Below are 288358 nucleotides of genomic sequence, written 5' to 3' on the forward strand. Positions count from 1 at the left end.
TGGCTAGGCCAGGATTTATTGCCCATCCCTAGTTGCCCTTGAGAAGGTGGTGGTGACCTGCTTTCTTGAAGGGCTGCAGTCATTGTAGTATAGGTACACCCACTGTGCTGTTAGGAGGGAGTTCCAAGACTTTGATCAAGCAACAGTGAAGGAACGTTTATATAAAGTCAAGATGGTGTGTGATTTGAAGGAGATCTTGTAGGTAGTGGTGTTCCCATCCATTTACTTTCCTTGTCCCCTGTAATAGAGGATGCAGGTTTGCAAGGCACTGTTGAAGGAGCCTGGGTGATTTGCTGCAGATACTGCTCTACTATCTTGTAGCTGGTGCACACAGCTACCATTGTGTATTGCTGGTAGAGGGAGTGAATGTTTAAAATGGTGGATGGGGCGCCAATCATGACTTTTCCTGGATAGTTTTGAGCTTCTTGAACTGTACTCCTCCAGGCAAGTGGAAAATTTTCCATCACATTCCTGACTTGTGCCTTGTAGAGGCCAGGCTTTGGAGAGTGAGGTTCTGCTTTAGCTGGAGTCCTCCTGGCAATTAAAGTGAATTGGCTGAGTGGTCTTAAGGAGAGCAAGTGCGTGAATGTTTGCAAAGGTTGCCCTTTGCAGAAATGAATTTCCCTTATGTCAAGATGCTGGCAGAGTTGAATGAAGAGAATTAAATGAAGATGAAGAGCAAAGATTGGCTGTATGAATTTCGGTGTATGTGTATTAACGAGAGTTCTGGACTTAGCTCAGCATCCTAGGAAAATAATTGAGCCTCTTCTGGTGTCATAGTTCCTGAGACAGTGGAGGCAGCAGTGATCCCTTTGCTATCTCACTCCAGACAGTCTGCATCGCCCTCTTATGGATATTCAGTGTCCAAGATTCTTCCTCTTCAATTCTTGGCTTTTGCCAGAGGGATTTCTGATGATGTGCCTGAAAATCCAGTGCCTTTCTTTTCTGCTGCCAATGTTGGTACTTTAGACTTCCTAGCAAAAAAACTGATGTGGCACTTTGAAAGCTGCAGCAGAATCGTACTTTTTTTAGTTTCCTAACAGAGCTTTCAAATCCTCCTGACACAGCACCTGAGGGCTCCAGGGGGAAATTGCAGCAGATTAGTGTATGAATCAGGCAATATTCCCAACAAAGCATTAAGCTGCCAATGGAAAGGAAGTCCAAGTCCAAACATCCAGGATTCAGTAATTGCTGTAAATGGATTCCTAAGAGCCATCCAACTGTTACAGAAGCTCACCATCTCCAGTGTGTGTATATCAGTACTGTCATCAAGAGGCTGGCCAATATACTCCCACATTTGATGGTCAGTAGTGATCCTCATCATACTATTCCTGGACCTTGTATTTATTTCAGGAGTTTTCAAACTTGCTGTAGTCAATTATCTGACCAATTAGCAACTATCTTCCTTTTGGAGCCAAGATGCAGTCAAGGTCAATGTGAGGTTGAGGTGAATCCAAGATCATTTTTTTGTCCGTGGAAGTTTGGAAAATAGATAACCATCTGTGATCGAGCTGGTTATAAACCCAGTCCTGGCAGATAGGTCTCCAATTTCCCAATGCACCATTAATGATTGACCACTTGTGAGCCTGGCTCACTAATAAAACCAGGAGGGGTTACAGTCATAGAGTCATTGAGGTTTACAGCATGGAAACAAGCCCTTCGGCCCAACTTGTCCTTGCCGCCCTTTTTTTTTAAAACCCCTAAGTTAATCCCAATTGCCCGCATTTGGCCCATATCCCTCTATACACATCTTATCCATGTAACTGTCTAAATGCTTTTTAAAAGACAAAATTGTAGCCGCTTCTATTACTAACTCTGGCAGCTTGTTCCAGACACCCACCACCCTCTGTGTGAAAAAATTGCCCCTCTGGACACTTCTGTATTTCTCCCCTCTCACCTTAAAACTATGCCCTCTAGTTTTAAATTCCCCTTTCTTTGGGAAAACATATTGACTATCTAGCTGATCTGTGCTCCTTATTATTTTATAGACCTCTATAAGATCACCCCTCAGCCTTCTACACTCCAGAGAAAAAAGTCCCTGTCTATCCAGCCTCTCCTTATAACTCAATCCATCAAGTCCTGGTAGCATCCTAGTAAATCTTTTCTGCACTCTTTCTAGTTTAATAATATCCTTTCTATAATAGGGTGACCAGAACTGCACACAGTGTTCCAAGTGTGACCTTACCAATGTCTTGTACAACTTCCTGAGATTAATCCCATTTGGCTTCCTATATCCTTTATGTCAAATGGTGGAATAAGTATTACAATGTCAGTTCTAAGCTGTTTTAATTGCAGTATATTTGCATACAACCAGGGCTAATTCTAAGACCCCTTTCTAAGAGTCATCCAGACTCAAAAGGTTGGGCCTGATTTTACCATCAAGTTGAGCCTGTTTTCGGGCACGAAAACTTGGTAAAGTTGGGCATGAGGCAAGTAGTGCACGCTTCCATGCCAGTTCCCCCTTTACCAAGGCCTGAAAATGATCAAGGCCGCACCCAAAATGGACACGACGGCCATTGAAATGCACTAACATGCATTTAAATTGATTTAACGGGCTGCACGAGCAACCTTACCACCTTTACCAAGACGTTCGCTCATCCAAGGTCAGTGTGAAACAGACATGCCCTTCAAAAGTCCGATTTGGGCACCCTAGCTAGGGAGGAGGCAAGTGCTGAGCACCCGATGGCCCCCTGCTTGAGATTGGTTGGTGGGGGTGGGGGGAGGGGTCCACTGTCACTCTGGCTGAGGTCAGTGAGGGGGGAAGGGGTCCGCTGCCACTCTGGCTGTGATCAGTGAGGGGGGAAAGGGTCCACTGCCACTCTGGCTGTGATCAGTGAGGGGGGAAGGGGTCCGCTGCCACTCTGGCTGTGATCAGTGAGGGGGGAAAGGGTCCACTGTCACTCTGGCTGTGATCAGTGAGGGGGGAAGGGGTCCGCTGCCACTCTGGCTGTGATTAGTGAGGGGGAAGGGTGAGGAGGGGCCCACGATCGGTCTGGATGGCGGGAGGGGGGTGGTGGGTAGGGGGTCAGAATTGTTGTAGGGGTGGGGCAATGTCCGTGAGGTGGGGGAGGCATTATCCAGCTCAGGAGAGATGTTGCAGGGGAGCAGTATTCTTTCTACGCACGCGCAGGTGGAGGTGCCGATCTCAGCTGCAGGGTTTCGGACACGTTAAGCCCCACTCACAGTCTTCTGCAGTGTGATTCAGAATTGCTGATATTTTTGCAGGCAGAGTGCATATGGGGGCACCTCAGAACGGGTCTAAAAGTCAGGTCTGAAACACTCCCAGTTTCAAATCCATCCAGAACTTGGAATCAAAATGGTAAAATAGGACCCATTAACTCTGTCTTCTCTCCACAGATGCTGTCAGACTTGCTGAGATTTTCCAGCATTTTTTGTTTTTGTTTCAGATTCCAGCATCCACAGTAATTTACTTTTCTCTCGAAGTCTTTGGCTCTGTCAATCTACAACAAAAAACTTAGGTAAGTAGAATGTCTTAAGGTGAAACAGTGTGAAGTCAATATGGTCAAAAAATATATAGCTAGGTGTAGATTTCTTACTAATAAAAAGGAATATCGTAAACATGGTATTGGAACATCCAGCAGGTCAGGTACCTCACTAATGTAAATAAAATACATTTTCCTGAAATATAATCAATCTGGCATCGAACTAGACACCAGAAACGACAACAGCAAATCCAGCTCTGTCAATTGTGCAAAGTCCCCTTTACAAACATCTGGGGGCTTGTGCCAAAACACATTACAAAACATTAGTCCCACAGACTAATCAAGAAACAGGCTGACACAGTCATAGTCACAGAATCATAACTTGTAGATAATGTCCCAGACACCAACATCAACATTCCTGCGTATGTCCTGTCCCACTTGCAGGACAGACCCAGCAGAGGTGGCAGCACAGTGGCATACAGTGGGAAGCGCGATGCCCTGAGAGTCCATCACATTGACTCTGGACCCCATGAAATCTCATGGCACCTGATCAAACATGGAAAAGGAAACCTCCTTCTGCCTACTACATACCGTCACCCCCTCAGCTAATGAATCAGTACTCTTCCATGTTGAACACCACCTGGAGGTTGCACTAAGGGTGCCAAGTGTGCAGAATGTGCTCCAATTCTTGATCTCATTATGCTTGAGGCACATATCACTATATTAACTTTTCAGTTGATTGAGTTGATTGCCCTATGTGGACCTTACCCCTCCCCATCATAACTTCTATTGCACAGTGAAATATGGACTGGGAAGAAGAAGGTCGGCAACCTACCATGGTCTGGAATGTAGAGCCTTGCCTTTGAAACCCCCTTGAAAGTAATGTGCCCTTTTGATACCGCTTTCAGGGGGTTGGTGGTTGGTGGTCTCAGTAAGCAGCCATTGTAATTAGTATGCATGATATTAAAATGATAGTTTGGACATTATGCTGCCATTAAAGTCAGGAGTGGATGGTCAGAACTGTTTCCCACAAACATAAAACTAATTTTTTGGATCTCGCAATAGTCTCCAATCCCATCATGACACCCCTATGGGTAGGAGTGAAAAATCCTAGCCTGTATATGGCAGTACAGCAGAAACAGGCCTAAGTACCATGGCAATTTTGAATTTAAATTTTATTAAAATTATCTTGGTGGCAAATTGTATATCTTCGAGCCATTTCAGAATATTTTAAGAAATGCAGTTAAAATACAGAATCAGCAGTTAATTGTTGGTGGAATAAACTATTTGTTTTAATTGAAGCATCCTTTATTTTGTTACAATAATAATTAACTTTGTGATAAGGCTTTTTAAAACTGCATTCATATGAATATAATGCATATTCAATTGGGGATAACTGAGGTAATTACATGGTAGATCTCCAGCTTTAAAGTGTCATTAGCACAAATTGTTTGACGGTATTTAAATATTTGAAATATTCAGCAAACAATTTGTATATTCCTCATCCTATATATGACAATGTTAATAAAAGTAGAATGCATTCTATTAACATCTAAATTGTCTGCAGTAACAGTGTGATACATTTAAGGCGTCCATTATTAAGCAGCTTACGTTGAAGATCAATGTAAAAGAAATACCTCTGAGATGAATTTGCCTAAATTCTATTGAGAACAGATTAATTTATAACAGAGGCAGTTTTTAGCAACCGTTAATCAAAATGTATTTACTTTACTATTGGAAGGAAAGCAAGTAGTACATGCCATATAACTCTGCTGGGAAGAAATTACTGAAAATTAAACAATTAGTACAACTAAGCATTTTGAAATCAAGTTTTTATTTAACATATAGAAAAATATTGTTTTCCTATAGTTTTATTAATGAATATGACCTCTTAATTTTCTATTTTGCATTGCACACAGTTGATTTTTAATTTGGTGCCCCAAGAATAATTTCAAAGATAATAATTACTTTTATAACCTTTTAATATAAGTGGAACTGACAATTAACTTTGAGGCTAAAGAACATGCTTGATAACTTGTCTCGATTGTCACTGCCAGATGTTTGCAATTTTTTCGGATGATTGTATATCTTATCTCAGCTGGGAAGGAGTTATTGAAAATTAAACTCGAGGAAATTGAGGAAGAATAGGTAAAGAAATTGAATTGGAAAGGATTGACGACAAGGAATAATAATAGGTGATGGTCAATCGTGCATGGAAACCAAAATCGATGACCTTCTGAGTGAGGATGTTGCCTCTAGGGAGGAGGCCTCAATGGTGATTATTTGAGAACGCGGCAAAGGCTGGAAAAATGGCCAGAGGTGGGGGCACAGGCCCCCACTAATAGTGGGATAAAAGGCCCCAGAGCATAGGCTCTGTCTCTTTAGGTTAAGTTTTTTGCTGTGAAATGAATGTGACTTGAGGAATTACTCTGTCATTTTTGGTGCAATTTTGCATGGTTTTCTTTTGGAATATTTTATCTTGCTATCTTTGTCTGAAGACATGGCAACATGGTGCACAGTGGTCAGGACTTCTGCTTCACAGCTCCAGGGTCCCGGGTTCAATTCCAGCCTTGGGTGACTGTGCAGCGTTTGCACGTTCTCCCCTTGTTTGCATGGATTTCCTCCAGGTGCTGCGTTTTCCTTGCACAGTCCAAAGATGTAGAGGTTAGGTGGATTGGTCATGGTAAATTTCCGCTTAGTGTCTAAAGATGGGTAGGTTAGATAGATTAGCCATGGGGAATATGGCAGGTTATGGGGATAGGGCATGTGTAAAATACTCTGTCAGAGAGTAGGTGCAGACTTGATTGCATGGTTTTCTTTTGGAATATTTTATCTTGCTATCTTTGTCTGAAGACATGGCAACATGGTGCACAGTGGTCAGGACTTCTGCTTCACAGCTCCAGGGTCCCGGGTTCAATTCCAGCCTTGGGTGACTGTGCAGCGTTTGCACGTTCTCCCCTTGTTTGCATGGATTTCCTCCAGGTGCTGCGTTTTCCTTGCACAGTCCAAAGATGTAGAGGTTAGGTATCTTTGGACTGTGCAAGGAAAACGCAGCACCTGGAGGAAATCCATGCAAACAAGGGGAGAACGTGCAAACGCTGCACAGTCACCCAAGGCTGGAATTGAACCCGGGACCCTGGAGCTGTGAAGCAGAAGTCCTGACCACTGTGCACCATGTTGCCATGTCTTCAGACAAAGATAGCAAGATAAAATATTCCAAAAGAAAACCATGCAAAATTGCACCAAAAATGACAGAGTAATTCCTCAAGTCACATTCATTTCACAGCAAAAAACTTAACCTAAAGAGACAGAGCCTATGCTCTGGGGCCTTTTATCCCACTATTAGTGGGGGCCTGTGCCCCCACCTCTGGCCATTTTTCCAGCCTTTGCCGCGTTCTCAAATAATCACCATTGAGGCCTCCTCCCTAGAGGCAACATCCTCACTCAGAAGGTCATCGATTTTGGTTTCCATGCACCATTGACCACCACCTATTATTATTCCTTGTCGTCAATCCTTTCCAATTCAATTTCTTTACCTATTATTCCTCAATTTCCTCGAGTTTAATTTTCAATAACTCCTTCCCAGCTGAGATAAGATATACAATCATCCGAAAAAAATGCAAACATCTGGCAGTGACAATCGAGACAAGTTATCAAGCATGTTCTTTAGCCTCAAAGTTAATTGTCAGTTCCACTTATATTAAAAAGTTATAAAAGTAATTATTATCTTTGAAATTATTCTTGGGGCATTCGATGATTCCATGATTTTAGCAGAGTGCATCTCAGGTGCATTAGACGCTGCCTTATGCTTTTCTGATCATGGGTTTATATACTAAGGTGGTAGGACATCCTACGAGAAGGAAGAAAGATCCAGGAGGGAGAGAAGGCCAGGGAATGCAGACATTGTCCTAGGAAGCGACCTCTGGGAGGAAAGTCACTGGCACAGATAATGCATGGTCAGCAGAAAGTGCAGGAGATACCACTACACTACAGCTAGACTGTAACAGGCAATACCTCAAATTGTTCAGGTCCACTCCCGAAAGAGGCTCCGCCTCGCCAGGGACACTGTCACCACTATTTGCTAGAAGATTGGACCAGATCAGTAAGTGGGTGCACAAGGAATAGGGCAGATCTTCACCTGAGTGAGATATAGGCTGAGTAGATTTGGGAATTTGGAACAAAGTGGGAATTCAGTGCAGAGAGGTTAGAGCTGCTCTTTAGTTTTTTGCTTTTTGAACTTTTCCATCCTTCAGAAAGTGGGTGTTGCTGTGCTGCAGGAGGAGAAACTGGTTATTTGGTGACCATTTCAGCTGCTGTGTGGTAGCAGCAGAAGGACGACCATGAAGTGACAAGAAAATGGTAAGTTGAATGGTCGGTAAATGTTCAGCGTAAGAGGCATTGTGTGAAAAACTTGTGCTTGGACAAAATGAAAGTTAGGGCCTAATATAGTATGGTGAAACAAGTAATGGAAAATAGAACAGAATTAATATAAGATACATAAATAGAGTGCACCCTAAGGCTTAATACGATGCACAACCTGGTGGTTATTTAATAAAATATACAAAAAGCACCATAAATAAGTAAATAATTTAGTTAAGTAATTATTTAAGACACATTAGGGATGGCAGGAAAGGTGATGTGTCAGGTTGCAGTATGTGGGCACTCCTGAATATGGGCGCTCCAGGGCAAACAAGGAGTGTCTGCGCTTTGAGGAGTTTTGACTCAGACCACTCGACCATTCAATCCTGCTCCGTCATTCATAATGATCATTACTGAACATCAAATTCAATACCCAGTTCCTGCCTTCCTCCCACACCCCTTAATCCCCACAGCCCCAAGAGCTATATCTAATTCCTTCTTGAAATCACACACTTTGGCCTCAACTACATTGTGTGGTAGTGAATTCCACACATTCACCACCACGCTCTGGGTGAAGAGATTTCTCCTCACCTCAGTTCTAAAAGGTTTACCCCTTTTCCTCAAACAATGACCCCTAGTTCTGGACACCCCCCCACTCAACCATTGGGAACATTCTTTCTGAATCTACTCTGTCTAATCCTGTCAGAAACTATGAGATTCCCTCTCACACTTCTAAACTCCAATAAATACAATCTTAACCAACTTAGTCTCTCCTCATATGACAGGAGAAATTTCTTTTCTCAGAGGCTAATGAGTCCACGAAATTCTTTACCATAGAGGGCGGTAGAGGTTGAGTCATTAAGTAGGTTCAAGGCTGAGATAGACGGATCTGTAATCAGTGATGGAATGATGCTTGTGGGGATAATGTTGGAGAAAGTGAAGTTGGCCACTATTGTATCAGATCGGTCATGATATCACTGAATGGCAGAGCCGACTAGATGGGCTGAATGACCTGCTTCTGCTCCTACGTCTCATGGTCTTTTGGTGATTGCCTTCACCTGCATGGGTGGCCACTTTATGCCAGTAGCAGAGTGCCCACTGGACTTGCCCATCCAACTTCTGTGCTCGCCAGGCGCTAAGGCCATTAGCACCGCACGTATTTCTTTTTTGATCCTGTGAAGAATGCTCCCAAAGCCTTTGCCAGAACCTATGGTAGCCTTCAGGGTGCTGCCTTCAGAGTTTTTAAAGTGACCGCCAGGTCCCCATCAGACCCAATGCCCAACTTGTTTCCTACCCGCGCCGCCTTCTTCCAGCCTATACAAAGATGCATTACAAGTTGGGCAAGCATTAATTGGCCACCCAGTGTGAAATTGTGTTGACAATGGAATCTCGCTTGGGAACAGATTCTACATCTGCTGCCAGGCCTGCTAACTTTGTGTGCCTGACAAACACAAAGTTCAAGCCATTAATTTTTTAACAACTGTTACATTTGCTAACGAGTATTGATTCAGTGAAAAGTCCCTAATTGTCACTAAAATTTATTGTCACAGGTAGCTTGATATGCATACAATGGTGCTGAATTTCCATGGGGTTTTTCCCAGTTGTTCACTGTTTACTCAATTCCTTAGCGGTATAAATAGATTTTCCGCCAAAGTTATAGCAGACAATACAATGACACATGTGAGATGTGCACACTTAGTACCATGAAGAGAAAGCATATTTTCAAATTTATTTGGTAAAAGAGCAAGTTCGATTTGAAATACTGAGCAGTGAATTCTGAGGTGAAATGTGGATTTTTGACAACTATTGTTGAAATCTCGGAAAATTGCAAACAATTTTTTAAGTAAAAACTCAGACAACAGAAACAAGGACATAGTTATTAACATTTTATGCAAATATCCATACTTGCTTTTCAGAATTGAAGCAAAACTGATCATAAAGCTAATGACAAAGCATTAAAATGTTTATATGATCCTTAAACAAGGCACACAAAAATTGACAGATCCAAATGATTCATGCTGTTCAATTACAGTAAAAAGGCTGCATTGAGTGTGATGTTCCAAACACTGAGATAAGATGATATACTCATTAAGAAAGTTCAGTAGCATATTTGTGTCAAAGTAATAACATGTCAAGAAGTGATGATATAAGTGCACCTCATTCTTTAGTCTAAAATTATCATCATACTTTAAGGCAGCCCTTTTGACTTATGCACACAATCACAAAGTTCCGTGCTTTAATAAAAAATACCTGAAATTGTATGAAAAATTTATAATTGCTCAACAAGTTAGAGTCTGTGCTGTCTGAATTTCGTCCAGAACATCACGGAAAGTCTCCACACTAACTTCTCCCTTTGGATGTTTTGTGGCAGCTTGCTTCCAGACCTCCTCAAATGTATCATGGGACATGTTCACTCCAACCTTGCAAAATAGTTTCTTAATCTGAACAAATGTAAATGAAAATAGGAAACTTCAGTGTCAATATAATTTTAAGTCCATATTTTAGCTCAAATTGACATGAGTATAAATTGAATGATCTATAAAAATGACAACTATTATTAGGAATATTGGAAATGGCAGGTACTTTGTGTCCAACATTCAGATGAGAAGAAAAATACTAATTGATAGTCATGCTAGATTATGACCTTCATTCAACAAAATAATTAGGACACACTACAATTTATCTTTTTTTTAGGTAGAAATCCCAGTTGTGTTAGTCAAACTATTCAAGAAATCAGCATCCTATAGCAACGAAGGAGCTTCTAATGATTAAGAAGCTGCATTGGGTAAATACTGCACTTGGCTAAAGTCTGAATAAACTGCAAGTCCAGTGAACTTGATTTCAATATAAAGAATATTATTGAAATGTTCTTCACTGAAAGCTCAATTATAAGAGCTCAAAGGTGATACATAGGGGGCAATTCCCCCAAAAATGTTCTAAATGCTGAATTCACGGGAAAATTGGTGTAAATCATGATTGTTTTTTCAATGGGACTTCAGACTCGAATCTCCCACATTCTGTGTAATGCAGTGGCCACAACTGTGAATATTATTAAAAGCTCTGGAGGCGGGGCCTATTCCCATCCAAGTCTGACAGTTCCGGAACTCTGCGTGTGCGCAGTGGCCCCAGACTGTCAGCCTGCAGTTTGCTGGCCAGCTCAATTGCTGGGTTTTCTCAGTAGGTTTTTGCAAGCTTGCTATAGCAATGTCCCAAAGTTAGCCTGTTGTAAATGGGGCAGCAACTTGTCAACTTGACAGACCTATTTGCCAAGACACTGTTAATGAAGCGTTTGCCTGGCCTCCTAGCTGAGAGAAAGGGCCACATGAAAAAGAGTAAGACATTAGACCCTACAGCCTGTACCACCTTTATCAGTATATGGCTGATATGAATCTCAACTCTATCCACATAACTTTGATCCATAAGCCTTCACACCCCCCAAAAAAAACTTACTTTGTTACCCAACAATCTCAGTTTTGAAAATTTTAATAGCCCTTTCTGAGGGGGAATTTTCCTGATTTCCACTACCCTTTATATGAAGAGGTGTTCCCTAATTTCAACACTAACTTTGAAACTGTGCCCCTGTTCTGAATTCTTCCACCAGAGAAAATAGTGAGGTCGAAATAAATTTGACAGCCACACGTGTCATGAAAATTTGGCTACTGTATTGACTATGAGTGCAGTAAAGAGATAAGAACATAAGAAATAGGTAGAATAGGCCCATCGAGGTTGCTCCACCATTAAGTAAAATCTTAGCTAATTTTCTGCCTCAATTCCAGATTCCTGTTACACTCCATATACTTTGATTCCCTGACAGATCAAAAATCTATCCATCTCACAGTCTTTTATTTATTTACTCAATGATGGAGCATCGCTGGTATAGACAATTCCATAGAGTCATAATTCTCTTAGTGAAGAAATCTCTCTGTATCTCAATTCTAAATGATAATAATAATGTTAGTATTTTACTGAAGAAACATATTTGTAGGCCAAGGGCTGAATTGTAATGTAACTTACATTTCCTATTATTACTTCTCCAGCCTTATTTTCCAGTGGTCCAATGTCTATTTTTGCCTCTCTCTTACCTTTTACATGTTGAAAAAAACTCTTCCTATCTTCTTATTTATTACTAACTAGCTTACTCTCATATTTCATCTTCCCCACATCCCCGCTTCCCCCCTCCATTGCTTTTTTAGTCGTCCTCTGCTCACTTTTAAAGGCTTCCCAGCCCTCTGGCTTCCCACTAATCCTTGCCACTTTGTATGCTTTCTCTTTTGCTTTTATAAGAACATAAGAACATAAGAAATAGGAGCAGGAGTAGGCCATCTCGCCCTTCGAGCCTGCCCCGCCATTCAATAAGATCATGGCTGATCTGTCGTGGCTCAGTTCCACATTCCCGCCCTCTCCCCATAACCCTTAATCCCCTCTCTTATCAAAAGCCCATCAACCTGCGTCTTAAAAATATTTAGCGAGGTAGCCTCCACCACTTCAATGGGCAGAGAATTCCAGAGATTCACCACCCTTTGAGTGAAGAAGTTCCTCCTCAACTCCGTTCTAAACCGCCCCCCCTTTATCCTGAGGCTGTGCCCCCTAGTCCTACTGTCCTTTCTGAGCAGGAAGAGTCTCTCCACCTCTATCCTATCCATCCCATTCATCATCTTATACGTCTCAATGAGATCTCCCCTCATTCTTCTAAACTCTAACGAGTACAAGCCTAGTTTATTCAGCCTCTCCTCATAGCTCAACCCCCTCAACTCCGGTATCAGCCTAGTAAACCTCCTCTGCACTCCCTCCAAGGCCAAAATATCCTTGCGTAAGTACGGCGCCCAAAACTGCACACAGTACTCCAGCTGCGGCCTCACCAATGCCCTATACAGCCGCAGCAAGACCTCCCTACTTTTATATTCAATCCCCCTCACTATGAAGGCCAGCATCCCATTCGCCTTCCTGACCACCTGCTGCACCTGCAAACTGGGTTTTTGCGACTCATGCACAAGGACCCCAAGGTCCCTCTGCACCGTCGCCTGCTGCAGTTTTTCGCCACGTAAGTAATAATCCTTCCTACCATTATTCCTACCAAAGTGGACCACCTCGCACTTGCCAACATTAAATTCCATTTGCCATTTCCTGGCCCATTCGCCCAGCCTATCTAGATCCTTCTGTAGACTCTCCACACCCTCCGCACAATTTGCCGTTCCACCAATCTTGGTGTCATCAGCAAATTTCGACACCACACACTCGGTTCCCTCCTCCAGATCATCTATATAAATGGTAAATAGCTGAGGCCCCAGCACCGACCCCTGGGGCACTCCACTAGTCACCATCCGCCAATCCGAATAGCACCCATTGACCCCCACTCTCTGCCTCCTATTTGACAACCAATCCTCTATCCACGCTAACATCCTACCCCCAACTCCATGTCCCTCGACCTTCTGCAATAACCTCTTGTGAGGCACCTTGTCAAACGCCTTCTGAAAATCAAGAAACACCACATCCACCGGCTCTCCTCTATCCACCGCCCTAGACACATCCTCATAGAACTCCAGTAAATTTGTAAATTTATGCTGTCCTTGACTTCCTTCGTCTGCCATGGATGCTTCATCCTCCCCTTAGCATGTTTCCTCCTCCTTGGGATGAAGTTCTGTTGTGCCTCCTGAATAACCCCCAAAAACTCCTGCCTTTGCTGTTCCACAGTCTTCCCTGCTAGGCTCCCTTTCCAATCAACTCTGACCAGCTCCTCCCTCATGTGTTTGTAATTACCTTTATTTAATTGTAATACTGTTACATTTGGTTCCAGCTTCGCCCTCTCAAACTGCAAGGTAAAGTCTATCATATTGTGGTCACTGCTCCCTGTGAGTTCCTTCACCTTAAGTTCCCTAATTAAGTCTGCCTCATTACAAATCACTAATCCAGAATTGTCTGTTCCCTAGTAGGCTCTGTCACAAGCTGCTCCAAAAAATTATCTCTTAGACACTCCACAAATTTCTTTTCATGGAATCTAATATCTACCTTTCCCCACAAAGTCCAAAAGACGTGCTGGTTAGGTGCATTGGCCGTGTTAAATTCTCCCTCAGTGTACCTGAACAGGCGCCAGTGTTGCAACTAGGCAATTTTCACAGTAACTTCATTGCAGTGTTAAAGTAAACCAACTTGTGACACTAATAATTGAACTTGCTTTGTGTGTGGCGGTGACAACAAGTTCTGAAATTGGATAGGTTACATAAGTGTTTATCTAAACTTAGTACAAACATCAGCTCTTCTTTTTTGGGGAGCTTCAAGCTTTTTGACATGCTACCACTGAGAACTAAGGCTCTAGGATCAATTTTAGTGCATGCTTTGGTATTCTTTTGATCAGGGTAGGCTTTAAGGTTTTCTTGTTATTACATAGGATGGTATCTAAATACAGCGTCCCTGCAATTTCTCGTAAGAAATGTCATGTTTAATCATTCATTTGTATTTAGTTGTGCTTATGATCAAGTAATCAAGTATATCAATTACTATAATGGTGTTCTGCTTAAATGTAGTCAATGTAACGTAAGACAGAAATTTCACACCATGTGAGTCTATGTCTATCCTTACTTGACAAGTTAAATACAACACATGGCCATAGTTCTGTGCAGAGTGCTGTGAAATCAGTCATGGTTGAGGGGATCCGTGTATGGAACCATTAATCTCCCAAGCAATTGTCACTTATCAGTATGCTTCACTTGGAAGGCCCTATTGCATGAAGTAAAACAGCTTTAGTCTCAACCTCCTGCCCTAAGTCTTAAATTGTTTTAGACTTCTAACTTCAAAAACAGCTAGTGAGATTTTGCAAGTTCAGGCAAGTCATGTGGGTTACAGATAGTGTGACATGAACCCAAGATCCCGGTTGAAGCAATCCTCATGTGTGCAGAACTTGGCTGTCAGTCTCTGCTCAGCAACTCTGCACTTAGAACTCAGCACCCAGAGCCCAGAGCCCCAAAGCATAGAACCCCAGAATAAGCTGACTGTTTCCACTGCTTTTACTAGGTATTGCAACTGTGACAACATCCTTGTACTCAGAGTGGTCTGTAGCTAGTCAGAACCACAGGTTCCTTATAAATCAGCTCTCCTAACCCCTCTGACAATTGTAATTAGTTAAGTCTTGCAATTAAAGTTATAGAGAACCCAGATTTTAGATTCTGATTAATGCAGAAAATGATTTAAAAATTCCATTGTGAGAATTTTGTTCTTGTCTTTGGCTAGGGAAGTTAAATCTTTGCCAATGACTTACCTCTTCTTTGGACCTGCCTATAAACATGTCCTTCTCATAAACATTCCTCTGGGCAAAAATGGAAGGGTTTAGCAACGCAGAAGCAGTTGCTTCATCACCATAGTTAATTGTATCGCTGATACGTCGAAAACGTGGGGCTGCCAAGTCAGTACGTATAGTAGGTACGCCACAGGTTGGATAATCTGTTCAGAATAAAATAAAGCCAAGATCATTTTAAACATAACTTATTTTTAAATAATGGAAAGATATTTTTTAAACTCAAAATATATTGTGATTCATTTCTGCATTATATAAAAATTGCATGTTAATTTATGGCCAGGATTCTCCCAAAAGAATTCTCAGTGCCGAATTTATATAAAACCTGGAGTAAATGTTTTTTTAAGCGTGATTTTCAAAATGAATCTCCCACACTCGGCACACCACAGGGTACCCTAGCACGAATCACGATAAAAATCTGGCGGTGCAGCCTAATCCCATTAAAGAGGCCGGCAGCATAACGCTGAGCGAGCCACTGCACACGTGCCAATCTATCATAACGGAGATTGACGCAGGTGCAGTTGCCTGGCACTGCTGACCTCCCAATCGCTGGGAAGAGGCTAGAGGGCCTCTAGACTTCAGTCCTGGGCCTACTAATGAGATTAAAATTTGAATCTAAATATTTTAAACAGCTCCACACCAATTTCCAGCGCGGAGCTGACAATGCTGGAAATCTGGTGGCCGGAGATGCGCAGAGGCTGGGGCGCCCAGTGAGGAGCCCGCTAAATGGCCTCAGCTTATGTCTCCCCGTGCAGTAGGCTGGGAGAGTCACTCCCCATATCTTTCAGATACAATGTTTTAAACTGTTATAGGTTGTTACAGTGCTAAATTTTTTTAAAACCAAAAACTTTAACAGAACCAAAATACTGAGGATGCTGTAAATTTGGAGAAAAAACAGAAAATGCTGGATATATTCTGCAGTAGTTTTGAAGACAGGTCATTGATCTGAAACATTATTAACTCTGTTTCTCTCCCCACAGATGCTGTCAGACCTAATGAGTATTTCCAGCATTTCCAGTTTTTGTTTAGGCAAAATACTTTCATCCATTGAAATGGTGAGGCAGTTCACACTAAAAGTTGAAAAGTGAATTATTCATAACTAGAATTATTATATGGGCTTGTCTTTCAAAGAACTGGAAAAGAACAAATCATAATTATAATTTCTAAATTTTATAAAATTATTCTTTTGGAAAAAAACACTCTATTTTCTTAATTTTCACTAGACAGTTTTATGGGATAAATTTCCACTTCAGCATTCACAGTGTTGAATCTCACACTCTGGGAGGATATATCAGAAATCTAGATGTACAGCCCCACAATTTCTCACTCATGAAAAATAATGGATGGGGTCTATTCTCTCGGGGAAGTGGAGGTTAATGATGAAACTTTATAATGATTTTTATGGGCATGAAAAATTTGGATCTCGCAAAGTTTGCCAATTAGACACAAGAATTGCAGACCAAGGACAGAGTTTAAAGTAAGCATGTCAAAAGAAAATAGATCATTAAAAATCTGCAAGAAGGGAAAGTGTAGTGGTGTTATCAATAGGCTAATAATCCAGAGCCTGAGGGCATGATCTGGAGATCGGGTTCAAATCCCACCATAGCAGATGGTGAAATTTGAATTCAATAAAAATCTGGGATTAAAAAGTCTAATGATGACCATGAAATTTTGTCGACTGTCGTTAAAAAAAGGCCCATCTGGTTCATTAATGTCCTTTAGAGAAAGAAATCTGCCATTCGTGCCTGGTCTGCAATATATGTGACTCCAGATCCAGATTTCAAATACCCTCCAAAATGGAGGGCAGTCAGGGGTGGAAAATAAATGCTGGCCCAGCCAGTGACACCCACATCCAGTAAATGAATTAAAACAAAGATGAAAGGACTGTGGAATAAATTGCCAGTGGGCGTGCTGGAATGGAATGCCACAGTGTCGAGAAGGGACTGTCTGAATTTCTGTTAGAGGAAGGTTGAATGGTTATTAATTCCAGAATTACAGTCAGGAAGCTTATAGATATCTTGGAAGAAGAAGCAAGTTGGATCAATGTACCTGGAATTTTCATGGGAATTCATTTCCTGCAGAGGAGAGATTGATGGAAATGCTTCTTGCTAATTGCATTCTCAACTTCCTTTTTCAATTAAATGTTCTTGTCTTGTTTCCTTTTCTGACAGTTATATTCAGCAATAGAATCTGTATTTTATTCAATCTTCTGAATGCTTTCTATGTTTATTTACATTCCAAAAGCTCATCTCAAAATTAGCAAAGTACTGGCTGCACATTGCACTGTATGATGGTTGCGAATTGGGTTCCTCCTATTCAGCAACCTTATCACAAAACCCAAAAACAGGAATTTCAGCACTGTAACAGCTGAACAATTAAACAGGGCCTTGATGAGGCCACACCTAGAATATTGTGTGCAGTTTTGGCCTCCTTTTCTGAGGAAGGGTGTTCTTGCTCTCGAGGGAGTACAGCAAAGGTTTACCAGGCTGATTCTGGGGATGGCGGGACTGAAGTATGAGGAGAGATTGACTATGTTGGGATTGTTTTTGTTGTTCAAACAAGGCGGCACAGTAGCACAGTGGTTAGCACTGCTGTTTCACAGCTCCGGAGACCTGGGATCAATTCTCAGCTCGGGTCACTGCCTTTGCGGAGTTTGCACAGTCTCCTCGTGACTGGGTTTCTCCGGGTGCTGCGGTTTCCTCCCACAGTCCAAAAATGTGCAGGTTAGGTTGTTTGGCCATGCTAAAATTACCCCTTAGTGTCCTGAGAGGCATACGTTAGAGGGAATAGTGGGTAAAATATATAGGGCCTGGGTGTGATTGTGGTCGGCGCAGAATTGATGGGCCGAATGGCCTCTTTCTATACTGTAGGGTTTCTCGGATTCTATGAGTAAGGGGGAATCTCATAAAGACTTTTAAAATTCTAACAGGACTAAACAGCGTAGATGCAGGAAGGCTGTTCCCAATGGTAAGAGTGTCCAGAATCAGGTGTCACAGGATTCGGGGTAGACCATTTAGGATGGAGATGAGGAGACAAAGAGTGGTGAATCTGTGGAATTCATTACCACAGGAAGTAGTTGATGCCAAAACATTGAATATATTCAAGAGGAAGCTAGATATAGCATTGGGATAAATGGGGTCAAAGATTATGGGGAGAAAGCAGGACTAGGCTATTGAGTTAAACAATCAGTCATGATCGTGATGAATGGCAGAGCAGGCTCAAAGGGCTGAATGGCCTCTTCCTGCTCCTATCTTCTATGTCTATGTTTCTGTTTGCCATGTCTGGCTTTACATCAGAGCTAACTACCTTAATCCTCTTCCTGACACTTTGCTTTTAGTATTTTTCTTCAAGAGTTAAACTAATTTCTTCCTAAATGGAGTAACCAATTCCATTTCATTAGACACTTTGGCCCTGATTTTGCCAGCATGTCCACCCTGATTCCGGGGCGAGTGAGGCTCCCAGAATGGCATTCTTTGTTGGCCTTGGGCACGATCTTACGAGCCTTGGGCGTGTGTGTCGATAAAATTCCGGCCTTTGTGACGATAAATTCTTACGGCGTAGAAGTAATAATACTTAGGTCATCCCTCTCCAATGATGCATGAGGCCCAATATCAGGTGCGCCCCAAGCTTTCCCTGTGCCAAGTTTACACGCCTTGGCACAGAAAAGAGAGTATTCAATTACTAAGAACTTGGGGAAAATTCTGCATGTAATGGAACTGCAGAAAGTTAAATCACTAACTGGTCACCACCAAAAGGTGTTCACCACAGAAGAAATTAGTTATATATCATAAAACAAAGCTTACTAGAGGTGAACTTCCAAAAGGTGAACTGTGTCACATTCATGCTCTTGAAGATTTTGATATGGGGAAATATTAACCTGGGGCTTTCTGGATTTGCAGAACCATTGGAATATTGAGTGGTGGAAAATCTGGTTTCATCTACTGCAGCATTTGGAAATTGGAATGCAGACTTTAAGACAAAAGTCTTGGCAGACGATTGCAGCAGCAGACTGAGGAATAATCGGATGAGTTAGGACCAGTGCTTAGCTCACTCATTTAGCCCCAGTAAAAAGGAAGATGCTTTAGTCAACTGGCAATAAGGTTTTTTTTTATTTATTAGTGTCACATGTTAGTTTGCGTATGGCTGCATTGAAGTTACTGTGGAAATCCCCTAGTCACCACCCTCCAGTGCCTGTTTAAGTACACTGAGGGAGAATTTAGCATGGCCAATGCACCTAACTAGCATGTCTCCCCTTTCCTAATAGGGCTAGCATCATCAGTGTTAAAAGATATGATAAAACCATCTACCCCATTTTGCAGTCGATTCTGCCTGTTAATGGAGGCAAAGCAGTAAACATCAATCCCATTTTAAGCAAAACACTATCATGACACCCTCTATCAAATTATTTCTAGGGGTGCTATCTTAACGGCCATTCACGCCACACACCCACTGCAGCAAGGTTGGAGAATTTGGCGCCCAGCCAAATCTCCTTTCACTGTAGCAGGATTGGAAAATCCATTCCAGCGCAGGAGTATTTCTGTTAGTTGTGGATTATCTGTTTAATTATATGCAGGTCATGACATTAACCAAGGATTTACTTCTATCCCTATTATCAGACACACATTGAAATGTAGCAGTTGGGTTAGAAATGTAGGCTGGTAATGTGTAGCTCTGTAAATAAATGTTTGTAAGTGTAAAGATTTGCTCTAGCTGTATCCTTCATCATATGGTTTTCTGGAATATAACAATCTTAATTGAATTATACATGGAATATCTAATACTTGGTTCATTTTTAACTACATAAATCAAAATTTGGATTTAAAGGGGTAGAAATTCATTTCAGGAGATAACACAAAATAGCTGGTATCGGTTCAGTTATCCCTTAAACGCAGTACCTGATATTTAATTCCACTGACTCCAATTCAACTGAATTTCAGGCGCTGCATATTACAAGTTGCCAATCCAATACTGCCCGTTTTGTGCATCATCCAAGATAAATTTCAATCCCAAATTATAGATAATACAAATTCACCATATGCTCCAGATAAAAACACAGAACTCTTTATTTTTAAAAAAATTGCAAGATAAATCCAAAGTGGACTTAGCACACTTACCATCTGGTGAATAACTCCCTACGACTCCATTGATCAATGAAGAGGTTTTCCAGTAGTGACCGTTAGACCTATCTTCTTCTTTAGTTATAGTTCTGAGTGTTTTAGCTGAGCTTCCAATATCCAATGGCACAATGTCTTCTGGCGCTACTAGCCTGTTACCGTTGTCTGTTGGAGAAGTAGCTTTTGTTTAATAAAAGGGAATAAGGTTGTTAAAAAAAATCTTCAGCTAGCACCAACATCTTGTACCTTCTGTAAGAATCTTTTGTTCTATCTCTCCTAAAGGCATTTTGTCTTTCCAATTCAGAAAATTTGCAAACTCCAAGAAGTTAATTGTGCCATCACCTTCAGTATCACAGTATTCAATTAACTGGTCAATCAATTTGGGGTCTACTTTCAAGTTAAACTGCATACAGACATCGCACAGTTCTTCTCTGTCGATTTTTCCATCACCATTCTGGAAAGAAACAATCAAATCAGAACAAAAAAAATCAATGCACAACTTTTTATTAACAAGGATACGATTGTAATTTTACAAAATACAATACAATACAAATTACTTGGATTATTGAGCCCATTACCGAGCCACATTAATATTAAGACATGTGCTATGATATTGTAAGCTTCATGCATGATCCAGGGGTGAATTACTAAAAATAAATGTGAATAACAAATCCTGCTCATTTTCATTTAATTTTATCTTATTGTATTCCTGACTATCAGAAACACATTTAACAAATAGGTTATCCCTCGGAGTACTGAAAGATCCCCTACAAAAATGGGGGTCGACTTATATACTGAATATAAAAGTGAATCGCCAGCATGGATATGGGTGGTGGACATTTTGAAATGTCATCAGCATCCAATATAAAGATTGGGTGTGTCTTGATTCCCCGTGCATCTTCGCAACACAGCTCATTTTGCCCGCCCTTGTGCCTGGTTATAATGTGCCAATAAGTAAAACATACGTTTGGGTGTGGGGTGAAAAATTGAGGCTTATTATGAATGTGAGTACAGCATTTCACGGCTGAAAAGGGGATATAAGGGTATATGCAAAAGCATGATTTATAACCTGCTTGGACTTTAAACTGGTGTTGTGGGATTTCTTTGTGTTGTCTCATACGCCAGGTCGACTTATACACTGCGATTTATGGTAACAGGAATTGAAGTACATACTTGCCATGGTATTCCAATCATTGTTTTAATGGGCAAGAAATCCAGATGGGGTTAGTTAAGCTCCTAGGGCATGGATGACATATAGAAAAGAATCCAAACAGGTACTCATGGTAGGTGAAGCCCAGAAATTTGTGCAATTATCAATTGTCCGTTAGCTTTTTCTGTTTTCAGTTTGGGGATAAAAAGCTGTTCTGACTTATTGCAGCAGCCATCTACTCAGCTGTGAACTGAATTGGGAAGCAATTGATAAGTAAAACAGTAGTTAACTACCAAAGTACCAAAGTGGCTGTAGAATTTCTTGCTGCGGATTAATGAAAGGTGGTTTACAAACCAGGAGCTGCAAACCCCCAGTTGCAAGGATTCTCCCCCTCCTCAACACACAAGGACACAAGAAATAGAAGCAGGGGTAGCCTGCTATGCCAGGGACAAGGGAAGGTGACTGAAAGCAGGTAGCACATTCAGTCATCACAGTCCTGCATGTGACTGACTTGTGTGTGAGGCACAGGGAGATGAGCCTGTACAGGCAATTGCACCTGCCACATCATGAGATGGCATCCTCCTGCCACCCTCAGGAAAGAATGTTTCCCTCCTCTCCCTCAAGAGTGCCAGGGTTCCAGGTCCCATGTGCCATTTCAGGTCCCTGTGGTGCAGTGACAGGCTTTGGTACAAAGTGTCTCCCTTAGGGCAATCAGCAACCTCTGGAATGTGGCTGCCATGAGTGTCTGAAACCTGTTTTTGCTCCTACCCCACTAGCTTTAATTGGACAGGAAACCCTGTCTACATGTCAACTATGGATTCACCATCCAAAACACAGTCAAGGTCCCACCAGAGGCGAATTTCTGATATAACAGTGGGCCTTCCTCCTGTTTCCAATCTCCAGCCAAGGTGTGCAATTGTGTTACATTATATATTCAAAGGGAGTCTTGCCATTGGGATCCTATCAGGTTGCCAGTGAAGGCCTGCTGCCAGCCAGGATGTGTATTTCTTGCACAGCAAATCACCTAGAGGAAGTGGTGGATTGAACTAAGGAGAAGCATGGTGCAAACTCAAGCTGTCAACATTCATGTGCACAACACAAGGAGGAATGAATGTATTACACAGAAATGCAAACCTCTATAAATAAGGGCAAGGAATGGCCACCAGACCCACCACTTTTTTGGAAGTTGTGCAATGTTCTGCACTATCACCTCATCCCTTAATGATCTCCCAGGAGAAAAAGGGGTAAAGAGGACTGCAATAATCAGAAGAAACTCTGGAGAACTGTTCCTCAGTCTACAATCAAGCAAGGCTCAGAACAATTAAGGTATTCATTATGCTTCAAAATTGAATAACTAGCAGCTAAGGCTCTATAAATTTGAATCTCCTCTCTTTTCAGGAACTTGCCAAGTTTCCTTCTAAAAGAATGTCCAGAACATCTGGTCCAGTTGGCTCCCAGCAAAGAGGTATATTTTCCAGAATCTGATCTGGCTTTTTGACTTTGAATTTTACATACAATCTTTCCAATTCTTACCATTGCCATCCATTTCAAATAGCTTACCCAATTATATCATCGCATACCCCCAAACCTGATGTTCTCCAAGTAGCTTCAATTTAAAATCTGTCCTCACAACTAAAAGCTGTAAAATTATGCATCATTTTGGTCACCCTGCTTCAATAGTCACAATTACTAGTGTAATCCTGAAATAAAAATGGGAAATATAACTGCTACTTATTGTAATTAGGTAATGAAGGGGAGACAGTGATGTAGGGGCAATGTCACTCGACTAGTACTCCTTAGGCTCAAGTCAATGGTCTGGTTCAAATTTCACCATGACAACTGCTGGAATTTGAATTAAATAAATAAATCTGGAATATAAAGCTATTCTCACTATTGGTGACCATGGCAACTCTATTATCAATGGCTGGAAAATCCACCTGATTGTAAAAACCAATCTGATTCACAAATGCCTATTACATGTGAGTCCAGACCCACAGAAATATGACTGACCCTTAATTGTCTTCTGAAATGGCCTAACAAGTCACTGAACTCAAGGGCAATTAGGAACTGGCAACAAATGCTGGCTTTGCCAGCGACACCCACATCCAATGAAAGAATAAAGAAAAATGAAACTAATTGTTGCTAAAGACTGAGTACTAGGAGCTGGATTTCCCCATTCTAATTGAACAGTGAGTCCAAGAAGAAAATGGCCACCGTCCTGCACAGCTGCAAGTCCTGCCTCTGATCCCACTTTTCTCCAATGAATAGGGAAGGGACCAAGCCAAGCTCAATTAAATATATATCATTGCGTGCTCATTAAAAGCCCGTTTCCAGTAAGTTTATAAATTTTCAGCAAATTGTGCAGATTTCAGCAACTCTCTGGTGTTAGATCAGCTACCTGGTGGGGACAAGACATGGAGGTCGGAAGAATTTTCAAAGGTAAGTACAAATAATTTTTGTGGTGCCTGGCAATACAATGAGGCACAGGGAAATGAGTCTGTACAAACAGCTGTTCCTGCCACATCATGAGATGGCATCCTCCTGCCGCCCTCAGGAAAGAACGTTTCCCTCCTCTCCCTCAAGAGTGCCAGAGCTCCAGGTTCCATGTGCCATTTCAGGTTCCTGTGGTGCAGTGACAGGCTTTGGTACAAAGTGTCTCCCTTAGGGCAATCAGCAACCTCTGGAATGTGGCTGCCATGAGTGTCTGAAACCTGTTTTTGCTCCTACCCCACTAGCTTTAATTGGACAGGAAACCCTGTCTACATGTCAACTATGGATTCACCATCCAAAACACAGTCAAGGTCCCATCAGAGGCAAATTTCTGATACAAGAGTAGACCTTACTCCTGTTTCCGATCTCCAGCCAAGGTGTGCAATTGTGTATTTTTATAACTTCAGAACAATAATAGCACTAAAATCATTTACCTTATCATAATGACGGAAAGCTTCAAGAAGCGAGTTGAAATTATGAAAGTTAACTTTCATCAAATGCTGACGGAGAGTATTGAAGATCCCTCGATCCCTGTCGTTCTCTCGGAAGAATTTGGTAGGATTCCGATAGTAAATAAGGTCCCCAACACCTGAAAAAGAACGTATTCATTGAGATGAGGCTTTTTTAAGAATTCTGAGCATACATTGGATGAGCAGCACAATGCAGTTTACCTCTACAGAAGTTAAAGTTCAGAATGTATTTATACATCAGGTTGCGAATCCACTCATATGATTATGAATTATTTTGGCATTGTCCAATATATAACTACAGTGTTAAGCACGGACAATGTTTCAGCTTTAAAGAGGTAAAACTTATTTTTTATAGTAGATCCTCATTTATTTCAAGACAATAATCCAACAATATGTGGAGTTGAAATTATTGTATTGATGGAAAGCAGACATGATTAATATGCTAACTTTTTATCAAAAGTAAACCAGAATGCATATCTGATCAGGAGATCCAGCTGAGGATGGCAGCATTGTTAGTGAGAACAAAAGCACTACATTGGGTACAAAGAGTAAAATCAGGTGGAAATACAATGAAGCTTCATCTCACCTTCACATGCATGGCACTCACACCCACATCTTACAGCTTGCACGGACTGTCAGCTATTCAATCAGGACAACCAAATCAATCAAACACATTCACTGACACATTTCCCTGGACTGCAGGAAAAGGGGGTGCACAACCAGAGTTATCTATTGAGGGATGAGCATAATTGCAGATGCTAACCCTGAAGGAGGAGATAGTGACTTCCACCATTTCAGCCACCATCACATAGGCCATGATCAGCCGTGGTTGAAACAATCAAAGATAATGGTATCCTGAAACATAATCCTCCTTCTCATACCCACACAGACCTCATCCCACAATCTTTTCTGACTAACAAGCTCAAAGGTGTAAACGTGCACTTCTTGCTTCTCCTCACACCACAGCCCTACCCTTCTGCCTTTCTCTTTTTGAAGATCCAAGAACTGGAAACTGGCCAGGCACTGCTGGAAGAGCAAGAACTGAAAGATAAACAAAACAGTAACAAAGAATGACTGCCATCATAATTAATGACACTGTACATGCTTTCGAGGATAGCTTAGAGATGGGATCTGCACATGTTGAGATACTTAACATAAGTGGCCTGCAACCAAGGCAGGGAACAAGGGTTGCTCAGATGCCAGCTCACCAGAAGGCAAAAGGACACAGAAATTCTTGTGCAGGATGCTCAGGTGGGACAGATAAACTCTGCAGGATTTGTCCAATGAAATGCTTGGTGCATTTAGGGTGGTATACACGTTGTAGCAGTGCCTTCCCAGTAGTGTTAAAAGCATGGCTATTTTCATTGGTTCAGGTTTGTTCATTATGTCTGTTGCAATCTCATAGTTTTGCCATTGTAAGTAGAAAAACTGCCAATTCTGCCACGTATCACCGTCCATTTTGACTAGAGATGGGATTGGAATATTTATGAAGTTTGTAATGATAGAAAGCAGACATGACAGAGTCCACACACCCAGTTAAGTAATTTTCTCAGATTTATACTTTTCTGTGTGCCTTTCTAAATTGTGTCTTACCTGCAGCCTCAATCTATTTTATTTTGTTCTTTTCAGCAGTTTTTTTTTGCAGAATTGAACCTTTTTGTGTTCCTGGGTTCTCAGTGTATTCTCTGCATCTTTTCCATTTTTCCTATTTTTTCTGCACTTTTGTACACCATGCTTCATGTATAAGGACAGTAGTCTTCTTCAGTGTCTGTTGCTGTGAGAGGTTTTATTAACTGGCTAGAAAAGGCAGCTTACAGTGCCTACCTCATGGCATAATCACATGACTATGGCAAGCCAGTTAGTCAGGCAATAGAGGATTGCATTTCCAAAACCCAAATAGCCACCGTCTGGTTTGGGATGCTGGCTCAAATGCAACTGGGATATCAACAGACACAATTAACAGATCATGACTGCTGTCAGTTCGCAGGGCACTGACCTGCATGATACACTGCAAATGGTCATCCACAGCTGGATATTGAGTGGAAAGTGACATACTTGCATTTAATGACACCTTATACCAACAGACACCTGCAGGCTCTCAAAGCCACTTGATCACTTCACCTAATTCTCTGTGGCAAGAGAGAATAAACTGTACTCAGCACTCTTGGAATGCAGAACCTTATATAACAGTGCACAATAATGGCAAATGTTGCAAATATTACCTGAAAGGAACCAGACACATAATAGATTACTACTGAGATTACCTTCACAGCCAATAGCAATACCTTTCACAGCCTGCCCTGAGGCTACAGCTTTGGCAGTAATATCTGGTAAATTTCAGTGAGGGCATCCTCAGTGAAGTGCAGACCTCTGACACACTGTTTCTCGCAGAGATTCAGCAAGAGAATTTCTCTTTGGGTGGACATGGGTTCCTTGAGAACCCTTCTCCCCTCTCTTTTCCAGCAGATTTTCCTACTCATCCACCTCTGTTGATTCTCCCTATCATACTAATAGTCCAAGGCAGGTGCAATCTACTGCAGATATGTTTGGAAGCAAGTGGTTTGTGAAGAACTGTTGAAGACAGGATGAGGTCTTTCTGGTCTTGCCCCACCACTTCCTGTAGACTTGGGCAACTTCAAACAATTCCAGAAACCACCAAATACTTCTACAATCACAGCAGCAGCAAAGGCTGGTAGAAATTAATTTGCAACTAACCTGAAAGTAATCAATGATCCAGTTAAATAAAGATTGGGCCAGTGAGTGTGTGGCATTAGTGGTTCATCCCTTCTGTTGAATGCAAGTTCAGCTTCATGAGGTTGCTGTGAGCATTGACCACCAGTTTAGTAGGCATTGGTGCAACTCGCAAAAGAAACATATCAGTACAACACAGGTGGCATTCTGGAGGTAAAATAGACAAATCTTTTGGCCCCAACTCCAGTGGAGGGATGTTCAAATACTAAACAGTAATAAAGGGGAAATAAATACTAGTACACTGGAAATGCTATTAAGACAATTAAAATTATATTATTAGCTTTCATTCACAGTAGAGCTGGAAATTGCTAGAACCTAAACTGATGTTTATTCCACTGAAAATTTCAGTTTCTATTTAAATCATTACCATATTCATCAGGATGCAATAAAACACCAAACGTATGATCAGGGGGAATCTTCCGGGTATCAGCATTTCTGAAAGAACCCAAAAAAAGTGTCGTAAAAATCAAAGCAAATTGTTAATGACAAAATAGATTTTGAAAAAAAGTGATCAATGAAGTAAAATTTGACTCCATGACCTAAACATTAGGCTTCCTAAGTCTCCAAATTGGTAATTAAGAAATGTGGACATGCTTGCAACCAGAAGTACACCAAAAGAAGATACATCTCTTGCCTGTGCTTTAGGAGCATACCACTAGGTGCAGTAGCACGGTGCTTAGCACTACTGCTTCACAGTGCCAGGGACTCAGGTTCAATTCTGGGCTTGGGTGACTGTGTGGAGTTTGCACGTTCTCTTTGTGTCTGTGTGGGTTTCCTGGGTGCTAAATTGCCCCTTAATGTCCAAAGATGTTAGTTTAGGTAGATTAGCCAAGATACACTTTCAGAGAGGTGATGTAGATTTGATGAACCAATTTGCGTCCTTCTGCACTATAGGGATTCTATGATTCTATGATAGGTAGTTTTCATATATGACTACGCCAGTGCTTTCGCTTAGGAAAACGTACCTCACAGAATACTTAAGAAGCATTTAGAAGAACACTTGAAATGACAGCATACAAGGCTATGGACTAAGTGCTGGAAAATGGGATTAGAACAGTTAGGAGTTTGATGGCCAGGACAAACAAAATGGGCTGATGGACCTCTTTCTGTTCTGGATGGCACGATGGGAACACCTGTAACAAAATTAATTACCTAAATGTGAAGGCAAGAGAGGCATTGTTGCTCCTCCAAATCCTTAAGCTACAAGCCTAGGAAAAATCAGTTTCAACCAGTATTCTTATTTCCCTGTTTTTACTGCTTTTTCTTTCTGAGAAACCCAAGTTCTCCAGTCATGACCCCCCAATCCCGCTACCCCACTATCTCCCTATACTCCAAAACCCTGCTATCTTGCTTCATGAATCTTTCTTCCACGTAACCATCACTTACCTGTGGACAGCTGTCCACATTTATGGGCCATTGAAGCATCAGCAGCAGCCCCAACCTCCACAATGTTCCTTGTGATCTCCTCCTGTTGCTCCTCATTCCTGTGTTATCAGGTCTGAGAATCGATCTCTGGGGCTTCTTGCACCTTACCAGTCAGATGCTTTTGAATTTCTTTTCCAATATACTTCTTTTTCCTTTGGTCCAATCAAGTTTTTTTTTTCATTCAAGGGATGTGGACATCATTTATTGCCCATCCCTAGTTGCCCCTTGAATTGAGTGGCATTCTCGGCTATTTCAGAGAGCAGTTAAGAGTCAACCACCTGGATCTGATAAGGATAGCAGATTTCTTTCCCTAATGGTCATTAATGCATTAGATGAGTTTTTATGACAGTTGACATGACAACAATTAGACCCTGAATTCCAGATTTCTTTTATTTTTGAATTCAAATTTCACCATCTGCTGTGGTGAGATTTGAACCAGCGTCCCAGAGTATTATGAAGGCAAGGTACTGCGGATGCTGGAATCTGAAACAAAAACAGAAAATGCTGGAGAAACTCAGCAGGTCTGACTCCATCTGTGAAGAGAGAAGAGAGCTGTTTCAAGTCTGAATACCCTTTGTCAGAGCTCATCATCAAGGAGTACCCTGGTATTAAATAAGGGAAAAGTCATTGAAGAAACAACTAAAGTTGTTTGGGACAAGAACAATCCTCTGCAGTAATGTTCTGAGGCCATAATTATTGCCTTTAGAGAACCACTAATATCTTACTTTGCATAAGGGCATGGTGCCAGCCTAGAGGTTTTTTTTCCCTTTAGCCTTCAATGGCTTTAGTTTTCCAAAGACTCCTTGATGCTTTACTCAGCTAAATGTTACTTTAAGGTCATAGGCAGATACCCTCATCATTCCTCTAACATTCAGTTTGATGGTGCTACCCATTACTCTTTCCATCACTGTATTGATTGAAAGGAGACTTATAAGGCGGTAATGAATCTGGTTAAATTCACCCTAGTTTTTGAAGATACTACAGACCAGAACAGTCTTCCACAATGTCAGATAGTGTCATTGTAGTACTGGAAAAGTTTTGTTAGGCAAATGGCAAATCTTTAACGTTACAGCTAGGATGCTATAAGGGCCTTACTTCTGTCCAGTCATATTGTTAGGTCATTTTGAATAAGCAGAAATGAGAGGTTGTCTACACAAGGACTTTGGGTCACTAATGTGATAATGGATACAACGGTCTGCGAGAGACAGATTGGTGAGGACATGGTTCAGGTAGGGTACCTCATGTTAATTTTCTCACCAGCTAGCAGCTGGAGTCTAATAGCTACGTCTTCAAGATTCAGCCAGTTTAGTCAGCAGTGGTACAATGCAGCCATTATTGGTGAACAATGATGTTTGTCACCAGAGTATATTTTGTGCTTTGTTTCTCTTCCTCAAAATAAATTTCAACACTATGGGCATATAAGAACAGTTGAGAGCAGGAGAAGATCATATAGCCAAAGGGCCCCTTCTGTTTGACTGCTGACAACTGGCCTGTCCAGCTTTCTTGTTGCTGAACTTTGTAGTGATTGTTTACTAACAGGTGGCTTGTTAGGACATTTCAGAAGCATTAGCATAATGTGAACTGAAGTCAGTAGATGGAATTGGCAGGCAGTTTCCCTAAGGGACATTAGCTGAACTAGTTGAACTTATATAAGAATCATTCTTTATTGTGGTTATCTTTCCAGCATTAATCCCCAAATTTGACTTGAAATAGTCTCTAAGATAGAAGAGGCTTATATAGTATTGCTAGAAATAGTACCCAATAATCACTAGCAGTGAAAAATGTAGCTGCAAGATCTGGTAACCTACATGAAAGGAAACCAGGAGGTTTTTCACGGATGGATGAGCTAAGACTTTTCAAAAGAACTCCTTCGTCTTTCTTTAAGACGTACTGGTGCATTGGCTGTGCTAAATTCTCCCTCAGTGTACCTGAACAGGCACTGGAGTGTGGCAACTAGGGAATTTTCACAGTGAATCCATTGCAGTGTTAATATAAGTCTATTTGCGACACTAATAAACTTTAAACTTTTTTTATTTCTCAGAATCCTCTGTGATCAATTATCAATTACAAAGCAGAAAACAAAAAAAAACTGCTATTATTGTTTCTGTTCTGAAATTTTGCTAAATGTATTTGTTTCTGTGTTAGGGTTCGGCTGGCTGGTGAGTGGTATTTTTCCTAAATATTTAAGTTCTCATGAAATTTATATTAATGATTTATATTGAAATCTTTCTTCCAAAATTTAAATTGGACTTACGGATCATGGACTTTTCCAACTTGATGGTGTGTCTTTTCTCTGAAGTCATCAACTTTTTTTGATACGATCTTTGCAGACTTTTGCCTATGTTGAAAAGAAGCAATAGTAATTGTGAATATTTCAATAGAAGGTGCCTGTTTTGAATAAATCATAGGAAAGAAGTATCACAAGTTAACTAAAGTGAGAACATACATACGTTCAAAACTAATGGGCACGGAAAGACTAGCTTGTCTATCAAGCCTGCCCCACAATCAGAAAAGCAACACAGACTAACACGAATAGCAAATGTATTCCCATTTTTGACTAAATTGCCCAGTACTCCAGCATTCTTTGATAGGCAACATGCAGTCCCACAGATCGATGCAAATTCATTGTTTTAAAATCATCCAGTCTGATTTTCATGACAAGAACTTCATTTCTTTGGTTGCTGATTTGTCTAAGGTTTTCTTGAAAGGGTGGTCAATAACAGTGACAGATACGATAAAGTCACTGAATAAAAGCAAAAGCAATAAAAGCAAAAGCAAATCAGCTTGGACAAAAGGTCATCTGGACTCAAAACCTCAGCTCTTTTCTCACCTTACAGATGCAGCCAGACCTGTTGAGATTTTCCAGCATTTTCACTTTTGGTTTGACAAAGGCACATTTGGTGAGTCAGCTTTCTGATTCATCTGAAGTTTTTTTTTAACTAAGGTCAAAAGCCATGGAATATGGATCGGAGGTTAATGGAATGTGTGGGATAGATACCAAAAAATGTTCCAAACACCATTACAAGCCTTTACTAAACCTGGAGACAGTATTATAAACATAACACTGTATGAAATAACCAAAGCTAGAACAGTCTGGCACTGAACTTTGAATTGACAGAACAATCCCTTTAAACATCTCCAGCTATGTTTCATTGGCAGGGCTGCTTTTCATTAAACAGAAGAAAAACAAGGTGTTGCTACAATTAGTCATTAGAACAAATACTTACTGTTGCACTTCAGTTAGCCACTGTAATGTTTTTGCTGTTAATCTCCCATCATGAAAAGAAGGGGTCGCCAATCCAAATGTACTATATTTGCTGTATTTTGACCAGTCATATTTTCTGTCCCTCTGCTCTCCTATGGAAATATTTCAAAAAGATCTGTTTAAATCTTAGCCACTGATGTTATTATTTTAATCGCTATTCCATATCCTATTACAAACTCTTTCACCACCACTAAAGGCGGCATGGTAGCACAGTGGTTAGCACTGCTGCTTCACAGCTCTAGGGACCTGGTTTTGATTCCCAGCTCAGGTCACTGTCTGTGTGGAGTTTGCACATTCTCCTCGTGTCTGCGTGGGTTTCCTCCAGGTGCTCCGGTTTCCTCCCACAGTCCAATGATGTGCGGGTTAGGTTGATTGGCCATGCTAAAATTGCCCCTTAGTGTACTAGGATGCTTAGGTTAGAGGGATTAGCGGGTAAAATGTGTAGGGATATGGGGGTAGGACCTGGGTGGGATTCTGGTCGGTGCAGACTCGATGGGTCGAAGGGCCTCTTTCTGTACTGTAGGGTTCTATGATTTGTATAAACAAATGCTGACATTCTGAACCAGCCATTCAACCAATGTCAGACAGATTGACGTATATTCATCAGGTGGAATTTTACGACCTCATCGCGCTCATTTTTTGGCAGGAAAACGTAAAATTGGGAGTGATCTGACTAGTGGGAATGGCGCCCATTTTCGTGCCCATTCCCACGTTACCAAACTCTCTCCCCTTCCCCAACCACTTTCCACTCTCCCACCTCTATATTGATAAGATGGCTTTGGCAATGCAACCCATTGATCTTACTTTTTTTTGATTGCTTCTGGAACTGAGGAGGAGGAGCAGGAGAATGAATTGTGGACACAGAAGGCCCAGGCCATCCCACTCAGAGAGGAGAAGGAGACAGCTGGTGGAGGCAACACATGGCCACCATTCACCCCAAGGAGGGGGTGCAGGAGAAAGAGGGAGCAAAGGCCCCAGCAGTGTAGCACGAGTGTCCTTTGACCAGCTGTTGAACATCGTATGCCGCCAACAGCTGTTTCTAAGAGAAGAAAGTGCACCACCTGTGCCATTTGTTGCAAGACCTGGTACCTCAGGGCAGAGAGGGGCACCCACTCCCGGTGGCTGTGAAAGTGACGGCCGCCTTAAACTTTTATGACACAGAGTTCTTCCAGGCCACCAGTGGAGACCTTTGTGGCATCTCACAATCATCCACCCACAAGTATGTGGAAGAGGTCACAGATGCCTTGTAAGTCCAGGCTGGCCAGTGTATTAAATTTGACCTGGACCAGGCCCAGCAGGAAACCTGGGCTGCAGGATTCGCAGCCATCTCGGGGATGCCCAATGTACAGGGGGCTATAGAATGCACCACGTCGCCCTTAAGGCCCTGGAGAAAAATCCTGGAAGATGAACAGAAAAGGCTTTCATGGCGTCAATGTACAGTTGGTGAGTGACCATCAGCTGGACATAATGCATATCAGTGCCAGATACCCTGGCAACATGCATGACACTTTATACTGAGGAGCTCTGATGTCCTAGACGTTTTTGAGTAAGAGCCCAGGGAGCAGAGATGGTTTGTGGGATACATGGGATACCCACATTGGACTTGGCGGATGATGCCTGTACGGAGGCCTGAGACTAAGGCAGAGACCCGATACAATGAGGTCCACATTGCCACCTGACCAATCATGGAGCGGTGCACAGCATTCCTCAAAATACCTGGACTACCCTAGCAGGGCCCTCCAATATAGCCACCTGATATTGTCCCTTACTGTCGTGGTGTGCTGTGCCTGCACAACCTGACAGCAATGGGGAGACCTTTTGGGGGAGGAGGAGATGGAGGCCAACCAGTCAGGCATAGCTGGGGAGGAGGCTGCCCAGGAGGAGGAGGAAGGAGAGGAGGAGGATGATGACGACACTGAGCAACACCACCTAGCCACGGGAGGGCTGGTGGCAACAAAGGCCAGGCATGCAAGGACGAAGAGGAAGACCCTGATCACCATGTGCTTTGGAAACTAGGGGCCTGAGTTGCCGCATGTGGGTTCCAGCACCCCTGTGCACTTCTGTAGCCAGTGAATCATTTGAGCAGCTTGATTTGCAGAGTTGTATTGAGGGCTCTTGCCCACTGACATCAGCATGCATGGTTCCTCAGCAAAGTCAGGGTAAATACATTCCTGTTGGAAGCTAATCAGAGACTTATTAGTCACAGTTGTGGGGTGAAATAACATTTATTGGTGCCAATAAAAGTGCCATTTAAGTAAGTGCTAATATAACAAGTGAAAATGAGACTTTAAAGTGCCAAAATATTCTATCTAACTGGTGTTCTACTTCATCTCTGCCATCTTAGTGCCGCTACATCTTCTCAATTGTATGTGGCCTTCACTACACCTCGGTGTCTCTTCAGGATGTACGGTGGAGGTGGAGGTGGCCAGCTGCTTATCATGCCTCGTGGCCTGTAGTGCCCTTGGTGATCATCTTCTGGAGAACCTGGACCTTGAAGCCCTGGCCAGCTTCCAGGTGTCACGGATGTATCCACACCATTCTGTTCATCCTGCTGCCCCTGAGATGCCTCAGTGTCAGAAAAGGGGGAATCAGAAGGTGTAGCCACAGCCACAGCCTCCTGGGTGGAAGGCTTCGGCATGGGCTCGAGCCCTGCCTCCTCCCCCCAGGGTTCCTGTGGACCCCTGGGTCACTCCATGGGACAGCAGTGCTTCTACAGTGAGATCCAGAAGCTCCACTATCACCTGCCCTGCCAATCCTGGAGGACCTGCGTTCTTGTCATGGTGGGCGAGCTCTCAGCGATGGCCCTCTGAGTCAGTGAGCTATCTGTCTATGGCCACAGCAAGTGCCCTCAGAGACTGGGCCATACTCTGCAGCCCCTCAGCCATGACCCTTTATGAGTTGGCCCCATTCTCAAAGGCTGCTGCCATAGCCCACTGTGTCCCAGCGCTTATCCCAGTGCAAGCTCTGCAGCCTCTAAGCCATGACCCTCTGTGACTGGGTTATGTTCTCAAGGGCTGTAGCCATAGCCTGCTGTGCCTTAGCGCTGTCCTGCTGGCTCTGCAGCCCCTCAGCCATGACTGGGTCACATTCTCAGGGCTGCTGTGTCATGGCTCTGTCCCGCTGGATCTCTTGCAAGCTCTTGAGCCTCTTATTTCCAGAAGTCCGGTGTGGCCATCAGCCCCTCCTGCATTCCCTGGCTTTGTTGCTGCATCTCCAGCAGCTGAGGGAGAAGTGATCCCAGAAGTCCAGCATGTAGCCTGGAGCAGCTGAGTCCTCACATCCGGCAGACCCCTGTGTGCTCGAGGTCTCAGACATTCTCTCCTCCACCCGATGTACATCAGCAGATGTGTTGTGCACATCAGAGTGTGACCTAGATGCCTCAGCATTAACTGGACCTGCCAATGTGAATGTCTCTGGGATGGTGAGCTGCAAGGTGGAAGCTGACGCAAAACTGATGCCAACCTCGGAGGTCCCATCATTAGCTTCCTCTGAGGAGTCTTCCGAGCTGTCAGGGGCGATGCTAGATGGCCCGGGCGGGTCTGGGTCCTTCCTGTAACACAGGAAGCAAGGTTAAGTGCAAGGGAGGTGCAGGAATCTGAGCTGCATGTAAATTACTTCAGATATCTCCAGCGAGCAGAGGATTGGCAGGTGCTCACTTCTGTGCTGCAGGCTGACCTGGCTGTCGCTAATGGTGTGGATGCCTTCCTCTCCCGCAAGCTCCAGTGCAGGCTCCTCAAAGCGGGTGAGGACCTGGATCTCAGGTACACCTCTCATCTCAGGCTTTCGTCAGAGCTGACAAAGGGTCATCCGGACTCAGAACGTTTGCTCTACTCTCTCTCCACAGACCTGCTGAGATTTTCCAGCAATTTTCTGTTTTTGTGCAATATTTATCCAATTTTTCTTTCTTGTATTGTAATCCTGACATTTATAATTGAGGTTAATGTTATGGGGCATCCTTTACTTTAATTATGGGTAATGTGTGTAGTGCCACAGAAGTGGTGAGTAAGCAGTTTGGTATAGAGGTGGGTGAGTATGGCCCTGTTAGTCCTCATGATGGATGAGGAAAACCCCCTTTAGAATTAATGATGTTTTCTTTTGTTTTGTTAGTTGGGGTTAAAGAATCCTTGGCGGTCTCTTTTGAAGGCACAGACAGACCATGTATCCTGGAAACGATTAAGTTTTACTGTCACTGGCATCTCCAGTATAGTTGGAGCTGAAGGAAATATTTACTGGTGCACACCTGAATGTGGTCAGGGAATCCTTGGCTTTATTTTGGTGGGTTTCCTATATTTTCCTTGGCTGCGTGAATTGTGGCTCCTAGAATGTATGGTGGGCACATCATCCTATTGGGAGGAGGAGATTCTGGCCCTCCCCTGAGATATCCTGCTGTGGATGCACAGATGACTCCTCCTCCTGTTGTTAGGGTTTCATTGAGGAGGGGAAACTGGGTGGAATTCTATTGGTGGCAGGGCTTGAATAGAGTCTCCAGTCTAATTGGAGATAGGGGAAGTTTATTTTCTTTGAAGCCCAGGGGTGGCATGAGTATTCCTGGCTTGTCAGCCTTCTTTTAATTATGTCATTATTCCATGTTTACCTTGGCTAAATTATCCATTCCCGGACCCTGCGGAGAATATACTAGATGAGGGAGAATGTCCTCTTTTGGGGAATTCTACAGCTCTCTTTCTTGATGTTTAGGTTCCCCTGGAGGGCAGGGATAGTATCCTGTTGTTTGTGGAGCCTCAGTGTGAACCCAAATAATGGGGCTCCGCATTATTTGAGTTTCTCCTATGAGGTTATGTGGCTATGTTCCTAATATTCTCATGTGACAGTGTGCACTGTCAAATCACATCTTATGTCTATGGTCTTATTTTGGTGTTCCTCTCTCTCTCCGAGGTTTCATTTTGTTATCTGGATCGGTGGGATACTGATATAAACTCCAATTTATTATATTTGATCAAACTGGGTTTCCCTCATCTTATCGGAAGGGGAGAAGATTGTCTTTGGGTAGAGGATAAGGGGGCAGGGAGATCTACAACCAGGGAACACAACCTCAGGATAAAGGATAGGTCATTTAGGACTAAGACAAAGGGGAATTTCTTCACTCAGAGTGTGGTAAATATTTGGAATTCTCTAGCCCAGAGGATAATGAAGGCTCAGTAATTGAGCATGTTCAAGATGGAGATCAATAGATTTTGCAGTCTTAAAATCATCAAGGGATCCTAGGATAAAGTGGGAAAATGACATTGAGATAGGGAATCAGCCATGATCTCACTGAATGGTGGAGCGAGCTCAAGGGATTGAATCCAAAAGAGGAAATGCTGGAAAATCTCAGCAGGTCTGGCAACATCTATAAGGAGAGAAAGGAAAGATTCCAGCATCCGTAGTAATTTGCTTTTATGAAGGGATTGAATGGTCAGCTTCTGCTTCCATTTCCTTCATCCCTGTTCTGTTGCTCATTTAGCTACATATTGTTTGATAGTCAATTTACATTATGTTTTGCTGCTAATCATATTAAAAGCAAATGGGTTGGACTGGAAAATACACAACTGTAGAATCTGCAAGGAAATTCAAAAACTTCAGATTTTTCTTTCTAGGAGATCCCTTATGAATAATGATAAAATATATCTTTGCTAATAGGTATCAAGAGAAAGAAGAATGTAAGAAATGAGCAAGGGTAGATCATTCGGTTCTTCGAGTCTCCATTGTCATTCAATACGATCATGGCTGATCAACTCAATTTTCCTGTCTGCTCCTCCTTGATTCCCTAAAAAAATCAAAAATCTTACAATCTATCTTGCAATTACTCAATGATAGAGAATCAAGAACCCTCTGTAATTGACAATTCAAAAGATTCACAATCTTCTGAGTGAAAAGAATTCTCTTCATCTCAGTCTTAAATGATTGACTCCTCATTCTGAGACTCCTCACCTCTATTCTAGATATCATGGCCAGTGGAAGAGTCTGTGTGTCTTCATGCATTGAAATAAAGAGACTTTAACTTATTTTTACTGCTATTTTTGAGGGGACCTTATTTACTGATGCATTAATTCTCTCTCTAGCTGTCCCACTTAGTTCATCTTTAGCCACAGCTCTACAGTGCTTTATCCTCTTGCTTTTTCTCTTTATACTTCTAAATCTGCCTTCTTCTGAAACCCAATGGGTGGGATTTTATAGCCTAGCTCGTACAGAAACCTTAAAATCCCACCTGAGGTCAACTGACCCTTCCCAGGCCTGCCCTTACCCACTCCAATTCCTGTGGCGGGTGGGCCAGTAAAATTCCAGCCAGTAAGTCAACTGTAAAGTTCAACCATATCTGATGAGATGGGCAAGAGTCGTATGTCCTCATGGATCTCTTAGCATCTTCTCTTAAACTCCCTCTGTCTCAAGGCAATGCCTGCCTCCTGTGGAGTTAAAACTTGTGGGCCAATTTGGATTCCTCAGAGAACACTTCAGAAGCAGCTTACAAAGCGTGAAACTGTTCTTTTGTCATTTTGTCAATGGATTCATTCATCCTAAGCAGGCTGATTAAACTTGCTCAGCTTTTAACATTAGCAGGCCAGCATACAATTAGACGTGGAATTTAAGAGTCAGATTAGTATACTGACATGCTCTAACTGGGCTACTCCAGCCACCCTGCAAGATGATTGGATACAGCAACATTTATTATACAGAGGAAAACCCATGACAATTGCAGCTAGCCAGCAGCTTAATGGTCTTACCTGTATTAACATATACAATTATGTTTCAACAGGACTCTGTTCCTGTTGTTTGATACGCTGTATAATAATCCTGAAAAATGTGCCACTGCAACATATATGCCTCAAAACTAATCCACAGTATTGCTGCTAAAAACATGGAATTAGAAAGCACTTCATCTTGAGGGGTTGCAGATAGGTAGGTAGAAGGTGAAATGTTAAAAAGATTGAGTATTGACTGTTGCCACTGATAGGATCTCAGCCTCCAGAGGCTTGTCAGGGATTGTCAAGTAAAAGTTTGTTGCCTAAGCAGTGGAATGATTGAATGGTTAACAAAAGGCTAACACGCTGCTACAGCAAGTAATTGGGAGAGCTAATAGATTGTATTCATTTACTGGAAGGGGAATTGAATACAAAAGTAGGGAGATTGCAACCCATTGGCGAGATCACAATACGACTGTGTATTGTATTGGTCTCCATATTAAAGGAAGGATGTAAGTGCACTGGAAGCAGTTCAGAGAAGGTTTGCTAGACAAATGCTTGGAATTGGTGGGTTGTCTTTTGAGGGAAGATTGAACAGGTGAGGCTTGTATCCGCCGCAGTTTAGAAGGGTAACTTGATTGAGATATTTAGGTACTGAAGGGTCTTGAAAGGGTGGATGGATGTGGAGAGGATGTTTCTTCTTGTGTGGGAATCTAAAACTAGAGGTTTAAAAATAAGTGGTCACCCATTTAAGACAAAGATGAAGAAAAGAAACTTTTCTCAGATGGTCATGAGTTGTTGAAACTCTCTTCTTCAAAAGGCAGTATAAGCAGAGTCATTGAATGTTTTCAGGCGTTAGCGAGGGATTCTTAATAATGTTAAGGGAATGGCTGATGGTAAATGCCAAGTTGTTCAAATCCCAGATGAGAAACTAGAAACAAGTACCCTCAACTGAGGAGAGGTTTGAAATCCAAAATATGAAGTCCCCAACTCTTTTTTTTTACACTTAGCCGAAAGGCCATTTTACATATAAGATTTTTTTTTAAACTTTATTCCAATCCAATCAAGTCAAATTAAACCCAATTCAGAGTCCCAACAAGTTGGGACATTCCCGATCCAAGCTGACAAGACAGGGCTCTCACCTCCTGTCTTGGGCTTGATCTACATGATCCAAGCTGATTGGAGTAGGTGTAGCTCCTCCTCCAAGGCTTGATCTCATTTGCATCTTAGCCAAAAGGCCGAGATGCTGCTTTAAAAAATTGCTTCAAATGAAGCTGAAATGTAGCCTAATGACTTCAACCAAGTGCAGCATGTCGATACTACACTTGATCTTAGCCAAAAGGCCGAGGGTGTCACTGGTAATTTATTACCCATCCTACAAACTATTCATATACTGTATCCATTGTTACTAGGTAAACATGTGTTTGCAGTGTTGTTAGGGTAATCAACAACTCAGATGTACTAGTTCCATTTAACCATTACTGTGTCCATGCTGTAATTATCTTACTCACATATTCTCAGCTTCAAATATATGGCCAGAACATAACCCACAGAATGTATTCCAATTTCTTGGATTTCCCTGATGTTTTCATGACAATAAGCAAGGTTATCAGGGATAGCAGGAATGTGGAGCTGAAGTTGCACTTGATTGGCAGAGCAGGCTTGAAGGTCTACTGACTACTGCTCCTAATTTGTATAAACATATGTAATTCAGTTTGCTTTCATAATACCCTCACATTCATCTGCTTGGAAGCAGATAAGAAATGCTGGATACTGTGGAGAGGAAGAAAAATGCCCTAATAAATAAATCAATCACAAAATATCTCAATGTTTACCAGTATGATTAATGTCTCTTTTTGACAGTTACTTATTCACTTTATACAGATGTGGTCTCACCAATGGGCTGATTTTATGAGTTACTCACTGTAATGTAGAACACAGTTTAATATGTGATACTCGCTGCTGAAAGCAACAGAATGAATGAGAAATCCATGGGGAAAAGTTTCATGGTGCTACCACCCCATTTGTGCTTACAATAGAATGGTAGCAAGGTGAAAGTAGTGCCATGGTTAGTGACAATAACTTAGCACTAATACTATTCAACCAGTTTTCAATCAGATCTCCATCCAAGCTGTCAGATTTGATGTTGGAATCAGTCAGAAGGCTCAGGCATATATGCCATTAGGGATTGGTTGATGCATTAAGAAACCCCATAGTTATTGACATCTCAATTCCCCAGAATATCAATCCCTGCTCCTGCTAACCAACCATGTACAATACATACTAGATTGTACTCATTGTTCATGAAAATTAAAGAGGTTTTAAGCTAGAAAAGGTGAAAATGTGGATGGAGACATGGGACATATTTTTATGGCAGTCACGTATAGATTTGAATCTTGAAGAGTTCCAACTTTACTGTATTTCCTGTACACAAGATGCTCATGACTCTTAAGAGTTCCTTCACTTAATCCCAATACTTACTCCTCCCATTTTTAAAGTGCTCTTGCAGTCCCTTCCCATTGCTCTATTTTAGCTTTTAGAGTGCTTTTAAACTCTATCTACCTTCCCTAGTGCAGACATTTCAGCCCTAACTAACCTTCAGAAACACAACCTGCCACTGGAGGACGTGTTTCAAACTGGAAGCTTGCTGACTATATCAATATAAAAATCCAGAGCCTTAACAGAATGTGTCTAACATTGACTTGTTCAGGTGGCTGCTACACAAGTCCCATCACCCGAAGAGTAGTCCAATTAAGGATTCTCCCCTCTCATAAATTCTGATAAAGACAAATCCTGTATCTAAGGCATATGCAACAAGCCACTGTGTTCCAATCTTAAAAATTACCACCTGATTTCAATTGGTACAGTAGTCGTCATAAGAAACAATTTTGTTCTTCCTAATTTGCACATTGCAACTAACCAGGAATTCAAAATAAATGGATATCACTTACAGAAATCATGATATGGGGATGCCAACGTTGGACTGGGATAGGCATGGTAAGGAGTCTTACAATACCGGGTTAAAGTTCAATAGGTTTATTTGGAATCATGAGCTTTCAGAGCACTACTTTTTCATCAGGCGGGCGGCCCCATTGGAAATCTGTACTGCCTCCCAAAGATACACAAGGCCAATACACCCGGCCATCCCATTGTATCAGGCAATGGACCTTGTGTGAGAACCTCTCCAGCTACATTGAGGGCATCCTGAAACCCATCATACAAGGAATCCCCAGCTTCTGTCATGACACCACGGACTTCTTACAGAAACTCAACACCAATGGACCAGTTGAACCAGGAATACCTCTCATCACAATGGATATCACAGCACTCTACATCAGCATGCCCCATGATGAATGCATTGCTGCAACAGCCTTAGTATTCAACACTGACAACTGCCAATCTCCAGAAGCAATTCATCCTTTTCATCCTGGACCACAATGTCTTTACCTTCAACAACCAATTCTTCATCCAGACACACAGAACAGCCATGGGGACCAAATATGCATCTCAATGTGCCAACATCTTCATGCACAAGTTCGATCAAGTCCTCTTTACCACACAGTACCTTCAACCAATGCTGTACCAGACAAATTGATGACATTTTCTTCCTTTGGACTCACTGAAACAACAATACGATTACATCATTAAGTTCCATCCCACCATCAGACTCAGCATGGGCTACTCTCCAGAATCAGCTGTATTCTTGGACACATGCATCTCCATCATGGACAGTCACCTCAGCATTTCACATTACTGCAAGCCCACAGATAAACTGACGATGCTCCACTTCTTCTTCAGCTTCCACTCTAAACATGTTAAAGAAGCCAACCACTATGGACAAACTCTTCATATAATCAGGATCTGCTTAGATGAGGAGGAATGCAACAGGCACCTACAGCTGAAGGATGTGCTTGCAAGAATGGGATATGGTTCTTTACTCATCGATCGACAGTTCCGACATGCCACAGCAAAAATCCGCACCGACCTCCTCAGAAGAAAACACGGAACACAAACGACAGAGTACCCTTCGTCATCCAGTACTTCCTCGGAGGGGAGAAACTACGACATCTTCTTCAGAGCCTTCAACATGTCATTGATGAAGATGAACTTAGAACATAGAACAGTACAGCGCAGTACAGGCCCTTCAGCCCTCGATGATGGGCCGACCAGTGGAACCAATCTAACCTAAACTATTCCAATATTATCCATATGCCTATCCAATGCAGGCAGGGCATTCCACGCCCTTACTACCCTCTGAGTAAAGAGCCTATCTCTGACATCCGTACTATATTTATCACCCCTCAATTTAAAGCTATGTCCCCTCGTGTTAGCCATCATCCGAGGAAAAAGGCTCTCACTGTCCACCTTATCTAATCCTCTGATCATCTTGAATGCCTCAATTAGGTCACCTCTTAACCTTCTTCTAAAGAAAACAACCTCAAGTCCCTCAGCTTTTCCTCATAAGACCTTCCCACCATACCAGGCAACATCCTGGTAATTCTCCTCTACACCCTTTCCAATGCTTCCATTGGGGTTATAGAGTCTACTGGCTAGCTGGAAGCAGATCTCTGGCCTTCCTGGAGTGAAAAATCTGCTGTTGATGGTTGGCTTGCCTGGAGTCTCTTTTTCCATGGTATTTTGGGAAGCTGTTCTGACTTCAAGCTGTTCTATGTGCATATTGAGAAGGCTACTAGAAGTTACAAGGTTGGGAAGTCAGAATTTCAGTTCTCCACCCAAAGGACTAAGTTCCAGCATCACCTGAGCATTCATACTTTGCTGTGCTAAACCTGTGGGACCAAGGGTTTTGTTTCTGTGATTTGATTGGTTGGAATGGTGTTTAGCTGTTTACACAATATCATGGTTTTTCCTGTTTATAATTGGTAAAAAATATTAATTTTCTTTCCATACATGTTAACTGCATTCTCAAATAAATTGTGTTCGATAAAAGCTCCTTAGTGGGCCAGTTGAATCCTACCTGAAAGGAAATATCTCATGCTTACCCTAACCAAATTCAAAGTGCAAAACTTGTGATCCAGGCAGACTTCATAAAACACTTTGGGGTTTCTGACCTGATTCACAACACTCACTTTCCCTCCATTAAATTGCAGAGAAGTTTGACCAGGCAAGAGCCCAATGGGAAGGCCAGCCAAAGAATCTGGCAACCAACCTTCACCTACAAACCTGCCAGCAGGAAAGTAAAATTCTGCCATTATTGTTTATGCATTTTAACCTTTGACATAACCTCAGCCCACCCATTTTTTGAGAGTTGGGATTCAATCCCACATTTCCTTACCAACATTGTAAGCATTGTGTGATACCACATATAGTGGATGTCCTTCCATTGATTCTTTATAAACTTGTTTTAGAGTCTTTGGTGGATTTATAAGCTCTCCAGCGCTGATATCTGAAATAAAATTTTCAATAGGTACTGTTAAGTAGTCAAATTCTAAGTGGCAATAACACAAAATGAAGTTTTTTATTCTTTCATTGGATGTGGGCTTTGCTGGCAAGGCCTGAATTGTTTGTCCCTAATTGCCCTCGAATTGATACTTTGCCATTTCAGAGGGTAATGAAGAGTCAACCACTTTGAGGTCTGGCTGGAGTCTCATGTAAGCCAGACTGGGTAAGGGTGGCAGTTTTCCTAAAGAGATATTAGTGAACCAGATGGATTTTTATGACAATTGATAGCTTCATGATCATAGTTAATAAGACTAGCTTTATTTTAATTGTATTTAAATTCCACCAGCTGCTTTGGTAAGATTTTATTCCAAGTCCCAACATCACCAGCCTGAGTCTCTGCATTACTAACCCAGTAATGTTAGCACTTCACCATAAGAACATAAGAAATAGGAGCCATCTAGCCCCTCGAGCCTGGTCTGCCATTCAATAAGATCATGGCTGATCTGATAGTGGTTCAGTTCCACTTACCAGTCTACTCCCCATAACCCTTAATTCCCTTATTGATCAGAAATCTATCTACCTGTGACTTAAACATATTCAACGAGGTAGCTTCCACTACTTCAATGAGCAGAGAATTCCAGAGATTCACTACCTCTGAGAGAAGAAGTTCCTCCTCAACTCTGTTCTAAACTGACTCCCCCTTATTCTGAGGCTGTGTCCTCTAATTCTTGTTTCCTTTCTAAGTGGAAAGAATTTCTCTGCCTCTACCATATCTTGCCCTTTTATTATCTTATATGTTTCTATAAGATCACCCCTCAGCCTTCTGAACTCCAACAAGTACAGGCTCAATCTACTCAATCTCTCCTCATAAACTAACCAGATGTCAGAAGTAGGTTCTTTACTCAGAGGGTAGTAAGGGCATGGAATGCCCTGCCGGCAGCAGTTGTGGACTCGCCAACTTTAGGGGCGTTCAAATGGTCAGTGGATAGGCATATGGATAACATTAAAATAGTTTAGGTTAGAGGGTCATTAGATTGGTTCCACTGGTCGGTGCAACGTCGAGGGCCGAAGGGCCTGTACTGCGCTGTAATGTTCTATGCTCTATGTTCTAACCCCCTCATTTCCGGTATCAACCTGGTGAACCACCATCCTACCTGCACATACCCCAACAAAGAGTAAATGAGGGCAATTTTAATCTTCACCAGCCCACAATGTGGACTCAAGGGACAGGTCAGCAATTGTTATATTTAAATGTGATTACATGCTTCAGCTTTTGACATTAAATTGAGATTTTACAGCTGCAAGTCAGGTTTCCGAAGGCTCAGGAAACTCAGCAGCTGAAGGGAGTACGGGTCTACATCGCTGGTACCAGTTTAGTAATTGTGGGGTGGCACGGTGGCACAGTGGTTAGCATTTCTGCCTCACAAATGTTAGGGACCCGGGTTCAATTTCTGGCTTCTGGTCTATCAAGATAGACGTGAATCTATCTGCACACGTATAGATTTTGTGCAGAGTCTATACGTTTTCTCCCCCCCCGTGTCTGCGTGGGATTCCTTCGGGTGCCCTGGTCTCCTTCCACAATCCCAAAAACGTGCTGGTTAGGTGCATTGGCCATGATAAATTCTCCCTCAATGTACCCAAACAGGCGCCAGAGTATAGCAACTAGGGGATTTTCACAGTAACATCATTGCAGTGTTAATGTAAGGCCGCTTGTAACACTAATAAATAAATATCAAACATCAAAACATTAATAAATCTCTTCTGCACCAGTTCCAAAGTTTTGACTTCCTGTTTGAAATGTGATACACATAATTGGTCACACTCTTCCAACTGAGTCATAAGAACATAAGAACATAAGAAATAGGAGCAGGAGTAGGCCATCTGGCCCTTCGAGCCTGCCCCTCCATTCAATAAGATCATGGCTGATCTGTCGTGGCTCAGTTCCACTTTCCCGCCCTCTCCCCATAACCCTTAATCCCCTCTCTTATCAAAAACCCATCAACCCGCTTCTTGAAAATATTTAGCGAGGCAGCCTCCACCACTTCAACGGGTAGAGAATTCCAGAGATTCACCATCCTTTGAGTGAAGAAGTTCCTCCTCAACTCCGTTCTAAAACGCCCCCCCTTTATCTTGAGGCTGTGCCCCATCGGTAGACAATATCTATATGGACTTCCGTAAGGCCTTCGATAAAGTTTCACATGGTAGGCTGCACTGGAAGGTTAGATCACATGGAATCCAGGGAGAGCTAGCAAATTGGATGTACAATTGGCTTTATGGTAATAAGCAGAGGGTAATGGTGGAAGGTTGCTTGTCAGACTGGAGGCTTATGACTAATGGTGTGACTCGGGTCAGTGCTGGGCCTATTGCTGTTTGTTATCTATGTCAATGATTTGGATGAGAATGTACAAGGCATGATCTGTAAGTTTTCAGATGACACCAAAATATATGGTATTTTAGACAGAGGAAGGTTATCAAAAATTGCAGCAGGATCTTGATCAGCTGGGAAAATGGGCTGAGAAATGGCAAATGGAGTTCAATACAGATAAGTATGAGGGTTTGCATTTTGGAAAGTCGAATCATGGTGAATGGTAGAACCTTAGGGAGTATCATAGAACAGAGGGACCTTGGAGTTCAGGTGCACGGTTCTCTTCTAAAGTTGGAGTTACAGGTAGATAGGGCAATGAAGCAGGCTTTTTGGCATGCTGGCCTTCATCAGTCAGGGCATTGAGCACACAAGTTGGGAAGTTATGTTGCAGTTGTATAGGATGTTGTTAAGGCTGCATCTGGAGTATTATGTTCAGTTTTGGTTGCCTTGCCATAGGAAAAATGTTATTAAGTTGGAGAGATGCAGAAGAGAGTTACAAGGCACTGAGATATAGAGATTGGACAGGCTAGGACTCTTTTCTTTGCAGCATAGAAGACTGAGGGGTGATCTTATAGACGTGTAAGAGGTCGTGAGAGACATGGATAGGTGAATGCACTCAGCCTTTTTCCCAGGGTTGGGGACTCGAAAACTTGAGGGCATAGGTTTAGGTTACGAGGGGAAATAATTAATGGGAACCTGAGGAGCAACTTTTTTACACAGGAGGTAGTACATATGTGGAATGAGCTGCTGGAGGAAGAGGTTGAGACAGGGACATTGACAATATTTTAAAAGGCAGTTGGACAGATACATGAATAGAAAAGGTTTAGAAGGACATGGGCCAAATGCAGGCAAATGGGGTTGCTTTAGATGAATATTTTGGTTGGCGAGGACCAGTTTGGGCCGAAGGGCTTATCTCTGTGTCATTGGAGTTTATGATTCTGTGAAGTGGTTGAGCTTAACTTACTTATTTTTGTCCTCTAAGACATTATTTATGTAACAAAGGATTCTGCATGACTTTTTAATAGTCTCCTCAACTTATCATGCTAGCTTTCAAGACTTGTGTACATCCTGGTCTCTTACTAAAACTTCTTTAAAACTGTACCCTTTATTCTCCACATGATGCAGAGGTTTTATAATTTAGATCTAGGGCTGAACTTGCGATGGGCTTGGGAAACTTGGCAAGCTGTTCAAAAGTCCATTGACTGCGGCAGGATTGAAAAATCCCACCGGTGGTAGAAGCCACAAAATTCCACTCGTAATTGTCTAATATTTCTGTCTATTTGCTGCTTCTTTATTCTAATTATTAATACCTTTGACTCCTTTTTTACCAAATGTGGTCTTATATATATCCATTCCTTTGGGTAATCCTGGTGCTTGATCATGAGACTTTCCCAATGGAGCTCGCTGGTTGCTTGGATATGTTGCAACAGTCTTGTCATAGAATATTTGCTGAACTCGAGTCCTTATTGGTGGATTTAACAATGATGCAGCCTAAATACCAAAGTGAAATAAAAGATTTTATAATATACTTCATTTTAATTAATAATCTCCTTACTTATTCCGAATCTCACTGGATGCAGGTTTTGCACTCCATGGTTCCATGTGCCACTTGGCTCAGTTGCGAGCACACTTGTTTCTGAGACAATGGTTATGAATTTCAAACCAGACTAAAACTTCAGCACATAATCTAGTTTGACATTCAATGCAGTGTTGAGGTCTGTTGCATTAGAAGAAGTCCTGTTCCAAAACTGACGTCATATTTGCTGGTCTTGGAGGACAAAAAAAATCACATGACACTACTTAATTAAGGCCAGGAAGAGTTTTCTGGTGTTATTGCCAACAATTTTCCCTCAGTTTGTATCCAAACAAAGATTTTTTTCTTTAATGCCACATGGGCATCATTGGCTAAACTGGTATTTCTTGCCATCCCTAACTATCCTCAAGAAAATGGAGGCACACCACCTTCTTGAACCGCTGCAGTCCCATTTGGAAGAGTTGCATCCACAATGCTGTTAGGAACAGAGCTCCAGGATTTTAACCCAGTAATAGTGAAGGAATGGTAATACAGTTCCAAGTCAAGCTGCTATGTGGCTCGTGGGGGAACTTGCAGTGGTGGTTTGCTCATGTATCTGTTGCCCTTATCCTTCATGGGTTTGGATGGTTCAATGGAAGGGGCCTTAGTGAGTTGCCACTGTGCATTGATTGTGGAGGGAGTGAATATTAACGTAGTTGTTGAGGTGCTAATTAAGTGGGCTGCTTTGGCCTTTATGGTGAGTTTGTTGGAATTGCACTCATCCAAGCAAGTGGAGAGTATTTCATCATATTTCTGACTTGTGCTTTGTAGATGGTGAAAATGATTTGGAGAGTCAGGAGGGAGTTATTTACCAGAGAATTGCAAGCCTCTCACCTGCTCTTGTAGTCATAGTATTTTTATGGCTAGTCTAGTTCAGTTTCTCTTCAATTGTAAAAATTTGCTAATTGTTCCTTGTGGCTCACTGTTAGTGTTCACTAACCACCATTTTAAGCTGCACAGTAAATTAATTGTGAGAAATGCATTTTGATTATTGCAAAATAGAAATGTATATATTGGCTCTCCCACAGTGAAATATTCTCTCTAAATCCCATTGTGTGAATTCACCTCACCATTAATGTCATTAGTTTTACTAAAATTTACTAGATTGTTAAAATACACAGAAATATAGTTAAAATAGTTAAAAACACATAGAACAGATGCAGCACAGGAAAAGGACCATTCAGCCCCTCATGCCTGTACCAGCTCTCTTCAAGAACAAGTTAACCAGTCCATTCTCCTGTCCTTTCTCTGCCACCCGCCCCCCCCACCTCCATTCCCCATTCGGCTACCTATCCAATTCCCTTCTGAATTCTGAATATGGCCTCAACAACCTTTTGGGCAGTGCTTTGAGGCTCCTATTCATAATTGATCCTTTTTTCCCATTGGAACAGTTTCTCTTCACCTCCTCTGTCTTGACTGCTCTATTTTGAATGCCTCTATTAAGTCACCTCAGTACTTCCTTTGCTCCAAAGTGTGAACCCCAGTTCTTCCAAAATGTCCATGACACTGTTTATCTCTGGAACCAGCTTTGTAAGCTGTTTCTTATCCTGTCTAAAGCCTTCACGTTTCCAAATGTGTTGTGCCCAGAATTGGGAACAATACTCTGGTTGAGGCTAAACCAACATTTTCTAAAGGTTTGACATCATTCCTTGTGCTCATACGCTAAGGACTGGATTTTTAAAACTGGTGGACAAAAGAGCAGCAACAAATCTAGAACAAAGCAACCCAATTGATTCTACCTCTTCCTCCCATCCATGAATATTCATTCCATCCAACACCCACACAGTCTTGAGCACTGTTAGTTAGATGATCGACTATAACATCCTCCATTTGCCCAAATTCATTTTCCAGAAACAGATCCTCTTATTCAGCTGGAGGCAAATTGATCAAGAAAGTTCTCCTGTATACACACTTTCCCCAAACGTAGCAATATATTTTCCAGTCTATATTAGGCTACCTGGAGTTTGCAAATACTGTTGTATCTTTGTTACACTTGTAAACAAATTTGCTATCTGTATAACAGCACCCTCTCTGGTGCTTAACTCAAGCCAAATTAATTCAGTCCTAGCCCCATCTAGTATATTCTTTCTATTTAGAACTGCAGAGGAGATTTACCAGGATGCTGCCTGGTTTGGAGGGTAGGTCTTATGAGGAAAGATTGAGGGAGCCGGGCCTTTTCTCTTTACAGCGGAGGAGGATAAGAGGTAACTTAATAGAAGTTTATAAGATGATGAGGGGGATAGATAGAGTAGATGTTCAGAGACTATTTCCTTGGGTGGATATAGCTGTTACTATGGGGCATAACTATAAGGTTCATGGTGGGAGATATAGGAGGGATGTCCGAAGTAGATTCTTTACTCAGAGAGTGATTGGGGTGTGGAATGCACTGCCTGCTGTGATAGTGGAGTCGGACACTTTAGGAACTTTCAAGTGGTTATTGGATAGGCACATGGAGCACACCAGAATGATAAGGAGTGGAATAGCTTGATCTTGGGTTCGGACATAGCTTGGCACAACATCGAGGACCGAAGGGCCTGTATTGTGCTGTACTGTTCTGTGTTCTATGTAATATTTGTAATCAATACCACCGTGCTCCCACACTTTCTTTTTCTCTCCTATATCATGGTAACTAGGAATATAAACAATCCATACCTGGCCTTTTTGAGTCATGTCTTAGGAATGCAACCATGTCATAAGCCCACGTGCAACTTGTGCATGTAGCTCACGTACATTGTGGACACTGCTGTACATACAATTTATTGTCACTTTTGTTACTTCCCTCAATCTTCTTCCTGCAAATTTTGGAAATCTTACTGCTGTTTGTGTCTCTGTTCTCTGATCTAACTGTCTATTTTCTGTTATTTTCAGATTCCCTTCCAAATTAGTTCAAACCTTCTTCAACAGTATTGGTTAACCTCTCAGTGAGAACATTGGTCCTGGTTCAATTCAGGTGCAACTCATTCATCATAAGAACATCAGAAATAGGAGCAGGAGTAGGCCATCTAGCCCTTCGAGCCTGCCCCGCCATTCAATAAGATCATGGCTGATCTGTCGCTGCTCAGTTCCACTTTCCTGCCCTCTCCCCATAACCCTTAATCCCCTCTCTTATCAAAAACCCATCAACCCGCGTCTTAAAAATATTTAGCGAGGCAGCCTCCACCACTTCAACGGGCAGAGAATTCCAGAGATTCACCACCCTTTGAGTGAAGAAGTTCCTCCTCAACTCCGTTCTAAACCGCCCCCCTTTTATCTTGAGGCTGTGCCCCCTAGTCCTACTGTCTTTTTTGAGCGGGAAGAGTCTCTCCACCTCTATCCTATCCATCCCATTCATCATCTCATACGTCTCAATGAGATCTCCCCTCATTCTTCTAAACTCTAACGAGTACAAGCCCAGTTTATTCAGCCTCTCCTCATAGCTCAACACCCTCAACTCCGGTATCAGCCTCGTAAACCTCCTCTGCACTCCCTCCAAGGCCAAAATATCTTTGCGCAGGTGCGGCGCCCAAAACTGCACACAGTACTCCAGCTGCGGCCTCACCAATGCCCTATACAGCTGCAGCAAGACCTCCCTACTTTTATATTCAATCCCCCTCGTTATGAAGGCCAGCATCCCATTTGCCTTCCTGACCACCTGCTGCACCTGCAAGCTGGGTTTTTGCGACTCATGCACAAGGACCCCGAGGTCCCTCTGCACCGTCGCCTGCTGCAGTTTTTCGCCACTTAAGTAATAGTCCTTCCTACCATTCTTCCTACCAAAGTGGACCACCTCACACTTGCCAACATTAAATTCCATTTGCCATTTCCTGGCCCATTCGCCCAGCCTATCTAGATCCTTCTGCAGACTCTCCACACCCTCTGCACAATTTGCCGTTCCCCCAATCTTGGTGTCATCAGCAAATTTCAACACCATACACTCGGTTCCCTCCTCCAGATCATCTATATAAATGGTAAAAAGCTGAGGCCCCAGCACCGACCCCTGGGGCACTCCACTAGTCACCATCCGCCAATCCGAATAGCACCCGTTGACCCCCACTCTCTGCCTCCTATTTGACAACCAATCCTCTATCCACGCTAACACCCTACCCCCAACTCCATGTCCCTCGACCTTCTGCAATAACCTCTTGTGAGGTACTTTGTCAAACGCCTTCTGAAAATCTAGAAAGACCACATCCACCGGCTCTCCTCTATCCACCGCCCTAGACACATCCTCATAGAACTCCAGTAAATTTGTCAGACACGACTTCCCTTTAATGAGACCGTGCTGCGTCTGCTCTATCAAGCAATTCCCTTCAAGATGCCTCGCAATTTCCTCCTTAATGACAGATTCTAACATTTTACCTACCACAGACGTTAAACTAACCGGCCTATAATTCCCCGCCTTTTGCCTAGCACCCTTCTTAAACAACGGCGTAACATTAGCCGTTTTCCAATCATCCGGCACTTCCCCGGAATCCATGCACAGGTGCCCCTTCCTCAGAACAGGCCTCAAAGTTCCAACAATTTGAAACACTCCCTGCTTCTATACTCGCTACAAGTAGTGACACTGGAAGATTACTACCTTTCGAGATCCTGTCTTATTCAGAGCTCCTGCCTCTCTGCTTGATGATGCCTATACTATTTCCACCTATGTCATTAGTTCCAACAAATGCCTGCTGGCTGTTCAGGTCCTCCTAAATCATGTATAGTTTAATGAAACTTCAATAATGAACAAGGTTTCAAACTAAAGGTTTTCCTCTGAGCTTTGCTTTAAATACAGTTCATTTCTCTCATCTTCAAACCACACATAGAACAGCGTCTCAGCCTAACAGCAAGTTTAGACATGTTTAAGACATTTACACTAATACACCCATTTCAAATTAAACACATGACCACTTTTGAGTGGATTGCAGTTGCAAAATTCTTACTGATAATTAATGGTTGAAATGATTTCTGCAGATAACTGCAAAACTCAGCCAACATATGTCAAAACACAATTTTGCTGTTATGGTAAAACCCATATTCCTACTGTCTGTAGAGTGGTGGGTGAGTGCTCTTGGACTATTTCAACAAATACTACTGAAACATGTGTTGTGTTTATGTCCTAGAAGTTAGTTAAATTAACAGAAGGAAATTCAGACAAGTTTCTAAACAGAACTTAGGTGTGCTCAACTTTCAAAATTTGCTTTACTTACTACACCTGGATATAAACCTGAGGAAATGTCCCCCATCATCTCCTCAAATTAACAGCGATCAGCAGATTGTACAATTCATTAACAGAATCACTAGGCGGGATTTTACTGCCTTGCTCAAGTGAGACCATCTGACGGGCAACACGACAGCTCAGTGATTATCACTGTTTGCTGTGCAGATACATGGATTTGGGCAGGTGTCTGCGGGAGTTTGCATTCTCCCTGTGATTGCGTGGGTTTTCCCTGGGTGCTCCGGTTTCCTCCGACACCCCAAAAACGTGCTCTTAGGCTGATTGGTGTAACAAATTATCCCTAAATTAGTCTTCCCTCAATCTTCCCCAGTAGGCGTAGACAAAGGTCACAGGTAGAGGAGGGCACTCATAATGTTAAAATGGCGGTGCGGGCTCGTTGGGCCGAAGGGCCTGTTTCCCATGCTGTGTTGTTCTTTGTTCTTTGAGACTGGAAATTCCTGCCCAAGGTCAACAGGCATTTCTGTTTTCCACTCTTCGCCTGCTCCAATTCCATGGGGAGTGAGGAGGCAGAGTTGCAGCAACTGAATCATAAAATCCCTACAGTGCAGAAGGAGGCTGTTCAGCCCATTGAGCCTGCATCGACAACAATCCCATCCATGCCATATGCCTGTAACCCCATGTATTTACCCTACTAATCCCTTGGCACTAGGGGCAATTAATCAACTTAACCCACACATCTTTGGAATATGGGAGGAAACCGGAGCACCCAGAGGAAACCATGCAGACACAGGGAGAACATGCAAACTCCCACAGACAGTGACCCAAGACCGGAATTGAACACAGAATTGAACCCAGGTCCCTGATGCTGTGAAGCAGCAGTACTAATCACTGTGCCACTGTGCCGCTCGTATTGAATATGACCTAGGATACAAACATAGGAGAATTGAAACAAACAAGATTGAAGTTTTCATTCTGTATCTGATGTGTTTTCCAATATTAGTAGGAATTCTCAAACTAAAACTTATTATGTTGGCCATAACTGTGATGGTTGGCATTATCATTCTGGAGTACTTTTATATTACGTCTTTACATGTTAATTTTAACTCCAATATAGCTTTGTCTTGATAGCATGTGGGTAGAGTATTGGGCAAGAATTGAAATGAGCTAACTGCCTGGTTGTCACACAATCATTAAAGAAATTATACATCTGGCAAAAATTCCGATAGGCTATGCCAAGGCTGAAACAATAAGGAAATTATCAGACTGTTAGGATATTGCTTGCCTCCTTCCACCCAGTCAGCTGATTGAAAACATAATTACTGATCACTGGCTTGTTAAGATATTAGACACTCTTTAAAACGTTTGTTGTGCAAAGCATACTTTGACCTGAGTGGTGAAATACCGCCTGGCAAAGTTTATCTTGCTACAGTCTTTTCATGCTCAGTCACAGTAATGAGGCAGGTTACAACAGGGGCAAAAGAGTGTCCTGCTTACAATCTTCAAAATTCCTCACTTTCTGCTTGAATGCCTGTAACAGGAATAGTACTGAATCCTGGTGTGGGACTTTCAAGATCAACAGTGCATACAGCAGGCAGCAGTGGATCGAGACACTATAATTGATTTTCCTTGCCAATGAAGTTGAAAGAGCCCTTCTCTCCTTTTTCTCAGCTTTGAACCTCACCACGATGATGGTTACCACTGTGCAAGGCAAATATTTAAGTGAGATTGTCAGCTTAATTAAATCTTAACATGTCACATTGTTCCACTTCAAATAAATGTCTCCTCCACAAGTTTGTTTTTACTATTCCTTCCGTCCAGCCTTGAAACGGATTTTTCAAGCACTTTAAGTTTCATTAAAGTTAACTAATCATTACTTAATTACTTTTAAAAATATTCCCCTACCCTGCTTCAGTAAAACGCATTCTGATTATCAATTGCATGTCTGCACAGTCCTAGTTCTGTGTTCCAACTAAGAGATTAGGGCTGAGATTTTCCTTCCGGGCCAATATCCCATGGTGGGGCAGGAACTGGGAGTGTTTTTTGCTGTGGAGTCTGATGGAAATTTATGCTGAATTGAGTAATGCAAGCCTGGGAATTTCACCAAGTGTGAAGATCCACATCCTGGAAGTTCCTGCAGTGTAAAGACCCACATGGTTGATGCTGCATTCCCCGCCCACTGCTGCATGTGATGTTCCAGGGTCCACAATTACTCAAGGCCATCTTCTAATCTCCACAAGCCGCCCAGGCTGCCTTCCAAGGAATGGCAATCCACCATGATGAGCAGGAACACACATTCTTACTATCATTTAATGCCAACAAGAATCTCTATCTTCCAATTATCCACAACCTCATTAACTGGATGGCGGTTGTGATTACTAAGTCACGTGACATTGAGTCTTCATCCTTCATATCAACTAAGTGTTGCTCCACTGCAGAATTCTCCCAACCTGCCAATGGCGGGTTTGGTAGTAGACGGACTCAGGGAATCCTGCCGGCATAAAATCACGTAGTAATTCTCCCAATAGCAGGTTATTCTTCCCGCTGGCAGGTGGCGCAGAATCCATTTGCATTCATTTGCATCTCATGAATGCTCATTAAAACAGCTATCTGCTGTAATCCCATCAGGTCTTCCAATTTTGCCAGTGGGAAATTACATAAACATCAAATCTGATTGATAAAGAATGGTGTGTACAAGGCAGTCCTCAGTTTGCCAAAGTCTTCGAGATGAGTGCAACATGCAAAGCCAGCCTGCTATAAAGCTATGCTGTTTCTAATGCACTGTACACCAGCCTCCGGGGTACACCAGTCTTTGTGTACAGCAGCATGCTGCTGAACCCAGGGACCCTCCTGTATCACCAACTGAGATCGGTAATGTGAATCAGTAATCTGCTTCTCCCGATGCCACACACCAGCATCTATCTGGACAACACTGTGCTGCTGAACTCTGAAGCCACCACAGCAAAGGTCTAAAGTTCAACCAGGGCTAGGCAGACAAAGACAATGTGGAAGGAGGACTGTGCAAGGAGGGAATGGGTTAAGGGCAAGGGCTCATGAAAGCAGCAGAAGACAAGGAGGTGGATGAAGCAGACAAACAATGGAAGGCAGTATGAAGCTGGACCCCAACGATGCTGTATGAAACATGACAAAAGAGGGTCTAAGGGCTAGCATATATATTTCTGGAAGAAGGTATGCAGAATGCAGATTATGGGGGGAGTGCCTGTTAGTGTGGCATAATAGGGAAGGTTTGCATGAATATTAGACAGGCCAGGACTGTTGTCCATAGTTCTCTTTAGAAATCAGAACTATGTCAAGGCCCCTGCTTAAGTTCAGGAGCAGACAGGCAGGAATCAGAATGCAGACATTCCTGCTATAAAATGGAAAGAAGTCATAGCCAGGGGCTATGTTGACCTCAGTCTACAGACAGAGAAAGGAGACAGTGCAGAAGATATAGCAGGAGTGATCATTAGATGCACTGCACAGTTTACCCCAGCTGCAACTGCTGTGTGCTTCAGAGGAAAGATGCACAACTTGGTGTGGTCCTGGGTGTGGCAGGTTCTATACTGGGATACAGAGGATGATGGTCACAGGGGCATCTCTCTTCACGGATCTCACACATTCAGTTGTGGGGGTCATATCAACACTAACTCTCTCAGCAAAACTTTCACAACACCACCATCCCATCTGTCTTGTTGCTCCAACTCCAAATGAGGCAGTATACATGCTTCTGCTCTTTGTGAAAGTTTTTCCTACATGAGCCAATTCTATTTGGCACAAATATCATTCTTGAAGACTTGCTGAGGGACAAACACAAAGATTCAACTATGAGACTTCTGATATAACTGAAATTTAGGTGCTCATTCTTCACAGATGCCTCTTGATATCAACAGTAATATGGAATTAATATGACATTAATTAGCTATGTTCTTTGCACAGGCCAGCGGACATCTATTCTACACACTATCGATCCATAGCTTCACTCAATCCTCATCCATCCTACTCTTGTCATGGACATGAACAAAACGTCCTGCAGAGAACTTTGATTTTTCAGCATGGTTTTACCGTTCAAAATTACCATTGGTTTTAAATTCATCTCACTACCCATGCAAGCTATTATCACTGCATATCTGGTCTTCCCGTGTCCTATGGTTTTCATTAGAACTGTTATTGAATCTTACCACTCCGTTGTTTGATTACACGGATATAGACATTCATGGGTGTTTCATCCATTTTGCTGATGTGCCATAATGGATACTTGTGTTTTCGAATTGGTATTGGGCTCCTTTGGTAGTTCGCTAAGTCATTTCAGAGGGCAGTTTAAAAGTCAACCACATTGCTTGGGTGGGAAGTCACATATGGGTCAGACCAGGTAACCATGGCAAATTTCCTTCCCTAAAGAATATTGGTGAACTAGATAGATTTTTCTGACAATCCAGTACTTCACGGTCTCCATTACTATTTTATTCCAGATTTCATTAATTAATGGAATTTAAATTCTCCAGCTACCATGATGGGATTTGAAATCTACATCATTAATTCAAACTTCTGTATTACCAGCTCAGTAAAACAACCACAATGCCATAAACCATAGGATCTTTACAGTGCAGAAGGCAGCCATTCAGCCCATCGAGCCTGCACCAATAACAATCTCACCCTGGCCTTATCTCCGTAACCCTACATATTTACTCTGCTAATCCCTCTGACACTAAGGGGCAATTTATCATGGTCAATCAACCTAACCCACACATCTAATGTACTCCATTTTAAAGTGATTGTATCTAACAATGTAAATATGTAACAAGGATAGAAAAAGAGCGCAGTATCTATTAATAGTGAAATGAAAGTAACAATGCTACATCTCAATGCATACTCACAGATGTAGAAATTTTGCTTGGAAGTCCATGCTGCAATGTTGATGCAATATCAGGATCATTTGCTTTGCCATAGAAAATCGTGGCTTTCCCAGGTTTGGGGCTGCTGTAATTAACAAACTTCTTTACCGTGAGTGGTGTAACAGGCTGTGAGAATATGCAATGAGAAAAATATAGCATTTGATCTGATACTTATTTAGGTTATGATATCTGATTTAGATTTAAATACATTAACCAAGAGTTAATTGAACATTGGAACATTCTGTGATAACATGAGAAATTAAAGTCAGCAATTATAGAGAGCAAACACTTAGCACATTCATATGGCATGTTTTTGTTTGCTATTTTAGCAGAGACATTGGCTAGGATTTCACAACCTGCCACTGCATGTCTCCTTCCTCTTACACCCCACAGCATAGTACTGTATAGTCTTTCAACTTGTACATTGCTTTTTCTGAACAAGAAATGTCCGAAGGAACCTAAGTCTGGCTTTAACATTGATTCTTACGGGAACCTACAATTCATTTGAAATAGTTTTAAAGTCATGATGTTTTTATGAAATTTATTAACATTTCGTGTAATGTTAGAGAAGGCTTTAAGAGTGGGTTTAGTGGTTATGGAAGGGGGCTGTGATGAAGTTGCTTCAGATATCTATGGCATGTTTTATTACAGTGGGAGGTCAAGAGGGAGCAATTAGTTGATGTCACACAGCATGTTTAGGTTTAAGTATCCAGGTTGAGGTTTCAACGGTTGTTTCTTGCTGTGTTTTTATTCATTCTTAGGATATGAGCGTCACTGGTTGGTCAGCATGTATTGCCCATCCCTAGTTGCCCTTGTTCAGAGAGAGGGCAGTTGCTGTGGCTCTGGAGTCACATGTAGGCCAGACAAGGCAAGGTTGGCAGATTTCTAAAGGACATTATTGAACCAGATCGGTTTTTCTGATAATCGTTGATGGTTTTATAGTGATCAGTAGATTCTTAATTCCAAATGTTTTTTATTGAATTAAGATTCCACCATCTGCCAAGGAGAGATTTGAACACGGGTCCCTGAGTTCCTGGATTAAGTCTAGCAATAATACCAGGCCATCACCTTGCCTGATTTCCAATGCCTAAGTTTTAAGGCCCCCTCTTGACCTTTGTCCTTTTTTCAAACAATAGAATCATAGAGTCATAGAGGTTTACAGCATGGAAACAGGCCCTTCGGCCCAATTTGTCCATGCTGCCCAGTCTTTTTACCACTAAGCTAGTTGCAATTGCCTGCATTTGGCCCATATCTCTTTATACGAATCTTACCCATGTAACTGTCTAAATGCTTTTTAAAAGACAAAATTCTACCACTGCCTCTGGCAGCTCATTCCAGATACTCACCACCCTCTAAGTGAAACAATTGCTCCTCAAGACCCTTTTATATCTCCCTCCTCTCACCTTAAACCTATGCCTTCTAGTTTTAGATTCCACTATCTTTGGGAAAAAATGTTGACTTATCTATGCCCCTCATTATTTTATAGATCGCTATAAGATCACCCCTAAGCCTTTTATGCTCTAGGGAAAAAAAGTCCCAGTCTATCCAGCCTCTCCTTATAACTCAAACCATCAAGTCCCAATAACATCCTAGTAAATCTTTTCTGCACTCTTCCTAGCTTAATAATATCCTTTCTATAATTGGGTGACCAGAACGGTACACAGTACTTCAAGTGTGGCCTTACCAATATCATGTACAACTTCAACAAGATGTCCCAGCTCTTGTATTCAACGTTCTAACCAATGAAACCAAGTTTGTCAAATGCCTTCTTCATCATAAAATGAAAGCAAATTACTGTGGATGCTAGGATCTGAAACCAAAAGAGAAAATGCTGGAAAATCTCAGCAGGTCCAGCAGCATTTGTAAGGGGAGAAAAGATTTGACATTTGGAGTTGTCAAAGTTCAGGTCCCAATTTGACAAAGGGTCATCCGAACTCGAAGTGTCAGCTCTTTTCTCTCCTTACAGATGGCACCAAACCTGCTGAGATTTTCTAGCATTTTCTCTTTTGCCTTCTTCACCATCACTGTGAGTCCACTTTCAAGGAACTATAAACCTGTACTCCACGATCTCTTCGTTCTATAACTCTCCCCAGTAGTACAAAATATCTTCAATCCATTAATAGTAGATTATTTATTTTGGGGAATGCCCTCCAGAGGAGCACAATGCATCTTTATGACTCCCTGAGCTTGGGGGAAGTCAGTCTGTAAAGACACACTGGCTTGCTGTTCCTGGGATACAGTGTGAAATGAAATGGAGGAGGGAAGAGCACCAGTTTATCTAAGCTGCAGGGAAAGAATGGTGCCAACTTCAATTGACAAGGAAACGAGTGAAGAAAGCCAGTTTGAATTTGGAAGGCTGTAGAAAAATCTCTCTATGAACTGATCTGGAGGAGGTGGGGTGCTTTGTGAATGAGGATGGTGCGATGTTCAGAATGAAAGAATGATTGCTGTGGTAACATTTGGTTAAGTAATGGCCTGGTTGGTTTGTTAAAATTTTAAATATTAATTTGTTGTTCCTCTTTAAAAAGCAAATGAATTATCAAGTATGTACTTTGAAACACAATACACCATTTTAATGTTACAAAATCCAACCACTTTGTTTCTCAGAGAAGATTGCTCCATTCATTTTCGACTTTCTACATATATTAAAATCTATAAGACAAAGGGCATCATTTCTTACTTATTCCCCATGAACTAAAGTACATGAGAACATAAGAACATAAGAAATAGGAGCAGGAGTAGGCCATCTAGCCCTTCAAGCCTACCCCGCCATTCAATAAGATCATGGCTGATCTGAAGTGGCTCAGTTCCACTTTCCCGCTTTCTCCCCATAACCCTTAATTCCCTTGCCTACAAAAAAACCTATCTACCCATGTCTTAAATATATTTAGCGAGGTAGCCTCCACCACTTCAACAGGCAGAGAATTCCAGAGACTCACCACCCTTTGAGTGAAGAAGTTCCTCCTCAACTCTGTTCTAAACTGCCCCCCCCCCCCTTATCTTGAGGCTGTGCCCTCTAGTCCTGAAGTCCTAAAACTCTGTAACTATTATTTTTTTTATATCTGTTTTTTGGGGCCATTACCATTTTTTCAAGTTCTTGATTCAAGAAGCTTCAGTTAATTTGAGATACGTGGCTACTCCAAAAGAAATCTTGCTGCAATTAAATGTTGTCAGATAAATACGTTTCTACTTCGAAAAAAATCCCTAAAACGTCAGTATTATTGAAATAGTAGGGTTGCACCTTGTTTACATACCCTGGGCTGGATTTCTGTCAGACATTCCGCAGTACTTCCAGTAATAGGGATTAATTTCCCCGCCTGAAAAAGATACATTCATTATCACTAACTAGACTATAGCATCGTACCTTTCACGTGTAGGTTTTATTGTTAATTGGTGGTATATAAATAAAATCAAGACTGATATATTTTTAGTGAATAGCTCCAGATATAATGAGAAAGTTGCACTTCACAATAGTTGACATGGATAAGACATTGAGCAGAAAGTTAGGGAGGAGAAACATAATACACACTGTATTCAGCCGGGGATCTGTATCGGTGAACCTCCCTTTGTATACAGGTGTTAATGGTTGGACCATCCCCGACATCATGCCTTTACTTTGTGGGTTACGCTGCAGGCAACCGCTGATCATTTGCGAATGTTTGAATTCACATTTCAGGCGCAGTGCTGACAACCCAGAAAACCTGCCTCCCCTCCTTTGGAATGTTGATTTTTACTGTCGCCAGGCAACCAGCTCCACGTGAGCACTTGGCGCTTGCTGAGTGGCGGGAAGTTAGTGGGGCCCCACCAATCAGCATCTTTGTCTAAAACCTCCGGGCCCGCAAAAATGTTTCAATGGGTGCTGACAGATTGCATTTTGTTATTGCCACTTGGTTACTTTGGGCAATCTTCAAGCACAGGGAAATGGCATAAATTCTGCCTGGCTTTTTTAAATCTTATTTTCTTCCTTCCTTAATTGGCTTCAACTTCCAAGGGCCACATTTGTAGCACATCTTTCCCTAAGTCTTGTCTTGAACGACCTACTGAATTATACTAGTGTTTTGTCCACATTGTCAATTCTGAATTTCAGACGTTATGGAAGGAAATATCCTTCTGCTTCATGCCCCAGATCAGCAACACAACTTTCCACACAATCCTACAGTTAGCTACAGTCAACTTTAGGATCCACCAAACACTACAGACAGGCACACTATAACTCCTGGTGGCTGAAGTTGTGAGATCAGCAATGAGGCACTGACTGAGAAGGACCACATGAATGGGATCTTGAAGCCTTCAATGTTAATTTGCTTGCGGCATTGGCCGCAGTATTCTTTGTTACCTATCATGGTGCACAGTGACGGGGACGTCTCTGCGGCCCCTTGCAAGGGGGCTCCAAGTTGATTGGAAGCCAGGGTCTGCTGTGAAACATTAGCACGGACCTCACTACTAAAAAACTGTGACTGGTTTGACACAAGAAGAATGAGACTTTTCTGAACGTAAAAGCAAAGCTTTTGTGGACTTGAAACCTCACCATACCTCATGAGAAAAGCAGTAGTCCCAAAGGCATCACCATGATGTTCTTCTGAGGATCTACATCCATTCTTTTATCTGAATCTACTCTTTTATTTTTTGAACAAAATTGGTCTCATCTTAATAAAAGCCAATTACTGTGGATGCTGGAACCAAAAGAGAAAATGCTGGAAAATCTCAGCACGTCTGGTAGCATCTGTAAAGAAACATAAGAGCTGACATTTCGAGTACAGATGACCCTTTGTCAAAGCTGGTCCCATCTTACTGTTGTAAGCTGCTACATTCTCCAATGCTGTTGGCAGAAAGAAGAGTAATTGAGTCAATACAGATCATCTGTGAATTATTTTACATTTGTTCATGGGATGTAGGTATTACTGATTAGGCCAGCATTTATTGCCCATCCTGCCTTGTCCTTGAGAAGGTGGTGGTGAGCATAAAACCGGTGAGAACAAGTACAAGTGATGGATAGAAAGAGTATGAGAAATCCAACAACTCACATACACCATACACATGCCCAGCTTCTTCAGTGCTGTAAAAATAATCTTTGGCCAAGAACTCAAGGCCCTACCTTGCTGAGAGCCAAGCATGGATGGGAGCTTGTCAAGGACAGGGAAACAGTCAAATCTCGCTGGAGAGAACATTTTGAAGAACTGTGCATGGAGTCTGCATATTCTCCCCATGTCAGCGTGAGTTTCCTCCCGGTGCTCTGGTTTCCTCTCACAGAACTAATTTTTTCCGACCTTGACTCCATTCTCTCTCCTCTTGCCCAGTTTCTTCCCACCTACATTTCTGATTCCTCTGATGCACTATGTCATGTGAACAATTTCCAGTTTCCTGCCCCTAGTCACTATCTCTTTACTATGATGCCCAATCCCTCTATCCCAACTAGAATGGTTTGTGGGCTCTCTGCTTCTTTCTTCAGCAGAGGCCTGAACAATCCTCATCCACTACTACTCTCCTCCGGCCAATTTGTTCTTTCACTCACAAATTTCTCCTTTAACTTGTCTCACCTCCTTCAAATAAAAAGTGCGGGGACGGGTATCCACATGGGCCTCAATTATGCCTGTCTTTTTATGGGGTATGTAGAACATTTCTTGTTTCAGTCCTATTCAGGCCCCTTCCCAAAACTCTTTTTCCAATATGTCAATGAATGTATTGCTGCTGTTTCATGCTTTTGTCTGGACCTGGATCAACGTGCAGATTTTGCTTCCGATTTCCACTCTTCTCTCACCTTCACAAGGTCCATCCCTGACATGCCTTCCTTTTCTTGACTTCCACATCTCTTTTTCTGCTGATAGACTGTCTACCAACATTCATAAGAACATAAGAACATAAGAAATAGGAGCAGGAGTAGGCCATCTAGCCCTTTGAGCCTGCCCCGCCATTCAATAAGATCATGACTGATCTGAAGTGGATCAGTTCCACTTTCCCGCTTTCTCCCCATAACCCTTAATTCCCTTGCCTACCAAAAACCTATCTACCTGTGTCTTAAATATATTTAGTGAGGTAGCCTCCACCACTTCAATGGGCAGAGAATTCCAGAGATTCACCACCCTTTGATTGAAGAAGTTCCTCCTCAACTCCGATCTAAACTGCCCCCCCTTATCTTGAGGCTGTGCCCTCTAGTCCTGCCATCCTTTCTAAGTGGGAAGAATCTCTCTACCTCTACCCTATCCATCCCTTTCATTATCTTATATGTCTCTATAAGATCCCCCCTCATCCTTCTAAACTCCAATGAGTACAGACCCAGTCTATTTAGTCTCTCTTCATAGTCCAACCCCTCATCTCCGGTATCAGCCTAGTGAACCTCCTCTGCACTCCCTCCAAGGCCAAAATATCCTTGTGCAAGTGTGGCGATCAAAACTGCACACAGTACTCCAGCTGCAGCCTCACCAGTGCCCTGTATAGTTGCAGCAAGACCTCCCTGCTTTTATATTCTATACCCCTCGCTATAAAGGCCAGCATTCCATTTGCCTTCTTGATCACCTGCTTCACCTGCAGACTGGGTTTTTGCGACTCGTGCACAAGGACCCCCAGGTCCCTCTGCACTGTAGCATGCTGCAACTTTTCGCCCTTTAAATAGTAATCCCTCCTACTATTATTTCTGCCAAAGTGGATAACCTCACACTTGCTAACATCACAAATCCTCCAGCTCCCAGAGCTACTTTGACTATAACTCACATCCCACTTCTTATAAGAATTCCATCCCAACCTTAATTTCTAAACCTCCATCACATCTGTTCCAATGATGCTACCTTCCAAAATGGTGCTTCTGACATGTCTTCCTTTTCCTGAACTGAAGGCTCCCCACCCCCACCCCTATGGTTGACAGTGCGCTCAACGAAGTCTCACCAATCTCCTGCACTTCTCATCCCACCCCTTTGCCTCCATCTCAAGTCCATGGTAGTGTTTCCCTTTCCTCACTTTTCACCCTAACAACCTTCACATTCACAGCAACATACATAGAAAATAGAAACAGTTGTCGCCATTCAGCCCTTCGACCCTGCTCTACCACTCATTATGATCATGATTGATCATCAAATTCAATATCCTGACCCCACCTTCCCCCCATAACCATTGATCCCTGTAGCAACCCCCCCCCCGCAAGCCATAGAAACAAAGTATTTTATATATTGATTCAAAGAATCATCCTATGTTGTTTCCATCAGCACCAGCATCATGCCATCACGATATACATCTCCCATTCAACACCCCCCCATCAGCATTCCGCAGGGATTGCTCCCTCCTTGACACCCTGGTCCACTCCTCCCTCATCCCTTTCCCACGGCACCTTCCCATTCAATCATAGATGATACAATACCTGCCCCTTTACTTCCTCCCTCCTCACTGTCCAAGACCCCAGGCACTCCTCTTAGGTGCATCTCCTTCAATTTGGCCTACTGTATTCGCTACGCCCAATGCAGCTTCTTCTACATCAGGGAGACTAAACAAAGACTGAGTGACTGCTTTGCAGAACACCTTTGGTCTGTTCGCAAGCACAAACCCGACCTTCATTTTGTTTGCCATTTCAACTCATCATCTTGCTGTCAGGCCCATGTCTTTCCTTGGCATGCTGCAATGCTCCACTGATGCCTAACACAAACTGGAAGAACAGGACCATATCTTCCAATTAGTTTCTTTACAACCTTCTTGATTTAACATTGAGTTCAACAACTCTAGACCATGAATGCTGTCCTCCATCTTGATCTCCTTTCTTGATTCAAATTCTTTTGTCCCAACATCCTGTTTTCTCCACAGAGCTATCTGCCACTTGATCCACACAGACAATGTTCTGCTATTAACCAATGTTCTGCTATTAACAATGACCAATGTTCTGCTATTAACACATTCTGCTATCTTCCCTTTATGCCACTATTGACACCTTTTGCAGTCTATGGGTGGGATTTTCTGGCCCTTTCTGCCAGTGGGATTTTCCAGTCCCACCAAAGTCAACCCCCACCACAGGTCCCTGGCAGTAGGACAGGTGAGCCAAAAAAAAGGTGTATACGTCAGCAGGACAGAAAGAGTCCACTGATAGCCAATCACAAGCTGCATACATTGTTGGAAAACCTGCCCTAGAGGGACTGTAAAATAATAGCCAACCATTAATACTCCCTTCATCTTGTGCCCATGATATCTTCGTCAAATCTGTCCTGAGCTCCTGCCTATGCCTGACTTATTTTGCTCCACCTGCTCCACCCTCTCTAAAGCAGTTTAATTTCCTCTATGTTCTCTCAAGTATATAAGAAGTATCTTGAAGTTCCCACATGGGACAATATGTGCACTGCACAGAACAAAGCTGTCCTTCCATTATGAGACTATTATCTGGCTTAACAGAAATAAACTTAAGGTTCACTTAAATTCTCAACAGCTACTCACTAAACAGTTGGTCCCCTTGTGCTGACACCACTTATTTTGTCAGGTTTAATGTAAATATTTTACTTGGCTCTTATTTCCTATTTGTTGTGTCTGTGATTCCCAGAAGTTGAAATAATCATACTTTTGGACACAATTCCTGGAAATTATATTGAATGCATTTTTCCAGATCTCACCACTTGTATGCAGAACAATATACTGCTGCTTTGGAACATGGACAGTAATGCAGCACTCTGGATATGGCTAGGTCAATTAGCTCAGTTGACTGGACAGCTGGTTCATGGTGCAGAGTGATGCCAACAGCACGGTTTCAATTATGGTGCCAGTTGAGGTTATTCTTGGAGGCCCATCTTTTCAATCTTGCCCCTCATCTGAGGTGCAGGGATCCTTAGGTTAAATCACCACCAATCAGCTCTTCCCCTCAAAGAGGAGAGCAGCCCTTGGTCGTCTGGTAGCTTTACCTTTTCTGATATACATGTATACCTGTACATAACATTGTCCCCAAGTTCTTTTGGAATAATGTAACAAAATAACATCCTTCTTTAAAAAAAATTGGCTTTTCATACCAATGTAACCTTTAAATTCTTAACAAAAATACATTTAAGCTAAAATGTACAATCAACTTTTATAGTTAATTGTGTATTTCTGAACTTAAATTTTTTTTATTGTTAGTTAATGGTTGTGGGGCAGCATGGTAGCACAGTGGTTAGCACTGCTTCTTCATAGCTCCAGGGACCTGGGTTCGATTCCCAGCTCGGGTCACTGTCTGTGTGGAGTTTGCACATTCTCCTCGTGTCTGCGTGGGTTTCCTCCGGGTGCTCTGGTTTCTTCCCACAGTCCAAAGATGTGCGGGTTAGGTTGATTGGCCATGCTAAAAAATTGCCCCTTCGTGTCCTCAGATGTTTAGGTTAGAGGGATTAGCAGGTAAATGTGTAGAGATAGGGCCTGGGTGAGATTGTGGTCAGTACAGACTCAATGGGCTGAAGGGCCTATTTCTGCACTGTAGGGTTCTATGTTTTATTGTTGTTCAGATGCTAAAATGTTGATCCTCCACTCCACCTCATGGATTTGGTATTTGTTACTCTCAGCAATGAGTTAGTACACTGTACTGGCAATGTTGTGCATGTTGTTCTTGTATTGTCAAGATGATCCTTAATAGTGCTAATGCTGCATCACTTGCTGGTAATGTTGATGTTGCACTGCTTGTTGCTGCTGATCTTGTCACTTGTCAGTGATGTTGCTAGTGTTGTTGATGACCTTTACTGCTTGATCAGCTATGGTGTATGCTGAATATGGACTCTGTTCTTTCCCTTTTGCTTACCAGTTTCAATCTTAATAACATATGATCATGGAGTCCCAGATTCACTTCTTTGCTGGTTTCCAAGTTATCATGATTGGATCCTGTATCTGCACAGTTTGTCAACAACGTAGGAAAGCACTTGGCACACTGTTTAAGCGTGGACTTTCTTCCATCTGCACATCAAAGAGCGTTGCCTTACTTCTTCCTGGTCATTTGGAGAATGTATCCTCCTTGATAGAAGTGTCTCCCACTTTCTGCCATTAAGAAGCTCTGCAGATGACTTCATTTCAGCTTTAAGAGTTGTAGCTTGGAGTGACAATAGATAATGTTTAGTTCTCTTTGTCATTGCTTTATCTTTGCTCAGAAAGTTATATATTTTCTTTATACTTCAACATTAGTTTTAAAATCATGTTAATTTTGTGTCGAACCTTATCTTTCCGTAATTTGTTCATCAGCCCCTTGAGTAAGAAAAAAATGGAAACGTGGCCACTCATGCGAAAAGGTTAACCTATTGAAGCTTTCCTCTCCTGTCCACAGAAATATTAAGCTGACACTTCTTTCAGAAAATTAGTGAGTATTAATGTGCATTTTTGTTTAAACTTCACAAATGCAACTACATCATCAGCCTTCCAGAACATCCTGGGATGGAGCTGCACATTCATTGCCATGACAGGAGCAGCTGTTTTTTTACATCATGCACTCATGTTTCTCTCTCTCTTTCTCTGGAATGAATTTGGATTTTTTTTCCAAATCTGATTCAGCATTTATTTCATTTACAATGTTTGTGTTTTGTGCACAAACACCTCATGGCACCATGTTTCTTGTGATTCCCAGAAGTTCAAAATAATTCCACTTTTAGACATAAATACGGGAGCTTACATTACAGAATCAAATATATACTTCCAGATCTCAACATGTGCTGTGGTGTGGGACAATACATTGTTGTTTTAATACACTGACTGGTGATGTGGCACTCTGGATATACATGTCTACTCATGACAATTTGATTTTAAAATCATTTTGTAACACTGTAGTCTTCACATTTTAATTCACTGAATAACTTATCATCATTCATGCTCCTATGTTATTTAATTTTAAGACCCCCCCCCCATATGATTAACTAATTGAATGCTGGTTGCAATCATATCACATAAGATTTCCTCCAATTTAGAAAGTTTGAAGTTTTCCTCCTAAAAACTTAAAATATACTTGATTCTCGAACTGAAAACATTTTGAGACCTAAACTATTTCTCCTGTTGCCCATGGCCGTTTTTTCCCTTGCAAAGCCATTTTCATTAATAGTCCTTAAATTTGGGCTATCACTGTAAGGAAAAAAAGGCACAAAATATGTAAGCAGGCTAACGTGAATCTGGGAGATCTGAAATAAAAAAAAAGTGCGGGATCTGCTCAGCGGGTCAGGCAGCATCTGTAGGGGGGACACAAAAGTTAACCTTTCAGCACGGTGATAAGTTCATTCGGACTTACCATTACAAAAATGTGAAGTCTTGTTATTTTTAATGAGAAACAAAAATCAATGAACGATACATCTCGTCAGCAAGTGTCTTTATTTTTACTCCATTCTTGAAGTTAAAAACCAGTGATCAGAATGGACCAGGCAAGCTTAAATCCATTCCTTGCTTGCTCCAAAAATCAAATTCAAAATCCAATTCAAGGTGCTCATAAAAGGGAGACAAGCAAGATCCAAGCTGACAGGAGGCATTGCATCCCATTTTGGTCTTAGCCAAATTGGCACCCAGACACACACCTCCCAAAATTCACAAGTGGCAAAAGTAGCCAAATGTGTGGGCGGTGCGCGCATGTGCGAGAGGCGGCGGAAGGTGACGCGGCGGTGATGCGTGTGTCAATGAGTTCCGGTGTGAGGCGGAGCGGGCGCTTGGGCAGTCGCTAGGCCCCGGATTAATGTCATAGCGGCCGGGCGGGGAGAGCGGCCCCGAACCCCACCTGACCTTCGCTGCTTTCAGTCGGTAAGGAGTCGGATGCTGGAAGTTGGGCGGTTTGTTCCCGTTCTCTTTCCCACTTTCCTCCTCTTGCCCATTAATTTTAGCAGTGGGTCGGAGCCGCAGCCCTGTCCCCCGGGCTCTCGGGCTGTCAGTGAAGTCGCTGCAAAATGGCGGCTCCCGGCTACGTAGAACCGACAACAAAACCCAGGGCGAGGAACCGGTCAGGCCGAGCGCCGAATGGAGGCCGCTGAGGGCGGCGAGAAGTCTCCGGGATTGGGTTGGGCTGGGTCAGTTTTGCAGTCGGTGCTGTTGGTTTATGGTGGCCCGGGCCGCCGCCCTTGAACCCCTGGCGCCCGCCTAGCCCCCCCCCCCGTCCTTGACCCTCTGCCGGCCGCACCCCGTCTCGCCGCCCCTTCGCCTGGCTGCACCCCCCTCCCGGTAGCCGGCCGGCCGGCGACGTTTTCCCCTCCAGGCCCCGGTGTTTTTTGTTGTAAGTCTGGGATGACGTAAGCTGTGTAACTGGAGCAAGGTTCTTCTTTCGCAAAGTTATTATGTCAAAGCTTTTATCATTAACTGTAGGCTTGCTTGTAAAATGGGAAGGGACAGTAAACAAGCCTTCCCTTTCCATTCTAGTAGGGCCAGTGTGTGAGTGCTCGCAGGTGATGTAGTCTGTTCATTTTTGTAAGCAATGTCTTGAAGCGCATTAAATCACACGGTGCCAATCATCGGAATGCGAAAACGGATTAACACTTATTTTAAAGCTAACGATCCATTGTTGCCCAGAGAGCGTTGAAGCATAACAGTATGTTAAGTTGCTTCAAGATTGTCTCACCTATGTTTGAACAAAATTAATGTCATATGAGCTCAATTAGGAATTCAGTTGCTGCTAGGTCAACATTCTGTCCACTTGATACAGCAAACCTCGTAAGGTTATAGAACTGGATAGCAAAGAATTGCATGTTAACTGAAATTTTTGAATAAATGAAAGTAATCATCTGTAATACTGAAGTACTGCAGAAGCTGGAAATCTGAAATAATCGAAAATGCTGGGAACACTTAATAGGTTGGGAACAATGTAGCATGTAAGTAGTGAGAAAATAAAGTTGGTTTGGTCTGATTCTTTGGTTTACTTGTAATTATTATTCGAATTTCTGAAAATCTTGTTAAGTAGTCTTACTTAATACTATTAAGTGGTAGTTCCAATTAAATTGCAGTCATCACGCTTGGCCGGATATCTCTCAACAGAATCTTTTGTGATCCTACTCTGTGCTGACTAAAACATGACCATATCTATCTACATGCAGCAAATTTTTTCTAAAATGAAAGTTCCCCAAGATCCTTTTCCACCCATTCTTGGTTTTCGTTGAATTACGAATGGAAGCTTGAAAATGTTTAGCAATTTAGTTCCATTTCCATACAGGATGTTCTGCATATTTTCTCAAGTGAAAGTTTGTGATGGCAGCCAACAAAAAAAAATGTTTTGATTATAGGACAGCAGCTGTAATGCAGCTAGTTATATTTGAGAAAGCATAAAAGTTAAATGGTGACCCTTAGGTGAACACTTGACAGTCTACTCAACAGATGACCAATTAAGATTTTCAGCTTTGAATAAGGATGCTTGAAACTTAAAGGGAAAAAATTAGTACATTTAAATTACTTGATGCTTAATTTCTATATAGGTTGACTGCAAAATGAACAGGTATGCTGCTATTCAAGTATGTAACTATACTCCTATAGTCAGTCATTGTTTTTAACAACTTTAGAAAGGTATTTAGCAGTCAAGTGCTTGGTTATGGTACAGGCTCTTAAAAAAGTTGCATGTTTGTTCCAAATTAATGCATTCTAATTTTAAGTCATTAATCATTTTTGTTTGTAACTTGATGTACCTTGTTGCTAAAACTATTTCCCTATTTCTTGTCTTATCGTTTTGACTCTTGCCCCTTAAGTTTAATAAAACTTCAGTATGTCAGTCCTATTCAATTGTAATCTACACTGGTTTCTCTTGTACAAACCTTTGCTCTAAAATTTTAAGAGCAAAGGTCCTTGAAGCAACAGGATATTTATCTAATTTTTTTAGTGTTCATGAAAACATTCTGTAAAGGATGATGAATAGCTGTAATGCAAATTGTTTAACTTTTGATATTTGAAGTTGAGAGCAGAGTAGTTAATTTAGTGTATTGTCTCCTGCTGTGACTCAAACCATTTATCATGGGCATTTTTAATGCAACTTCCGAAACTTTAAGGTAACTTGATGACCAATAACATTATGAAAAGCATTGCTATGATTTAGATTTTAGCTTTCTGTGCAAATTTTGGGAAAGTTGTTCAGATCTCTCTTCTGTGGAATAGTACTTACTGTAAATGAGTCACTTTAGATGCTGCTAGAAATTTGCCCTGTAATGGAACATTTAATGAAACTGTCTTAGCTCATTTTATTTGCAAGCATCTGCAAGTATAGGATAAGTGATATGAGTAATTGTTGTAAGTAATTATGTTTTTGGGAGTTTTTCCTTCCCCATGCTTTATAATTTTATTAGTGTTCCTGAGTCTTGACCAGTAATTTCTGGATCTTGGGCAGTTTTGCTCTTTGCCAGGTTTTGACACCATTTGATTTGTTAATATAATAAAACAATATTTTCTAATTTTTAAATACAACATTAGGAGTTGCCTTATCACTAATTTTGCTTCATAGCTTGAAGACCCAGCTCTGTTCTCCATCCACTTTTCTATGATTGCTGCAGCCCTGCTGCTCAATACCACCTCTGTTGGATTCAATCCTCTTCATTCATCCATGATGTCCTTCTGCGAATCCATATCCATTTTTAAATCTGATTCTCTTATTTTTCAAACCATAACTGGTCCTATCTTACTGTTCTAATTCTAGTAACTGCTACATTCTCCACTGCTGCCAGTGGAAAGATGAGCAATTGAAGTCAATACAGATCACCTGTGGGATGTAGGTACCACTGATTAGGTCAGCATTTATTGTCCATTAATTTGATTTTGTTTATTTGGTTGGACAAAAAGCTCCCTAATTGCCTAATAAGGTGATGGTGAGCTGCCACCTTGTCCACTTGCCGTAGGTACATCCACAGTGCTGTTCGAGGGGGAGTTGCAGGATTTTGAATGGTGGAACAGGCTGAAAAGGGCTGAATCACTCACTTCTGTTCCTGTGTACGACTATTTGTCTCCAAGCTATAAATTTGGTGTCCTATGCACTTATTCTGAAAGTAATTATTTTTCAATGTCCACCATCCAAACTTGCCCTGTCCTTCGGCTGCCTTCTCATTAATTTCCCCCCCAAATATAATCCTTGCCTCGTACCATAACTTTCCCCAATGCTAGCTACAAATATTTCCTCATCTAATATTTTTATAATCCCAAAAATTATCTTGAACATTGTGTTCCACCTTAGTTTCTCAATTTGTCACTGTTGCTGCCTACTTTTCATTGCTCCATTTCAATTACTGTTGTCTTCCAAATCCTCAAGTCCCTCCCAAACTGCAAACACAATCTTCCTGCTATGCTGTCACAGATCAAATGCATATCTTGATCACCAACAGCCAACATCACACTACATTTACATCCTAAATAAGAATCTTCTGAATCCCCATCAACAATGAAATAAAAGATCCCCTAGCTTTTTTCTGCCATGTCATTTTTATGACTTTGGTACCTGCCTATGTGCTATTAATCAGATGTGTTAGTGATGGGTAGCTGTTACAATAAAGAGCTACAAAAGCTGCTGTTCAAATTATGAACCCAATATTTACTAACTGCAATAAGGTACGAATTTTTCTGGTTTTTAGTTTCCATTTTGACTGAAATGCTGTAACTTGAGTTGTTGGTGAGATCTGTTACAAAATGGGTTCATACCCAATATCTTCTAAGCTGTTGCTCTTAGTCATTGCAATAAAGTATTTCTCTACTCGGCTTCATTAAGCTATCTGGAAGTAGATTGACCACTGATGCCTTCAGTGGAAGATTTTAGATCTGTCAACAATCTAGCCTTTGTTATGAAATGAAAGTTGAAACTGTTATTGGAGGGATATTTCCCTCAAATCATTATTGTCTGAGGACCTGTGTTAGTAGTCCTCAAGAATGTGAAGGCAAACTTTTACAATGTAGATTGATTGGGATCAGTTACCCTTGTAACGATGATCACTGGCTCCTAAATTTTCAGGTGATCCAAGCATTTTTATGATTTCATTTGCTGCTTTTTTAGTATTTCCTTTGCATCAAGATATACTGTTCTTGATGTCTTCTGCATTACCTAATTTAACTACATTGAAATAACTTCAAAGAACAAATGTTATAATCTTTGATGTAATCTGTTTAAAACTGCTGTATGTAAAAGTTATTTAGTGTAGTTAGATTGTCTTACAGAAATCAGTTGGCTGGAGCAGACATTCCAAAAGAAAATCCAACTACTTGAGTGATTGCATCACAACTGAATATTGTCATAAAGGATACTATCAGCTTTCTTTCCTTGATTGCTTCCTGTACATGCTGAATTATTCTGGGGTGCAGTTGCTGGATGCAAACAGCCCTCAGCTGCCTGCTTGAATATTATTTCTTAAATGTATCTCGATGGCTAGCGTTGGTCAATATTCAAAAGACTGCATTGTCAGTGTACAATCTTGTCCTTAAACTTATAGCAAGAACCAGAGTATATTAGTGTTCATTAGATGGGAATCATGGCTAACTTTTTAAAATCATGATTATTAAATCAGTCCTAACTCTCAATGCAATGATTGTTGTATATTCGCCCTACTTTTCATCATGTGTGTTGCATAGACTATTTTGTGACTGACTGTAGAATTGAGACTTTGATTTTGTTTGCTGTTTTCGGATCATTTAAAAAACACTGGGTGCCAATCTTTTAAAAATAAAACCTTGCCAAGTTTTTTTCTTCCAGAGAATGTGAGCATTCCTAGGAACGCCACCATTTGTTGCCCATCCCTAATTGCCTTTAACTGAATGTCTTGCTGAGTAATTTAAATGTACTTTTTTTTCCCTTTAAGTTTCAAGCATCCTTATTCAAAGTTGAAAATCTTAATTGGTCATCTGAGTAGACTGTCAAGTGTTCACCGAAGGGTCACCATTTAACTTTTACGCTTTCTCAAATATAACTGGGGTCTGGGATCACATGTAGTTGCTGCTGCAGATTCCTTTTCATAAAGGAGAGTGAACTTAGATGGCTTTTTACAACAATCAATAATAGTTATCTTGGACTAGCTTTATATTCCAGAGGAATTAATTGAATTTAAATTCTACCAGCTGCTGTGATGGGATTTTAATCTGTCCCCAGAGCATTAATTTAGGCAACTGGATTATTAGTCCAGCAATATTACTACTACACCACTGTCTCTCCATAGGTAACAACAAATTCCAGTCTTACTCGTTAATATTTATGAAATTAGGAATGTTTCAGATTAAATTATTTAAAATTCCAAAAAAAAATTAAGATGCAGTCTCGCTAATTGACTTGAACTCTTGCTTTCAGTTTAGTTTTTCCCTGGTTTAATTAATTTTTGCTTTTCCAGTTACTTCCATACTGGATTTATTGGTGAGCAATGAGCCAGATAAGTACACAATCTGACAGTAAGACAACATCTTGTGAACAGTAACCGTACATGACTGAATTAGAAATGGGTGGATGTTTCAAAAAGAGCAGGATGAGTCATAAACTAAGAAAGGGACACAAACTGATTTAATTGGGCTGAATTATTAACCAGTAACCTAAAAATAGTGGGAGGTATTCAAAGACAATATTTGATGCAAGACCAGTAGATGCCCCTAAAAGATACTCTGCAATTGTTTAGATATGAAATAATGCTCAGCAAACGTAAGATACAGCATACAGCTTAGGTTAGTGCCTTGAAGCTGGGTAAATTGGCTTGGGAGAAAATACTGCTGTTGGACTATCTTGCCTGAGATTTGAGAAAACACTGCTGGTGGTACTTCACCAGTATTTTGAAATGACATCCACCAAGTCTCCGAAGTATACAAGAACTTAGTAAACCATGGCCATTGTTTCAAGTTTGAAAGTCTGCCTGAAGAGATCAAACATAACCACCAACTGATTTGGGCGACCTTTGCGTCTGACTAAAATGAAGACTGATTTTGAGATATCACTGCAGAGGTCAAGAGATTTCAGAAATGTGCAGAGGTGAAGTTGAGGCATCAAAGAGTGCACAAATCTCCAAGCAACTTACCTTCAAGCATCATCTGTTCCACAAGTGGTAGTCTGCCGATCATGTATTGGACTCCGATATTTTAAAATCCATCAAACCAGATTGAAAGAAAGTAATCCTTTATCCTGCAGGGCTGTCAAGAAAGAAAAGCTAAAAGAGGAGATTGTATCAGTACAAAGTGGAAATCTAGTAGACTGGGTTAAAACAATAAAAAGGATACAACAAAGTATTGAGTTGCTGGTAGGAATGCAAACAAAATGTAAAATGCTTGCCAACGTTATGAAGAATCATACAGTTTCTTGGGGAAAATGGTGCAAGCTAAGGTGGCATGCTGACACTGCCTCACAGGGCCAGGGACCCAGGTTTGATTCTGGGCTTGGGTGTTTTTCTGTATGGAATTTGCAGGTTCTGCCTGAGTTTCCTTTGGGTACTTGGTTTCCACCCACAGTCCAAAGATCTACAGATTACGTAGATTGGTCATGTTAAATGCCCCTTGGTGTCCCAAAATGTGTAGGTTAAAGGGATTAGTGGGGTAAAGGTGCAGTGTTAGAGAGCATCTTACAAAACCTCCCACCCTGTCAGTGCAGACTTGAAGGGCTAAATGATTCCCACACTGGGACTTTGTAATTCTATCTCGTCATACAGAAGTCTTGCCTCTATTTCAGGCATTTTAAGCAGAATTTTCTGAATCAGTGTAGTGAAAAACTAGAAATAGGAACGGTTCACAGTTGAGACCTTGAGAAAGAGCAAGTTAGTGGGAGACTAGGTATTTGTGAAGGTTGAGGTAAAGGAAGGATCCATCAGACAAACCCTGTATTTTGTGCCACAGTACAAAAAAGGATGTTTGTGTCTTCCTCTTTATTAAGTACTGTTGAATTCCTTGGTGGACTTAAATTTTTGTGTAAGCATAAGTGTGAAAGTGCAAACAGTTTAGAAGTAAGTTTGGCAATAGAAGTAATCTAAGAGTTCCATTTGAGATTAATTATTTTTGCATTAAGGATGGAGGAAACGAGAAATCTGAAATTGGATATTTTGAAAGGGATATGGTTTGCATTATCCCACTAAGGCAAACATGAATTCCACTCCACTGAATTATGGAGATTGACCATAAGAATGTAAAGTGAAGTTATTGGTGAAAGTAGACGCGATTGGATAACGAATGGAGGAAATTGTTCTGAATTAGGCATAGTCTGAATACTTGCTAATGAAAACGTCAGAGGACTGAGCCTGTCAAACAAATTTGAGCTAAAAATGGGTTTTATGAACAGATTTGTTGTCCAATTATATAGCAACGTGCTTAAAACATGTTCCAATTTTTCCATAATCTTGATGTTTGAGGTAGTAATAGATTATTTTGTCTCTTAAAAAGAGTTTCTGAAACAAGACCCCCATCGGCACAACCACACTGCAGTATAATGAATAAAGCAATATTTCAGGTAAAGTTGGACTTTCTAAAAAAATTTAGAAATGGCTGTTTTCAAAATTTGTTTCAGAACTGACTTTTCCTGTACCTGGAGTACTAATTGTAGCATCCCAATTTCAATCCACTTGATACCACTTAGCTCAATAGAACAAGTATCCAATCTGAGAACACCTTAGTCTGAGATCCAAGTGGTACATTTGAATAACTGCACAAACAGTTGGGAGCTCCAGAAGCACCTTCCATCTGAAGTGCTGCAAGTGGGTATCGAAGAACCAATTCTTAGAATTTTGAATTGATTTTCTTTTCCCTGTCTTCTGTACTTGCTTCCAACTCTAACTTTTGAGCCTTATTTCACTTTTTGCATCTTTAGTTATTGAAGAGTAATCAAACCAATTAGTTGTTGTTCTTCCAAATGGTTAGTGCATTTGGAGAAATTATAGAACAAACAAGGTTTGTGGTGTAAAGGCTTACTTGACAACCTCCTGAAGGAACAAGTAGAGAAAAACATCCTGGTTATTAGCAAAAGTTTTACTATGCACCTGTGAGAATTTGCTATTTTTTTTCCAATTATTTGTTGGGTAGAATCAAAAATGCCTTGCATTTCACTTATTTTGGGGTGGGGTAGATAGTTCCAGTTCTGATGTACACTAAACATTTAATGTCTTTCCTTTTTACAAACACTGATTTAACTTGCTGTAGGTTTCCAGTATTTCATATTTGTCTCAGATTTCCAGCAAATGCTCTTTTTCGATATTTGATTAACTGAAAATCTTGTATTTTTACATCGTTCATAATTTTGAAACAAGAATGGAACATTTTTTAGAGTTACCCATTTCAATAAAGCCCTGGCAGGACTGTATATTCTTACATTACTATTGTTTCAAGAAAAGTTCTGTTTTTCTTTTTAGCCTAAAACTGACGAGACCAGGAACAAGTATTAATTTGGCACGACTGAATCTGGTGACTTAGTAGGATATGGCAAATCGGGGAGGTGCAGCGAGACCGAATGGACCAGCTGCTGCTAACAAAATCTGTCAGTTCAAGCTTGTTCTACTTGGAGAGTCTGCTGTTGGCAAATCTAGTTTGGTGCTACGTTTTGTGAAGGGGCAGTTCCATGAATATCAAGAAAGCACTATTGGTGGTAAGTTTTAATTTACTGAGGGTTTATCTCAAGGCTTTAGTGTAATTATATCCAGTAACTTTTCTGTATGAATGTTTGTATTATGTGCTCTACATCCGTTTTTCCCTGCCTCTTTCACGTTAACATCTGTTTTCAGAAAGGATGATATTAAAAGTTTACTGGTGGTCCATTTGCTGACCAACCAAAAGTACAGCAAAGGCTCAAGGGGGGTATAAGCTTTCTTTTGAATGCTGCACAAAAGTAGTAACAAATGACATATGATCGTTTATTTAACACATTAAAAACATTGGTACTTTTTTTTTGCTGGAGAAGTTTGTTGTTTTTTTGAAATAAAATTCCCTTTGGAGACCAAATGGTATTAACTTTTTTACTTCAAGTTTTTGTTTAGAGATTTGTGCAGCAAAATTTGGCTGCATGGCACTTGTATTTTTTGTGCCAAAGGTGCTTTTTTTTTAAGATTCAAAATTGCATCTGACAGGCACAGTTTTGGTATGATGGTTTCTGGGCCAACATTTCAGGTACGTCATTTCTGTGGAGCTGAGAATGGCATAGGTTTGTGTCATTACCGTTTGGATTTGCACACCAACTTGTGTGAGTTCTCTCGTTATACAACTGAATGTGTTAGGCAGTAGGATGTGACTCCTATTGATGCAATTTAGAAGGGTCGTTAACCACTTTCAGGTCAGTTGCTATTTGATTTTACCTGACAATTGTTGAGTTAGTCAAAGCGTTGGGAGAATTTTACTCAAAGTTGGTCTGCGAACAATGGTCAGCACATGATGATGGACTTGATTCTGCTTGGGTCATTTATTTCTAGTCTTGAGTGCTGTAGTTCCTATCCCCCTTGGCCTGCAGCATAATAGCAAATGAGAAGTGACACGGGAGAACATGAGGCACCTTCACGAAGGAGGTCTTCACTGAAATCTGTGACTTGTTGCAGGCATATCTGCAGCTTCAGCAGGGTGAAGATAGCATTGTCAGTGATTGCAAAGGTGACTGACGATGACCCTGGACTTCTAGGCTGGAGATGTTGACATTTTCAACATCCTTGCAGTTTGCTATCCACTGTTGCATATGGGAGGTCACTAACTCTGCAAAGTGAGTGGAAGGCATTGCTGCTCTCTAGCAAGAGGAAAATGGGCACAGCAAACAATGTTTCACCAGATTGTAGGCTACCATTGACTGCAGGCTTTAATATGTAAGCACCACATATAAATTATGTACCACAGAGGGTTCCTCAGTGTTAAGCTGGTCTTAACCATATTATAATCATTATGAAGATTAATTATCAGTATCCTGGCAGCAACCATAATCTCTCGTTTTGTGGCTGTTGCATCACCAAACTTGAGTCGTCGTAAGAAACCAGAAGCTATTATGTAACAAGGGATATCCACCTGGCTCAAGATGCCGGTGCCCTACGAATGTGCATGTGAGCATTGTGCTTAATATAAAAATCATGCTGCCGCACATACCATAAAACATATCATTGAGGTGTTGAAACACTACTGTAGCCTGGCCATTTGGAATAGTCCTACAGTACTCTTCAGAGTGCATGACATGATTTGTTATAGAACATAGAACATTACAGCGCAGAACAGGCCCTTCGGCCCACGATGTTGCGCCGACCAGTTAAAAAACAATGACCCTCTAACCTAAACCAAACCCTTTCCATCCATAAACCTATCCACGGATCTCTTAAACGCCCCCAAACTAGGCGCATCCACAACCGCAGCAGGCAGGGCATTCCAATCCCTCACCACCCTCTGGGTAAAGAACCTACCCCTGACATCCATCCTATAACTACCCCCCCCTTAATTTAAAGCTATGCCCCCTCGTGCTAGCTTTCTCCATCCGAGGAAAAAGGCTATCACTGTCCACCCTATCCAAACCTCTGATCATCTTATATGTTTCAATAAGGTTCCCTCGCAGCCGCCTTCTTTCTAACGAAAACAATCTCAAATCCCTCAGTCTCTCCTCATAGGACCTCCCCTCCATACCAGGCAACATCCTGGTAAACCTCCTCTGCACCCTCTCCAAAGCCTCCACATCCTTCCTATAATGTGGGGACCAGAACTGCACACAATACTTCAAGTGCGGACGCACCAGAGTTTTGTACAGTTGCAACATGACGCTGCGGCTCTTAAATTCAATCCCCCTACCAATAAACGCCAAGACACCGTATGCCTTCCTAACAACCCTATCTACTTGATTCCCAACTTTCAGGGATCTATGTACACATACACCTAGATCCCCCTGTTCATCCACACTATTCAGAGTCCTACCGTTAGCCCTATACACATCCATTATTCCTGCCAAAGTGAATTACCTCACACTTTTCCGCATTAAACTCCATCCTCCACCTCTCGGCCCAGCTCTGCAACTTGACCAAGTCTCCCTGTAGACTAAGACACCCTTCCTCACTATCTACCACACTTCCGACTTTGGTGTCATCAGCAAATTTACTAATCCACCCAGCTCTACCCTCATCCAGATCATTTATAAAAATTACTAATAGCAGTGGCCCCAAAACAGATCCCTGAGGCACACCACTCGTAACTGAACTCCATGTCGAATACTTACCATCAACCACTACCCTCTGTCTCCTATCCGCCAGCCAATTCCTAATCCAATTTCCTAAATCACTCTCAATCCCATACATCTGCAATTTCTGCAGAAGGCTTCCATGGTGAACCTTATCAAACGCCTTACTAAAGTCCAAATACACCACGTCAACTGCCTTACCCCCATCCACCTCTTTGGTCACTTTCTCAAAAAACTCAATAAGGTTAGTAAGGCACAACCTACCCTCCACAAAACCATGCTGACTATCTCTAATCATTTCATTACTCTCCAAATAACTATAAATCCTATCCCTAATAATTTTTTCTAAAACCTTACCCACAACAGAAGCAAGACTCACCGGTCTATAATTCCCGGGGAAGTCTCTGTTCCCCTTCTTAAACAATGGGACAACATTCGCTAACCTCCAAAACTTATGGTTTGCTGCATCCTGTGCAACTTTGATCACGAGAGCATAGCCTTTTCTACTATGCACATGGTAAAGAGGAAGATCAGGCAGCATCCAGTAAGATCCATTTTCCAGTCATGCTGCTCTGGCTCATTATGGTACAGACAAACCGATTTCAGCATTTAACACTCCCATACCTCTCTTGCTAACCGTCACAGCATGCTCTTGACACATTGCTGAAATAAAAATCAGCACCAAACAAGGATTCCATAGAACATAAGAACATAAGAAATAGGAGCAGGAGTAGGCCATCCAGCCCTTCGAGCCTGCCCCGCCATTCAATAAGATCATGGCTGATCTGTCGCTGCTCAGTTCCACTTTCCCGCCCTCTCTCCATAACCCTTAATCCCCTCTCCTATCAAAAACCCATCAACCCGCGTCTTAAAAATACTTAGCGAGGCAGCCTCCACCACTTCAACGGGCAGAGAATTCCAGAGATTCCAAACCAACTTTATCCAACAAACTCAGATTGCTGGAGTCACTAGTAATGTTTGTGGCAGAGACCAGGAGAGGGGTCAGTTGGAAGTTGCAAAAATATTTACAATGAAGTAGTATCATCTTTAGAACAGTTTGATCAGATTATCAGGAACATTAAATCTTGCTATTTTGCTTACTATTTAGATCATATTATTGCTTAAGCTATTTAAAAGAAATGCCTCTACAGCACTGCCAGTCTCTATCATTTCTTTGCCTCCACTGTATAATTCCATACTTTTGTTACCTCAAGTTAGGCTATTTGCAAAACAAACTTTGATTTCCTAAGCTTCACCCAAACGCCTATTTGCAATGTTCCAACTGTCCTCGAACACTGCTGCATGTGCATTTCACTAACCATCATTCACTATTCACTTCCATTGTCTCCTATAATAAAGGCAAAATATGTCGATGCTGAAATCTGAAACAAAAACAAAATCTCAGCAGGTATGACAGGATCTGTGGGGAGAGAATAGAGCCAATATTTCGAGTTCTGACAAAGGGTCATCTAAACTCAATGTTGGCTGTCTTCTCTCCCGTTGCCCAATTCAAAATTCATTCTTGGAGGTTTCTCCATGACCTTCCTCTGACTCAGCCTTAATCTCTTCCAATTCTTTGTCAACCAGTAGCCTGGTCACCTAACTTTTGGTTACCTCTCCATAGTTTGGTCACGAAGTAAAAACTCCTACCAGTTGCCTAGCTCTAATTGAGTTCTTTTTCTTGATCATACCTTAAATTTTTTTTTAAACATGCTTTTGGTTAATTCTATTACTGCTTGCTTGGTTTTTTGTGTATTTTGAAATGGTTCGTATTTTTGAAGCCATTAGGCCTTTATCAATTCCGCTCGTCAAGCTTTGCTGAACTGTAGTGTTCCAGGAACGTCCTGAATAGCAAAGGTCACTCCAGAGAGTATACCTCTTTCACCAGAATCTTTGACCACCACTACCTGCATTTTGTAGATACAGTAGAAGGAACTTGATTTATTCATCTTTATAATGTGATCATCTGCCTTTGCTGCAGGGCCACTCCTGAGTGTAACTATCTGCTCTCTACTACTGGAGCCCTCAGTTGCTTACTCAACAACACCTGTCTTTTCCTAGCTCATGTTGGCCATGTTTCCTTGACTCTGTTATAATGAAACTCCTGACTATTCAACTTCCCTCTTGGCTCATGCTAGCTAACATTGGAATTGGTTACCTATCCTCACCCTTACTCAAAATAAACACTAACTTTTCTGTCCATACTAACTACAACCCATACTTTCGACTAAAGCCTTTGCTCATCTCTCTCAACATTCTTTGCTTCCCTTTAGTCAGTTTTTCCTTCTGTATTATCAAAACCATCTGACCAAAGAGACAGATCGCAAAGTCATTATGGCACTGATGAAAGCAATTTGTACGATGGCATCCATGCTGGGGGCTCTGTAGAGCACTCCAGTCAGTCCCATTCCCCTGTTCTATTCACACAGCCCTGCAAGTTTATTTCCCTCAAGTGTCTATCCAATCTTTTGGAAATAATTGTTTCTGCTTTCACCACACTTTGTAGGCAGCCAATAGCACGTCATTGCCACTCACATCACCTTCATCTTCTGCCCAAAATCTTAAATCTGTATCCCCAATCCTTGTACCATCATCTAATGGGAACAACTTTTGTTTTTTTTTTGTTCACCTTATCTAAACCTGACAACTTCTACATTGCTATCAAATCTTCCCACAAATCCCCTTTGCTTCAAGAGGAGCAATCCCAGCTTCTGAACCTAACTTGTAAGTAAATTGCTGCATCCCTGAGCCTATTCTGTTAAATCTCTTCTGTCTGCTTTTGTGGGCCAGCATGTCCTTCCTAAGCCAGAACGTAATGTATTTCTCTTGTAATAATCGTGACCTAACTAGAGCTTTATAAAGGTTTAACATAAATTCAATACAAGAGCAGATAAGTTATGAAGGAAAGATTCCATATGCTTAGCTATCTATTCTGTCAATATACCCTGCCCCTTTCAAAGATCTATGCTTATGAACCCCAAGATTCCCCCCCTCTCTGCACATGCTTAGAACTGTCGCATTAAGTCTGTATTGCCTCCTCTGATCCTTCTGTAAAATGCATCATCTGACAGCATTAAATTCCATGTACTACTTGCTTGCCTTTTTGCTAACCCATTTGTGGCCTGTTGCACTTGATTGGTATCGTCCACATTGACCACATCTCCAAGTTTGGTATCATAAGGCAAACATTGAAATTTTACTCCAAGTCATGTGTGTATATATAATTAAAAAGCACTGGCTTTTCCAGTTCATTATAGGAACCACCTCAGAAACAAACGTGCCTAAACTTGTTTTTTTTGTATCCAAACTGCCCCATTCATTGAACTTTTTTAACCAGCTATTTGTGGCAGTGTGCCAAAGGCGTTCTGAAAATCTATGTATTCAATATCCACTGAATTCCTTGCATCTTCTGTTCCTTTGTCAAAAAACTCAAATAGATTAATTGAACATGATCTGTGTTCTACAAACCCATCCTGGGTCTCCTTAAATCACTTAACGTCTTTGAACATTTTTTTCTGCTTTACTAGTAAAACCTTACCCACCATTGATATTAACTTGCTGTGGTTATCAGGAATATCTTTACATCTTAACGAACAAGGATTTTATCTATGACACTTCGCAATCCTTTGGCACCTCCCATATCTAGGTGCCAATCTTCCCCTCCCATATAGGGAAGATTGGAAGTCCTTCCACGATCTCCACCCCCTCCTCCAACTCACCACCTTAGTGACATGTATTGCAAGCCTTCTAGGCGTAGGTGCCTTATCCACTCCAAGCATAGCCACTCTTTCCAGTACATCCTGTCTATTCATTTCACTCCATCCATTATTTGTATCAGCTCGACTCCTAACATTGTCAACATCGCTTCCTTAATGAATGCTTTGCAGCAGTATTTATTTAGGTATTCTAGTCATGTCCAATAGCTTCAAAGCATATACAACCTTCTTTGTCCCAATTGGACCCCACCCCACCTCTTCCTATTTGCTTGTTTTTGTTGATCTGGTTCCATTTTACACAGGCTAGATCTCTTCTCATCCCATTGATAGCCGCCTTCCAATTTAGATGTTCTTTCAGTTGTTTCTTGTTCCTCTTCATTATTAATCTCAGCCTGATATGATTTACACTAGTCATTATATTGCCCAACAGATATTTAGTCTGCATGACCCACTTCATTCAGTGCAAGATCCATCAACGTTTCATTCCTAGTTGCTGTGAAAAAACTAGTCTAGGAAGCTCTGCTGAACACATTTCAGAAATAATCTCTCCCCCACTCTTAACTTTATTCCAGTCAATATTTAATTTAATAAATCTCTCTGATAGTACCATTCTATAATTGTGTATTTGAGTTCCCTGCAGAATTGCTTCTCATTGTCTTTCAATTGGAGACCTATTGAATATCCCGTATATAGTAGTGTGATCATACCTTTGTGCTTCTCAGCTCTATACTTGTCCCCTTTTTCCAAACAGTGTTCCTTAATCAGTCCAGCCACTGCATTATCTTATTTTCTTTCCCTATCTTAACACTGTATCTGTAAATATTAAATACCAGTCCTCATAACTTTTAAAACACATTTGTTATTGCCACTGCATTATATTCCTGCACAGTTTTTTCATATTTTTGCATAAAATTTGGCGAATATGGTTAAAAAGCTTTTTAACCATATTGACCAAATTTTGCGCATTTATGTATGTGCATTCTAAATCTTTGTCTTTCTCGTGACCCTTCTTGGTTTGCTCTTATCTAATGTTTCCTTGCGTGCTATCCAACATTTTTTTTTCCTCCTACTTTAATATGTTGGTATCCATCAGTCTGTTTATTTTAAGGCTCTGTCACTATAAATGAACCTCCCCACAATCACATTGGTCTCAGTCCTGTTGAGGTGCAACCCATCTGTTTTGAATAGAACTGGTCCCCATGCTCCTTGTCTTCAGAAACCAAGCTTATATTGAAGCAGCTTAAACAAAACTTTGCAAATGTTTGCTCTCAACAACAAATGGTGTTGTGAAGTTCCAATATGGTACAAGAATTGCTAGTAGTAATTCTGTGCCCATCCATGACCCTAAAAATATTTTTCCTCTTTTAGAATCTAGTTAGTACCTTAGATAAACTATTACTTGCAATATCTCTAGTCCTCCACTCAGCCATTACTGTGAATTGTTCATCTCGAGCTGCTGCTTGAAATTTTTAAAATTCCAGTGCTGCACCTCTTCCCTCACTGCATTGAATTCTCCTAGTCTGGAACTCTATGGAAGTGGTACTCAATAGAACTGGATTTCACATGTTAGCAATAGCCTGTTGTATTTGATCATATAGTTTGATTGCAACTGAAATGCATTCATCCTTTATTGGACTTCTGCTAACCATTTAGCTGATCACTTTGTCCCTTCAATTCCAGCAATGGGTCAAACTCCAGTGTCTCTCTGATAGAACCATGGAGGTTTACAGCATGGAAACAGCTCTTCAGCCCAACTTGTTCATGATGCCCACTTTTTAACCATTAAGCTGATCCCAGCTGCCTGCGTTTGGCCCATATCACTCTATACCAATCTTATCCATATAACTGTCCCAATACTTTTAAAAAGATAAAATTGTACCCTCTACAATTACCTCTGGCAGTCTGTTCCACCCACCACCCTTTGTGGAAAACATTGTCTCTCTGGACACTTCTGTATCTCTTCCTGTCACTTAAACTGCTGTCCTTCAGTTTTAGACTTCCCTACCTTTGGAAAGAGATGTTGACTATCTGCTTTATCTGTGCCCTTCATTATTTTATAGACCTCTATAAGATCGCCCCTAAGCCTCCTATGTTCCAGGGAGAAAAGTCCCAGTCTATCCCTAATCAGTCCTTGCGCCTCTAAATGCCAGCAGATCCTGTCTTAAAATACCTTCTAACAACTTACCCACTACAGATGTTAGGCTCACTGGTTCCCAGGCTTTTTCCTGCAGCCTTCCTTAAACAAAGTGTTGTGCTATGCTAATGTAGGTATGGAAGATTTGTAGGCATTCAACAAGCAGTATAATGAGTGCCAGAAATATCATTGAAATCTGTAGATTGACAATTCACACTTTTGGTATAACTTGAGTTGTGTCAAAAATATGAATTGAGTTGTGATTTCACAAAGATGTGAAATGCAGTCTATAATGCAAATTTATCTTTTCTCGCTCTCTCTAGTATGTGCACTGCTATTGCATAAAAATTTAAGCTACCAAATGGGCTAGGATTTTCTGCGAACAATAGTGATGAATATTGAGATATTGCTGCGGTTGAAAAGTCTTGTGCACGTACGGTGGAGCTGGGATGCTCTTACTGTTAATTATAAGTGATGGCTTGACAGTGATTTAACAGTGGGAGCTTTGTTGGAAAGACATTTTTACAACTTGTGCTGAACAAGTGAACACTTGAGGGTGTGGAAAGTCTACAGAAGGATCTAGATAGGCTGGGCGAATGGGCCAGGAACTGGCAAATGGAATTTAATGTTGGCAAGTGTGAAGTTGTCCACTTTGGTAGGAATAATGGTAGGAAGGACTACTATATGGCGAAAAACTGCGGCATGCAACGGTGCAGAGGGACCTTGGGGTCCTTGTGCATGAGTCGCAAAAACCCAGCCTGCAGGTGCAGCAGGTGGTCAGGAAGGCAAATGGGATGCTGGCCTTCATAGCGAGGGGGGATTGAATATAAAAGTAGGGAGGTCTTGCAACTGTACAGGGCACTGGTGAGGCTGCAGCTGGAGTACTGTGTGCAGTTTTGGTCGCTGCACTTACGCAAGGATATTTTGGCCTTGGAGGGAGTGCAGAGGAGGTTTAACTCTGGTATCAGCCTAGTGAGGGGGTTGAACTATGAGGAGAGGCTGAATAAACTAGGCTTGTACTCGTTAGAGTTTAGAAGAATGAGGGGAGATCTCATTGAGACATATAAGATGATGAAGGGGATGGATAGGATAGAGGTGGAGGCTCTTCTCACTCAAAGGACAGTAGGACTAGAGGGCACAACCTCAAGATAAGGGGGTGGGGGAGGCTGCAATTTAGAACGGAGTTGAGGAGGAACTTCTTCACAAAGGGTGGTGAATCTCTGGAATTCTCTGCCTGTTGAAGTGGTGGAGGCTGCCTCGCTAAATATATTTAAGACGCGGGTAGATAGGTTTTTGATAGGCAAGGAGATTAAGGGTTATGGGGAGAAGGCGGAAAAGTGGAACTGAGCCACGACACATCAGCCATGATCTTATTGAATGGTGGGGCAGGCTCGAAGGGCTAGATGGCCTACTCCTGCTCCTATTTCTTATGTTCATACACCTCCCCTTACTCTTGCACACATGCGCACACAAGCACCCTGAACATTGTCTACCCTTCTACATATGCTGATGGTCCAGCCACTGTCCCTGACTATGCTCACCACCATCACCCCTGCAATAGGTCACCATCTTTACAATTGCTGTCATTTATTTATTTCAGAAACAGCAAAAGAATCAACTTTGGGGCATTGTGTCCAAAACTCATACTTTATATGGTCTGGTCAGAGAATAATGTGGACTTGTTCGTATATATCTCGATGTCATCAACTTTGTTTTAATAAAACCATGTGTATATTGGTGCCATACAAGTTCCAGGCAATAACAGTTTCCAACAAGAGAGAATCCAACCATCTCTCTGTCATTCATTGATATTGCCATCACTGAATTCCTCACTGTCAACATCCCAGGGGTTACCACTGACCAGAAACTGAACTGGACCAGCCATTTAAATGCTGTAGCCTAGGTTTTGAACTAATTCATTTCCATTCAGTATGTTCTCATCTCTTTTGGAATTTGTGCAGTTTAAATGCTTGTTTTTTTAAAAATTGTTCATTCAGTTTGGATAGAATTAATGCAACCAATTCAAATCTGATAAAACAGAAGCTGAATGTTTTCCACATCCAGCCAGTGAGCAAAATCGTGAGTTGCACTTTTTTCCCCTCAGACTCTTGCTCTGCTGCTACGTTAATTATAGTGAGGCCTTGAATAGGACCTCATTCATCCTTACTGATGGCCACTGACTTGTCTGTGTCTGGAAGTTGGACCTTTCTGCCCACCGTCACCCAGACCCTGTCCACTCTTAGCTGTTAGGTTTGTATGTGGTTAACATTGCTGTCTCTCAGTGCCAGGGATCTGGATTTGATTCCCAGCTTGGGTCACTGTGTTGTTTGTACATTCTCCCTGTGTCAGCATGGGTTTTCTCTGGGTTCTTCAGTTTCCTCTGTCTGAAAGACATGCTAGTCAGGTGCATTAGCCAAGCTAAATTCTCCCTCAGTTACCTGAACAGGTGCCAGAGTGTGGCAACTAGGGGATTTTCATAGTAACTTCATTGCAGTGCTAATGTAAATCTATTTGGGACACAAAATTAAAACTTAAAAATATGCATGTTGGTGGGCAATAGTTAAAAGCACATTTTGCACTTCCATTCGTTTCAGGCTGGGAATGTAGTGGGCTGTAGAATGGTGCCTTAACAGCAAGGAACAGAGCAAATAAGTGGTTTGATGGCCAAGAGTGGTCAATTACAAACATCCTGTCCCAGTACTCCCATGATTTGGAACGCTCAGCTCTCCAAAGCTCAAAGATTATTGATTTCCCATAACCTCTGAATCATCATTCAATACAACATGGTCCTTCATTTCGTTTTCACCCACAATTGCTGTCACATAGCTATCCCTGGTTTGTCACATTAAGCTTCTCACTATCCTGTGTATCATAGGTCTTGAAAGAAAAGAATAAATACATAGGTAAAGAAATATAAATGAGCTGCATTAATTAAAATTTACAGTTTTCAAAAGACGAATTTAATCCCCAAAACGGTTAGCATCTACTACAACATAAAACAGAATTTGATCTATTCAGCTGTCAGTAATATTGTCTTGTTTATATGACATAACATTCTCATTGACTTTTGAGTTGCTTCCTGCCTTTCCCTATCCTCCACGTTAGAGGAAATTGAAAAATACTGTTGAGTTAAGGTTGTTCGTGCAACTAAGCACCTCTTGAAATAAAGCAGATTATGCTACCAAATCCCAGCATTTCTGTCCCCAACACACTCAACCGCAAGCCTGCCTCCCTCTGTTTCTCTCCCTCCCCCCATACACAAGTGCTGCAAAAGCCCAGGATCTAAACTTTCCCACTCATTTGCAACATCATTCTGTTTAAAAGTTAGAATCCTAAAATGCTACGAGCTTCTGAACTATAATTAGAACCTGATATGATCCTTAACCAAGTTTTTGTTTCTGGCTATAACTCATTCACCAATGCTCAGTTTTGGTTCTGTCAAACTTGTTCTGCTCCTGACCACATGATGGCCTTATCCAAACATCAAGAGTTGAATGCAGTGAGATGAGCACCTTGCAGGCAGCATGGTGGCACAATGGTTAACACTGCTGCCTTACAGTACCTGAACCCTGGTTGTCTGTGTGAGTTTCCTCTGTACTCCAGTTCCCTCCTACAGTCCAATAATGTGCAGACTAGCCATGATAAATTCTCTCATGGAGCTTGAAAACCTAAATTTGTTTCTCAAGCAGAGAAGTAAACAATGTACAAGTCCCAGCTTTTTAAAACAAAATATTTGTTTTGCATCTTATGCAGGGAAATTCTGTAATGAAACGTTTATCATAGCGTATGCAACACAATATGTGCCTGATGTTAAAACTAAGCATGCCAAGCAATACTTCTAAGATTACTGTTGAAATTAAGCTTTAGCAGATGCAAATGAGTCTCAAATGAAAAGCTGGTTTCAAATTAACTTTGATTTACTATTTTAATTTCTATTTTTGTGAATCAGTTTTGTTTGGTTTGGATAAAAATGATGGTTGTGACCATAGACTACAAGGTCAAACAGTTGATATTGAAGTGCTCCAAGCTGGTTAACTCTAACTGAGTCCTCAATTAATGAAAATACTGCTTATAACTATTTTAATGACTCTGATACATATCCTGAATTTGAGTGCACAATTTTAAATGTGTAAATAAAAACTCTTCTTTGAAGCAAGCAAATTTTTAACTCTTAAGCTTTTGTATTGCTGACAAATTTTGTTTGTGCTATCCACTTTAAAAAAAAAATTCAAATTTTTAACTGCATCAACTGTTTCAGCTGCTTTCCTAACTCAGACTGTATGCCTGGATGACACAACTGTGAAATTTGAAATATGGGACACAGCAGGACAAGAAAGATATCACAGCTTGGCCCCAATGTACTATCGAGGAGCACAGGCTGCTATAGTGGTATACGACATTACAAATGATGTAAGTGGAGTTGTACAACTATGTTACGGCTGCATTCTTAATTTTCATGGAGTACTTAAGAGTTTCAGTGACTGAAAATAGTATTTCCAGTCAATGTACAATATTCAAGTTTTTTTCATTGAAAAACCTCGTGTGTTTTCTGTTTGACACTAAAATGTTAAGATCCTGTGTGATATAGGAAGCACCAAATCTGGGGAGAAGATTGAGCTGAATTATCTGCTGGTATTACTATTTAGAAACAAGCTGGAGATTTCTAATTGATCAAACTACTCTAAATAGGTCAAATATGCTAGGCTGGCTGTGGAATAGCAGGATGTTTTGAGCTGAAAATTGAGTAGGGCATTTTCAGTGCTTTGAGAACTTGATTTAAAAATGCTTCACATAGATGTAGGGATATAATATGACAAGTTTGATAGCTATTATTTGTTAACACAAGGGGACATAGCTTTAAATTAAGGGGTGGTAATTATAGGATGGATGTCAGAGGTAGGTTCTTTACTCAGAGGGTAGTAAGGGTGTGGAATGCCCTGCCTGCAGCAGTTGTGGACTCGTCCACTTTAAGGGCATTCAAATGGCCAGTGGATAGGCATATGGATAACATTAGAATAGTTTAGGTTAGAGGGTCATTAGATTGGTTCCACTGGTTGGCACAACATCGAGGGCCGAAGGGCCTGTACTGTGCTATTATGTTCTATTATTTGAAACTGAAGGTTTCTCCCAAAATTGTGCCTGTTCTGCTGATTGTACTAAATCAGTTGCAAGTCTAAAGAGATGGCATGCTACACTTTTATAATATTCCGGTTAGGCATCACAATTGTGTCCAGTTCTGTTCACTGCACTTCAAGAAGGATGAGAGGATCCTTGAGAGGATGCAAAGGAGATTAACAACAATGCTTCCAGAAAGAGTTTTAGCCAAATAGTTAGATTTGTGAAACGGCAGTGGTTCTCTTTAAAGCAAAAGCAATTCAGACGATTTGTTAAGAGGTGTACAAGATCATAATGGATTTTGATTTAGGGACTGAAGGTCACAGATTTAAGGTTGTGAGCAAGACTGCAAAGGCATTTTAGGAAAAGCTTTTGTACACAGCGAGGGGTAATGACCTGGGCCATGGTGCTTATGAGGGTGGTAGAAGCAGAGACTTAATGATTTCAAAAGGAAGTAGGATTGGCATCTTACAGAAATTAAGCTTTTAGAAACCAAGGCACTGCAGGGATAGAGAAATGGAATGACACTGACTGGATCTCTCCTACAGAGGGGCTGGCATGGTACTTGGGCCAAATGGCTTCTCTGTCATAATGTATGTTACAGTTGCATTTAAATTCATTTGCCATTGTTCTTCCACTTAACCTATTTTCTGTAATTGACAGCCTGCTTCAAACCAACTGCCAAAACCTAGTTTAGTATCCTCTTTATATCTGATGGATTTGCATTTAGTTTCTTAATCTGGAACTGAACTAAATTAGAAATAATGGAGCCAATATAGGGTCATACACAGTCCCATCATCCGAAAGTAAAGTATTCATTGCTTTCATTGAGCTCCTCTCCTTTCAGTCCAAAGATTCGCAAGCTATTGCCCATTGTATCCCAAGATATGTTAGATGGATTAGCCATGGGAAAGGTGTAGGGTTAGAGGGGTAGGGTGCCGAAGAAGGTCTGGGAGAGATGCTCCGTCATGTCTGAGTGGACTCTTTGACTCGATTGGCTGAACAGCCTCTTCTGCACCATAAGGATTCTGATTTTCATACTAATTTGCACTTCAAATTCATTTTGGAAATCTAGGTACGCTATATTGGTTTAGACTTTCTGTAGTTCATTTCGGATGTTAATATTTTTAAAACATAAGTTGCAAATTTAGCAGGTAAAATCTTCCCCTTCTACATATCTGCTGTTTAAGATAATCAGGCAACTTAGTCAAGCTTACTCTTGAGAATAGAGGCCATTATTTTATGCAGTGAATAAAATCTAATTGATGCGTCTGTGGTTATGTTTGTTTCATAATTTTGTAATTGCGTATCATTTGACCTACTTTCTAATCATTACATCTCCCCAGTTCCCCTCAAATCTTCTGTTTTTCCTCTGCATCTGGACAAAATTTTCTTCAGACATTTTTATTTTGAATCTTAAGATCTCACCTTGTTTATAAAATATCAGGTGAGATATTAGCTTTTCTCTTCTGAGCGAATAAGCAAATTGCTTTATTAACGCTGAAGATTTAAGTTAAATTTGAAACCAGACGGTGTTTCAAAGATTTGTAGATGCTGTTAATCCCAAAAGGAATACTTTCTAAAAGAAAAATCAGTTTGGTGTTGGGTACTATCTGATGTAGTTTTCCAGGGCATGAGATGTCTGAAGTTTGGGGTGCAGTCTGTGACCACTTTATTTTTATAATTTGCACCTTGACCATGTATGTCTGTATAAATTTAATACATTGTGTTTGTCCAAAATTGATAAGATTGACTGACAGAAAACACTATGGATAAATTTGGCAAAATGTGTCAGTTGGAGCCCCACAGGAATCTGCTGGGGCCTCAACATTTTACAGTTTGTGCTAGTGACTTAGATGTGGGGAGTAAAGGCATGGTGGCTAAATTTGTAGAAAAGGACATGAGTTTGCAGATTGATAGTTTGATTTAGTGGCATAAATCTGGCAGGTGGAGTATAATGTGGGAAAATATAAAGTTTCTCACTTTGGCAGGAAAACTAAAGAGGAACTTGGAATGGTTGCAGAATTCCAAGGTTCAGCAGGATCAAGGTATTTTCTTGCATGAGTCAGTGTTAGTGTGCAGGCACAGCAAATAATTAAGACTAATTGAATTCTGCTCTTTGTTCTGAGGGGAATTAAACATAAGGATCTTGTGTTTGTTATACAGCACATTGGTGAGACCACATGTTGAATATCGTGTTTTGGTCTCATTTAACGAAGCATCTGAATACATTAGAGGCAGTTTAAAGGAGATTTACTAAATTGAGAAAGTGGGTTGTCTTGAGGAAAGGATAGACAGACTGGGTTTGTTTCCACTGGGATTTGGAGGAGTAAGGGGTGACTTTATTGATAAGATCCTGAGCAATCTTAAAATAGACGTGGAAAGAATGGTGCCACTGGGTGTGTCCAGAACTAGAGGCCACTGTTTTAAAACAAAAGGTTGCCCTCCGGCCCAATAAGAACATTTTCTGTGCAAGTTTGGAACTTGGCCTCAGAAGGCAGGGTCATTGATTTTTTTTTGAGGTGGGTGGATTTTTATTAAGCTAGGAAACCAAAGGTTGTTAGGGGTAGGTGGGAATGTGGAATTCAAAACTCAATTCTGCTCATGAGCGAGTTCATCGTTTGCAATTTCACACTTCGACAATTTGCAGGAATGGAACCTGTTAGAAACTGAATGTATTTGGTATTCAGAGCTTTGTGAGCCATAGTGTTATATATGTGTTACTTAGCAGGAGTACAACTTCAAACAGAATTAAAGCACAGAACTCTCTTAAAATGACAAACCTCAAATAATCATCAATAACCAAAGTGGATAACCACTTTGGTAGAAATAATAGGAGGAGGGATTATTATTTAAAGGGCGAAAAGCTGCAGCACGCTACAGTGCAGAGGGACCTGGGGGGTCCTTGTGTACAAATTGCAACAACTCAGTCTACAGGTGCAGCAGGTGATCAAGAAGGCAAATGGAATATTGGCTTTTATAGCAAGGGGGGATAGAATATAAAAGCAGGGAGGGCTTGCTGCAATTGTACAGGGCACTGGTGAGGCAGCAACTGGAGTACTGTGTGCAGTTTTGGTCACCGCATATGCGAAAGGATTTATTGGCCTTGGAGGGAGTACAGAGAAGGTTCACCAGGCTGATACTGGAGATGAGGGGGTTAGACTATGAAGAGAGATTGAATAGACTGGGTCTGTACTCACTAGAGTTTAGAAGGCTGAGGGGGGGATCTTATAGAGACATAAGATAATGTAGGGACTAGATAGGGTAGAGGTAGAGAGATTCTTCCCGTTTAGAAAGGATCGCAGAACTAGAGGGCACAGCCTCAAAATAAGGGGCGGGGGGGGCAGTTTAGATCAGAGTTGAGGAGGAACTTCTTCACTCAAAGGGTGGTGAGTCTCTGGAATTCTCTGCCCATTGAAGTGGTGGAGGCTACCTCGCTGAATATGTTTAAGTCACAGGTAGATAGGCTTCTGATAGACAAGGGAATTAAGGGTTATGGGGAGAAAGCGGGAAAGTGGAACTGAACCACTTCAGATCAGCCATGATCTTGTTGAATAGTGGGACAGGCTCGAAGGGCTAGATGGCCTACTCCTCCTATTTCTTATGTTCTTAATTCTCATGATCTTGCCAAACCAATGTCTAGTTTTTTTCCAAAAACACTTGCAGAACATTGGTCCTCAAGACAGTTGCCTGAAACCTGTCTACCCATTATTTGGCATATTTGTAAAAATTTTTATGTTCACTATTTCCTTCATTCATTTCTTTGCAGGATACTTTTGTACGGGCCAAGAATTGGGTTAAGGAGCTTCAGAGGCAAGCAAGTCCTAATATTGTAATAGCTTTGGCGGGGAACAAGGCTGATCTCGCTAACAAGAGAGCGGTAGAGTTCCAGGTTGGTAAAAGATGAGCAATCTCTGCTATGTGCAGTAAATATTTTCAAAACAGTTTGAATTGGCTTCGAATGTGTGCAGCAATGCTTTGTAAAGTACATCTTTCACATTTATGACTCAACTTCTGATTTAATTGGTCACTTGAATTCTAAACCAGCAGTTAAGTCTCTTCAAAAAACACATTCTTCTCCATAGTACTTATTGCAGGTTTGGGCTTGCCATTAATCCTTCTCTGGTTCAGTTGCCCACAGTTGCTCCTATAAGCAATCTGATTTTTTACGTTGTTGGAAGTTGACTCTCGCTGCTCAGTAGTAACTTGTGACATGAACCAGATATTTATCTTCTCATGTACTACTTTATCTCCCTGAAGGCAGGCCAAGCAAACATTTGGGTGAAGTCAGGCATGATGATGAATTATAAAGCAGCTTTATTTCAAACATGTGAAAAATACAAAAATCAGCTGGGGGGTTTTTCTGTCCTAATGAGACATCTTGCAACTGGGCAACGAGCTGCCCAATACTTCCTGTCTTGTTAGCAGCCAAGTAATCCCCTCAGAAAAAGAATTCTGGGAAATTGCTCTGACCCCTAAAAGTGATCAGATATTTGAGATGATTGGCCTTCAATAACCATAGCTGGCTTGACATCAATCACTGGCATTTCACCTCTTTGCTTCCCCCCTCCCCCCCCAAGTTCTCATTAATTTCACTTTAACTTGGTGCCACACTCCAATCAAAATCTGCCACAGTGTCTATCAGTCACTTGCCTCATCTCTGGAATGCAACTTTTGTTTTCACATTCGGACCAAGGAAATTGGTTTGGAGCTGAGCGGCCTTTGCCAAAATCAAATTGAATATCGAAGATCAGGTTATTGGTAAGTGCCACTTAATAGCACTGCTATCAATTCCTTCTAACAATTTGGTTATCATTGGGAATAAACTAATGAGGCTAATTGACTGTTGGCTTTGCCCAATTGGACGGTTTTTCTTGGTAAATGTAAGTGCTATCATTTCATTGTCCAAGTGTGCACTGACAGCACTTCACCTCAAAATGAGTTGCTGCCTTGTAGGGAAGGAGGGTGAGGGTTAAAATAAATAATGAAAACACTGACCTTAGAAACTTCAAATCAAAACATTGACTAATAGAGTAGTTTTATATATAATTTGTATAAATGTTCTACAGCCTGAGTATTGAATTTCTTTTAAACATTGAAGAATTTATATATCCCTAATGTCCACAAGAATGGCATTCTCCAAAGTGTTTACTGCGGACCATGCTAGACAAAGAAATATTTGTTCTGTGGTGGAAAAACTGGATGTATTCCAGTTGTGCCTTTTTGAAAAGGATGAGATAGTTGCTGTAGTTCTGCAGACAGCCTCCAAAAAAACTGCTTTCTAACTAATTAATGTGTTTTATAGGAAGCACAGTCCTATGCAGATGACAACAGCTTATTATTCATGGAGACATCTGCAAAAACTTCAATGAATGTGAATGAAATTTTTTTGGCAATAGGTAAGCTTGATTACATTGAAATGAATGTCCATAAATTGCAGCTTGCTGCAATAAAAATTTCATTAAAAATTGAATCTGCATATAAAGTAGTCAACTAAAAGCTGCTCGTGCAAGTTTTGGACAGTGAGATGGCTCAGGAATGTACAAACCATGTAATTTAATCACTTTATTTATGTAATTGCTCACTAAATAAGTGTAACCATTAAACCAAATGTGCGGACACTTAAATGCTAAATAAAAATGAAACACTGGAAACTTGCAGCGGGCCTATAAAGAGATGCACAGGGTTAATGCTTCTCGTCAATAACAACCTCTGAACTGGAAAATATTTGGAGATGGAAAGGTTTTAATAAGTGCAGAGCCAAGGTATAGATGCAGGCAAAGAACAAGAGGGAAATCTATTTTAATAAGGTTGAGAGCAAAAATAAACAAACAAGGGATAAGAAGCAAAGCAATAAGTATGGAAACAAGATTTTCTAGAGGAGGTGAAAATGTTTACAATAGGATAGCAGCAAAGGGAAGTATGGAAAATCTGCCGAGTAAACCTCCATGACCAAGGAATGCGGTGGAAGAAAAGCAGGTAAACCCAAGGGATGTGAAAGACCCTGCCATTCATGTATCAATAGGTGATCCCCACAAAGTACTAACAAAGAAACTAGAAGCAGGAGTAGGTCATTTGAGCCTGCTCCACCTTTCATCTTGATTATTGAATTCAATATCCTGATTTCCACATCCCCTCCCCCCCACTCCTTCCTCCCATATCCCTTGAGCCCTTATAGCCCCATGAGCTATATCTTAATTTCTTCTTGAAATCAATGTTTGAGCTCCAACTACGTATGGGTGATAGTGAATTCCACGCATTCACCACTGAGTAAGAAATTTCTCCTTGCCTCAATTCTAGAAGTTTTACGCCTCATCCTCAAACTCTGGCCCCTTGTTCTGGACTACCCCACCATTGAACATTTCTTTCTGAATCTTCCCTGTCTAACCCTGTTAGAATATTAAGTTTCTGTGAGATCCCCTCCCACTCTTCTAAAACCAATGAATAACCCACATTTCCTTTTGTTCCAACGGCTCTGGTTACCAATGCCTGCTGCCTAAGAGAATCAGGGTCTAAAGTTGTTAAACTCATTGTTTCAGTTTGTAGAAAATTGGGAGGAACAATTAATTCCTTAAGCTAAGCATTTACACATTCTAACCTATTTTTCATCTGAAACTATTTAATGTTTCAACAAGCAACATAATTTTATTTGTTTTGCCTGTTTCACTTCGTTCATTTTTCTCTCTTTCCCTCTTTCTGTTGCAAGTGGCTGATGAAAATTAGATAGAAAATGCTGCACATAGGAGGGCCAGTCAGCATTTGTGGAGAGAAACAAAGTTAATGTTTTGAAGTTGCCATAACAAACAAATGAAATAGGAGTAGAAATAGGCCATTTAGCCCCTCAAGCCAGCTCTGCCATTCAACAAGATCATGGCTGATCTGTTTGTTTTGAGTTCTACATTGCCGTCTACCCCAGATAACCATGGATTTTTGTTAAGCAAGGAAATCAATCTACTGTATTAAAAATATTCAGTGACCCTGCTTCCACTGACTTCTACGGCAGAATCCCGAATTCGCACAACACTGACAACTCATCTGTCCTGAAAGGATGACCTGTAATCCTAAGTGTTCCCCCACAAGAGGATACATCCTTTCTATGTCCACCTAGTGCTGGATTGCTTTGGTGCCCAAAACACATTCATTCCACAGCTGCAACATCACACTCGCCTTGCCATTGTAACTTGTTATTTAGTTAACTTGGACAGGTTGGACACAAATGCCTGTTTCCATGCTGTAAACTTCTATGACTGTAACTTAATTTATAACTTTAATTAACTTGGGGTACTGTGCTTATTGAATGCTAGTACCACTGACTAAAAGTTGTATGCTTCATAACGATATGAGTATGTGTTTCAGATATTTATTTTATCTTTCGTTTTAATTTTAAAATTTTACTTACTTTAAGGACTTACTATTTATTTATAGATCTCCCTTAACCCCTGTGTCCTAAGCTGCTTTTCTACACTGTCCCTTGCACTGAGCACTTTATGACCAATCCACCTGTGAAGTCACCACTGTACTTTTGTTTCACTGCTGCCTCCCTGCAGATGAAATTGTGCACCCATCTACTCCAACTCCCAGCAAGCTAGGTTACACTACAATCCCTAGACTTTATAGGTGCTTCTCAGCTCCTGACAGTCTCCTGCAGCTTTGTGCCAACTCCCAGTTCTGACCTTTTGTCAGAACTATAGAAAGTTAGACAAGTAATGTGTTTTAAGACTGTTAGGATGGAAGGCAGGGGAGATTTAAATGAGAGATAATAGTGGAAGGCATAGGAGATGGTAACGGGACAAGAAACATAAGGTGTCATCCAAAACTAAAAAGGGGATAGAAATTATAATCTGAAGTTGTTGAATGTGAGCCTGGAAAACTAAAGTGTCTAATTAAAAAATGAGATGCTGTTTCTCAAACTTGTCAATCTTCATTGGAATAGTGTAGCAAGCCAAGGACAGAGCCAGGGAGGGAATTAAGATGACAGACTGTTACAAGTTTCCAAAAGTTATCATCCTGTACCAGAGCACTAGTTAGGACCATCAGTAGAGAATTGAAATTTAGTATTTCTGACTGAGTAGGAATGTGATGCAAATGCAAAAGGTTCTTTGTGAGCAGAAAAACTGAAACACACTTAGATTGGTATGGCCCAGGAAATGAATTATCAGACTTGTAATCTTGTCCTTGCAGCAAAGAAGTTGCCCAAGAATGAGCCTCAGAATACAGGACCAAACAGTGGAAGAAGCAGAGGAGTAGATCTTCATGAACCGACCCAACAGACGAAGAGCCAGTGTTGTAGTAACTAGGCCTGTTTCTAATGCAATTCCATTTCCAAGTATCCACCTCACTACTGCTTTGTAATGGAAAATCCGGTGTTAACAGATGACCCTCAACAACTTCAAAATTTAGAACAAAAGCATATAGTTACATTTCTAATACAAGATTTATGTCTTAAGAACTTTTAAAATGTAAAGTGTTCTTCTCTTCAGTTGGTAGATGCATGCATCGCTCAATACAAGCATAAATTTTGCCTTCTGTAGGGATGAACTAATGAAACCTTAAAACCTGCTTAAATTGGTTCAATTGAAATTTGTACTATTGACTGTATCCAATTGTTAACTGAGAGGTGACCATTTGGTTAATGCTTCTTAAATGTTTATATTGGATGTACAGTATATTATTAAAACCAATATAATCTAATTATTTATTGGAAAAAAACTTTAAAATGTTAATGTTCCATTCAGCAATCTGATCTGCAGATGGAATTATAATGGAATTGAACTCTATTTTGGCAGGTTGTTGTGTAAAAGCTGTACCACTCCTTGCACTAATATTTTCTCATGTATATTCCCTCAATATCATTACTTTGCGATTTACTGAGATCCACTTGTAAATAGGGTATTACGACTTGGTCTGCATTTACATAAACTTATCAGACTGCTCTGGTAGGAATGCCATATTGAAAAAAATCATTAAAATACAGAACTAATTGAAGTAGATCAGATGATTTGCTCTAGAAGGGTTATGAAACTTTATAATTATGATATAAATATGACAGAGCACTCTACAAATGTATGTACTGTAAGTAATGACCATGTATTCCTTCAGTAATTTTTTCAAGTTCCCAGATGTGTTTTTTGTTACAGAATGTTTTCTTTTTCCATTGTAATGCACAATTTTTGTAGTTAGTTTGCAGTACTGTGGGCATATCTTCTAAAAGGTGAATTATCTAATAAACCAGTAGCACAACAGATAAAATAAAAATTGCAGTTGCATTAAGATAAAGCATCTAGCAAAAGGAGCAAGGGTAATGGCTTTGCATCTAACAATGGGCAAGCTAATGATTGAATTTTTAAATGCACAATTATCAAGGTAGTAGTCATAATCTGATGTAAACTCTTCCTCCTTCGACTCGATCCATGTGAATGCAGTGTTTCAACTAAAATTTAACATAAAGGTTTTTGTATTTATTCACCTGTTAGAAATTGGACGTCTCTAATCAATTTGTTAAAATATACATGTAAATAAATATATTCAAAATGTTGGTGTTAATCATTTTGAGAAATTTCTGAAATGGAATCTTGGGAATATATTAAATCTGTCAAGCATCCATCCATGACTTATTTTCAAATATCATATGACCTGTAAGCTAAAGTTCAGTAAACTTTGACATTCCTTTGATAAGGATATTTAAATATTTTTAAATAGTTTGAAGAAAATGAACTTTCAAAAGGAATCTGAGGAAGGTCTCCCTTTTAAAAAACACTGGTGAAATTGTGTTGACCTATGCACCATGTCACTCCGGTTCCACGTGGGGGATTGAGCATACACCATGCTGTGTATTTGCAATCATGTCTATCCAGAAGTGCAAAGTGAATAATCTACCTTGCCTTCCTAAGGCCCCCAACATCACAGGTACCAGTTGTCAGCCAATTTGATTCACCAAATATGATATTAAATAACAGCTGAAGATGGATATTGTAAAGGCTTTGAACTCTGACAATAGCCTGGTAGTGTTAATAAAGACTTGATATAGAACTAACCGTGCCCTGAAAGGTATTGTTGACAGTGTTATCAAACAGTACTTATGATACGTGGTCAGTCTGTATTCCACTCGGGCTACTCTGTCCTGACATTTCAGCTTTGTTCTGAACACAAGTTGTATTCAGGAGGTGAGGTTAGTGAGTGCCTGTCCTGGATGTCAAAATAGCAGCGAAAGGAAGGTAGCATCAAGGAGCCGTAGCAAAATTGAAGTTAATGGAAATTGGGGGAAAAACTCCATTGGTTCAAGTCACACATGGCATAAAGGAAGATGGTTGTGGTTGTTGGAAACCAATCATCTCAGTCTGAGGACGTTTTTGAAGTTCTTTGAAGCCCAAACATCTACAAGCTGCTTCATCAATGATCTTCCCTCCACTATAAGGTCTGTTATGGAATGTTTGCTCTTTTCAATGTTCAGTACCATTTATGATTCCCATCAAAGCAGTCTGTCCATATCTTGCTGCATTTAGGCAACATTCAGGCTTGTGTAGTATGAATGTTACTTGCGACTTTACCATTGCTAAATCCCTCACTGTTAAATTCCATTTAAATATTGTGGCTACAAGAACATGAGTCGATGTGAATTTTGTGGCCAGTAATTTGTTTTGCCAACTCTCCATCTGCAATCAGGGATGTAATGAAATATTGTCCACTTTAACTCCAACGACTCAAGAAATTTGACACCATCCAGGACAAAGCAGCCTGGTTGATTGGCAATCCTTTCACAAACATTCGCTCCCTCCACCACTCACAAATTGGCAGCAGTTTATACCATCTACAAGATACGCTGCATTAACTTACCAAGGCTCTTTCAACAGCACATAGAACATTACAGTGCAGTACAGGCCCTTGATGTTGCGCCGACCACTGGAAGCAATCTAATGATTCTAACCTAAACTATTCCAATATTATCCATATGCCTAGCCACTGACCATTTGAATGCCCTTAAAGTTGGCAAGTCCACAACTGCTGCAGACAGGGCATTCCATGCCCCTACTACCCTCTGAGTAAAGAACCTACCTGTGACATCTGTCCTATAATTATCACCCCTCAAAGCTAAGTCCCCTCATGTTAGCCATCACCATCCGAGGGGAAAAAAGGCTCTCACTGTTCACCCTATCTAATCCTCTGATCATCTTGTATGCCTCAATTAGGTCACCTCTTAACCTGCTGCTCTCTAATGAAAACAACCTCAAGTCCCTCAGCCTTTCCTCATAATACCTTCCCACCGTACCAGGCAACATTCTGGTAAACCTCCTCTGCACCCTTTCCAATGCTTCCTCATCCTTATTATAAGAACATAAGAAATAGGAGCAGGAGTAGGCCGTCTAGCCCCTCAAGCCTGCCCCGCCATTCAATAAGATCATGGCTGATCTGAAGTGGATCAGTTCCACTTTCCCGCTTTCTCCCCATAACCCTTAATTCCCTTGTCTATCAAAAACCTATCTACCTGCGACTTAAATATATCTAGCGAGGTAGCTTTCACCACTCCAACGGGCAGAGAATTCCAGAGATTCACCACCCTTTGAGTGAAGAAGTTCCTCCTCAACTCTGATCTAAACTACACCCCCCCCACCTTATCTTGAGGCTGTGTCCTCTAGTCCTGCTATCCTTTCTAAGCAGGAAGAATCTCTCTACCTCTACTCTATCCATCCCTTTCATTATCTTATACGTCTCTATAAGATCCCCTCTCATCCTTCTAAACTCCAACGAGTACAGACCCAGTCTATTTAGTCTCTCTTCATAGTCCAACCCCCTCATCTCTGGTATCAGCCTAGTGAACCTCCTCTGCACCCTCTAAGGCCAATATATCCTTCCGCAAGCGCAGAAACTGCACACAGCACTCTAGCTGTGGCCTCACCAGTACCCTGTACAGTTGCAGCAAGACTTCCCTACTTTTCTATTCCATCCCCCTCGCTATAAAGGCCAACATTCCATTCGCCACCTTGATCACCTGCTGCACCTGTAATAATAATAATCTCTCCTACTATTATTTCTGCCAAAGTGGATAACCTCACATTTGCTAATGTTATAAGCCATCTGCCAGGTCCTCGCCCACTTGCTCAGCCTATCCAGATCCCTCTGCAGTCTTTCCACACCCTCCATGCAATTTGCTTTTCCACTCATCTTCGTGTAATGCAGTGACCAGAACTGTATGCAATACTCCAAGTGTGGCTGCACCGGAGTTATGTATAGTTGCAACATGATCTCACGGCTCCAAAATTTAATCCCTCTACCAATAAAAGCTAACACGTCGTACGCCTTCTTAACAACCTTATCAACCTTGGTGCCAACTTTCAGGGATCTATGCAAATGCCAAGACCTCTCCGCTCATCGACACTACCAAGAGTCCTTCCATTAGCCCTATATTCTGTAATCCTGTTACTCTTTCCACGTGAATCACCTCACACTTTTCCGCGTTAATCTCCATTTGCCACCTGTCAGCCCAGCTCTGCAGTTTATCTATGTCCCTCTGCAAACTGTAACATCCATCCTCACTGTCTACAACTCCTCTGACTTTAGTGTCATCCACAAATTTACTAACCCACCCTTCTACACCCTCATCTACGTCATTTATAAAAATGACGAACAGCAGTGACCCCAAACCAGATCCCTGTAGTACACCACTAGTAACAACCACCACCCTCTGTCTTCTATCAACTAGCATTCCAAATGCACACCTTTTGTCACCTTGAAAGCCAAAGACGCATAGGCACGCCAACCTGCAAGTTCCACAAGCTGCAAAGTCTTGGTTTTGGATTACATCACTTCCTTCACCATCATTGGAGCTCCCTTCCTAACAGCACTGTAAATGTACCTACACTGTGTGGACTAAAACAATCTAAGAAGGCAGAACAACATCCCTGTCCAGTGGCAATTAGGGGTGGACTACAGATGCCAGCCTTCCCAGAGACATGTATCCATAAAAGAATAACAAAAACAATGTTGCATCATTGCATGCCTTTCAATAATTTTCGTAAGTATATGTTGGTAGTATATTTAAATGTATTAGAGTACTCCAGGATTCTGATTGACTAGATGTTCACAAAGCCATTATTTCCCTCATTTCAATCACAAGGAAATAATAAATTCTAAAATTCAGCCTTCCATAAAAGTCACAAAACATCTATTCAAACCACGAAACTGATAAAATTAATAATATTCCTGCAACAAGGACCTAGGTTTTACAATAAGACTTTTCCTGTTACAAAGCCAAAGGACAGTACACACTTCCATGCATACTCTCTCAATCCCTTACATGACAGCCAATCTCTTCTCCACCCCCTTCCCCAAATAAGCCTTATCAGCAGTAAACATGGGAGCAGAGCAGCTTCTAGTAGACTCTTTGTGGGCTAGAGGTGTCAGACGCTTCAACAGACTGATGCAGCCTGTGGGCCTATGGTTGAACAAGCCTGGTGTAAACTAATATGGTGGCACAGTGGTTAGCACTGCTGCTTCAAGTGCCAGGGACCAAGGTTCAATGCCCAGCTTGGGTCACTGTGTGGAGTTTACATCTTCTCTCCATATCTGTGTGGGTTTCCTCTGAATGCTCCAGTTTCCTCCCACAGTCCAAAGACATGCTGATTAGTTGCATTGGCCATGCTAAATTCTCTCTCAGTGTTACCTGAACAGGTGTTGGAGTGTGCTGACTAAGGGATTTTCAGTGACTTCATTGCAGTGATGATATAAGCATACTTGTGACACTAATAAATAAACTTAAAAACTTAAATAAAAAGGCATATTTCAAAAACTACTATTGTCAGAATTTAATTAGTTGGACAAAAATCATACATCGCGTGACTTATTAATTTCTTCCTAGAGCTTGAACCATGATAATTGGGCATCCTTCCTCAAAAGAGACCTATCAATGTCTCCAAAACCATGTTAATCAGTTTTTGGCTATGATCCAGAGTTCCTCACACTGGAGTAGCTCAACCTATGTGACTAAGAACATACATAATCACAGATTCAGCTTCGTTATCAAAGGAGGTACACTCTGGAACAATCCGCATAGGCTGTTTCAATCCGTGATGATTTGTGGAATTGGACATTGCACCTTCCCAAGTTACTGTTGTACCTGTTTAGACATCTGCTACCGCCAGTCAGGTAAGCAGTGAATTTTAACAATGATACAGCAGTTTGCAACCAATTCAGGAAGGATTGTAAGTAATACACGTGTGATTGAAACAGTAGCACAGTGGTTAGCATTGCTGCTTCACAGCTCCAGGGACCTGGGTTTGATTCCCGGTTTGAGTCACTGTCTGTGTGGAGTTTGCACATTCTCCTCAGGTCTGCGTGGGTTTTGTCCGGGTGCTCTGGTTCCCTCCCTAAGTCCAAAGATGTGTGGGTTAGGTTGATTGGCCATGCTAAAATTGCCCCTTAGTATCCTGAGATGCGTAGGTTAGAGGGAATAATGGGTAAATATGTAGGGATTAGGGAGTGGGGCCTGGGTGGAATTGTGGTTAGTGCAGACTCAATGGGCCAAATGGCCTCTTTCTGCACTGTAGGGTTTCTATGATTCTATGAATCTCTCTGAATATGATCAATTTTGTAAAAACTATTTATTTAGATAAAATGCCTTTTTTATATTTACATATTTTTAACTGATTTTTCACCTCAAAATCACTCTCTTGGGAAATTTTCTACTTAATCTTTTTGAGAATTGTAAAATTTGATTATTCTTTTACCCAAATCTGAATAACTGGTCTAGAATGTTTTAATTCATCTCACTGATATACTGTCAAAAAATAAATTGACGGAAAGTTGTATTTTTCTTCACATTCAATTATGTGTACAGTTAGAGTTAAGATCTCTAATTCTCCCACTGGAATTCTGGACGCCACCAAAACTTGCATCTCAACTCCAACCTCCTGTGTGAGTGTCTGGAGCCAAATAATAGTGGTTCAGTCTAAATCAAAGCCTATATTCCTACTCCCTGACTTTAAATTCTATTGGTGGGCAATACTTGTAATGGTGTTTTAACAATGTGTTCACTTAAAGTAGGGCTTCCTTAACTTTTCCAGCCACAGAATTATTTTAACCTCCCCGGGTACTGGTGAAACCTGAAAAACATTATTTTCAAGAATTAAATCAGAAAAGATTGAACGTTTTTGCACAAACACACAATAACAAATTTATAGAAGTATTATGTATACATTTATAATTTATTTTATTCAACTAGTATTTAAGTGTTACCTTTTTATCAATTTAATTAGAAGAGTGATGCTGCTTCTATTGCTCACAAATTCATTAAATATTAGGAGTGTTGCTGGGGATCTGGATTCTCATATCAGACGTGCATGCGCACATACTGTTACACAGACAAACGGGCATGCACGGACACACACCCTTCTCTCCTACAAACACATATACACATACTTCTCTCACACACTGGGAAGAAAGTAAATATTCTTTTGGGCCTCAATGTTCATGCTTTTCCAGAGTAAAGTTGTCATCCTAATGATACTATATTACAGCACTGAATAATTCTAACTACATTCCAAATAGTTCTCCCTTCAATACTTGAAGAAAGCAATAAAATTGAGGTGTAGTTGTGTATAGAGCCGTTGCTAAAACAAATGGGTCAAAATATAACAGTGGCAATTAAAATTGCGATGGGAACCAGGGTGAGGTATTGAAATGGATACAAAATTGGCTTCTTGACAGAAGCCAGAGGGTGGTTGTAGAGCTACAAAACAGAGAGATCTCGGGGTACATGTTCATAGTTCCTTGAAAGTGGAGGCACTGGTGGACAGAGTGGTAAAGAAAGCATTTGGCATGCTTGGGTTCATCGGTCAGAACATTGAATACAGGGTTGGGATGTCTTGTTGAAGTTGTACAAGACATTGGTAAGGCCACATTTGGAATACTGTGTGCAATTCTGTTCACCTTATTATAGAAAGGATATTATTAAACTAGAAAGAGTGCAGAAAAGATTTACTAGGATGCTACCGGGACTTGATAGATTGAGTTATAAAGGAAGGCTGGATAGACTGAGACTATTTTCTCTGGGGTGTAGGAGGCAGAGGGGTGATCTTATAGAGTTCTACAAAATAATGAGGGGCACAGATCAACTAAATAGTCAATACCTTTTCCCAAAGGTAGGGAAGTCTAAATCTAGTGGGCATAGGTTTAAAGTGAGAGGGGAGAGATACAAAAGTGTCCAGAGGGGTAATTTTTTCACACAGGATGGTGAGTGTCTAGAACAAACTGCCAGAGGTAGTAGTAGAGGTGGGCACAATTTTGTCTTTTGAAAAGCACTTAGATAGTTACATGGGTATGATGGGTATAGAGGGATATGGGCCAAATGCAGTCACACCCACAGCCTTGAATATTCCAGAATAAAGCAAATTAGTGTGGACGTTGGTATCTGAAATCAGAAGAGAAAATGCTGGAAAAGGGCAGCAGGTCAGGCACCGTCTGCAAAGAGAGAAAAGAGCTGATGTTTCGAGTCCAAATGACCCTTTGTCAAAGCTAAAAGGCATAGAAAGTGGGAGCTATTTACATTGTGGGGTGAGGGAATAAAAGGTGAATCATAGCCATATAAACCTGGGGAAAGGCTGCTAATGGCAGTCCATTGGTGGAATAGAAGGTGTGAATGGCCAAATGGCAGATGAATTAACATCAGAAAATAAGATATGATAAATAAAGATCTTGAGGGGGTGGGGGTTGAGGGTTAGGAGAGGTAAGTTGAGAAAAAGGGAAGCAAAGGGGGGGTGTACAATAAGGGGAAAGAGCAGGGGGAAAGAAAAATAAAGACAATAAAGAAATAAAAGGTAGAGAACATTTGAAAATAAAATAAAATGAAAACAAAGGGATCAAGCTGGGGTAGAGCAAATCATCTGAAGTTGGTGAATTCAATGTTGAGACCAGAAGGCTGTAAAGTACCTAGTGGGAAGATGAAATGCTGTTCCTCCAGTTTGCGTTGAGCTTCAGTGGAACATTACAGCAAGCCAAGGACAGACATGTGGGCATGGGACTGGGATTGTGTGTTAAGATGGCAAGCAACCTGAAGGATTGCACACAGACTGAAGGTGCTCAGCAAAGTGATCACCTAGTCTATGTTTGGTCTTTCCGATGTAGAGGAGATCACATTGGGAGCAGCAAATGCAATAGACCAAATTGAAAGAGATGCAAGTGAAACGCTGCTTAATCTGGAATGAGTGTTTTGGGCTTGGATAATAAGTATGGAAGAGGTAAAGGGGCAGGTGTTACACCTGCGAAGGTGCCATGGGTGATGAGAAGAGTTGTTGGGTGTAGTGGAGGAGTGGACTGGGTTATCTTGAGCGGAATGGTCTCTGCAGAATGCTGACAGAGTAATGGGAAGATGTGTTTGGTGGTGGCATCACGCTTGAGTTGGCGAAAATGACAGAGGATTATGCTTTGCATGCAGAGACTGGTGGGGTCAAACATGAGAACTTGTTCTGTGGGGGAGGGGGTGTGGGTTGTGTCGTGGGAGATGAACTGCACACTATTGAGGGCCCTGTCAACAACTGTAGGTGGGAAACCATGGTTGAGGAAGAAGGAGCACATGTTAGAAGCATCACCTCGAAAAGTGGCATCATCAGAACAATGAAATGGAAGCAAAAGAGCAGAGGGAAAGGGATGGAGTCCTTACAAGCTGAAGAGTGAGAAGGGCTGTAGTTCAGATAGCTGTGTGCTCAAGATCAAGATTGTAATGGATATTGGTAGATAATTTATTGCTGGAAATGGAGAAAGAAAGGTCAAGGGAAGTGTCTGAGATGGACCAGGTGAAGGTGATGGTATTGATCGGGTGGGTTCTCAGAGGCTTTTTCCCAGGGCTGAAATGGCTGCCACAAGAGGACACAGGTTTAAGGTGCTGAAGAGTAGGTACAGAGATGTCAGGGGTAAGTTTTTCACTCAGAGGGTTGTAGGTGAGTGGAATCGGCTGCTGTCGGTAGTGGTGGAGGCAAATTCGATAGGGTCTTTTAAGATACTTCTGGATGAATACACGGGACTTAATAGGATTGAGGGTTATAGGTAAGCATAGTAGGTAGAGATATGATCGGCGCAACTTGTGGGCTGAAGGGCCTGTTTGTGCTGTGGTTTTTCAATGATTCTACGGAGGGGTGGAAACTGGAGACGAAGTTGATGAATTTTTCCAAATCTGGACTACTCATTTGTGTCTTTTTCCCCAAGGTAGAAATGTCAATTACTAGGGATGTGGGATTAAGGTAAAAAGGAGAATGTTTAAAGGAGATGTGAGAGGCAAGTTTTTTTACACAGGTGATAAATGCCTGGAATGTGCTGCCACAGGAGGTGTTGGAAGCAGTTACAATAGCAATGTTTAAGAGGCATTTTGGCAAAGAATAGAAGGATATGGACAAAAGGAGTTTAAGTTAGAAAGGGGTCACATGTCAATGCAAGCTTGGTGGGCCAAAGGACATGTTCCTGTGCTGTACTGGTCTTTGTTTTCAAAAGACAATTCATAAGAGGAATCAGATATTTAGAAGTTATGAGAAAATTTAAGGGAGATGACCAAAGGCAAGGTTAAATGTGTGAATCTTGATAAATGATAAAGGATGACTGAAGCTTTGCAGATGCATTTCTACAAGGAGCTCCATTTATGACAGGAAGTTCTGTCATTGATGGTCAGGCAAGGCATGGGTACTCTGGATAATTTTCACCTAAAATGTTCACATTGGCAGCTCATTATATTTCTTGTTTGATCTTCCTTTTTAACAGCAATAGGACTGAAATCCAGACTGAACATTTAAGATGCCACTCCTAGTTTACCACACTCAGCAAAAGTTAAAATTATTCCCTTAAAATCTCAACATCAAACATTCCATTTAAAGAAAATAAATCAAAATTTAAATAGATTTTTGTCCCAGAGTTTTAAATGTTGAAACATTTAGTATAATTTAGGCACTTATGAATTATGCAGTATGCTCCAAATGGAGAATAAATTAATTTTCACTAATATTTTTTTCTCTCTTTTTTGATCATCTCTTATCCCTTTCTCAAGACAGTAACTTACAACAGGTTGCACAAGTTCTAGCAGTCACTTGGGAGGCAGTGGCATAGTGGTATTGTGACTGGAGCAGAGGTCCAGGGTAATGCTCTGGGGACCTTGGTTTGAATCCCACCAGATGGTAAAATTTGAATTTAATAAAAATTGTAACTAAAAGTCTAATGATGACCTTGAAACCATTGTTGATTGTCCTAAAACTCATCTGGTTCATTAATGTCCTTTAGGGAAGGAAATGTATCGTCCTTATCTGGTCTGGCCTACATGTGACTCCAGATCCACGGCGATGTGCTTGACTTTTAAATGACCCTCGAGTTGAGCAATAATTACTGGCCCAGCTAGCAATGCCCACATCCCTCACTCAAGCACCCAATCTTCACTTTAACACTGTGGCCTCAATGTTAATCTCCCACACCATCACCCAAACACACCCACAATAGACAGATCAAGATCCCAAGGGATTAAAATATCAGGATCAAGTAACACAACCCCATTCACCTGACTTGTAAGTTTTAACATACTCAAGCCACTCAGGAGGGTTCTGCTCAACATTGGCAGTGGTGGAGAAGGCGTACACATGATGACATTATTGGCCTCAGAACTTAAATTTAACTGGAACTGAAAGGGGGCCTGGCAGCTGACCAGAAGTGGGAACTGCCAACTCCTTAAGATACTAAATGTCTAGTCTTTATTCAGCCAATATGGGTCAGAAATAACAGGTGTGCTTCACAACAGGCAAGCTTCACAAGGAAGCTTTTGGCTTCTCCCAACCCAAATCACTTACAGAAGCGTGACTTCGCCATCCCCAGAATCCTTGTGCCTGGATGATTCCCGAAAGCCTGTTTTCACAACTTGTCCTCATCCCAACTAGCTCAATGACTTGGATGAAAGGACTGAAGGTATGTCTGCTAAATTTGCTAGGGATACAAAGTATCAAGTATTGTATGTTGTAAGAGGACATAGGAGGCTACAATGGGATATAGGTAGGTTAAGTGAGTGTAGTGTAGGAAAATGTGAATTTGTCCATTTTGGCAGGAAGAAAAACATATTATCTAAATGGTGAGAGATTGCAGAGCTCTGAGATGCAGAGGGATCTTAAAAGGTATGCAAGTCCAACAAGTCATTAGAAAAGCAAATAGAATTATCATTTATTGAGAAGGGAATTGAATTCAGAAGAAGGGAGGCTATACAAGACATTGCTGAAATTACATCTGGAGAACTATGTACAATGTTGTTCTCCTTATGTAAGGAAGGATGTAAATGCAGTGGAAGCAAATCAGAAAATGTTAACTAAATTAATACCAGGAATGGGTGCATTGTCTTATGAGGAAAGTTTGGACAGGTCAGGTTTATACTTGCTAGAGTTTAAAGGAGTGAGAAGTGACTTGATTGATTAATATAAGATCCTGAGGGGCTTGACAGGATGGATATGGAAAGGATGCTTCCTCTTATGAGAGAACCTATTAATCAGAGGTCACATGAACATTTGGGTTAGGACCAGGAATGGGCCACTTGAGTCCTCAAGCCTGCACTGTCATTCAGTAAGATGATGGCTGATCTGGTTGTAACCTCAATGTCACATTCCTGACTATCAATAATCGTTCACCCCCTTGTTAATCAAGAATCCATCTAGCTTTGCCTTAAAAATATTCAAAGACTCTGCTACCACTGCCTTTTGACAGTAAGTAGTCTCACCACACGAGGTTAAAATCGAACAGGTTTATTTGGTGGCACGAGCTTTCATTAGGTGAGTGAAGAGTTAAGTTCACAAACAGAGCATATATAGACACTAACTCAATTTATAAGATAATGGTTGGAATGCTAGTCTTGACAGGTAATCAAGTCTTTACAGATGCAGATAATGTGAGTGGAGAAAAGATTAAGTACGGGTTAAAGAGGTGTGAATTGTCTCCAGCCAGGACAGTTAGTGAGATTTAGTAAATCCAGGCAAGTTGTGGGGGTTATAAATAGTGTGACATGAACCCAAGATCCCGGTTGAGGCCATCCTCATGTGTGCGGAACTTGGCTATTAGTTTCTGCTTAGCGATTCTGCGTTGTCGTATGTCGTGAAAGCTGCCTTGGAGAATGCTTACCCGAAGATCAGAGGCTGAATGCCCTTGACTTCTGAAGTGTTCCCCCACAGGAAGGGAACACCCCTGCCTGGTGATTGTTCAGCGATGTTCATTCATCCGTTATCATAGCATTTGCATGGTCTCCCCAATGTACCATGCCTCGGGACATCCTTTCCTGCAGCGTATCAGGCAGACAATGTTGGCCAAGTCACAAGAGTATGTACCGTGTACCTGGTGGATGGTGTTCTCAGTGAAATGATCTGGCATTCTTGCAGAGGTTGCTGTGGCAGGGTTATGTGGTGAGGTGGTAAGGTGGTCACTGTTCTTCTGAAGGTTGCGTATAATGGTCTGTTTGAGGTTGTGCGGTTGTTTGAAGGCAAGTAGTGAAGGTGTGGAAATGGTCTTGGCAAGATGTTCATCTTCATTGATGACATGTTGAAAGCTCCGGAGAAGATGTTGTAGTTTCTCTGCTCCAGGGAAGTACTGGACAACGAAGGGTACTCTGTCCAACATGTCCCGTGTTTGTCCTCTGAGGCATATATATATATGTATGCCCTGTTTGTGAACTTCATTCACCTGATGAAGGGGCAACGCTTCGAAAGCTTGTGTTACCAAAAAATCCATTGGACTTTAACCTGGTGTTGTGAGACTACTTACTGTGCCCTACCCCAGTCCAAAGTCAGCAAATTCACATCATGACTGCCTTTTGAGGAAGAGAGTCTCAAAGACTCACAACTCACTGAGAGAAAAAGTTTCTCCTCATCTTTGTCTTAAATGAGTGAGCCCTAGTTCTAGATTCTCTGACATGAGGAAACATTCCCTCCACATCCACCCTGTCAGTATCCCTGAGGATCTTAAATGTTTTGATCACTGTTGAAAGAAAAATGTCACCAGTTTAAGACAGAGATGAGAATTTTTTTATCTGAGGGTGTTGAATATTTGAGATGCTTTTCCTCAAAAGGAAATGGAGTCTTTGAACATTTTTAAAGCAGAACTAGATAGATTGTTGATTTTAGAAAAGGGGTGAAAATTTATCAGGGATAGACAGGAACGTAATATTGAGATTACAGTTGGATATATCATTACCAAATTGACTGGCGGAATAGGCTCGGGGGTGTGAGTAGTCTACACCTATTCCTAATCAGTAAATCACTGTTTCTTCCAATCCCCTGCTCCCAGTTATAACCTTGAGCTGACGCTGTCTTCTGATTGCTTGCAATCGTCCCCACTGGTCTACAGCTGTGGCCTACTTCCACTAACTTCCCTTCCATCCTGTTAGGAAGACTGTCAATTTGTCTGCAGACAAGTAGAAAGCAGCACAGCAATACTAAAATGACGTATTCAAGGTCTCGGTTTTGCCAAACAGTTCATCTGATTATGGACTTCGTCTGCACCTTCTCTAGTTTCAGGTTAATACTGTATGTGGGCTATCTTATCAGGAGGGCATTACTGTCAAATTTAATCTACACCCAGACACAGTATTTGTCACACATTTCTCAGGATGATTAATGCCCAGCAATAAGCTGTAGAAATGCTGGCTGATTTTATCTTCTCCTTATCTTAGAGAAAGTTAATTAATTTGTCACATTTTTCCATTTAGCCAGATGCAATTCGTCCACTTAAAGAATTGGATTGCATCTGCTGAACCTTTACTGCTCAGTATCACACTACACAGAGTATTTCACCCCAGAGTGTCAGCTACGGAGTTGGACACAGATCGGGTCTTACAGCAAGACTTACATAAAACATTATATTTTACAGCAAAGAAAGTTTATTTATTCAGCAAACAGAGTCTACTTAAAGAGCACACTACAGCAAACAATCTACAGAATCGATTTAAGAGTCTCTACCAGCAATTGCAATAAGAACTCATGCCGAAAACTACAACAATTTTTCCAGATAAAAGAACAATGAATGGAAAATAGTCTCGTACAAATTATGTGGGAAAAATCCATGCCAGTCACTGACAGCAGTGTGGTCTCCAGGCATGATTGCCAGGGAACTTTCTTCAGATGCACCACTTCTGAAATGGAGGAATTATGTCATTTCTTCTCTTTTAGAGATTAATTTATTACATCCAGGAAGCAACAATATGACCACTGTTATGTTGTCAGAAGCTCCTGCTTGTTTAGCAGTTTCAACTAATTGTTTGCTGATTGTATTTGCTAGAGTTTCATATTGAATTTCTTGCCGTTCACCAGGTGTTTCCTGACCTGATTCTTCAGTGGCTTCATCTTGATTCATAAGATAAGCTTCTTCATATAATTTTTCAATGGTAAATGTTTCTGAAGGGGTTGATTCAATTTGCTCACTGAATTTTTCGGATATATCCTCTTGGCTTAGGTGACCATTTATTCCCTCAATGTGTGAAGACACCTCAGCCTCAGGAATCATGGGTAGTTTGTTATCATTATATTTCTCTTTTGTTAAATCCTCCTTGTGTTCTATGAAAGTCCCATTGTCCTTATCTTCATTTTCTGGTAGGGGCTTCTCAAGAAAATTGTCCGCGTTTGTCTTGTCTTCACTGTTCTCAAGTGAAGTAACCTTTTTTTTCACAAATATACTACTGTCATGTTCCAGCTCTTGTGACACAACATCTATAATCTTTTCAATTGGTGACTTGAGTTTTTCCTCTGTTGGAACGTTCTGTTGTAAATTCTGCATGGCTTGCCAAAGAGAATCATGATCTTTCATTAATGTTAAATGCTTGACTAGAGATTTCAAGGTCTTCCAGCCATGTTTCTTGCTTATCAATACCTCCTCCAACAAACGTTTAAGGGACATCATAGCAGCTCTATGCCCCTGCTGTGAAAACTCCTCAAGCAACTGTGCTACAGCGGAACTTCTGTCAACAATGCGTGCATCTGATTCCATAATATGTAAAGAATGAGTTACTGAGTGGATATGTCTAGATTCTGTGTGAAAAGATCTTAAATAAAAAGAAAGCATTTCCAATGAGATTGAAACTACTTCATGTCTACTTAGCACTTTCCAAAATCCACTTGAAGCTAGAACAAGAAACTGACAAGAGGAATCAATAGGGATAGAGGCAGTATGTGGTATTGGTACAATAGATGTTTTAAGCTTGGGGTCTCCATGGAATCCAAGCCCTCGTGTTGATTGAATGAATCCCTCTACAAGCCCATGTCGTTCATTTTTACTGATTGTTCCACCAGCCAGCAGAATACGTTTACATTCTTTACGGTTTGAGGTGCTGTGGTTTTCAGTTAAACGGTAACCTTTTCCATTTCTACACAAGACAGCATGTACATCACCTGCAGAAAGATATGCTTATCGTTTAAATGATACTAATTTATTGATTATGATGGAAATAGTTAGTGACTTTTTAATGCTTGCTTATTGAACATAAGAACATAAGAAGTAGGAGCAGGAGTAGGCCATCTAGCCCTTTGAGCCTGCCTTGCCATTCAATAAGATCATGGCTGATCTGAAGTGGCTCAGTTCCACTTCCCGCTTTCTCCCCATAACCCTCAATTCCCTTGCCTACCAAAAACCTATCCACCCGTGTCTTAAATATATTTAGCGAGGCAGCCTCCACCACTTCAACGGGCGAAGAATTCTAGAGATTCACCACCCTTTGAGTGAAAAAGTTCCTCCTCAACTCCGTTCTAAACTGCTCCCCCCTTGTTTTGAGGCTGTGCCCTCTAGTCCTGTTGTCCTTTCTGAGCAGGAAGAATCTCTCTACCTCTATCCTATTCATCCCCTTCATTATCTTATACGTTTCTAAAAGATCCCCCCTCATCCTTCTAAACTCCAACAAGTACAGACCCAGTCTATTTAGTCTCTCTTCATAGTCCAACCCCCTCATCTCCAGTGTCAGCCTAGTGAACCTCCTCTGCACTCCCTCCAAGGCCAAAATATCCTTGCGCAAGTGCGGCAACCAAAACTGCACACAGTACTCCAGCTGCAGCCTCACCAGTGCCTTGTACAGATGCAGCAAGACCTCCCTGCTTTTATATTCTATCCCCCTCACTATAAAGGCCAGCATCCCACTCGCCTTCTTGATCACCTGCTGCACCTGCAGACTGGGTTTTTGCAACTCATGCACAAGGATCCCCAGGTCCCTCTGCACCGTAGCATGCTGCAGCTTTTCACCCTTTAAATAATAATCCCTCCTACTATTATTTCTACCAAAGTGGATAACCTCACACTTGCCAACATTGTACTCCATCTGCCAGGTCCTCGCTCACTCGCTCAGCCTATCTAGATCCCTCTGCAGACTTTCCACACCCTCCGCACAATTTGCTTTCCCACTTATCTTCGTGACATCAGCAAATTTCGACACCCTACACTCAGCCCCCTCCTCCAGATCATCTATATAAATGGTAAATAGTTGAGGCCCCAGCACTGATCCCTGCGGCACTCCAGTAGTCACCAACCGCCAATCGGAATAGCACCCATTGATACCACCTCTCTGCCTCCTATTAGACAACCAATCCTCTATCCACACTAACACCTTACCCCCAACTCCATGCCCCCTAACATTCTGAAGCAAGCTTTTGTGCAGCACCTTATCAAATGCCTTCTGAAAATCGAGAAACACCACATCTACCAGTTCCCCTCTGTCTACTACACTAGTCACATCCTCACAGAATTCCAATAAATTTGTCAGACACGACTTCCCCTTAACGAATCCGTGCTGTGTCTGATCTATCAAACAATTCTTCTCAAGGTGCCTCGCTATTTCTTCTTTGATGACAGATTCAAGCATTTTTCCAACAACAGACATTAAACTAACCGGCCTATAATTCCCTGCCTTTTGCCTGCTACCTTTTTTAAACAGCGGCGTAACATTAGCCATTTTCCAATCTTCCAGCACTTCCCCGGAATCCAGCGAATTTTGGTAAATAATCACTAAGGCATCTACTATCACCTCTGCCATTTCCTTCAGAACCCTGGGATGCATTCCATCCGGTCCTGGGGACTTGTCCACCATCAGTCCTGCTAGTCTATCAAGCACTACCTCTCTAGTGACAGTAATCGCATTCAGGCCCTCAACTCCTACCATCCTTCTATCTTTAATACCCGGCAAACTATTCGCGTCCTCCTCCGTGAAGACCGAGGCAAAAAACTTATTTAAGGCCTCAGCCATTTCCTCATCCCCCACCACTAAATCCCCCCTCTCATCCTCTAAGGGTCCAACATTCAGTCTAGCCAGCCTCCTCCTCTTTATATATTTATAAAAACTCTTATTGTCCTTTTTTATATTTAGTGCTAGTTTAGCTTCATAGTCTATCCTTCCTTTCTTTATCAACTTCTTAGTCAATCTTTGTTGATTTTTAAACCTCTCCCAATCTTCTACTCGCCCACTACTTTTAGACACTCTAAACGCATCAGCTTTTAATTTAATACTCTCCTTTATTTCCTTCGATAATCGCGGCTGGTTATCCCTTCTCCTACGTTCCTTCTTTACCATCGGAATAAATTTCTGCTGAGTACCGAAAAAGATCTCCTTAAAGATCCTCCACTGTTCCTCAGCAGTCCTATCGGCCAATCTACGCCCCCAATCTACATTTGCCAATTCCTCTCTCATCTTATTGTACTCCCCTCTGTTCAAACAGAGGACACAGGTCCGGGACCCTACTTTCTCATCCTCCACCTGCATCAAAAACTCAACCATACAATGATTGCTCGCCCCAAGAGGATCCCTCACAATAAGATCCCTAATTCTACCTGCCTCGTTACACAACACCAGATCTAAGACAGCTCGCTCCCTCGTAGGTTCCGTCACACACCGTTCAAGGAAACTATCACGACAGCATTCCAAGAACTCTTCCTCAAGCCCACCGCGTCCGACTTGGGTCAACCAATCAATACGCAGGTTAAAATCCCCCATAATTATCGCCGTTCCATTTCTGCATGCATCATTTATTTGCCTGTTTATAGCCCGCCCCACCTCTAAGTTATTATTTGGGGGCCTATAGACCACACCCACCAGTGTCTTCCTCCCCTTACTATTCCTTATCTCCACCCACAATGATTCCACATTCTGCTCTTTGGAGCCTATATCTTCCCTTACTACTGCCCTGATATTATCCTGAACTAACAGAGCTACCCCACCTCCTTTTTCCTCCCGTCTATCCTTCCTAACACTTGATACCCCTGGACATCCCCCAGTCCCTGTCACCCTGCAACCATGTTTCCGTAATGGCCACTAGATCATATCCATTTGTGCTGATCTGCGCCATCAGCTCATTCACTTTGTTCCGAATGCTTTGTGCGTTCAGGTAAAGTGTCTTTAACCCAGCCTTTATCTGGACCCTATTTGAAGGAACGCTACTAACCTTTCTCATGCCCCCTACTCCCTTTATTATTGGGACATACTTATCATTTTCCCACGCCCGTACCCTCTCTTTTACTGTAGACATTGTAATTTCTCGTACCCCTGCGCCCTGCCCCCCCCCCAACCCCCCACCAATTAGTTTAAAGCCCTGTCTACAGTCCTAGCTGTACGATTCGCCAGGACTCTGGTCCCAGCACGGTTCAGACCAACACCATCCCACCTGAACAGGTCCCACCTACCCCAATACTGGTGCCAATGCCCCATAAATTCAAAACCATTCCTCCCACACCAATCCCTGAGCCACCCAGTCATCTCTTTAAGCCTATTTACCCTACGCCCATCTGCACGCGGTTCAGGTAGTAATCCAGAGATAACCACCTTGTTGGTTCTGCTTTTTAATTCCATTCCCAGCTTTTCATACTCCCTCTGCAGATCCTTAGTTCCCATTTTGCCTATGTCATTGGCACCCACATGTACCACAACGACCGGATTCTCACCCTCCCACTCCAGGTTCCTCTGCAGCCCAGATGAGACATCCTGGACCTGAGCACCAGGCAGACAACACACCCTTCTGTATTCCTTATCCCTGTCACAAAGGACAGTGTCTATGCCCCTAACTACACTATCCCCAATTACCACTACATTCCTCTTTACTTCTTCCTCTTTGTCCTGTGTCTGCACCACTGTACCGTGGGCAGTTTGCTCATCAACCTTACAGCCCTCGTTCTTGTCCACACTGGGAGCAAGAACCTCAAACCTGTTCCTCCCCAGTCCCCCCTCCTTCCTCCCCAGTCCCCCCTCCTTCCTCCCCACTCCCCCCTCCTTCCTCTCACCCTTCTTCCCCACTCCCCCCTCCTTCCTCTCACCCTTCCTCCCCACTCCCCCCTCCTTCCTCCCCACTCCCCCCTCCTTCCTTTCACCCTTCCTCCCCACTCCCCCTTCCTCCCCACTCCCCCCTCCTTCCTCCCCACTCCCCCCTCCTTCCTCTCACCCTTCCTCCCCACTCCCCCCTCCTTCCTTTCACCCTTCCTCCCCACTCCCCCCTCCTTCCTCTCACCCTTCCTCCCCACTCCCCCCTCCTTCCTCTCACCCTTCCTCCCCACTCCCCCCTCCTTCCTCTCACCCTTCCTCCCCACTCCCCCTCCTTCCTCTCACCTTCCTCCCCACTCCCCCCTCCTTCCTCTCACCCTTCCTCCCCACTCCCCCCTCCTCCCCACTCCCCCCTCCTTCCTCCCCACTCCCCCCTCCTTCCTCTCACCCTTCCTCCCCACTCCCCCCTCCTTCCTTTCACCCTTCCTCCCCACTCCCCCCTCCTTCCTCTCACCCTTCCTCCCCACTCCCCCCTCCTTCCTCTCACCCTTCCTCCCCACTCCCCCCTCCTTCCTTTCACCCTTCCTCCCCACTCCCCCCTCCTTCCTCTCACCCTTCCTCCCCACTCCCCCCTCCTTCCTCTCACCTTCCTCCCCACTCCCCCCTCCTTCCTCTCACCCTTCCTCCCCACTCCCCCCTCTCACCCTTCCTCCCCACTCCCCCCTCCTTCCTCCCCCCAGCAGCACCCTCTTGTTCCTGACCCTTAGAGTTAGCCAGTCTAGGGGGTGTGGATGTCTCTTGCACCTCATTATCTAGGGTACACTCCCTCCCCATGATGAGCCTCAGTGTCTGAAGCTCAGAGGCCAGCTCATCTGCTTTCAGCTGGAGCTCTTCCAGCAACCAGCACTTACTGCAGACATGGTCACTGGGAAGGACCTTGGGGTCCACCAGCTCCCAGATCATACAGAAACAGCACATCACATACCCCTCCATCACAGTCTCTTAGTAATTACTGAACACAGTTAAGAAGTCAAACTTACCTGGCCTCATTGTGCGCAGACAAGAGATATATGTGTTGGTTTTTTACACAGACTTTAAAAAGTGCTCAAGATTGTAAACAAATTACAATAATTAATCACATTTCAAGTTCAATTCTGATTTTTTTTAATAAAATTACAACACCTGTGAACATCAAACAGGAACACCTAGTGGAGATCAGAAACATTTCAATTCGATGTTGACTAAAATTGTGCACTTCATAAAACGAAAATGTGTATTAATTATCATTAATGGGAAGATCATAAAAAAAAGTCATTTCTTCTGAGACAAAGATCACAATGGTAACAATCCGAACTGGGGAGGAACAGACCGGATCACTTGATGCCAGATTTAATGCCCATTTAACAGTTGAAGTTGAGTTTGAAGCCAGTCTGTCAGATCATTAATTTTAGCAGTTAAGAATGTGGATACTCTTCAGTCTGTTAAAGAAAAGGATTATAATCTTTTGGAAAGTGTACCTCTTACTCCTGCAGGAATCATCTCAGACAGCGGCACCACACCGACTTCAGAAATTAGATTAAAGACCTCAGCCATATGGTGAGGGTAGGGATTGTTCTCGTTAAAGTAGAAAAGTTAGGGAGATGTTAGATAGAGGTGTTCAAATTCATGCTGGGTTTGATAGAGTAAATAGGAAGAAACTGTTTCAAGAAGAGTCAGTAACAAGGACACAGATTTAATTGTCAAATGAACAGGAGATGACATGAGGAAAATACATTACATTGTGAGAGATTATGATTTGCAGTTCATTGCCTGAAATGATGGTAAAAGCAGATTCAGTGATTACTTTCAAAAATAAACTAGATAAATACTTTTAGGGGGAAATATTTGTGATGGGATAATAGCAGGGACATGGAACAATTGGAATGAAAGACTTGCATTTATATAGTGCCTTTTGTCACAAAGTGATTTACAGCCAATTAATTACTTCTATAGTCACAGTAGTAATGTAGACCTCTGTAACTCCTTCCAAAGGAGGATGGTCTCTGACAATCTGACAGCATATCTATGCATGCATACTCATCAGCAAAGGCACAGAAATCCACCTTTATAAATGCTGATAACTTCTCACTTCATTGTCCAAAATGGCAACAAATGACTTGGGTTTGTGAGGTCCCAGGACTTTACCTCAACATCTGAGAGTGTAAGATTTTCACTTCAGCCTGTCTCAATTTATAAGGCTATGATTTGTAGCTAAGTTTGTGGAGATCTGTGTTCACAATTGAAGCTAAGATGCAATTGTAAGGACCATTCTAGATTTGCAAAGATCATCTTCAATCATCATTTTCAATCTTGAAGACCTGTGGGAGGAGGGCATTGTTAAACGTATTAACTTGATGCTGCTGACATTGTAATATTTCCAATTCTAGGATCAGTGATGACAGTGCCTCCACCCTGCTGCACATTGCCACCAATAAAAATGGCAACCACATATACAACTGTACATTCATGGCACTGGCAGCAAACCCAGCCAATGTAGAAATCACAGCTGCCAAATTGTGTGCGGCAAGCAAATGGATCTTTCAAAGTGCAGGAAAAGTCATAAAAAGGCTGAATGACATATTTTTGTGCTGCGCATGTTTTGCCTTAAATTATGGAAGAGCTAGGACAAAGAGATAGTAAGCCCAATCCATGAAGGGCATGGTCACATACTAGTTCTGTCACAGAGGACTCAGCTACAGAATTTGAAAGAACTGATCGTCATTTGCCAGGGAATGTTAGGTGCACTTTTCAACCTGTCAGACAGTTTGTGCACAATGTGGACATGGAGGGGTTGAACTCCATCTGGTTTCAAGAGCAACATGGAGACTATTCTGTCTAACTTGAACCAAATGATCAAAGCTACCAACACCATATGAAGCCCACCATGACGGACTTTGTTATGGTAACTCTGACAAAGTTCAGATGACTACTATGACAGCACAGACTGCTGTCCTGGAAGTTCATAAGGTTACAAAAGCAGCTTTCACTGCTGGCATGGAAGATCAAACAACTGCTACCTTTACATTAGAAAAACATGGTTGCAAGTAGCTTGCAGGGACCCTGGTTCCCCTTGTGTTCTTTCTCACAGTGCATGCTCTCTCCATAGCCATTCTGTCAATACAGTTGATTTTGTCGTACAGTCAGCAGGTCCAAACTAATGCAGGCCACAACAAGATGCGAAATCTGTAGCTGAGCTCACTTGGCGAAGCGCTGTTGACAGTCATCCTCCAGTACCATCTGAAGTGTTCTCAATGGAAGTTTAACAGCTTTTAATTATAAGGCTGTAGCCACTTGGAAAACAATTCATAGAAGCATAAGAATAGCAAAAGAAGCACACACAACAGACATTAAGTGCTTGCCTGGAAAGAAGTTTGGGAGAAGCATGATCAGAATATTTGTTTGATAAATATTCAATTTGGTGTTTATGTTAAGCTTTGTAGTGACTTAAGGCAAGACCCATAAATCTGAACTGAAGGAAAGTGATAAGGATTATGACACTGTTGGGGAACAAGGAGAGATGACCTAGGTGAAATATTCTTCAATGAGCTGGTCTCTGAGAGCTGCGGCAGTTAGGGGCACTCTTGGTCACTCTCCTTTTCCTCTTTTGTCCTCCTGCACTTGCTGCTGCCTACATGGTTGTAAAGGTTGACAGTGAAGCAGGAACATAGGAACGTAGGAATTAGGAGCAGAAGTAAACAAATCAGCCCATTGACCCTGCTCCACCATTCAATCAGATGTTGACCGACTTCTCCCTGATCTCAAATCCATCTCCCCTGCTGTTCCCCATATCCCTTTAATTCACTCTTTATCAGAAATATATCTATCTCCTTCTTGAAACCATTCAACGATTCAGACTTCACCGCACAAAGGGGCAGTGAGTTCTACAAATTCACTACGCTCTGCGAGAAGTAGATCCTTGTCATCTCAGTTTAAAATCTACCACAGCTTATACCTGTGACCTCTTGTTCTACAAGCCGGCAACATCAAACCCAGATACATGCTCATGAGCGTACTGCGAACCTTAGAAACAATCCGAGCAACAGGTATGCTTGAGTACCCAGGCCGGTTGCTCGATAATTTTCCTTGTGGCGTTGTGGCATTTGTTGTGGGCATGCTCCACACTGTGGTGGGTTCCTGACAGAAGCCATGAGACAAGACTGGAGGCATAACTTTCGTTAGCCAGTAGCTGGCCTGTAACGCATACTAATAGAATATGAGTTAGACATGGCTGCAGGCAGGTCACAGACATAGAGCTTGCAAGATATAAACACAGGGAATCTTTTTACTGGTGTAGTTGTCAGGCTGGAGATGAGGAGCAAACATGACAATGAATGTGCAGATTACGGCACCCAATTGAGAAATCTGGCATAAAGCCAGGACCTAGCGCTTTCTGGAACTGCTTTGCTTTTTTTGTGGGAAGTGGATGCCGGTTTAGTGCTGGTTACCTCCCTGATACCATTATTCCTGGTAGGAATAATGGTAGGAAGGATTATTACTTATGTGGAGAAAAACTGCAGGAGGCGACGGTGCAGAGGGACCTCGGGGTCCTTGTGCATGAGTCGCAAAAACCCAGCTTGCAGGTGCAGCAGGTGGTCAAGAAGGCGAATGGGATGCTGGCCTTCATAGCGAGGGGGATTGAATATAAAAGTAGGGAGGTCTTGCTGCGGCTGTATAGGGCATTGGTGAGGCCGCAGCTGGAGTACTGTGTGCAGTTTTGGGCGCCGCACCTGCGCAAAGATATTTTGACCTTGGAGGGAGTGCAGAGGAGGTTTACTAGGCTGATGCCGGAGTTGAGGGGGTTGAGCTATGAGGAGAGGCTGAATAAACTAGGCTTGTACTCGTTAGAGTTTAGAAGAATGAGGGAAGATCTCATTGAGACATATAAGATGATGAATGGGATGGATAGGATAGAGGTGGAGAGACTCTTCCCGCTCAGAAAGGATAGTAGGACTAGGGGGCACAGCCTCAAGATAAAGGGGGGGCGGTTTAGAACGGAGTTGAGGAAGAACTTCTTCACTCAAAGGGTGGTGAATCTCTGGAATTCTCTGCCCGTTGAAGTGGTGGAGGCTACCTCGCTAAATATTTTTAAGAAGCGGGTTGATGGGTTTTTGATAAGAGAGGGGATTAAGGGTTATGGGGAGAGGGCGGGAAAGTGGAACTGAGCCACGACAGATCAGCCATGATCTTATTGAATGGCGGGGCAGGCTTGAAGGGCCAGATGGCCTACTCCTGCTCCTATTCCTTATGTTCTTATGATACATCAAATATACAAAACGTTAAAAAATATATTTACAGCACAAAAACACGAGATTCAACTAAAGCTGTCCAAGCCCATGTTCATGCTGCACTTAAGCTTCCTCCTATCCTTCTGCATCTCATCCCATCAACATTTTCCTCGGTCATTATTCCCACATGTGCTTATGAACTTAGCTTCCTCTTATTGCATCTGTGTTCTTTTCAATTATCTATGACCTTTGGTTTGGCCTCACCCCAAGTAGAAAGATCTCCTTTACACCTACCCTATTAAACACTTTCGTAATTTTAATAGCCTTGATTATCCCACAGTCTTCTGTTTCTAGAGAAAGAAAAGTCTAGCCTGATTATCTCTCCTGAAATGCATAACCTCTCAGTTCTGGTTCCATTCTAGTAAATCTTCTTTGTACCTTCCCCAGAGCCTCTTTATCCTTTTAGAGTATGGAGCTAAGAATTGTCTATAGTTTGATCAAAATCCAGTACAAGTTTAAAGTAATTTCTTTGTTTTTCAATTCTATCTGTTTGGAGATAAATTACGAGGCTTTGTTTGCTTTTTTATGGCCTTGTTAACCTTCATTGCTACTTTTAGTGACCTGTAATTTGTATTATAAATCGGGAGTTGTGGCTGATATCACTTGTTGCGTCCTGAAAGAAGCCTACGACATTAAGGCACTTTTGACCAGAAGCTGACAACAAGACTTAGACTGGGCTGCAGCTGGTGGTACAGCTTGGTGATAAACTCTTTGATGAAGGAAAGGCACTTCATTAAATGCTTCTCAGTAGGGTAAACTTTGAATTCACCAAGGCTGTTACCGTTCAGAAGGACAAGGGCAATAGCAGCATGGAAACACCACCAACTGGAAGTTTCCTTCTAAGATACATGCCATCCTGACCTGGAACCATAATGTCATTCCTTCACTGTCACTGGATCAAAATCCTGGAATTCCTTCCCTCACTACGCTGTGGGTGTACCTACATTACATGGACTATAGTGGTTCAAGAAGGCAACTTATCATCACCTTCTCAAGAGCAATTAGGAATGGGTAATAAATGTTGGTCCAACCAGCAGCGCCCACATCCCATGAATGAATAAAAGAAGCTGTGGATTTGGTCTGCTACACAATGTCTTCCACTGTCTCTTCCTCTCTCTGGTGGTTACTCTTTCTCTATGATCTCTTCCTTTTTGCTCTGCCTTTGTAATGTGTTAGCATGGATTGAGGATTGGTGAATTGTCAGAAAACAGAGAATAGGAGTAAACAACATTTCAGATTGGCCGGCTGTGACTGGCAGAGTACCACAAGGATACCTCAGCCATTTACAATCTATATTAATGACTTTGATGAGGAAACTAAGAGTAATATATCCTAGTTTGCTGATCACACAAAGTCAGGTGGGAAAGTAGGTAGAGAGGAGGAACCAAATAGACTGCAAAGGAACATAGATAGCTTAGTTGAGCGGTAGGAACATGGTAGATGGGAGATAATGTGGCAAAACAGGAAAAATTAAAAAAGCAGAATACGTTTTAAATGGTGAAAGATTGGGAAATGTTTGCATTCAGATAGAGCTGGATGCCCTTTACATGAATTACAGATGAAAACAAATGGTACTTTATTTTTTGTTACAAAGGCGTAAGAGTAAAGGAGACAACTATTTACACCAGACATTGGTGAATCCACACTTGGAGTTGTGTGCAGTTTTGGTCACGTCATCTAAGGAAGGACAAACATGACCTAGAGAGAAGGCAGCAAAGGATCTCTAGAGTGGTTCCTGGAATGAGAGGATTGTTCGTGAAGGAGTAATTGAGTACATTATATTCCCATGAGTTCAGAAGAATTGAAAGCTATAAAATGTTAAGGAGCTTGACAGGGTAGATGCTGAAAAAAAAATGTTTCCTCCAGCGAGGGAACCAAGCGAACGAGGTCACAGTTTCAGAATAAGGAGTCAGCCATTTGGGACTGAGATCATTTTCTTCACTCAAAGGCTTTTGAATCTTCGGAGTTCCGTACTCCCGAGAGCTGTGGGTGCTCAACCATCAAACATAATCAAGACAGAGTTCAACGGGTCTTCTTTTGGATTTTGGTAAATAAAGATATTATTTTATTTAAGGTTTCATTGTGAATCAAAATTGGACAAAGTCTGGACAATAAAGTGTTTTGCAATGGCAGGTCTTTTTACTCTTTTTAAAAACAAAACTTCATTTGGCTGTGTAGGGAGGTCCCATGGGCATTGTTCCCTGTGCTCAAGCTCTGAGCCAGCAATATGTAAACAGGGTGTTTGATATTGGATGGGTGAGGGGACAAGGATTGAGGGTCAGTCTGTGTCTGCTATGGCCACCACCTCTCAGCAGAAACAGGTGAGGAAAGTGGGCTCCAGCTCAGTCAATAGATTTTGGATACTAAGGCAATTAATGGATGTGGGTATAGTGCTGAGTGATTGAATTGAGGTAGAAGGTCAGCCATGTTCATGTTGACTGACAAATAGGCTTCAAGAACCAGGTGGCCCATCTCCATCTCCTATTTCTTGCGTCATAGGAGTGATACTGCAAGATCACTGTTGTTGGAGTGAACTGTTAGTTGGTGGCTTAGACTTCCGTGGCCCAAGTTTGTTATGCTGGTATTGCTCAGCCGACTGAGCACTCTGGCATCAGGGTAGGGTATAGTGTAGTGTATAGTCTACAAGGTGGGTATAATGTACTGTATAGTGTACAGAGTATAGGAGTGTATAGGGTATAGAGTAGGATATATTGTAGTGTACGGGGTATGGTATAGTTTAGTATATAGTGTACAAAGTAGGGTATAGTGTAGTGCATAGTGTACAGGTTAAGGTATAGTGTACAGAGTATGGTATAGTGTAGTGCATAGTGTAAAGAGTAGGGTATAGTGTGGTGTAAAGTGTACAGGGCAGGATACAGTGTTCCTTCAAATGGGATGGGAGAAGACAGTCACACAGGGCTGTCCTTCTCTAGATCATGCTAGAAGAGGCTCCAACAACAGCGATCTTGCAGTATCACTCCTACAACATAAGAAATAGGAGATGGAGATGGGCCACCTGGTTCTTGGAATCTACTTGTCAGTCAACATGATCATGGCTGACCTTCTAACTCAATTCAATCACTTGGCACCATCCTCATTTCCATTAATTGCCTTAGTATCCAAAAATCTATTGACTGAGCTGGAGCCCACTTTTCTCACCTGTTTCTACCAAGAGGTGGTAGCCACAGCAGACAGGGCAGCAAAATCACACTAAATTTCTCATTCGTGGTATTTTGAACATTTTTTTTTAAATCTTCGGATTAGTTTGCCAGCATGGGTATTTGACCTGTTGCAATAACAATGCTTGGCTGGAGCTGTCTCCCAAACAGCCTTATCAACTAAAAATGTCTCTCAACAAACACCAGGTTAATGTCATCAGGTGAGGTAGCAGCAATCAGAAAGCTCGTGATTCCAAATAAACCTCATAGAAACCCTACAGTTCACATTTTGATTTGACGTGTCTTAAGTTTCCTTTGTACCTTTTGTTTCTGTTCGGGCCGTTTCCCCCTCCTTTTGGGGAGCTGCCCCCTTTTTCTTTGTCCGAACGTAATTTAAGTTTGTTTACTTGGTTTGACCCGAAAGACCACCCTACAGCGCAGGAGGAGACCATTCAGCCCACTGAGTCAGGCAACCCACTAATCTCTCCAACCTACACATCCTAGGACACTATGACAATTTAGCATGGCCAGCCAACCTAACTGGCACATCTTTGGATGGTGGGGGAAACTGGAACACCTGGAGGAAACAAACTCACGCAGACAAGGGGAGAATGTGCAGACTCTGCACAGACAGTGACCCAAGCTGGGAACTGAACCCAGGTCCCTATGAAGTAGCAGTGCTAACTACTGTGCCGACCTGTTAAGACTTTAACCTGGTGTTGTGAAATTCCTCACTGTGCCAACCCCAGTCCAACGTCGACATCTCCACATCATAACTAACTAAAGATGTAAAAGCGAGCACAGCCCGGACTATTTATGGGGTTTTTTTTAAGTGACCAACATTACCTGTGTTAGCAATGTGCAACGTTCCGACTTCACACAGACTCCGCTCTGAGAGGCTGCTTGAGTTGCTGGCACTCCGGGAGCGGGCCACTGCCGGCTCCAGCAGGCAGGTGGCGACTGTACAGCCGCTCCAGCGGACCCTGGAGCGCTCGCTGCGGCCCAGCAGCAAGATCCGGTCCATTTTCCAAAAGGCTCTGGCGAAAGCCACGTGGATGGAGGAGTAAAGGTGCTGCTGCTGGCTGCCCTTCCTCTTGAGTTCGTCGGGGATGAGGTGGGACGCATCCATGCTGCCCTGGGGAAAGAGGGGGTCGTAGCTGCGGAGGTGCGCCTGGTTGTTGCTGGACAGGGTGTAGGGGTGGCTGGCTGCGGCCAGCTGCTCCAGTATCAGCAGGGGCAGGTCTCTGGAGGTGAAGTGCACCGCGGACGCGCCATGGCAGCCGTCAAAGACCCCGATGAACCAGGCATCGCTGCGACCACCGTAGCAATCCGTGAACACATAAGTGTCTTCCATCTGGGATTTCCCGGCGGCACTCCCGCCCTGCCAGATGCCCACAGATTTCACGCAGGGGGTGTCCGGCAGCCTCAGGGGCAGCGGTATTTCCTGTTTGCACATTACGGGAGTCTGCGCGAGGAAGGGCCACGTTAGCAAGCAGCTCGACTTGACCATCTCGTAGGCGAAGTCGATCTTCTGCAGCTCCAGCGGGCTGAAGTTCTTGGAGCGCATCCTCCCGGCGACGATGCTGCGGCGGCGGAGCCGGAGGGACAGGAGGCTGACCGGCTTGCTGCCCGCCCGGTACTGCAGCAGCTCCAGCATGCGGTGCAGGGTCCGGTGGTGGCGGGCTTTCGAGGCGCGCACCTTCTTGTTGCACCTCATGCATGGCAGTGTCAGCACGTCGCACCGAGACACATCCAGAACTTGCGCGTTCCCATGGGTCAGAAGCAGGCTCTGGGCTGATTTCGAAGGCATAATGGCATCTCCTGCATGGAAGTATAAGCAGAGATTGGAGAGTCACTGCTGAAGGAAAGTAAGATGCTGCAAAGGAATCATTGTCACATTACCGTACACTGGTGCAAACTTGAGTGAAATACAAAACGGGGTTGCGGAAGCCGTTAAATGAAACAGTAATTTACATTTTAGCTGATCACATAGATAAAAACAAGCGTCATCAGCACAATTGGCTTTATAGTTTTAAAGTGTATTTATTAGTCTCACAAGTAGGCTTACATTAACACTGCAATGAAGTTACTGTGAAAATCTAGTCGCCACACTCTGGCACCTGTTTGGGCACTGAGGGAGAATTTAGCAAGGCCAGTGCACCTAATCAGCATGTTTTTCAGATTGTGGGAGAAAACCAGAGGAAACCCACACAGACATGGGGAGAACTGCGCACAGACAGTGACTCAATCCAGGAATTGAACCTGGGTCTCTGGCACTGTGAGGTGGCCATGCTAACCACTGTACCACAGTGCAGAGTCTTCAGGAAACCCAACAGTAAACCACTAAGCATTAATCAGATGACAGAATTTTTCAAAATGAAAGTAACCTGAATGCCAATATGGATATTTTTAGAAATATATTTAACCTGACCAAACCAACACTTTAAAAAAAAACATACATTTGCCCATGTTTTGAATAACAAATTATATTTGATTATTTTTAAGTAGAAAAAGTAGAAGTTGGATTAGGTCATCCGGTCCCAGGAGCCTGCGCTACCATTCTGTAATATCATGGCTGATCATCGACCTCAGTTCCATTTTCCCATCCAATTCCCATGCCCTTTGTTTCTTTAGAATCCAAGAATCTATCTCGTTACAGCCTTGGATATACACAATATATATTGGTGTTCAAAATGATGAACAATTTTGACAATAAAGAAGGATATTGTGTTTCCACTAGTTGGTATGTCAGTGACTCGGGATCACAATTTCAGGATGATCAACAAGAGAGCTTGAAGTGAGATGAGGAGAAATTTCTTTACTCAGAGAGTTGCTGGGATTTGGAATATGGTGCTGTGGAGAGTGGTGGAGGCGTATTCCATAGGAGGTTTCAAAAGAGAGCTGGATGCATATTTGAAAGTAATGAATTTAGAGGATAATGGAGGTAGGGCTGAAAAATGGAACTAGCTGACAGCTGGTGCAGACACGATGGGCCAAGTGCTGTAAAATCAATGATTCCACAAGGACTAAGTATCCACAGCCCTTTGGAATACATAGTTACAAAAATTCACAATCTTTCGAAATTTCTCCTTACTTCAGTCCAAAAAATCAACTCCTTATTCTGACTATGACCTCTAGTTTTAGACTCTCCAGCCAGGGGAAGAACTTCAGTATCTAAGGCCCATGAAGCCCTCAAGAAAATGTGTATAAGAACATGAGGACTAGGAGCAGGAGTAGGCCATCTGGCACCTCAAGCCTGCTTCGTCATTCAATAAGATCATGGCCGATTTTTTGGGGACTCAGCTCCACTTACCCTTAACTCCTTTACTGTTCAAAAATTTATCTATCCTTGCCTTAAAAACATTCAACGAGGTAGCCTCAACTCTCTTCACTGGGCAGAGAGTTCCACAGATCACAACCTTTTGTATGAAGAAGTTCCTTCTCAACTCAGTCCTAAATCTGCTTCCCCTTATTTTGAGGCTTTGCCCCCTAGTTCTAGTTCCACCCACCAGTGGAAACAACTTCCTTGCTTCTATCTTATCTATTCCCTTCACAATCTTATATGTTTCTATAAGATCTCCCCACATTCTTCTGAATTCCAATGATATAACTCCAGTCTACTCAGTCTCTCCTCATAAGCGAACCCTCTCAATTCTGGAATCAACCTGATGAATCTCCTCTGCACTTCCTCCAGTGTCAGCATATCCTTTCTTAAGAGACCAAAATTATACACAGTACTCCAGCTGTGGCCTCACCAGCATCTTATATAACTGCAACATAACATAACCTCGCTGTTTTTAAACCCCATCTCTCTAGCAATTAAGGACAAAATTCTACTTGCCTTCTTAATTACCTGCTACACCTGCAAACCAACTCCTTGAGCTTTCTGCATAAGGACACCCAGGTCCCTCTACACAGCAGCATGCTGCAATTTTTTACCATTTAAATCCATTTTGCTGTTATTCCTATCAAAATGGATGACCTCTCATTTACCAAAATTGTACTCCATCTGCCAGATCCTCGCCCACTCACTTAGACTATCTATATCCCTTTGCAGATTTTCAGCATCCTCTGCACACTTTGCTCTGCCACCCATCTTAGTGTCATCTGTGAATTTTGACACACTACACTTGGTCCCCAATGCCGAATCATCTATGTAAATCATAAACAATTGCGGCCCCAACACTGACCCCTAAAGCACACTATTTGTTACTGATTGCCAACCAGAAAAACACCCATTTTACTCCCAGTCTTTGTTTTCTGTTAGTTAACCAATCCTCTATCCATGCCAATACATTACCCATAACACCATGCACCTTTATGTATGCTTCACTGAAATCATCTCTCACTTTCCAAATTTTCTCCAACTGGAGGAAACTCTGTTCAAAAGTTGTTGGGTTTTTTTGGCTGAAGGTACTGTAGGGCATCAGAAATTGAGAGTAAAACAGTCATTTCTCTTCTGCGATTAGACTAATTAACCCTGTGCCATTGCACAATACAAAACCTAAAATAGACTTATTCTTGTTAGTTCCACATTGTTCGAGGACACTGTCTGCAATGCATTCTTTATCGTCCAAATTACATTGGGGTGGGGGAGGGCATAAGGGAGTCCTGGTGATATGTAAAATCATGCTCTCTGTGTCCTCATCACAGCTTGATGTCCGTTTTGGCTTTGTATCATCAGAAAACTTGGACGCATTAACCTCAGTACCTCCATTCAATCCAGTTTGGATTGTAAATAGTTGAAGGCCCAGCTATGATCCTTGTGGCAGCCCACTAGTTACAGATCACCGACTTGAAAATGTCGCTTTTTCTCTATTGTTGTTTGACATGAAAGGAAGATCACTGAAGAAATAAGACCAGTTACTGTTCTGGGAATAATTGACTGATGTTCAATGGTACATTCAAGGTCTGGGGGGAGGTGGAAGAAGGACCAGAAAGTTAGCATTCAGCCTCTTCAAGTCAGTTCATCAGACAACACCCTCCATGTCAGCACATTCGATAATGTCAGGTTTCCACCTGAGAGAACAGAGTGCAGCAAGTTCAGGGGGAGAGAGGTTAGAGTGAATGAGGGGAGCTGAGACATTGAGCAGGCTGATAATCATGCTATTAGCCAATGAAAAGATAAGGGTGTAAGAGGCTAGAGGGAGGGTCCCGGGTGCAGTGAGAACACTAGGGATGGGTGAATGGGTCCATTGAGCAAGGCTGGAGGAGGACCCCAGGCCACATAAATGGAAATGGAGGTGAAGCGGGGGGGGGAGGTCTTTCGGGTTGGAAATGGAGGTGAAGGCAACTAGAGAAGATCAACATCGTACCAAGCTTGAAGCTCACAGAGGTGGGAGTGTAAGGGGATGAAACTAAATCTTTTTCTGAGGTGGTTCACCGTCAATGAGGTGAAGGTCAGCAGGTATCATAAATACATGGCAAGGGGGCAGGTTAGAAGAAGAGGTGGGATTAAAGGGGTGTTAAGAGGAAGAGATCTGAAGGGGCTTTTGTACCACTGAGTTGTTAGAGCTTGTGATCCTTGACTCCTGAAAGAATGAAGAAATGTTTTTGTTAAAGCATCAGATGAGTCAGTCAAAGAATGAAATTAAACCATAGAGAAGGACTATTTAGAGATTGGTGAGTGGGTGCTGCTAATGATAGAGGTCAAGATTGTTCATGTGGGGCATGGCATTGAATATGGGGGGCGGGGGGAATCTGATGGTGTGGGAGAAACAGCTATCTGAGGACTTTTTGGTTATGTAGAAAATCTTCCTCATCCTGGGTGGATGCAAACATATGAAGGTGGTGGGGGGAGGGTGGAATTCCACTTGGAATCTGCAAAATAAGTTGAAATTGGAGACAGTTGCTGAGGAAGGAAACGTAGTTGTGGATTGTTTTAAAGATTTCTCGTCAAACACCATAAGGAAGTAGCGATGAAGGTGAACTAGGTAAAGGAAACGAAACAGAAACTTCGTGAGAGAGGACAGCGGAGTTCCTTCAAGGAGGGTCTTCCTGAAAATAGAAGTGGTAATGATTTAGACACAATATTGCTAGACGTTGGAAATTTGAAACAAATAAAACCTTGCGAGATACACAGCAGGACAGACAAAAAAACAGAGTTAGCGTTCAAAGTCCATGACATTTCTTCAGAACTGGGAAAAGTTAAAAATGTTATAGGTTTTGGACAAGGAGTGGGTTTGAAAAGGACAAAGTGGAGTAACAAAGTCTTCACAGCCCGTTAACGCTCCGACTTCACCCACTCTGACTGAGCCCTGCGATACTCTATCTCCAGACCTTCCGAACACACCTTATCTCAGCAGCAGTAAGGTATTATTTTACAAAAGGTTTTAGCCACTCGGATCGATCCATAAAGATGGGCTCGGGTGCCTGTTTGCGCTGTCACATGGGGAGGGATGTGTGTGAGTGCCCGCGGCTTGTGGGGAGAAGCGATGGAAAGGGAGGAGATGCTGGAATTCTGCCGGACAATGGGAAAGGAATGTTTGCATTATCCGCCCCCCTAGAATCAGAACCTGATCGAGGTTCAGCAGCGACACACCCTCAGGCTCAGCTAGCAGCCCAGACAGACGCAAAAATATTTGCATTTCTCCAAAAAGAGGCATTTGTATTTGTGACAAGGTGCGGAGGGAGGGAGTTTCTGAAGGTTTTCACAGACACGGTGCAAAACAGAAAATGCTGGAAAATGCCACCAGTTTTCTTTACATAGAAACAGAAAATGCTGGAAAATCTCAGCAGTTTTTTTTACACAAAATGGAAAATCTCAGCAATTTCTTTTTATGACAGAAAATGCTGGAAATTTTCAGTTTTTTAAAAAACAGAAATAGAAAATGCTGGAAAATCTCAGCACGCCCTTTTATACAGAAACAGAAAATTTCAGCAACTTTTTTGACACAAAAATAGAAAATGTTGGAAAATCTCAGGAATTTCTTTTTACACAGAAAATGCTGGATTTGGTATGCAGTGTGAAGGGGCTAATTAATAATCTTGTGTTGGGTCTTGTGACCATAACATGATAGAATTCTTCATTAGGATGGAAAGGGAAGAAGTCCAATCTGAAACTAGGGTCCTGAATTTAAACAAAGGTTTAAAAGCATGAGGCATGAGTTGACTAAGATAGATTGAGTTACGATCTCAGCGTAGAGGATAGGCCATTTAGGCCTGAGATGAGGAGAAACGTTTTGACTTAGAGGGTATTGAACCAATGGAATTCTCTACTAAAGAAGGCTGCAGAGGCCAAGTCGCTAAATATAGGGTTAAGAATTTGTAATGAAATGAAAAAGTAAAGAATTGGATTAAAAAAAACTGATAATCATTTAACTGCACTGAGGACTTGTGAGATGCAGATAAGCCTAGTAGCAGGGTAAAACAGATACTTTGTGGATACTAGATTGTGAGATCATACCACACCCAGTTGCAAAGCAGCTCTCTCACAAATCAAGCAATTGTAAAGAAAAGAGAGTAGCAGAAGTCTGTATGTGTGACATTCCATGAGTTCTATTTTAAACTAGGAGAAGTGTTCCCAAAAGAAAACTACAGGTCCTGTATGTTAATTATTTGCTAGATTTGGCTCATTGTGTTAAAACCTTTGGGATGTTGTTTTGGGGAAGTTAAATTCTCGGAGTTTAGAAAAGTAGATTGATTTGGATTGGGAGAGGGTCTAATTTAAGCAGCCTGTCTGGGTAACCATTATTATAGTTAACTGTAAATTCTGTATTTTACTGTTGCCTTTCTTGCTCTATGTTTTAAAGTTTAATAAATGTTTTGTTACTTGAATAATCTACAGCAAGACTGTTTCCTCTCCTCACTGGCTATCATCTCTTTTCTCACATTTTTCCCAAATCACAAAAAGAAATAGTTAAGAACTGGCACTCCAAATTTCCCTTTTGGGATTTTGGATGCCTGCACACTGAACATCAGTGATGTCCTTAACAGAAGGAAATAGATAGATTTCTAGACTCTAAAATGTTAAAAGGGTATGAGGAGAGAGTGGGAATATGGCATTGAGATAGAGGATCAGCCATGATCATATTGCATAATAGAGCAGGCTCAAGGGCCGAATGGTCTACTCCAGCTTCTATTTTCTATGTTTCATTGTTAAAGTTGTTAAGTCACCTGGACCAGATGAGATGTATCTGAAGATACTGATGGACGTAAGGTTGGAAATTGTGGAGTAACTAGCTGTAATATTCGAATCCTCCTTAGGCACAGGGATAGTGCCAGAGAACTGAAGAATTGCGTATGTTACACCATGATCAAAAATTAGTATTAAGATAAGCCCAGCAACTGCAGACCAGTTGGCTAATCTCAGTGGTGGGAAAGCTTTTAAAAATAATAATTCAGGACAAAATTAACAGTCACTTGAATAATTGTGGATTAGATAAGGAAAGTTAGCATGGACATGTTAAGAGCTAATTATATTTAACTAACTTGCTTGTGTTTTTTTTATTGAGACAACAGGCATGGTTGACGCGAGCAATATTGTGGTGTACATGGGTTTCCAAAAGGCATTTGATAAAAATGCCACATCAGAGGTTTGTAAACAGAGCTGAAGCCTTTGGAGTAAAAGAAATGGTGGCAGCATGGGTATAAAATTGGCTGAGTGATAGGAATCAGAGAGTAGTGGAGAACAGTTGTATACAGTGGTTCCCCAGAGATTGCTATTAAGGCCACAGACATTCTTGGTCTACATTAGTTTCAAAATTTGCAGAAGATCAAGATAAGTCGAAAGTATAATTAAATATAAGTAGGATAATCATACATTTCAAAAGGACTTAGATGGGTTGGAGGAATGGACAGACAAGTGGCAGACGGCACTTAATGCAGAGAAATGTGAAATGATTTATTTTGTGGGAAGTGTGGTAACTGTCATGAGGTCCATGGCGAATCACAGATTCATCTCCCTGTTGGACTTGTTGAGTATGAGTTCCCCTGGTAGCAGGCAATAGCCTGGATAGTTGGAACTCACTACATGAGCCTTTTATAGGCAGGCCCAGGACTGAACTGCATTCCCTGGCAGGGACGAGCGTGTACATCGCAATAGCGGCTTTATTTTGCATACTGCAATAAACTAGTTCTTTTCCATTTGGGATTACAGGATGAATGCGAAGAAGCAATGTAAAATACAACTATATTCAGCTTTAAGTGGCCCAAATAACGTAAAGGCAAAATACTGTGGATGCTAGAACCTGAAACAAAAATAGAAAATGCTGGAAAATCTCACGAGGTCTGACAACATCCATGGAGAGAGAATAGAGCCAACATTTTGAGTCTGGATGGCTCTTTGTCAGAATGGGATCCACCCGATGTTTAATTATAATATTATTGAAAACTTATTACCTATTGTCATGTTCCAGCAGTATGAGATTATGAACCATAAATACGGATTTATTAAGTTTAAATCCGAAATGTTATGTTCCACCAAATTGAGTTGAGAGGCCTGTTCCACATGGAACAGAGCTAATTTTCAAGTCTGGACAAGTCTTGGTGAAGAGATTAGAATTCAAATAACTCTCCCTGTGATAATGGCTGCATTTCTCCAACTAAAAATTAAAAAACAGGGTTCAGGATACAGTTGCAGCCTCTGTGCCTTCAAACTTGAAATCCTGTAACAATGGGTGGAACAAACTCTATTTTATCAAGGTGAGTGACATCTGGATTCCCATTGTCTGACAATGGTCTAACCATCAGAAACTATTTCATGAGGTCAATGGAAAGAGAGGCTCTGGTTAAATGGCAGAGACAAAGTTTCTGAAAGAGTTTTAATAAATTATATTCTGTATATAAGGCATGTCAATAAGGCATATTTCTGCTATTAACAGCAGAAACATCTATGTCAATAAAGGGAAAAGACACAGCCTGAGACCACCTGCTCTTAAGCCACTCACAGGTGACCTTGAACTCTACCTGAGGAACCGTACCAGAGCTCTGCTATTGCATTTTGACTGAAGTATGATAAGAGAAATCTGCTACTGTGAACACAAAAAGTACAGCGAGTCCCTCTAAACTACCAGAGCTTTCCCTCAATAGACAAAACAGGCCCGCATCATTTCAGGACAAGTGTAACAAAGAGCTCTTGAAATTATAAAATATAAGTACATGCTATTTTTGTAATTGTAATAATTTCCTTAGTGTGCCTGCATCTGTGTGTTGAGGTGTTGAATATGTAGCACTCAGAAAACCCATCAGCAATGAATGATTACAGCAAGGCACATCTTCCTGTGATTTGGAAGTCAGATAAGAAACTTGGGTGACAATATATGTGTTTTCGGAGCAAGCTTAGAAAATAATTGCTTATAAAGTTTTTTGTTAATTTTGAACAATACCTCAGGATGTCATTCAAACCTGAACAACCTCCCCAAAGAAGTCTGTGTAGAATACAGTACCCCCTTTAAAAACACCACTTCCTTAGTCCAACTCACATTCAAGGCTTACTATCTGCATGGGACTTTCACACAACTTGTCAAGGAGACCAATAGGAAAGGTGAGTTCTAGCATGGCTACAACACGTTCAGGCCATTAACAATATTGCAAATGCTGGGAGGAGCTAAAAATTATAGCAATGTCTTCCTTGAAGTGGTTCACAATTTCCACAACCACAATGAGCCAATTGAATCCATTTGTCAAGCCGTTGTGGCTTTACGGCAAAGAAAGTAGGAGTTTTTGAAGTGGACAAGACAACATTGAGAAAATGCTGGAGTCCCACGATGAAGCGCTGACCAGTAAGAAACTGATACAATTTGAGCAGGAGTGATCTCTCTCAGACAAAGAAGATGAAGGAACATCACAAAGCAAACAACTAACGTTGCAACACATATTGGGGTGTTCAAGCGAATTGAGGGAGCATTGAAAATCTTCAAAAATAATGATTCGTCTTTGGGAAGAAGTTTAAAAGTTAATAACGAGATTAAAATAACCACCAAGGGAGTTGCAAGAAAAACAAAGGCACAAAGTTCAAAACTCTGTTTGCACATTCTTCAATCCAAAAATTGAGACAAAAAAGAACCCTTTGCTTTTGGTCCCCCAGTAACTCCTTCCCACCTTATTGTTCGTGCATGCTAATTTTGTGAATGGTGCATTATGTGTTTTGAGTTTTGTTTATTATCTGAAGTTGTTGAATACGACGTTGAGACTGGAAAGCTGTAAAGTGACTATCTACTGTTATCCATTCCAAGCCCACTGACTCTCAAAGCTATGTGGATTACAGCTCTTCACACCCTACATCCTGTAAGGACTCCATCCCTTTCTCTCAGCTCCTTTGCCTCCATCACATTTGTTCTGATGATGCCACTTTCCAAGGTGGTGTTTCTAATGTATGCACCTTGTTCCTCAACCGTGGATTCCTATTACAGTTGTCGACAGGGCCATCGACAGTGTACAGTCTATCTCCCGCACCACGACCGTCACTGCCCCCCCCCCCCGCAACTGCCCAGAACAAGATAGAGTCCCCCTTGTTCTCACATTTCACCTCACCAGCCACTGCAAGCAAAGCATAATCCTCTTCCATTTCTGCCAACTCCAGTGTGATGCCACCACCAAACACATCTTCCCTTCATTCCCTCAGTCAGCATTCCACAGAAACCGTTCCCTTTGGGATAACCTAGTCCACTCTTCCACTATAACCAACATCTCAGTGCAGAGGGACCTCGGGGTCCTTGTGCATGAGTCGCAAAAACCCAGCTTGCAGGTACAGCAGGTGGTCAGGAAGGCAAATGGGATGCTGGCCTTCATAGCGAGGGGGATTGAATATAAAAGTAGGGAGGTCTTGCTGCGGCTGTATAGGGCATTGGTGAGACCGCAGCTGGAGTACTGTGTGCAGTTTTGGGCGCCGTACTTACGCAAGGATATTTTGGCCTTGGAGGGAGTGCAGAGGAGGTTTACTAGGCTGATGCCGGAGTTGAGGGGGTTGAGCTATGAGGAGAGGTTGAATAAACCAGGCTTGTACTCGTTCGAGTTTAGAAGAATGAGGGGAGATCTCATTGAGACGTATGATGAATGGGATAGAGGTGGAGAGGCTCTTCCCGCTCAGAAAGGACAGTAGGACTAGGGGGCACAGCCTCAAGATAAAGGGGGGGCGGTTTAGAACGGAGTTGAGGAGGAACTTCTTCACTCAAAGGGTGGTGAATCTCTGGAATTCTCTGCCCGTTGAGGTGGTGGAGGCTGCCTCGCTAAATATTTTTAAGACGCGGGTTGATGGGTTTTTGATAAGAGAGGGGATTAAGGGTTATGGGGAGAGGGCGGGAAAGTGGAACTGAGCCACGACAGATCAGCCATGATCTTATTGAATGGCGGGGCAGGCTCGAAGGGCTAGATGGCCTACTCCTGCTCCTATTTCTTATGTTCTTATGTTCTCTCCTGTCGCCCATGGCACCTTCCCATGCAATCGCAGAAGGTGTAACACCTGTCCCTTTACCTCGTCCATGCTTATCATCCAAGGCCCAAAACATTCATTCCAGATTAAGCAACATTTCACTTGCACCTCTTTCAATTTGGTCTGTTGCAATCGTCGCTCCCAATGTGGCCTCCTCTATATTGGAGGGACCAAGCGTAGGCTGCGTGATCACTTTGCTGAGACCTTCAGTCTGTGCGCAATCAGCACCCTGACCTTCCTGTTTCTTGCCTTTTTAACACACAAACCTGCTCCCATGCCCACATATCTGTCCTTGGCCTGCTGCAATGTTCCAGTGAAGCTCAATGCAAACTGGAGAAACAGCATCTCATCTTCCAGCTAGGCATTTTACAGTTTTCCAGTCTCAATATTGAATTCAACAACTACAGATGATTTGCTCTACCCCATCTCGGCCCCCTTTGTTTTCATTCTATTTTATTTAATTTTTTACTGTTCTTGATCTTTTATTTCTTTATTGTCTTTCTTCATTTTTCTTCCCCCCCACCACTCTTTCCCCTACATCATCCCCTTTCCCTCACCTCTTCAACCCCCAATTCCCCTTTTCTACATTCTATGTCACATTACCCCCCCCCCCCCCACATCTTCATCTGTCACAGCTTACAACTTCTGTGCCATTTGGCCATTCACACCCTTTATTCTTTCTGTGGACAGCCATTAGCAGTCTTTTCCCCTGGTTTCTACGGCTATGACTCATCTTTCATTCCCACCCCCTGCACTGTAAATATCTCCTATTTTGTATGCCTTTAGCTATGACAAAGGGTCATCTGGATTTGAAACATCAGCTTGTTTCTCTCCTTAAAGATGCTGCCAGACCTGCTGAGATTTTCCAGCGTTTTCTCTTTTGGTTACTACTGCCAATGTCTCTTCGTTTCTTTCTATAGAGATCCTGCTGGCACTAATCATGATTCCGATCATATACAGTTGTGCCTCTGCCAAAGGTCACAATTTTGTTATGAACACGACATATACGGGTTTATCTTCAATCACAGTGGCGAGAGCCACTGTCCAATCAATTCCCATGTTTGTGCCATAGCTGCACGTCTTGTTCTTTGCTGCTCCCACAGTCCTTTGCTTGATACAGAGTCAGCCCTTCTAATCATCAGGCTTTTCTGGTGTTTTTATGAATACCCATCTCGTTACAAGAAGATTAAAAGTAGGTTTGATAGAGGTTTGCATAAGCATGAATGATCCGAATAGGGGAGATAGGAGTTAACTGTTCCCACTGGAGGAAGGGTCACGGAGACATTATTAGCAAAAGAAACATAACTGAAGAAAGATATTGTCATTCGTTGCTTGGTTAGGATCTGGCATGATCTGTCTGAAAGCTCGTCAGAGACAAATTCAGTCGAACCTGCAGAAGAAAATTGGATAATTACCTGAAGCAAAAATATTTGAAGATCTTTTGAGAAAAGGCAGAGAAATGACACTATGGCTCTTTCAGAGGGTCGCTTTGGAATAACAGGCTCCTTCTATGGCGTAACCATTCTATAATCCAAAAATCAATTACCCAGATATAGACAAATGTCTAGCGTGGGAAATATTTCCAACCTTCTGAAGTGACATGAGACACAATCGAATCCTATATTCTATCCAATGACAATTTACAGTAAAATTATTTACCTGTGTTGCATTGCATTTCTTGGTCTTTATTAGAGACTTTAAAAAATTTTTTACCTACCTCCATTGATAACTTTCCACTGCAGGTGGTGAAATGATAGAATTCATTGCTCTTGAACTTGATTTAAAGAAAAATGATGTTTTTGTGCTCTTAACAAAAATCAGGTCTGGAGGTGTTACAGCCAAAATGTCAGGGCAGACACTGAGGGGCCTTGACAAAGATGTCTGAAAGAAGTGCTGATAGGTGCATTGACTCAAACAGGCGCCGGGATGTGGCAACTAGGGAAATTACACAGTAACTTCATCGCAGTGTTAATGTAAGCCTTACTTGTGACTAATAAATAAACTTTAACTTAAAATCTATTGTTCCATTAATATCAAAATGAATATGTTGCATATAATTTCTGCAAAATACTGTTCATTGCACATATTGCAAAATTAAATTATAGCATCAGCTGTTCCATATTTCAGTCTCAAAATATTCATGCTTGATGACATTAGGATGAATTATTACTTTACATATTGATTTTAGCTATCAACATTTTAAAGCTAGTGGTCTATTTACCAATACCTTAAGTGCATTTTTCTACTAAAATAGCTTGACTATTTTTTGTGATCTTAAAAATTACATTACTTTTCGAATTGTAATTGAAGCCATAAAAATTGTGTTTCGGAATGGTGTAATTAATGAACGTTGAACAGCCTTGATAACGGCAATAGCTATGCTATTACCAAAAATGGATGCACTACATTTAGCATAATTGTATTTTGTTAATCGAGGCTTTTGCATAACACTGCTACAAGCTTCCTACCCCCTTTAAAGCAATTTCCCTGCCTTCTCCTCTCAAGATGTGCAGTTCACAGCTTATTTTTCCATCCCCAGGCAGTTTCTGAAGATCATTTTCTCTCTCTCTTATCCTCCTTACCAAGTGTTACTTCTGTTCCCCCTCCGCCCTGCGCCCAGTGCCTCTCCCTATTTATTTTCCCACATGTTATTCCTCTCTCCTTAATCCTCAAGTGACCTTCTGGAGCTTCAACCTTACGGCAATCCCAGTGTGATTGGCAGCACTGTGGCTAGGAATATTTGATATTGTTGGAATATCTGCTCCCAGTTCGAGGCAATTATAGTAGGAGCATGAGCAAACTCATGCGTATAAACATAAGTCCAGATAAATCTTCCGCTGCCAATAGAAAACAACCATTTGGCACAAGCACAATTTCATGATCCATGCTTGTAGCAGGTCAGATTCCTCTCCAAAGGTGAGGACATGGAACATCTCCTCCATTAAAGTATAAATATAGCTGTATCTTTTAGACTGTATCACATTTGCCTGTCATTTCTGAGGAGAAAGAAGAAAATAATAAAAGGTGGGGCCTAAAATTTTTGGAGGTAAACTCTACCAGCATTGAATTGTGGAATGGAACCCCTGCCTGTCCTAGTCCAGTAAGAAGTCTCACAAACCCCGAAAGCTTGTGCGTTTACTATCAGATAAACCTGTTGGACTTTAACCTGGTGTTGTGAGACTTCTTACTGTGGTTACCCCAGTCCAACGCCAGCATCTCCACATCATGTCCTAGCTCAAGCATACAAGATTATGCAAAAGAAAATCTGAGACTGCAGCAGTAGTGTAGGAAGGCAGAGGACTAGTGCAGGTAATGTTGAATTTTGGAGGCACAAAATATCTGAGAAAGAGAATTGTAAAATACTGATAGTAACAATAGTCCCCAATATTCTGAAACATTTCTTAGCTGTGCTACATCTCATGGTCTCCCTCCTAAATTCCCTTTCCCCTCCTTCCAAACCCTGCGATCTCTCAGTGTTCAGGTCACAATCCAAACTCTTCATGAGCATGTCTGAGACATTGGGAGCTCCCTGCCTAATGTCCATAGATCATGATCTGTCTCTATGAGGTCCCATTCCCAAGGACAACTAGAACTACATATTATGGGTTTGAGCCTGCAGCTGCACTGACAGAGGTGGCTCTCAAATGTACATAGGGGATTGTAAGATCACCTTAAAATGGAGGAACCCTCTAAAAAATGTGAAAATGTTTAAAAATAAGTATGGCTGTAGCTTGTACGCCATCATTGTGCAGGGTAAGCCTCTCCATTGCATGGCATATAGCCTTGCCTGTGGACACGATCCCCCTGACACGGGGAGAAGGCGATTTTTAAAGGAGGCCATCATTGGTCAACAGCCAGACTTCAGCTTGAACAGAAGGTCTATGCATCATTGAAAAAATTTCAGATGTGAGGAAGTAGACATTAGCTAGATTAATAATGGGTTTAATGTCTGTCTGCATCCTGGCACGTAGCCATCTGCACTGAGATTCCTGTGTGAAACTGTCACCAAATTGACTCCTACTCGCCTTAAACAATGACTAGGCGGAGTACAGGAAGGAGATAGAGAATCTGGTGAATTGGTGCAATGAAAACAATCTCTCCCTCTGCGTCAATAAAATGAAGGAAATAGCCATCAACTTCAGGAAGTGTAGCGGAGGACATGCCTACATCAGCAGTGACGAAGTGGAATGGTCGAAAGCTTCAAGTTCCTCAGCGTTCAGATCACGAGCAACTTGTCCTGGTCCCTTCACGCCAACGCTATAGTTAAGAAAGCCCACCAATGTCTCTACTTCCTCAGGAAGCTAAGGAAATTTGGCATGTCGGCTACGACTCTCACCAATTTTTACAGAAGCACCATAGAAAGTATCCTTTACAGATGTATCACTGCTTGGCATGGCTTCTTCTCTGACCAAGACCGCAAAGTGTTGTGAATGTAGTCCAGTCCATCACACAAATCAGCCTCCAATTCGTTGACTCCATCTACACTTCCCGCTACCTCGGGAAAGTAGCCAGCATAATCAAAGACTTCATACACCCCGGACAAACTCTCTGTCATCTTCTTCTGTCAGGAAAAAGATAGAACAATCTGAGGACACGTACCAGCCAACTCAAGAACAGCTTCTTCCCTGCTGCCATCAGACTTTTGATTGGTTCTTTCATATATTAGGCTGATCTTTCTCTTCACTCTATCAGTAACTGCAGCACTATATTTTGTACTCTACCCTTTCCTTCTCCCCTATGTACTCAATGAATGGTGTGTTTTGTTTGTATAGCTTGCAAGAAACAATACTTTTCATTGTATTCCAATACATGTGACAATAATAAATCAATTCAATTCAATACACTTCCATGGAATTAGCCAGCCTGCCCACTAAGACAGAAGCCTTATCTTGTACTTTACATGGATCTTCAAACCCATAATATGTAACTGATTTTTCATTGTTTAGACTTAAAGGATTTCTACAGTGCATAAAGAGACCATTTGGTCTACCAGATCTGCACTAACTCTTCGACACAGCATCCCATTCAGGCCCTATCCAAGTAATCCCATATATTTATATTTATATGGGATTAGACCTCCCTCAATCTGGCACACATAAAATTCTCTAAATTTGCACACCTTTATTGTGGAGTCCAAGAGGCGTAGGCAAAAGTCATAGGTAGAAGAAGGATTGGAATGAGGTGCTCACTGAATGTTAAAATGGCGGTGCGGGCTTGTTGGGCCGAAGGGCCTGTTTCATGTGCTGTGTTGTTCTTTGTTCTTTGTATTTACCCTGCTAATTCCCCTAACTGACACATCTTGGGGACTAAGCGGCAATTTAGCATCCACCTAACCTGCACATCTTTAGACTCCGGGAAGAAACTGGAGCACCCGGAGGAAACCCATGCAGACATGGGGAGAACTTGCAAACTCCACACAGACAGTCACTCATGGTCGGAATCGAACCCTGGTCCCTGGCGCTGTGAGACAGCAGCACTAACTACTGTGCACTTCACTTAGTAATAAAAAAAACTGTCACTGAATTTGGATTCTAAATGTAGATTCATCGGTATCACCTAGAGAACAACTTTTAAAAATAAATTATATTGCTACTTCATATTAGTTGTCCATAAATACATACATTTGGGAGAATACTCAGTGGTGTCCAAATATTGGTTAAAATTTGCTGATAGGCAACAAGAAAGAAGTTAAAAAATATAATATTCAGTTCAATTTTGGGATATATTTAAAATTTCTTTTTGCACTGATTGGGTGGAACCTTGGGATTTCAAGGGTCTTGCTGATTGGAAAACCAGTGAGAAAGCTTCCTTGCCTCTTTTCAGGAAGGCTTGATGAGCCCGAAGGCCTGACAAGCTAAACAGACAGTGACGAGGCCAGCGGCAGGTCTTCCTTGGAATCAAGACCCCAGGGATGGAAGTCTCACCTACCAAGAGGCCTTGACCTTTTAGAGACTGGACCTTGTGTGTACAGCTGCCCCATTGGGGAGGCCATGGCAACTGCCGGATGGATAGGCACTGTAGTCTCAAGATCTGTAGTGACCCAGGCTATGGGTCAGTTATATGGAGGGATGGGGGGTGGGGTTCATGGAGGGGGCTGCAAGGAGAGGGTGGAATAGGTGGCTCTCAGTGGCTCACCCCCTTCTGATGTCCAATCCCTTGATCAGGCACAAAGTGATTTTACTTGGGGTAACCTCCACCCAGGTGATGAGCTGGCCAGCATAGTTTCAGCTGCCTTACATATTTCATTGTGATAGGCCTACCTCAAATGATGGGGATGAGATCCTTAAGTGGTTATTAATTTGACTACTTAAGGGTCTTAACTGGAGGAGTGGCAGGGTGGTTACATTTAATCCTGCCCTCAACTCACCACCAGAGAGAGAGTGAGAGCAGAACATTCAGCCCTTTGTTTGTATCGATATTACTTCCTTATGCTCACAACGCTTGCTCAAGTTTGATCATTCCTGAGGCCTCAGACCAGATTTTTTTTAGAGATGCCAAGCAAAGCCATTAGCTTTACATGTGTTGTATAAACAAACTGAAGAAGTCTTTTTGGAGAACAGCAAAAAAACAGCCATCAATGAGATGAGGATTATGATTTCAGATGCAGCAGAAACATGGGGCAAGAGCATACAGTGGGTGGCAGAGTGGTTAGCACTGCTGCTGCCTCGGTTCAATTCCTGGCTTGGGTGACTCTGCTGAGTCTGCATGTTCTCCCTGTGTTTATTGAACTACAAGAGCTGCAGGTTAAAAATGGCGAAATCTGCGTTTTGAGGAAAGGCACAGCCCAGGAAGGTGTAACCCCAAAAGGCGCAACCCGGGAAGGTGTAACCCCAAAAGGCGCAGCCCGGGAAGGTGTAACCCCAAAAGGCGCAGCCCGGGAAGGTGTAACCCCAAAAGGCGCAGCCCGGGAAGGTGTAACCCCAAAAGGCGCAACCCGGGAAGGTGTAACCCCAAAAGGCGCAGCCCGGGAAGGTGTAACCCCAAAAGGCGCAGCCCGGGAAGGCGTAACCCCGGAAGGCGCAGCCCGGGAAGGCGTAACCCCGGAAGGCGCAGCCCGGGAAGGCGTAACCCCGGAAGGCGCAGCCCGGCAAGGCGTAACCCCGGAAGGCGCAGCCCGGGAAGGCGTAACCCCGGAAGGCGCAGCCCGGGAAGGCGTAACCCTGGAAGGCGCAGCCCGGGAAGGCGTAACCCCGGAAGGCGCAGCCCGGCAAGGCGTAACCCCGGAAGGCGCAGCCCGGCAAGGCGTAACCCTGGAAGGCGCAGCCCGGCAAGGCGTAACCCCGGAAGGCGCAGCCCGGCAAGGCATAACCCTGGGAGATGAAACTCTGAAGGCAATAACCCCAAAAGGCAAAGCCCCGAAGATTACAGATAACTTATAATGGACTCCGTTTTTTTTGCCAGGGAATTGTTGTTATTGTGTTATTAAGTATTGGTATTGTGTTTGTATTAGGTGGATGTTTAATTTTCTTCTGGGTTACCTCCCTCAGTCCCAAAGATGTGCTGCTTAGGTGCGTTGGCCATGCTAAATTATCCTCAGTGTACCCAAACAGACACCAGAGTGTGGCGACTAGGGGATTTTCACAGTAACTTCACTGCAGTGTTAATATAAGCCTTCTTGTGACACAAACAAAAACAGTGAACGGTTCATTCCTCAAGACTGGTTAATTGCTGCGTGAAGAGTGTGATTAGTTTCTTGTTGATCATTTTTGCCTTTCATTGTGTTTCCATTATGTGGCCATAAATGAATTTGGACAAGGTTGCTTTGTGTTTTTTCTCTCGCTGATTGGAGTGGGAAGAGAAAATGAATGGGGGAAGGAGCTGGTGTGTGTTAGTGCTCCGTACCGCCCCTGGCGGGGTGCTGCTCAATGCTAAGGACTACATACAGGAGACAGACAGGCCAGTCAGTGAGCTGCCTGCCACCAACCCCGCTCTGGTCACCATTCCAGCCCGGATCACTTCCTTAAAAAAAAAGCAACAACCCAGCTCTGCACGTACAGAGCAGCTGGGAGCCATGGCGGAGTGCGGCGGAGGAGCGGGCGGGCTGCAGCAGGGATCCCCGCCACCGCCTCCAGTGCCGCCGGCGTGTGTGGGCTCCTCGGAGTCGGTGCCGCCGGTGCCGGTTGTCAGCTCCGCTGCGGAGGGCGGCCGCTCGGCAGCCGCGGGCAGTCAGCAGCAGCAGCGGGAGAGGATCGCGCTGAGAAAGGCGCAGCTCCGCGGCTACCCCCGGACAAAGAAGCTGGAAAAGCTCGGCGTCTATTCCGCCTGCAAGGTAAACCCGAGTGGAGGCTGCTGCCCTCGCTAAGGGGCAATATTTATATATACACCTCCCCCCCTCCCCCCCCCGGCCCGGGGAGGGAGCACTCACAACAAACAAACTCCACTCACAGCTTCTCCAATGAAGTGACATGTCAAAATTAATTCTGTTTTGACTGTCTTCGTGTCAGGTCGGCTTGTTTTGCAATAGGGGGCGGGTTTGTTTTTGTCTCCGGCGCTTGTGTGTTGTAAACAATGTTAGGATCGCTACATGCTGTGTCCTTTTCTAAAAAAAAACTCGATGGCAAAGCAAGGCTTTACGGTTGTAATGTTTGGTGTGTTTTTCTGGTGTGGCAGACTGGGTTGTAAATAATGCCAGTGAGAAAGTTTTCTTTTCCGGGTTGACTTTTGGAACTACCAAAGGAATACATTCCTCAGTTGTAGCAATAATGTTACTTTCCCTTTCAGAAAAAAAGTGGAACTGATCTCTGAGCTGACAGATAAGATGCCATTTCTCTGGCACAGAAATTGCAATGCATGATTACCCCGCGCCTGTTTGGAGTTATGCAAACTTTGTGCTCCCCTGCTCATCTCAATGATTGCAGCGTATAGCCCAGTATTACTGAGTAGCTACTGTACAGCAGGAGGTCCAGGTAGCTGCCAAGCCAACACAAGTTATAGCTGGCCTACATTTTTTTTTAAAGCCAGCTTGCACCTCATTTAAGTTTTGGGGGTGGGAGGTATTGTGGTATCGCTGTAACTGTTGCAGAGTCCCAAAGTAGGACGCAGGCCAGAGAGTGGGCTTCCAGATTGTCTGTCTGATGCAGTATTGTAAGAAATCTCACAACACCAGGTTAAAATCCAACAGGCTTATTTGGAATTACGAGTTTTCAGAGTGCTGTGCATTCACCAGGTGAGTGAATGATGAAGGAGCAATGCTCTGAAAGCTCGTGATTTTGGAATCACTTTTGGACTTCAATCTGGTATTATGAGACTTCTTACTGTGCCCACCCAGTCCAATGCCGGCATCTCAACATCATGATCCAGTACTGGCAGTCTTATTCTCAGAATTGGAAAGGAGAAGAGACATAAGTTTTCCCCCAGAGGATCAAGAAGCCCAGTAAACGTAAAGTGCAAAGGAAATAGGAGAATGTAGCTATGGAGTCTTGCCCTGAGGGTCCTTTCTATGGCGCTACAGAGTTCAATGAGCACACATGAATAGTCAAGTTCAGTGAATGCAATTTCAAATGCCATTTCGCATCCACTATCACCAACCTGACATACCGCTCAGTCCACCACACCTTTAATACTCCAAATACTTTAATACTCAGCCACCAGCTCTCTGGTAATCAAAGGTCATGCCTGACGTTCACATATTCCACTTCATTCTCTTTATCACATCTCGTAACTTCCACATCTATCTAACCATTCAGCAATGACATGCAAATCAGCTATTGCAACACATTCACTGACACCCTTCCTTCTCTTGCAGGACAAGGTCACATATGATAGGAGGGAGCAACAGAGAACCAGTGGGGGGGGCAGGCACAGCTTTATCTCCTGAGCCCCTTGAAGGAGAGAGTGCTACAAATTATTGCAACCAGTGTTGCTGAGAATATTTAGATTGACAGTATGTTCCTATCTTATGCACCTTCCCAAATCCCATTTCTGCTTTTAGACAATTAAGAACCAGGACCTGGTTTTTAGAATGGAGAATATTAAGGAAGAGCCGATGTCTGATGAGGAAATACTGTCATTTGCAGCTACCAACTCAGATATTGGCACTACATGTACTTTGGAAAGTAAAATAGAGGTGAGATTGAGTCACAGGGTAAAGTGGGTTGCAGCCAGGACAGAGGGAAAGGGTAGTATGTGTCCCAGTTTCCCAGAGGGAGTGGCTGCAGACAAATACTGCTGCAGAATATTCAGATGAGGACATTAATAAGATGGTATGCATATAAAAAAAAACTGATGGGCATGCATACAAAGATGCTTGGTGCATTGGCAGGCTTGCGACAAACTATTATCAATGCCAGGGAGCATGGAGGAGTCAGTCTCCAACTTTGCACAGCGCTTCATGCAGAATATCCTTTCCAGTCTGGCCTACTCCATGACAGTATTTGTGGACCAAACATACAAATTAGGAATAGGCCACTTGGCCCTTCGAGCCTCTGTAATTCAATAACACCATGGCTGATCTGGTTGTACCCTCAACCCCACATTCCTGCATCCACTTGTTAATCAAGAGTCTATCTAGCTCTGCCTTAAGATATTCAGAGACTCTGCTTCCACCCTCTTTTGAGGAAGAGAGCTCCAAAGCTTCACAAACCTCGAGGGAAAGAAATTCTCCTCATCTCCATCTTAAATGAGTGACCCCCTGCTTTTAAACAAGGACCCCCTCCCCTAGTTCTAGATTCTCTGGTGAGGAAACATCTGCTTCACATCCGCCCTGTCAAGATCCCCCAGGATCAGTCGACCATCACTCTTCTAAACTCTAGTTTTTCTTTTACTCATTCTTGGGATGGGTGTCACTGACTGGCCAGTATCTATTGCCCATCCCTAGTTTCCTGAGGGCAGTTGAGAGTCAACCACATTCCTGTGGCTCTGGAGTCACATGTAGGTCCGACCAGGTAAGGATGGCAGATTTCCTTCTCTAAAGAACATTGGTGAACCAGATGAGTTTTTCGAGCAGTCGACAATGGTTTCATGATCATCAGTAAATTCTCAATTCCAGGTATTTTTTATTGAATTCAAATTCCACCATCTGCCATGGCAGGATTTGAACAGGTCCCCAGAATATTAGCTGAGTTTCTGGATTAATAATATAGCGATAGTCCCACTAGGCCATCACCTCCCCCGTGAATACAAATCTAATCTCCCCAACTTTTCTTCATAAGGCAACCAGCCATGACGCACGCTGATGCAGCATCTGGAAACGGATATCTAAGGTTCCTTTTCAGCATGGACAGAAGCCACCCTGTAATGCTGCAGTGGAAGCTCAGGTTGATGTCATGAGATCCATGCTTGTTGCTACGCAAGTTCAGACCGCAAAGACTCAGTAGTCCAGTAATCTGTACTGAGGCACAAAGAGACAGTGACTCCATAGTGTGAGAGCCTTCTGTTCACACTCTTTTTCTCAGGGGGACAACATTTGGACCCCCACTATTGCTCCTTCACCAGTACTCTTGATTGTTCCCCATAGCCAGCCCAGACTTCTGCCATCCATGCTGAGCTGATGCAGTCTTTAAGGCCCAGAGTTGCTCAAGGTCAGCCTGCAAAGTCATCTGCAGTCTTCCCCTGTGAAAGTCAGCAGTCTTCCACCAGCCATGATGCAGTCACTGTGGAGCAAGTCTAAGAGAACCAGGCAACGTAAAGTCACAAAAAGGGAGGTGTGGTCCACAGTAGAGGGATGGAAAAGTGGGAAATTATAGAGCATTGGCACTGTGCTCAAGGGAACTGCTGTCTGATGAGACACCCGCTGACAGCCTACTTGGAGCATGTAAGGAAGATGTCTCCTTCCTTCTCCTCTTTCCTCCTAAGGTTCTCACAGAAAGCCTGATGATAAGCACTGTGCCCTTAAGATCCAGATTGGCTGAATGCAACACACCAACACAAATTTCAAAATAAGCTCCAGTGAACATTGGAGAGCTCCACACACCCCTTCCCCCAACCAGTGGTGTAGGAAGCACAGCTATTGTTGAAAGTTGTCCTGGTTACAACATGGCTCTTATTGTGCCAGCAATGTCCATGTGGGGATGAATGGCAGGTGACAGTGGGGAGTCATGAACCGTATGTCCCTGCCTCAAGCAGCCACCCTCTTATTTGAAGATGGCTTAAATGGCTGACTGGTGCAGGATGGAAGCATTGTGGCCGCTGCCAGGTTTAGTAGCCTTCATCAACATGATACTATGTGCATGGTTGTGCACCAATGGCATGTTAAACAAGTGGAACCCTTTGTGATTTTTGTACATCTCCTGGTTGGGATGTGGTACCTGCTAAACAATAGATATTGCAGTCAGTGAGCACTATTTTATGACTTCACTTGGGTGAGGCTCGTAAAATCCCGCCTGAGGCCAACAAAGAATTCCGTTCAACGAGTCTTGCCTGCCCTGATTCCAGGGCAGACAAGGTGATAAAATTCAGTATAATGTCTTCCGGCACCATTGAGAATCCCTTTATTGAATATCCCGCTTGCTCTTCCTGCTTCTGTCTTCTTCGCCATTCTCACTGACCTGCTTGATACAGCAATGCCTGTATTCTCAGTTCACCAGATAATGTTGGCCCCAAAGAAGCATTCAGAGACATAGAAATTGAGGGCGGTAATGACCTTGCCAGCCTTTGGCAGTGTAGTCCTGGCCCTGTTCTGTGGTGACAGGTACAGTTGGAGGAGGTGACATAGTTCAGTGACTTCTTCTTTGGTGACTTGTAGCCACCACAGTCACTGCTCCTCACTTAACTGGAGGTAGGAAAAGTTATTGTTGAATACATAGAGGGTATGACCCACTGTTCAGAGCATTTCCTGTTCTCCCTCTGTGCAATTTCTGTGCTGTCTGTGCCCCTTCTCCCTTTCATGCAATCCAACAAGGACTGCAATTACAGACCCCATGAGTGGGAGCAAGATTTCTGTTCCGAGCTCTTCAAACTGCACTCAACTCCATTTCAAAGGTCCAGCATTACTGCCCCCTTCTGACCTCAACAACTTGCGAACAGTTCCTTGAACAACCCAGAACACAGTACTTCCACCAACATTGCAGCAACAACAAAAAATGTCAAAAGCAGCACACGTGAAGGTACAATGCTGATCTTTTTAAAAATGCAAGTGGATCTGGGGTAGGTCCCTCATCGTTCAGAGGTGTATGATTAAGAGGAAGATGTTAATAGGGTCTGCAAGGTAGTAAAACAGTAATATCCAAAATAGTAGATCAGACATCAAATCATTATTTAACACAGACTGATGCCATGCTCTGTCCATACTACATACTTGCAGTGCATGCATGGCACACTCATGTTTTTATCCCTCCAAAGATGGCAATCATCAGAAGCTGTGCTAGAGGTGGCACAGACTGGATCTACTGCCATTTCTAACACCTCCAGGCTCCCATGGCACAGAAACCAGCAGTGCTACAGAGTGCTCCGAGCCCAATTTTGTATCCAGAGTATCAATTTCGAATAAATAGAGATGGCCCAGAATTTCCAAGCATTGGTACTCATCGCTGGATTGCCACTCTACTACTTTTTACCTATCCAAGCTGCAGATATCATTTCCAGACTCCCAGCCCAAGCCTGGCGAGAAACATGCAACGCAGCAGTTCTGGAGTCTTGCCAGAGCAGGGCAGCGCATTAGGGAACCTTTTTTATAACACAGGCTGCCATAAAGCAGTAGGATTAAAGATCACTGTTTTTAAATGTCACTTTGAGAAGGCAGGGAAAAGAGAATGTGTAAAGAAGTGTTGGTGGTCGGGGAAAGGGTGTGGTCAGAGGATGTAAGATGGGTTTGGAGGGTGGGGCAGTCAGAAGATCAGCCAAGAAGTGTGGCTACTGGTCAGGCAGTGGGGAACAGAGGGTGGTCTTTTGGGGGCGGGTGGTGGATAGCCAAGTATTTGGGATGCAGTAGTCAGGCATTGGTCGGATCATGGGACAGGTGTTGTGTGGAGTCAGATGGTGGGTGGGTACCAGGATAGTGAGGTGGTGATTGGGCATGGTGGGGATAGTCAGGGATGCAATGGAGGTGGGGGGAACTAATCCTGTGGTGCCAAGAGCTTGGGGAATGGCTGTTGGGAAAGGGGGGGGTGGTGGTATTGGGGTTGCTAGTTGGTAAGAATAGTCAAGGTTGATGGGGTGTAATTGGCAGGTCAGGAGCGTAGTCAGGTGGTCCAGGTGGGTGGGTGGGAGGGTCAGGTTATTGGCTCAGTACTATAGTTATCCAGGAATTAGGAGTGGTTTTAATCATAACTTTTCCTGGGTAACAATTCTGCTAAGAGAGTTGGAATTCTCCAAAGTTTCTGTTTAAATCAGGGTATGGGTAATACTTAGTGCAGCATTATTGCCCATTGGAAGTTTAAACTTCCCTGGAAACTCATGCATTCGTCGCGTGGGGACTTCCTGGGATACCTATGTGGTAAGGCCCTTTGAGATCAGAGGTGTGGGCCATGATCAGTTGAATTAATTTATATATACTCTGCTAGCAGTCTTTGGTTTGCTAATTGTTCAACTTAATCAACTTACAGCCAAGTATTAAGGAAGAACTGGAAGTTGATTTGGAAGGAAATTGAACCTGGATGAGTGCTCTGGAGAAGCATTCTGGAGAGAATTTATTTTGTCAAGTGTCTGCATTTAAATAGAATTGAAATCAGGTAGTGTATTACAAAGTCTGAGGTAACAGGATAGTGGTTGGAAAGGATAACATTGTGGAGAAGATGCTTCAATTTTCATCTCTTTTCTTTTATCAGAGAAAAAAAATAAGATTCCAAATGCACATATGGAATTTCAGCAAACCCTGCCTTCTGGAAGCATGTGTTAATTGCACTGTAAGCGGAATATAGAATCGAGAAGATATTAACATTTTGTGACTGGCTCTTTGACTGCATGTAGTTATCTAGTTGATTGAAGTGAAATTATAGGAAGACATGTACACTTTAGACTATTACGTTGTGTAAAAGGTATTCTGAATTTTTACCCCCATCAGGAAAGACAATTATTTTTGAAGTACTTGCTCATAATTTGTTTTTCAGATCTTTTAATCAATGAATTGTAATAATTATTTAAATATAGAAATGATACAGTATAGAGGATTTGCTGTGTATGACATGTGACTATCATGTGCTCCTAATCCCTTTAGGCTGAAGAATCCTGCAAGTGCAATGGCTGGAAGAATCCAAATCCCCCTCCAACCCCCCCAAGAATAAGCCTCCAGCAGACAGCAGTCACTCTTACAGAACCATGTCGGAGCTGTGGTCATACATTAGGTAAGCAGAGAGTTTTCTCCCATCACTCTCTGGCTAAAGATGAACAATGCAGTCTAATCTCTTAATTTAAAGTTGTTTAGTTCAAATAATGAGCAATTCACTTTATCACTTCTTCAGTTTATCAGTACTAGTAGAAGGTTCTTTGCTACTTGAGCTATTCTTTTTCAGTGGGAAGTCTGTAACGCAAGTGGAATAATTTTATTTTGAAAGCAAAGTTGTGCATTATTATTACTTAATGCACTTAATTACCAGTTACTTAATTACTAATTATTATTACTTAATATGTATTAGTACTTTCTATGCTTGCAACATTCTTAGATTCAGGTTTCCAAGTATTTATTTGAATATCTATATATACATATATTTTTAAAGTTAACTGTTTAACACCAAAGTTGCCATATCTAACTTATCTAATTTACAGCTGTAAGACACAGATTTTTTTCCGTTTGCAATTGTTGTACAAGGCAGAGTGCCAGTTGAAATGTGATGTTTCATAATTCTTTGGACAATAGCAATCATCCTATGATTTCATTTGGCATAATAAGATATAAACTATGAATCAATTATACACACCAATATTCAGTTGGCTGCAAAAGAGGCAACATCAAGGGAACAAAGTACTTTAATCTCGTCAATGGTAGTATTCAGGAAAACCCCAGTTCTGAACAACTGGGGCACCTTCAGAAATGTTTAGCTGAAGATACAAATTGCATACATACCAAGGGCTAGTAAACCCAAATGTGACCTATGACTGCTCATGAGAAAAATCATAGAGTGAATCATAGAAACACAGTATAGAAGGAAACCATTCGGCCCATTGGGCCTGCACTGACAACAATCCCACCCAGTGTCTATACCTCACATATTTACCCTGCTAATTCCCCTGATAATAAGGGATAATTTATCATGGCCAATCAACCTAACCTGCACATCTTTGGACTGTGGGAGGAAACCGGAGCACCTGGAGGAAACCCATGCACACACGGGGAGAATGTGCAAACTCCACGCAGACAGTCACGCAAGGCCAGAATTGAACCCAGGTCCCTAGTGCTGTGAGGCAGCAGTGCTAACCATTGTGCCACTGTGCCGCCCAAAAGGAAGTGGAAAAATCTATTAATAGCCTCAAAAAAAAGTTCACAAAATAAAATGCACATTTTTTGATCCTGAAAATGTAAAATTCATGCACATTACATTTCCACAGTGGCCATCTTTGCTAGGGGGAAAAAAGCAAATTACTGCAGATGCCGGAATCTGAAACCAAAAGAGAAAATGCTGGAAAATCTCAGCAGGTCTGGCAGCATCTGTAAGGAGAGAAAAGAGCTGATGTTTCAAGTCCAGACGATCCTTTGTCAGAGCTAAAAGGCATAAAAAGTGGGAGATGTTTATACTGCAGTGGGAGGGAATGAAAGATGAGTAATAGCTATAGAAACCAGGAGGAAAAGATAACTAATGGCAGTCCATTGAATAAACAGTGTGAATGGCCAAACGGCAGAGAAGCTGTAAGCTGTGACAGATACATTGAAGTGTAGTATGGTCTTCAAGATTTCATCTACTACTATATGTTGGAACTTTTTTTTTCAAAAGTTCTGTGGATGCCGCTGGAAACTGCAGCTTGTGATAAGATTATAAATATGGGTGAAAAATACTAACTGAAATTGGGTGTATATTTGCTGATGGTTTCCTCTTAACTGTGCTCAGCAAATCACTCAGCGTAGCAAAATGTTTGAAAGAAGGACCCCATGCTGGCTTCAGTCACTCAGTTCAATTCCACTTGAACCTCATCATTCTGCCACAGCGGGTTCCATCAGAAAAGGAACACTTGTGTTGCTTTGCTTTGTCTTGCAATAGTTGTTCTAAATTTTTTGAATGCCAGATGACACCCAACATTGAATTCCAGGAACAACAACCAGAAAGAAGGCATGAGTAGTATTAACACTAACAAAGCAATAAAATATGTTTTAATTTATTAATTTGAGGAAAGCCAGACAAACATGTTGGTTAACCTTATCGATGATGCACAAGGTTGGAAAGCGGTTTAATGATAAAATGGTTGGTGAGGAAAGGAAAAAGGAAGAATTGGTGTTATTTTTCAATTGAAATTTCAAATGCCTTTAACTTTTCTATCCAGCCCTGCTTTTATCATATTTCTGTAAACCCTCCACTTGTTAATATTTTATATTTCCTTTATCAGTCAACCTTTTTATATCATTTTGTTTTACAATATCAAAACTCATTTGCTTTTATTTTGCAGTGTTACTTGAATAAGGCAAATCTACATCACTACTCAACTGTCTTTGTACCTGTGGACTTGTTGCCATGTGGGCGTCTTGCCATTGTACTGTCAATCCCACCCAAAAGCTTGAGACCTAGTTTGAAATTGCTGCTTCCTCTAACATTTCGACACTGAAACTTGATTTTTTAAAAAATATTTGTTTTTGCACTCCATGTAGATCTCATACTAAGATAATGCTTTATCTAGAATGGGAGAAGAAAGGTAGATAAAATTGAGTGAAACCTACTTCTTTGAGATCCTTCAGAATCTCAGATACTAATAAGCACGCAATCTTCTTGTCTAACCTTGTTTGCATACTATTTTAAGTACATACTGAGCTCCTTCTACAAAACCAGGCAACAATATTTGAGTGCAAGTCAAATTTAATGCAAAGAACGAATCAGAGTTTTAGAATCGGGATGTGTTAAAATAGATCTCCGCCTAACAGTAACCTTTGCCAATGTGTGGGATTGAGAGATGGCAGGTAAGGACATAGACAGGAAATAAACAGAGGCTGCTATGAATATCTTGATGACTGATTGTGGAGCCCAGATGACTGCTGGAATTAAGTTGATGCAATGTCAGATTCTCGCGACGATTTCCCTCTATCACTCACCAGCACCCATCTCATAAATTAGCACAACAGCATACTTGCAAGAATGTTTATTAAATTTACAGTTCACATTGACTACTGACATATTTGGGCATCTGTAAATTCTGTGCTGCACGATAGCTGTTGGTATCCTTGCAGCAAATGCAAGTTCCTGACCTCCTTTGTTGATCTTTTGTTGAAAAGGCCCACTCCAGTTAGGCTTGCCAAAACCCACAAAAATGATTAGTGGCATTTGGTAGGTGTGGCCAAACAGACAATTCTGGATCCTACTTAGCCTGGAATGCAGTTGTGATTAGGAGGCTTCTGTAGAGTTTTCAAGCATAAAATTTAGACAGCATTTGCATTTTAAGGTGTGCCATTAACAGGTCTGCTGCCCCTGTTCACATTGCAAAGAGGAGAGAAACTAGCTGGCAACCTGGCCCACCAGGCGTCATTTCACATTCCCTCTTTTCCTCCAAACACTTAAAGATTTGCAATGGCAAACACTATTGCCAATAAAGATAGCAAAAATAAATGGAGTAAGTCTGTCAGTAAGTCTGATGAAAGCCTAACTGCCAGCTGGGAACAAAAAAAAGGAAGGCCATGAAAAGATGTTTAAAAAAAATGCCTACGTTGAAAATGAGTAGGCCTTTGAAACGTCCCCCTGCCTGCATACCTATCTGAGACCTTATCTTCCATCAGTTTTCCTTGGTGTGCTGGAAACTTGGCATCCAGAGCTTTCGTAAGTTCTTTTTAGTACAATAGTGAAGGTCCAACCTGCTTCCAGCAGGAAATTCAGATATTTATCACAAGTTTATTGCATATTCAGCTTGTGATAACTAAGTAGGAATCTAGTGATACTCAGTCTTACCAGATTTTTGTTCCTTTTTCATCTTGCTACCAGCTTAAATCAGGACAGCAAGGTGATGGCAAACGCTCTCTATCAGTTTCATGACAAAATTTAATCTGCGTTTTAATTAAGTCACTTTCCATCTCTTCCTTTTTTTCAACTTTTGTTGGTAGAACTGTCTAATATTGCTGAATTTTCAGATTTGTCTGGACCTGCCATTTACATTCGTAAGCCCACTTGATTGAATGTAATGGATTCATTTAGCAGGAAAATTGAGAGCTCCAGTGTGTTTGCAAAATGTTCTTCCAAACTGTGTGGCCAGGAAACAGTCAACCTGTTCACAGATCTGGTTGGTGCACATGTGATTTTTTTTTTAATGGGGTTGTGTGGGATTTGTAAAACCAGTACTATAATTTCTTTGTTTACCCAGAGGGAAGTGAAATCCTGTTAAAGTTGAAATGCAGAACCAAGAACAAACATTGCACTGTTGTGTTTTTCAGCTGATCACGTTTCCCATTTGGAAAATGTATCCGAAGAAGAAATGAATAGGTTACTTGGAATAGTACTAGATGTGGAGTACTTATTTACTTGTGTCCACAGAGAAGAAGATGCGGACACAAAGCAAGTTTATTTTTATCTGTTCAAAGTAAGTATAGACATTCATACTTTTTCATTGCGTCTATTCATTTTAAGTTTTTGACAATTAAGAAGGCACCTAATTCTATGAAATATTTGCTCAAATAGCAGTAATTGATTTTTTAAGTGATTCTGTAGTAACCTACCAATAAATGCAATTCACAGGGCTACTTGGCACCTAGCAACATCCTGAACCAATATTTTTATAAGATTTACTGGGGTTGCCACTTTGGCTGCAATCAGCAACCTGGTTATGAATTGCGTTCAAAATTGCACTGCTTTCCAATTGAATTTCACTCAAATTAATTTGCACATCAAGAATGTAAAACCTTCCATGGGAACCAATGCAATCAAGGAGCATTTCAAAACAAAATGTTTTATTAAAATTTTGCAGGAGAAGATATTGCTTCATATACTGGGCTGGAGGGGATCAGAAGGAATTGGGCCCGCCACTGCTGGATACAAATTTGAGGTGGTTGCAAAGGCAGTTGAGTACCGTGATGGATTATTTAAAACGAAAATTCAGTTCTCTGGTACTTAACCCCAAATATTTTATAAGATATAAATATCTAAATATATACGATAGCATTTGCTGTAGTAAAAAACACTGCCATCCATGAAAGCCCATTCAAAACGTTTTTAAAAAACTTTCAGGTATTTAATCCCTGATGAAAACAAAGAGACTTGTATTCATAATGCTACACCAAAGACAGCTAATCCTTTAATAACTTCTTTGACCCGTCAATCAAACCGTGATCTGAGGACTCCCCTGCTAGGATAATTGTAGAGTATGGAAAGCAGGCATACATTAATAATGATATTAAAAACAAAAAAAAACTATAGATGTTGGAGATCTGAAATAAAAGCAAAGTGTTGGAAAAGATCAGCATGTCTGGCAGCAACTGTGGAGACAGAAACAGTTAACTGAAGCGCCGAAGGAGTCATTTTGAGCTTCAGACATTAACTCTGTTTTTCTTCTACGGATGCTGCCAGAGCTGCTGAGGATTTCCAGCACTTCCTGTTTTATTATTATTAATAATAGCCCTTCGGGTAATGTCAATAGACAGCTATTCTAATTGCTGAACAAACTTTTTTCAACTCTTACTGACAAGCGCAGTCTTTTTTATTTTTTAAAGGGTTGAGAATTTAAATAACTTCACAGCTTGACAGTTCTAGAGACTTTCTCGACCCTTCATAAGTCTTTACATCTCCTCATAAATTCCTAACTTTCATATTGCAGGATAAGACTGTTGCTTAAGTAAAAAAAGGGCCTATTTGAAATCAGCACTTGAGTTCAGATGGCCCTGCTGAGTTGTATTTCCTTCATTCTGTGAATTATGCCTTGCCCCTTTTCTCCTGCTGGTGAAAATGCAATCTGTCAGAAATGGGGGCAGAACTTTAAAATCCAGGTCCCATTCATCATTTTTAAAGATCTATGGAGTTTTCATTGCTCTACGAACATCCAGCCCATTAAGACTGGTAACCTGTTGCAGTTTTATTAATTTTGCAGCTGAAAAAGATTTTGACACAAAAAATAAGTTGTTTCAGAGTCCACCACCAGTGAACAATCCAATTTTAAATAACTTAAAATCATTAAAAGAAACTATACAGGATCATTACTATGTTCGTTGGTGTACAATAGTCAATTCCTGAGCATTTCTACTATATATTTCTAAATGCTTTTAAAAAGCATTCTCATGTCTATCTTAGGACCAACCCATAGGCCCACAGATGAATGTAGTTAGTGAAAAGCCACCATGATGATTAATTCACTCTGGGATTGTGGCCAGTTTTCTGGGTGGGGCTGGTGTTTGGTGCAAATGGTGATGAAAACTGTTGGGCAGCTGTTAACCAGTGAAAAAGATTGCGGAAACATCATTTGCATTGGGTGTAATTTACATTTGAAATTCCTGATCCTTTGCTCTAGTTTGGTCAATTATGGATGACTTATAGGCAGTAAGACAATCTAACAACAACTCTGGGCCCATGTGTTTAGAGTGCATGTGTTGTGTTTTTATAAATGAGTGTATGTCAGTGTATGACTGACCATGAAGTGTCTTTTACACTTGAATACACAGACTTGTGCATGAGTTCTACAGGTTATGTACTCCTGTAAGCACCAATGTCAGTTTACAGTGTTGAAATTTTTATGAATAAAGTATATTTTTGGAAAAAAAAGTTTTGCAAAACTCGGCCTTTTGGCTAAGATCAAGTGTAGTATCGACATGCTGCACTAGGTTGAAGTCATTAGGTTACATTTCAGCTTCATTTGAAGCAATTTTTTAAAGCAGCATCTCGGCCTTTTGGCTAAGATGCAAATTAGATCAAGCTTTGGAGGAGGAGCTACACCTACTCCAATCAGCTTGGATCATGTAGATCAAGCCCAAGACAGGAGGTGAGAGCCCTGTCTTGTCAGCTTGGATCGGGAATGTCCCAACTTGTTGGGACTCTGAATTGGCTTTAATTTGACTTGACTGGATTGGAATAAAGTAAACAAACAAAAAATTTCACCAGTGAAAATCATCATTTTCATTTTCATTGAAAATTATGATTTTCATTGGTGAAATATATACGATTAACAGCTTACAGGAGTTAATTGTATATATTCATCGCTTCTCGGCCTTTTGGCTAAGATCAAGTGTAGTATCAACATTCTGTACTTGGTTGAAGTCACTGAGTTACATTTTAGCTTCATTTGAAGCAATTTTTTAAAGCGGCATCTCGGTGTTTTGGCTCGTATGCAAATTAGATCAAACTTGGAGGCGGAGCTATACTTACTCCAATCAGCTTGGATCATGTAGATCAAGCCCAAGACTGGAGGTGAGAGCCCTGTCTTGTCAGCTTGGACCGGGAATGTCCCAACTTGTTGGGACTCTGAATTGGATTTGATTTGATTGGATTGAATTGGAATAAAGAATAAAAAAAAAATTTCACCAATAAAAATCAGCAGACTATAAGAACATTTGGGTCATTGAACTATAGCAAAACTTTGCTGTGTCCACTTCAGTATCTCTGTACACGTACGTATCTGCACCAGAGATATATTGATGGTGATCAAAAGTGGGCGTCTTCACTTGGGGTAGAAGGTGTTTTTATTTAATTTATCTGTATGTGTTTGTTGACAGAAGCAAGCAGTTCAGTTTGGAAACTGATAGAGCCAGTGGCAAATATGGTCTAGTGTAGGCTGCAATTTACTGAGTGTGGAGAATTAAAGGATATGAATGCTATCATGTGTTTAAGCAGGAGAAAATACTGACTTTATCATTCACCGCATAAGCTCAATTTGGAACTCACCATGGGAAAGAAGCTGGAAGATTTGCCAACCTTAAAGTTAGAGGAAGAAATCTACAGTGTCCCTCACAGAACCTTGTAGCACAGTGCAGGCAGTTGAATAGTTAGCGTGGAAAGAGATATTCTGAAGTGTTGCAGTAATTTATGTATGTGTGAAGCAAGAGTAAGGAGCTGAAAAGTCTATAGTAAAGAAAAGATTGGGGGATAGCCTTGCCTAAAACTAATGGAAGGATCAGCAAAAACTTGTACATTGGAGAAAACTAGAATACTGAGGAGAATTAATGTAAATCCTGGAGAACTGTGGCATGCCTTTGGATTCATGCAAGGAAAAGTGAATGAGCCTTCAAAATTTCATAAGATATTAGGAACTTTTGGGAGGAAGTGAAAAGTAGAACAGAGTTCCCAGCGTAAGTATTATAAACTATAATGTTGAGTTAATCATGCATGCTTTGTTTAATGTTTATATACAATGTTTTGTTTTAAAAGAAAGTGAAATCTCGGGGTATAGTTCTGTCAATTAATTAGTGGGTGTTCGGATTTCTCTTTTAAACATTAATGATCTCTGACAGGATTATCAAAAAAGGTTGCCATTAAAATTGCAATCCACTCCTCCCAGTGTTAGTTGACACAGTGGGCTGAATAATACAGAGAGGTTGGGTGGCTGGCTTGTCATTCCCACCCCCATGTGGAGCCGAATCGTTCGAAGCCACCCCCCCCCTCCATACTTATAATGTGCTGCCAGCTGGATCAAGAAACACCAAGTGAGACTTTCACCCTTCGTTGGGAGGAGGTCTTGCCCGCTGGAGGTACCAGCCAATCCAACTGGCCGGCAGCTCCATCTGTTCCGGTAGCTCCAAAGGCATTTTCGTGCAGGACTGCAGGAAGAAGACAAAAGAAGGTCCAATGGACCCCGGCAACAAATAGGTCCAGGCTTAGGACAGGGAAGGTTTTGAGGCTGCAGGTGGCTTGAAAGAAGGGTGTAGTTTCATTTTGGTGTGCCTCCTCCCACAGATCTGCAAAGGACAGACCCTGATGGTCGAAACCCCCTCTTCCTCTCCTCCCTTTGGTGTAGATAAAAACATTGTGCTGCCTTTGTCTGCCTAACTGTTGATGCCAAACATTATATTGCCAACAAGCCTAATTAACCCTTGATAACCTGTCTCAATATTGGCTGCCAATTCCAATGCCCACCCATCCCCTGTATCAACGGATTGAGTTCAGGGTGGGTGGGGAGATAGGGTCAGCACCTGACCCATTTTTGTGTGCCCATCGCCAGAAATACACTAGCGGATGTATATATGATACAGCCAATTGTTGTATCTGTCTCCTAGATCAATTGCTGTAGGTGTTATTGCAGTTATTTTAAGTTTTAAATTATTTACATTCTTTACTGCTGCCTCAAACCAATCCTTATCTATAATTGCTTTATTTGACCTTTTTTTAGCTGCCACCGCTGTTGAGGTCTAATGGGGAACTGGCTGCTAACTGATCGAGATGAAGGGAATGGATGTTGCACAAGAGAAAAAACGTGAAATAATGCAGAGTTCCAGAGGGTTGGGGAGCTAGAGAGGGAAGGCTACCAAGATGGAGAGGGCAGGACTATAAAGAAGAAAAATTGAAATTTTGAGATGTTAGGGTTTGTGAACATAGAAATGATGAATGAATAGGACTTGAAGTGAGGACAGCTTTGAATAACCTGACGTTTATGGAAAGTGGAAAAAAACGAGGATGGTTTGAAAAATGTTGGAATAGTTGAGTCTGGAGGTGAAAATGGATGGGCATTTCAGCTGCGCATGAACTAATTCACAGGTAGAGATCGGAGAGTAGCCCCAGCCCCTGGTTTTGCCAACTGATCATTAATTGTTTTTCAACGCTGAACTGGCAGTCATGTTTTGAAAGCACTCAGTGCACTTAATGTTATAAACACAATGAGTGCTTTCAGAAATAAAGTGATGATTTTGCTCCTTTGTGTTGGGAAACTGTCCAAGACAAGCAGCAGACCTGGGGGAACAATGGGTATCAACAGAGAAAGAAAGAGAGAGGAGAAAATGAATGGTGAGAAGAGCAACAGGAAGGAAAACCTATGTGGGATTTATACTTTCGTGTGTTTCGGTTTTTTTTGCTTGTACAACATAATCAATGGATTTCCAAAGAAGTATTTTACTTAGATCAGATTGGTCCCTAATTGGTATCTGTTGCTGACAATCATTTTTTGCGATATAACTTTTAATGACCACATACTTTTAGTTTATGGTGTTCCAAAATTCACAAATGCTGATTTTTATTTTGCTGCCTGCTTGCTGATTAGCAAGCGCCCTACTGAAATATGGTGGCAATGACAAGGAGAGAAGTAGAGAGTTGTGATAAAGGACGGTTTGAAAGAGGGAAGAGGTGAAGTTTTCAAATCAGAAACAAACCATATTTCAGTAGGGAGCTTGCTAATCAGCAAGCAGGCAGCAAAATAAAAATCAGCATTTGTGAATTTTGGAACACCATAAACTAAAAGTATGTGGTCATTAAAAGTCATATCGCAAAAAATTATTGTCAGCAAGAGCTACCAGTTAGGGGCCAATGTGATCTAAATAAAATACTTCTTTGGAAATCCATTGATTATGTTGTACAAGCAAAAAAAACCGAACACACGAAAGTATAAATCCCACAATGCCAACATCCTCATAAATTATCTTTTTGTGTCTGTATTGACAATCTTCCTTGGAGACTTCTTTGATTCTGTGCAGCTTGTACCTATTTTTAAGACTGTGATGACTTGCAATTGCTATTCCTGGGCCTCATAGCCCAGTTTTTGTTTTCAGCTGTGATCTCTGGTTCGTATATCGTATGTTACTATATTGTCTGTACTGTATTTAGTTACTGATCCTTTTTAATCAGTTATTTCAAAAATGATTTTGATTTCAGAGTAGATATCTTGGAAGTAGCTGTGACTCTCCTGTATGGCAGTATTTGTTGCCCACATTTAATGTTCTACAGATGAGCCTCTTTAAAATACTTCCCTGAAAAGTTTTATTCATTTTTGAACATCTTTTATCTGTGCTGGCACCCTTAATTACTCTTGATCTTTTCCCCTGCTGAGCTGGACCGTGTACTCATGACTGTTCCACACTGTTTGTACACACATTTGTCCACTGGGGACATAGAAAGAAAGACATAGAAACCTACGGTGCAGAAAGAGACCATTCAGCCCATCAAGTCTGCACAAGCCCTATCCCCATAACCCCACATATTTACCCCACTAATCCCCTAAGCTACGCATCCCAGGACACTAAAGGACAATTTAGCATGGCCAATGCATCTAACCTGCACATCTTTGGACTGCGGGAGGAAACCTACAGCACCCAGAGGAGACTCTCAGAATACGGGCAGACTCTGCACTGACAGTGACCCAAGCCAGGAATCGAACCTGGGTTTGATTGTGAGGCAGCAGTGCTAACCGCTGTGCCACCATGCTGCCCGGTTCAGCTTTTCCTTTCCCGGTTGATAAGTGAAACTGTACCAAAATTAAAATATTTCTCTACGTCGCCTGTGAGATAATGCAGGTTGAGCAAACCAAGCGGAGATGGTTAGAGTTGAAGTAATTGTGGAGTGGGAATGTGGAAATTGAAGAAGTGGGGATAAGCACGCTTGGGAGGAATCATAGAATCCCTACAGCCTGCAGCCTACACCAGCTCTTCGACATGCTGTGCTATCCAGGCCCTATTCCCATTACCCCACATATTTATCCCACTAATGCCCCTAACTTACATATTTTGGGGCACTAAGGAGCAATTTAGCATGGCCAATCCATCCAATCTGCACATCTTTGGAGAGTGAGAGGAAACTGGAGCGCCCAGAGGAAACCTACGCAGACACAGGGAGAACGAGAAGCTCCACTCAGATGATCACCCAAGGCCAGAATTGAACCCAGATGCCTGACACTGTGAGGTAGCAGTGCTAACTGCTGTGTCACCGTGCCACAGACACTGGTGAAAAATGAATGGGTTAAGGAGGTGGAACAGATAATGTTTTTCAACCAGTTTCAGTTATAAATAAGCTTGTACAGCTTATTCAATGTACTCAATTCCATTTCTTTTTCAAAATCTGACTAAAAATAATGAAGTTTGAATTAACTCAGCAGTGCATTGCAGGTCTTATAAAGGATCAAAAATGAAGTTTCACACTTCTCTAACATGATAATTAAATGTAGCATGAAATAATAGTCTAGTTCCTATAGGACTGCACGTTCCCCTGACATAATCTGAGCAGGCTTACAGAAGATGGGCTATATTTAAAAAGTATATATAAATTCTATTTCAATACCTGCAAACAGTTTTAGCATTACCATCCTTTTTATTGACGTATGTTGACAATTTCACCTCGGACTTAATTGTGCTGCGTAGCCTGAGATAAAACCTTTTTTGATCGTGAGGTTCAGTATCATTACCCCCAGTGCATTTAGCAGCTAAGTAATTAGATATATCTAGAACTGACTGGTTTTAATAAATTAATTCAGTGGCATTTACTATTATATAAGGCTCTGTTGAATATTCTTTACATCATGTTAAAATCAGCAGTGGCTCCCAATTTATTTGCTTCCCATTCTTGCTGTAACTTGACGTTTGATTATATTTCTCTAGAACATTTGTCATTATCTCGTATGTTAAATGCACCCTCTAAGTTTGAAGGCTATCTTCTTTCCATTTAATGTTTTCTTTTCCCTCCCTTGTGGACTCATGATGTGTTTTCGATTCCATTTACAGCTTTTGAGAAAATGTATTTTACAAATGGGTAACCCAGTGGTGGAAGGACCATTAGGAAGTCCACCTTTTGAGAAACCCAGCATTGAACAGGTAAAGTGAGAGAAGTTTACGCACTGCAGTCTTTGGGTGGAGCTTTTAGACATGAGCATTGTGAAAACAGTTTGGTCCTAAAACAACAGTAGGCCAAAAAACAAAACTGCTGTTGGCTGAGAATTATCTTGCTGAGACTTAGTACAGGAAGATGTAACCGGGAGTGCAGAATTGGGCCATTTCCCAGTTCAGCCAATCTAATATGGGAGAAAATAGCCTGGAAAGTCAGATTTTTGTTCCAAGGCGTTGGGCTTCCCTGGGAATTGGGCCGGCGACTCTAGAATAAGTGCAAAGGATGTCGGTCATGAAGTCAGACTGGCTGGAAGGTCAACTTGCACTCCCACCCATACCCAATGGCTTCTCAGACCCTCCATGCCAACCTTTAGACATCCACCCAATCTCATGGCTGTTCACACCCTCTTTGTCAATCTATGCCCCTTTGTCTACCTCCGTGGCATCTTATACCCTCCTTCCCAGTCTATCCCTCTCTGCTCAACCCCCCATGGCATCTCAAACCTGCTAATGCAATTCGTGTATCCCCACCCACTACTTTTTTCCCTTACACCTACCATCTAGTTCACCCAGAACCACCATGAGCAGATCTCAGGACGTGTGCTGAGGTTAATTTTTTAGAAAATACTTCCATTCGTAAAAACACATTTACTATATTTAACTTCCTTCAATTTCTTTATAATAAACATTTCATTCAGCTGCATAAAAACTTAGAAAAATAAGCATTTTAATTCGTGGTTCCACTTTCAAGAGTTCATAACCATTTGGAGCTGTCAATTAAAATGTGAAATGATGGATGCCAACCATGGTGATTGTTGGCTGTGTAATCAGTCATACAACTAATTCAGAAATTGCAACCCTCAGACTTACGTCAACAGACATGAAATAGCAAACTATCTTTTTTTTAAACATTCCAGACAGTTATTTCAAAGGGTTAAAAGGCAGGAGTGTTAAATGACTTGACAGCTCCCTTTAACAGTATACCTTGACTCTTTTGACAGTTGTTTTAACAATGCCAATAAGCTTCACAGTTCCATTGAGTTTAGCACTTTGTATGCACATTCATACCCAATTTTAGTAATCCGGCAGAGCACCCAACCTCCAGTCGCAGGGCACCTTACCTCCCCAATAGAGTACCTGACCGGTCCTGGCTTTCCAACAAGCTAGGGGAGAAAAAAACCAGAGGGCATGGGTTAAGGGTGAAAGGAGAAAAGTTTAAAGGGACTATTACGGGCGGGGGGGGGGGGGGGGGCTTCTTCATGCAGAGAGTGGTGTGAGTGTGGAATGAGCTGCCGGATAAAGTGGTAAATGTGGGGGTGTCACTTTCAACATTTAAGAAAAACTTGGATGTGTACATGGATGAGAGGGGTGTGGAGGGATATAGTCCAAGTGCAGGTCAGTGGGACTAGGCAAAAAATGGTTCGGCACAGACAAGAAGGGCCAAAAGGCCTGTTTCTGAGCTGTAATTTTCTATGGTTCTATGGTTAAGTCCGGAAAGGTCAGATGTGTTCCTACCAGGTCTAATTTGCACACATTAGGTTTCAGACACCTCTCACACCAAAGTCACCCTTGTGTGAAAGCAGAGGCTGATTTCTATGGGCATTTGTTTCTGCAAAATATGCATGTGTGAACTCCAAATTGGGTCCATTCCTGTCCCTGTGTAAATGGTAAGTGCGGTGATTGGGAATGGGACTTGCAGATTTGGGCTTCTTCCACCATATTCTCAGTGATGGAGAGGCTTTTTGTCATTGCGGAAATCCAGGCCAACGATTCATTTGTCTCTGGGGCCAGAAGGACATATAGGGAAGGGAATGATAATTGACAGATAGCAAGTCAGAGTTGAATACTGGCAATGGACTGCAAAAATGCTCTTTTATTTGCCCAGGAGTAGGATGTTCATCCTTTTGAATATATTCCAGTATTTACTTTCACAAGGGATAATTTCTATTTGCTATCTTTCGCTCCATACCTTTGCCAAACATAAGAAATAGGAAATAGGAGCAGGAGTAGGCCATCTAGCCCTTCGAGCCTGCCCCGCCATTCAATAAGATCATGGCTGATCTGTCGTGGCTCAGTTCCACTTTCCCGCCCTCTCCCCATAACCCTTAATCCGCTCTCTTATCAAGAACCCATCAACCCGCTTCTTAAAAATATTTAGCGAGGCAGCCTCCACCACTTCAACGGGCAGAGAATTCCAGAGATTCATCACCCTTTGAGTGAAGAAGTTCCTCCTCAACTCCGTTCTAAACCGCCTCCCCTTTATCTTGAGGCTGTGCCCCCTAGTCCTACTGTCTTTTTTGAGCGGGAAGAGTCTCTCCACCTCTATCCTATCCATCCCATTCATCATCTTATACGTCTCAATGAGATCTCCCCTCATTCTTCTAAACTCTAACGAGTACAAAATCCACCAATTCCCATCTTGAAAACGTTAGTTAATCTAGCATCCAGAGACTTTTGAGGAGACTGTTTCAGTATCCACCTCCAATATGCTTCGTTGCGGGGGGTAGGGTCTCATGTTTCTCATGGTGGGAGGCAGTGTGCCATGTCTGACTGTGCCCCATCCCACTAGGAAATCTGCGGCGTCGAGTGCTCACCGTCAGCGGGACCTGAATATCCCATGGCATGGGCAGCTGGAGAATTCTGGCCCTTATTTCCATCCAAAAGGGCGTAGCTGCAATTTTTAAATGATGTCCCTTTTTCGAGATTGCCCGACCAGAGGAAATAATTTCGCTGTGAAATCCTTTTTTTCATATTAAAGTCCTTCTAAACGCAAGAGTTTATTCAACTTGTTCTTATAATTCAACATTTTAAGCTCTGATGCACAGGCCTCTCTTATCCACCACACTAGTGACTGTCTCAAAAAATTAATCAGACTTGACTTACCATTCACAAGATCATGTTGATGTTCTTTGTTCAGTTCATGTTTGTTTGAGGTTCTTAGTCACTGTGATTACATTTGGGAATGAAGGATTACTTTTGTAGAGCTGTTCCTCGGGAGATTAAAAAGGTGGAGAAGAATTCATAATAGGGTAGAATATAAAACACAAGTGGCCCTCAAATGCACACAGCATCTACTCGTTTTATAATTGTGAGGCAATGGTATTTATCTCAGAAGGAACAACTGCCTGAGCAGAATTACTCGTCCTTAAAACATGATAAGTTTCTTTTTAAATTAAATCATTCTGCATTTTCTCTCATCTTCCTGTTCCTTTTACCAGGGAATGACACATGAGGTGGAAATTTGAATTTAAAAATTCACATGGGAAATAATTGTTAATAATGTGGTCATAGTGACAGGTGAAAATTCTGGAGTTTCTTGGTGATCAGGGATTATTTATTGCAGAACCTTCCCTCGAGGCTTGTAATTATTCTGCGGGATGTTAGCATATAAGCACTAGAGTGTTGGTCTGAAACATTTCCTCTGCTATTTTAGCCGAGGCATTAACCCATTTATTTTAAGCTGGTTAATACCTAGGCTAAAGCAATGGAGAGATGATTTTCAGATGAATATGTTAACATTTGAATGCCCATGTTCCAAAAGATCAAATGGATGATTAGTTTTGACATGTTTGGGGAAAGACTGGGCTTTCCACATTGCTTGCATTCTTCTTTCTGAATATAAAGTAGTAAAGCTTTCCCAAATTGTCCTTTTCTTCGATCAGTGCCAGCATGCCAAGTTTATGCCATTCTTCAATGTCAATTGAGAAGTAGAAGCAAACACTGTACCTTTAACTGACATGTTGTTGCATGCTCCATGGAGTTGTATGAGTTTTTTTTAACATTCTATTTACATTTGCTCTTTTTTTATTTAGGGAGTCACTAACTTTGTACAGTACAAGTTTAGTCACCTTCCATCAAAGGAAAGGCAAACTATTTGTGAACTGTCCAAGATGTTTTTGAATCGAATCAACTACTGGCAGCTGGAAACTCCCTCACAACGGAGGCTACGGTCACCAAATGATGATGGTGCTGGATACAAGGTTAATTATACAAGGTATTAGATAGACCAAAATGTGAGGCCCTGAAATGGTGCGAGACTTTGATGTAGAGCATGCTTCAACTTTAAAAGCTCATTTTTATTTTTGTTGCAATTTTTCTTTGGTTACAACACAATGACGTACATTTGCAGAGTGGTGTACATTATCTTTGACATGGAATGCCTGAGTAGGATTTGCTGAGTAAAATATGTTGGCGATGAACCAAGGATTAGCTGAAGTCAGATTAAGCAAGGATATGACAAGCTGAATATATCTCCTTACAAATCTCACTTTAACTCAGTTAACAGAAACTGGGATTTCCATGATTTGATGGTGTGTAGGAAGTGAAACTATTTGAACTGAGTGCAGTGGCGTTAACATTTATTGCTGTGGCTGCTTGGTGATACCACAGCTTTTCAATAAGGGGAGGCTGGGGCATGGCTTGCACCAAGTTCAGTATGAACAGATAACTATGGGATTGAGGAACAGAGACACCAAACTTTAAAATGGAATGAAAATTTTCCATGGTTCCTTGTTCGATTATTTATAGCAGATAATTGACTGAATTACAATATGACAGACTAAATGACCATGCAGGATTAGCATTCCCCCATTATAAAACTAGTATTGAGCAGGAACATCAGGGATGCTTTCTTTTTAACATGCTCATCCTTATTTGAAAGTGAAAGCAGATTGCAAGGATGGCAACTCCGAGATCACCAAAATCTTTAGCCTGGCTAACAATACTTAAACATGAGCAATGGACTAAAGCAGAGTGCAGGTCCATGTGTGCTGCACTGCTTTCTTTTTCAGGGGAATGAGCTTTGGAGCATCCTTCAGGTCCAAGCGTCCTTGTAGTTACCATTTGTAATAGCCACATCTCTACTTTAGTTGTTGTAGCAGTGCAGCAGAATGAAGAATCTCATTCTAATTGTGTATTCTCCTAGGGCCAGCCCAATACAAGACCAACATTTACAAAGGATAAATCATTAATCCAGAGCTGGGAAATTCAGTGGAGTTGGTGGATGACCCATTTATTGTTCCTATTGAGGGTGCATGTAAAATGCCAAATCCATTTATAGCAAGAAAATAAAATCATAGATGATAGATAGTATTTTGTCCACCATAGCTCAGTACTCTATAGCATCATGGTAAGCTTAATATTTTATCTTTACTGCTTTGCCTTCCAGGTTATTCAATATGACTTTTCTAAATTTGCTTCTCAGTGGTGTCCTCCTTCTACTATTGTGCATTTGAAATGAGGAATAGATGAGGATGTTGTCTTAGAATAAAGAAATCCTACAGTGCAGAAGGTGGCCGTTAGGCCCATTGAGTCTGCAGCGACCACAATCCTACCCAGGCCCTACTCCCATATTCACCTGCTAACCCTCTAACCTAAACACCTCACGACTCTGAGGGGCGATTTTTAGCATGGCCAATCAACCTAAGCCGCACATCTTTGGACTGTAGGAGGAAACTGGAGCACCTGGAGAAAACCCACGCCAACATGAGGAGAATGTGCAAACTCCACACAGGCAGTGACCCAAGCCAGGAATCGAACCGAGGTCCCTGGAGCTGTGAAGCAGCAGCGCTATCCACTGTGCTACTGTGCCTTAAAGTAATTTGGGCTTTTGACCAAGGTGATATTCATCTGAGGGTCCTTAAAAATATTAAGCAATGTGAGACCTGCTGCCATCTTTCATAGGTCATTGGAGTCAGGGGCTGTTCCCTCAGACTAGAAGCATAACACTGTAGTTCCAATTTATGAAAAGGGTGATAACGCAGATCTGGATAAATATTGGCTCATGACTTCACGTTGGTAATAGTTGAGATGCTCAGAGGTATAATTATGAGATGCTGTGTAGGCCACGTAGATAGAAAAAGCCACACTTGGGAAATGAAAAACCGCTTTCAGAAAAATAGTTTGCATCTTAAGTCTGAATGTATTTTTTTGAAGCCACCATGGATTGGTGGTAACTCAGGAGATATTGGATGTCATTTTCCTAAAATTGTGCTGAATGTTGAATCTGGTATTAAAAACTGTGTGAAATTCGCCGGCCTCTCAGACACCTATTCTCATATTATTTTACAGCACTGTGTAATTTTAAAGTGCTGGCGAGGGTCACATTATCTACTGATGCTTGACCCTGAACCACCTCTTTGGCTGTTTGTCAGAGGTAGTTTGTCATTGCATTCCAAACTCAGGGGTAGGGCAAAGAGGTAGGGCCCAAGTCTATCTCTGCCAGAATGGGAATTGAACCCATGCTGTTGCCATTATTCTGAACCACACACCAGCTATTCTGTTGGCTGAGCTAATCAGATGCCTTTTATGTTCACATGATCCAATTATTTCAGATGGATAGATTAGGGAGAACGAAGAATCATGCTAAAAATTTACATGAGATTCTGACAGCATGTTAGACATTTTGCAGAAACCAGCGAGCTTGTGAACCAGGTTGCTGACTCAAACACAGAATTCACTATATTACTTCAGGAGGAATCTAAACCTGTTGCTCTGTGGGGCAATGATCATTGTATGGAAGTAGATGGCCTGGATTAGTTTTAATCACCTTGGATAATTCAAGATGAATTTTCCAGATTTTTGGCTGTCATTGACTAGAGATTTTAGTTTTTGGAGAAAAATCTGCTCAAAGATTTACACGGCTCTAGGTGGGTAGGGATGTATAGGGCATCAAAGCTATATGGGTTAGATAGAAAGTAGATTTTTTTGCATAAGTTAGATTAATCTTACATCTCTGCACATCCTCACAGCTCACCCTTCCACCCAACTTTGTATCATCTGGAAATCTGAAGATAATATATTTAGTTCCCTCTTCCAAGTCATTAGTATATAATGTGAACAGTTGGAGTCCTAGCACAGATCCCTATGGTACGCCACTAGTCACTGCCTGCTACTCGTAAGAAGACTCATTTACGCCAACTACTTGTTTCCTGTTTACTAACCAGCTTTCTTTCCATCTCAGGGCAGCACCCACAATCCCATGCACTTTAACTGTTGTGATAGGCCCACCCCGCCTGCCACAGGAATCAGAGTGGGCAAGGGGCAGACAATGGGAAGGTCCATTGACCTTGAGCGGGACTTTGAGGTCTCTGGTTGAGCGAGATTGTAAAATCCCATCCATTAAATTCATTATGCAGTAACCTTATAGGTCAAGAAGGGGTGATTAATGCCATAATGGCTGCAGCTGTACTATTATTTGAATGAACTATTGCAGAGGGATTTGTGGTGTTATTTCTACATTGGGTTCTTCCTCATTATAAAGCCATTCATGTGCACTCCCCATAACAGATAATTTTGTCTGTAAGTATAAGGATGATCTTCCCTCAGGCTGTCAACTTTGCATTTGTCTTCTATGTCATGCATCTTCTACACATCTCTTTAAATGTAGCTGCCACATATGGTATCATGCTTGCTTTCTCCATTCTCTCTCTGCACAAAGAGCTCTTTTGCTGTTTTATTACCATCGTTAGAAGAATACAGAGTGTGTAATTTATTAATTGAAATTATTTCATTTACTCAGGATTCATTACAGAAATTGCTCACCTAAAAAAAGCTCCAATACTTTTACTGATCACTAAGCACAATTTCAACCTCTTATTCTATTGTGTTCAATTTTGCGTAATCTTGAAGAAAACATGTGCTTACAATGAGAAGCATACAAAGATAATTATGTTTATTCAAATTGTGCTGGACTGAGCTAAGGAAAGGATTAGAAAAGCTTTTTCTTTGTGGCTTATCAAAAAGGACAGTTAAGGGGTGACCTCATCATAGAACCCCTACAGTGCAGAAGGAGGCCATTCAGCTCATCAAGTCTTCACTGACTCTGAGAGAGAGTCTCTTATGCAAGCCCTTTCTCCCACCCTATCATTGTAACCTTAAGTATTTCCCATGGCTAATTCATCTAATTTGCACATTTTTGACACTAAAGGGGCAAATTAGCATGGCCAAACCACCTAATCTTCACATTTTTGGATTGTGGGAGGAAACCAGACTAACCAAAGGAAGTACCTTGCAGATTTGGGGAGAACGTGCAAACTCAACACAGTCACTCAAGGCCAGAATTAAACTCAGGTTGCTGGCATTGTGAGGCAGCAAGGCCTCACACTTTGCCACCACGCCACCCAGACTGATTCTACATCTAGATTTTCTGAATCAGTACCCACTCTCACTATTGCACTGATTTCATCTTTAACTAACAATGCCACTCCACCTCCTTTTCCTTTTTCCCTTCCTTTCTAAATATTGAGTTCCCTTGGATATTCAGTTTGCAGCCATGGTCATCCTGTAGCTATGTCTCCATAATCGCAGTCGTGATACCCTTCTATCTCAATTACACTGTTAATTTGTTATCTTATTGCAAATGCTCCATGCCTTCAGATACAATGCCTTTAGATTTGTTGTTTTAACATTTTTATACATAGTTTTTAATAGCAGGGCCCTATTTGCTGCCATTTCTTGTTTTCTCTGCTTTCTACTTTGGCATTCTTACTTTCTGTTTTTCATTTCTAATTTTGATTCCCTCTCTTGTGCCTCCTAACTCAGGTTCCTCTCTCCCTGCCTATCAATTTTAAAACCTCCCCAACATATGAGCAAAATGCCCTGTGAGGATATTGGTCCTCATTCTGCTGGGGTGCAACCCTCCCAGCCTATACAGGTCCCAGCTTCTTCTTACTGTCTATAGTGCCAGTTCTTTTTTTCTCCAAGGCAATGTGTAAGCTCTCAAAAATGGAAGAGGTTACTCACTTTATATTCTGGACTGTGGGTCAGTGGCCTGAATATCCATGGGGGAAGTCCCAAGGATCCCTGGCATGGTAAGATATTCACTGCAGATATCCCTAAAATTCAAATACGGACAGCAGTGATGCAGAATTGTCATGCAAGGATGCACACGTGCAACTATTAGACCACCCCAACTGAGTTACCATCAATGTCATAGTCCCTAATGTCTTTTAGAATACTCAGTTGTCAGAAAGCGTTCTTCTAAGAACGTTAAATAATCAAGAAAAACTGGGTACAGTTTACAACTATTTTAGAGTTAACTAATTAGGTGGGACCAGAGAAACATATGTAAATTCATAAACTTAAAATGGGCATTGGAAAGGACAGCCAGAATTTTCCCCAAGCATCATTTTGGACAAGCAAACTGGTGTAATCCACGACTGTCCTACACTTTGCCATTTTTCATTAGAGTGGTAATTTTGTGCCGGGCTGGGTGTGAGGGGGTTGCAAAACATACTGGTGAGTCCAGCTGCAAAGCAATCAGGTGCCATTTTGAAAAGGCACTCTCAGTGTACTGGGAGATCCGTCCCTCCCTCCACTCATTCTGCCATCAAGTCCTTTGCAACCCTACAAAGAATATCCATGGGATGACTGCACATTCCATCCTTCACCTGGAAGAGTTTCAATACGCAACATTATACATGCATTTATCTTGAAATAACATTGCCATTAACCATAGCTGAATGTTACATCATGCGTAACATGGGCTACTTCCTGACACGGATAGTATTTCATGTTGTTTTATCGATGGGAATGTTTCACTTCTTTTACTCTGCAGGAGAAAACAATCCATAACAGTTGAATGAAAGCAGGTGCAGATGGTGGATCCCTTGCACGACAATTTTGCATCACTGCTGTCCATCTTTGAATTCCAGGGATATCGGCAGCAGATTTCTCACCCTGCCGGAGACCACTGGGGCTTCTCCCATGGATACTCAGCCGCAGGCTGAGAGTCTACGATACAAAGTGGGTAGTCTCTTACGTTTTTGAGAGGCTTGCAAATTGTCTAAGGAATCAAGGCAGGCCTTCTTGATTTAATTTGTGTTATTAGTCTATCAGCAGCAATGGTGATACAATATTCAGAAATAAGAACATGCCTGCCACAAATTATGGTGCTATTTCTCAGGATGCCTTATCTGAACCATCCTCCAAGCCCACTCTGATACTTGAACAGGTGCCAGAAACACTTAGGCACTGGCTGCTCAATGGTGCAATGATGTGGTGCTTATGTTGCTAAACTAGTAATGCAGTGCCCTGAACTATTATTACAGAGAACTTTGACCAGTTCCTATCATAATAGTATGAGCATTTGAATTCAGTTTTAAAAATCTGGAAATGAAAGGCTTTTAAGGTTTAACCTTGAAACTGCTTAATTGTTGTAAAGATGTAACTGCTTATTAATGTCTTTGAAGGAATAAAAGAGGCCCTCTCATCTGGTCTTCCTGTGTGACTCCAGTCTTACACCAACGTGGTAAATGTTTGAGTGCCATCTCGGAAGCTACTCTGTTATATCAAAACCACTTAAAAGCAAACCACCAACGTCAGGCAACTGGGGCTGGTCAATAAATGCTGGCAACAATCTCAACCAATGAATTAAAATTGGTAATTGAAGTGTTGCAGCATGCAGCTTGTGCATCTCAGATCTTAGCTAATGGGATGTGAGGGTTACCACAATCTTAAGTGTCTCCATACACATAACAGCCAACCAACTCAAATATATACTGCCACTGAGGTTTGAGAGCACATATATTGTGGACTGTCACAGAGAGGAAGTGAACGCTTGCACAACATGTTAGCTGTATTTGCCTAGATCGATCTGAGTATTTGAAGTACTGCTTCAACATGCAAATTGTGTGCTTGATGATGACTCTGGTCCATGCCAGCTCTTTATTTTACCTTGTGCACGAATGATACCTGAGATACTGGAGAGTTTCCATCAGCTAGGATCCACCTGGAAATCTCTTTTTTTTATGGATCAAATATTGATGAGGTGATGGATTCCTTAAAAGTCTGACAGCTGCCTGGAAAGTGAGCGTTAACTTGCATAATCCAGTGTAATGGTTGCGGATGAGCAGACTGTGGAATCCTTTCTACTTGTTCAGGTGATTGTCTGTGCTGAGGGTTAGGAGGGGTGGGGCTGGAAAATGTCACAAGCATTTTAAAAGTCCATTAACTTTGGCAGGACCAGAGTATCACACTGGTGGGAGGAGCTGGGAAATATAGCATCTTAAGAACATCAGTGACAACAGAAAAAAGAATAGGGCAGAAATGAACTTCCACATGCAGCACATTCCCCAGGGAACCTGAAGCCTCATGTTATATCACGGCACGGTAGAATAATGGTTAGCACTGCTGCCTCACAGCACCAGGAACCGGGGTTCAGCCTAGGTCATTGTCTGTGCAGAGTTTGCATGTTCTCCCCGTGTCTGCGTGTGTTTCCTGCCACAGTCCAAAAAGACGAGCAGGTTAGGTGCATTGGCCATGCTAAATTCACCCTCGATGTACCCAAACAGGTGCAGGAATGTGGCAGTTAAGGGATTTTCACAGTAACTTCATTGCCCGGAAACAGGCTGTTCAACCCAACCATTCCATTCATGTATTTGTGCTCTACCCAAGTCATTAAAGCTCCAGAAATACACAAAATAGGCTGAGATCCAGAGTTGTTGACAATTTATAAATCAACAGTATTGAATTCTACCACTGGTTCAGGTATATAACCGCCAAGAATGGCTTTGCTTGGAACAAATCATGCTTTAACCATTTATACATTGGAAGATAAAAATTGTATCTCCATTACGCACTGACTTGAACTCAACTGTAAGTCTGTTGATACTTTTCAGATGGCTTTGCTACTGTAATGTCCCTCAGTTCTGTGACAGTCTCCCACGGCATGAAACCACTCAGGTTTTTGGCAGGACGTTGCTTCGCTCTGTTTTTACTGTCATGAGGCGCCAGTTACTGGAGAAGTCTAGGCTGGAGAAAGATAAGCTACCTTTGGAAAAGCAAACATTGATCCTTACCCATTTCCCAAAGTAAGTACTTATTCGAAAGCCTGTTCACTCTCATTTCGTGAATGTTCTTCCATCCAATTGTTTAATGTAATCTGTGTGAATTTGAATTCAAATCCATACTAAAGCTCTTGTTAAATAAAGTGTGCCATTTAAATGATTGCCTGAAGCAAATTTGTCATATTAGCTTTATGTCTATTTGATAGTTTTCAATTTTATAAGCATAAAAAGTGTAGAAAAAAGTAGCATTTGTAGAGCATTGTTCTTGATCTTCAGATGCCCCAAGCCCTTCAAATACAATGAGGTACTTAGTGAAATGTAATTATTGTGGTAAAGTGAGGGCGTGGGTGAATGGGAGGAGAGAAAATGAACTAACATAGCCCCAAAATTTCTGGACCTGGGAGGATTTAAATAAAATTTAATTTGGCAGGGAGATAGGATTTGCAACTGAACTCATTTCTACTGAAAACATTCCAAACAGTGGGGTGCATGTGTCTATTTTATGCCATTCAAAAGAGATGAGATGAGCATAACAACTCCTGGCATGCAAGAGGAGTGTGAGAGAGAGAGAGAGAGAGAGACAGAGAGAATAAGTAATACAGGAGAAAGCTCTTTATCCGGAGAGCCGGGAGAATGTGGAAGTCGCTCTCACGGGGAGTGTTGGAGGTGAATGGTGTCGAAAGCTTTGTGGGAAAGATATTCCTGGGAAGGGGAACTTCTGTTCACATGGGGAGAGGGGAGAATTTGGGATTGCAGAGAGTGGCGAATGTCTGGAACAAGCTCCCAGAGGTAGTAGTAGAGGTGGACACAATTTTGTCTTTTAAAAAGCATTTAGACAATTACATGGATAAGATGGGTATAGAGGGATATGGGCCAATGTGGACAATTGGGACTAGCTTAATGGTTAAAAACTGGCAGCATGGACAAGTTGGGCCGAAGGGCCTGTTTCCATGCTGTAAACCTCTATGACCCGATGATCCAAAGGTTCCACCTTTACTAAGACCAAGAGGAAGTACAATTGCATGAAAACAGGCATACTTATTTAACCGGAGGTGGTAGTTGACTCAAAAGTGATTTATTTCCATGTGAATGCCATTAGGGATATGGCAGTGAACATTTGCAGCTACAGAAAAGTTGTGTTGTTTAGAGAGGGAATTCCAGATCTTGCTGAAACCAGTAGGTAGTGATGGGTCCATGGATGGTGAGTGGGCATTGTAAGCCTAGAGACAACAGGAATTGAGAGGAGTGATTTAATTTTAAAAAAAAAAGGAATTTGAACACAAGGATGAGGAGATTAAACCTGAAGTTTTAGGGCACCAAGAACCAGCAGCGAAGGGGCAGTTCATTATATGATATTGGAGGAGGAGTTGAGGATAAACTGGGGTTTATAGGAGATGGAGGAAAAAGGATGGTAACTGGTCCAGCGAGCATTGTATCTGGCGGTGAGAAAGGCACGTGGGCTGGCATAGTGGCACAGTGGTTAGCAGTTCTGTCCTTGGGTGACCATCTGTGTGGCATTTGCACATTCTCCCCATGTCTGCATGGACTTTCCCCGGATGCTCTGGTTTTCTTCCACAGCCCAAAGATGTGCAGAGTAGGTGGATTAGGCATGGTAAATGCTCAGGGTTACAGGGATAAGGCGGAGGAGAGGGCCTGGATGGGATACTCTTTCAGAGAGTCTCAATGGGCCATTCTGCACTGTAGGGATTCTATGGTTTTATGGATTTGAGTATGAGGAGCATCATTTCAAAGTTTGCAGATGACACAAAAAGCTTGGAAATGTTTTAAACAATGAGGATAATCATAGCAGTCTTTCAGAGGACACAGACTGGTGAACTGAGCAGACGTATGACAGATGATACTTAGTGTAGAGAAATGTGATGTGATACATCTTCATAGGAGAAATGACAAGAGTTTGTGTAAACTAAATTATACCATTTGTATAGAATGCAGGAACAGAGAGACCAACTTTTTAAAAATATTTTGTTGCTTTGGATATTGAAAACTGTTAATGTTGTTATCACTTCCCAAATAATATGTGACCACAGTGTGCACAGAAAATAGTACTGCATTTTTTTACATTATAGATTCCTTTCTATGTTAGAGGAAGAAGTGTACAGCCACAACTCTCCTATATGGGACTTAGACTTCTTGGTGTCTTCTGGTAACATCCAACTAGGGATACATGCAGGTAACTAATGTCAGCATTTTTGAATTTCCCTGCAGGATTGGGAACCTCAGAAAACATCTACAAAAAGGGGATATTAAAATTAAAAATGTTTTTTGAAAGTTTTTTTGACTCGTAATGTTTTCTAGTTCTTCTATAATAAATGTAATGAAGTTGTACATTGTTATGACAGCTCAGCTAAACGTAATTCTTTAAGACCATTGTTTCATTATTTTGGCTTCTTTATGTCTTTGGAATGTTAGTTGTCAACCCTCCTGCGGTTTCTGGGATCCTGCCAAACATGAAGCCATTTGGGTATGGATCGAGCCCAGCTTCTGGCAGCATTGATCAAACCAACAGTGGAAGTTTGAGTCCTGTCTGGAGGAACAAAGTGGCTTCTGGCTCAGAGCAAATATTGGGTATGACGGACTGGTCAATTGTAATAATTAGGAGGTTATTGTGGAAATCTGGCAGAAGTTCTTAATGATGTAAAACCTATTGATCCATATCCTCACAGAAGGAAAGGGAAATCTCACACAAGTCACTGTAGAACATCTTGGCAAGAACTTTATGCTTTCTTGCTGGTGGGTTTTGAGGCTGTGGGGATGGTTGGATCTTGTGGGGGGTGGGGGGTTGGTGGGCGGTGGCAGGTGGGTGCCTCCATGAGCACCCCTTAAAGCTGTGACCTCCCCCCCCGCCACTTCTCGGGCTATACCTTGAAGGAAAACAAGAAGGGAGAAAATAAATATTGCCAGGGAAGAATGTATTTTTAATACAATGCGAAATTCATTCTATATTTTTCAGTGTTTTATATACCTGCACTGCAAATTAATTTCTTGGTATTCTGTAACGATGCCTGCTCAAAATTGTGCAAGGTATAGCTTTGATAATCTGTGACATTTAGCTGCCAACCTCAGCTGTGCTTCTGCAGGGAGGGATTATTAGGAAAAAATTACTCTTCAACTGGTAGGTAGGTAGTGCTGTATTCATACCAGCACAAAAGAAGATTCAGCATTCTGTTCATTGTTAGTAATCTGGTCGTTCGTCACCTTATTTATTTCATCACTTTTTATTGCAAAAGTTCTGACAGATTGTTTGTTTGTAAAGGGGAGAAAAGGAAACCCGCAGAATCTTTTAATACAGAAGATGCCAAGAGACAGCGAGTTTTGGGGGACATCCCTATGGAACTAGTCAATGAAGTAATGTCAACTATCACAGATCCAGCTGCAATGTTGGGTCCAGAGGTAAGTGCCCATGTCCTATTCTGTATTGAACTCTTCTTGCTAGGAATTACATACAATGTAGATCAGTTTTGTTACTGAGGTGTTATGTTTTAAGCCAGATTTAAACAAAGAAAATAATTGAGCCCATTATCCTTTTTTTTAAGTTTCTCACTTGGCTTTTATAAGACTGCTCTATCCCCCTGTTCCTTCAGCTCCCCTCCAAAGTTTATTGGATATCAAGCATTTCAACATCCAAGTTAAAGACTTGTAATTCTCTGGTAGCTACTTTACAATACCCTTGAGATATATTCTGTAATATTGAACCTAGATTCCCTATTTTGATTTTAATATATTCCTGGTGGTAAATAATTCAGTATTTGACATTAAATAGTAACCAAATAGCTACTAAATCAATGTGAAACATTTATAGCGTGTGTTTCAAAATGGGTTAGTTATCATAATATGCAAATAATGTCGATCTTTAGAATTGCAATCTTTACTTAAAGTGCTAATTAAATCTTGGGTTTCAGATAACATGAATACACTATCTATAATATCAAGTTCCTGATTTAGTTATAACTTGCTCTTTGCTCCATGTATGGCATTTTGCAGTGATCCTATATTTTATTGCAGTTTGTCCATGCGGAGAAAATGGAGCTTTTGGTCATCTTTTTAAATTGATTTATGTAGCTCAGATATTCATGGTATTGATTGCAATCTGTTGAAAGTTTACAAATTATGATAGGAAAATGTTAATAATCCTGTCCTTTACAAGACTAGCTTACTATCTGCACATGCAGCCAGAGATGAGGCAGCAAGGCTTGAAGAAAGAAGGGGTGTGATTGAGTTCCATGTCGTGGGAAACTCGCTGAGCCAAAAACCAAACAAGAAAATGATGATGTGGCTGGTTGGATTACAGAATGTTTTCTCCCATCAATTGCCCAGAATGCCGAAGGAATACATCACTCGGCTAGTCTTTGACCCGTGAGTGCATGACTTATAACTGATATTATTATGGTATCTCAATTCAACCAACCTCCCATATCAGCTTTGACAAAAGGTCATCTGGACTCAAAACGTCAGCTCTTTTCTCTGCATACAGATGCTGCCTGATTTTCTAGCACTTTCTCTTTTGATTTCAACTTCCCATATTACTTTGTTTGTTGAATTGAAAAACATGTATCTGTCATATGGTAAGGCTCAATTCTTTAACCACGGTGAAGGATAAATTGGTCTTGGGTGCTAGGTGAATTGCCAATCCAGTTTACATCCTATTTTCTTTTCCACTGATGCCAAAGATCACTTTCACCCTGATTATATTTACTTCATGTAATTCTTAAGCAGCTCTCATTTTCAACTAACGACAATAGTTACAAATTCGGTGGCATTCTGTTTCATCTGCTTTTAAGGTTGAGTAGATCCTAATTTACTGGGTGAGTTTGGCTAGAGTATTCTCAGGCTTATTCTGTAGAAGTACACTCAATACAGTAGAACACAAGCTGACTGTGCGCAGCATGATCCAGTGCCGAGATTAGTTTTTGGAATCCTATTTCACAGACCTCAAGAGATCATAGGCCTCTCTCTTCAGCGTTGCTTGGTGATGACTTACCATTCTTGGAGATGTGTGGCAATAAAAGGAAGACATTGTTAAAAGAAACAATTGAACATTTTATGCCTGATGAATAGATAAGGCCAACAGAGCAAGTGGTTGTATGATGCCTGGTTCATTTTTAAATTAATGGATATATAATAGACACAGAACATAAAAAAGATTGGAAAGCAACTCATTTACTTGCTTTAGATGAAATGGACAATTGTTTTAATCATTAACAAGGCCAGTTTAAATAAATTCCCAACTAAAGCAAACACTCAAAATATTTAGGATCTATTTAATATGCTAAGTTCTTTAGCGTTTTGGGTTAAATAAAATTATTTTGGGAGAGCACCTTTTAAGGATGGCTGTCTGAGCCCTATGTGCTTATCACCATCGCTGAAGGTAACACTTATCTTCTTTGATCAGCACCTAGCTCTTTCAATATAAACATCAGTGCACAAGACCAACCTTTTATAGCTCAATCATTTACCACATGAAGCATTTGCTACATTTGGTACATAAATAGAGGCTACAAAAAGATTAGTTGACTACTTTTCAATTTTGAAGTTGTTTCGTTTGGTTAAATCTTAGTAAACACAAGACCCTTGCTTTGATCAAAGATGGCCGTGTGATTGGCGGTATCTGCTTCCGGATGTTTCCAACACAAGGCTTTACAGAGATTGTATTTTGTGCTGTAACATCGAACGAACAAGTGAAGGTAAGTGTGAACTTAAAAATAAATAATAATTTGCATTCATTAACAAGCAATGCATTAAATCTTAAATATTTTCCTATGTGTTTAAAGTTCCAATTTAATTACAGTTTATGGCGGCAGAAGAGGTAGACCCAAATAAATCCGAAGTCTTTAAACTAGAGTTCAACCCATCAATTTTATTATGAAATTTGCACTCAGTGCACAAGTGCTGTCTGGGGCAAGAAAACCAGCATGTGTCTCTCCAGCTGCACAGCCGGATTTTCTCTCCAGATTGTATGTGCACAGAGTGCCAGTGAATCTGTAGGCATAGTCCACACAGGTGAGGCAGGGTCTGCCAAACTGGCTCCTCAATCACACTTTAAAAAATGCACACACACATACATAAGTGACACTCCTTCAGCATTCCTCACACCACCACCAACCCCCAACCTCAACTCCCCCACCAGCTAAGGTTCCCAGAGGGCCTGCTCCAACAGGGGCCCCCTAACAGTGCCAGGGATATGCCTGGGCATGTCACCGCGCCCCCCCCACCCCCCAACGCCTAGCTTTACTTACCTTTGTGCTCCCTGCAGGTACCCTTCGACTGCTTCACATTTTTAAATACTTGTTGAAACCCTACATCAATGAGGGAGAATTTTAAATGGGGGGGGGGAGCCATTTGGCGCAGAAACCCGCTAATCATATTTAAAAGTGTTAAAATGAGGTTCCCGCTCTTTCTGGGCAGGAATCTCATTATGTCACTGGTGAAGGATGGGGAAAATCAGAAAATGAGATCACACCAGCAAACATCTTGTTTTTCATTTTCACGAGATTTTGCACCTACGTCACTATTTGCGCTCACAGCAAAATCACCACCAATACATCTGCCTGCTAGTAATTTTGCAGACTTTGAAGGTGATCTGCATTATTTTAATGATGTAGTTTATGCTAGTCATGTGCTGTAATGTTCTGTGTTCTACAATAGAAGTCAAATAGGCTTCATGATTAATGACTCTTCATTACACTCTCATAAACAAAGGAAAGGTGGAAAGGAAAGAACACCATTTAGAAAAATTCTTTGTTAATTTTGGCCATTGTAATTCATAGTTTTCATCTCCACGACTCTCACAACCCTCAGCTGGCTTCTGGTTGGAATCTTAGATTTGACACATCTCGTGAGTTTGCAAGTTATTTCTCAAGGCTCTTTTAACTAATGAGTCATTGAAACTTTGCCTCTTTATATGGATGAAAGATCAGCACCCATAATTCAATATGATTATGGCTAATCTATGCTGGCCTCAGCTCCTTTTCCGTGCTATTTTCCTAGAACCCTCTATTCCCCAATCTAGCAAGTAATAATCCACCTCCACTTTGAATACTTGTTATGATCCAGCCTCTCCAAGCTTTTGGGGTAGAGAATTCCAGAGATTCACCACCCTCAGCAAGAAGAAACTTCTATGCATCTCAATTTTAAATGACCAGCCCTTATCTTGTAGCTATGTCCACTTAATCGAGACTCTCCCACTCATGAAAACATCTTACCATCCACTCTGCCGAGCCCCCTCAAGAGGGAGAGTGCAGGGTCCCCAAAAGTGTAAGCCTGCCTCTGGCCTGATGTGCCAAGTATTTCCAGCATTTTCTATTATTTTTATTTCTGATTTCCAGCATCCATCATACTTTGCTTTTCCATTGCTCTTTTTAATTATTCTGCATATTGTCTGTGACATTTTAATGATCGATGTGCATGGACCTCAAGTATTTTTGGAGATCTACAGTTTCTAGCTTTTCACCATTCATAATGTACTCTGATCTAACCCTTTTAGGATCAGAATAGATGACAAAGATGCTTGTCCACATTTAAAGCCATTTGTCACAGTTTTGCCCATTCACTCTGTAACCTTAGTATCTCTCTGTAACCCTTTGCTTTTCCAGTGCTAATAATGCCATGTACTCCTGTGTCATCCAAAAACCTGCTTATATGTAAATAGTGAATATATGAGGCTCTAGTACAGCTTCCTATGAAATATCTTGCCAAGTAGAATATCCATTATCCCTACTCTGGCTGGGATTTTCCAGCCAGCAAGATCTTTTGGTTCCACCGAAGGCGATCCCATGCCCCCACAGTAGGTTTCCTGGCAGTGTGGCTAGCAAGCAATACACGTGGTCATTGACTTCAGCAGGACTGGAAGATCCCGTTGGCAGCCACCTCCGCTACCGGAAATTCTGCTACATGGGGCTGGAAAATACCAGCTTCTGTCTTCTGCCACTCTACCAATTTCCGAACCAAATCTGCTTTCAACCTATGGTCACACAGGTGAACTTTCCAGAAGTCATTGGTTAGAAGTTGGGAGAAGGCAGCCTAACCTTCCAAAGCAAATAATAGTGCAGTTAACATAGTGCCATGTACCAGAGATCAACTAAGGAAACATGGTCTAGGAACTGAGTCTGGATTTGCATGGCTGATTTAAGAGCCAGCTTTACCAATTGGGAAGCAGCAGGTAAAGGTGTAAGCCATAGGCAGCCAGTGTTGTTGAATTCATGAGCCGTGATCTTCACTGTTCAGTCCTGTGACACCAATGCTTTGGAAAATAAATTATGGAAGTATTAAAATATTTCTCCTGTAAAAGTTCTTGGAGACCTGCTTCAGTACATGAGCAGTGCTATAGAAATGTGAATTTTTGTTTTAATAAAAAATATTAAATGGTAAAGGCAAATCAAACTGAATTTTGTTCTTTACCAAATGGTCAAATGCTTTTTCCTTTAGGGCTATGGAACTCATCTAATGAATCATCTGAAGGAATATCACATCAAGCATAACATTCTAAACTTCCTCACCTACGCAGATGAATATGCAATTGGCTACTTCAAAAAGCAGGTATGTCATTTTGTGCTCTTGTTTTCTGTGCTCCTCAAAGAGTATGTTGTTTACCACAGTGGATAGGCTTGTATACAATTACTGACGAGAAATCTAAATTATGACTTAAGATGATTTTCATACAGTGTAACAACCTATTCCTGTACCTTTCCAAGTATATATTGCCGTATCTGTCAAAGTAATTAATTACCTACAGTTGTGCTTGTTGAAGGCCCCTCATCTAAATCCCAGGACACCACTACAGAAGTCTCCCAAGATAGTGTACTCAGCCCAACCTTCTTCAGCTGTTCCATCAACGACTTTCTTTCCATCAAATCAAATCAAAAAGATCATACGGTCAGACATGGAGATATTTGCCGATAATTGCGCAGATGTTCAGCACCATCATGACTCCTCAGTGGTTGAAGCAGTTGTGTCCAAATGAAACAAGACCTGGGCAACTTTCAGGCTTGGGCTGATAAGTGAAAAATGCCTGACAATTACCACTTCCAACAATGAGAGAATCTAACCATCTGGCTTTCAATGGCATTACCACTGCTGTATCCCCTGCAGTCAACATCCAGGGATTACCATTGATCAGAAACTGAACTGGATTGGCCTTATAAATACTACAACTACAAGAGCAGGTCGAGAGGTTGGGAATTCTGTGGCAAGTAACTCACCTTTGACTCCCCAAAGCCTGTCCACTGCCTACCTTGGCTCAATAAGAAGTCTCACAACACCAGGTTAAAGTCCAACCAGTTTATTTGATAGTAAACCCAGAAACTTTCGGAAACTTGAATAGCAGGTTAGCTGTAAAGACTCGCATTCTAATCAGTATTCTGTAAACTGTGTGTGCCTCTATATGCCCTTCTCTGATCAGAAACTTCCACGCACCTGATGAAGGAACAGCGTTTCCGAAAGCTTGTGGGTTTACTATCAAATAAACTGGTTGGACTTTAACCTGGTGTTGTGAGACTTTTTATTGTGTTTACCCCAGTCGAACGCCGGCATCTCTACATCATGACTACTCTGGCACAATCAGGGAGGAATAAACTCCATTAGCCTGGATGAATGCAGCTCCAAAAACTCTCAAGAAGCTCAACACAATCCAAGACAAAGCAGCCCCCTTGATTAGCACTCCATCCACTATCTTTAATGTTCACTCCCTCCACCACTGACACAACTGTGAGGGAGGGTGTGTGTGTGTGTGTGTGTGTGTACTGTGAGGGAGAGTGTATGTGTGTATTGTGAGGGAGTGTGTATGTGTGTACTGTGAAGGAGTGTGCGTATTGTGAGGGAGAGTGTGTGTGTGTGGGCATATTGTGAATGAGGGAGAATCTGGCTCACCCTCATCCCCATATAACAACACCATCACCCACTGTGTGGACTATTGAGAGTAAGTGAATAAATACCCTGAGAGTGAGTTGGAAAAGCACAATTTAACCATTTTCTTACTCTAATGGTAATCGCCATGAATTGCTCAGTATTTTATTACTTTGACAATGTTTTATATTTGTTCAGAAAGTTGTTCCTTTACTTTATACCGCAACATTTTATTGAAATTCATGTTTGCGGTTATGCCAAACCTTATCTTTTCAAAATTTGCTCGTCAGCACCTGGCATGAGAAAAAAATTGAAATGTGGCCCCTCGTACAAAAAAGTTGGACAAGCCTGATTTACCCCTTAGCCTTGTGTTCCAGATCTTGTACTTATCCATAACACATCTGCACTGTATTCCCGTTAACAGTGGGGAGAAGGTGAAAAGAGTGACATTTAGAAATATTTCCATGGTTGTCCCAGCATTTCTGCTGAGTTTAAGACAGTCAAGCTGGAGGGCTGTGTGGAAATTGATGCCTAGGAGTCTAGTATAGCAGGAAAACATTGTGAATCCAGGTAGAATGAGGTGTTTGTGGGTAGTGATGTATTGGCATCGTTAGCATAGAAAGAAAATTCATGTATAATTGTCTGCATCACCTAATGAAGGATAATAGTTTAGTTGCTTACTGTATGCTATCAATTTTAGGATATTTTATACATTTAAATATTGTAACTTCACTACCTTTGCAGTGAAGAAAAATTTACATTCCAATTTTAAACGGTATTTTTTCTAAATGGGCTGAGTGATTAATAGCAGTACACTGCACAATTAACCCAATTAGTACTGTGCACAATTTGCATTCATCTAAATGTAGTGGTAGTCTGTGTAAGTGAACTGAGGTACAGTTGCGAGCGTCAATGTGTCCTACAGTCTCTCAGTAAATATTGCCAGCTGAAACTATTCAGTAAAATAGCCGGACCTAAAATCCAACCAGTTTAATTATTTTACATTTTTGAGAGGTAAGTGCTTACTGTTAATTTGTTACATTGTTAAGTTTTATCAACAAGCTTCATAAAAGTTTAAAATAAAATTACTTCATAAAAGTAATTCTCAACATAATTGTTTTTTGAGCAAATTGCCATTTTGTAGTTACATACATTGAATGGTAAAAAGAAAAATATTGTGACATTGTGTATTGCTTCAGGGATTCTCCAAGGATATAAAAGTTCCGAAAGTCAAGTATGTTGGTTACATTAAAGATTATGAAGGTGCCACTCTGATGGGCTGTGAACTGAATCCACGGATTCCATATACTGAATTCTCTGTGATCATAAAGAAACAGAAAGAGGTGACTGCTGACACTTTAAATCTGATTAGTTAGTTAAAAAAAGGGGGTTTTCCCCATCTCCTTATAAGGTGGGCAGACAAATAATCGACTTTCAAGGACAAAAATGTGAAATAATATTGCTTGTATATTAAGTAATACAATATGAATAATTAAGGAAATATATTTATCAAATAAAAGCAATTTCTTTAAATTTTGCCGTTATCAAAGAAAGAAAAATTTGCATTTATGTAGCACTTTTCACCATCACCCAACATCGTAAAATGCTGTATAGCCTCTGAAGTCCTTTTTGAAATGCAGGAAATTTTTGCAAAACTTAACTTCTCCTTCGTAAAATGTTTAAAGTGCTTACAATGGATTATACAGATTTTATTTCCCAGTAATTTACTACTAGTCATTACCCAGCGCACTGCCACTGATTGTGCCACGTTTTCTTTTAATTCATTCGTGGGACATGGGCATCACTGGCTGGCCAGCATTTATTTCCCATCCCCAACTGCCCTTGTTCAGAAACAACTACATTGCTGTGGCTCTGAAGTTACGTGCAGGCCAGAGCAGGTAAGGATGGCAGATTTCCTTCGCTAAAGGACATTATTGAATCGGATAGGATTTTTTGACAATGGTTTCATGGTCATCAGTAGATTTTTAATTCCAGGTATCTTTTATTGGATTCAAATTCCACCATCTGCCGTGGCGGGATTCGATCCTTGGTCTCCAGTACATTAGCTGAGTTTCTGGATTAATAGTCTAGCCAAGAGATTCTGCAGAAGGACAACACCATAATATTAACTAGTCTTTGATATGTATAGATGTTGATAAACCCGCCCACATTTCCTCTTTATTATGTCATTGTTACTGACTGTGGTCTACAGATGAAGAAACTGTTCAAGCTATTTCCTAGTCCTAATTATAGCACTTCTTCCTTTTTTTAAGATCATAAAGAAGTTGATAGAAAGAAAGCAAGCACAAATTCGAAAGGTGTATCCAGGTCTGTCCTGCTTTAAAGAAGGAGTTCGACAGATTCCCATTGAAAGTATACCTGGAATAAGTAAGCAACCCAGCGCAGGTTTGAAGTATTTTCACTCCTCTATATAACAATGCCTCCGAATGTTACCTAATGCCAGTCTTTTAAAATTAAAGATGATTTTAATGGACTTGAGCTGACTGACTGATTTAATTTATCTACAGGGGAATCTGGTTGGAAACCGAGTGGAAAAGAAAGAGGGTAAGTCTGTTTTGAAAAATAGGTGTTGCCACACAGCAGGCTGTCTTTTAAGTAGATGGTGCAGAATTGTACTGAAATGAGATTGTATATGCTGAATGGATTTAAGGATAGATTAGTTTTGGATGAATCTAAACTGCCCTCCAGTTGATCACAGAGCAAAGACAACATTTTTGGTTCTGTGCATAAACTCTGCTTCATCCCACTACCCCATTCTCCTCTCCAACCTGTCATTCATTTGAACCAAAATGTGGAAAACTATAGTGTTCTGTTTTTCATCAGGAATCCATCATATCAAAGATGATTCTTTCTTGTGGAAGGTTAGGTTTAAGTGAGATGTCAGAGTTGGCTGTGAGTTAGATGGCTTATGACCCTATCTTTGGTTTTTAGATTCTCGCACAGTGAGGCCAGTAGAAGTGGTGACGGATTGTTGACTTGACCAGCTGTGCTGTCTTTCCATCCTCTCTTCTGACTTCTCCTGTTGATTGGAAGTTCTTGACTTCAGTTTTAGAACCGTAGAATCCCTACAGTGCAGAGGATGGTATTGGGCCCATTGAGCCTGCACCAACACCAATCCCACCCAGGCTTTATCCCCATAACTCCATGTATTTACCTTGCTAATCCCCCTGGCACTGCGGGTCAATTTGTCATGGCCAGTCAACCTAACCTGCACATCTTTGGACTGTGGGAGGAAACCGGAGCACCTGGAGGAAACGTACACAGACACATGCGAACTCCATTGGCCTTTATTGTGAGAAGGATGGAGTATAAAAGCGGGGAGGTCTTGCTGCAATTGTACAAGGTACTGGTGAGGCTGCACCTGGAGTACCGTGTGCAATTTTGGTCCCCTTATTTGAGAAAGGATATATTAGCTTTGGAGGGAGTGCAGAGAAGGTTCACCAGGTTGATTCTGGAGATGAGGGGATTAGTTTATGAGGAGAGATTGAGTAGATTGGGCCTGTTCTCGTTGGAGTTTAGAAGGCTGAGGGGTGATCTTATAAAGACATATAAGATAATGAAGGGGTTAGACAGGATAGATTATTTCCACTTAAAATGGAAACAAGAACTAGAGGGCACAGCCTCAAAATAAGGGGGAGTCAATTTAGAACAGAGTTGAGGAGGAACTTCTTCTCCCAGAGGGTAGTGAATCTTTGGAATTCTCTGCCCATTGAAGCAGTGGAGGCTACCTCATTTAAATGTGTTTAAGTCACAGATTTTTGACCAATAAGGGAATTCAGGGTTATGGGGAGCAGGCGGGTAAGTGGAACTGAACCATTATCAGATCAGCCATGATTTTACTGAATGGCGTGGCAGGCTTGAGGGGCTAGATGGCCTATTCCTACTCCTATTTTTTCTTATGTCCACCCGGACACTCACTGAGGCCATAATTGAACCCAGGTACCTGGAACTGTGAGGCAGCAGTGCTAACTACTGTGCCACTGTGCTGCCCATTTTGATAATGGATCACCATTTTTGTTGCAATACAACATCTACCTTCCATGTGTTGATGTTAGAAGAGTAGACTTCAGCTAGACTTTGAGAATACCTTTGAAATATTTCCTTGGATCCCTGTGAACTAGCTTCTGTGTGAACAGTCCGACAGGCATAGCCCTGGGTATGGCACCTGCTTGGGTAGTCTTGAGTTGGAAACTCTGGCGACTTGTCCATTCCACCTCAGCTGGAGTGAGATTATCATGGTACCTATATTTGCCGAGTCCACACCTTGGAGGAGGCTCATGTTTGTTCTTTTGCTCTCCCACTCGATTTGCAATGCCCTTGTTAGGCAGCATTGATGACATTCTAAGGTCAAGGATATAGTATCTATAAGTTATCCAAACTTCAGCACCATGGAGAAATGTAGGAAGAACCACTGCCTGATAAACTTTGTTTCGTGTCAGTTTTGCGATCACCATCTCAAACTCTGGAGTATGTAATTTACCATAGGCTGAGCTAGTGCTTTGGATTCAGTAAGGTACACCTTCATCAATGTTTGGGAAGCATCGTTTCCAGGAAATGGGAAATGAGGAATATTTTCCAAACTTCACCATGAATCTTAGTTGAAGTCTTTTATACATTTGCTCCAAACACTACAGAAAACAAACTCACCCATTGGACTGTCAAAGCTGAAATTCAAAAAGGAACTCACAATTTGAAGAACAAAAATTGGACAGAGAAGGCTGAAGAAATGCAACAGACATATGTGACGTGTGCTTTTTCAAGACGACGAAAGAACCCTATGGACCCTCAACACACTAACCATCAGTAGTGAGATCCATAGATGACTGGACTCTCCTCAGCCACCTTGATAGTGTCAACACTAACTGGAAAAAGCACTTTATAAAACAAATTATTCAGAACTCCATGGTGGACAGGCACCTGTTAGAGAACCGCCCAGAACTTGGAATCCAAGAAACTGCTACAAAAGACAATATGAGGACCACTGAGGCCAATTACAGACTAAAAGGGTGATTTATGCATGAATTGAGAGGGCATGGCTAAGGTATGAAATGAATACCTTGCATCTGTCTTTATCAGGGGAGAAGATTTTCCCAGGTCATTGTGGTCGAGAGAAGGTAGGTCAAGCACTTAAAGGGTTCAAAATTGATAGAGGAAGTATCAGATAGTCTATATTTAAATTATAGGATCCTTACACTACAGAAAGAGACTATTTGGCCCATTGACAACAATCCCACCCAGGCCCTATCACCGTAACACCGCATATTTACCCTACTAATCTCCCTGACATCTGCGTAACACTAAGAAGCAATTTAGTGCATCATCCCATAGATCTTTGAACTGCAGGAAGAAACTGAAGCACCTGGAGAAAACCCACGCAGACGCAGGGAGAATGTGCAAACTCCACACAGACAGTCACCCAGGCTGCGAACCAAACCTGGGTCCCTGGCACCGTGAGGCAGCAGTGCTAGCCACTGTGCCACCGTGCCATGCTAAAGACCAGGACAGCATGAAATACATTCACGAATACTGAAGAAAGTAAGCAGGAAATTGCGGTGGCACTGATCATAATTTTTCAATCTTCCTTAGTCTCGGGTGGTCCCAGAGGACTGCAGAATTACATTTATATCTTTGTTCAAAAATCCAGTTTAAAGATAAACAGCCAGTCAATTTAACCTCCGGTGATGGAGAAACTGAGGATGAATAATTCGGGATAAAATGAATGCTCACTTGGGCAAATGTGGATTAATTAAGGAAAGCAAGCATGGGTTTGTTAAGGGTAGATCAAATTTACCTAACTTGCTTGAGTTTTTTGATGAGGTAACAGGGAATATAGTGCTGTTGATGTGATGTACGTAGACTTCCAACAAGCATTTGATTCAGTGCCACAAAACAGACTTATGTGCAAAGTTAGAGTTCACAGAATAAATGACCAAACTTTTCCACCACTGGAAGATAACAGTTTGCTGGGCTTTAGCAGCACCCAGTGTTGGCGACATAAAGGAATATCGCCCGTCAATGGCAGTTACACGCAGTGATGAGTACAAGGGAACAGAAGAGGTGCAAAGTTGCATGAGTATTTAAGCTGATCGAGAGTGCCATTTACAGCACATGCTGCAATGTGTGTTGACACAAAATGGGATCTGCTGTGACACTTGTCAATCACTAGCACAGTTGGGACATTCTCCAGAGTCATTGCTGGCTGATGCTGAACTGCCTGTTCTATAGTAATGGGATTAGATGTGTTGATCATTATTGTTCCAATTCCATATTTGGTTCAGAGGTGGCCCAATACATCATGTGTACTAACAATAGAAACATGTTATCTGGATGTTGTATTAAAAGATAATATGTCATTTTTAGTAATGGCTGCTTCTCACTGCAAAATAAGCTAGTCTGTCCAAAGTGAAATGCAGTCACTGCACATACTATCACTGTAATAAAAGTAAAATACTACAGATGCTGGAAATCTGAAATACAAACAGAAAATGCTGGATAAACTCAGTAGATCTGGCAGCATCTGTGGAGAGAAAAATGCATTTAACATTTGCAACTCTGTATGACACTTCTACAGAACTATATATTATTGCCTTTATATCTGTGTTTACAGATCAATAATTTTAGAGCTTGTTATATGTTCAAAATATTAGACTTCCTACTGTCATAAGATTTAAGTTTTCATTGACAATAGGCTAAATGTTGCACATGGGATTATAAATATCATTAAATAAACACTTTCAGCAAAATCAGTGCGCGTTTCAGGTATAATGGCAATTTTCTTCTTAGGAAGATTGTTCAGTAAAAATGAAATGAATAAATTTCAAAAGCATAAACTGTGTTCTAAACTTTTTTTTATTTGCTGCAGAAAATATGAACATTTGAATTAGAAGATTTCACTGCGGGTTATTTTAAAATTGACTACTTTGTTTCAGGAAAGATTCCAGAGACCCTGACCAGCTCTACAATATCCTAAAGAACATCCTACAACAAGTAAAGGTAGACACCAAATCTGATCTTGACATTTACAGCTGCTTACTTATTTTTCCATCCATTTTTGCCACTTAAACTAAAAATCTGAATTGTTCTTAATTAACAGAGTCACCAAAGTGCTTGGCCATTTATGGAACCAGTAAAGAAAACTGAGGCCCCTGGCTATTACGAAGTCATTCGCTTTCCAATGGGTATGTGAGAATTATTTTCCAATGCTTCAGTGAGTAGTGCATAGGATCCTAATTAATCCGTTTTAAAATTATAGTTTAGAATCTGACCTAAAAGCGATCTTCATCTCATATTGCTGAAATGTTACTGATTTGCCCTGACAACTGTTCAAGAAAGGGTGTTTTCTTTTAATGAACGTACAAAAAAAGACAGAGCTTATCCACTGGACATTGTAGACCCTGGCTGTGATTCTCACATTCCGCTGCGCTAAGTTTTTAGCGCAGCAGGCTGGGAGAATTGCACAATGGCCAATTTGTGGGATTCCCGCGAGCATTCACACCATGCTTCCGTCCCCCAGGCCCAGATTTCCGGCAGCATCTGCGTGAAATCAGCTGGGAGGCGGGGCTAGCACTTAACATACTATTTAAATGCTGTTAACAGACCCAGGACTGAATTCTCCGAGCCTGCTAGAATTTCCCACCCTGCCAGAGTGTTCAAGGGAGTTGGCGGCCACCCTGCACCCCCCCCCCCCCACCCCCTTCACCCCAGAATGAAGGGGTGGGGGGCAATCGGTCGTCCCTCAGAGGATCAGGTGGCGGGGGGCTCCCAATTGCCCCCTGCACATGGGCACCCTGGCAGTGCAGCCTATGCCCTGGTACTTCTGAAGGGGCAAAGTGCCCATGCGCAGGGCGCATCTTGGCATTGTCCACCAGGCATGGGGCAGTGGCAAGAGACGGGGCAGTCATTAGAGGTTGGTGCCCAGCTGCCAATCTGCATAAGGATTGGTAGGGACTGGAGGAAGGTCAGCAATCAGAGCGGGCTGGGGGCTGGTCATCAAGGGGGGGAGTCTGCTGGTGTGTGGAAGGTTGTCTGCCAGGGGTGGCATTGGTGTATTGTCCTAAACCTAACTATCTTCAGCTGCTTCATCAATGAACTTTCCTCCATTCGTAAGGACAAAAGTGGGGTTTGCTGCTGACCAATGCCAAACATCATCGTGGTGTTAGTATGGCTCTGTTAGGAACGTGCTGTAGAACTCTGCAGTGTATGTACATTGAGACATTAGTCGTTGCAATCCCCTGATTTGACATCAACACTTGCTCTCAGGTTAGCTGCTTTTTAATTTACATTGGCTCTGTTTGAGTTTGTACAGGTGTTCGGTGGTTTATAGAGTTGGTTAAAGTTTGAGGTTGATGGAGTGGTGCTGCATGTGGAGAAAGCCTCAGTTTTGATGCCAAGAATTATGGTCGGACCATTTGCTCCCATTCATGGTTGCCTTTTGTTTCTGGCTCGTGCTGCTGACCAAGTGAAAGCAAAGAAGAATAAAGCTGCTCTCCCAAAAAACACAAGAGGGAAGGGGTGTCAGTGAGAAGCCTTATCTACCTGGGGCTTTCTAAAAAGACTTTAACTCAAACCAGGACAGCATTTGCAAAGCCCTGTGTAGCCAGATGATTCCATGTTCCTAACATGGCTTCCTGCTAGGCCTGCAGATGTAGCAAGGGTTCTTGTGTACATCCTGATCTGCCTTTTTCTGTAGGCCACACCATTGAAGTTCTCATTTGTGTCCAGTACAGTAGAATACATGTGCAGCCACATTGCCTGGGCATGAGCGACCTTAGCACCACAATCATGGAAAGACATCCCGCCAGAGTGTATGTACAGATCCTTCCTCTAAGCTACCCTCTAAATTATGTAAGGTTCAGTAACTGAGCTGTTGGCAGTGAGTATGAAATCGAGTGACATTTCTTTTTCACCAGTGTCCTGTTCAACATGGAGAAGAACTGATTCATCAGCTGAGGAAGAACAGTAGGTTGTAACCAACAGGAGGTTCCCTTACCCAGGCTTGATCTGACACAATGAACGCTCATGGGATCCAGAATTGATGTTCAGGTATCCCAGGGCAACTCCCTCCTGACTGTATACCACTGTGCCACTACCTCCCCTGGGCCTGTTCTGCTGGTGAGATTGGACATAACCAGGAATTATGATGGTGGTGTCTGGGACATTATCTGTAAGGTATGATTCTGTGACTAGGTCTGGCTGTTGCTTGTCTAGTCTTTGGGACAGTGCTCCCAATTTTGGCACAACCTCCCAGATGTTAGTAAGGAGGATTTTGCAGAGTCAATAAGGCTAAATCTGCTGTTGTTGTAGCTGGTGCCTAAGTCCATGCCAAGTGATCCATCCAGTTTCATTCTTTGTTGGCATTTTGTTACAACTAAATGGTTTGCTTGGCCATTTCAGAGGGCATTTAACAGTTAACAGCTGGTCTGAAAGCAAATGTAGACTAAACCGTGCAAGGGTAGCAGATTTCCTTTTCTAAAGGACATTAGTGAACCAGTGAATCTTGTGATTAGTGAACCCTGTTCCTGTTTCTTATGTTCTTAATATAGGTAACAATCATCAAATTCGGACATTTCACATGTATCTTTTTAACAAGAATGTCTTTCCTTAACATTTGCTTTGATACAATTACTTCACAGATCTGAAAACAATGAGTGAACGTGTCAAAAACCGCTATTATGTGACCAAGAAGTTGTTCATGGCAGACATGCAACGCATCTTCACCAACTGTCGAGAATATAATCCTCCAGAAAGTGAATACTTCAAGTGTGCCAACATCTTAGAAAAAAACTTTTACAGTAAAATTAAAGAAGCCGGACTGATAGACAAGTAAATTGAGAATTTAATTTTTTTTGTGGTGCTCTGACTAGTTGATGCTAGTTTAATGTACTGTAGAATATATAGAAGGTCTATTACAATGCTTACCAGTAGCTTTAGAAACTGGCTGCTGTAGATTTTGTGGGAAATTTTTCATGCAGCCAGTTGCAATTTGAGACAGCTGGATCGGTTTTGCACACTGAGCTCTTCTGCATAATGAGAATGCGTTGAGATCTGGGACACTACTTAGTGAATAGGCTTGGAGCATTGGCATGTGAACAAATGCCTGTATATCCATAGTTTAGTGAGTACTTTGATTCTGTTGCTGAAGTTTCACATACCCAGCAGTGGTGTAGGGTATGGTGTGTTTCCATTACAGAATTAAGAAGCTGAAAGCAATGTGCTCACAAATGTTCAAGTAAGCAGTGCCACTTTGTGAGCTCAAACCCACACTCTTCAGTTATTTAACAATCAATTGACTATCCTGCTTTTGGGAGGAGGTTATAACCCAGTGCCGTGATGAGAGATGAGAAACAAGTTTCTCTCTCTCTCTCTCTCTCTGGCAGATTCAGTGAGGCAATACCAGGCCGGGGAAGGGGCAGGAAAGTGAACGTGAGGAATGTTGGATTAGCCTTGATCCTATTGAATGGCAAAGCAGGCTCGAGGGGCTGAACAGCCCACTCCTGTTCCTATTTCTTATGCTCAGACAGGTCTATCCTTCTTACATGCTCTTAATGTGGACAAATCTTCTATTCGGAGCTGGGGATTCTTCCCAGTGAACTTTATATCACTATAAGCCAGTCCTTCACAGATAGGATTGCATCGACTTGATAAAGTGCAGGGAGTTTCCTAGTGCTTATATGTCACCAAGTTTTACCTAGTTAAATTTTATCTGGCTTCTTAGGTGTGGCATTGAAGTCAAACGGGACAATATGCAATGGCCCTCCCAAAATAGGCACAGGGATCATGATGCACCTTGTACCTTCTGATGCAGGCAGGCCTCAAACTGCAAGCTGCCTGGTCATGCAGATGATAAAAACTTTTCAGCCCTGTACTAAATGCAGTGCTGATTGACTGCCTATCTAAATAGGGGGCCAAAGGTTCTGCAAGATCAGTATCACCTAAAGCCTGCCTACACCTTTTTAAAAGGGAGATCCTTGCTGCATGCAGCTGGCACTTAAGGGGCTGGGGAAGATCATCTGATCTACAAGATGAATGAATTTGGCAAAACAGGACATAGAATGTGCTGCATCTATCACCAATACCACAGTGGAGGCCTTGGTATGTGAGGTAAACTGACCGCCCTCCCCAACAAGTTTTATGAAGGCAGTGGGTGCAGATAGTCAGTGCTGTAAATATAAGCAATGTAGCCTGTATGTTCATACCAAATCCTCCACCTTTTAACATCTCACAATCTCTTCTGATCTACTAGCTTCAGATGGACTCTTACTCTACCGCCAGCACCCCCCGTGTCTCCCCCCCCCCCCCCCCCGTCCCCACCACCACCACTGCAACCCTACCCTCGTGCCTTTCTGCTAGCAGCTACTAAAGGACAGCAGCCTCGCCAGACATTTATTCAGGAGCATGAAGTTGTCAAGGGAAAGCTGACTGATGATGAACAGTCACCTGAACTAAAACTCAGGCACCTGCTCAGATTCTGACTGTGTCCATCTTAGGGGCTATCTCCGAAATGGAATCCCTACATGGTGATAAATGGATACAAGTGTCCTAAAGCCAGGCTGGAGAAGAGAAGCACTCCAGAGGGAAAGGCAGAGGATTCAGAGGAGAACTTTAATGGGGCGGTGGAGAGAAAAAAGCTGCTGGATATGGATACAGAAATGCTTTGTGTGTTAGCAGACCTGCCAGAAAGCCTGACATCATTGTCAGGGAGCATGAGTCTGACATAAACCTTTCACAGGATCCCATCCTTTGTAGCATAGAAGTGATGGTTAAGTGAGAGCACTTGAAAAATCAGCCATGATGCAGCATTCATGGTAAACATCTCAGCTTCCAGTACAGCAGAAATTGAAGTCACACAACTTCTAAGTGTTGCAGTGGAAGCTCAGACTAAGTCCCACAAGCTCATCTTACTATCATGCAAGCGCAGACTGCTGTCATCATGGCTGTGGATAACCGTACTCAGCAGCTTGCAGTCTGTTCCAGCAGATTAATAATATTGCCGAGGGACTGTCCTATGAGAGATGCTATGCTTGTGTGAAGCACAAACCTGCTGTCATCTCAGGATGACTGCATTTGTACTCCCAGTGCTGCTACTCTATGCTGTTACTCATCAGCCCAGACTACTGTTGCCTATGCCAGGATGGCAGTTGGAAGCCAGGCGTTCAAGGGCCACACTTGTGTACGGCAATACAGCATGGCCATCTGCAGTTTCCTCTAATAAAAGTCTTCTGCTAGCCACGCTGCAGCTACTGGTATAGCATAACACAAGAACACTAGACCAGGCAATAGCACAAGGACACTGGCACTAAGCAATGCACAAGGTTGATTAGTTAATTTTGTATGGAATATTGGATGGTTTGTTTTGTACCTTACCTATAGGAAATTTGCTAACCGAGCAAATTTGTGTTCATGGTCCTCTGCTTCTCTCTGCAGAGACAAAGCAATATATTCCTATCTCAACATACAAAGGTGGCAGTCACCTTCCTTATTCAACAGTGCACAGCAAAGATGTTGGCAATGTCCCCTTCTGAAAGGCAACTCATAAAAAAATTCTCAACTACAGCCATCTTTATAGTCACTGGCAGGAGTGTCCTCATCTTGCCCTGAGGATGCAGGTCCATCTGGAGTAAGCGATAGATTTCAACAAGCATCTCTTTAGGGAAACAGAAATGTCACGTGCACTATTCCTGGATTAGGTTGAGGTAAGAGAATCTTGGAAATACCTGGGTGCATACGACTCCTTGCTCCTCACTGGTTAACTGGATTGTCCTCAACTGTGTTCTCCTATAGCAAAAGGGGGTTAGAAACTTGTTACCATGCCTGGAAGCAAGCAGAACCCTTGAAGTGAGGACCAAGGACTCCAGCACCAGTACATCAAGTCCTATAGTTTCTACCAAATTTAAATCAAATACAAATCAACAAATACTTCTAGCCAAGCAACAACCAGTGAAATTCAATCAAGCAACAACTAACTTGAAAGTTCACTCAGTAGTGTCCTTGCACTTGATAAACACAAGTTGGGCTGCTCAAGATTAAGAGGGAATTAACTGGAACATTCAGGTGGAAAATGGCATGACTGGACTCAGTCATGTGCTGAGATCAAGATCTACCTATACTGCACACTTCTGGAACACACTCCAACTCATACACTAACTTCACCAATGGTGTCCAATGAAGACCACCTCAGAAGGGAGTGTATGCAGATACAAATGCCATTTTGGATCCAAAACAGCACCCATAGTGCAAAAAATGTGGGTGCCACACTGAATTTTGCAGTCCATGTATCTCCTCCATATCCATAAAAACTGTGAAGTTCTGAATAAGGTGGTTTGAAAACTGTGAAGGGTTTCTAAATATCATATCCTGGTGCTTTAAAACTATCTCAACAATGCAGGTTTTGCATTTAAAATAATTTTTTACAAATGTTTTTACAAAACATTTTAAAATAGGTTGAGTTATTTAATATCCAACTACACTGGGGGAAGAAACCTATGCGATGAGACTCTCCTGCAATGTAGACAGCATTTTGTATTTCTAACTATTCAGCCTCCTTTTCAGGAATGAGATTAATTGTTTTCAGTTTTTTGTGCAGTTAAGATTGGAGCTGCCTAATCCTACTAGTGGGCTTTGCACCTTAGATTCATCTGTGCACTAAAGGGTAAGCATAAAACTGGCTAGAATTTTAAGAACATTATTTTCTTCTAATTAGTATGTGAACAGCAGTGTTTAGACATACATGCAACCAATTGCATATATTACTAATGTTTGCCTACCAGACTGTATCTCCTGATAAGATTGTGATATTTTAATCCAGGAACCTTAGCGTATCTGTATCTAAAACAGATCATTAACTGCAGAGTTAACTCTCTCATGACACATTGGCAGTTTGATTTCCCCAACTAACCTTCACCTAATTTGAATACTTCCAGCAATGGGGTATTCTAAAATCTTAAATAGAAGACCAGAATTATAACTAAGGCTTTCATATACGTTTAAAAGAAATTCCGCCTTCTTAATTTGCGAATGTAAGATCTTGTGTTACTGTATAAACGGAGGAAAATTTTCAACAATTGAAAGGGAATCTTGATAAATTAAACTAAGCTACTTACAAAATTCAAGAGAGGAGGGGATTTTGAGGCCCTTCATCCAGTGGAAATAAGATGATGGCACCCCAACCCTGATGGGAAATGCCTTACACCCATATACTTATGCACACCAGTATATTTTGTAATAATTAATTTAAAGAAAAAGTTGTTACATCCCCGAGTGAAGTCCTAACACTTTGGCTTCCTAAATTAACTATTGTTATGGTCACTGAGATTTTCCCCATGAATATCAATAAATGATCAGAACACCAACAGTAGTATGTTTAAAATGCAAATTGGGATCCTATGAACAACATATAGGACTCTTCGTCATTTTAGGGCCGTACTGTGGAAAGTTTGCATTGCATCTACTTTGTTCAGAATAAGCTGGCAGTCTAGCCAAAGATTAGCACAAAACTAAATTTTCCTACAGTTTTGTGGGCAGAAGAGCAGAATGTGCTCACCCAAGCTTCACAAAATCAGACAGACTTCTGAATGGAATGACATACTGCAGTGGTCCAGAGATGTCAATTTGTCCCAGTACGCTGAGTCTCTGTCACAGCCTGACAATTTATTTTTAAATGAGGATAGGCCTTTAAAATGGACCATGCCTTCCACTGGGACCACTGAGTGGCTGAAATCAAGACTAAGGGGATATCTAACATGTTTAGTTTCAGTGAATGGATGAATTTCTTCTGACTCTGTCCCCATTTTTCTGTTTCCAAATGCAGTATATTTTGTAATAATTAGTTGAGAAAATATTAAATTACACCCCCAAGTGAATGCCTAACATTTTGACATTGGCTTCCTAAATTAACTGTTTTTATGGTTGAAATGCCTTACTTCAGAGAAGTTTGGCCTCAATCTAGGATTAAAATTAAGTGTTTTAGTCAGGATTGATTTAAAATAGTCCTTTTTATGTCTGCACCAATGTCTGTGACTTAAGTCATTATAATAAACTAAAGTAATGCACATTATTGTTATTAGCCAGTAACTAATTGGTGACTTCAAACTGGACTCATCTCACGTGACTTAAATTCCTGCTGCAGTCCTCATTATGCAATCAATTTTACATTAGGCTTTTTGCATTTATCAGTTAGCTCCCTTATTTATATTGATGTCTATTGTAATCATGGTTGAAAATGAAACAAAAATCACATTATCCAAAAAAACAAAGTTGCCCAAATATTTATACTTTTGGGCCATATAAGTGACAGCCCTGGGGATGATATATAAAGGCTATTTCTATATTCCCATTCATGCGTATAGTGTACACTATGCAAGTCTTGTCAGATTGACTTTTCTAAGTTTCAAGGGCTGGTTTACTAGGACTCTGAGGGCGTAAAGCATGCAAGTTGAACACCCCTGTAATTTAACACTTCACAAGTTCAGAGGGGATATCTAACATGTTTAGTTTCAGTCGCAATTCAATGAAAGGTATACAGCTGGCACAGGTAAATTGCATGGTTTATGAATGACAGGAAGCAGGCAAAATGCTAATAATGCTAGCAATACCAAAATCCATTTTCCTTGGGAAATATACAAGCATAATCATATCCCTCCCACAGCTTAAGTAGCAAGTATTGTAAATGACTAAATAATGTGTGAAAAATAGATGAATATAAATGGCCGTTAGCACCAGGCTTCACATTCTTTTTTGAAGAGTACTTTAAGTTATGAGGACATATGAAGTTTAACTATTTACAGCAATTTATTTGATGGAACATGCATATCCTTAAGTGATTGAGTTGGGATAAGATATGCTGTCTGCATATTTAATATAGCAGAAGATAAAATCTTTAATGTGTATTTGAATAATTCTTTGTTAGCAATGATATAACTTCCTGACTGAAATTGTGCTCACCTTCATTTAGAATAATTCATTCTAAAGGTAAAGATAACGAAATGCCTACAAAAACCCCCTCAAATTTCATTGGGTCTTATTTTCTTAAACTTAAATATTGCACTATAGCAGTAACTACTGATGTATTGTAGTTCAAATGCTGTGATCCAATTTTATCTACATACAATTCTATTTGTTAAACCTGTTCAATTTTGTACCATTTCTATAAAACTCTTTATTCCTTCCGAAGTTTAGTTTGCAAAATTTAATTTAGAAATGTAAAACTCTAACCTGAAGTGCTTTTGTTTTGTAAAAGAGATCCTTATCATAAGATGTACCTAAAGTTATATCCTGTTTCATCATACTGTGCTATGTACCATAAATGTGCTTTCCACTTTTTTAAATCCAAATTTGTTCTCAAGTGGAAGAGTTATGATTCTGGAGAAATTGTGCAAATATGAGTTGTTGTTAAAACCTAAAACCATTTTCCTTTTACATGGAGATTTCCATGAACGTAGAAATAATCACATGCAAATCTTGAAAAATACAAGTCTCAACTGGTGATTACATTTGTGGAACACCCATAAGTGTTGCAGTATGCTTGGTAAAAATAATTCTCACTTTCTGAAAGCACTTTGATATTAAAATGGATGTTGCATCCTGTTGTTAAAGTGAGAATGAATGTTCCAGCATTATATGTTGGATTCATCATTGGATCAGTGGTTCCAAATATTTCATATTCGTTTGAGAGCTGGTGTTAATGCTCACATAACTTGAATGTAATACAGTCAAAGAATGATTCCAAAGCAAATTAAGACTTAAAATATATGATCCAAGCCTGCATGGCTTGTGTTTTTTTTAAACCAATAATCTGAATGCCAGCCTTAACTGTTGGAACATAATGTAGGTTGAAGATCAAAGTTTTCATTTAGAAGCTGAGACAAAATAATTTAAAATGTTTGTTTCCTTTCCAAAAATCTCACATCCAGTACTGCAAAATTAGAATGTAAAAACTGAACGACTAACTTAGAGGTTTTTTTACATCTTTCCTTTATTTGGTTTTAGAGGGAAATAGTAGATTTTGTGCAATACTGTAAACTTCACTTTTGTGATTTTTTTGTAAACTTTTGTATTTGCTATCTATACAATAAATGTTCTTTGTAAAATTAATATATGGTACCAAGTTAAAAATAAATGGTGTAATTTTCGAATTATATACTTTAGTACTATATTTAATTTCCAATGTTGGTTATCTTAACAAGTCCCTAAACTAGATGATTTGACAAGAGCACAAAGTATTTTCCTAGTTTGAATTTTTACATTGCCATTATACAACATTAACTCAAAAAATTTATTTTCCATAATCATGAATCCTTCAATTCAAAGATTTCAGAAAATTGACAAAATAGTGGGTCAGCTGTTTTAGGACAGAGCACCAGCCTGAAGGCAAGAATTAATTGGTGCTGAAAATAAAGCAGCAAGTTATTAAAGGTGGGGATAAAAATAGGGGAGCTTCACAAAGTTAAACACAGATTTTCACCCTTCCCTGCAACTATCCAAAGCTCAAATGATAATGCAAAATATTGAATTCATCTTTCTTTGCAGATAAACACTTGGGCAATAAAAACGTAGCCTTAATGAGTTGAACGGGTACAGAGAACTCAATACGAAGGCAAATTTCCTGTTGGCACCATGTCAATGAGTTCCACACCCACACCCTCCACTACTTGCACATCTGGCTGCAAACATACAATTTGTAGCGTGCATTGTACATTTCCCTCCCCTGAAACACCTAATGTTAAGCAGTAATATGGGAGCACCAAAACCTCCATGACATACATCATCTAACGAGGAGGATGCTGCTGTTGACCTCCATAGTGAAAGAGGAAGTAGTTGAAACACTGGATGGGCTAAAAAAAATGAGGTATTGGATAGGCTGACCGTACTTTGAAGTTACGTCACTTCAACAAGATGAGACACATGCAAGGATAGCAAGAGACGTTAGAGTGAAAATTGTAGATGCACTGGCCATATAATTCCAATCCTCCTCAGATTCAGGGGTGAGGTCAATAGACTGAGTTGCAATTTATACCCTTGTTCAAGAAAGAGTGCAAGGATTAATCCAATAATCGCAAGCCAGACTGTTTAGCTTGATGTAAGCAAAGTTTTTAGAAATGATATTTGGGGACAAAATTAGCAGACAATAAACAGATGTGGATTAGTTAAAGAAAGCTAGAACTGATTTGAGGCCTGACAGATTTTTTTAAAAAGATGATGAGGATGGTGGGGTGGGGGGGGGGGGAGGTGGTGGTGTGGGTGGAGTGATATGGATAAATGACATCCAACTGTAAAAGCTGATGATTTTATTTGATTGCCACCCTGCCAACTCAAATTGTTGGAAGTATGATACATCTGACACAACTGGTGGCTGGACCGCCAACCACTACACACCATTGCTGACAGTCCATCCAAAATGAAAAGTATTGATGAAAGGAAAAAACCCATCTAAAAAGGTGAAACACAAAAATATGTATGGCGATGACAGTTTATTCAGATTTTTCACATCTGTTTGATGCTCAAGGTAACTCTAAACAGACGGTTATCTACCTACATTGGGATATTTTGCATGATCCTACATGAACTGTTTAATCCATTCAGATAAAGAAATTTGATATTGTTACAGTAATAAAACCAATTAAATATACTTGTAAAGAAGATATTTATTAGGTTTTAAGCATTGAAAATACAATTGGTGAAAGCAACACCTCTGAAACAAGTTTGAAATTAAAAACAAAATCAATCCATACAGTAAGTGATCAAACTTCAATTTATCATGATCTCAATATAGTTGATATTTGGTGCAAGATTATCGACAGCCAACAAATGCCTCATTATATCTGCTAAGTGGAAATGTTTTTTTCCCAGGTTTACGCAGAGAAGCATTGTTCTTTTTCTGTTTGAATATTGGTGAACGCAAAAATTGCGTGTCAGTGTATCTGTCTCCTCTCCGCAATTTCCTGTAGAGTAGATTAAAATTTTAAATTAAATTAACATTTACATCAGATAAATCATTGTTTTAAATGATGAATTTCTTCGTTACCAAGGTTCTTATGAGCTGCGACTGAAAATATTATTCACTTTTCTTAACTGGCTTTGAATCTGTACTAGATTGTGGAGATGCAATGTTATTGCACACAAGCATGCACATAATACCATTACAAACATGGATAAATATAGCATGCTTGTAATATCTTATGTAGAAAGCAGGCACGTTTTAAATTGTGATTAAGGGAATTATTAAGGCAAAGCAATGGATGGGCAAGTGTTCTATTTTCCAGCACAAACAAGGGAAGTGAATTCATTAAAGTATCAGCAACTGCTTAACAGAACATTTATCATTAACAGTATGCACCAATGCAATTCACAGGACTTTATCAAGCAACATTTGACATTAAGCTACATTAACAAATGACCCACATACGTGACAAAAAGGTAGGTTTTACAGATCATCTTAAAAGGAGAGATTGGAACATAAATAGGAGGTGGTTATTCTGCCCTTAAAACCTTCTCTGCCATTCAATGAAAGCATGGTTTTTGAGTGAATTACAGTGTTTAAGATCTCAGCAACTGAGATCTTTAATGCATAATTAAGGACTTCATGCACCCCGGACATTCTCTCCTCCATCTTCTTACATCAGGAAAAAAATACAAAAGTCGGAGGTCACGTACGAACCAATTCAAGAACAGCTTTTTTCCTGCTGCCGTCAGACTTTTGATTGGACCTACCTTGCATTAAGTTGATCTTTGTCTACATCCTAGCCATAACTGTAACGCTACATTCTGCACTGTTTCCTTTTCTATGAACGGTATGCTTTATAGCACGCAAGAAACAATGCTTTTCACTATATGCTAATACATGTGACAATAATAAACCAAATCAATGGTGGTGCAATAATACACACATCTACACAAGAGGCCAGAATTAGAGGAATGCAGATTACTGGAGGGTTGTAGGTGATTACAGAAACAGGAAGGGGAAAGGCCATAGTGGGATTAAAAAAACAAGCATGAGAATTTTAAAATCAAGACTTTGCTCAGCTGAAGCCAATGTAGGTCAGCAAACAGTTCGTTCTGTCATCACTGCTAAGATGCAAGATAGGATACAGGCAGAAAGATTTGGGATGAGTTTAAGATTATGCAACAAGGAAGATGGGAGGCTGACCAGGAGCTGGACTAGTCAAATGAAGAATAGTCAAGGTAACAGGCAAAGATAACAATTAAGTGAAAGAACCTCTGTGCTTAGATGATCGACTTTATCACAAGTAACTACTGCAGCTTTAATATGATAGAATGGGTTGAGTAAAGGGTAATGGGAAAGGACAGCAAAATGGGAAATTAAATAGATAATTTCAGGAGATGATCTTGGACTGACACACATACAATGAGCTCCTATCCTAAATGATTTATATGCAGGAACAAGTATAACTTACGCAAGGAGACTGGGTTCCTTGTAATTTATAGCCATGGTGCACCTACGTTTACCAACAGCGACTGGAGAAATCTCGTTCATTCTTTCTAACAAAGCAGGACAGGACATCTTCTTTTCCTTGTTTTCAGTGGGTAATTTTGAATAATTGGTCACATCACTCAGACTGAAGCGAGGTCCAAAGTTCTTCCCTATTTCAATGATAGGAAAATATTTAGAGATGCCTGTGTGAAATGCAATATCTTTCCCATGAAAATGAAACAAAGGTAAAGAACCATAAATCAATTGGTTGACATACCAGCTGACTCTGCACACCTTCCGAATGGACATTCATAAAAATCACAACATAAAATAACCTAATATTTTTAGAAACACTATCTCCATTTCATTTTAAATTATAATTCAATGTATCTGAAGCATATAGACAAGCAAAAAACTATTTTTAACAAGATACTAAAATAAATTAGTCCTCCAATAAGAACGGCTTCAAATTTCAAAATACAGTCATCATACAACAAATTTATATTAAAGATTGAACTATTATACTTCCACCTAAAATGTACACAAAATAAATTTAAAAGGTTCAAGATTGGGCAAAGACTAAATACTGGAAACTGGAAATGACAGAAAATGCCAGAAATGTTAATACTTGAAAGATGTTATGACCAAAATAGATGTTAATTGCTGAGCAAACCAAACCCCAGAGTGAAACTTGGCTCACAGGCCATATCTTTTTGTATTCTGAAAGCAAGAATAAAATGTACTGATCTCAGCAGCAGGAAGTCCTGTAACACTACCTGAATTTTAAAAATTAAAAGTAAAAGATCTATTAACAAGGAGGAAACTTAAGCACATAAGATTATAGTTAAACAACTAAACATAGTCTTGCAAAATATTCCTCCCTGAAGGGGTTATGCGCCTGACAGTGCTGTTGTAGATCAGCAGCCGATGAAAAGAACAGATCAAGCTAAGAGTAGACCAGATGAAGAAAAGGGGAAATGAATTGCATATTAGCTGAATAGCTGTGAAGTTAATCTCAAGGAGGATGCTGCGAGTGCAACCATGGGAGTCAAGTACTTACATGTACAGGAGAAAACAATGCGATAAACTTGACACACAGCAGTAGAGTTATTATGTGAGGCAGCAAATGCTTTGTAATCTCAGCCTCCAGGTAAGGAAACCAATGTTAAATGATTAATTTTAGTTAACACAATAAAAGTCAACACAATCAACTCAATGTGGCCTTATATTGAATTCTGGGACACAAGTTCATCACATGACTTGGTCTTAGAATCATACTCAAAATTGACTAGGGAGAAAGAACATTATAGATTAAGGCAGTGATGCAAGACGTCAAAGTTGAAGCACAAACTATCCACCTCCCTCACAATTAAAATGATTGGTTCTATTCTCAAAATTCAAAGCCCTTTGTGCAAAGAAAAGCAAGTGTTAAAATAATCAGCCATGTTCATTAAATTAGTGCAGTTTGACTTAATGTTTAAGAGAAGTCACTTTACCATCTTTGATCTTATAAGTTTAGAATTAAGTTTCATAGAACATAGAACACTACAGCACAAACAGGCCCTTCGGCCCACAAGTTGCACCGATCACATCCATACCTACCAAGCCATAAAACTATCTGTAACTCCAAATCCCATTAAATCCCATATATTCATCCAGAAGTCTTTTAAAAGACCCCAGCGAGTTCGCCTCTACCACCACCGACGGCAGCTGATTCCACTCACTCACCACCCTCTGAGTGAAAAACTTATCCCTAACATCTCCTCTGTACTTGCTTCCCAGCACCTTAAACCTATGTCCTCTCGTAGCGACCATTTCAGCCCTGGGAAATAGCCTCCGAGAATCCATCCAATCTATTCCTCTCAACATTTTATAAACCTCTATCAGGTCACCTCTCAACCTTCGTCTCTCCAGGGAGAAGAGACCTAGCTCCCTCAACCTATCTTCATAAGGCATGCCTCCCAATCCAGGCAACATCCTTGTAAATCTCCTCTGCACCCTCTCAATAGCTTCCACATCCTTCCTGTAGTGAGGTGACCAGAACTGTGCACAGTACTCCAAGTGGGGTCTGAAAAGGGTCCTATAAAGTTGCAGCATTACCTCCCGACCCCTAAACTCCATCCCTCGATTAATGAAGGCCAGTACACCATACGCCTTCTTGACCACATCCTCCACCTGCGAGGCCGATTTAAGAGTCCTATGGACCTGGACCCCAAGATCCTTCTGCTCTTCAACATTAATTTCCTGTTATTAGCTTTTGTAACTTCAGTTCTTTCATATTTTAATATCTATAGTTGAGTGTATGGTGTTAAGTGGACTGATCAATTTCAAGCATTGATACGTATTTTAAAGTTATAAGCTACACTGTCCGTTGTTTTAAAAGTAACTCATTCCAAGTATAGAAAATAGCAGCAACCTTGAAATAACTTTTCCAAAACATATACAGCATATTTCCCCCATCCTGAACAATAGACAAGGGAGATATTAAAGTATTATTTTATCTTAGCAAGTAGTAACAGTAAGAAATTTTAATGAGGGGGATGATTCCACAAATAATTGATACCTTAGAGGACCAATCAAGAGACTATGGAATCCCTGAGTTTATTTAATTTAGGTAACGTGGTTATGCACAAAATAGGGGACTATGGAAAATGATATCAATAAATAATGATCACCCTTGAGAAACCAATTAGACCAATCACAGACTGATCATGCACTCAAGTCGATAAGAATTAATCTCCTCATTTAGAATGTAGTAACATCACTGATCACACTGTGGATTGTGGCTTGAAATTAGAAGGAACAGGTTAGGGGAAAAAGAACTGTCAACTGCTAATTTGGCCCTTTTGGGTAAAGCCAAGGGGCAAAAGTGGAAACTGAAGGAGTTGAGATCACAGCGCAGCACAGTGTCCCTGTGAATTGAATACAACAAGGATCCCCTGGGAAGCTGCTGTAAAATTTCTGTGAAATTCCCACAGCTGCAGATAAGCTGCACAAACAAAATGAACAATGGACAAAAAGGATGAAAACTTTGATAAATCACAAGGAGATAACAAGCCATGGCTCAAGTTGAGGTCACAGATATGGAAGCTTGGCTGGTGTAGTCATGTTTTGTTAGTAACTGAATACTTTAACTAGGCAAGCATATTGAGTCTGTAACCAGTTAACTGTATTCACCTGACAGAAATGAAACCAGAACCATTAGCTGTAATTGGATATCGATGCCCAAAGAACATGTATACTTGTGATTGCTAAATTGTTATCTTATAAGATAACAAATGGTATAATTACTGATACAATGTATCATTCAATAAGTCTGCATGCCACTTTGTTGAGGCAGACTTTTCTGCCACAGCTTGAATAAAAACTGAGGAAAATTTTGAAAGTTTTGCCTGGTCCCTCGAGTGGAGCAAGGTATGTGGTAGCTAGATAACTGAAGGTCCCAACACTCCACAAAAAAACTCCCTACTTGGTCAGACTTACAAGTAAACATCTTCCAGGCAACACTCCCTTATAGATGTTTAACTATAGCAATCCAGCATTATTACCAGAGGCAAAACTGCTGCCATGATAATAAAGGCATACAACACAACCTCTCAAACTCATTTCCACTCAGCAGGAAATTTAAGAACAAGACTCCATTTTGCTGCCAAAAACATTTCTGGCTTGACTATATGGCTAATTCAAAAAACCTTAACTCAACACAGAGCTGTTCCAGAGGTCTTCCTCTCATAGTCAACACAAAAATCAACTCAATATCTATCATAACAACACAAGAAATAGGAGCAGGAGTAGGCCATCTAGCCCTTCAAGCCTGCCCCGCCATTCAACAAGATCATGGCTGATCTGAAGTGGATCAGTTCCACTTTCCCGCTTTCTCCCCATAACCCTTAATTCCCTTGTCTATCAGAAACCTATCTACCCATGACTTAAATATATTCAGCGAGGTAGCCTCCACCTGAATATATTTAAATATTTAAGAATATATGGAATATATTTAAGTCAATGGGCAGAGAATTCCAGAGACTCACCACCCTTTGAGTGGAGTAGTTCCTCCTCAACTCTGATCTAAACTGTCCCCCTGCTTATTTTGAGGCTGTGCCCTCTAGTTCTGCTATCCTTTCTAAGTGGGAAGAATCTCTCTACCTCTACCCTATCCAGCCCCTTCGTTGTCTTATATGTCTCTATAAGATCCCCCCTCAGCCTTCTAAACTCTAATGAGTACAGACCCAGTCTATTCAATCTCTCTTCATAGGCTAACCCCTTCATCTCCGATATCAGCCTAGTGAACCTTTTCTGTACTCCCTCCAAGGCCAATATATCCTTTCGCAAATGCGGTGACCAAAACTGCACACAGTACACCAGTTGTGGCCTCACCAGTGCCCTGTACAGTTGCTCTCATTACATATCCTTTTTATTTTCTTTGATTTGTAGCACTGTTTTGAATTCAGCTTTTCCAAAATATGAAAATCATTCATGTCTTTCCTGCTGCTCCAGTTTTGGGATCAGATAATAAACCTCCCTCGTTTACTTGTAAAACAGTTGCAAGCTATGACAGCATCTTACCCCTTTTGGCAATTTGGCTGAAAAACTTCCAAGTCTTTATAGAACATAGAACATTACAGCACAGTATAGGCCCTTTGGCCCTCAATGTTGTGCTGAGCTATGCCCAATCCCAAGATCAAGCTATCACACTCCCTATGATTCTGCTGTGCTCCATGTGCCTATCCAATAACTGCTTGAAAGTTCCTTCTCTATCTCCTAATGAAAATTTCTAAATTTTACTTATTTACTTATAAAGCAGTTTCATCACAAGTGCGTGCATTTAGCATCTTCACCCCTTTCATCCCTCAACTTATCCAGACAAATGGTTTCCATTAACCATTCATCAATTTAACTAATTTGCCCACATACACACAATCTTTTTACAGAACACATTGCCCAAAGATATTTTAAAAATTAACATCCATTTTCACAAAAGGATCATCAGTTTACTAATAAAACGCACCATATCCGAAACATCAAGTGTGTTTGGATACCGATGGACAATTTTCAATTGTGATGTTCAAATTTTACACACCCTGATGTTCAAAGTTCAGTAAAAAATGACCCAACAATAAACTGAAACAATATTAACTACCCTCAAAACAAATCTAATGTGACATTTTTTATTCTTTCACACGGATGAGATCACCAAAGCTAATCCAGAATCCATTGTCCGTTTATAAGTATCCCGATGAAGACTGACATCAATTATTTTTATTTGAACTAGCATGATGTAGCGTAGGGTAGCGTCCATACCTTTTGCTTTAAAGTTATTATTCTTTATTGTTGCATTGCTTCCTGCATTTTCTTCTCCATGTTCTTGCTGCAGTAGCATAGATTTCTTCAGTTGTGGTTTGAGATATTTATTATCTCTAGGACTTTGAATATTCTTCCTGTTTTTATGTTTGATGGTAAAAATGTTTTCTGGTTCATTGCCTGACTCGGTAAGGAACTGGATATCCTCTGCAGTTGTTTTTACATGTTCACACACATTACTTTTATCTAATGGACAAATAAGATCCATTAATATATTAAGCACCAGGAAGTTGAGATCTATAAATACCTTCTGGAGTTTAAAAAAAACCTTAATATCAGGCATGTCAATAAACCTTCAGCTTTCTTTAATAATTGAAAACAAAAAAAAAACTTAAATACTTATATAGAAACCATGACAAATCAGCTAATGTGAAACAGGAAAGAGCAGGAATGTTTCCGTGGGGTACCATGCAATGTGCCATTGGAGCCAATGCTTGGAATGAAAAGTCTAAATTTACAAAAAATACAGATCACCAGATCTGCCATTACTAGGAAAAGGTCAGCAGCAGAATCCTCCCAGAGGGTGGGAAGCCTGGAATTCTACGTACCAGACTGAGAAACTAAGGAGAATTGGAGTATATCCCTGGGAGCTATTATTCTCTTTCAATTCTCCTGGAACTAAGCCAATGTAAAATGAGTTTTCAGTTGAAATTAAAAGTAAAACGGGCTGAATTCAATTCAAATTTTAGTTTAAAATATAATGGCTTACAAGGTATAATATTAACTTAACAGTGCTCGTTTCCACCATCCCCATTTGTCAGTAAAAAGTTTTTCTCTTGTATTGTGAAAACTTATTGCATGGTCTTTTCAGTTATGACATCATTGTATTTCCTTATTAATTTCAACACTTACACTTGTTGTAGATCCAACTACTCAGTACTCCTAACCCATGGAAGCCCTGGAAGTTGTATAATGCAAAGAAGGCAGATGCCTCATGGATCTCCATCCTTTTTTCATATGCTTTGCACCCAGGAATTAGCAGAAGAGAACTGAACATCGCCCTTCAAAACACTAAACTGAATGATTGACCAGATAGTACAACCAAAAGAAATTTACATGTACTTACCATACTCTGATGTTTTCAACAAGAAAGTCATTCTTTCATTTTGATTGGTTTCCTTGTCATCACATCTTTCAGGTTCCTTCTTATGAGGCATGTCTTTTTGAAGAATTACTGTCCTTCTGCTCAACCTTCGTCTACTAATTACAGCTGGCCCTTCATTTTTAACTGGAGTCAATGATGTCCTCCATCTTTTACCAGCAGGTGGTACATAAAGACTATCATCCAAATCATCGTCTGAAGTACTCTCTGAATCAATACTGCTTTTGGTATTTATGCTCTCGCATGCACTTGGCTCATCTTTCCTACGGAAAGGTGTAAGATGAGTACTTTCTTCATAATCAAAATTGTAAGTATCATTACAATCAAGAGACTTTTTTTTCCTTTCGGCAGTACTAATCTTGCTTTGACATCGATCTCTACTCTTTGATCTGACAGGTTCCAAATGTTTCTTTAATATCAAGCCTTTATTTCTTTCCATTACCTTCCCTCTTCTTCCCCTCTGCTCTACGTCCAATTGAATATCCAGTTCTTTTTCTGAAAGCATTTCTGCATTTACATTGCTCTTGAACTTTGTTTCAACTTTCACAGGATTCCAATTTTCTGTCATTTGCACCTGCTCTAGCTCAGTGTTTTCTTGATTAGAATGTAGAGATGTAGATCCATTATCAACTGATTTGAAATTTACATTAAACTTTTGTTCTTCACTTGTCCAGGACACCTCAGAAAAATTCTCATAAGTGTTGAATAAATCAAAAACACCAATTTGGCCACTGAAAGAGGGGCTTTTCCTTCCACTTCGTCGCCTAACAGAAACCCCTTTTGGCATCTCATCCATTCTCTCCAAAGGTGCACCATCCAATGAAGCTACTGAATTGGCATCAGAATCTGGACTTTGAATAAATGTAGATCTTCGCCCTTTTTGAAAATAGAAAGCAAATAAAATTTCAGTGGCTATCTGCTTTCTACATTAAAAGGTTTTAAAAATAGATATATAATCTTTTAATTGACTTAATTTGCGCTACAACACTAGGGAAGCACTTCCTACACATTCACAGATGCAGGTGCAGTGAAAGGAGTTAATTGTTGCATCCACCATTTCAGTAGTTCTTTACGGTCTTTGGAGTTTTTGAAAACAACATTTTAAAGCTTCACTGATGCTCCTGCCACCCACTGACTGGAAAGGCTGGAACAGCTGCACATGCACCATTGCCCACAGTGCAGGTCAAGTGCACAGGTGTTCCAAGTTATGACGCAGTTCTTGCTCACCGGAAAGGCAAGCATTTTCCTATGAAAGTTTTAACAATGATAAAACGAGCAAAGTATTTTAAAAGTTTCCAGACAAATATATTTCTCATTATGACAGGATAAATTAAGAGTTTGTGTGGAAATTCAACTTCAGGCAAAATAATGAATATTATACAGATGGTAAGTAATCTGCTTTTCCCATTCCTTAGAGCTGTAAATACAATGAGGCAGTTTGCTACAATGATTTAATATGTGCAAGATCAGACTTGTTTGAATTACAGCAGCATCAAAACGCTTGAGCCATCGTCATGCACTAAATTATCTAGCAGCAGTCGTCACAAATAGCAATCATTACACAAGCAGAATTAACTGTTTTGTGGATCCTGTCCTTTTAAGAGGAGCATAAATACCCGTGCACTAAGAGGTTTCCTTTGTTTCCAAACAGAAGATGCAACCTACATTTCAAAAATTGAATATTTAGTGCTGTCCTACTAGAACAAACAAAAGGGAATGAAACCAGATAGACCACTGGCATTGACCTAAGCCTGGAAACAATAACAGCAAACCCAACCCTATCAACCTTGCAAGTTCCTCCTTACCAACATCTAAGGCTTGTTCCAAAATTGGGAGAACTGTCTCACAGACTAATCAAGCAACAGCCTGGCATAGTCAAATTCACAGAATCATACCTTACAAATAATGCCTCAGACACCACCATCATCATTTCTAGGTGTGTCCTTTGTCACCAACTGGACAGACCCAGCAGCTGTAATGGCATAGTGTTATACAGTTGGGAGGGAATCCTGAGTATCAACACTGGACCCCATGAAATTTCATGGCACCAGGTCAAACATGGGCAAGGAAACCTCCTGCTGACTACCATTTACTGCCCCCCTCAGCTGCTGAATTAGTACTCCTCCATGTTGAACACCACTTGGAGGAAGCACCGAGGGTGGCAAGAGTGCAAAATGTTGGCTGAATGGGGGACTTAAATATCCATCGCAAAGAGTAGCTCTTTAATACCACAATAGATGAAACTGGCTGAGTCCTAAAGGTCATAGCTCTTAGACTGGGACTGCAGCATATGGTGAAGGAACAAACATGAGGGACAAACATCCTCACCATCTTGTCTGCTGCAGATTTTTCTGTCCATGACAATATTGGTAGGAGTGACCACTGCACAATCCTTGTGGAGACCAAGTCCCATTTTCACATTGAAAATGCCCTCAATCGCGTTGTGTGGCACTACCATCATACCATTGGGCGTGTATGGGGTGTCAGGGAGGGGTATTACCTTTGGTGGGGGAACATGTCGCTTCCTTTCAGAGTAGTTTGTCCATCCTTTGTCCCCATCTGGCACTCAGCTCTCACCTGTGGCTCCCCATAGCTGTTTGCATGCGACAGTGGCCACAACCCGGGCAACAGCCTCGACAAGCCAGCTAAGCCAGGTGAGGGTAGCCGACGGGTCTCAACCCTCAGTGAGATACGGAGATGTCTATCCCAGCACGTGAAGACAGAGTCCGGCGGATTGAGCGGATGAGATCAACGGAAGGTCCAAAGGTCAAGAAGGCGGTCTCTGCAAGCGTCGTGAAACACGAAAAGCAGGACAAGACACAGAAGACGTCCTGGTCATCCACTGTGCCTAGTCCCACTTCCAGCCGTCTTGACTCTTGTCTTGCCACTGGATCTAGATGGGAATTGGGAAGAGAGAGTGAGGCTGACGCTGCGTAACTCTCCCTCACTTTAATCCAAATCAAGCGCTAGTCTCGACACCATCGTCATCAGTGTCCTGTTCAGCCCTTGAAGTCCTGTGGCGATGGGCGAGCGACGAAGCAGCAGGTGTGGATACACTGGGAGCTGTAGTCACAGACCTGCACGCAGGCGGCTCAGGTTGTTTTCTGCTGACCGAAGCAGCAGTGAAACTCGGCGTCTACCAGGGCGGCTGATCAGTCCTCTTCAGGAACGTACTGCTCACCTCCGTAGAATGAGGAAGGGGCTAGAAAAGGTGCCCTAATCACTGCCTGCTTCACTATACCCTGGCCAGTTTACCGTGGCTGGCAGGGATCCCATCTTGCGGCCGAACAAACAAAATAAAACACAAGGTGATACCGCTCACCATTGGCACTTGGAACATGCGCACGCTTTTGGACAATCCTACAGCAGACAGACTAGAGAGAGGAACAGCTTTATTTGCCAGTGAGCTTGCAAGATACAACATTGACATTGCAGCCCTGAGCGAAACTCGTCTTGCCAATGTAGGTCAGTTGACTGAAACTGGAGGTGGATACACTTTTTTCTGGAGTAGTCGTGGCAGCAATGAGCGTTGTGATGCTGGAGTTGGATTCACCGTCAGGAGTCACCTTGTTCGGAAACTTGATAGTCTACTCAAGGGTGTGAATGACCGCTTATGACATTACAGCTTCTGCTACAGAACAGAAGTCAAGCCACCCTGATCAGCACCAATGCCCCCACAATGAACAACCCGGATGAGATGAAAGACAAGTTCTACGAAGAACTAGACGCCCTACTATCAGCAGTGAGCAGTACCGACAAGTTGATCTTGCTTAGCGATTTCAATGCAAGAGTAGGGTGTGACTCTGCAATCTGGCAGGGAGGCATGGAGTTGGTAAGTATAACAGTAATGGCCTACTCTTACTGGAGATCTGTGCAGCACACAACCTCCTCATCACCAACATAAACTTCCGTCTGCCTACCCGTAACAAGACCTCCTGGATGCACACCCGCTCTAAGCATTAGCATCTTATCGACTATGTCATTGTCAGGAGAAAAGACAGGCAGGATGTCAGAGTAACCAAGGCCATGTGTGGTGCTGACAGCTGGACAGATCATAGGCTCATTGTCTTCAAAACGAGGCTCCGCATCAGATCCAAGAGGCGACCACAAGGAAGCAAGGTTATGAAAAGAATCAATGCAGCCAAGCTAAAGAACCCAGCATAGCTTCAGCACCGGCTGAAGACTTAGAAATCAAGCTTGCCGACCCACGCCTCACAGGCAGCGCTGAGGATAACTGGGAACGCTTCAGGGATGCTATCCATACATCTGTGCTGAAGATGCTCGGGCCCTCCACCCCGCAAGCAGCATGATTGAACCAATGAGAATGACAAGGAGATACAGGCTCTACTTGTTGAAAAGCACCGTCTTCATCGGGCCTGTCAGAACAACCCATCTTCAGCTGCCAAGAAAAATGCTTTTACCAGTGCTTGCAGGACAGTCCAGAATAAACTGTGTAAAATGCAGGATGCCTGGCTGAGCACTAAGACAGATGAAATACAGGGATATGCTGACAGAAACAACTTGAAACGGTTCTATGAAGCCCTCAACACTCTCTACGGACCTCAATCTCTAGGAGTTCCCCCCTCCTGAGTACAGATGGTACAAATCTCTTAACGGAGAAGGCTCAGATCCTGCAGAGATGGGCTGAACACTTTGAAGCCATCCTCAAACGACCGTCATCTATTAACGATGAGGTAATAGACAGGATTCCCCAGGCTGATATCAACAGCGCCATGGATGACCCACCGGTAGTAGCCAAAGTCACGAAAGCTGTCAGCCAGCTATCCAGTGGCAAAGCCCCAGGGGCAGATGCCATACCCGCAGAGAACTAAAAAGCTGCTGGTCCTGCAGTTATCGAAAAGCTCACCGAGTTGTTCCAGTCCTTTTGGAAGCAAGGATCCATTCCTCAAGAACTTAAAGATGCTTCCATCGTACATCTCTACAGGAGGAAGGGAAATCGGCAAGTATGCGACAACCACCGAGAAATCTCGCTGCTCTCCGTCACAGGAAAAATGTCGCAAGAGTCCTGCTAAATCGTCTGGTCACTCATCTAGAGCTGGGCCTGCTTCCAGAGTCACAGTGTGGCTTCCGCAAAGGTCACAGGACTACTGACATGATTTTTGCTGCGCGCCAACTTCAGAAGAAGTTTCAGAAGCAGAATCGCAAGCTCTACACAACCTTTGTTGACCTCGCGAAAGCCTCCGACACTGTAAGCCAACAAGGCCTGTGGAGGATCGTGTCAAAGTTCGGAAACCCCCCCAAATTCACTCAGATGGTACACCAGTTCCACGATGGCTAGAGTACTGGATGGCGGAGAATCCTCTGAGGCACTCAGTCACCAATGGTGTCAAACAGGGCTGTGTGCTAGCATCCACACTGTTCAGCATGATGTTTACTGCCATGTTGAGTGATACCTTCCAGGACAGTGTTGCTGGAATCAGCCTCAAGTACAAAGTGGATGGGAAGCTCTTCAACCTGAGGAGACTTCAAGCTGTTATCAAAGTGAAAGAGACTGGTCTGAGAGATTTCCTCTTTGTCAATGACTGCGCCCTGTATGCTGGCTCAGAGCTAGAGATGCAAGTCAGTACGGACAAATTTTCCATGGCTTGCGACAACTTTGGACTCACCATCAACATTAAAAAGACAGAAGTCATGCACCAGCCTGCTCCTCATGCACTGTATACAGAACCCATAATCACAATCAAAGGGCAGAAACTATAGGCAGTGGACCAGTTCACTTATCTTGGCAGCACCCTCTCCCAGGCAGTGACTATTGAGAAGTTAACTGCAGAATAGCAAAAGGTAAGTTCTGCTTTCGGTAGACTGTGCTCCACTGCATGGGAACATCGAAGAATCAGCCAAGCAACAAAACTGAAGGTCTACAGTGCCATGGTACTCACTACCCTCCTGTATGCCTGTGAAACGTGCTCTGTGTATTGAAGGCATGCAAGACAGCTCGATCATTTCCACATGACTTGTCTTCACAGAATATTACGCATCTGATGGCAAGACAAAGTACCAGTTCTCTCTAGAGCAAGTCTACCATCAGTCCACATACTACTGATGAGAGCGCAGACCCGGTGGGCAGGTCATGTCATCCATTCGTCAGACGAGTGCATACCCAAGCAGCATCTTTTTGGGGAACTCTCTGCTGGAAGACGCTCCCATGGAGGGCAGAAGAAACATTTCAAAGATACACTCAAGGCCTCCCTGAAGTCGCTTGACATTGACACGACCACCTGGGAAACACTGGCACAAAACTGCGCTGCCTCATCCACAAAGGCTGTCAAGCTCACGAAGCAAGGTGCATTGCTGAAGCACAACTTAAGCACGAGCTGCGCAAGTCCAGAGTCACCAGCGCAACAACTACAGTGTCTACACAAGTCTGTCCAATATGTGCCAGGACATTCCGTGCCCGAATTGGCCTGATCACTCATCTTCGGACACACCTAAACCAGCCTCAAAATGACTAATGGTGTTGAGGTCCTCATCGATTACAATGGACGAACAACAACCATCGTGCTAAATAGAATAGACTTTGAACAGATCTATCAGTTCAAAACTGGACATCCATGAGGTGCTATGGGCCATCAGCAGCAACAGAATTGTACTCAACCACAATCTTTAACCTCATGGCCCAACATATTTCCCCACTCTACCATTACCACAAAGCCAGGGGATCAACCCTGGTTCAATGTAGAGTGCAGGAGGGTATGCCAGAAATAACACCAAGCATAGCTAAAAATTTGTCAGCTCGGTGACACTACAAAACAGGGCCAGCTGTGTGCCAAACAAGATAAGCAAGTAATAGACAAAACTAAGTGATCTCACAATCAACACTGGCTGTACTGGAAAAATCTGATTCACTTAAATGTTGTTTCATTTAAAGTTGCACTGTATGAAAATGCAGTAACATTAGCATGGGGTTACTTTAACCTTATACTGCCTTTTTCCTACTGACTTCCCTTTCAACCTTCCCCCTCAAAATAGGACTACATTTTTCATCACGACAGAACAATTGTTCTTTGCAAGGAGACATTTTTTAATGTTGTCTTACTTGCAAAGGTGGTTAAATGGTTAGCTTAAAATTCTTTTATCACCAAGAATTAATGCAGATCGTCTTACCTCTGGATATCTTTTTTAATGTAGGCTTTGTGTCCATCATATTGGTTAGCAGTGCTCTGCTCTCTTCAACCGTGGTGCATTCAGCATTTTTAGGTGAATAAATTCTGGGACTCTCCAAGGGAACATGTTTCACAACATCCCTGAGAAAGTCAATATTTGAAATAAATTACAAGGAAATTGTGCTTAGCACAGCAAACTCTGTTTTTATTTAATCTCTCTAATTCCTCTTCATGTCCAAGTTTCAAATTCTATATTGTATACTCAATCTTTTTATGCTTTACAGTTTTGCTCAATGGTTGCAATCATATGACTTCTCATTTTGTCTTCACAATATTGAGTCTTGTACCTTTGCTATTTTTGTTGCTTCGGCTCATTATCAGGATCTATATGGAATTCAATTTTTAAAAATCTGGAAGTAAGAATCAACAGATGACCATGAAACATTGCTGATTATTGGAAAAACCATTCATTTTCTTTAGGGAAGGAAATCTGCCGTTCTTGCCTGGCCTGGTCTACCCTACATGTGACTCCAGAGCCACGGCAATGTTGACGACTCTCAAGTGCCCTCAGGCAATAGGGATGAGCAATAAATGCTGGTCAGCCAGCGACGTCCATGTACCACAAATGAATAAAATAAATAATGATCACAAACAAGTGCTCCTCAAACTCAAGCTTTCATTAACTGGTTCAAATATTCTAACTTAATAGATCACAAAACAAATTTCAAATACAGTCAAAGTTGTTTATTCTGGACAGACAGTTAAATCAGTCATTTTTTTAAAAACAGATGTCCATATTTTCTACAACATTTTTGCAGGAACAGTGTGATTCTACCCTCAAACATTTTGCTGCTTTACAGTGTTTACCTGGACTGAAGGTCTTATTGGGAAAGGCCCAAAGAAACAGATGGGTCTTATCCACATTGTGGATATTTCTTATTTAAGTTAGCTGATTAGCATCTGACAAAGCGCTGTCAGCACCAGGAGACTCTTACTTTCCTACTGGTGGCAGCACAGAACAGGAGAATCGTGCCCACTATTTTAAGTCACCAAAACTGGTAACAATGTAGGCACTCTCATCCAATATGACTTGAAAAGAAATTAAGAGACGGTTTCAGAATAACTCCAGCCATTTGTCAAAGTGCCTTAAAAATGTGCTGATAACATAGGGACTGAGCATATTAGGAGCCTTTTTTCCCCAATTGGAATGGCCTAGCGAAGAGGATGGATTGTAGCCAATAATGCTATAACCACCATGTGAGCTGGGAAAACTGGGGTCAATGAGAATCAGGGGGAAAATTCTCTATTTGGAGACATAATGAGCACAAAGGAAGAAAGTCATAGTTGTTGGAAGTCAATTATTTCACTCCTAGGACTGAGATATTGCAGACCCAACCATCTTCAGCTGCTTCATCAATGACCTAGCCTCCATCCTAAGGTCAGAAGCAGGGATGCTTATAGATGACTGCACAATATTCAATACCATTCGCAATTCCTCAGATACTGAAGCAGTTTGTGTCCATATGCAGCAATTTTCAGGCTCAATACAATCAAATAGCCTGCTTACTTGGAATGGCACCCATCCACTACCTTAAACACTCCTCCACCACTGTGCAGTGGCACCAGTGCATACCATATGCATTCTTTCACAATACTGGTATGCAATAACATTACAAAGATGATAAAAATTCAAATTTGTTAAAATCAAACAGACCTTAGTTGATTCTTCAAAAACCCAACTAACAGGAAATAGCAGAAATATGTTTTTCAATGACAAGTTTACAAAAACAGCATTGTAACACACTCTGCGTTAAGTAATGTCTGCCAGTGACCTTAAAAGCACATCCCTCGAGAAAAAAACTGAAGGACTTCTACCAACAGAAGCATGAAACCTGAACGACATCGCAGACATAGTAATTGGGAGTGCAGCCTGTGCATAAAGCTGTTATGAAGTCAAAACACTTTATTCCAGTCCTGAGAAAGCAAAGATTATTAGTGACATGGTTCACGATAACAATAGACCAAATCTGCAGACAGAAATCTAAAATCTAGTGACATTATTCTGATGGAACAGTCATCTCCTGCCAGCCCATGCATTAACACTAAATTTACATATTTTTCTGTAAGACATGGAGCTATTACATTCATTAAAACCTTCACTGTGATCATTCTAATTCTTCAAAGACTAGAATTTCAAACATACTCACTGAATAAAGGGCTCAACAGGTGAGGAACATTGTCGTTCTGGTATGCATTGTGGCAAATCATCCTGAAAGTTGCCCAGATCCTCTTCTATGGAATCAGAAATGAGACTCAAATTCTGCAAAAGACAAGTAGTAGTACATTATTTGTATTCCTCACATTGTACATTAACTTCCTGTTAACTGTCACTTATGAAAATCATTCATGATTTTAGTACAGTTCAGTCAGCACATAGTTGAGTTTTTAAAGAGGAAAATATGGACATCTCTCAACAGATTTAAGCTATGTTCATAATCCATAAAAAGGATTAGATTCAATTAAGACTGAAGATTAGTCTTAAGTTCTAAGATTCTGAGACCCTGCGTCTCATACATAAAACTAGAAAATAGCAATTTCATACATCTGCCCACCACATTCCTGTACATATCACAAATACAATGCAACATGTTTGTGAATCGTTTGCTTACATAGCTTAAAAAAAACACCTGAAAGTTAGATTGTACAGTGTCGTGAAATTGCAATTTGATACTGCAGTCTATTTTTTCATAACAAACGTTTATTCCAATGGCACATTATTTCTTGAATTAAATTTTCAAAAATCCTACAAACACGACAACTTCTAATATATCTGGAAATAAAATTCCTTAAAACTAAGGCATATAAGGACAGCTTTGATGCTTTCTCAGGCTAACTCTTACTAAATTATTCTTTTCAGGTTTAAGATATATATAGATAAGCATTGTAATTATTCCTGCATTCATATACATTATCACCGCAAAAGAGAACTGGATGAAGCAGGAAGAAACTATTAAAATATCCAAGCTGTAAAATGCTCATGTACCTACATCAATGTAGCTTTTCTGTGATTACCAATATGTTTGAAAGTATCCAACTCCTAAATAGCTCCCTAGCATTCTATCAAAATATAAATTTAACAAGCAATCTCGATTTTATAATCTGAAAGCACACTTCTTTGCAGTCTCTAGAATCAAGCCCAGGTTGACAGCATCACACAGAGGGCAGAGCCATTTCAAAATGTTTGGCAGCATTAAAAGCCAGAACACGTTCATGTGATCTTCCTTCCCTAATTATAAAAAGAATATTTCCACAAGCTAATATTTATATATTCCAATTCCTCTATAAATTATTAACAAACAATCAGCTTTCACATAATTCCCAAGAACTGATTAGGAAACAACTGCAGAAATCTTTTTCAGACAAACACTTTCTTTGGCTGACAATTTCAAGCTTTATTGCATACCAAAAACTTGTGCTTTCATACGTGATTCTAATCCAATAGCTTTTATTGACATCAGTGGCATGTAACATTAATACATTTCTGGAGAAATGTATTAATAACAGAGTTGTCGTGATGGGAGACTTCAATTTCCCAAACATCGACTGGAATATCCCTAGGGTAAGGGGTTTGGATGGGGAGGAGTTTGTTAGGTGTGTTCAGGAAGGTTTCCTGACACAGTATGTGGATGAGCCTACGAGGGGAGAGGCTGTACTTGACCTGGTACTGGCGAATGAACCAGGGCAGGTGATGGATCTCTCGGTAGGGGAGCATCTTGGGAATGGTGACCATAATTCTATCTCCTTCACAATTGCATTGGAACGAGATAGGATCAGGCAGGCTAGGAAGGTGTTTGTCTGGAGTAAGGGGAGATACGAAGAAGTCAGGAAGTTACTTGGACAAATAAACTGGAAGGAGGCGTTCTTAGGGAAAAGTACCGAAGGAAGGTGGCGGATATTCAAGGAATGTTTGTCTGGAGCTATGCTTGACAACGTTCCGATGAGACAAGGGGGTTTTGGTAGGTCGAGGGAACCGTGGTGCACGAAGGCTGTGTTGAACCTAGTCAGGAGGAAAGGGAAGGTGTACAAAAGGTTCAGGGAACTCGGAGAGGTTAAGGATCTTGAGGAGTATAAGGACTGTAGAAAGGAGCTTAAAAGGGAAATTAGGAGAGCCAGAAGGGGTCATGAGATGACCTTGGCGGGTAAGATTAAGGAGAATCCCAAGGCCTTTTATAAATATGTGAAAGGTAAAAGGATGAGAAGAGAAGGGATAGGACCTATAAAAGGTGAAGGGGGTAAGGTCTGTGTGGAACCAGAAGAAATGGCAGAGGTGCTTAATGAGTACTTTGCCTCAGTATTCACGGTGGAAGCTGATCTGGGAGATTTTGCTACGGATTTGCAGCAGATGGAAAAGATTGAGTTTGTGGATATTAAGGTGGAGGATGTATTAGAACTTTTGAATTCTATCAAGATTGATAAGTCGCCGGGACCAGATGGGATATACCCCAGGATACTGTGGGAGGCGAGGGAAGTGATTGCAGAGCCCCTGGCGATGATCTTTGCGTCATCAATGGAGACGGGAGAGGTTCCGGAAGATTGGAGGATTGCGGATGTAGTCCCTATTTTCAAGAAAGGGAACAGAGATAGCCCGGGAAATTACCGACCGGTGAGTCTGACCTCAGTGGTTGGTAAGCTGATGGAAAGGCTTCTGAGGGACAAGATTTACGACCATTTGGAGAGGTTTGACATGATCAGGAATAGTCAGCATGGATTTGTCAAGGGCAGGTCGTGCCTTACGAGCCTAGTTGAGTTCTTCGATAATGTGACTGAACACATTGACGAAGGAAGTGCCGTGGACGTGGTGTACATGGACTTCAGCAAGGCGTTTGATAAGGTCCCCCATGCAAGACTTCTTGAGAAGGTGAGAGGGCATGGGATCCGAGGGCCTTTGGCCTTGTGGATCAAGAACTGGCTTGCCTGCAGAAGGCAGAGAGTGGTTGTGGATGGGTCTTTTTCTGAATGGAGGTCAGTCACCAGTGGAGTGCCCCAGGGATCTGTTCTAGGACCCTTGCTGTTTGTCATTTTCATAAATGACCTGGATGAGGAAGTGGAAGGATGGGTAAGTAAGTTCGCTGATGACACGAAGGTCGGTGGTGTTGTGGATGGTCTGGAAGGATGGCAAAAGTTGCAGCAGGACATAAATAGGATGCAGGACTGGGCGGAGAAGTGGCAGATGGACTTCAACGCGGATAAATGCGTAGTTGTCCATTTTGGCAGAACCAACGGGATGAACAAGTACACTATCAAGGGCAGGAGTCTTGGTAGTGTTGAGGAGCAGAAGGATCTTGGGGTCCGGGTCCACAGGACTCTTAAATCAGCCTCGCAGGTGGAAGAGGTGGTCAAGAAGGCGTATGGTGTACTGGCCTTCATAAATCGAGGGATTGAGTTTAGGAGTCGGGAGGTAATGCTGCAACTTTATAAGACCCTTGTCAGGCCTCATTTGGAGTACTGTGTGCAGTTCTGGTCGCCTCACTATAGGAAAGACGTAGAAGCTATTGAAAGGGTACAGAGGAGATTTACAAGGATGTTGCCTGGACTGGGAGGCATGCCTTATGAAGTTAGGTTGAGGGAACTGGGTCTCTTTTCCCTGGAGAGACGTAGGTTGAGAGGCGACCTGATAGAGGTTTATAAAATGTTGAGAGGAATAGATAGGGTGGATTCTCAGAGGCTATTTCCCCGGGTTGAAATGGTCGCTACGAGAGGACACAGGTTTAAGGTGCGGGGAGGAAAGTACAGAAGTGATGTTAGGGGTAAGTTTTTCACTCAGAGGGTGGTGAGTGAATGGAATCGGCTGCCGTCAGTGGTGGTGGAGGCGAACTCGCTGGGGTCTTTTAAAAGACTTCTGGATGAGTATATGGGGTTTTATGGGATTGGGGGTTATAGATAGGTGTTGATGTGATCGGCGCAACTCGTGGGCCGAAGGGCCTGTTTGTGCTGTAGTGTTCTATGTTTCTATGTAACTTGGGAGTAGCAAAATAAAAGGTGTTTTGCACTTTATTTAATCAAGTGCATTTTATGTACATCCACAATTACATGCACAGCAACATATAGCAGATGAATTTGATCTTAGACACAGCTACTACAGCATCGGGGATCTATGCCCAAAAGTGAAAAATTAGACACACTAATACTGTGCATTTCAGTATTCTTTCTTAAACGGTTAAGTGATAAAAATTATATCAAACATTTCTCAATGAGCTGGCAATCTCAACAGCCCACTTGCAGAAAACAAGCACCAGAGACTATAGAGGGAAACAAAAACTGCTATTGTTTTGCGCATTTTTGTGCTATAAGCAGCACAGAAGTAGCAGACACCCAAGAAAAGATCCATTTTCCCTTTTCGTGTTTGAAAGGCTCAGGAAAGGAATAAGAAAATGAATTACCTATGAATACTGAAAAATTGTAACTAATATCAGTCTTCAAGTAAATGTTTTATTTACTTGTCAACTTTCCCAAAGATCCTTAGCTGTATAGTAATCAGATACATTGAAAAATTTACAATCAATGCATGTAAATCTTGCTTAAGTCAATTTTAAGATTTCTTTTAAATATTACAAAAAGTACAAGAATACAGACAAGGCAGCAGCCTGATCTACTACTTCATAAAGAACTTCCTATCAAATTAAGGCAGCACACAGTCAATATTCCTTCCACTCAAGAGATTTCTCACATTATGTTAGAAACGCATGTGGCAAATCCATCGTTGGGAAAACGCTAGAACCATTATTAAAGAGGTAATAACAGGATACTCAGAAAATCATAATACTATTAGGCAGAGTTAACATTTTGTGAAGGATAAATAGCATTTGACAAATTTATTAGAATCTTTAATGATGTAACAAGTAGGGTGGATAAAGGGGAAGCGATAGATGTAGTGTATTTAAATTTTCAAAAAGCATTTAATAAGGTGACTGTGACTATGCTTTTAGAAATTCTGGAAAAGTCACAGCTCAATTTCTTTTGCGGTAACAAAAGTCAGTAATTTCATGATACATCTTAATTTTCTTTCAATTTATAAATATATTTAACTACTCAGAAATACACACTTGGATGAGTTCTAAAAATATTTCACGTGAAATTGTACCAATTTAAGGCTATTTTGAATTACTACAAAAAGGCCAAAATAAAAGGTTTGGATTTGCTCATGTACCTCAAATTGCTCTGGGAAACATTCAAGTTTTCTTTTAAGCATGAGAATGTAGAACATCATAGCTTGCCGTTCTTTTTTCAAGGACAGTATGACATCATATGCTACTCTCAGTTTCTTCTTTTCTCCTTCCAGGGAGAGAGCAAGGTTCTGATTGTTTGCTTGGATATTTTTTAGAAAAGCGCTCTTGCCTGTTAAATTAAAAAGCAAAAAAATGAAAAGGGGCCGTTAAAAGTTGAAAACTATAGTTCAACAGAAATAAAACTGCATACTTACTCAATGCTTTTGTTTTAGTTTTAGAAGTCAAGGTTTGCTTAGCCCTGTTAATTTTAGTTTGATTCTGATTCCGTTTCTCTTTCATTCGTTCCTTGATAGCTTCCAGACTTTCCTGGAAAGAAATCTTTTGACATCGTTCAAAAGCCATTTTCTTTCTTCATCCTTAAATAGCTGATAAAATAATAAAATTGTGAATACTAAGGCATCAGAATATGGGAAAATATTAAATGAGAACATCACATTCTTTATTTTTTTAGACCAGATCCATTGTTCTTGCTGCACTAAAAACAGAAACCCTTTCATCATATTACTCAATAACTATCCTAAATCTAATTTTGGAGAGTGGATCAGAGGAATGGCAGGTGCAAAAGAAGTCTGAAACAGAGGAACTGAGATTTCTGCTTCAATGTGAGATAGTTGTAGGGATAAAGGTGGTGCAGGTCGCTTTTAGCTTCATCTTTTATTTTGATGTGATTAGCTGAGTGTGCTCTTCTCTATTTTGCATTCCCAGGTCTACCATTTTATACCTGTTTGCACTAAATTTCATATGACATTGCTCTTCCTACTTACACAAGCTACAAAACTCATTCTGTCATCAGAGCAGTCTCTTCCAATTTTATTCTCTCATTACGTTGCATTTACAAATTTGACCACTTTGGATACCACAATTCCTCCTTTAAAGTTGTGGCCACATTCCTGGCAAGTGCAAATTAAAGTGAAACAGCATAAGTGAATCAGATTTTGCCATTAAAACCCATTGTAAAAGTCCCATAGAACCTCTTAGAAAAAAAGCAAAACGGCACACTGGACAAGTTGAAATACTTCACACTGCTAAATTCCTATATTGATAAATGAAATGAAAGAAATGCTAACTTTCTATTTTTTCCTTGTGACAGTGAACCTCTTGCTCATTATACATCCTGTTCCCCAAACCCTCTGATTGGTCTCTGCTGTTCCCTATTGCGCTGCCACCCCTCCCCCCACCAATAATGTTCCTTATCTCTTCCAAACCTCACTAAGTCATCGCTCCCCTTCCCCCACAGCCCCCATTGTTCCTTATCTCTTCCAAACCCTCACTAAGTGAGGGCTCTGGAGGTAAGTGAAAAGAGGCAGAGTAAAGCAACTTTGACTTGAAGGGTGTGCTCAAAGCTGGAAAGGCAACATGAAGGTGAGTCAGAGGGCAGCAGAGGCCACTTTGCTCATGCAGTGCAATGCAGCAAAATTTTTTTAAAACAAACTGCTAATGCCAACTTAAAATGGGGATTTACTGTATAGGCTATTTATGTTGATTACAAATAGTTGTTCAACTCTGACATAAAAGCAAATATTCATAAGAAAAGTTAAGTCTTATCATTTTGCAAGTTTTTACCCTGAAATCCGTGCAGTTTTGAGTTCAACTGCTTTTCAACTGCAACTTTGAGGTCTTTGAGGTTAAGACAAATCTCATTGTAGCACTTAGCACAAGCCTGGGAGACAGGAAGCAGCTCACTGAAAGAAGAGTTCATATCCTACCAGAAGGTACATAGCACAGATGATCAAAGACTATACATCAGGAATTGCTAGGTCCATTGAATTGTTGGTCAGTGCACCTCTGCACAATGATAGTGAATAACGAAGTCCAACTCCAACTTCTTGTAATTTAGGGCTTTGGAACATAAAAGGAGTTGAGGTTGGCACAGATTGGCCATGATTGTATTGAATGGTAGGGCAGGTTTGAAGGGCCTGATAGCCTACTCCTGCTTTTATTTCTTATATGTACAAGGGCTATTTGGTGCAGTCAATCATGAGGCAAGTGGTCATCACTATGAACACAGCAGAGCTCATTGCTTTGAACGTCTTGACATTATTTCTATTCTCCCAGTTTATATTGAATTGACTAAAGGCCCAACGGTAATTTTCCTTTTCTCACGACTAGCCACTTCGTAGTACAGAATTCGAGTATTGCTGAACAAAACAGACATGCTGTTGAAGCTGTGTGTCTTGCACTCATCAGAATAGATGCAAGTATACTAAATTTCAAAATGTACAACAACTTATACTTCATGAAAAAAGGGTGCCAATTGGTAGGCAAGTGGGCTATGGTTTAGGCTTCGCAATGGGAAATACGTGTTGCTTTTCTTTAATTGAAAAAGGATTGTGTGTGGACACTTTTTGTTCGTGGAGGATAGAGTCCACATTATACCACATTACTCATTGTCTTTCTTATTATTTATTGTCTTTCTGGCTCTCTTGAAGAGAGCATGGCAAGCTAGAAGAGATCCTAAAAAGAGTTCAAGTGGGGATCCATTTAAAGTTAAATTCATTCTCCAAGCAGATGAAGTTATAAACCTGGGTTTCAGAGTAGATGCAAAAGGTCTATACCCTTGGGAGGATAAAATCACAAAGGAAGTGCCACAGCTTAGAAAATTTATGAGTTAAAGTAAGGATGGTGATTTATTACAACAAATTCTTACAAAACACGTCTACAAATTTTTGAAGAAGCATCAGCGGTGGAAATGGGGAAAAGCACAAAAAGAGAGTTTTGCGAAAGTGAAGCACGCTTACTGTCATCAACACTACTTGTATATTTTGACCCAATACCACCTTTGGTAGTTACCCATCATTAAATGGAGTGGGTGCAGTCCTGTCCTACAAGATGTCAGACGGAATAAAGAGGCCAATTGCACTTGTGTCAAGAACCTTACAGATGCTGAGAAAAAGTACTCTAAGATAGACAAAGAGTTTGGCGGTAATTTATGCCGTGAAGAAGTTTCAATATATATGGTAAACATTTCACCATAGTATCAGATCACAAGCTGTTGTTGGGTTTATTCCAAGAGGATAAGTCGGTGCCACCATTCGCCTCTACAAGGATACAGAGGTGTGCTTTGTTAGCTGCATACAGCTACTCATTCCAGCACAGACCAGGGATACAAATATCAAATGAGTATACACTTAACTGCCTCTCTCTGTCACAGACAGTACCATCACTGCCTGTGCCACAAGGAACAGTGTTGATTTTGCACATGAGAGTTTGCCAGTCTCACCTACTCAAATTTGGACCAAAAGGGACCCAGTGCTATCCAAATACCACGTCAAATTCAGCTAACATAAGCTGTGGTTGTATTATTAATGGGATGCCACTTACAAATTCGTTTGGATTTGATATTTCCAGGTTTGATGGGGGGGGTATTATACGAAAACAAATGTAAAGGCAGTAACCTGTGAACTTGCTTTATCAATGGTTTGAATGCTTGTATGGCTTGTTTTGCTAGACCATTGGAAACTGTACAGAAGATGTGTCAATACGGAGCAAGAGTGGGACAGGGAGAGGACTAGTTGGAGCCAGGTAGAAAGGGAGTAGAATTGTGTGTTAGTTCTGTCAAACCCTTACCCTCATATGGAATCATATTGTCTTTCTTTTGCTGTCACTCGGTCAAAAGCCTGGAACTCCCTTCCTAGCAGCACCATGGATGCACCTACACCAGGTGGACTGCAATGGGAAACACTAGTTAAGTCAAACCTTGCAATCCAGATTCCATAAGACAGCCTGCCCTCAGACACACAATGGTGGCAAAAACACACAGCCCTGAGTTGACATCATCCTCAAATCAAGCAACAGCAGATGATGACATGGCCTTTGCGAGAGTACAAAAGGAATGATGGATTACTTCAGTCAGTGAAAAGAAACAGGGGCTATTCTCCTAATAGTAGGCAAGATTTAATAGATCTGTGCACAATTTTAATGAGTTTCTCTTTCCTGCTCGTTCAGAGGCAGAAGGATCAGATATTGGAGGACATGAATGCAAAGGTAATTTGGCAGAAGAACCAGAGGTAACATGAAGGAAAAAATAAATCACACCAAATGTTGGTAATCTGGAGTGCACCACCATTTTGGATGTTTATTTAAAATGTAAAAATGTGCTGGGCTGTCGGAAAAATAAGCAGGAAATAGGGCAAATTGGATAGCATTTCCAAAGACCCAGCACAAGCATGATGGGCAAATGACCTTCTGTCCTGTATCATTTCCTAATTCTATGATCTCTAACCTCCTCCAGATTTAGATCACACACACAACTGAGCATATACCCACAATGCATGGGTTTTATGGATTTCAAACTTTTTTTTACCATTAGCCCCTCATCCTCTTTTAAATTCAATAGCTTCATGGTCATCATTGCTGAGATTAGAGTAGTTTTATGTCAAGATAAAAATATAAAACTGTATCAGTCTCAGTAATAGTATACATATATTAATGTGGTATTTTGCGTTTTTATATTATGGTTTTCTATTCCAAATTCATTGACTAAAATTCTACCAGCTGAGACTTGAACCCATGCCCCCAGAGTATTAGCTCATTTCTGGATTACTAGTCCAATGACATTACATCCACACCACCATCTCTAATCTCATGCATCATAAGCAGAATGGGGAATTTAGAATTAGAAGGTGATGCAAGTGCTTTTTTTCCCTTTTAAACCTGAGGTCAGACGTAGTATCGACATGCTGCACTTGGTTGAAGTCATTAGGTTACATTTCAGCTTCACTTGAAGCAATTTTTTAAAGCGGCATCTCGGCCTTTTGGCTAAGATGCAAATTAGATCAAGCCTTGGATGAGGAGCTACACCTACTCCAATCAACTTGGATCATGTAGATCAAGCCCAAGACAGGAGGTGAGAGCCCTGTCTTGTCAGCTTGGATCGGGATTGTCCCAACTTGGCTGAATGTCCCAACTGAATTGGCTTTAATTTGACTTGATTGGATTGGAATAAAGTAAACAACAAAAAAAATTTCTAAATGGCAAAAACTTAGAATCAATGGAAGTGAACTGAGGTTTCACGTACAAATGTAATGAACAGATACAGGGAATAATCAAAAAGGGCAATGGAAGGCTGGCCTCTTTGTCTACCGGGCTAGAATATCAGGTGCAATATACTTATACAAGGTGGGAAGAGGCTGGCTAGGGTGAACGTTGGTCCCTTAGAGGATGAGAAGGGGGACTTAGTGGTAGGGGATGGGGATATGGCTGAGGTCTTAAATAACATTTTTGTTTGTCTTTACGGAGGAGGACGTGAATAATTTGCCAGGTGTTAGAGATGGAAAGGTGGTAGGACTGGAGGGTCTTAATGACATTACTGTTACTAGAGAGGTGGTGCTCGACAGACTGGAGGGGCAGATTGTGGACAAGTCGCCAGGACCGGATGGAATGCATCTGAGGGTTCTGAAAGAAATGGCGGAGGTGATAGTGGATGCCTTGGTGGTTATTTTCCAGATGTCACTGGATTCCGGGGAAGTGCCGGAAGATTGGAAAACGGCTAATGTTACACTGTTGTTTAAGAAGGGTGCCAGGCAAAAGGCAGGGAATTATAGGACAGTTAGTTTAACGTCGGTTGTAGGTAAAATGTTAGAATCCGTCATCAAGGAGGAAATAGCGAGGCATCTTGAGAGAAAGTGCTTGCTAGAGCAGACGCAGCACGGTTTCGTTAAAGGGAAGTCGTGTCTGACAAATTTACTGGAGTTCTATGAGGATGTGTCTAGGGCGGTGGATAGAGGAGAGCCGGTGGATGTGGTCTTTCTTGATTTTCAGAAGGCGTTTGACAAGGTACCTCACAAGAGGTTATTGCAGAAGGTCAGGGGACATGGAGTTGGGGGTAGGATGTTAGCATGGATAGAGGATTGGTTGTCAAATAGGAGGCAGAGAGTGGGGGTCAATGGGTGCTATACGGATTGGCGGATGGTGACTAGTGGAGTGCCCCAGGGGTCAGTGCTGGGGCCTCAGCTATTTACCATTTATATAGATGATCTGGAGGAGGGAACCGAGTGTAGGGTTTCGAAATTTGCTGATGACACCAAGATTGGTGGAACGGCAAATTGCGCGGAGGGTGTGGAGAGTCTGCAGAAGGATCTAGATAGGCTGGGCGAATGGGCCAGGAAATGGCCAATGGAATTTAATGTTGGCAAGTGCGAGGTGGTCCACTTTGGTAGGAATAATGGTAGGAAGGACTATTACTTAAGTGGCGAAAAACTGCAGCAGGCGACGGTGCAGAGGGACCTCGGGGTCCTTGTGCATGAGTCGCAAAAACCCAGCCTGAAGGTGCAGCAGGTGGTCAGGAAGGCGAATGGGATGCTGGCCTTCATAGCGAGGGGGATTGAATATAAAAGTAGGGAGGTCTTGCTGCGGCTGTATAGGGCATTGGTGAGGCCGCAGCTGAAGTACTGTGTGCAGTTTTGGGCGCCGTACTTATGCAAGGATATTTTGGCCTTGGAGGGAGTGCAGAGGAGGTTTACTAGGCTGATGCCGGAGTTGAGGGGGTTGAGCTATGAGGAGAGGCTGAATAAACTAGGCTTGTACTCGTTAGAGTTTAGAAGAATGAGGGGAGATCTCATTGAGACGTATAAGATGATGAATGGGATGGATAGGATAGAGGTGGAGAGACTCTTCCCGCTCAGAAAGGATAGTAGGACTAGGGGGCACAGCCTCAAAATAAAGGGGAGGCGGTTTAGAACGGAGTTGAGGAGGAACTTCTTTACTCAAAGGGTGGTGAATCTCTGGAATTCTCTGCCCGTTGAAGTGGTGGAGGCTACCTCGCTAAATATTTTTAAGACGCGGGTTGATGGGTTTTTGATAAGAGAGGGGATTAAGGGTTATGGGGAGAGGGCGGGAATGTGGAACTGAGCCATGACAGATCAGCCATGATCTTATTGAATGGCGGGGCAGGCTCGAAGGGCCAGATGGCCTACTCCTGCTCCTATTTCTTATGTTCTTATGTTCACCTGGAGTGTGTGTGTTCAATTCTGGGCTCCATATCTTAGGAAGGATATAATAATGGCCTTGGAGATAGACTCACAAGAACAGAAATCAAATTTGAATTTAATTTACCAAAACCAATAATAAGATTTAGAGTTGCACTTAAAATTTGATCAGATCAGTTCTTAAACTTTTAATTTTCATAGTATTAAGGAAACTGACAGAGACACTCATTTTGCTGTTTGAGGAATCAAGGACTAAGGAGCAATGCATAAAAGTTAGAGCCTGATCTTTCAGGAGTAGTTACAAGCTAGGAGCTTGTCTTCGACAAAGAGTTGATGCTGAGTTATTTTTTAATTTTAAATGAGATTTGATAGATTTTTGTTAACCAAAGATATAAGGGGGTTATGGAAACTGGTGTGCAGATATTATTAGATAGCAGAAAATGCTCAAAGGCTGTATGATGTACTGTTATTTCAAGAAATGGTCATTGGTTCATCTATTCATTGTTGCAACCAGAAAGCATGGATGAACAGGGATATCCACTGCTTGCTGAAGTCCAGGTCTAAGGTGTTCAAGGCAGGCTATCCTGACCTATGCAAGATACCCATATCCACTCACATTGTCTGTACCTTTGAGACTTGATTACCTGTAAAGGCTTGCATTCCAAACATTATCTTGTAAATTGAGTTTGTCTTTGTATGTCCTGTTTCTGAACACAAGTCCGTACTCACCTGCTGAAGCAGCAGTGCTCCGAAAGCTTGTGCTGCCAAATAAACATGTTGGACTTTAACCTGTATGTGAGACTTCTTACTGTGCTTACCCCAGTCCAACACCAGCATCTCCACATCATGGCTATACAAGAAAACCAGATTTGATCTAAGGAGATCCATTAAAGATGCCAAAATACAGTACCGGACCAAGCTAGCCAGACCAGACCCCTACCGACTTTGGCAAGGGATACATGACATAACAGCCTACAAGCTTTCGGAGCACTGCTGCTTCATCAGGCATGTAAAATCAACGGCATCAATTCACCCTCCCTGATGAGCTCAATGCTTCTATGCTTGTTTTGAGCAAGAGATCAGCAAGAGCACGCCCTCCACCCAGAAGAACCTGTATCCAAGGTCATCATTGGAGATGTCAGAACATCTTTCTCAAAGGTCAACCCATGGAAAGCAACTGGCCCAGAAGGGGCAAGCACTCAGATCCTGCGCAGACTAGCTGGCAGGGTATTCACAGACACCTTCAATCTCTCTTTACAACAATCTGAGGTCCCTATCTGCTTCAAGACAATGACAATCATTCCAGTGCGAAAGAAAAGCCAAGCAGCGTGCTTTAATGACTGTCGCCCGATGGTTCTGACATCCATCATTATGAAGTGCTTCAAAAGGTTAGTCATGGCATGAATCAATTCCAGCCTCCCGGATTGCCTGGGTCCACTCCAGTTCACAGGTCCACAGCAGATGCCATCTCCCTGGCCCTGCATTCAACTCTGGAACACCTTTGTATCAACTAAGCTCAGCCTTCAACACCATTATTCCTAAGAAACTCACCTCTAAATTCAGTGGCCTGGGGAAACAGTGCAACTGGATCCTAGACTTCCTAACCCACAGACTGCAATCAGTAAGGATAGGCAACAACACCTCCTCCACGATCATCCTCCACACCAGTGCCTCACAAGGCTGTGTCCTCAGCCCGTTAATATGCCCCTTATACACCTATGACTGGGACTAAATTCCCCTCCAACTCGATCTTCAAGTTTGCTGATGACACCACCATAGTGAGTCAAATCTCAAACAATGATGAGGCAGAATACAGGAAAAAGACAGAGAATCAATTTGGTGAACTAGTGCGACGACAATAACCTCTCCCTCAATGTCAATAAAACAAAGGAGATTGTCATAGACTTCAGGAAGCGTAGTGGAGGACATGCCCCGTCAATATTAATGGGGATGAAGCAGAAATGATCAAGAGCTTCACGGTTTTAGATGTCCAGATCACCAACAACCTGTCCTGGTCCCCCCAAGCTGACACGAGAGTTAAGAAAGCTCAACAATGCCTCTACTTTCTCAGAAGACTAAGGAAATTTGGCATGTCCGCACGACTCTCACCAACTTTTAGATGCATCAAAGAAAGCATTATTTCCGGCTGTATCACAACTTGGTATGGCTCCTGCACTATTCAAGGCCACAAGAGGCTACAAAATGTTGTGAACAAAGCCCAATCACTCAAACCAGCCTTCCATCCATTTACTTTGTTCACACTTCCCATTGCCTTGGTAAAGCAGCCAGCATAATCAAGGACCCCATGCATCATGGACATTCTCTCTTCCACCTTCTTGTCAGGAAAAAGATACCCCTTGCCCCCACCACCCACACCTCGACCCCCACCGCCCCTCCCCCAGTGCCTCCTCTCCCCGTCCCCCGGTGGCCCCTCCCTCCCGATCCCCCCCCCCCCCCCCTCTCCCCCATGTCCCCTTCTCTCCCTCTTGCTCCCCCCGGATCTCTCCCCCTGTGCACTCCCTCCACCCCGCGGTGCCCCGTCCCCGCTGGCCTCTCCCCCCCTTCCCCCGGTGCCCTCCTCTCCTCCCGGTCCCGGACCCCTCCCCCCGGTGCCCTCTGCCCCCTACCCCCTCTCGCCCGGTGCCCGGTACCCGGTACCCCCCTCTCCCTCGGGCCTACCTGCTGCTGGCTCGCGCTGTCTGATTGCAGATTCTAAACAACCCGATTCAAACTTACCCACCGCCGAAGCTGATTGGTTGCTTGCGAATCCAGCACGTGACCACCAACGGCCCGAGTCCGTGACGTCATGCCGCGCGGCGGCAGTGAGTGGGCAGGCAGAGGGGGCAGGGTTTGTGAATATTATGGAATAGTCACTCAGAGCAGCTGCTTCATAAGGGAGCGAGGCGGTTAGCTCAGACTGATAGAGCGAGCTGCTCATAGTACTGCCCGTACTGGACAGATGTAATTTTCTACCTGATATGTTCAGCAGAGGTTGAATGAAAATAGGGAGCGAGCAGAGGCAGACTATTCGGTCCTTCCACCCTGGTGGATTGTCAGGTTCATCATTGTAATGTCGGATAGTTTTGCCTCTACGGTACTGTCCTGTCTAGTGTCAGCAGTGGTAGGTGCTGGCGTTTGGTTGTGCCATCAAACCAAGCTTGTCAGATGGTATTTCAAAGAAGTCTTTTCTTCGAAAGTAGCAGAATTTGTGAACTACCATTAAGAAGTTTACACTGAACCAGCCAAGTGTGAGCAGTGGAATTGTCTTTGGTGACCTATCCCCCAGTCAAGATCACAAAATGATCTCATCGTTATCACATCGCTGTTTGCGGGTGCTTGCTGTGTACAAATTCGCTGCCATGTTTCCTACATTACACCAATATTCCGTTGGCTATAAAGTACTTTGGGGTGGCGTGAGGCTGTGAAACGTGCTGTTATTTACTTGGAAGTTTATTCCACGTGTAAAAGAACACCACGGTATCAATTCTAAAATTATCTCTTACTAATTGTTATCCTTTTGCCTCTATATGTTATTGCCCTCTGGTGGCTGGGAGCCTGTTTCCATGTGGGTGTGACCATTTAGTATTGTTTATTGTACAGCTCAATTTCATGGTTGCATTAAAGCTCAGTGTTGTCAGCTAAATATTGTTGATATTATGAGCCAACTCATCTGCCAACCTTAAAGTAAACATAGCCTGTTGGCACAGTGGAACATTTTCATTCCTATTGTCAGAGGAAATTGGTGGATGTGTGTGGCACATATGGTGACCTCTACTTAATCCGTAGTATTATGGTACATGGCAGCCACACTTGGGCACTGAAGCAGTGGTGCTTAGGAAAAATTGAGACATTTAATTTCATCAGTGGTGTCAGAAGCTAACCTACACTTAAAGTAATGGGCAAAATTAGAATTATTGATGGCAGAATAATAACCCTCTTTATGGATTCAGAGACAAAGAAGATGATAGGACTTCAAGACTCAGAATGCAATCAGCTGAAAGACGTTGAGATCAATGTCTGATGGGTTTCTTTGAGGTTAACGTCTTGCCGAAAGGTGAGCTCACTGATCACAATCTATATCTTGATGAAGATGAGATTTTTTTAAAGTTTATTAGTGTCACAAATACACTAACATTAACACTGCAATGAAGTTACTGTGAAAATCCGCAAGTCGCCACACGCTGGCATCTGTCCAGGTACACTGAGTGAGAATTCAGAATGGCCAATGCACCTAACAAACACATCTTTCAGACTGTGGGAGGAAACCCACGCAGAAATGGGAGAACGTGCAGACTCTGCGCAGACAGTGACCCAAAGCCAGGAAGTGAACCCGGGTCCCTAGTGCTGTGAGGCAGCAGTGTGAACCATTGTGCCGCCCATGGTGTTACCCTTAGAACATAGTAGTCTTCCATTGTCTACAGCTCACTAATCCTGAGCTACCTAATTGAATAAAGCAGAGGTATGACACTGAGCTGAAGTCACATATCAAAGGATCTGCAAGCCAGAGATCTCCTAAGTCTTGGATTTGATGAGATGAGATTCACACATCTGCTGATACCAAGATTCGCCACACTGCCATTTCCTTCTTCCAGGAGAGCTTCCCTCATCTCACAAGACCAAACTTCATGACTCCCTTCTTTAAATCACACAACGTTGTCCATTAAGTAACCAAGCCGGTTAACTAGATAAATATTCCTTCATGAAATAAGATCAACACAGCCAATATAATGGCTAAAAATGGTAAGACAACTGTAATGCTGGATGATAGTGATATCATAGATGCTCATTTAGACGAAGGGAATGAAGAACCTGCTAACATTTTGTAGGAATCAGCTGTGCTTCCTGTAGAAATTCATCAGTCACACAACTGATGTTCTTTGAGCAGCACATAATCTGAATGATCACTGACAGTAGTACCAGTGGCCACTTGATCTGTGCTTTTACAGCTACGAATCGTCAAGTCCCAGCCAAGAATTAAGCCATATCTGCTCATCAGGCTGATGTTTTATTATCTTTACGTATTATTGTTGAAACACACTTCCCTTGATTCAGAGATCATCATAGCATTGCCTTCAAAAGCCTGGTTGTGGAGAACCTTAGTATTCAGGTGCTTGCAAACACCCGCTTTGTGGAAACAAAGGAAATGCCACTTCGATTGGCCAAATGCCTAATGCCTTCTGGTGGCATTAGGTGACCTCTGTAGATGACTCCATCATCTATGTTTATGGATCTCACCCTCTAATCCATGCAGAATGAGTTACGTCACACTCCCTCAAGGTCAACAACAACCTGCCTGAGAATTTAATTGAGGGGGAGGCGATGGCCCAGTGTTATTATTGCTACACTATTAATCCAGAAACGCAGCTAATGTATAATTTATACAACACATTCTGTAGTTTTAAGCCTCCTCCCTCTCATTCCACTCCCTTTCTATTTTGGTATTAAATGCAAATTTGACTACTTGTGAGGTGCACTATGTCATCGAGCTGCTCACAGAACAGTTTAATTTTCATATCCTAGTACAACTGTTGGGTTAGATAGGATCTTCCCCTTTTGAATCCATCCTCACTGATGTTAACTAAGTTTCAGGTGAATTGTTGATCCTAAAGTTCGCTCTTGTGGGGAAGGAAAAAGATTGGATCTGTGTTTCATTTTTCAATCAATTTGACTGGGCACCACATGAACATGTTTCCAATGTATTTAGCATCTTCCCAGTGGATAATTTTGTTTGGAACTTAAACTTTTGTTACTTATGTTTTCCCACTTAAATACTTGAAGTAATTCATAATTCAGAATACCATTTTATGTTCACCTTCACATTCAAAGATGTTCACATAATTTATTTTCACTTTTTCTCTGCCTGCCTGACTTGTTTTTAAACTCATCATTTTTCAGGTCTCTCTTTGCACCCCTAATTACATTTTCTTTACTTCTATCCCAGTGAGCCTCATGTTTCCTGCAGATTTGGACAAATCATTTGGAGTGGATAGGATACCAGTGGATGTCAGAGTGTGATGGAGGCAGGTTGAATCAAGGCTTCAAAAGAATTGAATTTAAAAATTTAGAATTATGGAGGAAGGCAGAGGTGTAAGACTAGCTGAATTGACCTTTCAGAGAGCTAAAATGGACTCATCAGGCTGAATGCCCTCCTTTTTGCCATAACCATTCTATAATTCTGTGCTTTACTTAGTTGGTGCTAGTTGATTGTATCAATCCTGCTTACCCGGAGTAATATTTTTAAATTGTTTCACTTTTACTGAAGCATGGACAAATAGTCTTTCCCGATGAACTAATTTTAGTTGTTCCTTCACGTTATTCAGTCTGGCCCTTTCAGAAGTGTGGCTTCTGGCTGTAGATACTTTTGACTTGCAGATTAAGTTACATGTTATCGACCAGACTTTGCTATAAAAGTTATGATATCCGTAAGAGCGCTGAGCATTATTACCATGCGTATTGGACAGCAACCTCTGCTGATTACAGATGCACAGTTAAAATGGAGATGGGCTATTGCTGTCCGAGGTGCCCTGCTCCTCTGAAAGCTGTGTCAAAGATGCATTTGATCTCTCACTTCCTGTGCAAAAATGTAAGGATTTTATAAGTACAGTAACTATATGAAGTTACTGTACTTGCTTCAGATATGGATTGAACTCACCAAAACTTGTAAGGGTATGTCCATTCCATTCAATGTTAAATCTTAATTACTATCAAACAACCTCTCTGACCCTGAAAATTAACTTTTGTAAGTGTGGATTCTCATTCATCTTAAAATTATTATTGTGGTTTTAAAAAAGAAACAAGAAAGTTATGCCAAACCTTCCTATATTACTGGTTAGACCCTAGCTGGAGCATTGTGCCTTTATTCTGGACATCATATTTCAGGAAGGATATAAAAGCTGCAAAGGAATTTCACTGGAATGAGGGCAGATCCTCAGTTAATTGAAGAGACTGGAGAAATTGCGGTTGTTCTCAGAGCAGAGAAATTTAAGGAGAAATGTAATAGAATTGTTCAAAATAACAAAAGGTTTTGATACAGGACAAAGAAGGAATTGTTTCCACTGGTGGCTGGGTTAGTAACCAAAGGGCACATTTGGATTTAAGGCAATTGGCAAAATAATAGATGAAATCAGAATTGTTTTAAGCAGTAAGTTTGTTATGATTTCGAATGACTGCATGAAAGGGATGGTGTACGTAGATTCAGTAATAACATTCAGAAACAAATAGGATACGTACTTAGGGGGATATTTGTAAATACTGGTGAGAAAGTGAAGGTGGTGAGACTACTCTGATAGCTGTTTGAAAGACTCTGCAGAGGCACAGTGATCTAAGTGTCTTCTTACTATGCTGTATGATTTCAGTTCAATGCTTGACCATTTTGAAAATTGTGAATAATTAGGTAATTAAAATCCACCTTTTACAAACATTACTTAATTGTGTAACCCTTTTAACTCTGTAACCCCAATGCAGAAAACAGCTTGTTCTATTTCATCCTCTGACTTGAAAGCACATATCAGGTACCACTAATCAATTTAGAACCAAGCATGTGATGCAGCCACATCCAAATTGCTCAGCTTTTTCCCGCAGGCCAAAATAATTTCTCAGTTAGCTTTCAGAAGTTATGACGACTGTCAATGACTGTCTCCTGGTTGTCAATGTTAATCAATATCTGCCGTCTTCATATACTGCTTGCATATGTCCCTTGTAGCAGAGATATGGATGCCCAGGAGGTCGTGAGCCAGTGGCCATTGTACAGAAAGTCTTTGAGTATAGAGCCATTATCTGTTTGATTAATGTGTCTGAGCTAGTGCAGACACTGTTGGCTTTCCAATTAATGTATACTAACTGTATTAATGTATACCAAGCTGAGTATGGCACAATAGCAATATGACTGAGAAAACCAAACTGCAAGTTCCCAAGTCTGCATACTCAGCACACTGCTCTACTGTGGTGAGACCTGTACAACATATGTAGGCAGGACGAAAGGCTCAACAGTTTACAGTTCACTTCTCAAGTGTACCCTCAACATCTCTTGGCAGAACAAGATCACTGATTCAGTGATCCTGCAACATACTAACTCCATCAATAAAAGTTCAATCATCATTAACAAATATAGCTAACCACTGTCCCATCAAATTCTTTTGGTATCTGTTAAACCATTTAACTATAATTCATGTCTATTATTTATGTTTCAGAGAACTGATAACATTGAACCCTTTGCTATATAAAATTGCAACTACTATTTTGATTCTAGCTATATGACTGTAGCTAATGTTTTATTTTTGATATTCTGAGAATTATATAAAAGCAATGGTTTAATTTCCTGCTTGCAACCATGTCCTGCCTTGGCCTTCCAATCTTTGGTCTAATCCAACTGAATCTTTATAATAAGCAACAGCACTACAGTCCTGTGTTTTCCAGCGCAGAAAGAGGTCTTTCAGCCCATTGTGTCTGCACCAGTCATCAAATGGGGCAGCACAGTGACACAATGGTTAGCATTGCTGCCTCACAGTACAACGGACTTGAGTTCGACTCCTGGCTTGGGTCACATTGTGTGGACTCTGCACATTCTCCCTGTGTCTGCATGGATTTCCTCCAGGTGCTCCGGTTTCCTTCCACACTCCAAAAATGTGCAAGCTAGGTGAATTGGCCATGCTGAATTCTCCCTCAGTGTAACCGAGCAGGTGCTGGAGTGTGGCGACTAGGGGGTTTTCATAGTAACTTCATTGCAGTTTGGATATAAGTCTATTTGTGACTAATAAATAAATAAAATAAATTTAGCTATTTATTTTCAACCCATCTTTCAACATTTGGCCCATAGCCTTGTATGCTATGGTATATAACTCTATTCAAATTAGCCAATAACTTCTGATAGCTGGCAAAAAGCTATGGGCCGCCAGAAATAAAGGACATTTTTGTGCATTTACCTTGCCTGAAAAACAGTGAACTCCCAATGACAGCAGCAGCCTTTGGCATTCACCTCCACAGGCCCCAGGAGGACCCAAACCTCATCCCCTTATGACGTGGCCAGACTGGGAACACCCGTTGAGGTCCAGTTTAGAAATAGCGGTTTTACGTTAAGAAGAGAACAATTTCCCCTGCTGTTATAAAAGGAATGTCGAAGCTTCCACTTAATTTTGTTTTCTATTTATGTAGTTAATCCTATCGTTATTGGCTAATTCAGAAAGTAATTTTTATTTTCTTACTGATTGAAAATGAGTATTATTTAATATATGAATAGATTTTGTTTGTTCTAAATTTGTGAAATTAGTATTTAAATTTGCATTATATATTTTTACATATGGCATGCTTGTAAATGTTTTAATTTAGAATAAGGAACTGAAAATTTAATTGGCAAGATGAGCGGTCAGAACTTCTTGAATCATGATTTGGATACCTGCATGAGATTGAGCAGAGTTCACATTTTGGGCCATGGAAAATCTAAATGTGTTTATCATTAGAATTCTTCTATCTTGTTTACTTCATTTATAATTCACATAATTAACTGTTCTGTATGTTTCAATAAAGCATTAATTTCAGATTTAAATGTTTTGTTTTCAATAAAGCATTAGTAGAATTTTGTAGTTTAATGGAAAATATTTATAAAAAAATGTTATAAATTCAACACTTTGATACCATGTTAACATCTAACTAAACATTTTTCTTTTGGCAGCTGCACTATAGCATGTTTAATTGTCTCATCTTTTCAAATTTCTTGCAAAATATTTATCTGTCTAACAACAAACAAATAAAATATCTTTATACATTAATACAACAGGTCAAGTGCATTTAAACAAGGAGGTGAGGGATGGTTATGAAGAGGGCTAAGGAGAAGAGGGAGGGAGTGGTATGGGGGAAGGGGACAAGGAGAGTGGAAAAGGGGAGGGGGCGAGGGGGAAGGGTTTATATTTTTCATGTAGCGCGATGTTTCCACACTGACATCAAGCCTCAAAAAGAACTTCAGTTAAGAAGCCAAGCCAGAAGTGTGATGTACCAGTGGTCGTAGAATTTGACTAGATTTTCAGTCTTCAGTGGATTCTGTAATACCTATCAGAGATAGTGCGCATCAGCTTGCAGGAGACTTGCATATGTCACCTGAAGGAATACACTTTCCTAAAGCATTTGAACTAACCAAGTTGTGTCGGGATCATAAGAACATAAGAAATAGGAGCAGGAGTAGGCCATCTAGCCCTTCGAGCCTGCCCCGCCATTCAATAAGATCATGGCTGATCTGTCGCTGCTCAGTTCCACTTTCCCGCTTTCTCCCCATAACCCTTAATCCCCTCTCTTATCAAAAACCCATCAACCCGCATCTTAAAAATATTTAGTGAGGCAGCCTCCACCACTTCAACGGGCAGAGAATTCCAGAGATTCACCACCCTTTGAGTGAAGAAGTTCTTCCTCAACTCCGTTCTAAACCGCCCCCCTTTTATCTTGAGGCTGTGCCCCCTAGTCCTACTGTCTCTTTTGAGCGGGAAGAGTCTCTCCACCTCTATCCTATCCATCCCATTCATCATCTTATACGTCTCAATGAGATCTCCCCTCATTCTTCTAAACTCTAACGAGTACAAGCCTAGTTTATTCAGCCTCTCCTCATAGCTCAACCCCCTCAACTCCGGTATCAGCCTAGTAAACCTCCTCTGCACTCCCTCCAAGGCCAAAATATCTTTGCGCAGGTGCGGCACCCAAAACTGCACACAGTACTCCAGCTGCGGCCTCACCAATGCCCTATACAGCTGCAGCAAGACATCCCTACTTTTATATTCATCCCCCTCGCTACGAAGGCCAGCATCCCATTTGCCTTCCTGACCACCTGCTGCACCTGCAAGCTGGGTTTTTGCGACTCATGCACAAGGACCCCGAGGTCCCTCTGCACCGTCGCCTGCTGCAGTTTTTCGCCCCGTAAGTAATAGACATTGCAACATTGCATCAGGGAGACTTTTAAAATTGGGATAAACATTACAGGAAACTTGCATACATCATCTTCAGGAATACACTTTACTGAAGAATTTGAACTTGTCAAGTTACACAAGGATCAACATTGCATCACAGAGACTCTTAAATAGGGTTAAGCACTGCTGAAAACATACAGCAAAATCCAAATGCACTGCAGCTGAAATTTATTCCAGACACTAACATACACCTTATATATGAACCTACTTTTTTACTGGAATTGGTTGTCATAACAAAGCTGTAATTTATTTTATATCTTTTTCACTTTCTGTGTATTTCATATATGTTAAACACCTTTTAAAACAAAAAAACCCAAAAATGTCAGCTGCCTCTCGTCACTATACCTGGACTAAAAAATAAGAATGCAAATAAGTGCAAAAACTCACCTAACGTTCAGTGCAAGTAACAGATATTTTGACAGAGTGGCACAATGGTTAGCACTGCTCCCTCACAGCGTCAGAGGACCTGGGTTCAGTTCCAGCCTTGGGCAACTGTGGAGTTTGCATGCTCTCCCTGTGTCTGTGTGGGTTTCCTCTGGGTGTTCCTGTTTTTCCCAAATCCCAAATAAGTGCAGGTTAGGTGGATTGGCTGTTGTAAATTGCCCCTTAGTATTCACAAATGTGTAGGTTAGATGGATTAGCCATGGAAACTCTGTGAGGTTACAGAGATAGGGAAGGGTGGGGGCCTGGGAGGGGTGGGGACCCTTATGCACTGTCAATAAAGGGTGGCACAGTGGTTAGCATGTTGCCTCACAGCGCCAGTGACCCGGGTTCAATTCCAGCCTTGGGTGACTGTGTTTGCATGTTTTCTCATTGTATAGCTTTCCTCCAGATGCTCTGGTTTCTTCCCGCGCTCCAAAGATGTGCAAGTTAGGCAGATAGGCCATAATAAGTTGACATTTAGGGCAGGGGGATTAGCAGGGTAAATATATGGGGTTATGGGGATAGGACCTGGAAGAGGTTGTTGTTGGTGCAGACTTGATGAGTCAAATGGCCTCCTTCTCTACTGTAAGGATTCTATGATTCTATGGTAATCACAGCTCGGCGCTTCCATACTAACAGCTTTCCAAACCTCAATCAGAGCTTCAAAATTGGCACTCTTCTAGTGCATATGTGCGTGCGCCACGACTTCTGTATTGACTCGATGCTCATGTGCAGGGCACAATCAGCTTAAGCCATCATTCTGGCCGGAAGTTACAGGCCCTTAATTTTATTTGTTATATATCATCAATTTATAATATTAAGTGTTATATAGACAAGTTGTTGGAAGTGCAAATAAGACAGGGCACAGTTTTAAATTAATTGGCAAAAGAGAAAAAACATTTTTATACAGCAGATGGTTAGATTCATAGAGGTTGGAAACACTGCCTGATAGTGGTGGGGGTAGGTTCAATCATGGCATTCAAAAGGGAATTATATTGTAATCTGAGAAGAATGAAAAGAATGTGCAGAGTCTCACGGAGAAAGCAGTGGAGAATGGCACTAAGTGAATTGTTCATTCAGCGAGCTGGTGCAGATATAATGGGCCAAATGGCCTCCCACTGCACTGTAAAACTTATGTAATTCTGTGATTTAAATGCAGCAGCAACTCCACTTTTTTAGACAGGAAACAATGTCTTAGAATAATTATGGGAATGATTTTGTACTCACCTTTTGGCGCTTTCTTCCAACCTGCAAAACAAAAGAATGACACATTGAGCTTCATTACATTGTGCCTAACATGTCTAGATATATAAGCACTGGTTTTTATATTAATAATAGAAAGTTTCCTTCAATTTATCATTCGTGAAATAATGTTTCTATTGTTAATGTTTTTGCTTCTTGCCCACAGCTGTATGTGTGATGGAATATGAGATGACTGTTCAGTGAGTATGCAAAACAATCCACCCAGAAAACAAGATGTACTTAAGATTCAACATCATTTCATTTGATAGATTCTAGAATAAAAATGTTTGTACTGAACTGCAGTAAAAATGCATTACCATTTTAGTTTTAAATGAAAATTTGAGTTTGGGGTTGTAGTCTTTTTTATACTCTACAGTGATTACATCCTTCCATGTGCAAGAGATGATGGGAATGCAGCCTCAGAACATTAGTGAATTGGAGATCATTTGCTGCACTTCTTGTGGTGGCTGAACAAGCTGATTCTGGAATGGCAAAATCTGCCACAAGTGTCACAGATGAAATTGTCCCCTGTCCATAGTGCATGCTACTGACCCGAGCTTTGCAGGGCTTTTTTTATTTTTCCGTGTGACGTGGTTGCTGCTGGCTAGGCCAGCGTTTATTACTATTTCTAATTACCCCTGAGAAGGTGATGGTGAGCTGCAGTTCATGTGATGTATGTGCACCCACAATGCTGTTAGGAAAGGAGTCCCAGGATTTTGACCCAGAAACACTGAAGGAATAGCAATATAGTTCCAAGTCAGGATGGTGTGTGCATTACAGGGGAACTTGCAAGTAGTGGTGTTCTCATGTTTCTGCTGCCCTTTCCCTTCTAGATGGTAGAGGTCATTGGTTTGGAATGTGCTGTTGAAGGAGTCTTGGTGAGATCTTGCAACGCATCTTGTAGATGGTACATGCTGCTGCTTCTGTGCATCAGTGGCAGACGGATTGAATGTTGAAGGTGGTGGATGGGTGCAATTCAAGCAGCTTGCTTTTTCCTGGATGATATCAAGATTCTGGAGTGTTGTTATTGCTGCAGTTATTCAGGCAAGTGGACAGTATTTCATCACACTCATTTTTAGAAGGTGGACAGGCCTTGGGGAGTCAGGAGGTGAGTTACCGTGTGCAGAATTTCCAGCCTCTAACCCACTCTTGTAGCCAAAGTATTTATATAGTTGGCCCAATTCACTTTCTGGTCCATGATAACTCCCAAGATGTTGACAGTGGGGGATTCAGCAATGGTAATGTAATTAAATATCAGGGGGTGATGGTTGATTATCTGGCATCCCAATGGCAAGTAACAGTCAGACTAGATGTTGTCCAGTCCATACTGCATTTGGCACCAACCAAATGGTGCTGAACATTTTGCACTTATTAGTGAACATTCCCATTTCTTATTTTATGGGAGAGAGATGGTTACTGATGAAGTATTTGATTTGATTTATTATTGTCACGTGTATTAGTATGCAGTGAAAAAATATTGTTTCTTGTGCTATTCAGACAAAGCATACCATGGATAGAGAAGGAAAGGAAGGGTGCAGAATGTAGTGTTACAGTCATAGCTAGGGTATAGAAAGAGATCAACTTAATATAAGGTAAGTCCATTCAAAAGCCTGATGGCAGCAGGGAAGAAGCTTCTTGAGTCGGTCAGCAATGTGTCCTCAGACTTTTGTATTTTATTCCCAAAGGAAGAAGTGGAAGTGAGCATGTCTGGGGAGCATGGTTATGGTGGCTGCTTTTCCAAAGCAGTGGGAAGTGTAAAAAAAGCCAATGGATGGGTGGCTGGTTTGCGTGATGGATTGGGCTGCATTCATGACCTTTTGTAGTTTTTTACAGTCTTGGACAGAGAGGAGCCGTACCAAGCTGTGATACAACCAGAAATGATGCTTCCTATGGTGCATTTGTGAAAGTTAGTGAGAGCCGTAGCAGACATGCCAAATTTCCTTAGCTCCTGAGAAAGTAGAGGTGTTGGTAGGCTTTTTTTAACCATTTTCACTGCTTGAGGTGACAAGGACAGCTGATCCTAAAAACTTGCAGCTCTCAACCATTTTCACTTTGTGCCTGTTGATGTAATGATGTGGAGATGCCGGCGTTGGACTCGGGTAAACACAGTAAGAAGTCTCACAACACCACGTTAAAGTCCAACAGGTTTATTTGGTAGCAAACGCCACTAGCTTTTGGGGCTTTGCCTCTTCGTCAGGTGAGTGGGGAGTTCTGATCACAAACAGGGCATATAAAGGCACACATTCAGTTTACAAAATACTGATTAGAATGCGAGTCTTTACAACTAATCAAGTCTTAAAGGTGCAGACAATGTGACTGGAGATAGCATTAAGCATAGGTTAAAGAGATGTGTATTGTCTCCAAATAGAACATAAATGAGATGTTGCAAGCCCAGGCAAGTCATGGGGGTTACAAATAGTGTGACATGAACCCAAGATCTCGATTGAGGCCGTCCTCATGTGTGTGGAGCTTGGCTATCAGTCTCTGCTCAGCGACTCTGCGCTGTCATGTGTCGTGAAGGCCGCTTTGGAGAATGCTTACCCGAAGATCAGAGGCCGAATGCTCGTGACTGCTGAAGTGTTTGCCAACAGGAAGAGAACAGTCTTGCCTGGTGATTGTCGAGCAGTGTTCATTCATCCATTCTCATAGTGTCTGCGTGGTCTCCCCAATGTACCATGCCTTGGGACATCCTTTCCTGCAGCATATCAGATAGACAACGTTGGCCGAGTTGCAAGAGTATGTACTGTGTACCTGGTGGCCGCACTCACAAGACAGCCCTGAACATCACCCAAGCGCAACACAACGCCATCCCGCTCTCAAGATCAATTGCAACATTGTCATCAAACCAGCAGACAAAGCAGGGACCATCATACTGAACAGAACAGATTACTGCAAAGAAGCATACCAACAACTGAACAACGAGGAACACTACAGACTGTCACCCGCAGATCCGACCAAAAAACAAAACCGTCAACTCAACACTCTGATCAAGACCTTTGATCCAGACCTTCAGAGCACCCTCCATGCTTTCATCCCACATACTCCCCACATTGAAGATCTCTACTGCCTCCCAAAGATACACAAGGCAAACGCACCCGGCCCTCCCATCATATCGAGCAATGGGATCCTGTGCGAGAACCTCTACAGCTACATCGAGGGCGTCCTGAAACCCATTGTACTAAAAAACCCCCAGCTTTTGTTGCAACACTGTGGACTTCCTACAGAAACTCAGCACACATGGAGCAGTTGAACCAGGAGCACTTCCCATCACAGTGCATATCTTGGCACTCTACACCAACATCCCCCATGACGATATCATTGCTGCAACTGCCTCTGTACTCAATGCCGACAACTGCCAGTTTCCAGATGCAATTTTACAACTCATCCGTTTCATCCTGGACTACAATGTCTTCACCTTCAGCAACCAGTTCTTCATCCAGACACACAGAACAGCCATGGTGACCAAATTCGCACCTCAATATGCCAACATCTTCATGCACAGGCTTGACCTTCAACTGATGCTATACACTAGATACATCAATGATATTTTCTTTCTTTGGACTCATGGTGAACAATCACTGAAACAACTACATGATGACAGCAACAAGTTCCACCCCACCATCAGACTCACCATGGACTACTCTCCGGAATCGGTTGCAAACTTGGACACATGCATCTCCATTAAGGATCGTCACCTCAGCACCTCACTGTACCGCAAGCCCACGGAAAACCTCACAATGCTCCACTTCTCCAGCTCCCACCCTAAACACGTTAAAGAAGCCATCCCCTACAGACAAGCCCTCCGTATACACAGGATCTGCTCAGATGAGGAGGATCGCAACAGACACCTCCAGACGCTGAAAGATGCCCTCATAAGAACAGGATGTGGCGCTTGACTCATCGATCAACAGTTCCGACACACCGCAACGAGAAACTGCACTGACCTCCTCAGAAGACAAACATGGGACACAGTGGACAGAGTACCCTTTGTCATCCAGCACTTCCCTGAAGCGGAGAAGCTACAACATCTTCTCCGGATCTTCAACATGTCATTGATGAAGACAAACATCTCACCAAAGCCATCCCCAGGCCTCCACTTCTTGTCTTCAAACAACCACACAACCTCAAACAGACCATTGTCCACAGCAAACTACCCAGCCCAGAACAGTGACCACGACACCACACAACCCTGCCACAACAACCTCTGCAAGACATGCCAGATCATTGACACCGATGCCATCATCGCACATGAGAACACCATCCACTAGGTACATGGTACATACTCTTGCAACTCGGCCAATGTTGTCTACCTAATATGCTGCAGGAAAGGATATCCCAAGGCATGGTATATTGGGGAGATCATACAGTCGCTACGACAACAGATGAATGAACACCGCTCGACAATCACCAGGCAAGACTGTTCTCTTCCTGTTGGCGAATGCTTCAGTGGTCATGGGCATTCAGCCTCTGATCTTTGGGTAAGCGTTCTCCAAGGCAGTCTTCACGGCACACAACAGCGCAGAGTCATTGAGCAGAGACTGATAGCCAAGTTCTGCACACATGAGGACGGCCTCAACCGGGATCTTGGGTTCATGTCACACTATTTGTAAACCACATGACTTGCCTGGGCTTGTAACATCTCACTTATGTTCTGTCTGGAGACAATACACATCTCTTTAACTTATGCATAATGATATCTCTATTCACATTGTCTGCACCTTTAAGACTTGATTAGCTATAAAGATTTGCATTCTAATCAGTATTCTGTAAACTAAGTGTGTGCCTTTATAAGCCCTGTTTGTGATCAGAACTCCCCACTCACCTGATGAAGGGGCAGAGCCCCGAAAGCTAATGGTGTTTGCTACCAAATAAACTTGTTGGACTTTAACCTGGTGTTGTGAGACTTCTTACCCTGTTGATGTAGACAGGGGCATGTCCTCTACTATGCTTCCTGAAGTCAATCTCTATCTCTTTTGTTGACATTGAGGGAGATATTATTGTCATCGTGCTAGTTCACCAGATTATCTAGCAGTTGAAGATAGTTGGGCCAGTGACACTACCCTGAAGAACTCCTGCACTGACATCCTGGTACTATGATGGTTAACCTCCACCTACCATCTGCCTTTGTGTTAGGAAAAATTTCAACCAGTGGAGAGTTTTCCTCCAATTCCCATTGACTCTAGTTTTGTTAGGGTTACTTGATGCTACTCTTCATCAAAGAAGGCCTTAACGTAAAGGGCAGTCATTCTCACCTCACCTCTCGAGTTGATCTTTTTTGTCCATGTTCAGGCCAAGGCTGCAATGAGGGCAATTGCTGAGTGGCACTGGCGGAATCCAAACCAAGTGTCAGAGAGCAGATTATTTCTGAGTAAGTGTTGCTTGATAGCACTGTATATGGCCCTTTCCCTCATTTATAGTCATAGAATCATAGAGGCTTGTAGCATGCAAACAGGCCCTTCGGCCCAACTTGACCATGCCACCTGGTTTTTACAACTAAGCTAGTCCCAATTGCCTGCATTTGGTCCATATCCCTCTATACCCATCTTACCTATGTAACCATCTAAATGCTTTTCAAAAGACAAAATTATACCTACCTGTACTACGGCCTCTGCCAGCTCGTTGCAGACACTCACCACCCTCTGAGTGAAAAAAATTGCCTCTCCGGATCCTTTTGTATCTCTCTCCTCTCACCTTAAAAAATATTGACTATCTACCTCATCTATGCCCCTCATCATTTTATTGATATTTATAAGATCACTCCTCAGCCCCCTACGTTCCAGTGAAAAAGTCCCAGTCTATCCAATCTCTCCTTATAATTCAAACCATCAAGTCCCAGTAGCATCCTAGTAAATCTTTCCTGCACTCTTTCTAGTTTAATATCTTTCTATAATAGGATGACCAGGACTGCACACAGTATTCTAAATATGGTCTTACAAATGTCTTGTACAATTTCAGCAAGACATCCCACTTCCTGCATTCAATGTTCTGACCAATGAAATCAAGCATGTCGACTGTCTTCTTCACCACCCTGTCCACCTGTGACTCCACTTTCAATGAGCTATAAACCTATACTTCTAGATCTCTTTGTTCTCGAATTCTTCGCAATGCCCTACCATTAACTATGTAGGTCCTTCCCTGGTTCAATCTACCAAAATACATCAGCTCACATTTATCTAAGTTAAACTCCATCTGCCATTCATCGGCCCACTGGCCCACTTTGTCCGTAATCGAGAATAGACTGATGGGGTGCTAATTGTCGGTTTGGATTGCTCCTGCTTCTTGTGGGCATGGCATAGCTGGGTAGTTTTCTATAGGGCAAGTATTGTAGTTGGACAAATTTGGTGCTGACTCCTTATATAATTGATTGTAACATTGATCCATGAAGCAGGGTCCATGCTGCTGGCTCTCTATAGACTCAGCAGGCGGCTGAGCAGCATGTACTAATAGCAAATGGTGCAGTACATCAGTTCTTCTTAAAGACAGTCTGTCCCTCTTAAAAAGACAATGCACTGAAGCAATTGCTGAATACTGTTGCTACAATTTTGAAGAAGGAAAATGAGCATCACCACCTTCTGAGTGAAAAGATTGCCCCTCTGGACCCTTTTGTATCTCTGCTCTCTCAAACCTATGTCCTCTAGGTTTAGACTCCCCTACCTTTGGAAAAGATTTTGACTATCTATCTTATCAATGTCCCTCATTATTTTATAATGTAAGATCACCCCTATGTAAGATCACCCCTAAGCCTTTCCAGATTCATAAATGCTGTACTGGAGGATGTAAGTGTGGAAACGGACAGAAAGGAGAGATAACCTTGTCCTACAGGGGAGTCACAAGGCACTGAAAGATAACCTTCAGAAAGGGTTGGGAGCAGTTGCTTTGGGATGTCAACTCTGAGAGTATGCCTCTAAAGACACGGCCTCATGAAGACTAATGGGCTTACATGGTGGGGGTGGGTCAGCAAATGCATCTTCATATGTCATCTCTTACCATTTGCTCCACCAACCTCTCATGTTTCTCAATGCATTATCACACCTTAGTCATCCATTAGCAGACCCTAGCACTCAGGACTCACACCTAATGTCCAGATACTCACCCTCAAACACATTTCAGTGATGCCAGCCTTACATCCAGTTGCTTCCACATATAATTCTTTTCCTATGGTAGGGACATCATCCAAACTGCAACGGGAACGGCAAGGATCTATACTTGGGTCTCATCTATTTACAATCTATATTAATGACATATCTAAGTTTGCTAACCATACAAGGCTAGGTGTTATAGTAAGTGGTGAGGAGGGTATGTAGAGGAATACAGACAGTTTGGGTGAGGAGACAAATGGACTACAACAAAGGAAAGTAAAGCTTATTTATTAGTCACAAGTAAGGCTTGCATCACACTGCAATGAAGTTACTGTGAAATTCACTCTGGAGCCTGTTCAGGTAAATGCACCTAACCAGCACGTCTTTCAGACTGTGGGCAGAAAAAACCGGAGCACCCGGAGGAAACATGCGCAGACACGGTGAGAATGTGCAAACTCCACATAGACAGTGACCCAAGCCGGGAATTGAACCCAGATCCCTGGAGCTGTGAGGTAGCAGTGCTAACCGCTGTGCCACTGTGCTGCCAATGTGGCAATATCAACATTAAAAAGAGTAATTAATGAAGATGCTCACTCTCAGTTTCAGGGTGTTTATTCACTCACCCTCACTGACAGGGCAGGACTTTCCAGGCATGCTTGCCCCAAAACCGGAAAATCCCACCAGAGGCCAACAGACCTTTGCATGGTACCCACTACCACCCCCCCCCCCCCCCCACCCACTGCCCCCCATGCTACAATTCCTGTGGCAAGCAGGATGATAAAATTCCAGTCATTGTGTGAGTTGTTGTGAATAGCTGTTGCTATGTGGGGATGATGAATGAGAATCCTAAGCCAAAAGTGAGCCAAACACCCTCTTCCTCTCTGTCTTTCCATCATTCTTTCTCTCTTCCTCTCACTCTCCCTGTCATTTTCACTCTTACTCTCTATCACTCTCTCCCTTTCACTCATACTCTCAAACAGACTTGATGGGCGGGAGTTTGTGGCCACGCCTGCCTCAAGTCTGGAAAATCCTGCCCGAGGTCAACGGACCTTTTTCATGGTCTGTGTCCTGCCCACTATGTTTCCCAGAATGGACAGGGCAGGAAAATCCTGCCCATTTTCTCTCTCTCTCTCTCTCTCTCTCTCACACTCACTCATACACATCGGTTAGCCCCACCCCCCACCCCACCACTGACCCTCGGCTCTGGAGTGTCTCACTGCCAGGACTCACTTGTGGAACTATTAGCAGCAAATACGGGAGAGCACCAGCCTGTGATTGGAGGAGGAGCACTTGCAGAATCTTAACTTCACTCACCTAACCTACCAGCATTTTGAACGACAGGAGAGGCAAGAAGAATGGCTTCAGAAGCCACAATCTGGCCTGTTGCCATTGGTTGGGCAGGCTCCTTTGACAGCACCTTTCAAGCCTGTGACCTCTGTTGTTAGAAGAGCAAGGGCAGAATGCATATAGGGTCAAAATCCTGGTCCTCCCTCTCTATCAGCTCTTTGGGTGTATCTTTAGACCACTACAAATGCTGCAGTTTAAAAGGGCAGCTCATCACCACCTTCTCAAGGGCAATTAGGAATGGACAATAAATGCTGGCCTTGTCATAGATGCCCACATCCCATGAACGTATTAAAAAACTACAATCTAATTTCTCCTCCTAAGCCTTTAGATTTAACAAGACCACAATACCACATACAGTAACACAGCAAAACCTGCAGGTAGCACTACGACCCTGCAGAAGTTAGTTCTCAACAGATTCACAAACAGTGAATTAGTGATGCTGCACTCCTTAATGTAAAAAATGGAATATTAGTTCTAATTTATTTCTCATGTTGGTGATTTTAATGGTAATATTTGTAATATGAAAAGTCGAAAGTACTCCTCACAGGATTGCCTGGTAATTACAGAAAAATGCATTAGCAAACATAGTCTTGGGCTGACATATCCTTGGAGATAAGATTAGGAGTGTGGCTCAGCCATTTGTGTGGAGCAGAGAAAATTGTCAAAGAAAAGATTCTATCGTGAATCATTCAGGAACTCTGGATTCATGAGATATTGATGGTTTTTCACCTGAGGATTATAGAGTAAATGCAGGAGGTGAAAATAAGAAAACACAGATACGAAACAATACAAGATTTTTCGATATTTATTGGGATATAGTGCATACCCGAGACGTTTATGTTAACAAATACCCATGACAGCATGAGGTTTTCCTGCAGTTGTGGCCATCACTCCTCCTTTAAATAGTACTCTTCATTAGGGTCCACAGCAGACTGGATGCCATATCCACATACCTGATGGAAACAGCAAAAGATGCCAAGCTGCACAATTTCTTCAGCAACTCTGCAGTTGGAGTACAACATAGGTACACCTGGTCAGACAGGTCCATTTGTTCCAGAATAGACTTTCTGTTTGTGTCCAAAGTGTTCACAGTCAGATCTACCGACATCTGACTGAATGTGCAAATACTTGGCAAATGCAATATAATGTGGATAAATGTGAGGTTATCCACTTTGGTGACAAAAACAGGAAGGAAGATTATTATCTGAATGTTGGCAGTTTAGGAAAAGGGGAAGTGCAATGTGATTTGGGTGTCATGATAGTTGCTGAAGGTTCTCATAGCAGGTGGTGAGAAAGCTAATTGCGTGCTGGCCTTCATAGCATGGGGATTTGAGTTTCGGAGTAAGGATAACTTGCTGCAGTTATACAGGGCCTTGGTGAGGCCACAGCTTGAGTATTGTGTGCAGTTTTGGTTTCCTAGTCTGAGGAAGGACATTCTTGCTATTGAGGAAGTCCAGCGAAGATTCACCAGATTGATTCCTGTAATGGCAGGACTGACATATGAAGAAAGATTGGATCGACTGGGCTTATTCTGACTGGAATTTCGAACAATGAGAGGGGATCTCATAGAAGCATATAAAATCCTGATGGGACTGGACAGGTTAGTCACAGGAAGAATGCTCCTGAAGTTGGGGAAGGGCAGAACCAGGAGTCACAGTCTAAGAATAAGGGATAAGACATTCAGGACTGAGATGAGGGAGAACCTCTTCACTTAGGGAGTTGTGAATCTGTGGAATTCTCTACTACAGAAAGCTGTTAGGACCAGTTCGTTAGATATGTTCAGGAGGGAGCTCAATGTGACCCTTGTGACTAAAGGGATCAAGGGGTTTGGAGAGAAAGCAAGAGTGGGATACTGAAAGTACATGATTAACCATGATCGTATTGAATGGTGGTGCAGGCTCGAAGGCCTACTCCTGCCCCTATTTTCTACGTTTCCATGAACGTAGACAAGGAGTCATAGGAATTTCTGACCATCATTCCAGTACCAAAGATTGACATTTGGTATCCGTTGGAGAGAAATTTAAAATAATCAGGGATTTAAGTCACTAATCAAAATATTAGCAATAAGTGAAATGACCTCAGATCAGACTAACAGTTTAACAGGGAAACTGCACACATAAAGGCACATAAGAATGAATTTGAACAAGTATTTCTGATTTAAAGATGTATTTTGAATGTATTAACTGTATTTTAGTAAGAAATAGTGCACTATAGCCAAGAGCAGGCTGCTGCAAAGAATGATGGGATGAAGCCTAAGCAGACAGAACCACATTCTTCGGAAACAATGAAACCTCAGAATGTGCAACTTCTTATCAGCAAAAGTTGCAGTAAGGTCCTCAGGGCTACTTATGAATTAAATTTGTCACACTATCCAGATAAAACAGGTCCCTTCTCAGACCAGAGAATGAACATCTGTCTGGTTTGGCGAGTTGGTGCGAAGCTTAACTTTGACCTTTGTAGCTAAGTGTCGGGGGTTACCAGGCAACAGAGGAAGAAGCATCAGCAATAGGGAGAGGAAGCATCTGAAATCTATGGACCAATGAATTCCCATGATGCCAGAGGCTAGAATGTGATTGGTAAAAGTATGTGACAGATGTTATTATTGATTGATTTATATTGAAGATGATTTGATCATAACCAATGAAAGGTGGGAGAAATTGATATGAAAAATGTATAATTGATCAATCCATGTATTGTAACCTCAGAACAGTATTGGAATGCTCAAAGCCTTCTCTTGTAGTGAGGCATTGGACTGCCCAAATGTGTCTCCTGTCAGAGGGTGAGTATATTTTATCTTTACCATACAAGTAGTTAGAAGGAGTAATATGTCAAGCTGTTGGAGCCATAAGTTGACCTATCTGAACAAGTGTTAGGGGTTGCAGAAGCAGTGTCACTGTGTAAAGAAACTGTAAAGTGTAAAGTGGGGGAGTGGGGGGGGGGTTGGGGGGGGGTGCGATAACTGAACTTCACAGCTGATCTGTCAGCAGAACAGAAAAAGCCACATGGTGGTGTTGGGTGTGCTTAATGCTGAAGGCCAAGGATGGACTCCTGGTATGCTCCGCAGAGCAGAGCTAAAGAAAGCAGCGCATTAAGAAGAGCATCAGCCAGCCCCACCGGTTGACATACTGGTCTCTCCTTTAGAGTGCAGCCCTACCGAAGCTCAGGGACCACGAAGCTCAGGAAATGCCGTCCTGCTAGGGTAGCATGGCAGTTACAGTAAGCAACCCATCTCAACACCTGAGGCAGGCAACGTGAACAGTCAACAAAGAACAAAGAACAACCCAGCACGGGAAACAGGCCCTTCGGCCCAACGAGCCCGCGCCGCCGCATCACCCTATACCTATTCTACCCTGCATGTCTACGAATGGGACCCTACTCAGTCAGATTCAGGGAAGAAATAGTGTCAATTTGGTAAAAACCGATTAGCCTAAGAGCACATCTTTGGGGTGTGGGAGGAAACCGGAGCGCCCGGAGGAAACCCATGCAACCACAGGGAGAATGCGCAAACTCCCACAGACACAGGCCCAAATCCATGTGTCTGCACAGCCAGCAGTGCTAGTCACTGAGCTGTTGCGGCGCCCGTCTACCGGTCCAGGATCAAGCACACACACCGACATGAAGTACTAGGCCACTCCTGGACTTCCAAGAGCAGCCCACGCACGACCTGCCGTGTGCATGCCCCTCGCTTGACACGAGGTGGACCTCCACCTGTGGAATAAAGACAAAAAATATTAATCATACAGCCTGCCCTTCCGGTGTCTCCCGAGGTTTAACCCTATTTAATAGCCCCTACCATATCCCTCCATTCTCGTTTCACTCATGTGTCTATCTAACTGCATCTTAAACGAGTCCAACGTTCCTGCCTCCACCACCCTACTCGGTAGCGCATTCCAGACCCCCACAACTCTCTGCGTAAAGAACCTTCTTCTCACCTCCAAATTATACCTCCCCCCCCTCACCCTTAAATGATGACCTCTCGTGTTCGTACCCAGTCTAGGGAGCAGTCTCTCACTATTAACTCTATCTATTCCCTTCAGTATCTTATATACTTCTATCATGTCCCCTCTCAATCTCCGTCTTTCCAAGGAGAATAGCCCCAGTTTCTTCAATTTCTCCTCGTAACCCAGTCCCCCCATGCCAGGCAACATCCTGGTAAACCTCCTCTGCACCCTTTCCAGAGACTCCACGTCCTTTCGGTAGTAAGGTGACCAGAACTGGACGCAGTACTCCAAATGCGGTCTAACCAACGTTCTGTATAACTGAAGCATTTTATACTCTTTTATACTCTATGCCCCTTCCTATAAAGGCTAACATCCCATAAGCCTTCCTAACAACGTTCTCCACTTGTGACGCAACCTTCATGGATTTGTGAACCTGCACTCCCAGGTCCCTCTGTATGTCTATACTCCTAATCGGCCTACCTTTTATCACATAGCTCCTCTCTGCATTATTCCGTCCAAAATGCATCACCTCGCATTTGTCAGGATTAAATGCCATCTGCCACCTATCTGCCCACTGCACCAACCTATCTATATCCTGTTGTATCACCTGACAATCCAGTTCCGTACCCGCCAACCCTGCCATCTTGGTGTCATCAGCAAACTTGCTGATCACACCACCTACGCCCTCTTCCAAGTCATTTATGTAGACTACAAAGAGGAGAGGTCCCAGTACTGAGCCCTGCGGCACACCACTGGTCACTGGCCTCCAGCCCGACAAGGTCCCCTCCACAACTACCCTCTGTCTCCTATTTCCCAGCCAGTTCTCAATCCACCTAGCTACCTGGCCTCATATCCCATGCGCCTTAACCTTTTCTACCAGCCTACCGTGAGGGACTTTGTCAAACGCCTTACTGAAATCCATATAGATGACATCAACGGCTCTCCCATCGTCAACCATTTTTGTCACCTCCTCAAAGAATTCCACCAGATTCGTAAGGCAAGACCTCCCTCTAACAAAGCCATGTTGCGTATCCCTAATCAGATCGCAACTCTCCAAATGCTCATACATCCTACCCCTAAGTATTTTTTCCATTAACTTCCCTACCACTGACGTCAAACTCACCGGCCTATAATTCCCAGGGTTATCCCTACTACCTTTTTTGAACAACGGGACCACATTTGCTACCCTCCAGTCTTCTGGGACCTCACCTGTGTCCAAAGAAGAGACAAAGATGTGCGCCAGAGGCCCAGCAATTTCATCTTTCACCTCCCTAAGCAGCCTGGGATAAATACCATCAGGCCCCGGAGCTTTATCCGTCCTTACGCTACCTAAAAGCCCTAGCACTTCCTCTCTCGTAATAACTATATCCTGCAACTGAACCTCCGCTCCCTCCAAGAGACCGCACGATTCCGAACCCCTCTCCTTCGTGAATACCGACGCAAAGTATTCATTCAGGAGCTCCCCCATTCCCTCCGACTCAATACACAACTCTCCACTCTTGTCCCTAAGAGGACCAATTTTCCCTCTAACTACTCTCTTGCCTCTAATATAGGAATAAAATGCCTTAGGATTTTCCTTAATCCTACCAGCCAAAGCCATCTCATGCCCTCTCTTCGCCCTTCTAATTCCCCTTTTTAGCTCCCTCCTACTCTCTCTATATTCCTCCAGCGCACACTCTGTACCCATTTGTTTTGACCTAACATACGCCTCCCTCTTCTTCCTAACCAAGTCTTCAATATCCCCCGTAATCCACGGCTCTCTAATCCTACCTTTCCCATCCTTTCGCTTAACCGGAACGTACCTCCCCTGCAACCATTTCATTTTGTCCCTAAAAGCCTCCCACTTGCCAACCGTGGACTTGCCAGCTAACAGTCCCTCCCAATCAGTTTGCTGCAGCTCCCTCCTAATCCTGCCATAGCTCGCCTTTCCCCAGTTCAGCACACTCCCGTTCGGACGGCACTCGTCCCTTTCCATTTTTATCCTAAAGTAGACGGACTTGTGGTCACTGTTTGCCACATGTTCGCCTACCTCTACCTCACCCACCTGCCCCGGCTCGTTTCCCAACACTAAATCCAGTATAGCCCCTCCCCTAGTCGGGCTAGTTACATACTGTTCTAGCGACCCTTCCATAACACATTTCACAAACTCCTCTCCCTCCGTACCCCCAGCTCTAGGCCCCCTCCAATTCACTCCGGGAAAATTAAAATCACCCACTACAACCACTCTATTCTTCCTGCACCTGTCCAAAATGCCCCTGCAAATACCTTCCTCCACTGACTTTGGGCTGTTGGGTGGCCTATAGTACACCCCTAGCAATGTGATCTCTCCCTTTTTATTCCTCAACTCCACCCACAGTGACTCAATCCCTGTCTCTTCCATATTGTCCTCCCTCTGCACTACTGTGATGTTTTCCTTGACTAACAGTGCCACCCCTCCACCTCTCTTCAACCCTCCTCTGTCACACCTAAAACACCTGTACCCAGGAACATTCAGCTGCCAGTCCTGCCCTTCCCGTAACCACGTCTCCGTTACAGCCACCACATCTAACTGCCTCACAAACATCAAGGCCCTAAGCTCATCCGTTTTCCCTGCCACACTCCTAGCATTGAAACAGACACAGTTCAACCCACAAGTGTCCCTCGGATCCACCTTCTCCCTGATAATTTTCCTTTCACCCGTCTCTCTCCCAGCCACCTCCCCACCCCCCCTCCCTATTAGTTTAAATCATTCCTGAACACTCCAGCTAACCTCCCTGCTAAGACACTAGTCCCCCTCCCGTTCAAATCCTCCCCACCCCTCCTGTACAATTGCCTTTCTCTCCTAAACACCTCCCAGTGATCCACATAAGTAAACCCCTCTACCCTACACCAGTCCCTCAACCATGCATTCAACTGCATGATCTCGTCATTCTTAGCCCTGCTCGTACTGGGCAGCAACCCAGACAGTGCCACCCTGGAGGTCGTGCTCTTTAGTTTGGCCCCCAACTCCCTAAATTGCCTACGGACCTCTCCCCTACTCCTCCTTCCTATATCCCCCTCCCCTACGTGTACTATGACCTCTGCCTGGGTCCCCTCCCCATTCAAAATTCCCTCTACCCTTTCCGTTACATCCTTTACCTCTGCTCCAGGGAGGCAGACCACCATCCTGGAGTCGCGCCCCTGCCCACAGAACCTCCTATCAATCCCTCGGACCCTCCCATCCCCTACCACTATCACCTTACCAGCCCCCTTCTGTCCCTCTAAGTCAGTCTCCCCTTCCTTCCTATTTTTCTGTGCCCCTGTTGACGAACCTTGGGGGGCCTCCGGGCAGGCCGGGGGACCCTGACTACTCTTCTTCTTCCTCTTTCCCCTCCTAACAGTCGTCCATCCTCCCTTCTCTTCAGCCCTTGAGACCTCCTCCTTCTCATGATTCCCAGCCATTATCTCCTCGTTCTCCCTGACTAGAAACGCATCCTCCAGCCGCCCCTCGAGTTGCCTGACCCGGGCCCTCAATCGCTGCAGTTCTAAACATTTACTGCAGATGTGGACCTTGGGGACCCGTGACACCACCAGGAACTCCCACATGTGGCACCGGATGCAACTTACATTCCTCCCTATATTCCCTGCCATGTCCCAACCTCCTGTCAGTGCCCAAAGGTAAAAATCTGTCACTCACCTTCTCTAAGCCTGCTCTCTGCTAAGCCCAGCGAGCCAAAGCCCTTCTCACTCAGTTCCCACTCACTCCGCTGCCCGCTCCCGACGCTGCCCGCTCTATGCTGCTACCCCTTTTTTATACCCCCCGCTCCCCCTTAACGACAATCCCCTGGCCTAACTTCCGGTACGGAAGTAAACTACACTCTAACAAGCCCCGAGAACCGGAAGTAGAGGAAAAAAGCGGTTTTTAATTCAAATCAGTCACTCACCACAGCCACAGCCACCAGGTTCAATGCTCCGGAGAACAATGAGGTGGGTCCCCGGGTGAGTATCCGATTTATACCCCCCGCTCCCCCTTAACACCTCCAGTGTGGGCTAACACTGGCATCACTGAGGAAGAGAAACAGTGGTGTGGCAGGTAGGGTTTGAAGATTGCACTCACCTCAAAGTCACGAGTGAAATGAGGGTGGAGTGCTGCATGCTGGCTATATCTGATCGCAATTCAGACCAGCCTATTTTCTCACTATCATAGCATGTAGGGGGTAGATGATTCTGGCAAGTTGTGTTTTTAATGGGTATTCATCACGTGCTAATGCATGCAAATGGCATTCCCAACAGAACAGTGGGAATGCCAACAACCATGAAAGTGAAGAAGGAAATTCCAATGCGTTTTTTTACTGGTGGGAAGTTGTCTTTTGGCCTCACTTTGAATTTTTGGCTCCTGCTTGCCACCAAACCCACCACTAAATTCCACCTGTTGACTGTTCTATGTTATGCTGGTGACAGGGTTCATATTTCTGATATGCTATCAGGAAAAGGCAAGTCAAATTACTGAGCACAAATGAGGAATATATTTATCCTGTATTTTGTATAATCTTCCCCAATAGTAGGCGGTTAAAATAACACCCCTGTGAAAATAATGATAAACTCCATATGAAGTGCAAACATGTTTGTTCAGAAAACTTCAGTTTAACTGAAGCAATATGTACAACTGCAAAAAAACCCCACATTGATTGAGTATAGTTCTACCAGTTTACAGGAATTGAAAGCCAAACTAATAGGTGCAACATTGCATGTGATAAGAGTTCATAAATCACTAGATACCTGCCAGCATGTGAACTCAGACTGATCTGAAATATTTGTGTTGTTGCAACTATGAAAGAGATGTCAACGTTTAATAAATGTACAAACATTCTTTCAAAATCTGCACTCAGATAAACTACATTTCTGGAAAATGAAGTGTCAACCATTCCCAATCTCATGCTTGCTTGAACAGCCACAGGAGAAGATGTAGTTTTATTGACCTTTTTGATCTACTGAGTGATCAATTAGTACTTTAGACACTTTATAGTGGTGATTGTAAAAATTAATATCAATAACTCCAGTTGTATAAAATGTTTTCAGCATTCTTTTTATGCCAAGAGATTAAATGCATTATGTTATTATTATCGACTATAGTGAATTTAAACATTTGTATGAGTTTCAAACGTAGAATAATTAGCAAAAACCACCTCATGATATTTTATACAATGGGAATAGCGAGGCAGAAAAGCCATGGAAATCACAGCTTTTCAAGTTTTTGTAAAACACCAGCATAATGCAGATAACTCTCTAGTAGAATTGCACATAAAAATGCGCTACTGGCTTCTTCTGCTTGTCCAGGTTAGGTGCCAGGTTTGCAAAATAGAATGAAGAGCTAAAAAGAAAAAGTTTGCAACCCACTAACTATGTCAGAGCTAAAACATCCAAGATCAAAGAAGGAGATATGGCACTGGCTTGTCAAAGGCATGCTATTTATTTCAAGGATGATTAATGTCAAGGCTTCATGGATAACGTTCAACAAAACAGACATTCAATAACAAGAAATTCATCCTACTTCAAAACCACTGTCAAACAAGACTATTCCATCTTTGTCTCCAACAAAGAAGACATTTCACCATTGCACCTAAATTGACTAGGATGACTTAAATATTCCTCGTCAGGGAAACTTAAGTTCACCATCAACGCTGTCTTGTTAATTATGAAGCAAAACAGAATATTAAGCGCTGCAAATAAATAATTATAATGACCTTGCAGTCAGAGTTGAGGTGCAAACTTTAAACTAAAGAAGGACATACCAAAGTACAAATACCCTTTTCAAATTTTAGAATGCAAGGCAGTGAGCTAATTAATTGATGAAGGAAGAATTTAGAATTGAATGAGCTCAGAGCATACGTTTGAGGAAAGAAGTGTTATAAACAGTATGTACATATATGTTTTGAGTTATTGTCCATCAACTGCTCCGATATGCTTCAATACAAACACCATTAAGCATAAAAGCAAGGGAGTGATGAAAAAACTTTTACAAGGCATTGATTAAGTCTGTTAGTATTGTATGAAATTCTGTGCATCCCATTACAGGAAGGATATAGTCATAGAAAAAACACAATAAGTCATACCAAGGATCAAAATTATGAAACATGGAAACGTATAGAAATATAGAAGATAGGAGCAGGAGGAGGTCATTCGCCCTTTGAGCCTGCTCCGCCATTCATCATGATCATGGCTGATCGTCCAACTCAATAGCCTAATCCTGCTTTCTCCTTATAACCTTTGATCCCATTTGCCCCAAGTACTATATCTAGGCGCCTCTTGAATACATTCAGTGTTTTGACATCAGCTATTTCCTGTGATAATGAATTCCACAGGCTCACCACTCTTCGGGTGAAGAAATGTCTCTTCATGTCCATCCTAAATGATCTACCCCGAATCCTCAGACTGTGACCCCTGATTCTGGACACATCCACCATCAGGAATATCCACTCTGCATCTACCCTGTCTAGTTCTGTTAGAATTTTATAACTCTCGATGAGATCCCCCCTCATTTGTCTGAACTCCAGCGAAAACAATTCTAACCTAATCAATCTCTCCTCAGACCTCAGTCCCACCATCCCCGGAATCAGCCTGGTAAACCTTTACTGTACTCCCTCGAGAACAAGAACATCGTTCCTTAGAAAGGGAGACCAAAACTGCACACAATATTCTAGGTGTGGCCTCATCAAGGCCCTGCATAACTGTGCACCAGCAACTGTTACTGTGCTGAAATTCTTGCTTTTGGGTTGCTGAGGAACTCAATTCACAGTCATCATACAGTGCAATGTGCAGCCAGTACTTTGCTAATTTTGAGATCAACTTTGGGAATGTAAACAAACATAGAAAGCACTCAAAAGATTGAATGAAAATATAGATTCTATTGCTGAATATAACTGTCAGAAAAGGAAACAAGACAAGGACATTTAATTGAAATAGAAAGTTGAGAATACAATTAGGAAGAAGCATAACTACCACTCCTATTTAAAAAGTTTGGACATATCCCTCTGCCTTCAGGTCACAAATAATCAAAGTAAATTAATTACTGGAATAAAAAAAACAAAAAGAAAGTGTAAACTAAGAAAATAATTTTCGATGGCAGAATCGCTGAGGCATTGCCTTCCACAATTGTCACATAGGAATTTTAGGTAAATGTTCTGGGATAGAACATCCCTGGAATATGTCCAATAGAACATGGGGGTGGAAGATCATCGGAAACTGCAGAAATGGCATAAACAGCAAACAAAGCTGTTTCTTTAAAAAAAAAATCAGGGTTTCTATCAATCTCACCAGGAAATGAAACAAACTCCCATGGAAATTCCAGGTACATTGATCCAACTTGCTTCCTCTCCCAAGGTATCTATCAGCTTCCTAACTGTGACTCTGGAATTAATAACCATTCAATCTTCCCCTAACAGAAATTCAGACAGTCCCTTCTCTGTGGCATTCCATTCCAGCACGCCCACTGGCAATTTATTCCACAGTTCTTTCATCTTTGTTTTAATTCATTTGTTGGATGTGGGTGTCACTGGCTGGGCCAGCATTTATTTCCCATCCCTGACTGCCCTCCATTTCAGAGGGTATTTAAGATCTGGATCTGGAGTCCCATATAGGGCTGACCAGGCAAGAATGGCAGATTTCTATCTCTAAAAGACATTAATGAACTAGATGGGCTTTTGTTTAACAACAATTGACAATAGTTTCATGGTCATCATTAGACTTTTTAATTCCAGATTTTTATTTCATTCAAATTTCACCATCTACCAATGATTGGCTTATTGGTCTATAATTCCATTTTCTCTCTATTTCCCTTTTTGAATATTGGAGTGACATTAACTATTCTCCAATCTGTAGTGACTCTTCCAGAGTCTACAGAATCCTGGAAGATGACCACCACCGCATCCACTATTTCTAGAGCCATTTCCATAAATACTCTGGGATGTAAATTATCAGGCCCTGGGGATTTATCTGCCTTCAATCCCATCAACTTTCCCAGCACCATTTCTCTATTAATAGTGATCTCCCTCAGTTCCTCCCTCTCACTAAATCTTGCATTCTCCACAGAAAAGAAGAATAACTGCCTGAAAAATGTTGGCTTTTCTCACTAAAATAAAAATGTTAAGACTCCCTCCTGCAGTTACAGAACTTCCTGCCTACAGATGGGAACCCCGTCACTTTCCTCTTCTAGTCTGATTAAGTATATGGCAAGAAGGCCCATGGATGCCCTTCCACTCCTTCTGCCAATTGAGGACCTTAACTGAGCAATTAATATCCACTGAAAGGCCTCATCTCACTACTGATGGTATTAATCCAGCAGCAACAGCCATGCAGAGTGCACGACAAACAAACCTTGGCATGTTTATTTGTGGGCTTCTGGGGTGGGAGAGTGTGGAGGTTCTTTGTTCAAAGGCGCTCAGATCCTGATCAAGAGATCCGGCATCAGAAATAGGAGTTAGCTGAAAGCCACCTCCCTCTGCTGTCGTAATATGGCTCTTTGGATGTCTCAATGGTGAGATCTTGAGTCTTGAACATTTGAGCATGAACTCTTTATTGTTAGCCTTTAACTATTTACAGATCCCAAATGTTGTCATGCTGCTTCTGCACGCAGGTAGGCTTTCAGAGCATGTTTCTTATCATATCGGGGGGTACTATTCTCCAGTACCACATCTGAGCCCCTTTACATTACAATGACATGTACACAATATCATGATATCCCCCTTTATTCTTCGAAGAACTTTCCTCCCTTCCAACTGAGTACTATCTTAATTTGATTTGATTTGATTTATTCTTGTCACATGAATTAGTGTACAGTGAAAAGCATTGTTTTTTTGTGCACTATATAGACAAAGCATACATTCATAGAAAAGGAAAAGAGAGAGCACAGAATGCAGTATTAAGTATAGTTTGGGTATAGAGAAAGATCAACATAATGCAAGATAAGTCCATTAAAAAGTCTGACAGCAGCAGGGAAGAAGTTGTTCTGGTGTCGGTTGGCATATGACCTCAGACTTTTGTATCTTTTTGTATCTTTTTCCCAACGGAAGAAAGGAGAAGAGAGAATGTCCAGGTGCATGGGGTCCTTAATTATGCTGGCTGCTTTGCTGAGCAGCGGGAAGTGTAGACAGAATCAATGGATTGGAGGCTGGTTTGCATGATGGATTGGACTACATTCATAGCCTTTTACAGTTTCTTGCATTTTTGGGCAGATGAGGAGCTATACCAAGCTGTGATATAACCAGAATGAATGCTTTGTATGGTGCATCTGTAAAAGTTGGTGAGATTCTTAGCTGACATGCCAAATTTCCTTAGTCTTCTGAGAAAGTAGACTCATTCGTGGGCTATCTTACCTATAGTGTTGGCATGGGAGGACCAGGGCAGGTTATGGGTGATCTGGACACCTAGAAACTTGAAACTCTCAACGTTTTCTACTTCATTCCCATTGATGTGGACAGGGGCTTGTTCTCCACTATGCTTCCTGAAGGCAAAGACAATCTCTTTCGTTTTGTGAGATCATTTTCAAGGAACTCTATTGTTGAGCCTTTCAGCTGATTCTCAGCCATTTCTTTTTTCTGCATCAAACTCTTAGGCTTGTGCATTTCATTGCTCTGGCATGATAGGCAACCATTACTTAAATATTGTCTTCCTGGCTCTGGATTCTTTTTGGTTCCATCACTCTAGGATCTTTTCTTCCCTTCCCTTGGTGGTCTTTTGTTGCCTTCAGAGTTTTATTGAGAGTTGCCCTCTCTCTGGGGGGGGTCTCATGTTGCTCTTGGTGCGTTATTGGGAGTTGCCCTTTCTCTGGGGTCTCTTGTTCCTCTTGGTGCGTTATTGGGAGCTTCCCTCTCTCTGGAGGTCTCTTGTTCCTCTTGGTACATTATTGGGAGTTGCCCCCTGTCTGGGGGTCTCTTGTTCCTCTAGGCGCACTGTTGGGAGTTTCCCTCTCTCTGGGGTCTCTTGTTCCTCTTGGTACATTATTGGGAGTTGCCCCGTGTCTGGGGGTCTCTTGTTCCTCTTGGTACGTTATTGGGAATTGTCCCCTGTCTGGGGGTCTCTTGTCCCTCTTGGTACATTATTGGGAGTTGCCCCCTGTCTGGGGGTCTCTTGTTCCTCTTGGCATGTTATTGGGAGTTTCCCTCTCTCTGGGGTGTCTTGTGTTGCTCGGTGCGTTATTGGGAGTTTCCCTCTCTCTGGAGGTCTCTTGTTCTCTTGGCGCATTGTTGGGAGTTTCCCTCTCTCTGGGGTTCTCTTCTAATTTTTTATCCTTGGTGATTCACATCTTGTAGTTGCAGTTTTAGATATTGTTTCCCCCTTCAGATTGAAAATGCCGTAACTATTTGTTTCAGAAAGCAACCTGGCAGTTTAATGTTGTGTGTTTTTCCTACACATTTTTCAAGATGCCCACAACTCATGGACCCTGTTTTAAAACTTTTCTTTTTCAACTTTTTAAAGCAGCAGTGGTTCTTTCCTGGATGATTCTTTTGCCTTTTTATTTCAACTGTGTGAGAACTTTTGATGTTGGGCATCCCTCACTTTAAGAGTTTTGGTGGGCTTGTGGTCCCAATCATGGCACTTTTTTCAATTTAAAAAGGTGCAGCGCTTCTTAAACACTGCAGGTTTATTATTTTCCCTCTGCAGAATCTTCTTTTCAATGTTTTGTTTTTTACATCATCTTCTGTTATATAGTGCCAGCTGGCATTGCAACATTCCTCGAACTGCCCTCTGGGTACGCAGAGCCATAGAGCAACCACCTATTCTGTAATATATAACAGCTTCTGTTCTTACAATTTTTTCTCACTAATTTTAGGAATGACCCAGGTACTTTAGCTTTGCATCACTCAGGTTCTTGCAATTTTTCTAGTTTTGCTCACTATCTGGTGATCTAACTCAGTGTCTTAACTCAGTGTCAGTCAAGCTTTTGCAATTTTTTTTGTCATGTTGCTCACCAGTCTTAGTAATCTGATTACGTTTTTATTTTTTTACTCAGCACTCAGGGATCTTGCAATGGACTTTCATTCTGTCGGATTCCTCAAACTACTACAAATGTAGCAAAGCTTTTTTGTTTCTTCAATTTTTCTACTTAGGTGTACACCTCACTGGTGAGACTTCAGCTGATTTATTTTTTCATACCTTGCAATACAATTCTGGGTTCGTCATTTAAAATGCCACCTTTCATATCACTGCTGATACGATATCTTATAGAAGTTTGCTGTGGTGCCTCATTGAAGGGAGGGCTCTTGAGACTTGTATGTTTAAACAGGAACCATTTATTATTAATATTTAACTATTTACAGATTCCAGATATTGTCATGCATAGAACTGTTTCTCCCATGTAGGCAGTCTCACAGTGTTCTCTCTGAGTCTATTACCAAGTGGCTCATCAATATCCTGCTGTAACCTTGATAATCCCCATCACTATCAGCAACTCAAACTCTTAAATACAAATTTCTATTGGCATTTAAAAACAATACATATTGCACCGATTGCCTACTTTTAACGTACTAGCAAATTTCCAGCTGATGGTATATTGTTGGAATATAGCCTCACCTCCAAAAAATTATCAATTAAATAAAACTGGTGACTGCTACAGTGAGCTCCCCCTAAAATACATACAGTGCATAGAAGTCGAGGTCAATTAATGGAATGCATTTTATCAAAGCTTTATAATTTGAAAGCAATGACAATTTGAAATGAAGGGTTAGCTATTTAATAGAATGCATATACACAAATGTATTAATTAAATAACAATAGCAGCCATTTGATCCAAAAGGATTCCCCATAAAATGTTTTAATTAAATAGAAGTGACAGATACACCATGATTTGTCTACACATATTCATGAAATAAAGGCAGCATGCAATACTAAATTAATTATACAGCTTGTTAGAGTGAGCCAGAAACATTTTATTTTAAAAAATTAATTTTCCAGTGGCAGGATCAGCAATAGCTATAAGTCGATTGAAATATATTGGTGAAATAAAAACACTGGCTATGACTGAATTAATTGTACAGCAGGCAGAATTTAGTTGTGGCGTTGTGAATTCTGGTTCAGGAAGACCACAACGCCATGGCAAAGGTCTTCAGTGGCCAGCTGTATGTGATTATGTATCAGCTGGCCAATTAGCGGAAGCATCCAGGCCGGCTGCCCGATCATGTGTTGGAAATGGGAGTGCTGCACACCAGCTGACATGAGCACGTGAATGGGTATCATTTTTAAAAGGCAGCCAGAGCAGCATTCAGTGTATAAAAAGCCATTGGAGCTGGCTGAGGAGTAGAGTGCTTGATCTGCATTGTATCCAGAGATTGGAGAGGTCAGCATGGACAGTGAGGAAAATTGGCATTGCATAAATAAGCTTACAGAGATGAATGCATGGTTCAAAGACTGTGTTTGGGTAAGGCATTTTCATTCAGGGGGCCCAAGCACTAGTACTGGGCAATGTGGAATCTTTTCCATTAGGACTGTCTTTAGCTGAACCCTGCTAGATCAGTGTTCTGGTAAGTCATAACGCGACCAATAGAGAGGACCTTCAACTAAATAGAAGGGATCATTCATCTATGTCATTTCAGGACATGGTAAATCAATGGTAATAGTGCAGGGTATCAATTTGGGAAATGTTAGAGTGTGGCAGGATGAGACAGAACATAGAAATTTAAACCTGCAGATAAGGCTGGGGATTGCAAAACCAGTAGAAAGGCAGAAGAAGGTGAGACTTTCCTGGAAATCGTCAAAGGTCAATGGCATGCTGGTAAAATGGCACTGAGCTTACAGGCAACAATGGTGACTTTTCCAGCTCTATAGTGCAGCATTTAGTGTCAACTTTCAGCTACGGGTTCCAGCCATGTTGCTGGCAGAATGGTCTCTGATTTGCCTGTCGTGCTATTGCCTTAGCACTGCAATCATCAGTGTGTCACATTTAAAGGCTGCCCCAGCACACATTAGCCACACTTTGCAGATTGCAGGAAAGTGATGGCTGCCAAAAAATCTGCCCTGAAATTCTTTGGCACCTCCCCTGGAGAGACTCCTTGATGCTAATGAGGCCCATTGTGATGTAATCCACTTGTGTTCATGCTGGAAACCTAGCAGCAAGTTCACAAACCCAGCATGGGATGTGGTGGCGGTGGTCATGAGTGCAAACGCCCTGCAGAAGAGGACAACCATCAGTACTGTAAGAGGAAGAATAATTTATTCCATTCTGTGAGGGTAAAGTCAAGTCCTTCTATCCCTAATTGCCTTTGATGTCTCTAATCTCATATGGCAGAAAAGAGTCAATCACATAGCTGTGGATCTGGAGTCACATGTAGGCCAAATCAGGGAAAGATGGCAGTATTCCTTCTCTTAAGGGTGTTAATGAATTGACAATGATACAGTTTTAGTTTATTTAGTAATATTACAAGTAAGCTTAACACTGCAATGAAGTTATTGTGAAAATCTCCTAGTCGCCACACTCCGGCACCTGTTCGGATACACTGAGGGAGAATTTAGCATGACAAATTCCCAGCATCTCTTTCAGACTGAGGGGAGACCGGAGCACCGAAAGGAAACCCACACTGTCATAGAAAAAATGTGCAGATTCCGCACAGATAGTGACCCAAGCTGGGAATCGAACCTGGGTCCCTGGCCTTGTAAGGCAGCAGTGCTAACCACAGTGCCACCTTGAAACCAGCTTTCAACTCCAAGTTTTTATAATTAAATGTAAATTCCACTTTCTGAAAGGAAGAAAATCTTTGTGCAGCTGCTCCCCATGTTATACCAGATCGCTGGATTGAATGAGGCTTATATGTTCCCTCACCTCCCATGAATGGACCTCCATCACTCTGACATGTGTAGCTTCAAATGTTCTGGTCCTTCTTCCTGAGTTATCTTTGTCTGATGAGGCTTTTGTTGTCTCTTTCTCATCAAGGTCTATCTAGTTGGTTCCTCCTTTTGCATGGCCAGATTTTGTAATACATAACATAACATGAGGATGTGCAAGACCTTCAGTGGATATAGTGAAGACCTCCTCTGAATTATCCAGACAATGGGAACGCATCTTGAGTTGACCAATAGTCTGACTGGTGATGGACAACTGATATCTTTTTCTCTGCATCTGGATAACAGTTCCTCATAGTGTTATGACCCAGACCCAAAAAGGGTAGTCCTGATCACTTGGGATCCATTCATTCAATTGCTGCTGTGGAGTGAACAGATGTGGAATCTGGGAGCGTCAAAGTGTGTCAGTGTCATGGCTGCTTCCTGTATTGCTGGCACATATCTGCAGGATCAGTTTACACAGGTCACACAAAATAACAGATAGATTCACTCCCAGTCGCTGAATGCTGCTGGTTTGTCTGAAGATACTGTAATGGATAGGGCCCATGTAAGATACTCCATCAGAGTCAATGCAGACTCGTTGAGCCAAATGGCCTCCTTGTGCACTTTGGGATTCTATGAAAATGACAACATGTGTGCAGTCAATCACACCTTGAACTTATGGGAAGCAGTCACAGTCATGAACTCAGTGGACTGTTCTGCCTATCTGGCTTCATCCATCCAGAATTTAATAGTCAAGCCCACTTGATGAGAGTTCTGATGGTTTCCTTTATGCAATGGTAAGTGGCTGCCCACAAGATCCTACACAGGTTCCCTGATGTCCCTGGGTATGGTGTAGAAATTTAATGCTCCTGTCACTTTGTGATTAGGGCCTTAGGTTTCCACCATAGCCCCTTGGGCACAGGTCATCCTCCATTTGGCCTCATGAATTGGTGAAAGGCAGATCCTCTTCTGGCATAGCCTCTCTGCTATTTGAATGTTGGTCATTCGCGTGTGGTAGACTCTAGGATACACCAGATGCTTTCATCTTCCTTTTCCCTGCTGTCATTTATTTGGCCTTGTTCAGCCTCCTGTAGCTGCTGCTGGGCTACCTCCACAGCATTGACTTCAACCTCATTGCTCAACCCTTCGAATGCTTGTGGATTCAACACTACTGGGTGTATGACTCATGTTGTTAATCCTGCCAAATTGATGGCACCTTGATGTGGTAGGATGCAACCACTAAGAGGTGGGCCTCTGCTCCTCCTGTGGGCATGGCCACTTTAAGGTTCTGGCTTTCTGATACACAAAGCTTCCTAAGAGAGATTTCATCCAGTCTCCATACCTCAGTCAGCCTCTGTGACCTCCAAATTCTCCCTGCATACACATTCCAAGGAATAGAGTCCATTGCAGTCATTTCTGTAATGGAGGTCAGCCCCAAATCCTCAGAATCCAGACCACTCAGAAGTCACCAGGTTTCACTTGATGGGTTTCAGCCTGCACAAGAAACCTGTTAGATTAGGATTTAATTAACTAACTTGCAGTGCGTTAACTTTTAAATTGCTTTAACAGGTTTATTAATGAGCCTAATTACCTTCCTGCTGTTACTGGGTGAATTGCAAGCAACCTCTTCCCACCTCCAATTTACTGCAACAGGCTATCCTAAAAGAGGTGGGGTTCTGGCCAGCTCTCCAAGCTGCAGGTGAGACCCCCAACCTCCATTAAATATCCCCCTTGGAAACAACTCTCATGTGAACATCTTGTCAAATTCATTAAATATGCAAACGTTTTATACTGTCAAGTCCAATAATTTAAGATAAATAATAAAAACTACAGACAGCTATTGAGTGGAATTTAGCTTCTTGAATATATTTTAGTTGATTCGGATCAAGGTTTCATTTAATTAAAGAATATTAACTTTTATTTCCACTTAATCATGTTAGCAGCAACCCCAAAAAGAGCAGTGAGAGTAAATGAGAAAATGGCAAACTTAACTCTAACCTACTGAAAACTCTTCTACTTCTAATTTACCCAGGCAGGCTGGGCGGAAAGCAATCAGAGAGCTTCTGCCATCTCCTAGGTGTCCCGACCATCTCTGAAAGGGGAGGAGCAGGGGTATGCAATTTCTAGGGAGCAGGGATCTTGCCATTACTTGGGGTCTCCCTGCCATCTTTTGGGGAAGGTTGGATTTGTCTGCTATTTCTGGTTTCCCCACCCCATGGCATCTATGTAATCTTTTTCCCTCCCACCATGATCTCTCTCCCCTCCCTGCACTGGCCTCCTCCTTAACTCTCCTTTCATGTGAAAGAGACATTAAGCGCAAAAGTAGGGAACTCGCACTGATTTTCTGCATTACATTAGTTAGGCTGTAGTTGAAGTTTTTCATTCAGCTAGTGGCACTCAATTAGACAAAAGCAAACAATGTGAAGACTAACTACAATATTAGCAAGAAAAGATTGTGATTATGAAGAAAAGCTTGAAAAATGAATACTTGTTTTACAAGAGAGCTGAAGCAAGAGCTCATTTTAAGGTTTTAGTATTCTGAAACACTTTAAACAGCTAAATGGAGAAAGACTGTATTCATTGGTTAGTAAATTAAATCTCTGGGGTCATGATGATCTTCATAGACTCACTATTGTCACAAGAAGAATGAAGGAGGCAGTGAGGAGAGGTTTCTTTTACATATGGAGAGAATAGTAGATGCTACACCACAAAAGAGCTATTGACACTGGAACCACGACTTCATGTAAAATGGAAATGAATACATTTTTTGAGGAAATTTGGATTAACTCGTGCCACTTGAAGACCTAGCACTGACACATGCACAATATGCCCTCCTTACATTATCTTGGGGTCAAAATCCTGGAATTCCATTTCTAATAGCACTGTAGGTGTACTCATCCAAAAGGACTGCAGAAGCTCAAGAAGGCAATCCACCATTATCTTCTAACACTCAATTAGGAATGGGCAATAAATCCTGGCCTTGCCAGTGACACCCACATCAAATTAATGAATTGAAAATGAAATTCAAATGAAGCAGCAAATGTATACATTCATTATTATGAAGTGCAATGCTCTGTAAGTCTCATCCTCTATCAAATGTGCATTGCTTAACTCTGTCTGGGAATGAACTCTCCTGAAGTCTCTTTCAAAATCAGACTTCAAATTATTTTATTTTTCAACCCTATTCCTCCCACAGCTACCAATCCAAATATATGAGATCCATTCCCTGAAACACTCAAATGGATTATAACCCCTTTTCAAAGCTAATTTGGAGTAGGAATCACCAAGGAATCACCTTAATCACCAAGACTTAAGCATCAAAATGAACAGGGACGTCCACTGCCTGCTGAAGTCCAGGTCTGAGGTGTTCAAGTCAGGTGACTCTGATCTATACAAGAAATCCAGATACGATTTATGGAAATCCATTAAAGATGCCAAGAAACAATACATGACTGAGCTTGAGTCCCAGACTAGCCACACAAACACCCATCGATCATGGCAAGGTCTACACGACATAGGCTACCAGGTGAGGATGAGTAGAATGCTGGCACCAATGCATCCCACCCCGATGAGCTCAATGCATTCTTTGCTTGTTTCGAGCAGGTCAGCGAGAGGGTGTCATCCCCCAACAGCCTTAGTTGAACCAGTATCTGAGTTCACCATCACGAATGTCAGATCAGCCTTCTTGAAAGTTAAGCCAGGGGAAGCAACTGACCCAGACGGAAACCCCAGATGAGCACTCAGACTCTTCGCGGACCAGCTGGTGGGTGTATTTTTAACCTCTTCTTACTCTTATCTGAGGTTCCTACCTGCTTCAAGAAGACGACCATCATCCCCATATCAAACAAAAGCCAAGCAAAGTGTCTTAATGATTCATGCCCAGTGCTCGGACATTGATCATTATGAAATGCTTCGAAAAGTTAACTATGGCACATATCAACTCTGGTCTCCCATTTTGCCTGGATCCACTACAGTTTGCCTATCACCGTAGATCCACAACAGACACCATTTCCCTAGCCCTACACTCAACCTTGGAACACCTGGATAATAAGGACACATGTCAGATTCCTTTTTATTGACTAGAGCTCAGCCATTGTTCCAACAAAATTCATCTCCAAACTTTGTGGCCTAGGGCTCTGCTTCTCCCTCTATGACTGGATCCTTGTCTTCCTTGACATACTCTCTTCCACCTTCTTCCATTGGGAAAAAGATACAAAAGCCTGAGGGCACGCACCAAACGACTCAGGAACAGTTTCTTCTCTGCCACCATCAGACTTTGAATGGGCTTACTTTGCATTAAGCTGATCTTTCCCTACGCCCTAGCTATGACTCTAAACTACATTTTGCACTCTCTCCTTTTCTTCTCTATGAACAGTATGCTTTGTCTGTATCATGCGCAAGAAACAATACTTTTCACTGTACACTAATGCATGTGACAAAAATAAATCAAATCAAATCAAAAGATGAGGGTAGTTCCACCAATATTGAACAGACTCAATAAAATCCAGGAGAAAGTACCCTGCTTGACTGGAATGCCATTTACCAAATTAAACAATCACTCTCTCCACCACTGATGCACAATAACGACATTGTATACTAGTTACAGGGTTGATTGTCACAATTCACCAAGACTTCTTCAATAGTGCATTTCAAATCTGCAACTTCTTCCAACTGCAAGGCCAACAGCAGCAAATGCATGAGAAGTTGTTAAGTTCCATCTGTAAGTTCCCCTCCGAGCTACACAACATTCTGACTTGGAATTATATTGCTGTTCCTCTATTGTTACTGGGTCAAAATCCTGTAAAAACAGCACTACGGGCTATGCACCTACACCACATGGACTGCTGTAGTTCAAGAAGATGTTTCACCATCACCTTCTGAAGGGAAGTAGAAATGGGCAATAAACACTGGCCCCACCTGTGACACCCACATCCCATAAAACAATAAACTGAAGAAAAAAGTCTTGAGAGTATGACACATGACACATTGGCTGTTCTTCAGAACTATGCAGAGGATGCTTACCCTTGAAATGCCATGACTGTATTTTTTTTTACTGTTGCATGTCCCACAATAAGATGATGGTATAATAGGGTTGCTCCCAATAATGATCCCTCAGTAAATACAAACCAATATTTTAATCAGATATTTTATCCATATTGTAGTTTGGAGCCATTCTTATTCTTACCTTACATATCTGTGAGATTATGTCTACCATTGCTTTCCAAATAGGAAGATATTCTGAGACATTGCCAAAGTTAAAGTCTCTTATCTAGGGCATTATAATATTAGTGCAGTGGTTTGTTTGGGTTAATTGCATCGTTCCATTTTCAGATAGTCATTCAGCTACTTTGTATTCCATTTGAATTGCTTAAATTACATCCTGTCTAATTCCAGCCTTCTCTCTTGTGTTATTCCATCCTCATTTTTATGTAGTCAAGCCTATCCAACCTTTATAGAAAACTTTGCCTGGTGTAGCAACTATTCTTAAACGGTCAAAGACTTATTCAATTAAGAAACAAAAATATGTTGTTCCGTAACAATTGCATCATCGCAAAAGCTAAGAAGCAATGCTTTGCAGTTTCTCAGATGAAATACAATGGAATCTCCTGGAGATATGAATTTCTGATGTATGATAGCCAACTTTATCAGTGTTGCAAGCTTTTTTTTGTGCATATCGCTGTCACTCGGTCAAAGTGTTGGAGTTTAACCTGGTGTTGTGAGACTTTTTATTCGGTCAAAATCCAGAAATTCCCTCCCTAACAGTACTGCGGAAGTACCTGCACATGGACTGCAGCAGTTCAAGAAGTGAGCTCACCACAATCTTCATAAGGGCAATTAGGGATGGACAACAGATGCCAGCCTAGCCAACAACATCCACATCACATGCATTCCTGATGGTAACTACTCATTTGAGGTCATTGTTCTTCACACAGCACTGCATCCAGGCACGGAGCTTGACTCCTGCATTGATCATAACATTTGCTGTAACTGTTTTTGAATGTGTGCTACCCCCTGCTCCCTCCTCACCCACCAAGACGCCAGTGCAGTGTCTGACGATATTGCCCATCATGTTGTACTATTCCTCAGCTTCCTGTGACAGATTAATTTCCTGTATGTTTCCTAGTACCTTAAATTGCATTCATATTGCTGCACCGTTTTCTGAGATGTGAGCTAGGTGTAAACTGTGAAGGTTGGTATTAAGTCATGATTTTGGGCCCCCTGCTGACATCTGCAGACAATGAATGAAACAGTTAATGCTGGCTGCATGGAGAAATCATAGCAATGAGCAAGCAACGCAAAGTGGGCATGCTTTTTTTTGTTATATCAGGGGTTAAGCACATCACATTCCCATATCAATTATCTAAGATTGGGACTGTCCAATTTAGGTCCCATCACTTTTTTTTGAATGCAATCATTCCCCACAGAAAAGTGATGAAATTTCTCTTGGACATTCCCCTTTACCTTTGTAAGGCAGAAAAATGCATGACAATTGGATTGATCAGGCCATTTAGCCACTGTTTTCCACTCTTTTAGAGGTACCCATTTCCAAATTGTGTGTAGGCTCAGGTAACTTTATATAAATCCTTGCCTTCATCAGATTTCAGTGGGAGGAGAAGTAAAATTGTATTTGTCAAATGTTTGGCTTTGGATGAAAAAATGCCTGGGGGAATTTTTTCAAAGCTTTTCCTGTTCTGCTGAGCTCATTTTTGGCAGAGATGTTCTTTCCTCCAAAACTTTGCTGAAGCTATGGTCAGTGACCTGCTGATTCACCAGGAACATTACCTCAAACTGTTTTGTTTGCAAGTGCCAAAAAAGTCTGATTGTTCTTTTTTGAAGGGTTGATACAGACACAGTTCATACACTCTTGTCAGTTTTGACATTTCTGTTATTGAATAATTTCTGTGCGCACATGTTTGCAAATAAACAGTATCACCACTGATTTATTCTGTGTCTTTTAAAAAGGTATTAATATTTTTCCATTTTGAAACGTACAGTTTCTATCCTATATGTTATCACTGGCCTCTCTCTGCTGCATACTGTAATGTGTGTACTGAATTAATTTTATTCATTCATATATGATCTTCCTCAGTACTGTTTGAACAAAAAAGGTCTTTCTCTGCTGTTGTAAAAGGAAAACAATGATTTTGGCTCATGGGAGAAATAGGTAAATTAAATTGTTCTTATTTTTGTCAGAAATTAAATTTTTTTGATTTGCTTGAGATGTCCAGAAATAATTCTGGGTCTTTATGTTTAACCACAGTGTATAAATAAATAACCTATTGATGAACAAGTGGGAAAAGCATGTAAACATTACTGTCTGCAAGAAACAAATATTTGCTGCCTTTTTTTGAATCAAAGGTCTGTGCCAATGAATTTATCCAACCTGATGTTTTTTCAGGGCAGCACGGTGACAAAGTGGTTAGGACTCCTGCCTCACAGCGCCAGAGACTCAGGTTTGATTCCCGACTTGAGGCGCTGTCTGTGCGGAGTTTGCACGGCCCCTCCCGTGTCTACGTGGGTTTTCTCCAGGTGCTCCGGTTTCCTCCCACACTCCAAAGATGTGTAGGTTGGGTTGATTGGCCAAGCTAAATTGCCTCTTAGGTGTCAGAGGGATTAGTGGGATAAATACGTGAAGTTACGGGGATTAGGCCTGGGTGGGATGCTTGTTGGTACAGGCTTGATGGGTCCAATGGCTTCCTTCTCCGCTCTAGGGATTCTATCCAATGAGAATCTTTTTAAAATAGGCCCTGGAGTGGTGTATTTAAAAAAAAACCTGGATATTTGTGTACTATTTATGTAAAAAAATAATAAATTATGCATTAAGATGACTTAAGGGCAATAAATGCTGGCAAAAGAGAATGCAAACAAATAAATATATTGTTAAGTATTGAAGGTCACTTCAAACTTAAATAAATGAGATTGGAGTTAAACATTCTGTGGGGATAGCACAGCTGCAGGTTCATTTCAGGAAAATAATTGCTTTAAAACAGAAACATCTTACCAGCTCGCCACACAAGTTGATCTGCATTACAAGCTGAGAACATAACGTGAGAGCCCAAAAATCCAATTTCCATCAGGCGCAAATCAGGTTGCAAGCTTCCTGGCCCCATTTTACCAGTGAGAACGGCTTTGCACCCAGAAAGGGCGCAAAGCCTATTTACATAGGATTGCCTACATTTAAATGTACTCACTGAGTTCAGCACCGCTGGTTCCACCCTCTTGAATGCTTACCCCCTCACTGGCGTGACATCCCGCTGGCGAGAATCATTACTGCTCTACAGTGATGGGGATCAGGCGCCAAGGCATACTGGGGGATTGGAGGTCATTGAAGTCCCTGAAAGGTCAGGAGACATGGCTGGGTTGTGCCCATTTGGCAGTGCTTCAGTGGGGAGGGGCCTCCGTGATGGTGGGGCATGAACGAAGGTGGAGTTATGATGGGGGCTTATGCAGAAGGGGTTCTATGCAAGGGGTGGAAATTGACAGAGTGCCAGAAGATTGCAGTGCTGAGTTTGCCAAAAAGACTAGAGTGGAGGACTCCCATTTTCATGTTCTCATGTTAGAAACCTTTTGGGAAAATTCCAGCTACGTTTTTAAAGGGACAATTTAAAGAAGAGTGGAATTATTAAATAAAATATGGGTTGTACCAAGACTACTGAAGAGATTAAATATAAAATGATTGATACTTTGACGTATTGTGCCTCATAGAATCACAGAATTTTCGTGGTGCAAAAGGAGGCTATCAGCCCATCATTCAGGTTCACTGAATGAGTCATACATTTAACACCATTCTCCAGCCTTCACCCCATAACCCTGCACATTCTTCCTCTGCTGATAGCAGTCTAATTCCCTGTTGCATGCCTCAATTGAACCTGGCTCCACCAGATCCTTAGGCCATGCATTCCAGACCTTAACGACTCACTGTGTGGTGGGCTGGGAGAACCCCGACCAACCTCTTGTATCCAATGCCTCTATTTATATACTTTATTAACTGTTCTTGCAACCTTACCTGCCAATTTCAATGACTTATGCACATATACACACAGGTCACTCTGCTCCTGCATCTCTTTAGAGTTGTATCTTTTGGTTTATATTTTCTTTCCACTTTTTTTATTCATTCTTGGGACATGGGTGTCGCTGACTGGCCAGTAATTATTGCCCAGCCCTAGTTGCCCTTGAGAGTGTGGTGGTGAGCTGCTTTCTGGAATCGCTGCAGTCCACAATGCCATTAGGGAGGGAATTCCAGGATTTTGACCCAGCGACTGCAAAGGAACAGTGATATATTTGCAAGTCAGGATGGTGAGTGGCTTGGAGGGGAACTTGCAGATGGTGCTCTTCTCTTTCTAGATGGAAGTGGTCGTAGAAGTGGGTTTGGAAGGTGCTGCCTAAGGATCTTTGGTGAATTGCTATGGTGCATCTTGTAGATAGTACACATTGCTTCAGTGGTGGAGGGATTGAATATTTGTAGATGTGGTGCCAATCAAGTGGGCTGCTTTGTCCTGGATGGTGTCAAGCTTCTTGAGTGTTGTTGGAGCTGCATCCATCCAGGCAAGTAGGGAGTATTCCATCACACACTTGACTTGTGCTTTATAGATGGTGGAAAGGCTTGGGAGTCAAAACGTGAATTACTCGCCATAGTATTCTTAGCCTCTGACCTCTCTTGTAGCCATTGTGTTTATGTGGTGAGTCCAGTTGAGTTTCCAGTCAATTGTAACCCCAAGGATGTTGACGTGGGGGATTCAGTGATGGTTATACAATTGAATGTTAAAGGATGGTGGTGAGAATGTCTCTTATTGGCAATGGTCATTGCCTGGCAATTTTGTGGCATGAATGTTATTTGCCACTTGTCAGCTCGAGCCAGGATTTTGTCAAGATCTTGTTGCATTTGAACATGGACTGCTTTAGTATCTGAGGAGTTATGAATGGTGCTGAACATTGTGCAATCATCAGTGAACATCCCCACTTCTGACCTAGAACACTACCCTGAGGGACACCCGCAGAGATGTCATGGAGCTGAGATGACTGACCCGCCACAACAAAACCATCTTCCTATGTACCAGCTATGACTCCAACCAGTGGAGAGTTTTCTCCCTGATATACATTGATTCCAGTTTCGCTAGGGCTCCTTGATGCCACATTTGGTCATGTAATGAGGTCAGGAGCTGAGTGACCCTGGCAAAACCCAAACTGAGCAGGTTATTGCTGGGCAGGTGCTGCTTGATAGCACCTTCCATCACTTTACTGATGATTGAGAATAGACTAGGCAGTAATTGGCTGGGTTGGATTTGTCCTGCTTTTTGTGTACAGGACATACCTGGGCAACTTTCCACATTGTTAGGCAGATGCCAGTGCTGTAACTGTGCTGGAAGAGTTTGGCTAGAGGAGCAGCAAGTTCTGGAGCACAAGTCTTCCGTATTATTGCTGGAATGTTGTCAGGGCCCAGTGCCTTTGCAGTATCCAGTGCCTCCAACCGTTTCTTCATATCACGTGGAGTGAATCGAATTGGCTGGAAACTGGCATCAGAGATGCTGGGGACCACTGGAGAAGGCTGATATGGATCATCCACTTAGCACTTCTGGCTGAAGGTGCCGCGAATACTTCAGCCTTATCTTTGGCATTGATGTGCTGGGCTCCTTCATCATAGAGGATGGGGATATTTGTGGAGCTTCCTCCTCCAGTGAGTTGTTTAATTGTCCACCACTATCCTTGACTGGATGTAGAAGGACTGCAGAACTTAGATCTGATCTGTTGGTTGTGAGATTGCTTAGCTCTGTCTATCACATACCGTTTTTCCCATTTGGCACACAAGTAGTCCTGTCTGGTAGCTTCACCAGGTTGACACCTCATTTTTAGGTATGTCTAGTGTTGCTGTTGGCATGCCCTCTTACACTCTCCATTGAACCAGGATTGATCCCCTGGTTTGATGGTAATGGTTGAGTGGGGGATATGCCGGGCCATGAGGTTGCAGGTTGTGCTGGAGTACACTTCTGCTTTTGTTGATGGCCCACGGCACCGCATGGATGCCCAGTCTTGAGTTGCTGGATCTGTTTGAAATCTGTCCCATATAGCACAGTGATAATGCCACACAACACAATGGAAGTTTTTCTCAATGGGAAGGTGGGACCTCATCTCCACAAGGACTGTGCAGTGGTCACTCTTGCCAATGCTACCATAGACAGATGCATCTGCAGCTGGCAGGATGGTAAGGATGAAGTC

General features: G+C 41.8%; 5 protein-coding genes and 1 non-coding gene across 9 annotated transcripts; 3 read left to right on the plus strand and 3 right to left on the minus strand.

The window, feature by feature from the left end:
* Window positions 1–3342: 3342 nt before the first annotated feature.
* On the minus strand, window positions 3343–61499 carry efhb (EF-hand domain family, member B). Of its 2 annotated transcripts, XM_080209790.1 has the most exons (14): window positions 61329–61499; window positions 61054–61116; window positions 57782–57925; window positions 47508–47688; window positions 43726–43836; window positions 31718–31847; window positions 30745–30828; window positions 27433–27500; window positions 24279–24433; window positions 20451–20658; window positions 20205–20369; window positions 15055–15236; window positions 10053–10243; window positions 3343–3461 (listed from the first exon to the last, which is right to left on the minus strand). In XM_080209790.1, the coding sequence occupies exons 1-13, from the start codon at window positions 61446–61448 to the stop codon at window positions 10082–10084; spliced, it is 1773 nt and encodes a 590-aa protein (XP_080065916.1). In that variant the 5' UTR covers window positions 61449–61499; the 3' UTR covers window positions 3343–3461; window positions 10053–10081. The 2 variants fall into 2 exon arrangements, with proteins under 2 accessions (XP_080065916.1, XP_080065908.1); XM_080209782.1 differs by lacking the exon at window positions 3343–3461 and having other exon boundaries at window positions 9086–10243.
* A 7828-nt stretch (window positions 61500–69327) lies between these two features.
* Window positions 69328–101273, plus strand: LOC145356860 (ras-related protein Rab-5A). Its single transcript, XM_080209804.1, has 6 exons — window positions 69328–69487; window positions 77992–78224; window positions 90874–91025; window positions 95500–95622; window positions 97036–97129; window positions 99912–101273. The coding sequence occupies exons 2-6, from the start codon at window positions 78059–78061 to the stop codon at window positions 100025–100027; spliced, it is 651 nt and encodes a 216-aa protein (XP_080065930.1). The 5' UTR covers window positions 69328–69487; window positions 77992–78058; the 3' UTR covers window positions 100028–101273.
* Window positions 101274–114644: 13371 nt separating this feature from the next.
* Window positions 114645–132132, minus strand: LOC145356862 (protein phosphatase 2C-like domain-containing protein 1). Its single transcript, XM_080209820.1, has 2 exons — window positions 129269–132132; window positions 114645–116101 (listed from the first exon to the last, which is right to left on the minus strand). Exons 1-2 carry the CDS (start codon window positions 130230–130232, stop codon window positions 114864–114866), a joined length of 2202 nt encoding a protein of 733 aa, XP_080065946.1. The 5' UTR covers window positions 130233–132132; the 3' UTR covers window positions 114645–114863.
* Window positions 132133–148688: 16556 nt separating this feature from the next.
* Window positions 148689–207284, plus strand: kat2b (K(lysine) acetyltransferase 2B). Of its 3 annotated transcripts, XM_080209853.1 has the most exons (19): window positions 148689–149061; window positions 155884–156010; window positions 160225–160370; window positions 168406–168495; window positions 172320–172501; window positions 180126–180317; window positions 182381–182484; window positions 182724–182879; window positions 183568–183704; window positions 184459–184667; window positions 185869–185995; window positions 188736–188846; window positions 191351–191494; window positions 192425–192557; window positions 192680–192716; window positions 197102–197165; window positions 197266–197350; window positions 199805–199994; window positions 203755–207284. In XM_080209853.1, the coding sequence occupies exons 1-19, from the start codon at window positions 148804–148806 to the stop codon at window positions 203756–203758; spliced, it is 2496 nt and encodes an 831-aa protein (XP_080065979.1). In that variant the 5' UTR covers window positions 148689–148803; the 3' UTR covers window positions 203759–207284. The 3 variants fall into 3 exon arrangements, with proteins under 3 accessions (XP_080065979.1, XP_080065971.1, XP_080065987.1); XM_080209845.1 differs by lacking the exon at window positions 203755–207284 and having other exon boundaries at window positions 199805–201428; XM_080209861.1 differs by lacking the exon at window positions 203755–207284 and having other exon boundaries at window positions 192425–192539; window positions 199805–201428.
* LOC145362253 (U2 spliceosomal RNA) lies at window positions 162969–163159 on the plus strand. Its single transcript, XR_013889962.1, has one exon. It is a non-coding gene; the product is annotated as a U2 spliceosomal RNA (small nuclear RNA).
* Window positions 207285–208837: 1553 nt separating the features above from the next.
* On the minus strand, window positions 208838–241117 carry LOC145361314 (shugoshin 1-like). The gene is made up of 9 exons (XM_080216974.1): window positions 241076–241117; window positions 231665–231835; window positions 231392–231579; window positions 226392–226504; window positions 224186–224325; window positions 217025–217936; window positions 215899–216144; window positions 210581–210767; window positions 208838–209107 (listed from the first exon to the last, which is right to left on the minus strand). The coding sequence occupies exons 2-9, from the start codon at window positions 231810–231812 to the stop codon at window positions 208957–208959; spliced, it is 2085 nt and encodes a 694-aa protein (XP_080073100.1). The 5' UTR covers window positions 231813–231835; window positions 241076–241117; the 3' UTR covers window positions 208838–208956.
* Window positions 241118–288358: the final 47241 nt, after the last annotated feature.

This window comes from Carcharhinus amblyrhynchos, chromosome 2, assembly GCF_965287045.1.
Source record: "Carcharhinus amblyrhynchos chromosome 2, sCarAmb.v2.hapA, whole genome shotgun sequence".
Taxonomy (NCBI): Eukaryota; Metazoa; Chordata; class Chondrichthyes; order Carcharhiniformes; family Carcharhinidae; genus Carcharhinus; species Carcharhinus amblyrhynchos.

Excerpts from the sequence above, each read along its gene's own strand:
- efhb (XM_080209790.1), bottom strand. The coding sequence starts at position 61,448 with ATGATCAGCGGTTGCCTGCAGCGTAACCCACAAAGTAAAGGCATGATG. Across the intron at positions 47,689-57,781 it reads CAAGCAAAATTTCTACATCT|GCTGCATCATTGTTAAATCC; the intron begins GTGAGTATGCAT and ends TTTGGTATTTAG. Across the intron at positions 27,501-30,744 it reads GTTGGAAAAGTCCATGATCC|AAATGCTGATACCCGGAAGA; the intron begins GTAAGTCCAATT and ends GGGTTCTTTCAG.
- LOC145356860 (XM_080209804.1), top strand. The coding sequence starts at position 78,059 with ATGGCAAATCGGGGAGGTGCAGCGAGACCGAATGGACCAGCTGCTGCT. Across the intron at positions 91,026-95,499 it reads TATACGACATTACAAATGAT|GATACTTTTGTACGGGCCAA; the intron begins GTAAGTGGAGTT and ends ATTTCTTTGCAG. Across the intron at positions 97,130-99,911 it reads TGAAATTTTTTTGGCAATAG|CAAAGAAGTTGCCCAAGAAT; the intron begins GTAAGCTTGATT and ends TTGTCCTTGCAG.
- LOC145356862 (XM_080209820.1), bottom strand. The coding sequence starts at position 130,232 with ATGCCTTCGAAATCAGCCCAGAGCCTGCTTCTGACCCATGGGAACGCG. Across the intron at positions 116,102-129,268 it reads GTTGCACATTGCTAACACAG|GTGATGTACATGCTGTCTTG; the intron begins GTAATGTTGGTC and ends ATCTTTCTGCAG.
- kat2b (XM_080209853.1), top strand. The coding sequence starts at position 148,804 with ATGGCGGAGTGCGGCGGAGGAGCGGGCGGGCTGCAGCAGGGATCCCCG. Across the intron at positions 185,996-188,735 it reads CATCGAACGAACAAGTGAAG|GGCTATGGAACTCATCTAAT; the intron begins GTAAGTGTGAAC and ends TTTTTCCTTTAG. Across the intron at positions 191,495-192,424 it reads TCATAAAGAAACAGAAAGAG|ATCATAAAGAAGTTGATAGA; the intron begins GTGACTGCTGAC and ends CCTTTTTTTAAG.
- LOC145361314 (XM_080216974.1), bottom strand. The coding sequence starts at position 231,812 with ATGGCTTTTGAACGATGTCAAAAGATTTCTTTCCAGGAAAGTCTGGAA. Across the intron at positions 231,580-231,664 it reads AACTAAAACAAAAGCATTGA|GCAAGAGCGCTTTTCTAAAA; the intron begins GTAAGTATGCAG and ends TTAATTTAACAG. Across the intron at positions 209,108-210,580 it reads AAGGAACCCAGTCTCCTTGC|GAAATTGCGGAGAGGAGACA; the intron begins GTAAGTTATACT and ends TCTACTCTACAG.